At 43.4% G+C, this 288,358-nt stretch overlaps 2 protein-coding genes and 1 non-coding gene across 3 annotated transcripts; 1 reads left to right on the top strand and 2 right to left on the bottom strand.

Moving 5' to 3' along the window:
- Window positions 1-93,216: 93,216 nt before the first annotated feature.
- LOC124596505 (solute carrier organic anion transporter family member 74D-like) lies at window positions 93,217-177,522 on the top strand. Its single transcript, XM_047135670.1, has 11 exons — window positions 93,217-93,472; window positions 105,030-105,218; window positions 121,105-121,206; window positions 130,610-130,813; window positions 139,827-140,015; window positions 149,744-150,078; window positions 156,760-156,923; window positions 162,089-162,192; window positions 170,654-170,746; window positions 177,179-177,299; window positions 177,357-177,522. Exons 1-11 carry the CDS (start codon window positions 93,217-93,219, stop codon window positions 177,520-177,522), a joined length of 1,923 nt encoding a protein of 640 aa, XP_046991626.1.
- A 3,190-nt stretch (window positions 177,523-180,712) lies between these two features.
- Window positions 180,713-287,912, bottom strand: LOC124617794 (solute carrier organic anion transporter family member 74D-like). Its single transcript, XM_047145294.1, has 11 exons — window positions 287,509-287,912; window positions 268,226-268,459; window positions 263,671-263,865; window positions 259,060-259,200; window positions 228,037-228,210; window positions 224,461-224,824; window positions 219,002-219,149; window positions 215,610-215,803; window positions 198,132-198,235; window positions 186,399-186,500; window positions 180,713-181,605 (listed from the first exon to the last, which is right to left on the bottom strand). Exons 1-11 carry the CDS (start codon window positions 287,777-287,779, stop codon window positions 181,475-181,477), a joined length of 2,058 nt encoding a protein of 685 aa, XP_047001250.1. The 5' UTR covers window positions 287,780-287,912; the 3' UTR covers window positions 180,713-181,474.
- Trnai-uau lies at window positions 261,042-261,115 on the bottom strand. Its single transcript has one exon. It is a non-coding gene; the product is annotated as a tRNA-Ile (tRNA).
- Window positions 287,913-288,358: the final 446 nt, after the last annotated feature.

The following is a 288,358-nucleotide window of genomic DNA, read 5'->3' as shown; positions in this document are numbered from 1 at the left end:
ACAAACAAAGACACAGAGAAAATACTTTTATTTGTGAACGACAAATACAATGCCATTTTAAATTGTCTGGTTTTTAAATTTATGACCGATAAATAGCGTCCTCCATTATTAACATATTGACAAAGCCTTTCCTGGCAGTTGTCAATAGTTCTTCGTTCCATTTCGGTGGAGTAGCAACTATTTCCTAAGTGATTACCTCCTTCAGTGCTTGCAGGGTTGTGAGGCGATGTCTGTACACTGAAATCTTGAAGAGTCCCCAAAGAAAAAATTACAAGATGATGTCTCCTCGCCATGAGAGAAGACGCCTAGCAAACAACTCTCTCAGAATTTATAGAAGTTCATGTGGAAATCTCTGTGCAGGATTATTTTTACTCTCCTATCAGATAATTTCAGGGCAGCTGTATGTGCAGGTGCTGAAGATTTGCAGATTGCTAGATGGGCGCTCTCACAAGAGCGACATTTACCAGCGTTGTTGTAACCGGGGGCCGACCAGTAGATTTTCTTTTCAGTACAAAACCTGATGCTCTAAAGTCTGCTACCCAAAGTTAATAATTTTTCTAGAAGTAACAGAACCACGTCGGTCAAGTTAGAACCGAATGACCGAGCGAGGTGGCGCAGTGGCTAGCACACTGGACTCGCATTCGGGAGGACGACGGTTCAATCCCGCGTCCGGCCATCCTGATTTAGGTTTTCCGTGATTTCCCTAAAATCACTCCAGGCAAATGCCGGGATGGTTCCTTTGAAAGGGCACGGCCGACTTCCTTCTCCGTCCTTCCCTAATCCGATGAGACCGATGACCTCGCTGTTTGGTCTCTTCCCCCAAACCAACCAACCAACCAACCAACCAGAACCGAATGCGAAATGCTTGCTGACTAGTAATCACTTTTAGAAATACACTCCTCCAGAAAACCCATTGTCCATGGCGTCTATTGAAATTGGCGGGTATACCTCTATCTATTGGTACCTCCTCCACGTCAGCATCCCCCCACACTTCACACAGCGGCTCCTCCAAATACGGGAGGGCTTTTTGCCGGAGCCTGTACTTGTCAGTGGTTTGCAGTATATTTTTGTGCAAGTAGATGTAGATTTATAATCTTTTCTAGTCGCATTCATTAGAGAAGTTTCGTTGTTATTCTGGTTTCACAATCGAAATATATCGCAATATCAATTTTAGTTTTGCGTTATAGTGCATGGGTGTAGAGAGAATGCAGTGCGCGTCCGTCGGAGAGTGAGAGAGAGGTAGGGAAGTGCAGGGGGGATGAGGTTTACTTAAGCGTGATGGCAGAAAGAGGACAGATCTGACACATTTTACGTTTACATGCATTACAGGGTGTTGCTGCGCACAAGAATGGATAAAACTGCTTCTTGAGTGAAGTGTGGCCACGTCTCACACTGGACGAGATGATTGATGGTCGGCTAGCGACGTTCAGCACAAGGCATCTACGGGAGGATCTCTCGTTGGATGCCATCTCTTTTGGCTGTTAGTATAAAGGGATGCGCGAAACCATTGAACCTGGCACACCTTCCGGCGTGAAAGACACTGTAATTAGGTGCCAACTATGATGAAATGCAGGATTTCCTTTGATTGAACACAATCATTTTTCCTCTCATAGAATATCTTCTATTATGGAGGGCGTTAAACTACTCATAGCACATTGCCTGCTGTCCATTCTGAAATGACTATCTTATTATAACGTACTCCGGTCCTGCGCGTACAAATTATTTGGAGTCGACAGGTAAAAATCGCCGTGTGGTGGTGTTCAGCAAAGTTTTTATGGGTTCTTCTTCACACGTAACCAGAAGTTGGTTACGGGAATTCTCTATTGATACTTTCACGTGATTTCACAGAAAACAAAAAGTGTATATGTTTCTGTTACGACTAATTCTATTAAACTGGGTTCAGTTCGGACATAAAGTCGAGCAGGAGGCTTGTTGTTGTTGTGGTCTTCAGTCCTGAGACTGGTTTGATGCAGCTCTCCATGTTACTCTATCCTGCGCAAGCTTTTTCATCTCCCAGTACCTACTGCAACCTACATCCTTTTGAATCTGCTTAGTGTATTCATCTCTTGGTCTCCCCCTACGATTTTTACCCTCCACGCTGCCCTCCAATACTAAATTGGTGATCCCTTGATGCCTCAGAACATGTCCTACCAACCGATCCCTTCTTCTGGTCAAATTGTGCCACAAACTTCTCTTCTCCCCAATCCTATTCAATACTTCCTCATTAGTTATGTGATCTACCCATCTAATCTTCAGCATTCTTCTGTAGCACCACATTTCGAAAGCTTCTATTCTCTTCTTGTCCAAACTATTTATCGTCCATGTTTCACTTCCATACATGGCTACACTCCATACGAATACTTTCAGAAATGACTTCCTGACACTTAAATCAATACTGGATGTTAACAAATTTCTCTTCTTCAGAAACGCTTTCCTTGCCATTGCCAGCCTACATTTTATATCCTCTCTACTTCGACCATCATCAGTTATTTTGCTCCCCAAATAGCAAAACTCCTTTACTACTTTAAGTGCCTCATTTCCTAATCCAATTCCCTCAGCATCACCCGACTTAATTAGACTACATTCCATTATCCTTGTTTTGCTTTTGTTGATGTTCATCTTATATCCTCCTTTCAAGACACTGTCCATTCCATTCAACTGCTCTTCCAAGTCCTTTGCTGTCTCTGACAGAATTACAATGTCATCGGCGAACCTCAAAGTTTTTATTTCTTCTCCATGAATTTTAATACCTACTCCGAATTTTTCTTTTGTTTCCTTTACTGCTTGCTCAATATACAGATTGAACAACATCGGGGAGAGGCTACAACCCTGTCTTACTCCCTTCCCAACCACTGCTTCCCTTTCATGTCCCTCGACTCTTATAACTGCCATCTGGTTTCTGTACAAATTGTAAATAGCCTTTCGCTCGCTGTATTTTACCCCTGCCACCTTTAGAATTTGAAAGAGAGTATTCCAGTCAATATTGTCAAAAGCTTTCTCTAAGTCTACAAATGCTAGAAATGTAGGTTTGCCTTTCCTTAATCTTTCTCCTAAGATAAGTCGTAAGGTCAGTATTGCCTCACGTGTTCCAGTGTTTCTACGGAATCCAAACTGATCTTCCCCGAGGTTGGCTTCTACTAGTTTTTCCATTCGTCTGTAAAGAATTCGTGTTAGTATTTTGCAGCTGTGACTTATTAAGCTGATAGTTCGGTAATTTTCACATCTGTCAACACCTGCTTTCTTTGGGATTGGAATTATTATATTCTTCATGAAGTCTGAGGGTATTTCGCCTGTTTCATACATCTTGCTCACCAGATGGTAGAGTTTTGTCAGGACTGGCTCTCCCACGGCCGTCAGTAGTTCCAATGGAATATTGTCTACTCCGGGGGCCTTGTTTCGACTCAGGTCTTTCTGTGCTCTGTCAACCTCTTCACGCAGTATCGTATCTCCCATTTCATCTTCATCTACATCCTCTTCCCTTTCCATAATATTGTCCTCAAGTACATCGCCCTTGTATAGGACCCTCTATATACTCCTTCCACCTTTCTGCTTTCCCTTCTTTGCTTAGAACTGGGTTTCCATCTGAGCTCTTGATATTCATACAAGTCGTTCTCTTATCTCCAAAGGTCTCTTTAATTTTCCTGTAGGCGGTATCTATCTTACCCCTAGTGAGATAGGCCTCTACATCCTTACATTTGTCCTCTAGCCATCCCTGCTTAGCCATTTTGCACTTCCTGTCGATCTCATTTTTGAGACGTTGGTATTCCTTTTTGCCTGTTTCAGTTACTGCATTTTTATATTTTCTCCTTTCATCAATTAAATTCAATATTTCTTCTGTTACCCAAGGATTACTACTAGCCCTCGTCTTTTTACCTACTTGATCCTCTGCTGCCTTCACTACTTCATCCCTCAAAGCTACCCATTCTTCTTCTACTGTATTTATTTCCCCCATTCCTGTCAATTGCTCCCTTATGCTCTCCCTGAATCTCTGTACAACCTCTGGTTCTTTTAGTTTATCCAGGTCCCATCTCCTTAAATTCCCACCTTTTTGCAGTTTCGTCAGTTTTAATCTACAGGTCATAACCAATAGATTGTGGTCAGAGTCCACATCTGCCCCTGGAAATGTCTTACAATTTAAAACCTGGTTCCTAAATCTCTGTCTTACCATTATATAATCTATCTGATACCTTTTAGTATCTCCAGGGTTCTTCCATGTATACAACCTTCTTTCATGATTCTTAAACCAAGTGTTAGTTATGATTATGTTGTGCTCTGTGCAAAATTCTACCAGGCGGCTCCCTCTTTCATTTCTGTCCCCCAATCCATATTCACCTACTATGTTTCCTTCTCTCCCTTTTCCTACACTCGAATTCCAGTCACCCATGACTATTAAATTTTCGTCTCCCTTCACAATCTGAATAATTTCTTTTATTTCATCATACATTTCTTCAATTTCTTCGTCATCTGCAGAGCTAGTTGGCATATAAACTTGTACTACTGTAGTAGGTGTGGGCTTCGTATCTATCTTGGCCACAATAATGCGTTCAGTATGCTGTTTGTAATAGCTTAGCCGCATTCCTATTTTCCTATTCATTATTAAACCTACTCCTGCATTACCCCTATTTGATTTTGTGTTTATAACCCTGTAATCACCTGACCAGAAGTCTTGTTCCTCGTGCCACCGAACTTCACTAATTCCCACTATATCTAACTTCAACCTATCCATTTCCCTTTTTAAATTTTCTAACCTACCTGCCCGATGAAGGGATCTGACATTCCACGCTCCGATCCGTAGAACGCCAGTTTTCTTTCTCCTGATAACGACATCCTCTTGAGTAGTCCCCGCCCGGAGATCCGAATGGGGGACTATTTTACCTCCGGAATATTTTACCCAAGAGGACGCCATCATCATGTAATCATACAGTTAAGCTGCATGCCCTCGGGAAACATTACGGCTGTAGTTTCCCCTTGCTTTCAGCCGTTCGCAGTACCAGCACAGCAAGGCCGTTTTGGTTATTGTTACAAGGCCAGATCAGTCAATCATCCAGACTGTTGCCCTTGCAACTACTGAAAAGGCTGCTGCCCCTCTTCAGGAACCACACGTTTGTCTGGCCTCTCAACAGATACCCCTCCGTTGTGGTTGCACCTACGGTACGGCTATCTGTTTCGCTGAGGCACGCAAGCCTCCCCACCAACGGCAAGGTCCATGGTTCATGTTGCGTAAATACATTACCAATATCGGTGTTTAATTGATGGAGGGCTGGCGTTTCAAAAACTGGTAGTTTTCATTTGGCAGTTAATCAGTGATGCGGCGATCGAGGTGGCCATGAGATTTCACTGCCTATGCTGAGTGTTCTCTCCACACCAGAAACCTCATACGTTCGTTACAAGGTTGTCAAGGAGGTGCGTCCTGAAAATATCCACACAGTCGTTCATCTTCTGTGAGTTGATCCGCACAGGGATTAAACGGTTTGCGAACATACTGGTTAGCATTAATAGTTTAGTGTTATGAAGCGCACCAAACACTAATCTTGAAACTATGTAACGGTTCATCTAAATACTAATGGAAATTTTTTGATGCATAATACGGAATATAATGAGTGCTACCGACAGGGAATCTTAAACTGATTCCGTATTTCTAAGTTTTCAGAAAGCTTTTGACTCCAGTTTTCACTTCTAATCAGATTGCTTACCTATGGGATATTGATTCAGATCTTCATCTATGTCTACATGACTACTTCGCAATTCACACTTAAGTGCCTGACAGAGAGTTCTTCGAACCGTCTTGGAAATATTTCTTTACCGTCCCATTCTCTAACAGCATGTGGAAAAAAAAACACTTTAATTTTTCTGTACGAGTTAGGATTTCTCTTATTGTATCATGATGATCATTTTTCCCTATTTAGGTTGCAACAATAAAATATTTTCACATTCAGAGGAGACGCCTTTGTTTTAATAGTTCCCATTCCAACTCGCTTACCATATCCGAGACACGCGCTCCCCTATTTCGCGATGATATGAAACAAGCTGGCTTTCTTTGAACTTTTTCGATGTCCTCCATCAACCCTATGTGGTAAGGATCCCATATAGCACAGCAGTGTTGTAACAGAGGACGAAGAAGCGCAACGTAGGCAGTCTCCTTAGTAGACCTGTTGCATATTCTAAGCGTTCTGTGAATAAAACGTAGTCTTTGTTTTGCCGTCCATAAATAATTATGTACGTGATCGTTTGAACTTAAATTGTTCCTAGTTGTGATTCCTAGGTGTTTAGTCGAAATGAGAGCTTTTAAATTTGTGTGATTTATCCTGTAAATGAAATTTACGGATTCCTTTTTGTACCGATGTGGATGATCTCACACTCTTCTGTATTGAGAGACAGCTGCCACTTTCCGCAACCTTTAGATATAGTGTCTAAGTCATATTGCAATTTGTTTCGATGTCCTGATGACTTTACTACACGGTAAATGTCAGCGTCATCTGCAAACACTCTAAGAGAGCTGTGCAGAGAATATCCTAAACCGTTTATGTAAATTAGGACGAGCAGAGGGCCTATAACACTTCCATTTTGCAACTAAGTTTTGCTTTGCAGACTTTGTTCAAAGTTTTGTCAAAACACTTTCGGTCTTGAACTCTTCGCAAATAGTTCCACACAGGTTTTTCATGAAAGTGCTTCGCATTATCTTTCGACAATGGACAAGCTCTGTTTTATTATCGACATCATTTTGTGTTGCATTCAACTCGTCACTAAACACGCTAGTGTGAGAAAAGGCAACGCCAGAACAAAACCCAAGGAATTTCGCAGAGTGAGAAAGAAGTGGCAGAGACATATTAGCGTTGCTGCAAGATGAGTCAATGGAAAGTGTGGTGTCGCATACTCACCACTGTGAGGACAATGTACATGAGGATTACGATGACGACGATACGTGCTTAGCAAGTGAGAGTGATACCGAAATAGGTATCTAACCGTGTAGTTCGTCATCCTTCTCGGATAGGGAGCCACAAATCCCATGAAACGTAGTAAAGAACAATCGTTATCCAAGGAGCGGGTACTAAACATAATTACTTACATGGAAGGCCAGTCACAACGCACGCAGTAAAAAATCAATTATCACCAGATTTCGAATAAGTCCGCAGCAATATGAGCGTGCAGTGCATAAGAAAAACTACGGATATTGAAGGAAGGACAAGAGGCACTTTTTGCAATAACTGGCGTTTGCGCATTTCAAAGATGAGCGATACAATTTACGGGGTGCATGAGAGTGATGTACTGCGTTATGAACATCAAATTGCGCGCGACATAGATTACAGTGATTTCAGTGGAAGCTTGCATGACTTCAAACGGTGCTACAGAATTGCAAGACATAAGATACCGAAATTTCAAGCAAAACATCAGCTTTACGATGCACAGCAAGCTACCGAACCGCGAACCGGCCTGAAAATTTGTATAGGTAAACAAACTCATCACATTGTTCACTTAAGAATTAGTTTTCAACCAATTAGTTTTCGACCAATCGGGACTTGAAGAGGAAATGAACATGAAAGGAACCCTGAAAATTAGAGGTAGCAAGAGAGTTGCATTAACATTCTTCCGCCTTTTAGAGACAGTTTCCCACCCCAAGGGCAAGGGGGTGTCCTCAATCTCTGTCCGAACCTCTGACCTCTTTGACAATATCGTTCGCAAAACGAGGATGCTTCATAACAAAAACAGATAAATTTAACAACATTTTATTTTCATAGCAGTCCACCAGTTATCTGATATTTTACAAATACTCAAATAGGAAAATTGTTTTGCAACAACTCTGTAGAATCGTGTGCAATAATGATAATACTACGGAATTATTTTCTTTCTGATTATTGTATTTCCTTTCCACGCATCACTTCCAAAACTGTTTAAAAGAAGTGAATGAAAATTTATATGTTCATCTGTTTATTTTCATTAGAGACCAATTATCAAAACATGTATGTTACATGTACCACACTCGAACTAAATGAAATTGAACGTAACAGTTGTTGTACACTACACTGGTTGTAAACGCAAATCCTTCTTCACTCTAGACATGTTGTATGTTGACGATGTTTTATGTAACCAGCGATTTCTGTTCTTTTGTGAACTATATGGTTTATTTCAGATGTTACATTTTACGTCGACTGTTAAAAAGTAGCTGCACCAGTTTCATTAGTTGACCTTGTCGTCTACAGTCATTCTCATTGGCCTCACCTCAGCAGGTAATGTATAATTACAGTGCATATCCTGGTCAGTATTACCCGGAGAAGTTCAGCGAGCTGTGAAGGTCATTACCCCTCGAGTGGCTCCTCGTATGTTGCTTATGACTTTTGCCGCCCACGCTCGTCAGATGGTAATATTACGTAGCTGAGGCGACTTCTTCCTAATCATGAAGTGACGTAATGATTAAGTAATAAGCACATAGTTTGCATCTCAAGATCTTGCACATGTTTCTCATTCAGCTCATTATTATATGACATATTCATCACATTTTGTGGCATGTTTCAAATTTTGATTTGATTCTTCACTTCTCTCTAGTCAGTATCTTACAACGTCATAAAGTGTCATTCATTACTTTTAAGGTCAAATTCATGTAGGCCTATTATTCTTTTCTACAAGACAGCAGCATTTGGTATTCTGTTTCATCATTTCATGCGGCAGGATTGTGCAAGAAGATTCAAATGAATTTCAGGGTTGTTCATTAATGAGCCATAAAATATCTAGAACATCACTTTGGATGTGCCAGTGGATGTTAACAAATCCATTTTTATGCGTTATATTTAAGTGATGTCCTAATCACCATCTTGTGCTGCACATCTAAACGCGTACAGCTATTGCTCATAGCATTTAAAGAATAAACTTAATTTACGTGTGCTCTCGTGAAACTGTGCTTCGTCGCAATAAACCAAAACTAGATAAAAATTGGCTGTGGACTTTTTTAAAAATGCATGTAAACATTCTTATGGAAAGTGGAGAAAACAGAGAATTCGTTGATCAAATTTTAAATGAACTAAGGATGTGAACTAGTGATCATACACACGTATCACCAACAGAACATTACCACTGAAGTGAAAAACAAATGAATTCGGAGGCTGTACACTGAGGCGACAAAAGTCATGGGACTCTTCCTAATATCGTGTTGGACCCCGTTTTGCCTGGTATAGTGCAACAATTCGACATGACATTGACTCAACAAGTCTTTGGAAGTCCTCAGCAGAAATATTGATCAATGCTGCCTCTATAACAGCCCATAATCGCGAAAGTGTTGCCGGTGCAGGATTTTGTGCACGAACTGACATCTCAATTATGTTCCATAAATGTTCGATGGGATTCATGTCATGCGATCTGGGTGGCAAAATCATTCGCTGGAATTGTCCAGAATATTCTTCAAACTAACCGCGAACAGTTCTGGCCCATGGGAACGTCCAAAGTAGCCGAACATAACCATTTACAGTCAACGATCGCTTCGTTTGGACCAGAGGACCCATTGCATTTCACGCATAGCCCACACCATTATGGAACCACCGCCAGCTTGTATAGCGCCTCGATGACGAAGGACCATGTCGACTAGAGTACCAAAAGGCATTCACTTAACTCTGGTGGTCCTTGATCTCCATTTATATGATTAGTTAGTAGGCCTACTACCACAAAAGTGAAAATTCCATCTTCATCGGCTTCTTAGTACATAATTTTTGACGCTGCCATTTTCGTAATAAATATCGATCATCATAACCACACTCAATAAGGAAATGAGATCCCCGGGAAAAGTCTGTTGCATGCCCTTCTCTGATATAACTACACACTGGTCCTAGTTGCAACTTCTTGTTGCTCTAAATTGTTATTGGTTTGTTTTTTCAGAATAGCAATGGAGAAACTGAAACAATCGCTCGACATATGAATCTAAAATATTTTTAACTTCCACCAAAAATTCCAAGAGTCATTCTAGAAATGCTCTAACTTGCCAAAACTTTATGACCATCTGCTTAATACCGTGTTGGTTCATCTCTGTGACGCATACAACAGCGATTCTACGTGTTGCAGGTTTGACAAGTCTTTGTTTGGTTTCTGGAGGGACCGGTATGTGGTACGTGAAATATAGTCACAGGTCATTCAATTGCCGTAAATTAACGGCTGGTGCTTTATGGGTACGTCGATGGCACTCGATAGTGTCCCACATATGTTCCATCGGGTTCAGATCAACTTAATGTGGTGACCTAGACATCAACGTGAGTTCACTTTCATGGTCCTCAAACCACTGTAGCACGATTCTGGCCTTGTCAGGGACTGTTACCCTTGTGAAAAATACCATCGCCGTCGGAAATAAATCAATCATGAAGGAATGAAGGTGGTCGGATATGACGTCACGTAATCAACAGTTGTCATGATGTCTTCGACTACTACCACAAGTCGCATGGAAGCCCAGGTGAACATCACGTACAACTACATCTACATTTATACTCCGCAAGCCACCCAACGGTGTGTGGCGGAGGGCACTTTACGTGCCATTGTCATTACCTCCCTTTTCTGTTCCAGTCGCGTATGGTTCGCGGGATGAACGACACTGTCTGAAAGCCTCCGTGCGCGCTCGAATCTCTCTAATTTTACATTCGTGATCTCCTCGGGAGGTATAAGTAGGGGGAAGCAATATATTCGATACCTCATCCAGAAACGCACCCTATCGAAACCTGGCTAGCAAGCTACATCGCGATGCAGAGCGCCTCTCTTGCAGAGTCTGCCACTTGAGTTTGCTAAACATCTCCATAACGCTATCACGGTTACCAAATAACCCTGTGACGAAACGCGCCGCTCTTCTTTGGATCTTCTCTATCTCCTCCGTCAACCCGATCTGGTACGGATCCCACAGTGATGAGCAATACTCAAGTATAGGCCGAACGAGTGTTATGTAAGCCACCTCCTTTGTTGATGAACTACATTTTCTAAAGACTCTCCCAATGAATCTCAACCTGGTATCCGCCTTACCAACAATTAATTTTATATGATCATTCCACTTCAAATCGTTCCGCACGCATACTCCCAGATATTTCACAGAAGTAACTGCTACCAGTGTTTGTTCCGCTATCATATAATCATACAACAAAGGATCCTTCTTTCTATGTATTCGCAATACATTACATTTGTCTGTGTTAAGAGTCAGTTGCCACTCCCTGCACCAAGTGCCTATCCGCTGCAGATCTTCCTGCATTTCGCTGCAATTTTCTCTTGCTGCAACTTCTCTGTATACTACAGCATCATCCGTGAAAAACCGCATGGAACTTCCGACATTATCTACTACGTCATTTATATGTATTGTGAAAAGCAATGGTCCCATAACACTCCCCTGTGGCACGCCAGAGGTTACTTTAACGTCTGTAGACGTCTCTCCATTGATAACAACATGCTGTGTTCTGTTTGCTAAAAACTCTTCAATCCAGCCACAGAGCTGGTCCGATATTCCGTAGGCTCTTACTTTATCAGGCGACAGCACCCTCCATCGTCTTGCTTCTGTAAGTAGGGTGTTTATATTTTCTTATTGGCAACGTTACGTAGTGCTCTGTATGAAAATCACTGGCTGTGCTGTGTGCAGTCTGTGGTTGGTTTGCATTGTTGTCTGCCATTGTGGTGTTGGGCAGCTGGATGTGAACAGCGCGTAGCGTTGCGCAGTTGGAGGTGAGCCGCCAGCAGTGGCGGATGTGGGGAGAGAAATGGCGCAGTTTTGAAATTTGTAAGACTGGATGTCATGAACTGCTATGTATATTATGATTTTTCAACACTATTAAGGTAAATACATTTGCTAACTATGCCTATCAGTAGTTAGTGCCTTCCATAGTTTGGATCTTTTATTTAGCTGGCAGTAGTGGCGCTCGCTGTATTGCAGTAGTTCAAGTAACGAAGATTTTTGTGAGGTAAGTGATTTGTGAAAGGTATAGGTTAATGTTAGTCAGGGCCATTCTTTTGTAAGGATTATTAAAAGTCAGATTGCGTTGCACTAAAAATATTGTGTCAGTATAAGCACAGTCTTGTACAATTTTTCAAAAGGGGACTTCTCATATGGCGACCCTGTCAGGATACCTCACTGGAATCTTCTGATTTTTTCTTGTAGTTTGTGTAATTAGTGTAGATTTTGTTTATTGCTAGCACATAATTGTAGAGAGAATCTCCTTTGTAGTTGCAGTCTTTCATTGTTGTACAGTAAAACAGGTGTGGCACACATGTAAATTTGCACCAAGTATTTCGCAGCTTGCAATTAACTAGATGTTATTTTCAGCGCTATGTTAATGTGTTCTCTTATTTTATGTGTTATCGTGTGAAATATTGTGACAATAATGGCGTGTGAAAAACGTAACACTAAGCTCCAAAGTAAAATAGTGGCGATGAGCGTAGCTTACCAGCACCGCTGTGTAATGAATTAACAGATATTCAAAGTAGTAATTTGGTAACTGTGTATAGGGAAATGGAGCGGGCGTCAAATAATGGCGTAAACAGTGAAACAGGTAGTGAACAGGGAAGCATTATCGATCGATCGGTTGGCAACAGCTTGCCTCAGGAATCGGGAATGACAGAACACAATATTGCAAATACTGTCGACTCAGGTTTTGGGTTCTCACCGTTTTCTCAAATGAGTCAAGACACATTTTCCGCTTGTCAAAATGTGAATGTTGCCGGTGCAAATTCACTGCCGAAAAGCACTGAGGAACATGTTTCAGACATCAGTGCATTGTTATTACAATTAATGCAACAAATGGGACAAAAGCTTCAAAAGTTAGACACAATGGAACAAAATCAAAGACAAACACAGCAAAAGCTTCAAAAGTTAGACACAATGGAACTAAATCTTCAAAAGTTAGACACAATGGAACAACACCAGAGACAAACACAGCAACAGTTAGACGCAATGGAACAAAATCTTCACACCACGCTTGAACAAACACGTGAAGATTTAACTACTGAGTTACATAAAATCGAATCGAAATGTCAAAAAGTCTGTAACGACGTAAAAACACAAATTTGTGAGCATTTTCAACCTATTTTTTCACGGCATGAAAATGCATTACAGAATCACGAAGCAGCCATAAAAGAACTGCAAATTATTGTTCATGAAAATCATGAGACCTTGCAAGCTAAAATTGACTCAGTTGCATCTACCGATTCGGTTACGCAACTTGCAAAAACTCAGGAAAACTTAAAGGACACAGTAGAAAGACACATGGAGGAAATTAGTTCATTATCAGAGAAAGTAGTTGAACTTTCGGATCAGCTAAATAATTTATCTACGAAGGTAGATGATAATCTGAATGACACAAAACCGGTAGTCTTTAATGACACAGAAGAGTGCGAACAAATTAGGAAATTCAAACAAAATCAGAATCAAATTAATACGTAACACCAAAGAGAAATCCGGGAAGTACAAGATCAGCTGACACAGGTAATACAAGAATTACGTATTTCAGACGCCACTCGCGCTCCAATACGGGAAGAGGGACATAGAAATACGGAACAGCCACAAAATAATAACACAGGGCACTTCGGAAATTATGAAAGAAATTGGCAAGGTACACCGAATTTTGAGATGGAACTGCCGAAACGACGTAACAATGACCGACATGCGACTGCCGACATGATGATTTTGACTATAAGCTGTTCATTACTACACGTAAATTCAAAACATTTAAGAATTCTGGCAACGACATTCATCCACAAGCATGGCTCCATCAATTCTCTCATTGTTTTCCTCCCAACTGGTCATTAGAGCACAGATTAGAATTTATGTGTGGCTACTTAGAGAATGAACCAGCTGTAAGAATGCGATCGGTCATTCACGATTGTCACAGTGAAGGAGAATTTTACCATGCCTTCCTCTCAGCATATTGGTCTCAAGCTACACAAGACCGAGTTAAACATAGCATCATAATGATGAAACATTTCGAACAATCTGAATTTTCCAGTCTTGTGAAATATTTTGAAGACATGTTGCACAAGAATCAGTACCTGTCAAACCCATACAGCCCCTCAGAACTCATCCGCATTTGCTTAATCAAATTACCTGAACATTTACGACATATTATTTTGGCAGGACGTTGCAAAGACAACATTGAAGCTTTTCAGGGACTCTTACAAGAATTAGAAATTGACACTGATAATCGCGGAACGCGAAATCAGGAACACAACAATTACAGGTCACATCCGTCGTAATTCCGCGATGAAAGAAATAATAACTGCACACGACAAGGCTATTCTCACAACACAAATCGTGACCAAAACAGACACCACCCATATGACAACCGTTGGCGGAGTAGTAATAACTACAGGGAAAGATCACCTCTCCACGGTAATGACTATCACAGGGACAATCAGAGAAACAGACAATATGGGAACCAAAATAAATATTATCAAGGGAGACAGAATAACTTTAGACGCAACGGACCAGCGCGCAGTTACGATTCAGAGAGAAGTTCTCCACCACGTGACTGACAAGAAAGAAACTATGGAATCTACCGACATGACGACAGACGATATGATCGTAACGACAGACCTGAATTGCATCAGAACTGGCGGGATTCAAACAGAGCAGGGCCCTCTCGACAAAATGAATTTGTAGAAGTTAGGTCTCCAAATCCCAATAACGACGCGCGCCAACAAAGAGACAATAGGCAATGACTCATAACGCTGGCAGCCACAAAACGTACGTATGAAACTGACGACGCAGCTGCCGTAAAAATGGAAGACATTAGGGACATCTTACTCCAGGAGCACGACGTAAAACATAACAACATTGCATATCCTGTGATTCACATTACAGTAAATGACGTAAAATTTACTGAAGTACTTGACTCTGGCAGTCCCATTTCAGTAATTAGTGAAACAGCCTTTAGCAAATGCAACAAATCGAACGATTGCCCCACACTTCCGTTACGTAAGATTAAATTACGAGGCGCAATCGTTGGAAAAAGTGTAGATGTACGCCAACAAACCAACTTAGAATTCTTTTGTCAAAGCCACAGCTTCTCTATGAACTTCCTTATTGTTCCATTATTGTCGACGGAAATTATATTGGGAGTAGACTTTTTGAATGAATACAAAGCAGTCTGAAACTTTCACGATGCTGAAATAAGTTTAGAGAAAGAAGGTAAGTCAATAGCTTTGAAATTTGAAGATTGGCTCTCAAACCATGACGAGGAAATTAATCGGCTTTACCTTCTGTTAGACAACAGTTCGGAATTTTCTACGGAATTAGACACTAACAATCACTCTACAAGTACTGACAGGGATGATATCGACGATATATTTGATACTAATGAGTTAATTCAGAATAAAATTCGAACAATTGAGAATTGTAATGACACTGATAGGAAAAACCTTTTTGAGATTTTACAAGCACATTCCACAGTTTTTACTCACAAAACAGGAACAATCAAGGGATTTCAATACCAATTTCGTGTTCGTGAGCATACTAAATTTTGTGTTAGACCATATGGAATTCCAGCACATTATAGGGACCGTGTTAGAACAGAAATACAATCTATGCTTAATGAGGGCATTATTGAGCCTGCAGTAAGCTCATACAACAATCCATTACATGTTGTTGAGAAGAAAAATGGATCGATCAGGCTTGTCTTAGATTCGAGACAAATCAATACTATCATCATTCCTGAAACAGACAGGCCGCAAACGATGGAAGAACTTCTTCAAAATTTTAATGGCGTAAAAGTGTTGTCTTCTATTGATCTCAGATCCAACTTTTATCAGATCGAACTTCATCCAGAATGTAGAAAATACACAGCTTTCCTTTGTTTCAGCGTTTGTTATCAGTTTCGGAAACTTCCTTTTGGTTTGAACATTTCTTCGGCAGCATTCATTCGCGGGCTAAATTCCATATTACCTGAGTTCTTAAAACGTCACATCACCTTATATGTGGACGATATTCTAATAGCAGAAGCCTCATGGGAACAACACAATCGCATCCTCAACAGCGTGTTACATATTTTTGCAGAATCTGGAATTACAGTTAACTTGGAAAAGTCTGAATTTGGTAGGACAAAGGTGAAGTTTTTGGGACGTATTATTTCTTCTGAAGGTATTCAGCCGGATCCTGAAAAGTTAGAAGCAGTAAGAGCCATTCCAGTTCCATCCACAAAAAAACAAGTCCGCAGTTTTCTAGGTCTTGTAAATTTTTACCGTCGTTTTCTGAATGTGCAAATTCTAGTTACACCAAAACTTTGTTCTCTCACTGGAAAAAATACTATTTGGAACTGGGACGAACAAGCACAGTTGGAATTCAATTCTTTGAAAGAATCGCTACTTAACGCGCCAATTCTAGCGCATCCAGATCTGTCACAAGATTTCTGCCTTAGCACGGATTCTTCTAAAGTCGGTCTTGGTGCCTATTTATTTCAAGAAGCCATAGAAAATGACACTACTGTTCAGAAAACCATTGCTTTTGCTAGCCGAGTACTAACAAAATCTGAAAAAAAATATTCCGTTACTGAATTAGAAGCTTTAGCTATCGTTTGGGCATTTAACAAATTCCGTTTCTTTCTTTCTGGTAAGCACGTAAAAGTATAAAGTGATCATCGTGCATTACGATTTCTTATGTCTTCAAAATTAAATCATGACAGGTTAAAACGTTGGGCGTTGTTTCTGCAAGAATTCCGCTTCACAATAGTCTACATTCCCGGCAAGGAGAACAATGTTGCGGACGCACTGTCACGCGCACCGGCTGGGCTTGAGAAAAGTAACACAGAAGGCAACCTCGAGAAAAATTTCAGTATTCTTTACATTCAGAAAGTCGCCTTTGAGAACTTCATCACCACATCTTTAAAGGACATTACTCATGAACAAGATAAAGATCCGATTTGGAAAGACATCAAGAGCAAATGGCATGAAAAGACACACACACAGATTCGGCATTATTACCTGGTTAGAAACAACATACTCTTCAAACGCTGCACTGTTGATGACAAGCTATGGGTACTTTTCATTCCAGACGATTTTGTTAATAAGCTCATTTGGTACATTCATTTCAGCTACGCACATTTTGGTCCACGAAAATGTTATCGTATTCTTCGAACGACTTGTTATTTTAACAATATGGAAAAGAGAATTCGAAGAGTCTTGTCTATTTGTAAACTTTGTCAAAAGGCGATACCATCTACTGTCTGACATCGTGCTCCGTTGTTTCCTATTATTCGTTCTAAATTAAAAGAATTTGCTGCTGTTGATCTCTTGGGACCGCTTGTCAGAACATCTAATGGATTTTCGTACGTTCTAGTCGCTGTTGAACTTACTTCAAAATTTGTTTCTTTCACTCCGTTACGTAAAGCCACTGGACGGTCTATATCCAACGCCTTTGTTAAAAATTTCTTACGTGAAGTTGGACACGTTAGTAAAGTCATTTCAGATAACGGACCGCAATTCAGATCTGCTGTTTGGTCACGCATGCTTTGGAATCATAAAATCAAACCTGTTTTTATTTCATTGTACTCACCACTTTGTAACCCATCTGAACGGATTATGAAAGAAATCAATAAGCTTTGCAGACTTCATTGTCACAGAAAGCATCAGCATTGGGACAGATATTTACACTTATTTCAAAACATGCTGAATGAAATGCCTCACGACTCCACTGCTTTACCACCTACTCTTGTACTAAAGAATGAAGAACCACCGAACAGAATCAGAGAGCTTGTACCTTTCCCGAATACACGTAAACTTTGACACAAAGACATAATTGATTTGGCTATTACAAATATAAAATCTGCAGCAGACAAAAGGAGAAAACTACACGGTAAAGCAAATGCAAAGAAATTGTATATTGGTCAGAAAGTTCTCATTAAAGCTCGGTCATTGTCACATAAGAAGAATCACTTGAGTCACAAATTCTTTCTAGTTTAAATTGGACCTTACAGAATCCGACGTATACCACATGATAATTGCGTTGAAGTTGAAACTCTGCGTACTAGGAAGAATAAAGGTTTACACCACATTTCACATGTAAAACCGTTTATTGAAAGATAATCTGCTTTTTAACTTTGTCTATGCCATAAAACTTTTCACTTCACATTTCTAGTATGCTTTGTCAGACTTAAGAAACTGTTAACATGCAACAATGTTTGAAGTTAAATATCCAGTCTAGAACCTAGGGAACATTTTTAAACAGAAATTACGAATGCATTGTTATAGTGAACAGACGACACAGTGTTGTATTTGTACATTCTTGCTTGTTAGTTGCACGATTACGTAACGACTATCAGGCTTACATACTTAAGACATATACCGGTACTGCTAATGAGATTTTAATGCAACATTTTGGTTTACTTGAAAATACATTCTGGATTTAAAGTACTTTCAGTGAGATACCAGATGACATAGTGGTTAGTTTGTGTGACAGCTACACGATTTTATCACGACGCTACTAATGAGTGACAATTTACAATGTTGCTTTTGCAGTGTTTCTGTTTTATATCTGCACCGTTTTCTGTTTTGTTCTGGAAAGCAAAACATGTTTTAGTAGTAACTTTTGTGGTATAGCTACAATGAGACAGCCTTTTCCGTAGCACAACAATACGTTACAGTACAGTACTTTCTTCATCACAACAATAAGCGTAATAACTACGATATCTATACACAAAGCGTTTCACTTTTGTTTATCATGAGGTAAGTACATTGACTTCTGTAGAACTTAGCTTTCGGAGGACGATAACTACGAGACTTCCACAGATTATCTTACAACATGATGCACAGTTTAGCGCTACAGTACACGTATTTGAGTGATTAATTTCGCACTTAAAACATTAATTTTTTAAGATATTTGAAGTACAAGGGTTTTCCGTGATACATTTCATTCCATTGCTGTAATCTGTAACACCTGAGGGTATAATTACATTAATCCTCAGGTGGGTACACGCTTACTTTGTGTACAATGTGTGTGGCAAGCACAAGGAGCCCTAACTAATATGGTATTTGCTTATACAACTTGACACGTCGGTACCATATTTCTCTAACACAACAAAATTTTTTTTATGTCAGTGACATGTTTACGCAATTACACAGTTGGATAATTTCACACTTATGAAATTGTATTTTGTCTGTACTTTGTGAACTGTTCATATTTTTTTGGAACCATTGTGATACTATGAGAGCTTTGAATGATGTATTTGGTATGGGATCACGATTTTTAAAGTACGTTTGAGGCTGATGACACTTTTGACATGAGCAGAGAATATTTTTTAGGTTTTGAAATTATTGGAGGAAGCTACGACGATTTTGAGAGTTGACTGAGGTGTTATTATGTTATTATTATGTTATTATGTTATTATGTTATTATGCTGTTGCGGTATGTTTATGATCAATAAGCTGATGCTATATGAGTTATTTGAGTATGCTACGTATCTGTTATGATGAAATATTGAAGAAGTGTCGACAAATAAGGTAAGGAATAATGAGTAGTGATTAGCGACTCTGGTTTGTGAAAAAGGTTGTTGGAAACCAAGAATCGTACTTTAAGAGTTATGAAATGTATGTAAATGCGTGAATGTATTACAATGCCGCCAAAAATTTTTTGGACTCTGTTTATCAATAGGATTTTGTTTCTACAGATTTGTAACGCAGATTCTTGACCTGTGAAATATTTTTATATGAGACTGTCACTGTAGCGGAAACTGCTGTCGTAAATATTTCTGTAAGAAAGTTAAGTGACCACCTGCACGTAATGCGTCGTGGGCACCCAGCTGTGCCAGACGCCTAAAGAAAAAGCCATTAGTGTGTGCCTTTTCAGAGGCACAGGCAGAAAAAAAAGGGAGGCCATTATCCTCGCTATTGACATTCCTTTGTAGAAAGCATCGCAAATACGACGTGCTGAAACTTGAAAACATATGATTATACTGTGGAGCTCTTAATTTATGATATTTACTAAAATGCCTAATGAAACGATGAGAAACATTTCATGACTATTGTCTTGCTAGTTGAGAGAAATGCCATATGGCTTGCTTTATGTATTTATTTACTCATTTTGTTTAATATCTAGTTTCTAGCTGCACTGCAGCATTGGTTAAAATAAAATTTAATAAATGTACTAATATAAATATTTTATGCCTGCAGATCCAGTAAATAATTTTATGATCTATTCAAAAAAAACGAAGGAGCATAAAAAGACATTTCCCTTCACAGGAATTGCATACGGAGTTTTCTTTTCAACTAATTGGTAACTTTTTTTGTAGAATAACTTCTTGTGGTGCACCACTTTAATTACATAGACATTAAGATGTGAATATACATTTCCCTTGTCTGCATTGTTGTCTTTAATGTAATATTTTTTCTGCTTGAGCTATGTCATGTTCAGATATAAGTTATTGCATTTGCTGCTGCTGTTTTCCAGGCATAGTGCTACTAAATTGCACTTTGTATTATTCTGTTAAGCTAGTTTTACTACTGATTTATTTTTCTTGTTGCTGCACATTGCCTCATATAAGTTATAATGTTGCATTGCTTGGTAATTTAGATTTACTGTAGCTTGCTTTGCAATTTTCCATTTTTTTTGTCATTGCTGTTTGTGTTAATTGTTTTGTACTGCTGCATTGCCTCGTCCCTTAGTTTAGCATCTGAGTTCAGTAGATTTAAGTTAGCTTAAGAGGGGGTAGACTATATAAGAGAATGAGTTGCGATGAATTGGAAGAAATGCATTGAGTAGTTATACGAAAAAAGTACAGATAGCAGGTATAGATAGGACTTTTTGGGAATAATGATGAACGAAGTGAGATCTCCAAAATACTGCAGTACCAAATGTTACACTGAAAACAAACCCTGTCCTTTCCCCCTGTGTTATTCTGCTATGTGTTTGTGTACTCTTGCATTTTTGCGTTTTTCCTGTCTTTATGTGTTTAGCTAATAAGATTTATGTTGTAGAATTTTTCTAGTACTAAGCTATATTTACTATGATGAGGAATACTGTTATCCTCAAATATAATTTGCATTAATTATATGTTATTTACTTTGTAAAGATGTTAGACATTATTAATTCTGTTCTGTTTTAATGCTCATGTGTGAAGTTGATGTTTCAATAATTATTCTGATCTTTTATGTATTTACTTATGTCATAATTCCTGTAACACTGATGTATACGTTTATTTCTATTCTTTTGTAAATCCCCTATTACTACAAATGTTATCTGTATTATTATGTTTTTAATGATGTATTTTATACCTTTGTTAATGTATTCTTATGTTATAAAATTGTAATTGATACCAGTTCATCATATTATTAACTTGTAAGTTACATTTCACTGCACACGTTTCTGTTGGTCATAGTATATGGACAATATGTGAGAAGTAGAGACTGATAGTGTTTGCACGTGTGTTAATATTTCAGCAAGGGACTGGATAACAGCATTGCTGGTTCTAAGGACATTTCAAAAAAAATTTTTTATGAGTGCACAAGTGGTGGTTTATGAACTTGCTATATTCTCCGCAAGACTCTTCGATGGTGATTGTGCACCTGCACAGTCGCAACAGATGGCTGCTGGCCATCTCTACATGGACTATAGTGGGTCTGCACCTTCGATGGCCCACCAATACCATTATTTCTACAAGGACTGCAGTGGGTCTGCTCCTCTGGTGGCCCACCAATACCGTAATCTCTACCAGGACTACAGTTGGTCTGCTCTGTGATGACCTACCTACCAATATTCTTCAAAACTTCGACAGACTCTGCTGTGGGTTTGCTCTGTTGTGGCCCATTACCTGTCTGCATGTCAAGAGTCAGCAATGTCTTTCCGTTGGAAGGACAACACTACTTCTTCAAAACTGCATGGAAATCCACTACTTCCGTGTGCATTTTCTTTTACTGCTCAGACTTTGAAAAAAAAAAAACTGCAATTTTACTGTGATGAACGATCAGGACTGTCTTTATGGACTGTGAGCTTTTGACCAACAGTGTATCAATAAGTGTGTGCATTTGATATCTTTGTTATTGTAATTATGAAAAATTTTATCAAATCATTATTGGCCACTGCCAAAAACAATTTGTAAAATTTTTTGTGGGGAGCATGGGGGCTATGTAAATAGGCTGTTTATGTTTTATTATTGGCAACGTTACGTAGCGGTCTGTATGAAAATCACTGGCTGTGCTGTGTGCAGTCTGTGGCTAGTCTGCATTGTTGTCTGCCATTGTAGTGTTGGGCAGCGGCAGCTGGATGTGAACAGCGCGTAGCGTTGCGCAGTTGGAAGTGAGCCGCCAGCAGTGGCGGATGTGGGGAGAGAAATGGCGGAGTTTTGAAATTTGTAAGACTGGATGTCATGAACTGCTATGTATATTATGATTTTTCAACACTATTAAGGTAAATACATTGTTTGTTCTCTATTACAATCTTTCATTTGCTAACTATGCCTATCAGTAGTTAGTGCCTTCCGTAGTTTGGATCTTTTATTTAGCTGGCAGTAGTGGCGCTCGCTGTACAGCAGTAGTTCGAGTAACGAAGATTTTTGTGAGGTAAGTGATTTGTGAAAGGTATAGGTTAATGTTAGTCAGGGCCATTCTCTTGTAGGGATTATTGAAAGTCAGATTGCGTTGCGCTAAAAATATTGTGTGTCAGTATAAGCACAGTCTTGTACAATTTTTCAAAAGGGGAATCACTTCCTTATCTTGGTGCCTGTTTCGAACAGCCATTCGCTTTCATGATGGCGTATCCGAACACGACCATCGATCTGGTGTAAGAAGAAACGTGGTTCATCCTTCCAGACTACACCTAACCGCTGATCCACTGTCCAGTCTCTATGATGTCGTGCCCACCACAGTCATAATTAAGGAGGTCGATGGGTCAGCACGCAGGGATCATCTGCTGCAGAGGTCATGGTTCAACGATAAGTGCTGAATGGTGTACTCGTAAATACTTCGGACTGCTCCAGCAGTGTACTCTGTCGTCAGATCTGCCACAGATCGCCACTTGTACTTTGCAGTGCGGGCAAGCCTCTGACCAAGTACTGTGGGGTATGTGGACGTCCGACACCTTGTCTGCTACTCGTGATTTCGCCGTCCTTCATCCACTTTCCACAGATGCTCACGCCGTAGCACGCGAACGACAGACCAACTTTGCCGTTTACGATATTGTCGTTTCCACGTTTCGGGCCATAAGGACTTGTTCTTTGTCAAAGTCGCTTATGTGGATTTCCCCATTTGCGGCGCGTATCGTCGCTAGAATGGTCCGCCATTCGTCTCTGCCCTTCTTACATAATTTTCTTGTCACGTCACGTGGCCGCAACGCCACCAGGCAGTATTCAGTTTCGCAGTGGACCGTGGTTACAGTATGTAAACATTTCTGCGTCATATGCTGTGTGGTTGCTTGTGAATGTAAAGCCCCGGCAGCTATTAATTACTACTCAAACCTTTTCTGTTGCAGTAAGACGCACGTAATGAACATACTTCATATGTCAAACTGTTTCGGGCATGGTGCATCCTCAGTAATATTTAAGATTGGACGCATACATCAGGGACATCAGTTGATTTGGATGGTCATTCTTATGTACTACAGTCGAGTGGCTGTGTGCGGTGTCAGTGCGGTAAATAGACTGATTACTAACATTTCTTACGATATACCAGCAAAAGTTGTTCACGAGTGGCGTTCAGTAAGTAAGCAGGTTGGTTTTATTAAGGATTCCAACACACCGTGTTATTCCTACAATACCCTATTTTCCAACATAATCTCCGTTCACTGGGACAGCATTACGCCGCCTTACTGAGACGGCCTGTATGTCCGCATGATACCATTCTACTGGTCGATGTCGGAGCTAATATCTTGCTACATCCATACTTTCCCTCGTCATTCACGTACTGCTTCCCACTGAGCACATCCGTCACTGGGCCAAACAGATGCAGGTCAGAAGGTACAAGATCTGGGCTGTAGGGCGGAAAAGGAACAACAGTCCAGTGTAGTTTAGTGAGCTCCTCTCAGGTGCACACAGACGCCCAGTTGAGTAGCGACGTGTTTGATGGTGATCCATCGATCACCTCGAATGAGTGTATCTGCACGTTCCAACATTGCAGGGTCAGAGTTGTGTGCAGCCGGCCGGCCTCGGAAGATCGGAGAGGTCTGCGCGACCTTGTTGCGATGATGACAGACCCCTCGCCCAACGACTCAACGTGCTTTTATTCATTGCCAGGACCCCGTAGACATTCACCAAGCACCTATGTGTATCTGCGACGCTCTGGTTTTCCGCCAAAAGGAACTCAATAAGACCTATCAGAACTTCATGGAACTATAACGGCTGAAGCGAGAATATTCCACGATGCCCCACTACAAATTCTGCATTGTTTCAGTCGAATTGGCGGAGAAAAAATGTGTTGCATTACTTATTGAACGCCCCTCATATACATTTCATGCAAGCTGAGTAGCACCATATTCACAATGTTAATTACTAATATTTTCAACCAGAATACATTCATACATCGTACACAAACACTGTAGAACCATATATAGATGAATGAAACAAAATGAAGTACAGTCCGGATTATTATGGAGCACTAAACGACGTTTGGACTTTCATACTACAACATACGCTGTTACTGATACCACATTCAGAATTATATTCCTTGGGAAACTCACTGAATCTTACACTCAGCTCTAGGCCTTGAGGCAGACAGCGTATGGCTGCGGCGTCGAATACTTTCTGTGCTCCCTTCACATTAGAATGTGGTAAATTGCAGAGTATTAGCTCAGGATGTAAGGAGTGGGGAGAAGTCTGTAGCCGGCCGTTGTGGCCGAGCGGTTCTATGTGCTTCAGTCCGGAAGTGCGCTGCTGCTTCGGTCGCAGGTTCGAATCTTACCTTGGGCATGGATGTGTGTGCTGTCCTTAGGTTAGTTAGGTTTAAGTAGTTCTAAGTCTAGGGGACTGATGACCACAGATGTTAAGCCCCATAGTGCTCAGAGCCATTTGAGGAGTCTGTCTGTGGGATACCAGTGAATCAGAAACGGTGATATAGCAGCCTCTCTACATTATTGTATTCGTCTTTCAGAGGTGCAAGACAGTTGTTGAAATATCTTCCTAAACATCTTAATGAATATCACTTTGGTTTCTGAATATTTTTTGACTTCTTCTTGCAACATTTTAATGTAGCTACACATTGGGTGCCCTGCTGTCAGCTCATTCATTACGTATCTACAGTCTAGCCAATAACCCTTCTGGAAGGGTATTGTAGGAAGATTCTTAGAAGGAAGTAAAAAAAAATGGATTTAACATCTTGTCGACCATAAGATTATTAGAGACCGAACGCTAACCGGGATTGTACAAAGAAGTGTCAAGAAGTGGCTGTGGCTTAAGTGAAGGAATGATACTTGCATTTGTTTTAACTGGTACAAGGAAACCACCTGAAACTTAAATACAGATGGCTTATTAAGGATATGACTTCACTTCTTCCAAATGTTGTGTCAACTGTGTAATAAAATAAACTGATTGAGGGACTGACATGCAAATAATCCCATTCTGGGTGCCAAAAATGTAGCAAATTAAATTTAAAAATGATAAAAACATGGGAATATTTTTTATTATTATCAGTCACACATCAACAATAAAAATTTAATCTCAGGTTCGATCACAGCAGACAACAGCTTCTGTGAGCATGGAAAATAACACCGCGTTGGCTCTGAGACAGCGCTCCTGGAGAAGGACGAGACCGGCTGTCAATTAGTGCAAGAAGGAAGGAGTTAATCTGCAGCGAGCACTGCCTTAGAGTAGTGGGACACGGAAGATAAAGTCTGCAAGTTGGCAACCAATAGCCAGACGACACTAGAGGAGACTGACACATTGCGCCGATATCGCATCAGCCGCACACGTCCTTACGCAACACCAACCCTTGCGAAGTGGTGAGATGAAGTGGTTGATCCTCCTCTTCCGTGCTTGGCCAGTTACTGCCAATGGGGCCCTCCATCCTATAAATCACGGATTTTGATGCGCTTCAAATATGTTGTGGAGGCACTTACCCTGGGTTCCTGGCTATCCGGAGTTTTAGCGATGGGCCTTGGTTTTTGAGAAAATCGATTTTGGAGTTCATTGCGCGCTTTGTATACCCGTAACATTACATAAAATACAAGTCAGCGTAGCTCAGCGATAGAGGTTTGTAGTTACCGTGTTCGAATCCTGCTCGTGTACTTTTTTTTCAAAATCGACCGAATTTTTCAATTTTATTTAAAAGAATATCAACAAACAGTGTAAGGTGTACGAAATAATAAAGATATATTCACTTATAAATTTTTTCTGCCATACAATATTACAAAATCTTATATTTCATCGTCCACATTGCTTGATGTGCCAGAACAATATTGCGGGTGATACTTACCATAAAATGGTTCAAATGGCTCTGAGCACCATGGGACTTAACATATGAGGTCAACAGTCCCACAGAACTTAGAACTACTTAAACCTAACTAACCAAACGACACCACACACATCCATGCCCGACACAGGATTCGAACCTGCGACCGTGGCAGTCGCGCAGTTCCGGATTGAAGCGCCTAGAACCGCTCGGCCACAAAGGCCGGCGATACCTATCATAGAAATAACCGAAGCACAAATTTTAGCAAAACCACGCGCATTTTATGAAAGAAACCGTCTTGCAGCGCACGGTTTCTTCATGAGCCGGCTTAGGGTGTAGGTGCTCGCTTTCCTTTCATCAGTGAGTATCGCATAAAGCTGAATCGGTTTGTCCTCCCCACGAATCGATAATGAACAAAAAAAATTTCTGTCCCAAGTACTGAAGAATTACAGAACGCAAAAATTCTTCATACACCAATTTCGTGAACTTCCCGGATTTCGTGCAGGACATGACTGCATTTCTGTATTTCCCAGTTCATTTGTCTACTCGTTTTTAGCGTTAGGACCAAATTTTCCGGACGGTTCTTGTATACATAATAAAACATCTCGGAGCAGGATTCGAAGACGGTACCTCCAGCCGGAACCTTTACCTTTTTTTTTCATTTTGCTCGATATAGTTCGTTGCGTTTAGTCTGGGCGAACGTCACAAGACATCGGTTCAAGTTGGTCGTTGATTCCTTGACTCCGTTTTTTTATTACAAAGAGCACGCAGCCCTCTGACCGAACACGCTGAGCTACCGTGCCGGCTACCTCTGGTCTACGCTGACTTGCTCGGTTATGTGTAATGTTGTGGGTATACAATGTGCTCAATGAACTTCAAAATAGATTTTCTCAAAAACCAAGGCCCGTCGCTAAAATACCGGGTAGCTAGGTACTCAGGGAAAGTGTCTCTACAACATATTTGAAGCGCATCAAAATCCGTGATTCACAGTATGGAGGGTCCCCTTGTGAGTCGTTTCCAGGCCAAGTCATTGACAGCCTACATAATCCTTCTCCAGGTAGAGCATTGTCGTATGGCCAACGCAGTATTATTGTCCAATGTTACTGTCCATGCTCACAGAAGCTTTTGTCTGCAGTGACTAGCTTGCAGGGTCGGTATCAACATAATAGGGGTTTTTGTAATATTAAGCAAAACAAGAAAAATTCTGTCAGATGCTTAAAGATTCAAGCATCAGACCGCAAGAAGGAATGTCCGACATGAAACGGGAAGGGTGGATGTTACAATGTGACGACAAGCAGAATAAATACAGGAATCTCACTTAGTCTGAAAACTGACTTGGTTGACATTCCTCCTGAAAACACAGTCAGAGTACTTTGTGCTAAATAGCACGAAAATCTGAACGAAACATCTGACAAAGAAAGATATGCTACTTACGTCTCACTCCTCTCTAATTGGTTTCTCTGACTGAGTCGTCATTTCTCCAAGACCAGTCATCCCACGGAATCCTTGAGTCCTCCTCTGACAAGAAGGATAAGCTACTTACGTCTCATTGCTCTCTAGTTGGTTGCTGTCACTGAGTCTTCGTTTCTCACTCACCAGTCATCCCCCCGAATCCTTGAGTTCTCCTCTCAATCCTCTCTCATTGTTCTTGATACTCATTCATTCCCAACTCATTCGTCTCAGTCCCTGAGTCCTCATTCAATGTCCTCACTCACTGATTGTCTGATCTCTTGGCTGCCCTGTTCGGCAGTTTTACAGCACCGAATTTCCCATCATATCGTCATTGTCATATTTTGGGCTCAATTTGCAGTCTCAGGCAACGAACGATTGGCACTGGTTAACGAAACCTGCATGTTTTCGTGCAGGGTCCCAAAATTTCCGATCTTACGGCAGCTGGCCTATAACACGGGAACTCCTACATAGTTCTCATGCTGTTTCGTGTTGTGGCACTTCCTACGGCTTCTGTTGGTTCTCCAGCAGCTTACATCCCAGATTTTCTCGTGAACACCGTCAAGAATTCCTTCAAGTGTTCATCTACAATCCTGAGCTGTGGAGGTGGCTGCTGCCCAATAAAAACCTACTTCCTTGTAATGGGAATGCTGGTAAGCCTTGACTCAAGTGCCCCAGGCGCTCGGGACTCGGAAATGTTTCCCTGTTGTCAGTCAGCCTCTAAATGGAACAACCTTTGCAGAGCGAAGAAAACAATTCACTTAAACTATATCTGTCTGTCTTCTGTGGCTTTCGGGAAAGTCTCACTATGTCCAGGTTCGACTTCAGTGAATCCCTTTTTCCCTGAGTGTCTGACGGTGAAATACTACAGCATTGACAGATGTAACTAAAGAACAAGGAGCAAATTTTTGTTTGAGCAAGCCGAAATAACCATCGCGGCATTAGCACTTGGAGTTATATGGAAGCCACTCGCAATGTAAGTTGGGACAGTGAGAAGGAGACTTGAACGCCACGCCTCCTGAGTGTGTGTCAAGTGTCTTAATGAATCCATCACTTTCCCTTGGCCAATGGATTTAAAAGGTAATGAGTCACTTTTTCGTTTCAGTGGTGCTCTATGAGAAAAATAGCTGTTTGAGGTCAAAGCTACACAACAACAAGCATAGATTCATGTACCAATTTTTGAGACGTATTTTTATATGACTGCACACATGTTAAACTAAAATGAAATTTCAACGGGAGAAAAATCGCGTAACAGGCCGTTTGACATCTGACTGAAGCCTTTTGTGATTCAGAATGAATGTCCAACATGATGTGCACTATTTCTAGAGAGTTGAAAACAGTCTCTCTTTTTTGATATTTACTGAGATTTTTATGACGATAACCACTTTATACCAAAACGACTGACATTTCAGAAATGTGCTTCTTGAAGGGTCTGTGTGGAGAGTGGTGGGCTGGATGGCCAGTGGAAACAGTGCTGAAAGTAAAGAAATACTTTATTTAACTCAAATATATGACGTGTCTTGGCTCATCAAGGTACACATGCCTCTATCTATTGTCTGTGGCCCTGGATGCTGTGCTGGCGACCTGCAATGCTGACGGTAAGCCCGTGGTTGTGCGGCAGACTTGAGAGGCCACGGCCGTTGCTGTCAGTGAGTGACGCACTGCTTCCCTTGGCGGCGTGAATCCCTGGCGACCACTCCTTCCTGTCCTCTGGCAGGAGTCAGACGCAGGCTGGCCTGAGGACAACTCATCCTCGGCGGCAGCGGGCACTGGTGGCAAGTTGGCGAGGCTGCGACGCCAAGTTACACGAAGAAATGTGTGCTGGCAGCAGGCACATCCCTGTCTTAAACCCATGGCTGCTGATGGTCGTCACCACTCGACTTGCTTCCCGGAGTAGCTCTGGCGTCGTGATGGCACTGTGATCTCCAGCATGCGTTTATTTCCCTAAAACTCGGCGTCTAGTCAAGTCACCCATAGCAAGAGAATTGCCCTGGTGTGGTGACATCGATCTGTTCGCTACGCGCTACCACTGTGCGGTGCAGCTTACTGCTGTCAGTGATTCTCTATTAACAACACAGTACTCCCTACTCCCGTTTATCCTGGTGGGCCCACCTTTCGCGATATATAATGGCCAGTTCCACATTACACAGAAGCTTTCAGAAACTTTTTACGAGACTAGTGTGCCTGTTAGGAAACACTCTCTTACTGTTGGGGTTGGTACTGTCTACCCTCGCATCGCAATCCACTTGTGTGTCTGTTGCTGTGGCCCACGCCACACTGGTGGCTACCAGCTCGTGGCCATAAATGCAAATTCCCCATGGTAGCTTTCTCAGTAATTCTAATTATTGTTGCCAAAGAATCATAACTTTTGCTCAAAGACTGTGCAGTGGCACTAAGTATTCTTTTCATAAGCTACGAATCCTCATGGAAGCTGTCAGTGAAGAGGATCAAAAAAGACTTTCAGTAGAGTGGCTCACATAAATATATGGGTGTAATTTTATGCTGCTCACTAAAATATTCGAGCCACAACTCTAACATCAACGTAAAGGGTCCGCTCTCAGATTTTCAAACAGCGAGGACAATACATTTAGCTCTCTACTGGAGAATGTGCTTGTTATGTATGGCACAAACCAGCTCATCTCAGGGACATCCATGTTGTCCTCGCCGCGTGGGATTAGCCGAGCGGTCTAGGGTGCTGCAGTCATGGGCTGTGCGGCTGATCCCGGCGGAGGTTCGAGTCCTCCCTCGGGCATGGGTGTGTGTGTTTCTCCTTAGGATAATTTAGGTTAAGTAGTGTGTAAGCTTAGGGACTGATGACCTTAGTAGTTAAGTCCCATAGGATTTCGCACACATTTGAACATTTGAACATGTTGTCCTCATTGTGATCGTACATACTGATCACAGGTAATTAGAAGCCTACCCCAAAAGTAAGAGTATGTTTCCTAACAGCCACAGAAGTCTCTTCAGAAGTTTCTGGAAGCCTCTATGTAATGTGGAACTGGCCATTATATATTGCGAAAGGTGGGCCCGCCGGTGTAAACGGAAGTAGAGAGCACTGTTAATAGAGAATTACCAACAGCAGAATGAGTCTGTCAGGAGAACTCAGGTGACTCGGAATAGTCACTGGATGACATCGTAGTAAGAAATACATCAGATTTATTTCAGTGTTTCGAAACCAATCCAAGTCGATTGCTGGTGGCGTGATTGTGAAGTGGAAACGCGAAAGAACGACCACAGCTAAACCAATATAAGGCAGAGCTAATGTACTGACGGACAGCACCCGTCAAGCACTGCGGAGGTTTGTTGTAAGAAATCGCATGAAATTAGCGGAAGGAATCACTATTGAGTTCCATAGTGCTATCAGCAGTCCAGCTAGCACAATAATTGTTCGTTGGGAGGAGACAGTGGTCGAGCCGCTCCTCATAAGCCACATATTTCTGTAGTTAATGCTCAGCTCTGCACCTCCTCAGGTGCAGAGAGCCACTACACAGTGAGCGGCTGAAAACGAGCGATTTGGAGTGATGAATCACACTACATCCTGAGGAAATCCGATGGAACGGTTTAGGTTTGGTAAATTCCCGGAGAACGTTACCTATGTTTCATGTGTAGTGCCAACATTGAAGCATGGAGATGTTGTAACGGTATAGTGATGTTTTTCGAGATTAGATGCGCTCCTCTCATTGCGCTCACGAAACACTAAATGATTACTCTTGACTGCCTTGAGTACTGCGTACGGTACAGGAATAGATGACTGCGTCAACATGACGGTTCACCCTGTCACGAAGCAGCGTCTATGAAGCAATTGTTTGTTGACAGTAACATCCCTGAAAGTGATTGGCCTGCCCAGATCTCTGATCTGAGCCCAGTGGAACATTTTTAGGATAAGAACACCGACTTCACTCCAGAATCCAATGTCCTAAATCATTGCTTACTTTGGTTCTGGCTCTTGAGAAAGAATGGGCTGCCATTCCTCCACAAACATTCACACACCTCACTGAAAGTGTTCCCAGCCGTCACAAAGCCGAGGGGTGGATACGCCCCATATTAATGTCCACTAACAGGTGTCACGATATCTTGCATCAAATACAAACAGTATGTAGCTGCACTTGATATCCAGTTTGACACTAGTTCGAGTGTCGAGTGATTAAAAGGTTCTAATTCCATCCTATCACCTTTACATAGCCATAAAAAGCCAAGTTCTCATTTTTAAAGAATGTTACACCCTCTTCCATGTGTACCTTTCTTTTACTGTGTAATCTCTTTTGTACAGTCTAGTCAGTTCTGACTCTACTATTCTCCCCCTCTATTGCACGTTCCATCGTCAAGTTAACTAGAACAAGTTGCCTTGGCAGATATCACTCTAACCTGTCTCTTCTTGTCCTTTAAGGAGATATAAATTTTAAGATCGTTCACAACGTGAAAGTATTGCATCCTAGGTAAGAAGATTTCTGTATTAAATGGAAATAACTTAGAATGTTACTGAAAGATATCCGGGGATCCAAAAACAACTTGAAAAAATAAAAATTTAAAAAAATGGACGATCTGGAAGAGATGAGTGGGCTCTTTTTCTTCGGCAGCTGAATACAGCTTGATAGCGGCAGTGTCATTAATATGGCCAAATTTAGAGATGAATCGACGTAAATGTGCGACAAATACGTACATGACATCACCGTCATCTTCGGTACTAATTTTAATTCTACCAAAGTAATATTTAATGGTACGTCCATTGCTCTGTACACATCCAGAATGCCCATTCTCAGCATCGACGTCGTCCACATAGAAGACAGACGTCTCACCGGAATGGTTTAGTGGAACACTATCAGAGGTGCTCCCACAGGTAGCGTCAGAGACAGAAAGGGAGGCAACCGCATCAGACGCAGGTGGAGGAAGGTCAGTGTCCAGAGGTGGACGCTGAGTGGAGGTGGAGGCGTGTAAGGACGTCGCGTCCTCAGGGCGTCAGAGGACAGCGCACCACCAGTAGCAGGGTCGTCATCCTGTGCAGACATCCGATTGACGCAGGCCTCAGAAGGGGTACGGATTTGTCTCTTTCGTTTCCTCGCCAACCGTTGCTTCCTAAACGCTGTTCCATGCCGGATAGCGGGCGACTATCCTCCGACTTGTGGCCAGATGGCAGAAAAGCGGAAGTAGGCACAGCTCTATGATCAACAACCATGGGGTCGGGACCGACAGCTTGTGCATGCTGACGGTCATCGTTCATCTTTATAGCTTACGGCAGGAGTGTAGGAGAGACAGGCGAAAAGTCCATCGCGTCATCGAGAGGAGTCGACGCCGGTACTGGCTGATTCGGAGGGGGCGTAGCAGGCAGCACCGCCGCAGACGCGTAAGATAGAGATAACACAGTGGGCGCCGCAGGGAGAGCGACGTCTCCGATCGGCATCTGAACCAGTCTACGTCGGAGACATTCAGAACAGGCATGGCCTTCCCGGCCACAACCTGAACAGGTGCGCGGCTGACCATCGTACACGACAACCCTGCAGCCGGCAATAACCACGTAGGAAGGCACGTGTTTCCGTAGTTTAATTTTTATTTGACGGACACCGCTGAGGACGCAGTATGTTTGGAACGTCTTAGACGTTTCTGCCACGTGGCTGACGACGTTTCCGTAAGGTTTAAAGGCGGTCACCACAACGTCCGACGGTACTTCAACCGGGAGTTCGAAAACCCGCAACGTTTGGAGGCCAAAACCAGCTTGACCAACCACGACAGTCCCTATATGTGTAGTCAGAGTACCGGAACTTCAGAGTGTTATCCTGGCACCGCACAATGTCGGCGCATAGCTCGTCATTTGCCAGCTTTATGAATATTGTATTACTGAGGATCGAGAAATGAATTCCGAGAACATCTTGTGGCGGAAGACGCATTTCATCCCGTATAAAACGTTCTACCTCATACGCCTTCGGTCGTTCGCGATCCATTGGAAAAGTTAATTTATTTGTGGCTTGGTGTGAGAAAACGCCATGACGGTCGGTGAAGTCGAACTCTGAGACAAGCCGCTACGGGGAAGTAAACAAACGCGCGCTTGCTCCCAAGCAGCACAACAGGCGAGACGCGAAGAAAGCGTGGGCGCCTCACCACAGCTAAAGGCCGACTGAAAGCACAGCTCCATTGTTCTTTCAGCTAGCTCTTTATTGCAGTTCTTGTCCTTGAACCGTTCACTCTTTCTATTTTGCTTTTTTTTCACAGTTCAGTACACCTACCTGTTTGCTTTCTTGATCTGTGTTCAGTTTTTGACGGGCTGCCGCGCGGGGTAACCGCGCGGTCCAGGGCTCCTTGTCACGGTCCGTGCGGCTTGCCCCGTAGGAGGTTCGAGTCCTCCCTCGGGCGCGGGTAAGTTAGTTTAAGTTAGATTAAGTAGTGTGTAGGCTTAGTGAATGATGACCTCACCAGACTGGTCTTGTAAGACCTTACTACAAATTAAATTAAATTAACAGGCTGTCCACTGGGCCCTCTTACCATTAAACCTGAGGGGGTGCTATAGGGAGTTCCCCCTGTTAGAACTATGCGCTAATGCAGAATCACATTGCGAAGCCATAGTAGGGATTGATCTTTGGTGTCACAGCGAGTGGAAATGAACAACAATAGCTTCTCTAATCACAGTCCCGCCAGTTGCGAAGTGTATGCTGCAATTCGATTTTTATGTGCAAAAGGATCTATAGGCGGTCGTATTTGTCAAGAAGTTCTGCGTAAATTATGAGCCTACAATAATGACTGAAGAATAGGTTAGACAATGGTGATGTGATTTTAAACGTGGCCGTACAAATGTGCATGATGAATAGTCCGAAATCGTGAAACAAGTGAACAAAAAACTGCGATTCAATTGACTAGTGGCGGATGTTGGCCTGTCAGGTGGATTTCTTCATATTTTCCGAACCTCTACTTACTTTACTGTCACGGAAAGGGTCCTAAAGCGCGAAATGTGTGCAAGGAAGCTACGGAAAATACTAACCGATCGGCATAGCCGCTAAAAAATGGCAAGCAGACGAGCGTTTCTGGAATGCAATCGACAAGATGGTGATGATTTATTTTCTCATGCTGTAATGGGCGGCCGGCCAGAGTGGCCGAGCGGTTCTAGGAGCTACAGTCCGGAACCGAGCGACCGCTACTGTCGCAGGTTCGAATTCTGCCTCGGGCATGGATGTGTGTGATGTCCTTAGGTTCGTTAGGTTTAAGTAGTTCTAAGTTCTAGGGGACTGATGACCTCAGAAGTTTAGTCCCATAGTGCTCAGAGCCATTTGAACCATTTTGTAATGGGCGACGAGACGTAAATATCCTACACTAAAGGAGAATGAACGTGACAGTCATTAAAGTGGTACCGTTCAACTTCATCAAAATCGAAGAATTGAAGTAATGCCCTTAGCCGAGTGGAAGAACGATGTATCAGTTATTTTTGTGGACAAAACGGGCGTTCTTTTGATTCATTTCATGGAATTTAGGACAACAGTTACAACTGAAGTGTGCTGCGAAACGTTCACCAAATTTAGACGTTCTGTCTAAAATCGAAGACGTGGTGTTCTGTCGCGTACGACAATGCGAGTACAGGTATCGCTGGCCATACCAAGGATAAGCTTCATCATTTCCGTTGGGAACTTTGGACCACGCACAACTGACTCCCGACCTTCCTTCTAGAATTATTACGTCTTCTGGGCCTCTTAGCTTGGATCGGTGGACCACGATTTGAAGATGACGGTGAACTCAAGAGCGCTGGTGTCAACTGGTTGAGTATCATGGCGGATGGGTACGATGCACAGGGGTTACAGAAATTTGTTACGTATAGTGACGTGTACAGAGCTTAAGTGGTTAGTGAAGAAGGTTTACTGAATACGGAAACCGCCAGCAGAAAACTTTTTCTAACGATTGTACTTGTTTCTGGCCGAATGGACCTTTCTTTTGGAATGCCCCTTGTGTAATTACTATTTTAGTATAGATGAACCTAAGGTGAGCTACTGAGGCGAATAAACAAAGATCGATGTGTTTTGTTCTAGAATTTTACATAAACTGAAATTTTCCGGTACCTCTGAGTCAACCTATACATTCGAACGAATTTCATGAACACTGGAAGGTGTATGGCAATCTTTTTGTAGATAGTAAACGAGACCCCTTCTAAAATCCGGTATTACAAGTCAACTTTCAGTGGTTCCGTCTTCTTACAACATTCCGCTTCCCAGAAGAGTTCGCTCTCGGCCGGCAGCAGTGACAGGCTGGCTTTGAAAGTCGCCGCATTCCCTGGAAATGACGTGCGTAGCGTAACGCGTGGACGCGTTCCCGAACACGCCGCTCCAAGGCAGGTGTGTCACGCCTCCCCTCTCGATTGAGCGAGTCGCGGTTTATCGGCAGATAAGATAGTGTAGGCCGCTCGCTGTAACCGAACATGGCCGCCGGGCGCGGCGTGTAGCGGAGACCGCTGGCCCTCTGCGATCGTCCCAACTGCTGAAGACTGCCAGAGGTGAGTTCTTGGTTGTGGAATACGATATTTGCGTGTCTTTTCTATCACGGCAGTTAGTATCAAGATACAATTTAGACTCGAGTGTGAATTTTGGTGAAGGCAAGCGCGTCACTGTTCGTCTTATACTTTGAAGGTACGTAAACGAAACTGTTCTGAAACTATTGGAAAGTAAAACATTGACAGCAAGTGTAGCTTTCTTACAGTCGTATTATTTTTCTTTGCGTGGAATAAATACAGATACGTCCTTGGAGCTATGTTCTATACCGTATTCAAAATTATTCAATGTCATAATTTTCCTCTATTTGCCTACAATTATTACATAAGAGTAGCACACCGTCAACTGATTCTAGTCTCTATGGCCATTTCCAAGAGATTAGTGCATACAGACAGCTCAGAAAAGCCCACGTAAAGTCCGAATTGCACCTTCATCTGGAAAAAAAGCATCAGCTGCTTACATCCTGACATTCAATAGCAGGAGGCTGTGCTTTCAGATGGTGCAGTCTCGCAAACATTTGATTATAAATGAATGAGTATGGAAATTAACTGTCTACTGGTGTTACCTGAACATACTAATCAGTTGATAATGATCGCGGAGACCGAAATCAGCGAAGTGATATTTTTGTCTCACATATTTTTCCTGTATTTGGATAAAATCTGCTCTATCATAGCATTCAGTATCCGTTTTTGTGGAAATCCTTTGGAAAAATCATAGCTCTCCCCTCGTGTGAATTATCAGATTTAAAGAAAAGACTAATAATGGAAGCCAGATAATTGCGCTTGACGACGGCAACAGTACTGCAATGCATTAGTTGTGTTTCGTTGTGCTTCTGAGAGACTTGGGTGTCGGTATTCCAGCACTATGGGCAAATGACAAGTGTAACACTGCAAATTACACCTTGTACTTTTGTACCCGTAATTTAAGAGAAGAGTAAAAACTCAATGGATTACTGAGCTTCAAGTGATTTTGAAACACTCTTCCTCTCACAAACTTCCCTTGGGTGAGCTGTAGAGTATACTATTTTATTTACCAAGTGAAGAAACGCGTGTCCTTCAGACGCCTAGTCCCGCGATAGCATAGTTGTTATTGCTGTATCCACAGCACTAATCTATGTTTCTGATCACAGATAGCTGCCCTTCATGGCACTAGATCAAAAAACTTGGGTATCATCTACTACTCCCCAAAGGCATCTAATCGGTCACGTTTGTTAACTTGTTTGTAGCAAAAATGTTGACCGATTACATGGTTGGAATTTTGCTAAACAGGATCGTCGATATAAGTGGATCGTCTGCAACCCATAGTGCACACCACCCTTTATTAGAAAACTTGAGCTACTGTTCCGAAGGAACTGACGCTTCTATCGGTAGAAGTAACGACACTGTCACTTTTGGAGCAATAATTTCATCACACAACTATGATTGTTCTTGAGCGTGGAGAGAGAGTTACAGGTTTGTCTACTCCGTTCTTTAATCAAAGAATTTTTAGTGAATTTCGATCATAGTAAATTTATCTCAATGATTTGACTTATATGTGAGCTCCAAATGCGTGGAAGGGAGACTTATTTAAGCGTAGCTATTCACACATGCACAAGCAGAACTGCACGGAAACATATTAATTACTGAGATTCTGGAAAGAGCTCTTCACCACACGAAATCCGGTTCGTTCACTCCCCTTTTACAACGATTTCCATGTTTAATTTATTGATTTCTCATTTCATGACCAAACAGAAAAAGATGATTTATACATTTTAGTAACAACCATTAGTTGTCTACTCTGCACTAAGATGTCTGTCTGCCGCTGCTTGAAGCAAAAAAGGCAAAAAAAGAAAGGCAAAAAGAAGAGAGAAAAAATTTCAAAACACAGAAAACTTGCCGCCACTGATTATATGGACACTCCTAAAACTTTGGGAGCTATGTGTACAGGATGTTCATAAATTAGTTCACAAATCTCTAATTGTGATAAAGGTAAATAACTTATAATAATAGAAATATTTTATACAGCGCTGAGTGCAGTATATCTTGAAATTTTGTTCCCGCCTAGCACTGTTAGTTCCCAACGTTGCCGCTAGGTGGCATGTGCAACTGAGCTACACCTACAGTTACCATGGAATCGTAGAACGTTGCAGAGCTTGAGCAGTGTTGTTAAGGATTCACGATTCCAAATCCGCTGCTACAGTTCAGAAAAAATTCAGCAGTAAGTATCGCAAGCCACCACCTCAAAGACAAACTATTAGTAACTGGTACAATGTTTCCCCGAAACTGGTTGTGCGTCACATTGGACGCAGCAGCAGGGTCGGCAACCGGTTTCAGATGCAGTAACTGAACAAGTTCGGCAGTTCGGCAGTTTTACATTCGTACTCCAAGTAAATAAACGAGATCTAACAGCTTAGAATTGAATACGGCTAGTGTTACAGTGTGGAAGGCGTTGCAAAAATGCTTGTCATTCAAATCCTACAAATTTGAACTGTTGCAGGCTTCAAGAGAAAGTGACAAAGAAAAGCGAGCTGAGTCTTGTGTAGAAATTTTTAATAAAATGCATACTGATGATGATTTTCTTAATAACATTGAACGTTTGTAAGGAAAACTTGAGGATATACTGTATTCAGTGCTGTATCAAACATTTCTGTGAGTTATTTACTTTTTCACAATAATAGCCACTTTTGTACAATTAGTTTATAATACCCTAACGCCCGTTGTTCCCAATAACTTGGTATCGCAGTGGGGGCCTTTGTACCACATCGCATTCAGTTGATTTAGTGTCCGATCTGCCATGCCTTTCTTTTCTAAACATCCTAACATTATAAGGTTCATGTCTTCTGCCTCTGCGTAAGTACGAAGTCGGTCGTCTATCAGTCTCAGGCGATAAAAGTATCTTTTTAAAAAGACCGTGACTGAATTTCATTCGTGCAATGGTTGTATAAAATCCTCTTAACTCCGTGTGCTTCATATACTAATGAGTTGTTGGAATGTCACGGCGTATCACACTATATGTTTCCCTTCGTCGTTAGCTTTTCTTCTCCGTTACTTGTCACACTTCATTCACATCGTCGTTTTAAGTCTTTGTATAACGTCTGTGTGCGGTACTAACCACATGTTCTTGCCTCTTCTTAGGTTCATTGAGTGATGTTTGGAGTCGTGAGCCACGCAGCACGATGTACCACTTATATTGTATCTCTGACTCGATATGGATTTCACAAGCACTAAAAATCTTCCGACGCTCTGTGTTTATCTAAAACAAATCTGTAAGCCTTTGTTTGTTGACGCTTCGGATAAGATGGGACGTAGGTGTCGTTTATCAACGTATAACATCTGACGCAGTAACCAAAGGCAACAGACCTTACACGAAACTTAAGCCCTGTGCTTCAGAAAGCTAATCGTCGTTGTCAGATGGCATCTTTTTACCTTTACACGCAAGCAATCCGCTATTATTGGTTCAAATCTTAAGCTTCACGAAAGTAGAACTGTTGGCGCAATATTTTACTCGAAACAGATATCTGCCACAGGCGTGTAGTCTTACTTGCGCTCTGTTCTGTTTACGGTCAGTGGTTCTCGTACCTTTCTGGCGACGGAAGCCTTTTGAAATACTAAATATTTCACGGAACCCTAAAATAAGCACAACCTAGTTTTTGTTCATTCTTTAATTACAATTATTTAATGAAAATAATACAAAAATATGTGCACAATACACTACTGACTTTAGAACAACGTACAAAATAACACACAATAATACAATACACAAAATAAAGTTTCAATGATTGCATTGTAAACTGATAAAATTGTTTCAATGTAATGGGAGATATGAAGATTTTTTTGACCGGTTGTTTAATGTCAGGCTTGATAGAAGAGAGTTGAAGGAGCATGTCAGGTTTAACATCAGTCTGTTGCGTTTTACATAAGTAACGGAAGGAGAACAATCAGAACCTTTCTGGCAAGTTGTGGATATTCACCACGAAACCTGCACCAAAAATCGTCAAGTGACATTGTTTTGTACAATGATTCCACGCTTGAATTTGATGTCGTTACTAAAAAGGATCCATAGATTTCGTTACAAGTATTTTTTGGCTCCTGAAAATTCGCTAAAAAAAGGATTCTGAACCCGTGAATTCATTTTCAGTTTTGTATTCTGTTCTTCAGGAAAATATGTTTCAAAAGATGCGAACATATCAGGGAGACAATGGATCAATTCTTCAAATGTTTCATCTGGTAATCCTGCTGCCTCATTAATGAGTGCACATTGAATGTTAAAAAGCTTCCTAGCTCTCCATTACGAACAAAACAATCAAAAAATCTAATTTTCTTTGAAGTCTGTTATTTTGTTATGAGTACTGAAATCTGGTGTCCGTTTTCCTTGTGAAGATAAATTTAATACACTCATTTTTCCAAATATATCTGCCAAAAAAGTTAATCCGAACAACCAACTCACATCGCTCAAACGATCTTTTAATTTAAACGAAATGCCAGTCATAAAAGCTTGTAATCCAGCTCTTAGTTCGAATAATCTTGTTAAGGTCTTACCCCGAGATAATCATCTAACCTCGGAGTGGAGCTGTGGTTTTTTATGCTTGCTCCCTTAACCTTCACACAATATTGAAAACTATCGGCACTGGGAAGATGGTATAGTTTAACGTGAGTGATTATTTTTACTGCTTCATTAAGAACACGTTTTAGATCTGGCGGCATCTTCTTTATCTCTAGTGCTTGTCTGTGCCGGATACAATGACAGAAACTGCAGTTTAGCACTTTACTTTTTATTGGTGATACCGCTCTTGCTGTTTTACGAGTCATTGCCTTGCCTCCCTCTGTACAAATACCGAATCGATCGTTCCAAACGAGGTGGTTTATTATACAAAATTGTTAATCAGGCTAAAAATTTCTTTTCCGGTAACGTTAGTTGGCAGCGATGCGCACATAAACAAGTCTTCTTCTTCGAGAGCGTTTATATGGCTGTCGTACAACTATAAATAAGATGATCAGTCCAGAAACATCGGTGGACTCATCCATTTTAAGGAGGAATTTGTTGTGTTCAATATGACCAACTAGTTCTTGTTTGATTTAGCGTACAAGATAGCTAATTTGGCGCGAAACAGTGTCGTTCGAAAGCGGCATTGTAGAAAGATGCTTTACAGATTTTTCATTACCATACACCATGTTGTGTCTATCACACATGATTTTATTAAATTCTCAGTGATAATATGCACTTCGCTCGCTTATGCAATGCATTATCTGATTAGATACAATGCCTCTATGGGTTTTCCATTCACAGTTTGGGTCCCATATTTCATAGGTTTTGGACTTCTTAATACCTGCTCTTTCTTACGTATAAAAATATTCTTCATTCTTATCTTTACAAATGGGGTTCTAAATGTCAGAGCATCTTAGCAGGTACAATGGAAGGATACGGAAGCATCTTGCTACTTAACATGCAGAGAGGTGAGCCGTTAGAATCAACAGATCCGAGATTGATGTAAAATTTCTCATTCTTACTTTCTTTTCACCTTCAGTAAGTCGTTCGATATCTTACTGATGGGAACGATTAAGCTTGAAGTTGTTACATCATCTTCTTGCATCTCATAGTCTTGATAAGAAATATTTGTGATTGATGCCGCATCTTCCGGTGAACCATCTTTGAACTCATGATACACGATTTTTTTGCAAGACTTTTAAGCCAATACTACAGACAGTTTAATTTTACAATATGACAATCGTAGTATAATATTTCTACAAGATGTTGACTTTTACATCTGCAGTCAGTAACAAACATGAAACAAATCTACTGCGGCCCGAAAGCGATGCGCAGATTCACCGTGCTAGACTGCACGTTGAAGTCACAAACTCAAGTAGAAACTCTGGGCTGCACGGCGCGAATTTATAGGGCCCCAGGCAATGAAGCGAACCCACGAAATCCTTCGAGGTGATTTGAGGTGTTTGTGGACGAGAGAGATGGAGAGAGCATAGTGGAATGTTCGTGGCATGTGTAGATGAGACAGTGCACACCCAAGACAGAAAGAAAGAAAGAGAGAGAGAGAGAGAGAGAGAGGAGAAACCGTCAGCTTGGCCGCTGTTTGTCTATGTAGTGGCGACTATCAAGACACCACATATCTACTCATACAAGCTAAATTCTGTTGTTTGTAATTTTTAATCATAGCCTTACTGTATATTTATTATGCTGCTTGTAGCCTCGTTTTTAGTTATTACACATCAAGAAAAAAATAGCTTTTATAAAACCAACAGTGATATCATACTTATAAGAGTAGTTTTTCTCATTGTGCGACATCCGCTGATGTCCTGGTGTGCTGTGTTCTTTAGGTCGATATTATTTTGGTCGAGTTCTTGCAGAGGCATAGCGGAGCCCCAGGGCTCCGCAGAGCTCACTTCGACTATTGCTCATTTAGGCTAACGAATCGATTTATGTAGCGATTTTCACCGACCACTGAGTGCTACGGTGGGGACGGAGCCTCTCCGTCGTTTCTAGGTTCCCAGTTCCATACAGTACAATCCTTTTCGCGAAATTATATTTTTTGTTGTCCTACTTGTTACCAACGCGTCCTCTACTGTACCTCACTGACAAGACTTGTCAGTGCTCACGCATTATTAGCTTTGATAAAGAACAGATTATAGGTAACTCGTCGTTTACAAGCTACAGTGACTGAAATGTCAGTGAGATTCAGAAAAAAAACATTGTAGAAAAATCACATTTTATTAAGGGCAGCTTCGCATCAATTTACGCGTTAATAGTCGCTCTTGAGCTACGATGTATGCCTGTTGCCTTCGCAGCACTGATTGTGGGACCCTGTCGAGCATGGCAATACTTTTTTCACGCCTGATGTGGAAAGCATAACTGATTTGAGCTGTTAGTTCAGCTCTTGTAGTAATTGCAGTATGATACACCACAATCGAGAAAACCAAAGAAGTCAGAGCTCATATGGAAGTCTATCGCCAGCCGTTATTCCCACGCACCATTCGCAAATGGAGCAGGGCATCAGGAGTACCACTTAGCGCGCATCTTAAGGGGACTTGTGGAGTGTACATGTAGAACCTTGACTCCCAGAGCACAATTTCAGGAGGCGTAAAGGGTCACCGAACTGGTTGTGCTCGATCTATCAAATGTTCTTCAATTCGTCAACAAGCTGTGTTTGCATATCAACACTGAAATGTGCTGGGATTGTTACCAGAGGTTGCTGCGCACAGGAAACGGTAGTATGACTGACAGTTTCATTAGCATAATAAGCAGATGTTAATCTGCTGCAGTTACGCGTGGTGGGAGGAATAAGTGCCCTAGAGGGTGATTACTAGCCTTTCCACCCAAAACTTTCACTGGAGACCTATGTCTGTGAGATGTATTGGCAGTCACACATGGGTTCTCATGGTTCCAGATGTGATTATTCCGACAGTTAAAATAGCCAGCGTGCGTAAAGGAGACATTATCTGCGATCAACGCGTTTTGTGTGGATGATCGCATCATTAACACACTGATGAAGAAACTTCTGCACAAATTCCATACGAGGTACAAAATCCGATGGTCCTTCTGACTACATCTTTTGAATGTGATACTCATGTACGTTGCATACCTGCAACACTGTGCTAACAGTTAGGTAACCTATGGCTACGTGACATTAAACAGTAAAAGCACTGCCTGGACGTACCTTGCAAATCACTGGACACCTAAGATCCGGAGTTCGGTTTAAAGTTTGATCAAAGCTCTTCAAGATGTCATGTTGGAAGATCGATAATAATGAAAGTGTTTACACGTAGTACTGAATGTTATGACTTCTTGTGGTGCCTACTGTTATTTTCTGCGTTCATTGTAGATTAATGGGTTGTTAGTATATGTTTGATAATTTGTATACGAAATTGTACAAAATGTGACAGAAACCTTCCGTTACTTCTGATTTAATTTAGTATACGTATGAGTTTCTAATATTCCCATTGTTATATTAGCGAAGTATAGTATTACTCCTCCTCTCCAATTGTTTTTATCGAGCCGGCCGAAGTGGCCGTGCGGTTAAAGGCGCTGCAGTCTGGAACCGCAAGACCGCTCCGGTCGCAGGTTCGAATCCTGCCTCGGGCATGGATGTTTGTGATGTCCTTAGGTTAGTTAGGTTTAACTAGTTCTAAGTTCTAGGGGACTAATGACCTCAGCAGTTGAGTCCCATAGTGCTCAGAGCCATTTGAACCATTTTTTTTTGTTTTTATCGAATCGGCCAATAATAATTAGTAGACGCAGTCAGTTCATCGATTTAATTACCTGGGCCTTCAATAGTGGATTAGGGTATGGGCAGTAATGAATTTAAATAGCTACAGTTAATGGTGGATTACATAAAGTATTGTTTATTGTTGAAATTGTTCGTTCCTAAAAAATTAACGGAGGCTACATTTCGACCCAAAAAAAGTCCCATATGCCAAAATACAAAACGAATTTCTTCACACTGAAACTTCACGTATACTGTAAGCACAGAATGAATGATTAAAGTGAACAAAATCTTGAGATGGGTGCAATTTCATCCCTGTTAAATCGGAACACTAAATTAAACGCTTCTGCATCTCAAGAGTGCTGTTGATCAAGTGGATGAGAAAATTACGATCAACTTGAGCACAACATTCAACACGAACAACAACGATACTTTTTAAAACCCGAATAACTCCTCAGCTATCTCACATTCTTTAAAGAACAGAACTCCCATGTATAAAACTAATGTCATGGCGTGTCGGTTGCGTTGTTAGCATTCTCATAGGTGCTATAGTCCAATCTTTGGTGACCTACAGAGAAGGGGAGCACCCCATATGATCAAGCAAACTAATTTAAGGGATATGATCGTGTCGTGCAAACGGAAACATCTTACTGAAATGATAATTAATAGCCGCGCGGGATTAGCCGAGCGGTCTAGGGCGCTGCAGTCATGGACTGTGCGGCTGGCCCCGGCGGAGGTTCGAGTCCTCCCTCAGGTATGGGTGTGTGTGTTTGTCATTAGGATAATTTAGGTTAAGTAGTGTGTAAGCTTAGGGACTGATGACCTTAGCAGTTAAGTCCCATAAGATTTCACACACATTTTTTTGATAATTAATAGGGGTGGCCCAAAAAATTATGAAAATATTGGTACCGCACCACGCATGTACACTGATGGAAAAAAAAATCACAAGACCAAAAAGGAGTTGTGCGACATGAACGAAACTTGGTAGACGTGTTTCTAGATTTAAAAGATGATGTCTATTCACGTTTCACTCCAGTCCCATGAGACTGGTCCTAGTAGCCCCAATATGAGGATGCAAAACAGGTTTGCTTTAAATACACGGTGTAACTGTCGTGATCGTTAATTACATTTGGGACTGGACGTGGTGATTTAGTGTTCTCAAGAATGACTTTAAAGCGACAAAGGCACACCTCACTGACTTTTAATGAGGACATGTAACAGAGCTACGAGAAGCAGAATATTCCTCACCTGGTGCGGTGTGGTTTCATGTGAAAGCAGGAGCACTCTCGTGGTTATTCCATTCACCTTCACTGCAAAACTGTACAGCAGTCTGGTGATTCGACCTGTTTTGTTGCCATTCGTGAACAACGTTGCAGGGGATGTTTTCCAAAACGATAAAGCTGGCCCACATGTTGCTGTTGTAACCCAGCTTGCTCTACAGAGTGTCGACATGTCGCTTTGGCCTGCCTGAAGACCAGATCTGTCCCCAGTCGAGCGCATATGGGACATCATTATACGACAACCCTAACATCATCCACAACCAGCGTTAATCGTCACTGTTTTGACCGATCAAATGGAACAAGCACGGAACTCCATCTCACAAACTGACATCCGGCACCTGGACAACACAATGTATGCACGTCTGCACCCTTGCATTCAACACTCTGTGGGTTACCCTGGTTACTAATGCACCAACAGTTCACATTTGTAATGGCTTGTCTCACATTTACATTAACCTGTGATCTTGCCATATTAATCACTTAAATATGTTACTTAGACAAATGTATTCCTGATATTTCATTACTTTACATTCATTATTTCTTGGTGGCCGTGAGTATGTATTAAGAGGAATCATCTACCTATTAATAGAAACAAGTGGTTACCCAGTGATAAAATTGAATGAACATTTAAAAGCGTGACAAGTGATGATAATTGTAAAATTAACCTTGACACAGGTGGATGGGCACGGTAAAAGCAGAGTTACGAGAACGTTTCGTGGATATGACCAATGACTACATGAATTGTTAGTTGATTACAGAAGCAACATGGTAAAATAGGTGCAAACATCAGAAATCTCACCAGAATACATAAATGAAAGCAACTAGCTCGTTGTGAAACGTTAAAACTGTACAACTGGCTCCTGAAAAGAGTGAACGAACTTCAAGTTCATACCCCATCAGTACTTGCACTAGTGGCCCATCTTACCAAACTTGCATAGTGTGAATGCAGGAGGCGGCGGCGGTGCCGACTGCAGACTCTGAGTTCAAACTGCCCTCTATGCTCAGTAGTCAAGTGGAACAACCTTATAAGTTACATCAAGGGTTGTCTCATCAGTTGTCTGATAACAAGTTCTTACTCCGTGATCTCCCAGCAGCCACCAGCCAACAGCCAGTAGCCTACACTTACTGGTAGGAGATTGCAGCGTAAACACATGTTGCTAAGAGACTGAAGAGGAGGGCTTGCTGCTGTGCAACAGAGCAGCAAGTCACTGCTGCTCTGTTGCCTGGCAGCAAGTCCTCCTCTTCAGTCTCTTAACAACAAGTGTTTACTCTTAGTCTCCTACCAGAAAGTGTTCCTTTTCATCTCCGAGCAGCAAGTGTTCTCAACCTTAACGCTCCCAAACTTGGCTGTTTCTGGCAGAGCATGAATCTCGTCAGCCAATAGAAGGAGACATTTTGAGTTCTGCCCAGTCAAAGTTTGGTAATAAGGCTAAAAAAGCTCCACTCTGTGGATTTCGTTATAATTAATCAATAGTGTTTGGCGTGAGGATGAGGCTGCGAGTCTCCTCCCACTCTATGATACAGTTCTGAAGCACACAAAGAAGAGAGCCCCCATGTAGACATTCACGAAAACTGGCACGCTCTCCAAAAAATAATGCTACGAACGATTTGGAAATGCCTGTTTTAGAAATTTAAACAGACTGTTATTCTGTAGTGTTACCAGTAAGGCAAACAGTGTTCTCATGCTGGCTGTGGAAGGCGACAGCTGGCTAGATTATTTTAAACTTTCTAAAAGGATTCTTCAAACAATGCTTTGTTTTAAATAGTCTTCATGGGTTTCCCGCTGGATGAAGTTGTGCAAATTCCACAGTAATTCATCAGAACAACTGTCCGACATCTTCAGGTGGTCAGTCTACGACTGACGGTATCTGCACGTCGACGCTCCTGTAGATGAATCACACGTTCGAAGAATGTGGAGGTCCGAATCACGCAGGCGTGGTGATTTGCAGATAGATGGCGCTATACTCAAACGTCCTCTTCCGAAAATCACAGAGCGGCCCTCCTGCGCATGCACTGTATGCTATGTTTACTAAAAGTGCTGAAAACCATACTAGACCACTGCTGTGACGGGTCTATCACCGAAAATTCTTGATTTTCGTGTCGTGATTTAATAGCAGCTAATGCAGGCCACAGGCGCCGTCACCCTGCACAGTGTGGTAGTGCATTATGTACATTAGTTCAGAGAGCACTTGCGGTGTGTGATCCTGAAAGCTTGTCGAGAGAGATACAACATTTGAAGACAGCGTTCCTACAAAACGGTTTTACTGAGAGACAGATAAGTAATGCCTTCAGTTTCAAGCGAGTTCAGTCCATGGAGCAGAATTAAAATACGAAGGCACTCACCTCTCTGGCCTTCCTGCCGTACTTCGGTGCCGTATCATCAAGAATCGGTAGAGTCCTTGGAAGAAATGACATTAAGTGTGGTTTTCGACCATCTGCAAATCTGACGAATCTATTGGGTTGGGTTAAGGATGAGCTCGGCTCAGGAAATGTGATGTGTATAAGATTCCTTGTCAATGTAAGGTGGCATTGTAGGCCAGACATGTTGCACAGTACAAGAATGCTGTGATGAGCATCACTGTTATACACGCCTCTGCCAACCAGGGAAGTCAGCAATTGCACAACACTACCTGAATACAGAACATCACATGATTTATGAAAAGACGGAAGTTTTATCCCAGCATCATCTTTCTGGGATTATGTCATTGAGGAAACAGTACATATTCGTACAGCTGATAATCTCATCAACAGGGATGGGGAATTTCAACTCAGCACGGCCTGGAACCCTGCATTGGCCACTATTGAATCATGACGAGAAAATCAAGATTCTTCACTAACAGACCCATAATGACATTGGTCTGGTATGGTTTTCAGTGAGTAACATCTAGCTGCACTGTAGTAAACATAGCATACCACAGGAGGGCCGCTCTACGATTTTCGCCATCTATCTGCAAATCATTGTGCATGCATGATTTCCGCACCTGCCCATTTTTCGTGTGCGTGTTCTGTATACAGGGGCCTCGACGTGTAGATACTGTCAATTGTACGTAGCCACCAGCAAAGTTCAACCCCCTGAAGATGTCAGACAGTTGCTCCGATGAAATATTGTGGAATTTGTGCAACGTCATCTGGCGGCAAACCCGTGAAGAGTATTTACAACATATCAGCCGGGAGAGCTTGAAGAGTCACAATGCTATGTTTCTCTCTGGCAGACAGTTCTTCTCGTGTACTGCCCTGCCAAGGATGATGCAACGTGATTGTTGTGTTGGTTACCTGGGACTGAAAAAGCCGCCCATCGCCCATTCATAAGCCAACAGGTCAGCCAATATCCCCCCCCCCCCCTCCCTCCATGCTGAGTGCCCCAACATGTTCGTCATTGTAGTGTACGATTTTATAGCAGTCGGTTCCCAGTGCTTGGATGCATCGGCTCCACCAGCACGCCGCTGCCTGCTAGCCCAACATCTAAACCTCTGCCTGCCACCAAGTACTCCTTTTCTCTTCTGTTTTGGCATAGCGAAAACTGACATGCGACTGGGTGCAGGTAAGGTTCGCCACAGTCACAGTCTGCCCACATATAGTCAAAAGGGTGAAAACTGACATGCGACTGGGTGGAGGTAGGGTCCGCCACGCAGTTGCAGTGTGCCCACACATAGTCAAAACAGTTCGACGACCTGCTCAGCAGGACGGAGCCAGTGAATGGGCGGAGAATTAGCCCCAGGGCTAACAAGTTTATGAACCCTGCTCATTTCTTTTATGAATACTCTTATCTTTTGCCAGCCAGCTTATAGGCTCTCAATTCTCCAGTCCCTTCACAGCAATAAAAGAGAAATGAAAGGAAAGCAGGAAACAGGGTAGTCACTAATGGTACTGAATACGCTCTGCAGATATGAAGCAGCATAAGAGAATGACTACATTGATCAAAGGGATGAGCATATAATATGCTGACGTACGTTTCCAGTATAACATTAGTCACTAACCAAATCTCCTTGATAATGTGTTGTACAATGATCTAATTTTGCAAGTAAATTCAGTGCAATATGTGGATATTGTCTGCAAAAATGCGGTGCTAATGCAGTTAGTATTAAAGTAGTAATAAGTTAAAACGTCAAGCCTGATGCTGAAATTATACTGCATGAACAATGAAAATGTAGTAATCAATGAGCTTGTCTCTTCAAATGGTTCAAATGGCTGTGAGCACTATGGGACTTAACATCTGTGGTCATCAGTCCCCTAGAACTTAGAACTACTTAAACCTAACTAACCTAAGAACATCACACACATCCATGCCCGAGGCAGGATTCGAACCTGCGACCGTAGCAGTCGCGCGGTCCCGGATTGAGCGCCTAGAACCGCGAGACCACCGCGGCCGCCAGCTTTTCTCTCTTCATTATTATATGTAGGGTGTCAGAAATAATAAGTTTCGAAGACGTTGGAAATTTTGTATAAAGTTTCTGGAAGTCACTAAGTGCTAACTTTTGCACTGTGAGCTATGCTACCTCAAAACATATACATAGTTTCTATCTTGATTTTCTATGTTAAACCTTTAACGTAAAATTATACCTCTTAATTAGCAGATTTAGACAGCATAAGGCAGCATTTTAAATTTGGTCAGTAATTATAAGGAATATTGATATCAAATTTTCGTTGACCCTCGAACCTGTTAAATAGGCAAACTGCACTGCATTGCCTGACCGGGTAACCGTTTTAGCGGTTTAATGAAGTAGACTGTCAGCGGGCAGAGAATATTTCTGCTGGTGAGTACAGCTCAACCAGCTGTTGCTGCATCACTATCTATACAGAGTAAGTTTAAAAATGCCAAATAATAGTAAATAATCAGACATCTGAGGATACAGGAATCTTACAAGTTGATGTTTATTGAATTTTATCAGTGCAAGTGTTTCATATTATTCGACTGCTTCTTTACCTCGGGAATTCACAATTATTAATTGCCTATATTCAAACACCTGCCTACACTATGTTGCTCTGTTGATCTTTGAATGAATATGTGTATTGAAGGTACAAAACAGAACACATATGTGTGAATCTGGTACTAAGTATTTGTTTTAATGGCTACTGTTCGTTACATTATGTCTACATATATGTAAGAAACCTAAATATAAGTAATTTACGAATTTTTAATGAAAATTTGTTTGCACAGCGCAGTTCTTGTTGCTATAGTGTTACAGTCTCTGCGCGGTCTTAGAAATCCTCCAGCGTAAGTTGACAGTTAATTCCGGTGAGCGCAGGCAGTGTTGTCGCCATTCATAGTTGGAGAAACGGCGCGCTCGGTTGAACTGCGCTGGGAAATCACGTTTACGTTTAACTTCATTACACACGTGGCTGTACGTAGCGATGTTTTGGTCAAATGAGCACTGAGAAAGAGTTTTCCAATGAAAGACACACAGACACACACACACACACACACACACACACACACACACACACAGTCAACCTCACTCATGCATGAATGCCACTCAAATCACGAGGGGGCGGCAAAATTGATTTTAAGAAATTTTTTTACCCTACATGTAAGAGTTTCTGATTTCAGTCGTACCTTGAAACGATTGAATGACATTTGACGGTATGTTCTGGATATCAGCTCAAGATAAGCAAGCTTTGCCGCCGACTTGTGTGTGTACCGAGCGATAAGATACTAATTGCACCATGGCACCCACATATTTCGTTGGAGGAATGCACGTTGCATTTGAACAATGGTTTGACTTCGCACAAATTTCAACACACGAATTGATTTCTCTTGTGGCGCAGTCACCATGTTGCTACAAACAACAGCGCAGCTGTGTCAAAACTCTGAGACTTCTTCTACCCAGTGACATGTGCAATGTGTTTCTATCTTTCATATTGTGTCCATAATAACAATTCAAATCTGTTCTTTCTTTTTTAACCGGCCTTACATTTGGTTTATTAGCACTTCATCAACAGTAACTCGTCGGATAGTCAAAGTCAGCTCACGGACTTGTTGAGTGTTGGCATCAATAATGGATATAACTTGACATCTTCCTTCCTTCCTCGTCCTTCTTTCTTGTTCAGCCACTTTTGAATTGTTCGGTTCAGCGATAAACATTTCGCCACGGTAAAATATTGCAACCGAAATGTGCTTTTATTTTTTTTATTTCGTCTGCGCGAGAGGTGTTTACATTAAGTGTGTAGCGGTGTGTCGCGGTATACATAGAACGAATCATGGCCTTGTCGTTCCGCAAATCGACACTGAAATTTAGTTTTGTTAACGAATATGCTCGACCGAAGGCTTACGAGATCGAACGTTATTTACGGGACGAGGTGAAAATCGAACCTGACGTTCTAGTTGGAATACACTTATCTATAGTCAGCAGCGTGGTCTATGTCAAGCTCATAAATGAAGCGGCATGTGACGAACTACTACTTCGACACCGACAAGGACTTCTTTTCTGTCATTCGGACGGGAATGTTGGAGCGGTAACAGCTGAACACGCCGGCATGGGCCTCCGAACGATCCGCGTCTTTGAGCTTCCATTCGAAGTGCCAGAAGAATTGGTGACAGACGCCCTGTGTCCTTCCGGAACGGTCCTATCCCACGTGGCTGAAAAATGGGCGGGTTTCAAGACGTATCCTGTCCTCAATGGCGTCAGACAAATACGGATCCAACTCCGAAAACACGTCCCGTCATACTTATACATCGCCGGTTGTAGGGCGATTGTCATTTACGACGGACAACCAAGGACGTGCTCTGGATGTGGGAATGAGGGACACATACGTTCTGAGTGTGCTCAACGAAGGTTATTACAGCTGCCACGGGATGATCCACCCCTCACGCCGCATCCGACTGTGCTCCCCATGACTTACGTCGCCGCATTACGCGATGACATGGGCCGCGAGACACACACGTACCAGAACACTCAGACAGCGGCGGATCGTGAAGAGCCACAGAAAGACGACGTTGCGCTGGACCGCCTGCAGCAGTCACAGAACGCCCTCTCTTCGGTTCCGCTTGCGCCCCCTTCAGATAAGGCACTTGGAGACGTCAATAGTGCGACGGCGCACGATTCCGACGCCCCCCACGAACAACTGGAGACTATGCTGACCTCTGATTCCGAGGCCCGGCAACGTAAACAGCGATCACCAAAACGCCGGAAGAAGCGCCGCCTCACGGTGGAGAACGACCACTCTGACCTAGCAGACAATTCTGAGAAGTTTACGGATACGGAACAGACGACCATGGATACAGAAGAACTGCCTAGCGTGGATGCAGCGGTGGCCAGCGGGACAGCGGCACGACCTACCGCTGACGATGCTCCAGACACAGCGAAGGAGCTCGATAGACGGCAACAGGCTACTGAGGAGGCTACGGCGCCTGCACCACACGACAACGATGGGACGCTAGGGGACTGGTCTGAAGAGCCACCCCCGTGGGGAACAGATGATGCCGGAGGAACTGCTCCCACGCACTCTCCCGGTGTAAGACCGGCAGAGTGCACGGAATAATGGCAGACCATATGAGGGGACGGCGGGGGACGTTAGTCCGACAGCAGTCTATGTACGGCAAAATTAGCGACCGTACGGTACCTTATCTACGTTGACCGCCATGCAACAAGCTTATCGGATAGGGTCTGTTAACATCAACAGCATTGGGACGCCAGTAAAAATCAAGATGCTCAGTGACATGATAAAGGCTGTGGATTTAGACATAGCACTATTACAAGAAGTTCGGGTACTTCCCCCCTCGGACTTTTACGGTTACGACATTTACTGTTCCCCGTGTGACGAGAGAGGCGTTGGCACAGCTATACTATTAAAGGAAGGGATACGTGCAGACGAAATAGAGTATTTGCCTTCTGCCCGTGGTACGGCCTTGACCATAGGTGGAATACGTTTGATCAACATATACGCACCGTCAGGCTCGGATAAGAGAAGGGACAGAGCAGATTTTTACGCCCATGAGGTTACAGCGTTGTTCCAGGGACGATACGATGGTTGCATACTCGGCGGAGATTTTAATTGTGTGCTCGACAGAAAAGACCAACAACCTAACTATACTATACGGGATGGAATTAGTCGATATATGGGACCTGAAGTATCGCAACCAACCAGGATATACATTTTTTACTAGCCACTCCGCGGGCCGTTTGGACCGGATCTACGTTTCAAGGGCGTTGGCAATGTCGACGGTGGACGCAGAAATATGGCCGACAGCGTTTACAGACCACAAGGCATATATTTGTACGGTTAACCTTGATAGACAGCAGGTATGGAGATGGAGGGGTAATTGGAAGATGAACGTCTCCCACCTGCGAGATGCAGAATGCCGACGCATGGTGGAGGACGCGTGGCATGGCTGCCTCCGTCGACGGAATTCTCTCGGTTCTGTCCTGCAGAGGTGGATCGAGTGCGCGAATCCAACTTTACGGAGGACGTTAATAGGTTACGGGAAGGAGGTTTCTCAATGGCAGCGCACGACCACTGAGTTTTACTTTACGGCTCTCCGGGAACTGTTAGCTCAACCACCTACACCAGAACGCCAGACGGCCGTCCACCGAGTTAAGGCGACGCTGGTACAACTTGCGACGCAGAGGATGGCAGGTACGATGATACGCGCGAGGTCGCCGGATTTCCTGCCCAACGAGGTTCCCTCGATGCATTATGTGATAAAGGAAAGACGAAGAAGACGCAGGAATTTAATACATGAGATCGATCTCGGCGATGGCCGACGTTTTACAACACAAAGGGGCATAGCACAGGCGTTCACGGATCATTTTAGTAGATTCTATGCGAGCAACGGGGAGGGTCAGAGGGAGCTGGAGAACGTCCTGGAAGAGATCCCAGACGCGACGAGTGTGAACGGGGAAGCGGACGGGTTATCTGAAATTACGTGTGAAGAGCTGGAGGAAGCGATTACACGAGGTGCTTGCAACAAGTCCCCAGGTCAAACGGATTCCCGTTGGAATTTTACCGTGCCTTTGTGACCATTATGACACCGATGTGGCTATGTATGTTCAATGAGCTTCTGCGGCAAGAAGTACTGGTTCACATTCAGTTCACGGAAGGGCTCATGATACCGATACCGAAGCCCCGTGGTGGCAAACGGCCTTGTGATTATCGCCCCTTGACCCTCCTTAATAGTAACTACAAGATCTTCATGCGCATCCTGGGAAGTCGTATCAAAAAGTCGCTGGAGAATCGAATACATGCCGATCAGACTTGTCTTGGCGGCATCAGTAATATCCACACAGCCTTGGGAGACTATCGTGACGTCGTTGCCCTCGCCGCTGCATGCCGCCTCCGGGGGGCGATGGTTGCAGTAGATTTCGATCATGCTTTTGATCGCGTGGATCATGTGTACCTCGCGGCGGTGATGAACAGGATGGGTGTCTCGCCATTATTGACCAATGCTGTGATGCGGCTGTTGCACGGCGCCAGATCAGCGATGGTGGTAAACGGAGGGAGAACTGAGTATTTTAAGATCTTAAGATCAGTGAGACAGGATTGCCCCTCGTCGATCCTCCTTTATGCGATCGCCTTAGAACCGTGCCTCGCAGGCCTTCGCCGCCGTCTTACCGGGATCTCCCTACGGCATTTATCACTCAAATGCAGAGCATATGCGGATGATATTGTGTTCCTCGTACGGAATGAGAGGGAGACTCAAACAGCACTGGATTGGCTACAGACGTATGGGATGGCAGCTGGAAGTGTGGTCAACTACCGAAAATCACAATTCATGCATGTGGGGCGTGGACTAGAACCAGGAACGGAAGGACCCTTACCTGCGGTGGAAACCCTCCGCTGTTTGGGTATCACCTTTCATAAAGAGACAGCGAGAACGGCTGCGGACAACTACCGAAGACTGTTATTCAGAGTCCGCACGGCAGTACGACTAAACGCCCTACGGTCAATGGATATGCTGCAGCGAGTGTTACTCGTCAACCTTTATCTCGCGCCCAAGATGTGCCACCTGACACACCTTCTCCCCTTGACGCGCACGATGGCTATGAGGATTCAGGCGGCTTTTGGGTACTATGTGTGCCTGGGACAACTCTTTAAGGTACGGTACAACACGCTTACCCTCCAAGCGCGAGAGGGAGGGGGGGGCGTTGGTTTAGTGAACGTGCACGAGAAGGCGCGTGCCATGTATATTAATACTATGCTCAAACGGTGGCGCAACAGGAATTACTCGCTTACGGGGACGATCATCGAAGAACTCGTACCAACATCGCATCTTCCTCCAGTCAGTGTCGGCCATATAGCGCCACCTTTAACGTATGTGCGCACGTTCATCGTGGAACACAGTTATGTTCGAGAGCGTTTACCGACGACCCGACAGTCGACATCGAAGGACGTGTACCATCTGCTTCTTCGACAGATCTCCCGGAATAGGGTGGAACGCAAACATCCAGCTGTTAATTGGCACGTGGTGTGGCGCACGGTCCACCACCCCCACCTACCTACATCAGTCAGATCAACATGGTACATTGTCGTCAACCGAAAATGCCCTACAAATGATAAAAAGTACGCAATACATTTGGCGGATTCGCCCTTGTGCCAGCAATGTGGCGAGCTGGATACGGACGACCATCGGCTGGTCTGCGGCGAGGCATTGGCTGTCTGGACTCTCGCAAGAAAGATAATAGCGTTCATGCGGCGCACTATCTATACAGCAGTCTGTTCTGAAATAGTATTTTTTCCAGAGGAAACGTATTTTCCGCGTCATAAGACGAACGCAGTGGCGTGGATCACAGGTATGACGGTCCATTACGTCTATAGGGACACACGTACGAACTTACTGAACGTCCTGGATTACTGGTACTACTTGCAAGATGGACACACAAAACTATTACGGGTACAAAAGTACAAGGATTGGTATGCCAATTTCCTAGTAACGGTTTTTGCGGACCCACCATATACTTGGGGTGTGCCGGGTGCGCAAAGATGAGCGGCGGTGCTTTCGTTGTGAAACCGACCAAGTAAAGTGATCGACTAAGAACACTATGCGAGTATGCGACCTACGAAACACTCACGCTTGAACAGTTAGCAAATGGATGTATTTCAAATTTTGTTTTCATATCCATAAATTCTTTTCTTTAGGGTGCCGGAGGTGGCCCCACTTTGATTTTGTTGTTATTTCATGCTGCATGGTAGGACGGCAGCGAGGTTCCTTCCAGGACAGTTATCATGTGTCAGGACGTACTATGTTTATTTTGTGAATAATAAAGGTTTCTGTTTCTCCTACCTTCCTTCATATAAAATAAATAAATAAAAACCCCTCACTCCCAAAAAAAAAAAAAAGTTGGTAGAGCACTTGCCCGCAAACAAAAAAAAAAAAAAAAAAAGTGCTCAGCGTGACGGATTGCCTTCCTACGGGCACGGGTTCGATTCCCGGCTGGGTCAGAGATTTTTCTCCGTTCAGGGACTGGGTGTTGTGTTGTCTTCATCATCATTTCATCCCCATCCGGCGCGCAGGTCACCCAGTGTGGAGTCGAATGTAATAAGACCTGCACCAAGGCGGTCGGACCTGCTCCGCAAGGGGCCTCCCGGCCATACGCTCATTTCCATTTTACCTGGGACGGATGATGTAACAGTGGTTGCCTATCTTAAGGCGTTTGAAATATTTTACGGTCCAATTTTATATTGCCCACGCCTTATTACAACTGTAATGTGATTATCGAGCCACATTTATATATTTTGCGTGCCAGACGTGTAACCGTAAACACATGTGCTTAATTTCGCAGAATTATTCATTCATTTATCCATTTAGTCCACGATGCATACAGATCTGTGTGGACTTAACTACGTGTTCGCGTCATTGGACAAGTTGACACAGTGACTCATAGATACAATGTCTTCGAATAACGCTTTTTTTTCCAGAATGGCAAGTATTCTTCAAACAAAGAGTCGCTTCACCGAGGGAATATTGTTGAGGCCAAGTGGCGGTGTTAATTACTCCAGCAACGAATGGCATGTTTACATTTCCGTTTGTTGGAACGTCTGCCCATCCAGCGCCGAAGTTTTTCTCGTACAAGCTTATTTAATAGCGGTAGTGTCGCTGTTTTAGCAACAAGCATTTGTTTTGCAGACTTCAGCAATGTCATTCCTTCAAGATCCATCACTCTTCCTTAAAAACACAATACATTGTTGTTAGAATTAAACAAATAATATGTTTATTTTTACATATTTATTAAGCATTTACATTCTTGAAATTACAGTTAATAAAATGTTCCGGGCTATTATGTCGTGGTCGAATGGATTTCACCTTAAAAACCGACGTGTCGTCCCCATTTGAGGACGACATTTTCAAGGGGTATTGTAGCTTTCTTGAAAATGATACTTTTTTAGTGTGTTAATCGCGACGTCTCAACAGGAATACTAGGTTTCAACGTCCCAGAGATTGAGAATTCATTGGAGACGGAACTCTATCTCAGCACACAACAAGAAATCCACAGTGTCACGATTCGGCATGCGCACGTTACGATAATTTTCCTGGAGCGTCACGTTATTTAAAATTAGATCAAAAGTTTGTACAAATAAATTACGGAAATTTGCTTCAATGTTGAGCACAGCACGTTAAATTGTTCAGGTGAAACCTCTCAAGTTGGAGGAGGCAAAGAATCATTGGGAAACGAGCAGTCTAATGTTCCAACTAACCCTTTGGTTTCGACTACACTACTTTACGTCTATAACAGCGTAATGCTACCGAAGTGCTTTCCGTAGCTATGCACTGGCGATTGGTTTTCTTGATATTCGTTAATTTGTTCTTGTGAGCTGTCCTATGTTGTATTTGGTTATACGAAAAAGCAGGCAGCACTATCTGTCTCTCTGTCCTAAAGGTCTTGTGTGATAACTGATACTGTCCGCTTGAGCCCAATATATAGTGTGTACGTATCAGAACGCTGCAGTCGTTTAGGCAGAAAAAGAGCAGTTTTGAAGCCATTATTTAACATAGATTTACCGGAAACAAACGAAAGTCATTTAAATGAAATTAAACTGTAGACATCAAGACCTCCCTGTAAGACTCGAGAACGCCTGCATGTATTCAGCGAACAAACTTTACTTCCTTACCTTTGGTGTAAGTTTGGAAAAAGTGGATGGGTCTCTTAGTTTGCCCCACAGCTCAAGGCATCACAGGCAAATGCACTTACAATTCACGGAAAGTAGTTTTTACACTGGTATCCTTAATGAGAAGTTCAGTATGAGGAATCAGTCTGATGATCGTTGAACCTCTAGTTAGGAGAATAAGGGATTTCCTTTCGCACGGCAAAGTATCATTTAGATATCTGCCTTGAATTTGACGGAGCGTCTCCTTGGTTGCTAACGCAATTAATTCTAGATTTAAAATGCCAGAAAAATCTCAAAACATAGGACATCACAATTACTCAGCATTCTTCGCTACATCTAATTGCTATAAGTGTCCCATCTCTTGAGGAATTTCAGGAACTATCAAAAGCCGTTCTTCAGATAAACTGAAGGTGTGTAGCAAAGTTTACCGAAAACCTTTTGAAGATTCTAATTCGTCGTCTCAACATAGGTTTGACGTGCTTTGCCACTTTCTCCAGTTCTTCTCTGAGTTTCAATCAACTGCGTGTTCTTAAATGAGATGGGGCCTACTGTCTTTCGGGAGAGAGAAAACAAAGCTGCATGGAGCACACCTGACCTATCAAATATGACACCACAAGTCTCCATCTTCCCGCCACCTCCCCATCTCTACCCTGACCAAGACTTCTCCTTTCTTTGGCACGCACCCCTTCACTCCCGCAGCCACCTGTTACTGCAGATTCTTCCCGGTCTTTTTCTCTTTCCTTACATCTCGTGTGTCTTTCTGGGTATCCTCTTCTCCTAAATTCGCTTAACAGATGCATACCAACTAACAACAATAAAAATCCTTTATGGAAAGCAGTGCAGCGTATGGGTCAGAAACCTGGGAATTAATAAAAGAGATAAACAGAGTATTCTTGCAGTTGGACTACTGGGAGAAAAGTAGCGGAATATCAAGATTGAATCGTGTAAGGAATGAGGAAATAGGGATGAAAGTAAGTGTTTAAAGCCCGCATCTCGTGGTCGTGCGGTAGCGTTCTCGCTTCCCACGCCCGGGTTCCCGGGTTCGATTCCCGGCGGGGTCAGGGATTTTCTCTGCCTCGTGATGGCTGGGTGTTGTGTGCTGTCCTTAGGTTAGTTAGGTTTAAGTAGTTCTAAGTTCTAGGGGACTGATGACCATAGATGTTAAGTCCCATAGTGCTCAGAGCCCCCCCTTTTAAGTGTTTAAACATTTTTATAGACACTGTAGAAACTAATGACAAAACTGAAACAAAAAGGTTACTTTTATGTGGTGCCTTGAAAACATGAATGGGTGAAACGAGCACGGCAGGAAGAAGAAAAAGGAAATGGAAACAGGATGTAGATGAGGCAGTGCAAAGTAGAGATCTGCAATATGGAGACTGAATGGACAAAAACAATACAATGGGAAGCGAGAAATGATGACAGCTGTATTAAACTCACACACACACACACACACACACACACACACACACACACACACACACACACACATATATATATATATATATATATATATATATATATATATATATATATATATATATATATTTTCTAGGGGACTGATGACCATAGATGTTAAGTCCCATAGTGCTCAGAGCCATTTGAGCCACTGTAGACGTTCCCTTCTGTGACGACACGTCAGAGCTAGACATACAGCCCTGTCTGTGAGTTAGTTCGTACTAGCAGAGGAATGTTTTCGTTATTGCTTCCAGGGCACTTTTTTTCTTTCATTTAACTCTTTTTTCATTCCTACTTAACAGGAAGTGGGTTGACAATGGCCATAAGACCGCACTTCAAACTTTGATAACATAAATCCCTGTCGCTAAACCCAATACGGGGAAGTCGCTCGTTCGTTGGAAACAAGTTATGTATTACCTTATACCAAGAGGACGCTACGCGCATCGGCAATATCGGAAGGATGATATTGCACCAAACTGTCGCCCAGTTTGTTTGTAGCGACCCTCTTTCAACGAGGTTCGGGCAAGGGACTGCTTTCCAATGAGTCTGTAGGAATTTCGTGGTGAGGACGGGTCTCCATAAAATGTCAGCCCCAAAATGCTCACCGCAAGATAGAAGTCACGAACTTGTTTTAACTTATAATTTATGCGACCAATATCAATAGGGGGTTCGAAACTAGCAGGACGGACACAGAGAAATAAACGAGACGTGAATGTTTGAGTTTCTTGAGCTATCATCAAAACAGTACGTCGCACATACAGCATCTGCGTCTTCCTTCGTATGTCAGTCAGACCAAACACCCCAGAGGAACGAGGCTTCGCGACCATCTCATATCGTAAGCGAAAGATACGTATTTTCCATAAGAAAGGACCAGAAAGTTACTATAGATTCTACGACATCGTCGAGGGAAGCGAATAAACTTGGGCCACGTAATAAGCTTTGCAAAAAACATATGTATCCACTATCCGGACTTTCTGGAGCAGAATAAGAGAACTTCTTTAATGTTCTAGTACCGTTAACAGATTTTTTTCCGTAAGAGACTTCCAGTTGAGCTACGCCATTTTGAGTGGACAACGATCAATGATTATACCGAGAGACGAATGCCAATCCACCACAGTAGCCCATGGAACAACGGCGTCATCAAAACAAGCAAGAAGCAAAGCAAGAAGCCTGCATTTACCTTTATTAAGTAGTGCACCTGAACATAATCATCGATTACAGTCTTCAGTTCAGGTATCTCCGCAGAATTTCGGAGTGGAACCATCACGCCATCCGCGTATGCACGAACAGCTATAGTCCCTCCGGACGGCATCCAACATTTCAACTGGGATGCTAGCATCCGAAGTAGGGGCTCCAGAAACAACACAAACAAAGTCACTGACAGCGGGCTTCCTTGAGGCACTCCCCGACGGATATTTATCGGGATCGTCAGATGACTATTAACAACCACCAAAGCTGAAATATTCGTAAACAGATTTGAGAGCACTTGCCGTTCCGAAGCAAAAATTTGTGATTAACAAGATCAAATGCCTTATCAAAGTCTAGGAAAGCAAGCGCTCAAGGGACAGACGATTCAACAGGAACCGAAACCAAGTCACGACACTCGACTACAAGAGTAAGAATGGTACTACCAGATACGCAGCTTTGATGTTTGGCAACAATCATCTTCATCAGAGCCGACATCCTACTATTAACTGCCGCCACCACAGTCTTAAAGTTTAACAAACTAATTGGGCGAAAGCTATCGAGAAGCCGGTCCAGGGCGTTTCGTGATTAAAACAATTTTTTCACTTTGAACGAGGTCCGCACTACTCTACCCTGTAAGACTTCACTCAAATGATAAGTGAAGGTAGCACCTAACATCGGCTATATCAGCTTGCTCCGATACGTTACGTCCATTATGTGTTGTGAGAATGATTACAAGCGCGTTGGCGACGGGTCTGATGCCGAAGAAAATGATATAAGGAAGTCAGTTCCTCCGTAATCAATGATCGGGGCTTGGATCGCATTTTCAACCTTTCCATTTTTATTCTTTTCAAGCTCAACAATTTTGCCTTCGCAATCCTGACATCCGCTATTCGCAGAGGGGCGTGATCCGCAGCATCATAAAGTTCACACAGGATGGAATAGTAATATTCGTAAGTTCTCCGAAAGTCTCGCGCTTTGGCAGCACAGAAAAGTATCAGAATTTGCCTGAGCCTCGGTTTTGCCAGTTGTGTCCACCAGTCAAGGATGAAAGAGTACTTTCCAGGGGACCGTACAGTACGCTCCCACACGGCTCGCATCACATTATCGAGAGAGGGGTCAGCTAGGTGAGCGACGTTTAACATCCACGGAGTGTGAAACAATTTGACTGGTTGCCGTTCTAGATTGAGGGTTGTAGTTAGAGCACAGTGATCCTTTAAGGAAGCTGGCGTGACTTCAGCATTAAGAATGCAATTGCGCAGGCAGTCTGATATGTAAAACCTATCTAGCCGGCAACCGGAAGTCGCAGTAAAGTGAGTAAATTTAACTAATGCCGGGTGTTGCAGGCGTAACGAGCGGACCAATTCATGTAATTCGCGACATATATCAAAATTTAGAGATTGAGCTGCAGGACGCAACACATTGTTTAAATCACCACCCAAGAGAATACCCGGAGGACTCTTAGGCAATAGATAAACAATATCCTCTTTATGAAAACGCGAACGATCCACTGCGCGACCCATGCCAGAAGGAGCATGTAAAAGAACCAAGGTAAGATTAAAAAGTTGACAATTTATGCCCCTGCCAGAATCCAACATTTCCACCTCATCAATAGGAATGTCTTCGCGAAAGACTAAGGCTTTACCCGTATTCGGGTGCTACATTAAAGATCATACGAAAACCAGATAAGGAGAAATTACTAAATAACACCTCCTGTAAGAAGACTATGTCCGCACATGAATCATAAATGAACCGACGCAGCGAAGCCAATCGGCATTCTGATTCCACACGAATGACGTAAAAGGAAAGGAACCTATAGGCTTTGGTCATTGATCACAGCTATGCAGTCCAAGCTGAATTAAGTAGACAGCTGAGAATAAAGGTCCATTGCGGAATCCACAGAGGAATCAGACATCGGGTGACCAGAAACCCCGTCATCGCAACCTTTTTTCTTAGATTTCTTACGTGCCACCGCACAGTCAGGTTGTATACGCTGTTTCTGTCGGCTACCTGGCATGGCGGCCTCTGCAGACGGAGGTGTGGGAGAGGGCATAGTCACAGCTTCCTCTCCCTCATAACTAGGGTCATGAATTGCAGTTTCAGTCACTGAGGCAGAAGCATGCTGTGGAACTGCCAATGCAACACGTGATACTTGGCCTCTAATTTTATTCTCCTCAGGAGTTGCTGTAGTTGGCAAATTCAGGAAACCGTCGGTGGCTGAAGCCGAAGGAGCAGGAGGACATTGCATCGTCTCAGACTGTAACGGAGGTCACAAAGACGAAGAGGGGGTGGGGGACTCCGCTCCCTCTTCACACACAGGCAGCTCAGAAGAAGCCACTTCGCGAGCAGGAGGGATGCTGGAGATACGTTCTTCGCCACTCACCGTACCACGGAGCATCGAGAGGAGCAGGGGACACAATCGATGCGGAGGAGGTTGGCGCAGAAGGCACAGCCAAATCCTCAACATCACCATCCTGAGTGCGACGTCGCTTATTTGTCACCGTTACATGTTCTATGCTGGGGGCAAAAGGATTCTGAACCTGTCGCGGAGGTAACGCGACACGATTAGCAGAATTGACTGTTTTTTCATTATGATCCGAAGCAGAAGTAGGTCCGAGGGCGGGAGTGGAAGGAACAAGATCAGCAACCGTCAATATGCGACGCTGCACTAATGACGGCTTTAATACAAAAATGCCCCTCGGGCAATTAGACCGAACGTGCCCACTTTCATTACAAAGGAAGCCGGTTCCTTCTTGACCAGTATACATGACACGGACGCGGTAACCACACACTTGTAAATGTGATGGAATATTGCGTTTGACAAGCATTTCACCGGAACGATTTCCACTATAACACTACAACGTGTTGAGTAGACCAGCGTTCATCATGGACATGTTTCACGTTGCCATAAGGACTCAGTATGTCCTTTAGAAAGTTGTCATCAATTTCCGGCGGGAGGTTGAACACTCGAACATTGATATATTCGATTTCCAAATCTGCGAGTGACACCATACTAGCGGAAAAAATCGCAATGCTTGAACAGGACTTGGGAACCATGTCGCCACAGTAATCTTTCAACGCTAAGGGAATCATAAATTTCACGTAAAACACGTACTCGTCTGCATCAAAACAGCGGTGTGGACCTGATCAGAGTTCAAGTGAGTTGTAACGCAAAGCCAGTCGTGGATTTCTAGAGACCCGGGCTGCACGTGTCGCTTTGTTTTATCGACAGTAAAGCTCACAGTACCTTTTCGTGGAGTACACGTGGACACCATGGTAGCCATAGCGGAGAGGCCGACGCCGCTGCAAGTAGACGAACGCAAACAGACAGTAAGCCAGAGTTGAGGCTCTACGACTCACTCGGCAGACAGAACAACAATAACGAGGGAAATTTCACACAAGCGACGCTGCGGCACGTGAAATAAACAAGAACCTTCCCGCTCAGCACTCGAAGAAGAACTAGTAGGACTTACACATAGGTGCACGGAATACCCAAACACGCCTCCCGCCTTAGTCCAAATTCACTTTTGCTACACATTACCAAAGTAGCGTTCCCTAATCCATTTTCCTCTGTTTGCACGTCGGATCACGCGAAGTTACGCCCGAGGTCAGGCGAACGGCCGAAGAGTACTCTGCACAGAATGATCATATAAGCTATCACGGCACGTATACATCTATATGAGTTGTGTCTCTTCTTTCAGACATGTCCGAAAGAACAGGCACTACTCATATAGATACTCTAAAACCATGTTTTGTGATAGCGCCCGCATCTCGTGGTCGTGCGGTAGCGTTCTCGCTTCCCACGCCCGGGTTCCCGGGTTCGATTCCCGGCGGGGTCAGGGATTTTCTCTGCCTCGTGATGGCTGGGTGTTGTGTGCTGTCCTTAGGTTAGTTAGGTTTAAGTAGTTCTAAGTTCTAGGGGACTTATGACCACAGCAGTTGAGTCCCATAGTGCTCAGAGCCATTTGAACCATTTTTTTGTGATAGCGTGGCATTACCAGGCCACAGGAACGAAACATGATAAATTTATAAATGGATGAATACACGATCTTGGGTACATGTACTGCTGATCAGTGAAGAGTAAATGTTGTTTCTTGGAATTAAATTGTGGTTTCTTTGGGGCTTATTCATTTTGGAAACGGGCAACATTTATGTGAAATTTGGTGACCACTGAAAGAAGCAGCATAAGTAAACAACTTCATTTTACAAAATGGTTCAAATGGCTCTAAGCATTATGAGACTTAACATCTGAGGTCATCAGTCCCCTAGACTTAGAACTTCTTAAACCCAACTAACCTAAGGACATCACACACATACATGTCCGCGGCAGGATTCGAACCTGCGACCGTAGCAGCATCGCGGATCCGGACTGAGGCGCCTAGAACCGCTCGGCCACAACGGCCGGCTCATTTTACAGACACCATGTATATTATTCTAATACCACTAGAGTGAACTTGCCGAGAAAGATATCTCGAACATACTTTTTCAGACGTGTACTCAGATGCCGTGTTACATTATCACACTACTCTCATTTACAAGCGCTTCTGCACTTTCCCATTTATTCTAGATAAACATAATAACTGATGACTTTCCTTTACACTTTTAGACTTCCAACAAGACTTACAAGCAACATTGGAACTGCGTCGTCAGTAGTGAAGGCCTCCTTTGTTTACCGTTGGCATTGACATAACAGCAAGGCTGACCAAGCCGACCTCCACCTTTCTCAGCCTCGCCTTTAGGCTTACGTATTGACTGCTGTCCCATCAGCTTTCCAGCCGTCGAAGGTACGCGTCTTCTTGCTATGTGTTCCCACCGTACTAAAGTAATAAAAGATATCTCGGAAGCATATCGGTAGACTATCTGTAGAAATAATAAACCTGTAAAGGCTCTGTGTTTTTCTCTTTGTCTGCTTCAACATGCCAATCTCCAAAACTACTAGTTGAATTTTTAAGGGGTTTTCACAGGTAACTCGAGCGTAGCTTGGGGCAACATACAGGCCATATTACATCAAAATAGGACCACAAAAAATATCGTAATACAACGCAACAAAGGGAAATATTTCCTCTTTGGAAAACTTGTTTACTCTTTGACATTTGGTTCAAATGACTCTGAGCACTATGGGACTCAACTTCTGAGGTTATTAGTCCCCTAGAACTTAGAACTAGTTAAACCTAACTAACCTAAGGACATCACACACATCCATACCCGAGGCAGGATTCGAACCTGCGACCGTAGCGGTCGCGCGGTTCCAGACTGAAGCGCCTAGAACCGCTCGGCCACAGCGGCCGGCCTTTGACATTTGAAATGTTTCGTATTTGTGAAAAAGCTTTTTATTGATTGATATGTTCAATGTAATACGATTCAACGTAATGAATACAATGCTTATACAATTGCTAACGTGTGTTAGTCTATACTTCAGTAATAATATTATTAAATGTGAAAATAAATCTGTGTGTTAAGTTTTCACCACTAAACCGCTGAACCAGTTTCGATAAAATTTGCTTTGGAGACAAATTGAACGCTGAGGAAGAACATAAGCTACTTTAGAAAGTGGAAAAAAATAGTCGACCCCTAAGAGTGTGAAATAGGGGATGGAACATATCCTTTAATATTAGTGAACATAAACTATATTAAAAAATTATTACATTTGTTGCATACGTTTCTCGTCATATTAAATACTCTGAGGTGACAAAAGTCACCTAACATAGTGTCGGACCTCCTTTTGGCCAGCAGAGTGCAGCATCTCGACGTGGCATGGACTCAACCAGTCGCTGGATGTCCCATGCAGAAATACTGAGCCATGCTGCCTTTATACCCAGTGCAGGATTTTGTGCACGAACTGACCTCTCGATTGTGTTCCATAAATCTTCTATGGGATTCCCGTCGGGCGATGTAGGTGGCCAGATCATTCGCTCAAATTTTCAATAATATTCTTCAGACCAATAGAGAACGATTGTGGCCCGGCGACATGGCCCATCGTCATCCATAAAAATTCTATCGTTGCTTGAAAACACGAAGTACGTCAATGGCTGCAGATATTCTCAAAGTAGCCGAACATAACCATTTACAGCCAAAGATCGGTTCTGTCGGATCAGAGGATCCAGTTTATTCCAACACAGCCCACACCATTAGGGAGCTACCACCAGCTTGCACAGTGCCTTGTTGACAACTTGGGTCCATGGCTTCCTGCGGTCTACGCCGCACTCGAATCCTGTCATCAGTTCTTAACACCTGAAATCGGAATTACTCTGACCAGGTTTTCCAGTCTTATAAGGTCCAAACGATGTGGTCACGAGCCCAGCAGAAGCAGTGCAGGTAAATTCGTTCTCTTAGCAAATGCAGTCCCTGCTTCTATAGCCCACTAACGCCAAATTTCGCCGCACTGTCCTAATGCATATGTTCGTACATCGTTCCACATTGGTTTCTGCGGTTGTTTTACGCAGTGCTGCTTGTCTGTTAGCACTGAGAAATTTACGCAAACGCCGCTGCCCTCACTCGTTAAGCGAAGTCTGTCGGCTACTGCGTTGTCTATGGTGAGAGTAATGCCTGAAATTTGGTATTCTCGGCACACTCTTGACACTGTGGATCTCGGAACTTTGAATTCCCTAACGATTTCCGAAATGAATTGTCCCATGCGTCTAGCTCCACCTACCATTCCGCGCTCTAAGTCTGTCAATTCCCGTCATTCGACCACAATCACGTTGAAAATCTGTTTACATAAATCAACTGAGTACTAATAACAGCTTCGCCAATATACTGTCCTTTTATACCTTGTCCACGCGTTATCTGTGCATATCGCTATTCCATGAATTTTATCACTTTGGTATATAATTACTTCAGTAGCACGAAATGCATGAATGCGCGCTGCTTTCGCCCCGCCGTGCGTTGCGGCAGTGGAGTGGCTGGAGGGTGTGTGTGGTTGGGGGGGGGGGGCTCACTTTATTACCAACGCTTACCGGAACAACTGACGCTACTGCACAGCGTACTTACTTACCGTAATATAACTACCGATATGCGAGTGCAGCCGCAGGTAACAACCAGTTACTGCATAAATCGGACAAGTATAAATCTAAAACCCATTAGTTTGGTTTCAGTATGACGGTAAATAAATAATATTTCTGTACTAAGTAAATATATGTTACAAGAGGTTTCTCGCTAGCTCTATGCAAACTATCCCACAGGGAGTATATGATCTGTCACAGCTGTTCGTCATATGGAGACTGCAGAAGGTACGAGGCCCCGGAAAATCTCTAGCTGGTCACTAATGTTGGAGGAAAATTTACATTGATAGTCACAAAATTTACGACGACAACAAAATCGTTGCTGTCAAGTCTTCGAAGAAAGCACTTGAGACTTCACGACATCCAGAAACAGATGGCCCCAGTGTACCAATATAGATCGTTTTTGAGAGGTGCATATGATGCCTGAAGATAGCATATTAAATTACCGAAAATAAAACAAAAAATTCTCAATTTTAACGGATGTTTGGCGGATTTCTTTGTTAAGTATATGGCGCTATATGTCTACGTACACTTCATGAAGTTGCCGTAAATTATGGGCCAGTGGTTTGGGGTGTGGAGATGCACTGGATAGCTCCTTGGATGTATTTCATCAGGTTCAGATCAGGACACTTTATTGGGCAAACACCAGCCTGAGTTTCACTTCCTCCTAACGTTTCATCTCTGACTGCGGGAGACATCTTCGGAACTAAAGCGGCGAACTACAAACAGAACTCGCTCGATTGAGCGTCGAATATATAGGCAATTTAGAGGGCACCACAGTTCATCAGATGACGTCGACTACGAGATTATCTCTGCTAACGCCAGCATCTGAAACATCCCCTTAGAAAACTTAGTGAATTACTGTGATGATAAACCTCTTACGTCATTTGATTTTCGAACAGCTGAGCATAATTGAACGTACTCAGACATTCACTAAACTGACATAATATTTTTAGCGCAGCGCAATCTGACTTTCAATAATCCCTACAAAAGAATGGCCCTGACTAACAATGACCTATACCTTTCAGAAATCACTTACCTCACAAAAATCTTCGTTACTCGAACTACTGCAATAGAGTGAGCGCCACTACTGCCAGCTAAGTAAGAGATTCTAACTACTGAAGAATGTATTTACCTTAATAGTGTTCAAAAGTCATTATATATATATCAGTTCATGACATCCAGTCTTACAAATTTACTGTCTCTGATGGACACACGTCCAGATCATCCGCTCTCAAGACTCCGGCATCTCTCTCCCCACATCCACCACTGCTGGAGGCTCACCTCCAACTGCACAACGCTACGCGCTGTTAACAACCAACTGCCCAACACTACAATAGCAAATTCCAACAATGCAAACCGGCCACAGACTGCACACAGTACAGTGAGTGATTTTCATATAGAGCGCTACATGGCGTTACCAACATAAAAACCTAAACAGCCTACATCCTCTACTGAAATTAACCGATCGTCATTTTTACTGTGCAACATTAACATCAAAATTTTATCTAATTTAGCTCCTCTTTTCTGTTAAAATTAATGCGATGTTTGTAGTTCTCAATAGCCTCTCTGTTGTCTCTCTAATGCGATTTTTCCGACATGACGCTTCTCTCACTAAATTTTATTTCATGATCACTCTCTTGGTAAACATGCTCCTCTATGGCAGATTTACCCATATTAGCGGCTGGTCCCGACGGAGGTTCAAGTCCTCCCTCGGGCATGGGTGTGTGTGTTCGTCCTTAGGATAATTTAGGTTAAGTAGTGTGTAAGCTTAGAGACTGACGACCTTAGCAGTTGAGTCCCATACGATTTCACACACATCTGAACATTTTTTTTATCCATATTACTCAGACAGCAATTTCTCTTGTATTCAATCAGGTTCAAATATTTCATTTATCTTGGAGACAGGCTGGTTAATAGAAGCCAATTAACACATGCTACAGTGTGAATACAACTTTGAAAGAGGAGTTAAGACCATGTCTCATAAATGAATTATTAACAACAATGGCAAGTACAAGCGCTGAGCCTCTGTAAATGAGCCCAAAAAATGGCAAAATCTTTGCCACGAATGACAAATGCTAAAAATATGTTCAGAGAGCAAAATTCTTCATTGGTGGGTTGCTAAGTGACCCTATAGGTAAGGGCGGCTGCCCTCCCCCCCCCCCCCCCCAACGCTCCCCCTGCCACCCTCACCTAGGGAAAAATCTTCGTAAACAGAACTGATGTCGCTGCACCGAAAGTTAACTAGGTTATTTGTTGTGAAAACTCAAAACTATTCCTTGTTTCAGTTGTTATTTAATATCGATGTCATAATACTTAACAATAAGTGTGCTTTTCTCTCCACTGCCGGAATAGCGGCCCTTACTGCCGTATGTTTGGAACAGAGAACTAGTCTGTCTCATAAAAAGTATCCGAACACACCTACACTACAAGATCAAAAGTATCCGGACACCTGGCTGAAAACGACTTACAAGATCATGGCGCTCTCCATCGCTAATGCTGGAATTCAGTATGGTGTTGGCCCACCCTTAGCCTTAGCTTTCACTCTCGCAGGCATACGTTCAATCCGGTGCTGGAAGGTTTCTTTGGCAGCCCAATCTTCACGGAGTGCTGCACTGAGAAGAGGTATCGATGTCGGTCGGTGAGGCCTGGCACGAAGTCGGCGTTCCCAAACATCCCAAAGGTGTTCCATAGGTTTCAGGTCAGGACTGTGCAGGTCAGTCCATTACAGGGATGTTATTGTTTATGTAACCACTCCGCCACAGGCCGTGCATTATGAACAGGTGCTCGATCGCGTTGAAAGATGCAATCGCCATCCCCAAATTCCTCTTCAGCAGTGGGAAGCAAGAAGGTGCTTAAAACAATTAATGTGGTGCTGTGCTGTGATAGTGCCACGCAAAACAACAAGGTGTGCAAGCCCCCTCCATGAAAAACATGGCCACACCATAATACCACTGTCTCCGAATTTTACTGTTGGCACTACACACGCTGGCAGATGACGTTCACGTGCCTTCGCCATACGCACACCCTGCCATCGGATCGCCACATTTTGTACCGTGATTAGTCACTCCACACAACGTTTTTCCACTGTTCAATTGTCCGATATTTACGCTCCTTACGCCAAGCTTGGCGTCGTTTGGCATTTACCGGCGTGATGTGTGGCTTATGAACAGCCGCTCGACCATTAAATCCAAGTTTTCTCACCTCCCGCCTAATTGGCATAGTACTTGCAGTCGATCCTGATGCAGTTTGGAATTCCTGTGTGATGGTCTGGATAGATGTCTGCCTATTACGCATTACGATCCTCTTCAAGAGTCGGCGGTCTCTGTCAGTTAACAGGCGAGGTCGGCCTGTACGCTTTTGTGCTGTACGTGTTCGTTCACATTTCCACTTCACTATCACATCGGACACAGTGGACCTAGGGGTGTTTAGGAGTGTGGACATCTCGCGTACAGACCTATGACGCAAGCGACACCCAATCACCTGACGACGTTCGAAGTCAGTGAGTTCCGCGGAGTGCCCCATTCTGCTCTCTCACGATGTCCAATGACTGCTGAGGTCGCTGATGCGGAATACCTGGCAGTAGGTGGCAGCACAATGCACCTAATATGAAAAACGTATGTTTTTGTGGATGTCCGGTTACTTTTTATCACATAGTTTATATAATGCGGAATTGACCACTAGATCTCACTAGAGGCGGACCCGTCAGTATCAAAGGAGGCCGGAGTTATAGTGGTGTCAGTAGAGAAGTAATAACAGCAGAATGGGCCTCTCGGGAGCAATCAGTGACTTAGCTCGTGGACTAGTCAGTGGACTTCAGCTGAGTAACAGATCCATCAGGAACATTTCAAACCCTCTAAAGCTGCCCAAGTCGACTCTTAGTGATGTGGGTTTGAAACTGAAACGCCAAGGACAACCTCAGCTAAACCAAGGCCACGCAGACCTTACTTACTGACGGAGAGGGGCTGTAAATGACTGTAAAATAATCGTATGAAATCAGCGGAAGGAATCACCCGTGAGTTCCAAAGTGCTATCATGACTGTGACTAGGGAGTTAAAGAGAATTTGACACAGTGGCAGAGCAGTTACTTCCAGGTCAAACATTTTTGTAGTCAATACTACGCTCCTCTCCTTGTAGTGTGAAGAGCGAAGATACTGGACTGTGGATGACTGGAAACGAGTGATGATCTGGAGTGACGAATCACGCTATATCTCATCACAGTCAAATGGAAATGTTTGCCATTGATGAATGTCTGGAGAATGTTATCTAAGATCATGTGTAATGCCGACAGTGAAGTACTGAGGGAGAGGTGTTAGGGTACAGGCATGTTTTTCATGATTAGAGTATGGTCCCCTTATCGTGCTTATGAAAACGATAAATGCGGAAGCATGTGAACACATTTCACAGCGTTGTGTACTGTGTAAGGTTAGGAGGGATGACTGTTTGAATCAGCATGACACAGCACCCTGTCATAAAGAAGGATTGTGGTTTATGGATAACAGCATTCTTGAAATGGACTAGCCTGCCCATAGTCCCAACCTGAACCCAGTCGAACACCTGTGGAATGAGTCAGAACGTTGACACCAGTCTCCGAAATCACTATCTTCTCTGGTTTCGGCTCTTGAGGAAGAACGGGCTGCTATTGCGCCACGGACATTCAACACCTCCAAAAGAGTCCAGGCGGCCACAAAGGCGAGGGTGGATACACCCCACACTGATGTCCACTAATTGCTGTACGGATATTTTTGATCGTGTACTGTACTTCCCTTACCCTCCGTAGGCTATTACCTTCCCAGATCAACAGATTTTCATCGGTAAAACAGTGACCATGTACACTCCTGGAAATTGAAATAAGAACACAGTGAATTCATTGTCCCAGGAAGGGGAAACTTTATTGACACATTCCTGGGGTCAGATACATCACATGATCACACTGACAGAACCACAGGCACATAGACACAGGCAACAGAGCATGCACAATGTCGGCACTAGTACAGTGTATATCCACCTTTCGCAGCAATGCAGGCTGCTATTCTCCCATGGAGACGATCGTAGAGGTGCTGGATGTAGTCCTGTGGAACGGCTTGTCATGCCATTTCCACCTGGCGCCTCAGTTGGACCAGCGTTCGTGCTGGACGTGCAGACCGCGTGAGACGACGCTTCATCCAGTCCCAAACACGCTCAATGGGGGACAGAACCGGAGAGCTTGCTGGCCAGGGTAGTTGACTTACACCTTCTAGAGCACGTTGGGTGGCACGGGATACATGCGGACGTGCATTGTCCTGTTGGAACAGCAAGTTCCCTTGCCGGTCTAGGAATGGTAGAACGATGGGTTCGATGACGGTTTGGATGTACCGTGCACTATTCAGTGTCCCCTCGACGGTCACCAGTGGTGTACGGCCAGTGTAGGAGATCGCTCCCCAGACCATGATGCCGGGTGTTGGCCCTGTGTGCCTCGGTCGTATGCAGTCCTGATTGTGGCGCTCACCTGCACGGCGCCAAACACGCATACGACCATCATTGGCACCAAGGCAGAAGCGACTCTCATCGCTGAAGACGACACGTCTCCATTCGTCCCTCCATTCACGCCTGTCGCGACACCACTGGAGGCGGGCTGCACGATGTTGGGGCGTGAGCGGAAGACGGCCTAACGGTGTGCGGGACCGTAGCCCAGCTTCATGGAGACGGTTGCGAATGGTCCTCGCCGATACCCCAGGAGCAACAGTGTCCCTAATTTGCTGGGAAGTGGCGGTGCGGTCCCCTACGGCACTGCGTAGGATCCTACGGTCTTGGTGTGCATCCGTGCGTCGCTGCGGTCCGGTCCCAGGTCGACGGGCACGTGCACCTTCCGCCGACCACTGGCGACAACATCGATGTACTGTGAAGACCTCACGCCCCACGTGTTGAGCAATTCGGCGGTACGTCCACCCGGCCTCCCGCATGCCCACTATACACCCTCGCTCAAAGTCCGTCAACTGCACATACGGTTCACGTCCACGCTGTCGCGGCATGCTACCAGTGTTAAAGACTGCGATGGAGCTCCGTATGCCACGGCAAACTGGCTGACACTGACGGCGGCGGTGCACAAATGCTGCGCAGCTAGCGCCATTCGACGGCCAACACCGCGGTTCCTGGTGTGTCCGCTGTGCCGTGCGTGTGATCATTGCTTGTACAGCCCTCTCGCAGTGTCCGGAGCAAGTATGGTGGGTCTGACGCACCGGTGTCAATGTGTTCTTTTTTCCATTTCCAGGAGTGTATTAGTCGTCTTTTAGAATTATTACTTGCTAACAGTTTTCTGATATACTGTGCCCAACATTTCTCATGTTTCGCAATTATCGCCAAAATCTTGAGATGACACATTGTGGCACATGCAACAATATTCAAGTTCCAGTCTGTTTTTGACGTCATTTAAGACAAGCACGATAGCTCCAAAAATCGGTCCCATGCGGTGAATTTGTGTAAATATTATCTGGAGTCTGGCACACTGCTTACAAGAAAAGTACAGGCACAATGTCGACAGGAAGCACTGTTTTCCTGCCTATTCGAAGCGCAGCACAGTTCCTGATTGTGAGGAGCTATTTTGGCACAAATAGCTCTGAGCACTATGGGACTTAACATCTATGGTCATCAGTCCCCTAGCTCTTAGAACTACTTAAACCTAACTGACCTAAGGACATCATACAACACCCAGTCACCAGCTATTTTGCATCATATTTAAAATATTAGCCTGTTCGAAGCACAACACAGTACCAGATTGTGAGGAAATCGTGATGGCTACATGCAGTGACTGCTGACCTTCTCTCTTTCCTGCCCCTCTTTTCCTTATTATACAGTGACGGAAAAAAATCGATTGTGAGGAAATCTTGATGACTGCATGCAGTGGCTGCCTACCTCTGTTTCCTTCTCCTCTTTTTCCTTACTATACAGCGACGGGAGAAAATCGCAGCACCAAAAAATGATTAATACAGAGTAATGAAGTTTCGGGATTACATTCGTTTAGGTAACACCTTTCAATAATCAACAATAAACATCACAGATTACTGTATGCGCGAGATAAGCCACTGCAAATGTAAAATAATTGGGTGTAACCGCCAGAATGTTGAATGCAAGCTTGCAAGCGTGCACGGATGGTGTTGTACAGGTGACGAATATCAGAATGTGGTATGGGATTCCATTTCTGTTGAACATGATTGGTCAATATAGCGACGGTTAACACTGTTTGTGGGTGTCGCTGGAATTGTCGGCACATGATGTCTCATATGTGCTCGATTGGAGACGGATCTGGTGATCGAGCAGTCCAAGACAAGAAGACACTCCGTAGAGCATGTTGGTTTACAAAAGCTTTGTGTGGCGAGCTTATCCTGTTGGAAAACACTTCCTGGAATACTGTTCACGAATGACAGCACAACAGGTCGAATCACCAGACTGACCTTCAGATTTGCAGTAAGGGTGCATGGGATAACCACGAGATAGCTCCTGCTGTCGCACGAAATCAGACCGCACACTGTAACTCCAGGTGTAGGTCCAGTGTGTCTAGCCCGCAGACAGCCTGGTTGCAGGCTCTCAACTGGCGTCCTTCTAACCAACGCATGACCATCACTGCTACCGAGGCAGCATCAGCTTCCATCAGAAAACGCAGCAGACCTCCACCTTGCCCAACAATGAGCTCCCACTTGGCACAACTGAATTCGTAAATGGAAGAGGTTTGGGGTAACTGGAATGCTCCCTACTGATCGTCTCGCTCTGAGCTGTCTTTGAAGTAGCCGATTTGTAACATTTCGTTGTGTCACTGTGGTGCCAGCTGCTTTGCTGCAGATGTAGTACGATACTCCAGAGCCATATGCCGAACACGGTGGTCTTCCCTCTTGGTAGTGCTCAGTCGCCATTCGGAGTCCGATCATCTTGTGATCGTACATTCTCGTGACCAGCAATCGTGTTGAGTGACTACATTTCTGCCAAGTCTTTCTGCAGTATCGCAGAAGCAACATCCAGCTTTTGGTAACCCTGTAATACACTACTGGCCATTAAAATTGCTACACCAAGAAGAAATGCAGATGATAAACGGGTATTCATTGGACAAAAATATTATACTAGAACGGACATGTGATTACATTTTCACGCAATTTGGGTGCGTAGATCCTGCGAAATCAGTACCCAGAACAACCACCTCTGGCAGTAATTACGGCCTTGATACGCCTTGGCATTGAGTCAAACAGAGCTTGGATGGCGTGTACAGGTACAGCTGCCCATGAAACTTCAACGCGATACCACAGTTCATCAAGAGTAGTGAATGGCGTATTGTGACGAGCCAGATGCTCGGCCACCATTGACCAGACGTTTTCAATTGGTGAGAGATCTGGAGAATGTGCTGGCCAGGGCAGCAGTCGAACATTTTCGGTATCCAGAAAGGCCCGTACAGGGCCTGCAATATGCGGTCGTCTTTATCCTGCTGAAATGTAGGGTTTCGCAGGGATGGAATGAAGGGTAGGGCCACGGGTCGTAACACATCTGAAATGTAACGTCCACTGTTCAAAGTGCCGTAAATGCGAACAAGAGGTGACCCAGACGTGTAACCAATGGCACCCCATACCATCACGCAGGGTGATACGCCAGTATGGCGATGACGGAGACTCGCTTCCAATGTGCGTTCACCGCGATGTCGCCAAACACGGATGCGGCCATCATGATGCTGTAAACAGAACCTGGATTCATCCGAAAAAATGACGTTCTGCCATTCGTGCACCCAGGTTCGTCTTTGAGTACACCATCGCAGGTGCTCCTGTCTGTGATGCAGCATCAGGGGTAACCGCAGCCATGTTCTCCGAGTTGATAGTCCATGCTGCTGCAAACTTCGTGCAGATGGTTGTTGTCTTGCAAACGTCCCCATCTGTTGACTCAGGGATCGAGACGTGGCTGCACGATCCGTTACAGTCATGCGGATAAGATGCCTGTCATCTCGACCGCTAGTGATACGAGACCGATGGTATCCAGCCCGGCGTTCCGTATTACCCTCCTGAACTCACCGATTCCATATTCTGCTAACAGTCATTGGATCTCGACCAACGCGAGCAGCAATGTCACGATACGATAAACCGCAATCGCGATAGGCTACAATTCGACCTTTATCAAAGTAGAAGAACGAAGCGCTCTGATTAAAAGGTGTGTAAAACAATGATGTAGTATTTCGCACTATTGTTCAATCTATAAATCGAAGAGGCAATGACGGAAATAAAATAATGGTTCAAGAATGGGATTGGAACTCAAGATTGAAGGAAATCAAGGATAAGATTCGCTGTGGCTTTGCTGTTCTCAGTGAAAGTGAAGAATAATTACACGATCTGCTGAACAGAATGAGCAGTCTACTGAGTACAGAATACGGGATGGGAGTAAATCGAAGAAAGTCGTCAGAATTACGAGAAAAGAGAACAGCGAGGAACCTAACATTAGAATTGGGGATCCCTCAGCAGATGAAGATAAAGAATTCTCCTACCTACCCAACGAAATAACCCACGACAGACGGAACAAGGAGGACGTAAGAAGCAGGCTAGCAGTAGCAAAACGGCGTTCTTGGTTAAGAGAAGTCTACCAGTGACAAACATAGACCTTAAAGTGAGGAAGAAATTTCTGAGAATGTACGTTTGTACATTGTATGGTAGTGAAACTTGGACTGTAGGAAAGCCGTAACAGAAGAGAATTGAGGCATTTGCGATGTGGTGGCACAAAAGAATGTTGAAAATGAGGGGAGCAGATACAGCAGAGAATGAGGAAGTTCTCCGCGGAATTGGTGAGGAAAAGAATACGTGGGACACAGACAAGACGAAGGGACAGGATGATAGAACATTGTTAAGACATCGGAGTATTACTTCCATTGTACTAGAAACAGCTGTAGAGGGCAAAGATGTAGAGGAAGACAGAGATTACAACAAATCCAGAAAATAATTGAGGATGTAGGCTGATCACAGCTACTCTGAGATTAAAATATTGGCAAAGGAGAGGAATTCTGCCTTTTTATAAAAAAAGACTGAAATAAAATAATAAGACGTAGTGAGGCAATTGTTCTGGATGGCACGGTTGCTTTCCATTTGACTTCTGGCGTTGAACAGACAAGTGATTTGATGCCTTGTGAGGCATCTGTGGCCGAAATATCAGCTGGTTGAAACGGCAATAGCAAGCAACGACCTCTGTCATAAACACGTTGTGATCAGTGGAAGTTAACTTTAGCACCGTCGATTTTCCCCGAATCGTGTTGTTCAGGTTACGCCCTTGACAGGGTGTTACGTGAAATACCCGCTGTCTGCGCTACACAGGAGATCGTATGTCTCATGCGTCATGTACCAGCGATCTGGTCGCAATAGAATGCGCTAGTATCGCATGTCTTGCTTACCCTGCGCTCGGCCGCGATGTCGCCGGCTAGCACAAGGTATAATGACAATCCAGACTTGTGAGTTACGTACCCAATTATTGCACTCTCCATGGTGAGAAGCACGCCCTCTCCCTCCAGCAGCTATCTCTGTTTCAGTTTCTCATCAACGCATCTCACTGCTCATACCAACTAACACAGATGTCAGTGTTGACTTACTGAAGTTACACTGTTCCTTTTACTGAGAAGAACGGTGTTGGAATGTGAATTACCGTAGTCATTGTTTTTTCTTTCGTATTTTGTCTCGTGGTTATTTCTAGCGCTTCCTCTGCTACTCATCACGGGGCTGTAATTTTGGTTACCTATTTAGAAACGGGAGTCATAAAAACACAATATTAACGAAGAATCTTTCTAGTTACAAAATTTTTATTATGATTTCTGCTTCCGTCATATATATGTTTCAGTCGCCGCTAGCGTCTAGTATGGCAGGAAAGGCGTCTTTCTCTTCCGGTACCTCACTGCTGTTTCTCCATAGAGACTCGGACTTAACCTGACTGGCACGAGTGTAATATTGTATCTTTAGCAATAGACCATACAGAATTAAATAACATAGTACTATAAATCAGTATGGATACGTACTGTAATTTACATGAAGTCACTTCACATTCATTTCACAGGACATTCCTAACTTCACAGTTAGAATCGCCAGGACTCTAACTCTGTTAATAATCTCCAGGTGGAAGTGCCTCTTTGTATTATTTATATGGAACGAAGCTGAAATTGTTTCACATTGTCACACCTTCTTTCAAACATTCTCGAAAAGATGCCATGAACATACAGCTACAAAATCACTCACGTATGCGGTCTTAATTCTGAAGTATTTCCATTAACCACAAAAATTATGTGTATGTAGGCGAAAGAGGGCAATTTTTTGTGTCGCATACTGTTCATTTTAAACAAGCTATCAAAAAGATGAGCAGAGAGAAAAAGTATTATGTTAGCAGTGTAAATATCACCAGCTCATTAAATACCGGTCTATATGAATTTCGTGACTTTACATATGGTGCGCTTCAGCCTTGAAAATACTCTTCGTGCCTGAAATGAGTTGCCCAATATATAGTAATACGAAACATAGAAATGACAGCATACAATGAAAACCGGTTATATACATAACCGATTTTGACACTGGAGGGTAGTCTGTTACTTAAAGTAAGTGCTTTCAGCTTGTACAGACGATCATGAATATGTACCTGGAATTGGGTTCACCATGTTTCTAAATTTCTAGAAATCGGATATACTCCATTTCACTAATCTTACGTGCGTCGTAAACGATTGAGGTGCCACTTGTGACAGAATTATGTTTGAGAAACTAGATATGTAAAGCGTTAATGTTATTGCGAGTCGGCCTATCAGCTTTGAACTAGCTCTGTAATACATATTTTCTTTCATATTGAGCTCCTGAAATGAATGTCTAATAATTGCACTTATACCACCGGTCAATAAAAATACTTTTGAGATGTTTGGTACACTAAGTGTTAAGCCACTGAGCATGTTAGAGAAGAAAGTGGTCCACACACATTAAATCATAAGGGAAACCTCAAGTTACACACCCTCTAGACAATCTGCACTTTATTTCTTGTTGTGTAGCAATGTGAAACAGTTTCCTTCCTTCCATATAAACAAGAGTTAAACAAATTCTGGGTACTGTTCTTGGACACTCAGCCAGGTTGCATCATACAGATGGTGCGACATTTCATCAAGGCGGCTTGTTGCCATCCTTACGCCGTCCTGATGGCATCAGGACCCTACTAAATTTCGAGAGTGGATAAGGATCCTTATACGTCGGAAAAGTCTGATATACATCAGACTGTATGGTTTCCCCTAATCTCATAGTGCAGTAATTTGCTAGCCAGTTTACTGCTGCGTAAATAATCAAAAGTCCCTCTTAAGTTTGAAATGATATCAAGTAACAACAGTATTTGCACTGAGTGGCCAAAAGTCACGGGAAAGAATTGGACGTGATTTTAAATGTGGTCACTTCTCCATGAGGCTTCACATCGGCAGGCATGGACTGTGTGAGGTGTTGGAGTCGTTCTGGAAAGATATTGATACTCGTATCTTGCAGTGCTACTCACAAATTTTCCTATGTAATTGGTGCTCAGTTCATCGAACGTATAGGGGTTTCAACAGCATCTCAAAAAATCTGTACTGGCTTACGATCAGGTGATCTGAGGGTCAAAGCCATGGTCAGTATTTACTAATGTGTTCATCAGGCCACCTGCGCTCAAGAAAGGCATCATCATGGTGAACGATGGTGTCTCTGTCAGGGTACTCTAATCCAGAAGCAGGCAGCTCGTGGTCTGGCGGGTTCGATTCCCAGGGATTTTCGCCTGCCTCGAGATGAATGGGTATTTGTGTTGTCCTCATCATTTCATCATCATTCCTGAAAGTGGCGAGATTGGACTGAGTAAAGGTTGGGAATTTGTATGGGCACTGATAACCGCGCAGTTGAGCGCCCCCAAACCAACCATCATCATCATCATCATCATCATTTAATGCCGAAGAAGGATGCAGATGGTCTGTAAGAACGTACAAATAATCTGCACCTCTCTTTAGTGTCCGTATCGCGACAACGGAGCCTGTTTGCGACCACAAGGGGCATTCAAATCGGCGGCTATTTGACTCATACTCACACCATTCTACATAGGGTATTCAAGACAACTTGCTCCTCATTTTTTTAGTAGCAGTGTGTACAATACATCGCTGGAGGAGCGAAGCATTTCTAATGATTTGAAAAAAAAAAGAGCGGTCGAACAGACCTGTAGGCTTATATCTCTAACGTCTATCTGTTGCAGAATTTCGGAACATGTTTTACGCTCGCGTGTTATGACATTTCTGAAGACCGGAGATCTCCTATAACGATCATGTGAAATACAGCCCAATCTGTTCCTCCAAGAGACACACAAAACAGAAAATAGCGACACCGAGACTCATGCCATGTTTTTTGACTTCCGGGAGGTGTTCGATACAATTCTGCACCGCCGAATAATGTACAGAATACGAACGAGCGGAATACCGGACCAGATGTGCGAGTCTGATGCGTTTCTAGCAAACAGAACGCAACTTGTCATTCTCAACGGAGAGAAATCTTGACACGTAAAAGAAACGTTTGTTATACCTAAAAAGGGTGTACTTGGACCATTACTTTTGACTGTCTATGAAAACTGACCTAGTGGCTAAGGCTGGAAGTTTCACGAGGCTTTTCGCAGGTGATGCCGTTGTATTCAGAAAAGTCACAACGCTAGGAATTTGTAGCGAAATACAGGAAGATCAATTGAGGATCGACGCCTGGTGCGAGGAGAAGCAATTGACCCTCACCATAAATAAACGTAACACATTACTCATAAATAGGCAGAAAAATCCACTGTTGCGTTATTACACGATTTTAGAACAATCACTAGAATCTGTTACTTCCATAACATATCTAGGGGTATGAATACAGTGCGATTTAAGGTAGAACAACCACAGAAAATTAATCGCAGGGAAGGCAGATACCATTTTGAGATTCATTGGAAGAATCATACAGAAATGTAGACCACCAACAAAGGAAATAGTTTACGAAATCCATGTTCGGTCAGTAGGTCTACTTGAATATTGCTCGTCAATCTGATATCCATATCAGATAGGACTGATAGAGGGAGATCCAAAGAAGAGCAACGCGTTTCGTTACAGGTTCATTTAGTGAACGTGGAAGTGTCACGGGGATGCTCAGCCAACTACAGTAGCAGACGTTACAGGGGAGGTGTTCTGCATCACCGTGTGGTTTACTGTTAAAAGTTCTGAGAGTGTTCATTCGTAGAAGACTCAACCAAAATATTACTTTCCCAAACGTATATCTCACCCAAAGACTATGAAGGTAAAACTAGAGAGATCTGAGCTCACATGAAGATTTACCAAGAATCGTTCACCTTGTGTACCATTTGCAGCTGGACCAGCAAGAAGGGGAAGTGACAGTGGTACACAAAGAACCCTCCGCCACACACAGTAAGGTGGCTTGGTAATACAGATGTAGATGTCAGTAGACCATCGATCGTTCTGTATGGCTCTGTGGAAGGATGGGACGTCCTTTCGTTGAAATCTTGTGAGAGTCCCGTGCAGAGGTTTACATTTGTAGAAACATTGTCTGTGAGATTTAGAAGGTTCAACTTAGATATTGTTGATCTCAGAAACCAGAATTCTTGTGAGATCACCGAAATGTTATGAGCTATGCATCTTGCACTGATTATTATCCTACATTCAAAGTATGTTATCTCGTAACGTGCAGCCATGTTCACTATAGCGGGTTGCTCAGATAATATGTCTACAAGGGCACCATAACCTTTGGGCATAGTACATGGCATATCTTCAAATGGGACAGACCTGCCACATGCTTTAAAAGGAACACCTTTTGATTGTGGTTATGTGTTTCCAGCAGTGATACAGTGATTATGTGGTTGGCTGGTGGTAGGGAACAGAGGTGTGTTGGTGCTGCTGAAATTGCACAGACGGATTGGTTTGTATTTATCTGGCAGATAATGGCTGCAGATAGGGGCACGTCAGTGCTGCACATGTGGCACCGCTTTAACAGGTTCGTATGTAACCGACAGTCGATGGAGCCATTTTGGTGCTGTTGAAATGGTGCCAATGATTGGTTTACATGTAACTGGCAGGTGATGGCTGGGGCTACATCGGTGTTGTTTGGGCGCGCGGGGTAGCCAAGCAGTCTGATGTGCCCTGTTACGATCCGCGTGGCTCCCCCCGTCGGAGGTTCGACCCCTCCCTCGGGCATGGGTGTGTCCTTAGTGTAAGTTAGTTTGGCAGGCCGGAGTGGCTGAGCGGTTCTAGGCGCTACAGTCTGGAACCGCGCGACTGCTACGGTCGCGGGTTCGAATCCGGCCTCGGGCATGGATGTATGTGATCTCCTTAGGTTAGTTAGGTTAAAGTAGTTCTAAGTTCTAGGGGACTGATGACCACTGCAGTTAAGTCTCTCGTGCTCAGAGCCATTTGAACCATTTGTAATGTTAGTTTAAGTTAGATTAAGTAGGGCGTAAGCTTGGGTACCAATGACTTCAGCAGTTTGGTCCCATAAGACCTTACTATAAATTTCCGAATTTTTATATCAGTGTTATTGATTCTGTACAGGTTTAATTGGTTCATATGTAGTCGGAAGGCGATGGCAGAAGATGGAGACATGTCGATGCTGTTGAACTGGTGCATCAGTGATTGGTTTCTGTATACGTGGCAGGTGATGACTGGTGACTGGGGCATGTCAGTGCTGCTGAGTCGTCTCTGCACAGTATTGGCTCTTATGTACCCAACAGGTGGTCGCAGGTGATGGGGGCATATCAGAGCTGCTGAACTGGCGCATCAGTGATTGGTCTGCATGTACCTGGCAGGTGATAGCAGGGGCTGGGAGTGTGTGAGTGCTGCTGAAGTGTCTCGGCGCATTATTGGTTTGTATGTACCCACCAGGTGATGGCTGGGGACGGGGGCGTGTCGGTGCTGCTGAACCGGCGCAGCTCGCAGCTGGAGCTGAGCGCCCCGCTGGGCGGCCTGCCGGAGCTGCGCTGCGGGCTGTCGGTGGGCGGCAGGTGGTGCGCGCCGCGCTGGCTGCAGCCACTCGCCTGCCGCGCCGCCCTCGCCGCCCTGCTTGCCGCCCACGCACTGCTGCACCGCGCTGCCGCCGGCGTGCTCGCCGCCAACCAAAGGCTGCTGCACCACCGGCTCGGCCTGCCCAACGTCGCCACCGGTGAGTCCTCGTACATAGTGCTGCCAAGTGTATCACTGGCATATTTTTAGACTACTAACATCACGACTTGACAGTGCACAGTACAAAACATTCCTAGCGATTAAAATTTAACACCACCGGCAATGGTGGGTGAAGCTTTGACAATGCCAGCCACTCGTGCTGGCGAAACGTCAGAAAAATCATTAGATGAACGTCGGCCGAAGAACCCGAGACAGAAGCCAATAGGCAGTTCTTACCTTTCTTTACAATAAGAGGTGTAGTTAACTGCGGTTAAGTAATTAAAGTCTTCAGTCGACATTTTCATAAAATTACTAAATAACGCACCATCGTCTGCTTCTAGTTCCTAGGATACTATTTCGTGGACCTTCTTTAAGTGCTCTTCTCTTCCACCATCGTTTTCTTTTCCTTTGGTTTTCATTTCCGTTGTTGGCTGCACGTGCATGTACCAAGTAGGCCGCCGCTGCTATCACTTTATCATCCATTATACTGCAAGACCGACACACGCGTGGCACAAATTCTATTGCTTTGGTATAAATTAACCTGCCGCATGCAACATATGCCGTCAGATGTTGCCTGTTGTAGCATGCTACAAGACGAAGTACCACACATTTCCGTAGTATGCCACAATGTTGCAAGACGTCGCCCCAGCGTAAACGAGGCATTAGAGTCAGATCTTTATTGTATGGTGGATGTGATGTGTTGCGTACGAAACTAAAACCTGCAATCAGGTCCATACTGTGAAGAGATGTCATTCTGCAGCAAGATAACGCTCGCGCACATTCTGCCAAACGTACAGCCGACGCAATAAAGGAATTGAGATTCGAGGTGCTGGAACGTCCACCATACAGTCCAGACTTGGCTCCAAGCGATTTTCACATGTTTGGACCCTTAACGGAAGCACTACAGGGAAGACGATTTGAAAGTGATGAAGACATCATTGCTGCGGTGCAAAATTGATTACAGATTCAACCGAAAAACGTATTTTCTGATGAAATAAAAAAAACTCGTAAAACGTCGGGAAAACTGCATTGAAGTCCAGGGAGGTTACGTAGAAAAATAACGCATGTTTCAGTTTTCTATCATCAGAATAAGTACATATTTTCACAAATGTGCCTTTACTTTTTGAATTCTCCTCGTATACCTGTATGTAGATGATTTTGTAAATAAGCCTTACCTATAACGTACTTTTAAAGATATAACAATGGATGGCTTTTCTGATAGTGCATACGCGTGAATAGCGAGTTCCGGCAGTAACATCTATTTATAAATAACTGTTTAACCATGGGTAACGCCACGGTCCAAGCTAGTAACATATATAATTATACTAACCTCCTAAGACATCCCCCCCCCCCCCACTGGTAAAAGCACAAATCGCACACTGGAACCAGTAGCAAGCCTGAAGGAACTACCAAGAATGGTTCCGGTAGGGAAGCGTGTGCAATCACATTTTTACGACATTGTTACCTTAAATGATCACTCAACAGAAAGTATTCAGTCAGATTCTCGGCCACCATTTCTTTAACTGTACAGAATTAATTTTCTAAAAACTGTAGCAATGTGATATCTCAAAGTAACATTTGTAAAAATCCTTGTTCTCCAGTTCCAGAGAAAATCATCGCCGTAAAATTTAGCTGCTGTGGGCAATAATCTTTTGATGAGAGTGGTCATTGTCGACTATTGTGGATTATAACAGCGGATAGACCAACTGGAATTCAGTAGATCACTCATAACGTCGATGGCGGACAACAATAACCAGCCCAAACCACCTCTTCACTAAGGGGTACACAAACTGTCGTCACATTTGCTCACTGGTCACTGGTCGACGACGTCAGAATGGATGCAGAAAGCCTGTCATTGGATGCTCAAAACGTGGAAAAATGTCACCCGGATTCAAAAGTTGCGGTTATTGGTATATGTTGATGAGGCGGTACCTGTTGATCGAAAACTACACGAGGCAATGCACTGACCAGTCTCCGTGTGTTGGAGTTGGTGGTTGAAAGGTCTCAGTTCCACAGTACCCTTCCCGAATCCAGGAAACGACGCTACCGGTGCTAAAGGACGACCTGTGAGGCAGGAGCCTCTAAATTACTCATGACCGTAAGATACTTCCTTCGACAGGCACGTAACTGTTTCACTTTCCTTATCCACACTTCTCTTCCAAAGCATATTGGACACCTTCTCTTACCTTACATGTTGATTAACGCTTATGTTCTCATTTGCTGTCATACACTACTGGCCATTAAAATTGCTACACCAAGAAGAAATGCAGATGATAAATTGGTATTCATTGGACAAGTATATAATACTAGAACTGACATGTGATTACATTTTCAAGCAATTTGGGTGCGTAGATCCTGAGAATCAGTACCTAGAACAACCACCACTGGCCGTAAAAACGGCCTTGATACGCCTGGGCATTGAGTCAAACAGAGCTTGGATGGCATGTACAGGTACAGCTGCCCATGCAGCTTTAACACGATACCACAGTTCATCAAGAGTACTGACTGGCGTACTGTGACGAGCTAGTTGCTCGGCCACCATTGACCAGACGTTTTCAATTGGTGAGAGATCTGGAGAATGTGCTGGCCAGGGCAGCAGTCGAACATTTTCTGTATCCAGGAAGGCCCGTAAAGGACCTGCAACATGTAGCCGTGCATCATCCTGCGGAAATGTAGGGTTTCGCAGGGATCGAATGAAGGGTAGAGCCACGGGTCGTAACAAATATGAAATGTAACGTCCACTGTTCAAAATGCGAACAAAAGGTGACCGAGACGTGTAGCCAATGGCACCCCATAACATCGCGTCGGGTGATACGCCAGTATGGCGATGACGAATACACACTTCCAATGTGCGTTCACCGCAATGTCACCAAACACAGATGCGACCATCATGATGCTGTAAACAGAACCTAGATTCATCCGAAAAAATGACGTATTGCCATTCGTGCACCCAACTTCGTCGTTGAGTACACCATCGCAGGCGCTCCTGTCTGTGATGCAGCGTCAAGGGTAACCGCAGCCATGGTCTCCAAGCTGATAGTCCGTGCTGCTGCAAACGTCGTCGAGCTGTTCGTGTAGATGGTTGTAGTCTTGCAAACGTCCCCATCTGTTGACTCAGGGATGGAGACGTGGCTGCACGATCCGTTACAGCCATGCGGATAAGATGCCTGTCATCTCGACCGCTAGTGATACGAGACCGTTGGAATCCAGCCCGGCGTTCCGTATTACCCTCCTGAACTCACCGATTCCATATTCTGCTAACAGTCATTGGATCTCGACCAACGCGTGCAGCAATGTCGCGATACGATAAACCGCAATCGCGATAGGCCACAATCCGACCTTTATCGAAGTCGGAAATGTGATGGTACGCATTTCTCCTCCTTACACACAACGTTTCACCCGGCAACGCCGGTCAACTGCTGTTTGTGTATGAGATATCGGTTGGGAACTTTCCTCATGTCAGCACGTTGTAGGTGTCGCTACCGGCGCCAACCTTGTGTGAATGCTCTGAAAAGCTAATCATTTGCATATCACAGCATCTTCTTCCTGTCGGTTAAATTTCGCGTCTGTAGCACGTCATCTTCGTGGTGTAGCAATTTTAATGGCCAGTAGTGTAGTACTTTCCACCTCCTGTCCCTACATATTAGCTATGCTCTCTTCAAACTGAATTTCAACCGACTACCACTAGCAGACCACAAGATTCACTACGACGTCCATCCGTCTATCCATCGTACCATGTATAACAGCCTGGCGGCCCCTCTCGAAATTGAAGCTCATCTTCTCTCTCTTTTCCAATAGTAAACATTGGCCCACGATATCTTCATAGCTTTGTCATGGCTATGTCATACTTCCCGCATATATACGCTGTTCTTCCAATTAGGTCAGAGTCTAATTTTATTTCGGACGTATAAGCGACGTCAGTGCAGTAATTACAGCGGCAGCTTGAGTTAACAACTCTAAACAGCATATGTACATTCGACCAGTCCGGTGTGCGCAAACAATTCTAAATAGTGGACGTACGACCTAGTGTGTCTACGTTGTTGTATCACAGATCGCAATGGAGCAACATTAGTAAATCAATTCTTCAAGACGTTATCCAGAAGGCTCACAAGACAAACAGCACTATTTACTAACGCCGTGAAGCAGCGCTACTCAGGCACTGCTGGAGTTCTGCTGATCTACTGCCCCCGTTAATACATATCGATAAAACAAATATCGCTGTGGACCAGCTTGGGTGCGCTGTATCGAACGCTGTATCGAATGGGGAGGTACAGTTCCGCTTTCAAACTCGCTTTTTTGTTTGAAGCGGAATACCAACCAAAATTTCTGTTGACGGAGGCGTCTGATGAAGACATGGTCAGCATCATTTTTTTGGACTGATTCCAGCTACACGTTGGAAAAACGAAATTGCAAATGTCTGTCGAAAAATCAGGGAAAGTGGGCCTGATGACTCTAAGGAGAGCGAGTGCGAGAATTCATCCTTGTGCCAACAAAAACAGTCCTGGATTATGCGAGTTGTCAGAACAGGGACTCTTTTGTCCTGCAACATAGCATCACCATTGCCATGGGGTACACGAAATACCGTGATGTGGCTGCCCAAATCATCACCGAACTCCCGCCATGGTTCACTCTTGGGATGTAAACGCGGCCAGAAGTTGAAAATCGTGTGAAACAAGACTCACCCGACCAAATAATTATCTTCTGTTGCTCCTTAGCCCAGGATTTAGGGCTTCGGCACCACGTTTTCCTGTTACGGTCGTTTGCATCAGTAATGAGTGGTTTTGGAATTCCAGTTCGGCCTCCAATTCAGTGCTCACGAAACGCCCTTAGTGTTGCTTTAATGCTGACAGGGTTCGCGAGTGCGACATTCAGTTCTGCAGCGACTTTTGCACCTGTCGTTCTCTTACTTTCCGCCACAATCCTCTTCAATGACCGTCCTTAACTGCCACTCAACATACAGTTTCGTTTGCATTGAGACTTAGCGGATGATGTTAATACGCTTTCCCTGTATGCAGTATAAATCTTTGATGCAGTGCGTTTTGAAACATCAAACACTTCCGCTCACTTGATTACGTGAGCATTCACCATACGAGCACCAACAATCTGCCCACGTTCAAATTCACCGCGCTGTGGCTTAGCAGATGTTTTTCCGGTTCCCTTGCATGCAGTATTAATGTTGGATACGGTGCCTCTCTGTGACACCAAACATTTCGGCTCTCTTGGTTATGGGAGCACTCACCACCCGAGCACCAACTATTTGCCCACTTCCGAATTCACTTAGCTTCAACATGGTTCATTCAAAACTACACCAAACATCTCTGATCACGGCTCATATTTGCAACGTTTTGAGGACACCGCACAGGTGCGATTCATGGTCTAATACAACAGCGGAATCTGGAGGGTTGGCGTGCATGAGGATGTGTTTTAAATTATGCATTTCACGTGTTGTTTCGATACTTTTCTCCAACCAGTATACACTGAGATGAAAAAAGTAGTGAGATACCTCCAAGTGTCGAGTCTGTTCTCAAAAAGTTGGTGGAACTCCCCTGCAGAAATACTGAGCCACACTGCCACTATAGCCTTGCACAAACTGACCTCTCGACTGTGTCCCACAAATGTTCGACGGGATTCATATTAGTCGATCTGGGTGGCCAAACCATTCGTTCGAATTGTCCAGAATGTTCTTCAAACGAATCGCAAACAAATGTGGCCCAGTGACATGGCGCATCATCATCCGTAAAAATTCCATTGATGTTTGGGAACATAATGCCCATGAATGGCTGCAAATGATCTCTAAGTATTCGAACATCCAGACGACCAAATCCATTCCATGTGAACACAGCCCACACCACCACTAGCTAGCACAATGCCTTGTTGACAAGTTGGATCCAAGTCTTCGTGGTGTTTGCGTCATAGTCGAACCCTGTCATCAGCTCTTACCAAGTGAATGCTGGACTCATCTGACCAGGCCACGGTTTCCCAGTAGTCTAGCATCCAACCGATACGGTCACGAGGCCAGGAGAGGCACCGCAGGCGATGTCGCGCTGTTAGCAATGGCACTCGTGTAGGTCGTTTTCCGCCATCGCCATTAACGTCAAATTTCGCCGCACTGTCCTAACGGATACATTCATCGTACGTCCCACATTGACTTCTGCGTTATTTCACGCAGTGTTGGTTGCTAGTTTACACCAAGAGCTATACGCAAACACCGGTTCTCGGACGCAAAGTGAAGGTTGTCAGCCACTGCGTCGTCCGTGGTGAGAGGTAATGCCTGAAATGTGGTACTCTCGCCACATTCTTGACACTGAGGATCGCAGAATATTGAATTCACCACCGTACCCGAAATGGGATGTCCAGGAATCTAGCTCCAACTACTATTCCGCTTTCAGAGTCTGTTAATTCCCGTCGTGTGGCCATAATCATGAGGGGATTTTTTTTACACTATTTACGTGTGTACAAATGACAGCCCCGCCAATGCACTGCCGTTTTATACTTTGTGTACGCAATACCACTGCCATCTGTAAATGTGCATACGTTATCACATGACTTCAATCACCTCAGCGTATACAGGGTGGTCTATTGATAGTGAACGGGCCAAATATCTCACGAAATAAGCATCAAACGAAAAAACTACAAAGAACGAAACTCGTCTAGCTTGAAGGGGGAAACCAGATAGCTCTCTGGTTGGCCCGCTAGATGGCGCTGCCATAGGTCAAACAGATATAAACTGCGTTTTTTTAAATAGGAACCCACATTTTTTATTACGTATTCGTGTAGTGCGTAAAGAAATATGAATGTTTTAGTTGGACCACTTTTTTCGCTTTGGGATAGATGGCGCTGTGATAGTCACAAACGTATAAGTACGTGGTATCACGTAACATTCCGCCAGTGTGGACGATATTTGCTTCGTGATACATTAACAGTGTCAAAATGGACCGTTTACCAATTGCGGAAAGGTCGATATAGTGTTGATGTATGGCTATTGTGATCAAAACGTCCAACGGGCGTATGCTATGTATGCTGCTCGGTATCCTGGACGACATCATCCAAGTGTGTGGACCGTTCGCCGGATAGTTACGTTATTTAAGGAAACAGGAAGTGTTCAGCCCACATGTGAAACGTCAACCACGACCTGCAGCAAATGATGATGCCCAAGTAGGTGTTTCAGCTGCTGTCTCGGTTAATCCGCACATCAGTAGCAGACAAATTGCGCGAGATTCGGGAATTTCAAAAACGTCGGTGTTGAGAATGCTACATCAACATCGATTGCACCTGTACCACGTTTCTATGCACCAAGAATTGCATGGCGACGACTTTGAACGTCGAGTACAGTTCTGCCACTGGGCACAAAAGAAATTACGGGAAGATGACAGAGCGGCATAATATGCACTATTGGGCAACGGAAAATCCACGATGGCTGTGACAAGTGGAACATCAGTAACCTTGTCGTGTTAATGTATGGTGCGGCATTATGGGAGGAAGGATAATTGGCCCCCATTTTATCGATAGCAATCTAAATGGTGCAATGTATGCTGATTTCCTACGTAATGTTCTACCGATACCACTACAAGATGTTTCACTGCATGACAGAATGGCGATGTACTTCCAACATGATGGATGTCCGGCACATAGCTCGCGTGCGGTTGAAACGGTATTGAATAGCATATTTCATGACAGGTGGATTGGTCGTCGAAGCACCATACCGTGGCCCGCACGTTCACCGGATCTGACGTCCCAGGATTTCTTTCTGTGGGGAAAGTTGAAGGATATTTGCTATTGTGATCCACCGACAACGCCTGATAACATGCGTCAGCGAACATTACGGAAGGCGAACTACTCGCCGTTGTGAGGAATGTCGTTACACGTATTGCCAAATATATTGAGGTTGACTGACATCATTTTGAGCATTTATTGCATTAATGTGGTATTTACAGGTAATCGCGCTACAACAGCATGCGTCCTCAGAAATGATAAGTTCACAAAGGTACATGTATCACATTGGAACAACCGAAATAAAATGTTCAAACGTACCTACCTTCTGTATTTTAATTTAAAAACCGAGCGAGGTGGCGCAGTGGTTAGACACTGGACTCGCATTCGGGAGGACGACGGTTCAATCCCGCATCCGGCCATCCTGATTTAGGTTTTCCGTGATTTCCCTCAATCGCTCCAGGCAAATGCCCGGATGGTTCCTTTCAAAGGGCACGGCCGACTTCCTTCCCCGTCCTTCCCTAATCCGATGAGACCGATGACCTCGCTGTCTGGTCTCCTTCCCCAAAAACAACCAACCGTTAATTTAAAAAAACCTACCTGTTACCAAGTGTTCGTCTAAAGTGGTGAGCCATATGTTTGTGACTATTACAGCGGCATCTATCACAAAGCGAAAAAAGTGGTCCAACTAAAACATTCATATTTATTTACGTACTACACGAATATGTAACAAAAAAATGGGGGTTCCTATTTAAAAAAACGCAGTTGATATCCGTTTGACCTATGGCAGCGCCATCTAGTGGGCCAACCATAGCGCCATCTGGTTTCCCCCCCTCAAGCTAGACGAGTTTCGTTCGTTGTAGTTTTTTCGTTTGACCCTTATTTCGTGAGATATTTGGCCCAGTCACGATCAATGGACCACCGTGTATATTATGTATTTTTGATTACTTTTGGTTGTGCGTAACTCTTCGATCACCCTGTATTTCTGACATCTATTAGCATGTGTAGAGACGTAGCACCGCCCTGTGCTGCAGACTGGCTGCTGGCGGGCGGCGACGTGGTGCAGGCGCTGTCGGCGCTGCCGCTGTCGCGCGTGGGCGGCGGCACGCGGCCGCAGTGGGTGGGCGGCATGGCGCTGCTGCAGGCCGTGGCGTGCGCGCTGCTCGCCCTGCCACACACCACGCACTGGGCGACGGCCGGCGGCGGCCAGCCGGCCAACGCCACGCGCTCGCTCGTCGAGACGCAACTCCTCATGGGTACGTACCGGCACTCGCCGTTCGTAACTTACATTCTCCCCAGACACCCGTTAGCGGGTATTAATATGGGTTCAGAATGAGATTTTCACTCTGCAGCGGAGTGTGCGCTGATATGAAACTTCCTGGCAGATTAAAACTGTGTGCCGAACCGAGACTCGAACTCGGGACTCGGATGGTAGAGCACTTGCCCGCGAAAGGCAAAGATCCCGAGTTCGAGTCTCGGTTCGGCACACAGTTTTAATCTGCCAGGGAGTTTCATTAATATGGGTTGTTTACAAAAATGTTTAGAAAAACGTCCCATAGTGCTCTGAGCACACTGTTCGGAACACTCTCTGTGAGGTGTCTGCGAGTCTGTGGAGGACTGCCAGCCCATTCTTCCTCAAGAGGTGAAACAAGGGAAGGCTGTGGTGTTGAGTTCTAGTTTCTAAAACGGTTGACTTCTAACTCATCAACAAGTGTTCTGTTCGGTTCACGTCGGGTCTTGGGTGGCGTTAATGTCCTCAGACCGTTGCCTCACAGATGCTACTTTATGACACTGTCATGCTGATGCAAACAATCATGGGTCAGAGCTGTTCCTCTACTGTACACAGTGCTCATTTCCCTCAGATCATTTAGCGAATTCGAAGGCGCAATAACGTTACGACAGCTTAACCATGGAAAACAGGCCCCTCAACAAAATACCACCTCCTCCATGCTTCATGTGATGGCAGGCAACTATCTCCAGTCATTCACTAAACCCAAAATTAAAAAAAAAAAATGTTTCAAATGGCTCTGAGCACTATGGGACTTAACTTCTGAGGTCATCAGTGCCCTAGAACTTAGAACTACTTAAACCTAACTAACCTAAGGACATCACACACATCCATGCCCGAGGCAGGATTCGAACCTGTGACCGTAGCGGTTACGCGGTTCCAGACTGAAAAACCCAAAATCCTTCCGTCGGATTTCCGCTGGTTATACCATAATTCATCATTCCAAATCACTCGTTTCTTGCCAGCCTGTATGGCAGCTTCTCTCTTTACTCCACATCAACGGTCGCTTGGCACAGAAATGTATAGCTTATGAGAAGCTGCTGGTTCACTGTGCCCCATTCTTTTTAACTCCCAACGAACGGCCATTGAGCTACCTGGACAGCTGGCAGCTCTTTCGAACTCACGACTGATACCTTCCGCTGATTTCATGCGATTTTTTACGAGCACCTTCCGTAATTCTGTCCGTCAGTACATGAGAACTGGCTAGTCCTGGTTTAGGTACAGTTGTTTCTTAGCGTTTGAAATGACATTGATGGATTTGCTCTGTAAGGTGACATCCAATGATTAGTCCACGTTCGAAGTCACCGAGCTGTTCTGACGGACCCATTGTGCTGTTAATGTTTCTGTACTGACCGAACACCCCGCCACCTCTTACACTGTCGAGTCGTTCATGGTGACATCCAGTGATCAATTCCGCATTAAACAGGGGTGTCCAGATACTTTAGATCAGGGTGAGTCAAATGAAAACCTTAAGTTTGTAATAATAAATCGAATATTCGCGCCGTTATCCTGTAAGTTGGTAAGCGTGCTACAAACATTCTGCAGAATGGCCTGTAGGTGGCAGCGTAGTGCAGATGCACACATACCGCCGCAGTGTGAGTACAAAGATGGCCGCCCCACTTGCTACTTGCACCAGGGAAGAACAGCGTTCTGTTATTCGGTTTTTGCGTAGTGAAGGTGTGAAACCTATTGAAATTCATCGACGAATGAAGCTTCATTACGGTGATTCATGTTTGTCACAGCAGCAAGTCTACGAATGGAGTATGAAGTTCGCAAATGGTGTGACTTCAGTGGAAGATGCTCCTCGTCCAGGTCAGGCACAACAAGTTGTGACTCCACAGAACATTGCTGCAGTTGAAGCTATAGTGAAGGAAAACCGCCGAGTGACACTTATTTACATCACAGCATGTATACAGATTAGTCATGGATCACCACACCACATTGTGCATGATGTGCTCCAGTTTCACAAAGTGTCTGCAAGATGGGTGCCACGGCAGCTGACTCCTCAAATGAGAGAAAGACGTGTTGATGCTTGTGAAGAACTTCCTCGGCGGTTTGAACGAGAAGGTGATGGCTTCCTTGCAAGAATCGTTACCGGGGACGAAACCTGGGTTTACTTTCACCAACCGGAAATGAAGAGAGCGAGCAAGGAATGGCGCCATTCCTCATCACCAAAACCAAGAAATTTCGAACAAAGCCACCAGCAGGAAAAGTTATGCTGACTCTCTTTTGCGACGAAAAAGGCGTAATTTTGGATCATTACATGCCTAGAGGGACCACTGTCACCAGTGCATCATACACAGATCTCCTAAAAATCATCTGCAGCCTGCAATCAAATCCAAGCGACGTGGATTGCTGTCAGCAGGTGTCCTTTTGCAACATGACAATGCAAGGCCCCACACCGCCCGTACAACAGTTGCAACAATCACATGCCTGCATTTTGAGTGTCTTCCTCATCCACCATGCTCACCAGACCTTTCCCCAAGTGATTTCCATATGTTTGGACCACTCAAAGACGCAATGGGAAGAAAGAAGTTCCGTTCTGATGAAGAGGTACGCCACGCGGTGCATGAATGGTTGCGCGGACTACCAAAATATTTTTTTCTAAAGGAATTTATGCACTTTGTAAGCGCTGGAGGACTTGCATTGGGCGTGGGGGAGATTATGTTGAAAAGTGATACAGCTTTGTACCACTTCTGCACAATAAATAATATTTTAAAAAAATTTAAGGTTTTCCTTTGACTCACCCTCGAAGTTTAGACGCTGCGGCAGTGCAAGTAGCGTTACTTAATTCTCCTCTCTAGAAAATCTGATGCAGCTTCGATGAATTGGTTCTAGCTACACTGATCATGACTAGCACTGGTGTTGACATTAGCCTTCCTGGTGACTTCCGAAATTTGTCCGCCTCCGTTGCTGAGCGGTCTGCACACGACCCTCCCAGTCGTTTTCAGTTTTCCAATCCTTCGAACCGCTACTTGCAATTCAAGTAGTTCCTCAGTTAGCATCATGGGGTTAAGTACATCCATTTACAGTCGTACCATTAAATACTTCTGGGAGGAACGCGGGGTGCGTCCTGTTCCTACACACGGCTTTCAGAGGAGCTATGGTGGCAGACGCAATTAATTCATTTTTAAAATTTAATTTAATTCTGTCTTGATATACATACTATGAAACCAGCACAATGAAGTGAAGCAAAGTGCTCTAAGCGGTCTCGATGCTTATCCGAGACAGTTTTCTAACACAAAAACGGCGGTGTTTGCTGCAGAGATAGAACGTCTTTCTGACTCCATTAAAGAGTGAACATGTACATACCGGGTGATTCCACGATAATGATACAAACTTTCATGGATGATGGAAAAGGGTAAATGTATAAATTTGAGGTAACGGATCCTGTTCTGATACCTCTGACAGTGGAGTACATGTGAAGTGTCAGTGGATGCCCCAGGATAAAGAAACAACTAAACGGGCATGGGAAAGGTGCATGCCATTTATCGCAAGTCTTTTGTTACTTCTCAAAAGTCCAACAATCTTCTATTGCACAGACACCAAAATCAGTAATAAAATACAAATGATTCAGGCAGTTACTGAAAAATTTCTTCTGTTGAACCAATCGGTGATTAATTAGTTAATTTAAACGAATAAAATGCACCAGTTTAGGAATGACTGACAAGCAAGTAGTACAATCAAATATAATTCAAACACGGGCTTAGCGCTGAGCAAACAATGTCAGCAATGATGCTAAATATTGCAATTCCAAGATTTGGCTGGCCAGAGGGGGTGCTTGACATTAATGAATATAACTTAACAAAAAGTGTAGCAACATAAATTTACGCAAGCCAAGTATCAACACAAATATCCAATATTTGATTGATTGGAGAAGCCTCTTGGGTGTAATAAAAATACTGACGTCGAACAATAATAAAATATTAATCGAGCATTACACCAATATTAAAACTATTACGTTAAAACAATATTTCAATCAGGGAAAATAGGGAAGGGGCAGTTAAGGTAGGCCACGTCTGAATGAGATGGTTTAGAGTAACGGGCACTGCTGGTTAAATTAACGCCCGAGTGCTGCGAGGCAGAAACTCAGCTTATGAGGGATGCCGTAGCAAGCCAGGAGGCTGCAACGTCTCAGAGGCTACGGTGAGGCGGGAAGCGGTGCACCGCCCGCGCGCACGTACACAGCCGACGCAGACACACTACAGCCGGTGAACCAGCGGGTAACTGATAACACCTCAGGACAGCGTCTCTAAACGCTACGGAAGTTCGGAAAGCCGATAGCAAACAAGCAAACATATAATTCTTACACAATAATCAGAAACCAAATGAAAATGCTCAGACCAAGACAAGAAACTCAATGTGACCGTGGCCCCAAGTCGCAACTCACCCTTACGTATTACGACAAGAATATTACAATAATAATTACTAAAAGCATTAACCGGCTAATCTTACAATAAAATGTAACAAGTTAAGTAATAACCAAGAAAACACAAGATATTCAACACATTAATTTAAGTGATTTAAAATGTAACGGCATATGTTGAGGGCTAACACTCAGACAACTACAACAGTAATTATATTTAAAACAATAAATATTAATTTTCTCGAAAGGGCAAAATCTCACTATAGTAACGGAACTAAATTACGCAAACGAGCCAAGATTCCCTGGGTCGCTAGCGTTTGCTTACCACGGCCGTTGGCAATTTTGTGGTGGCTACATCAGTCAGGGAAGCAACAACTTCCAATACAAATAAGACTCAGTCTCGACCTCAGTGGTCACTAATACACGTGTAGGCCTACAACTTATGACACAATTAATTTCAGGTCCGACTGACACGACAAGCAGACATTGAACGAGTTGCGCTGAAAACGACACAAATATGGCACTCAGATAATTTGAGAGAGAGGCACAAAAAGGTAAATTTAACGCTTGAGACAGAGGGATGGAGAACCACAAGCAGTCCAGCGTAGGGGGAGCTACTTCAGCACGGGAGCACATGGATCAATCAAGCAAGGAGTACCTTATCCCCCAAGGGCAGAACAGACGGCACCGTAAAACGAACAGCACTCCAACACCCACATCAGCAACAATGCCTCCCTAATCCAGGGAGTACTGTCAACCAGCGCAATTGTATCGACCAACGGCCGCTTAGGCAATCGTGCTCCCGTAAGCTGCGTGACCAGCTTACCGTACGTCACATGTGCCTTGTATCTCTCTCTCCCCGACTGCGACCGACTGCCTGCCCACGTGGTCAACAAGTCACCCCAAGAAACTACAGCCAAGGACTCAACTAACAGGCGACCGAAGCGCCACCCGGCACTAGACAGGGACAGATCGCGGCAGTAGGCAAAGACGTAAAATATAGAACGAGCCGTCACGGCTCAACATGTACGGGTACTGTTGTTATTGAGATTGTTGTGTAGGCAATTTTGAGAGGCGGTAGTGTGGACCAGAACACGGAAAAAGTCTGGTAAAAGTGGGCTCCAAAGTGCATACCTTAAGAGCTATGAGTATTTGTTCGTCTTCGATACTGTGATACACACATTTTCTAGTGCAAGTTATTTGTTTTAGTTTATTTTTGGAGGGGGTGCTATGGACCAAAACAAGAAGAAATGTCCTCCAGTAAATATGTGCTCTAAGACGCATACCTTAAGAACTATGGGCAATTGTTCAGTAGAAGATGTAAGGGGTAAGTCCAGGAGAGTTGGAACACCGGGCAAAACGGACCAGTGGCGTGTTTTACAAATGAGTCGCTGGAGAGCGGCTCCAGCTGCTTGCAAGGAAGCTCTTCTGTGAACATACGTGGTGCAGAAGTGCTGTTGTCATTTTCCTCTTAGTTCTGGAAAAAAATTACGCACTCTGATCTGGTAAACCGAAAATTTTTACTTTGTAGTTACATAATTCTAGTATTAATACTTACTTTGCACAATATTGATTTAGTGTTTTACTGAGAGTTTGACAGATGAACAAGGATGAAACTAACCTAAAATGACTACCGGGTTAGCTGCTTAGAGACAGCAGTCGGGGTTGTCTTTCTCTCCCAGACAATCGGAAGAGATGGGTCAGTATTATTTGGAAGAGATGGACCACTTGTTTTGATGTGAGAGAGATGAGCACAACTAGATTTAGTTTCAAGGCACTGCAATAATCCAACTGAAGATGGCCGCTGTCTCAGACTATACTTATTTGTCAGAAGGTACGTCTGTGCCAACAAATGGAAGAGCAGAGTCAGACACACAGGCCAACCAAGTGTTTCATAACTCATCAGAAGACCTGTTGATCGCAAGTGCCTCAAAAGAGCAAAGTTATCTGCCCAAGTCGAATTCCTTCATTGACGTAACTTCGGACTGCACTCCAGCTAAACCTAAAACTTCCAAGATTGGCACCTCAAAACGGACCACTCCTAAGCAGACAAAACTTTTGGAAAAATATAATCTGTTCCTTCTGTTGATAAAACCCCGAATTTTAGGAGGAAGGCAGAAACTGTATCCAAAGAGCTAAACTCTACTGAAAATGTTGAAATTGTAAAGAAAAAGTGGGAAAGAAAATAAAGGAAACAGGAAAAGGCACAAAAAGATCACCAGAGGGAAATGCTAGTGAAGAGAAAACAGACTGAAGAAATTCAGTAAGAAAAATACTCCAAACAGGTCACTGCGTTCATCAGATGCAGACATTGTAGAAGATTACGAAAATAACTTTCATAAATGAGATGAGGATGAATGTGTTGGCTGCTGTGAAATCTATTACGAAGCCGATAAAAATGACGATTCGATTCAGTCTGTTTCCTGCTTCCGATGGTCAACATTTGGTAATAAGTGTAACTGCTATGGTGAGACAAAGACGGGCTAATGCTTATACAAAACCAGCAACTCATCAGAAACGCCAATGTTCAATCAAGATTTATAATTAATTGATAAAACTGTTTTGGACTAAAATACCTAACACCATAATTCTGTATTGATTATAACATATTCCAAATAAAAATATGAAATTTTAATTGACTCTCTTCTTCACATATAGCCATTTTTATATGGGCTATGTCTCCCAGTACACTAGTCCCTCTAACCCACACACATATGGGTGAGATTGACCACCCATGTATATTTTCATTCTATAATATATGTTGCATTTTAAGTGGCAGTGCTTCAACAATATATTGTACTTAAATTTATATATCACTCTGAACGAATATGCTGCCAGAAGTCAAATAAAGTTGAAAACAGTGAAATATTATGCTGAAGAAAAAAGGGGGTCCGACTCGTCAGGATTTATCCTGTTTCACTGTAGGGAAGATGAACAAGTGCTCATAGCTCTTAAGTTGTGTACTTTAGAGCCAGTGTTTACTAGATTACCACCTCTGAAAGTTTTCTACCCAATAATCTTATCAACACCACCACCCGTATCTGTACTCCGTTGTCAGAGATATCAGAAAGATCCTACGCTTGCAATGTCAACTCGGCTGTTTCCGGACCAGCGTCTCTTACCTCAAATTGATAAATTTACGTTTCTCTATCATCCCTGAAAGTTTGGAACATCATCGTGGAATCATCCTGTATGTACAATGGCAGTCATAACATTACAAGGTGATAGTATTAACTCTGTTACTCTGTCTTATCCCTTTTGTTTACAGCCATGTTTAAAATGTCATTTAGAGCTATATTTATTATTATTAATATGTTATTATAACACTTATCACTATGTTGAAACACAAATTTATGCTCAGTTACAGATAACAAGTTATATAAAACGTTCTAAAGGAGGTTCCTTGCATGAATATAGGCGGCAGGGCTAAAAGCAGCAATGAATAAATGAAAACAGAAAACTGAAAGTCATCTGTTGCTTGTGTACAGAGAACATGTCCATCAGTAAAACACGGTCTTCTTGGTTCTGGGGGGGGGGGGTGAAGAAATGAAATGTGGAAAACACGAACAAGAAGACAGATCATTATTGTAGGACACGTGTTAAGACATCAGAGAATAATTTTCGTGGTATTAGAAGGAGCTGTAGACGTTAAAAACTACAGCGGAAAAAAAGAAACGGAAGAACCTAGTACAGCAAGCATTTGAAAGCTTCAGTGTAGCTGCTGTACACATCTTACAATTAGCGTTCTCGCTTCCCACGCCCGGGTTCGATTCTTGGCGGGGTCAGGGATTTTCTCTGCCTCGTGATGGCTGGGTGTTGTGCGATGTCCTTAGGTTAGCTAGGTTTAAGTGGTTCTAAGTTCTAGGGGACTGATGACCATAGATGTTAAGTCCCATAGTGCTCAGAGCCATTTGAACCAGCCATCTTACAAAGAACAGTACGCAGTATTCTATCCAATTCGCCTCATATCTCCAATGGACTATTACCCTTCTTTAGCGTAAAGGGCAGTCAAATGAAAACGAAACAGATGGAAAAATTAAGTAAACTTTGAAAATAATCGCCATAATTGTTAATACATTTAACCCACAGTGAGTCGAGAAGGCCAATGCCTGCATGGAAAAATGTTTGTGGGTGCCTACGAAACCATGATTGTACCCAGGAGTGTATCTCTTCGTCCGAAGCAAATTGACAGTCACGAATGTCGTCTTCAGGACTCCACTAATATTGAAATCGTATGGGGAGAGGTCGAGATTGTATCGAGGATCTGTAACGGTTTCCCAGCAAATCCTACTGCGTAATCGAAACGACAGAACAACAGGCACGCCAGCACGGAGAAAGCCATGATGGCGTTTTCCTTTGACAGCCAGGGCTTGCTGCTTATTGACTATCTGGAATACGGCGCCCCAATGAAAGGACACGGACACTCTGAAAAATTTTAAGCACGCCGTCAAGTCCAACCACCCAGCAATGGTGACGGAGGGCATCATTCTGTTGCAGGATAATGCCCGCCCACATATTACCAAGCTTGTTTCAACTATGCGCAGAATTTTCGCTGGGTGGTTCTTATATACTTTCCATACACTACCGATACCACGCCGGTGTAGCTGGGCGGTTGTAGGCGCTTCAGTCTGGAACCGCACGACCGCTACGGTCGCAGGTTCGAATCCTGCCTCGGGCATGGATGTATGTCATGTCCTTAGGTTAGTTAGGTTTAAGTACTTCTAAGTTCTAAGGGACTGATGACTCCAGATGTTGAGTCCCATAGCGCTCAGAGCCATTTGAACCATTTTTGAACCAATACCTCCCCACGCGATTTCCAGGTTTTTGGAGCGCTGAAGAAAGACATTTGTGGCCGTCGATTTGGTTCAGACGAAGGCATGTATTCCTGGGTGCAATCATGATTCCGTTGGGCAAACATTTTTCTATGAATGCACTGACCGTCTTGTCTCATAGTGGGATAAAAGTCTGCCGGCCGCGGTGGTCTAGCAGTTCTAGGCGCTCAGTCCGGAGCCGCGCGACTGCTACGGTCACAGGTTCGAATCCTGCCTCGGGCATGGATGTGTGTGATATCCATAGGTTAGTTAGGTTTAAGTAGTTCTAAGTTCTAGGGGACTGATGACCATAGATGTTAAGTCCCATAGTGCTCAGAGCCATTGAACCATTTTTTGGGATAAAAGTCTGAACAGGTATGGCGGTTACTTTTGAAATAATATACAGCTTACTTTTTTTTTCCATATGTCCAGCCGGGCTTGGTAGCCGCACTGTCTTAGGCGCCTTGCCACGGTTCGCGCGACTGCCCCGTCAGAGATTCGAGTCCTGCCTCGGCCATGGGTGTGTGTGCTGTCCTTAGCGTAAGTTAGTTTAAGTTAGATTAAGTAGTGCGTAAACCTAAGGACCGATGAGCTCAGCAGTTTGGTCCCATAGGAACTTACCACCACCATAGGTCCAGTTTTCATTTGACTGTCTCTTATGGAACAGTGCCCGGTATCTAATCGGGTTCGCTGAAAGCTTCAGTCTGTTAGTACGAGGTTGACTCCAAAAGAAATGCACACTATTTTTGTGTAAATAGTTTTCCTTCTGCATGTGTGAAAGTTTTTCAATGTGTAGATACATCCTTCCCGTTTGTTTTCAAACTTAGTTCAAGTTGTTCCCGTGAGTGGCGCCGTCACAGCATGTCTTAAAGATTGCTGCTATACTTGACGTTCGTCAGAAGCAACGTGCTGTCATAGAATTCCTGTGGTGTGAAAACGAGACAGTGGGAAACATCCACAAAAGGTTGAAAAAGATGTCGATCGCAGTACAGTTAGTCGGTGAGCAAGCAGGTTACGTGATGAAAGCGGGCACGGCAATATTGAGGATTGTCCTCGCAGCGGCAGGCCTCGTACTGCACACACTCCAGACAATGTGCAGGGAGTTAACGAATTGGTGACTGCTGACAGACGCATCACAGTGAACGAATTTTCACGCTACGTTGGAATAGAGGAAGGAAGTGTTTGCAGAATACTGAAAGTGTTGACGTTAAAAAAGGTTTGTGCCAGGTGAGTTCCCAGGATATTGACAGTGGCTCAAATAGAAACAAGAAAAACGTTATGCAGTGAACTTTTGGAACAGTATGAGAATGGTGGAGATAAATTTCTTGGAAGAATTGTGACAGGTGATGAAACATGGCTCCATCATTTTTCACCAGAGACGAAGAGGCCATCAATGGAGTGGCATCATGCAATTCACCCAAGAAAAAAAAAGTTTCAAAACCACACCTTCTGCTGGAAAAGTTATGGCTACGGTGTTTTTCGATTCTTGCTTGTGGACATCATGCCAAGGGGAACTACCATAAATTTTGTTGCATATGAGACGACACTGAAGAAACTTCAAGCTCGACTGAGTCGTGTTCGACCACATCGGCAAAAGCAGGATGTTTTGCTGTTGCACGATAATGCACGGCCACATGTCAGTCAAAAAACCATGGAAGCGATCACGAAACTTGGATGGACAACAGTGAAACACCCGCCTTACAGTCCTGACCTGGTTCCATGTGATTATCATCTCTTTGGGAAACTGAAAGACTCTCTTCGTGGTACAAGGTTTGAAGATGATCACTCCCTTGCGCACGCTGCAAAACAGTGGCTCCAACAGGTTGGTCCAGAATTTTACCGTGCGGGTATACAGGCGCTTGTTCTAAGATGGCGTAAGGCAGTTGAGAGGGATGGAAATTATGTGGAGAAATGAAAATATTGTTCCTAAAGGATGTATCTACACACTGTAAAACTTTCAAACATGTAGAATAAAAGATGAATTTAAAAAAAAAATAGCCGGTCGGAGTGGCCGAGCAGTTCTAGGCGCTACAATCTGGAACCGCGCGACTTCTACGGTCGCAGGTTCGAATCCTGCCTCGGGAGTGGATGTGTGTGATGTCCTTAGCTTAGTTAGGTTTAAGTAGTTCTAACTTCTAGGGACTGATGACCACATAAGTTAACTCCCATAGTGCTCAGAGTTATTTGAACCATATTTTAAAATAATAGCGTTCATTTCTTTTGGAGTGACCCTCGTATCTTTGGAGCAATGGTGCCCGGTACCCTGTCTGGATCATCTCAGAGCTTGAGCCTGGATGCACTGCTCTTTTGCTGCCGTAAGACGAGATACGGTGTGGCGCGTGTTGCAGCGGACGGGGTGAACGCGACGCTGTGCGGCCAGACCCCTGCAGTGGCGGTGGAGCACCCGTGCTACATTACGGTGACGCTGCTGGCGATCCTGCAGCTGGCCCGCGGACTGGGAGGGGCGTCCAGTTTGGTGCACGGGCTCGTCTACCTCGACGACAACGTCGTCTCGGAGGCGGCGCCTGCACTCATAGGTAAGTTCTTCATTCACGCTTTACATCACACTCCCCTAACTCTGCCTTAATTGTTTATACATTTACGCTATTCACTACAAATTTTGATGGTTTCGATTGCTATATCATCTTCAATTAAAAGGAAGGTCAGCGTTGGCCGTAATATTGATGTTTTACTGATAGCAGAATCGATTTTCGATCACATAGTGATCATCTTCAGTGCTGTACAAATTAAACTCAGATACTGGTATCAAGTAATCAATAACCAAAACTGAGAAGCGAGTTATTGTGATCGCTTCTCAGTTTTGGTTATTGATTACTTGATACCAGTATCTGAGTTTAATTTGTACAGCACTGAAGATGATCACTATGTGATCGAAAATCGAGTCTGCTATCAATAAAACATCAATATTACTGCCAACGCTGACCTTCCTTTTAATTTAACATATATGATCGTTGTGCACACAGCACTCCATGGAGCCGCCAATCAATATATTATCTTCAGTAGAACTACGATTGTCCGACCTTCGATTAACCGACTCCTTGAGTTATCCAACCATGTGTCCGACTATCCAGCTGCTCTCCGCGCCGAACAGTTTGCCAGCATTATCGATCGACATTATTCCAGTCACAACAGGTCCAACACTCCGATCAATGCTCCTTCAAAAACTTTAACGTGTCATGTATCCTATTTATTGCGAAGCTCAAAAGAGCGCTTGGGTCAATTGTAATTTGTTAAAGAATGGTTTTTAATGCATTTGTTCGGGCTGTTAAGAAATACTTGAAATAAAAAGCCTACCACCTCAGGCGGTTGTATAGCTAGACAACGCCCCAAGCCACCCCTCTAATTCTGAATTTCAACAAGGCGACATAAACGCTATGTTGTTGCCTCCTTCCACCCCTTCCCCAATGACTTCATTACTCCATCCAGTAGACGAGGCAGCTCTGGAGTGTTAAAACGGCATTACAGGAGGAATTGCGTCAGCGCTTTGTCAGAGAAGACAGAAGAGGATTGTAATGTTATTGAAACAATGAAAACCCTCAACATAAAAGATGAAATTAACGCGGTTACTCAAGCTGTGGAATAAGTTAAGCAAACCTCTCTACAGAAGTCATGGAAGAAGGGTTTTCCAAGCTTAAATCAAGAGAATGGAGTTCGAGGCATTGCAGCCTGCTGATGTAGGGGTATGGCTAGCATATGGTGACGTTGGTGCCGTCACCAATGAAGAACACGATGGTCATAGATTCTCCCTTGTTTTGTGGCAGTGTAGTGTTGAGGAAGAGGAGTCAGTTGATGAAGGAAAAGAAGAAGACGAAAAGATCAGCCACTCTGCAGCAAAGGATGCGTACGAGACTGCCCTCAAATATTTGGAACAACAGCAAACCCTCTACAGCTATGAACGTATTCTGGGAAAAGAAGTGGCGTGATGAAGGCCCAAAGTCGAGGTTTAAGAAACAGAAAAAAAAAGTTTTACATTTTTAAACTATATTTTCAGCGTCTAAAATTTTCTGTTTTCCTTTCTCTTTATTAGAAAAGTATTAGTTTTTCTTAATTTTGATTTAGTGTATCGTTTTGGCCTTTGTAAATTTGTTTAATTATCCCCTGATTATCCGACATTTTTAGCGTTCTGACTATCCCATGATCCCAAAAGTGAAAGTCAACTGAGGTTCTACTATATGTATCTTCTTCTGTAAATACATTAATTAAAGCCTCCCTGGCACCATTTCTTGCTGTATGGTCGGCTGCTCGCAGTCTTGCTGACTGTCGATCAAGGGGCGCTTTGTTCAATTCCCAGACGGGGCAAGAATTCTCTCCACTCATGTATTGTGGTATTTGTTGCCGTTATCATCGTTTTTTCATCAATGACGAGCAAGTCGCGTAAGTGCCGTCAAATAAAGACCTACACCAGACCGTCAAGCAACCCGGGAGGTGACTCCTGGCCAAAAATACCATACCCACATTTCTGTCTATCTGTTTTGGCTAATCTCGGGAACTACTGCAGGGATGTTGATACTGTTTTCACTAACAGATAGACTGATTCACAGAGAAGATTTGTGTGTATAATTTAGATAGATAAACTGATGGGGAAAAATCACAACACCACGAAGGATTTGTGTGACATAAACGATAGTTGGTAGGCATATTTCTACAGATGAAAGATGATGTCTATTCATGTTTCGCACCAGTCGCATAAGAGAGGTGCTAGTAGCTCCACCATAAAGATGCAGATCAGGTTTGTTGTAAATAAACACTGCAACGGTCGTGTGCGTTAGCTACCTTTGAGATTGGTCTTGCTGTTTTGATGTCAGGCAAGACTGACCTAAGGCGACAAACACGCAACTGTCAACATCTCACTGAGTTTGAAGGGGGTGGTGTAATAGAACTACGAGAAGCTGGATGTTCCTTCTGCAATACTGCAGAAGGACTTTGCAGGAATATAGCCACTGTACATATTTTCTGGCAGCGGTGGTCGCAAGAGTACTGGGCTCCTCAAGGCCACGTGGCAGTACCGAGAGGGAAGACCATCGTGTTCCGTGTATGGCTCTAGGGCATCGTACTGCATCTGCAGCAGCAATCTGAACGGTAGTTGGCATGACGTTGGCACAATGAACTGCTGCAAATCGATTACTTCAAGGACACCTCCGAGACCGACGCCCTGTAGCGTGCATTTCACCGATCCCAAATCAGCGCCATTTGCGGATTCAGTGGTGTCAAGCGAGAGTTCATTGGAGGGCAAGGAGGAGGTCTGTTCTGTTTTCTGATGAAAGCTGGTTCTACTTCGGTGCAAGTGACGGCTGAGTGATGGTTAGAGGAGGCTAGTCGAGGCCCTGCAGTCAGCCTGTCTGCGTGCTATACATACCTGACCTACGCCTGGATTTACGGTCTGGGGTGCGATTTCGTATGACAGCAGGAGCATTCTCATGATTATCCCACGCACCACGCACCGTGCGTCAGTCTGGTGATTCGACTGTTGTACTGCAATGAACAGTATTTCAAGGGGTGTTTTCCAACAGGATAACGGCACACCCACATACCGCTGTTGTAGCCCAGTGTGCTCTACAAAGTGTCGACATGTTTCCTTAGTCTGCTCCAAGTCTGTCTCCAGTCAAGCACATATGGAACTCGGACGACAACGCTAGCGTTGTCCACAAACAACATTAACCGTCCCTATTTTGACCGGCCAAGTGCATTAGGCAAGGAACTCTATCCCACAACCTGATATCCGGCACCTGTACTACGCAACACACGCATGCATGCATTGAACATTCTCGCGGTTACACCAATTTCTAATGTACCATCATTTCGTATTTGCAATGGTTTATCTCGTGTTTACGTTCACCTGTGATCTTACGATGTTAATTACTTCAATATGTTACCTAAACTAATGTATTCTCAAAATTTCATTACTCTACAGTAAGTGTTTTTTGTTGTTGCAAATTTTCCCCGTCAGTGTATTTCATCCAAATTGACCAATTTATGATGAATAAAGTCCCGACCATTTCCGTCTATCGGTGAACGGCAGAAGTCGATGGAATCATCGATACTTGTTATAAAATAAAGTCTCCAGTCGTTATTTCTCTCTGTATGTGAAAGCTAATCTAAGGAACTATAGAAGGCATTTTGATACAGTGTTCATTAACAGGAACTAATGTACGGTTTTTGATACGGTTTTCACTAATAGGAAGACTGATTCACAAGAAAGATGTTGTTGGCACGGAGGGACTATGAGCCATCTGACAGCCGTGCCAAGCCGGCGCAAGCTACTGCTATTGGGCGCATGTACGAGCTGCTGCTGGCTTCTTAAACGATCTGGGATCCAGAACGTACCAGATATCAAGCCGATAAGAACAACTTTTCTTTACTGAGTTGATAATTAAGGCGCACGAAGGGAAATATGAGTCAAGGTCACACAGAAAATGCAGCTCGTATTGGGCTTGGAGTGGGTTCAGGCGGTCAGCAAGTGGCCGTAACTCGCACTGGTGCTGCGGTCAGGCGGATCGGCTGGCGCTGTAGTTCGCCGCTCACACGAGAGGTCATTCCAAATCCCAATTAAATGTACAGTAGATAACGTCCGAGCCTCCTGAGAACTTCCAAATCTTTGAAGTTACGTAAAAGGAATGATATTTAGTTACCTATCTCTGGATTTTAATCTTAACTCTACGCAGCTCCCCGTAAACAAAATTACTGCTTCGTCAGCAGGGTCGTACAGTCACAAATACATAGTACTATCCATGCGAGGCTGGGGCAGATCGATAGTAATCTAATAACAACTAAATGAAAACCAAATTCGGTTGACTAACAACCGCCCGCAGATCTACTGAAAGAAACACAATAATTGCTCTTCAGCTACTGTAAAACTCGTAACAGTTTTTAAAACAAATTTTAAAAAGATTTAAAAACCTGCCATGCTCACACTATAATTGCTATCTAAATACATTGAGAACCACCACAACATAGTTACTAAGCTTAGCCGAGCGGTCTAGAACGCTGCAGTCATGGACTGTGCGGCTGGTGCCGGCGGTGGTTCGAGTCCTCCCTCGGGCATGGGTGTGTGTGTTTGTCCTTAGGATAATTTCGTTTAAGTAGTGTGTAAGCTTAGGGACTGATGACCTTAACAGTTAAGTCCCATAAGATTTTTTTTAAAAAAAGTTACTAAGCGTAACTTATTAGTTCACAAAGACTGGTCGGAACATAATTGTAGACTTATGAAACCTCCACAACTTTGTATCATCATGACGTTAGTAACTTACGCTTGTTTCTCATACCTGTGTGTAGAGAGCCTGTATAGGGAGAGAGTGGCCAACCGGACGATACGGCGGCCATTTTTCTGCCAAACTGCGGGCGGGACTTTTGAATGGGCAGTAGTGGAGTAGTGGAGTACACACTCACCGAATCAAAAGCACAAGACAATATGGCGAAATCATTCGTTAAATGCCTTTGTTTATAAGAATAATGTGTTATTATAATTTTCACACAGCCAATTTACAGGTCTGTTTAAAAATTTAACTATGTATATTGCAAGTTGTTTTATATGTAGAAAAAAGCAAAAACGACTTACTTCGCATAGATAAGAGTACTTGGTTGGTTTACACAAGGCTCCTGTTTGATTTATGTCAGCCCTGTTGACTGCGACTGCCCACTGCTTTCGTCTTTCTTCATTGCGTGGAAATGCTAACATGCGAAATCCACCTTCGCCTCTATTGGGACAACCAAATGCAGCACAACCTGGCATCGTTTACGAACGTCTGCAGAACGAATTACAAATGTCAAAAACAATACTGTACAATTACTAACGTGTTTACTTCAAACATGTAGGCCTACCGACTTCATCACAAAACGCTTCATTATTTCAACTCGTATTTAAGATCGCAAACGCTAATTACGTACTAAAAACGATATACAACTAAATCGAACATACATGCAAGACGCATAACAAGTCTCTCAATAATTCAAATACCTTTTAATCGTTTCCAAAAGTCCTCTGAACTTCAATTCAACTCAAAAGCACGGCGAACATAGGAAGCGCGACAGACGATTGGCGCCATTTTTCTGCCAAAGCTAATTAGCCAAACACGGGCAACTTCACCTATGGCCACTCTCTCCCTGTGTGTGTCTATGTGCGCCACCTGTTGGTTGTAATGGCACACCATAGTGGTCAACGGCAAGCATGCGCAACGATTTGCCTCCTACTGGTTTTGTGCGTCAACCAACAGTCATGCTCTGACCAGCCTTTGTATGTTCACAATTTACGCTCAGCAAAGATGCGGTTAACAATACACATAGGTACCAGTTATAAAGTGAACACAGCAGGCACTTTACTGTTTTTATTCCCTTAATATTTTAATAAAAATTATGTTTTGTTCAAAATAGTTAGATTTGTTCATGAACTGCGAGACAGTCTCTGCAGATATGAGAACGGTTGCTAGTCTACCGAAACCATTTATCCCCTACGCTGCTTAGCCAGAACATTATGAGCACCGACCTGCTATCGACATAAACCCATCCAGTCGATAGCACCGTCACCTGGAGGGGAATAACTGTTAGTGAGACACATGCACGGTCCACGTAGCATCAGTGGCGCGTGGTGTCCTTGTGTAGAATGGGGGAGGCGCACGATCCATCTGAGTTTGTCCGAGGGCAGATTGTGATGCCCTGGAGCCTCGGCACGAGCACTTCGGAAACTGCACGACTTGTCGCGTTTTCGAGGAGTGCTGTTAGTGAGTGTCTTCAACAACTAACGCCGTGTTCATTATTATTGCCAAGCCATAATATGCCTGTAACTTGTCAATTTCTGCATCCGTCACCCTCTTCCTTTTATACCCTTCCCATCTGATAATTTTTTTCCTGACAGATCTTGTCTCAGCCTTCTAAGTCTATTCACAAGTCTTTTCTGTACATGTCCCACACATTCTAACTTCTGCACAATAGTCTCAGGTCCATATGGAGCACATATTTGAGTCTCAAGGAAAGCTTTACTACCACCATCACCTCGGTACTTCACACATCGCAGGGCACGGGAGGCAACAGATCTGGTAAACACGCTGACAGCTCCCTGCACTTCCATACCTCCTGTTGAGCCTTTATAGTTCATATTACATTCATGATCTGGAATCCCTTTCACACAAATACGACAAAATTTGCTCAACACTTCAACGTCTGGTACTTTGCCAGTGTCAACAGATGTTGTAACAACACTATTCAATGAAGTGTGTCCTAATTTTTGCCAGGTACGATCAAAAGCGGCCACTATGCTCCTGTCACCATCATTTTCGATAACAGATTCTTCTGCAGCACATTTCATTGACGATTCTGCAACTTCTTTTACAGCCCCAAGCAGTAAGCCATAATACATCTCAAATCTTGCTTGGGGAGGTGGAAGATTCATCATTCCACAAAGTGTTCTTGCTGCCCTCTGTCCCCTACCAATACAGCAGATGCCATATGCTACCCTCAGATTCAAATCATAAACTTTGTTTGCGATCTTAGATGTCATGCAAGGCGCACGAACGTTGCATTTGCTGCATATCAAAGATAAGTTCGTAGCAAGGCCTTTCCTGGCACTCTCATCTTCCACACAGAAACACACTGCACATCAGAGCAGTGCTTGCACATAACATTGTCCAATATTAACTGTGACAGTATGTTAATATCAGCAATAATATTACACGAATCTTCACCGGATTCACAGCCTCCATTTTCATTAGCACCAAAAACAAGTTTCCTTCTTGAAGCACTCGGCGGTGGTTTGTTTACCGGCTCTGAGAGGTTGCAGTCTTGAGCCGCTGATGTAACACTTTGTTGTGGTACCCTTTGCTACGTATCTGTTGCCCTGGTGACGTTGTTTACGGTTGAAGCAACGAATTCTAGGCATCTTGTGCGATAATACGCCACCGAAGAACACAAAACAACACAGCCAAATGAAAATCGTTTCGAAATTCACAACACCACATTGCAGTTCTTTCAAAACAGAGAACAAACAAAATCAGCGATCAAAACAGTGCGCGTCGATAGCAGCAGAGAAAGTATCGATATCAAGGGTCCTATGTTTCACGTATGACAATCTCTGGCGCGAATGTAAACATTCGAATTCTACATAGCGAAGTACACTTACATATGACAGAAGTGTGCTGTGCAAAGGGGTGTGGCGCTGCATCTTGGTACATTAAGACCAAATAACGTGCCTTATAATCTCTCAAATATAATATATTATTCAGATGCGCGCTACAAAATAGAAATATTTTTGAAAAATCGATTTTTTAAAAATATTTTGAAGGTTAACTCTTATATGCTGCTGAACGTCGTCAGAATTTAGGAAGGTACGCTGATAGAATATCATTTATTACAGGAAGTAGCAATGGTGTAACACACGTGACCACAAAATGTGACGACAGAATTGCGGTCAGAAAAAAGTCGTGACAGAGAGACCGCAGACGCGTTTCATGGTTTGTGTATCAAAATCGTTTCCAAACCCGACAGGAATTCCTGCAGGCAGTGACTGGCGGTTCATCCCAACTTATTCGCGACAGAACATTGCGACAGGAGTCGCATGAAATGAACATTTGCAGTCGATCACCTTGCAAGAGGCCTTTGTTCGCACAAGCACATACAGCTGCGCGTTTCAGATGGACTAGAAATCATCTAATGTCCACAGCAGGTGACTGGCGGAACGTAATGTGGTGTGACGAATCACGTTTTTGCGTATATTCAGATGATGCATGTCGCTAAGTGCACGGAAAACCAAGTGAAGCATTTCACCCTGAATATGTGCAAGGTCAGGTGTAAGCCGGAGGTGAGTATGTGATGTTTAGGGATTGTTTTTCTTATTACGAACTCGGCCTCTCACTGAAATGGCTACTAAAATGAACCAGCATGTTTAATTAACATGCTAAATGATCACGTGTTGCCTTTCAGTCGCCATCTGCATGATTATGTTATTGACACCACTATTTTTCAAGACGACAACACCAAAGTTCATTGGGCTAGAAGGTAATGACGACTGGTTTTCTGAGCACTCCGCCAGCGTATTACATCTCGACTGACTCGCAGATTCATCTGCATCGAATCCCATAGGAAATCTGTGGAACATGAGGGAACAGCGGGATAAACGCCGACATCAGCATGCTCGCCACTTGGTGAATTTGGTGGAACTGCACGATCAGACTTTCAGCGAGTAGTTTAACCTGGATATGAAGTACCTGCACAACCTTCAGGACTCACTTCCTAACGGAACCCAGGCGCTTATCAAGACCAGGAACGGAATTACGCGCTATTAAATGGTGACTCTGATGATTTCTGTACGGGTAACTAATTTCTTGTCCGGTGAGTTTATCATTACTGTTAAGCGGTTATTCCATTCTTATCAATCGTCTCAACTTCTGTATCTGCGTGTGGTCGACTGCAGTTGGCAATTTTCTTTCAACAGACGCTTTTCGTTCGCGTTCGGAACGAAAAGTGTGCCTGTTGTCATATTCATCAAGACACAAAGGAACTCATTTACATCAGTGGGAAAACTGAAGATCTGTGCGGTCCGGGATTCGAAGTCGTGTCTCTTGCTCACTAGGCAGACGCTCTGACCACTATGGCATCCGGGCACTGTGATCATCGTAGCTCCACGGACTACCCTAGCATGCTTCCCGTCAGACCCAAATCCGCAACTTATACCACAGACTACTGATGTTGTGCCCCTGTTCATTAGCCTTAATTACTCGCGACATCTCTCTACACTGAAGGGGTTATTGGACGGCGTCACCTTAATTAGTGTGTTGTTTCGGACATGTCTAAAAGAGCTGACACCACATGTATCGTATTCAGAATATATGGCTATCCGCTGATATTCTTGCACATACAGCTGACAACCATTGTCACATTATAATGTTTCAAGGTAAACAACAAATAAATGATCCTTTACTTACCTACCTGTCTTTATTTTATTATGGGTTACCTATAACTCGTCGTCAGAAACCGAACAAAGTAGTTTTAATGGCACGAAACACTAGTCAGGTCCAGCTGCAAGTGTTTTCCGCCCGTAAACGGCACTTTACAAGGCGCTTTGTGCTACTGCGTAAGCTCTCTTCCGTACCTGCTTAGAACACAGACAGGGGGAAATATAAGATTCGGACACTAAGGATAAATTTTGTCGAAAGCGAGGTCTCCAAAGGTCTGTCTCGTTTTAAAACTGCGACAGGAAAAGTTCACAAATCCTTCTCTCTCAGTGCCACCTACGCTTCAGTAAAAATGATGTAATCGTATTTCTTTATTTGCCGTTGTACGGCCGCAAGTCTGTCCGTTAAACGCCAGTCTGACGACTCGGATCAAGTCACCGACCCGGCCAGGAATGTAACCCAGGGCCCCGTGATCCAGAGGCAGCACGCTAACCACTAGACCACGAGCTGCTGACGACGCGTCTTGGTGATTGTGGGAAACCCACTAGCCAGTCATGCTGCTATCGGTGGTACGCATAACAGTATTGGTAAACTTCGGATACGTCAAAAGAGGGCCCCACTACAAAGACACTAACCAGCGCTGAAAACGATACGCGTGTGCAGTATAACTTTGCCGGCAACCGGAAAGAGGGAGTCACTTGAAAGTGATAATTTGCTAAAAGCTTCTCCAAACAGTGTTACGTCGCGATACTCCTCGAAGGCTGTGCGTCTTCTTCATGTTCTCAGACATGTTAACATGAGAAGCGGCTTCTACGGCGGTGTGAAGTACTCATTAGAATTACAACTTACCTTCTCTCCATTATACCAATATTAATTATGTTTCCTAAAGATCTCATGATGAAGGTGTATTTGAAATACAGAGACAAAATACAGTTAGGTCATACAGGCTGGGCAAACTAAAACTTGAGTGGAAAATATTTGCAATGAGAATGACCTTAGTTACGCTTTTTATTCTCTACAGAGCCCGATTTACGCAATCCTGCCACCAAGTTTTTCACTGCATACTTTGCTGGAGGCCGGCCGCGTGGCCGAGCGGGTCTAGGCGCTTCAGTCCGGAACCGCGCGACTGCTACGGTCGCAGGTTCGAATCCTGCCTCGGGCATGGATGTGTGTGATGTCCTTAGGTTAGTTAGGTTTAAGTAGTTCTAAGTTCTAGGGGACTGATGACCTCAGATGTTAAGTCCCATAGCGCTGAGAGCCAACTTTGCTGGAGTTTTTGCTGAAACACTTCTAGTCTGAAACTCTTGCGCAAACAGTGTCGCACAAGTTTTTCACGAAGTGTGGTTCCCGTGACACTCAACAAGAAACACGCCCTCTTTTACCGTGAGCACCAATACTAGTCACTAAACACATCTCCTCCTATTGCTCTCTCAACTATAAGGACATCGCGAAGAAATCTAGTTGGGACACAGCATACTAGAGATACGCGTGCTCAGACATGTGGCAGTATTCTATTGGAGCATCGGACGACGTTGTTTCCAGCATTTTCTGTGGTGGGCAGTTCTTCTGTTCATTAACTAGGGTCACTTCTGCATTATTCTTATAAATATTTTCCGCGTCAGTTCTAGTTTGCTCATCCTGCATAAACACAAAATGAATGAATGCTTTTTTTTTCTTTGTAAGTGACATTTGAGATTGATTCCTCCAGCCATCGGTGTAACATTGACAACGAATAATACAGTTGAATCAGATAAACAGCTCAAATCTTATAATCAGTTTCCCCAATAAGAGAGATATTACTGAAGTACGCCGTGTACAGTTTATTTTTTATTAAGACCTCACAACAGAACTTTTGTAGAGGTGCACCAAATTGTCCAACCGAAGACGATATTGTTAGAGTCCTCCTCTCCACTACATTCACGCTGTGTGGATAAGGTAAAACCGATGTGATTCAAATATTTCTGGAAGCAACCGTTGTTGAATCCCAGACGTGAGACTGTGATTTTGAAACTCCTTAAACTTAAAGGTTTAAAGACTGTCAACTGTTGTATTGGCATGGACTCTTTATTTCACTTGACCTATTATTTGACTCCCTAATGGAAGTCGGTAACTGGGCTTTTGCAATGACTTATCACTCTATAAAGATGTCTCTAGTCAAAAGAAGTTCCCTCCCAATGCCGCAATCCCAGCAGTTACAGTACGTCGTACGTAACGGGGTAATTACTACTTCCTGTGTATAAATTCTTAATGAGGAAACTTGCTGATCTGGAATCACTAATATTAGTCGGTAAAAATGTTTAAGAAAATGTAGATGACTGTCCGCTCCGCTCTTGTTGTAGTCAAGTCCGTTGAAAGCATAACCACTCAGAACACAATAAATGGTTAAATGGCTCTGAGCATTGTGGGACTTAATATCTGTGGTCATCAGTCCCCTAGAACTTAGAAATACTTAAACCTAACTAACCTAAGGACATCACACACATCCATGCCCGAGGCAGTATTCGAACCTGCGACCGAAGCGGTCACGCGGTTCCAGACTGAAGCGCCTAGAACCGCACGGCCACACCGGCCGGCTTCAGAACACAGACTGTCATACTGTACCCTGATTGAAGCTGCCATCGCGATTAAATAAATCCTTCACCAAAGGGCTTTCTTGAGCTTTCTTGACGAACGAGTGACAGTAAACAGATGTACACGGCCTGTCCAAAAGGTTGCGAGAGTGATTTTATTCCCCGCGTATTAGCGATGTCAGCGCAGTAGCTACGGTGGTGCCTTGAGCTAACAACTGTAAGCAGTAGATATACATTCGATCAGTCAGCTGTGAGCAGGCAGTGTTAAGTAGTAGATGTGCGGCCGTAGTGTGTCAATGTTGTTGTGTCACAAATAGCAATGGAGTAACATCTCTAAATCAATTGTTCAAGGCATTTTTCAAAAAGCTTTGAAGAAGAGAAAAGTGTGTGAAAAGTTGGTCCCACACACCTCGACTTCTGTACAAAAACAGCGACGTGTGGACGCTTTGTCCGACTTGACTGAAAGGCAAAACGCGGACAATTCTTTTCTGGAAAAACTGATCACAGACGACCAGACTTGACGTTAACAGTAGGTCTACGAACCTTTCATAAAACGACAAGCTGCAGTAATTTGCATGAAGGGTCAACGCTCAACGCTTTGACGGCATAAATGCAATTTTTAAAAACAACCACCTTAACGTTTTGCAATTTTTTATTAATCCGGTGTGATGGGCGTATACACCAAATTTTGGGCATTATCGTCCTCTTTAGAGACGCCCGTATTCAGTGTTCAGCTACCTCTTAACTTTGCTATTTCTAAGATGTTTTACTTCTTTCGGCTGCTAATCAGAAAATTTTGTCACAGCATAATTAATTCAATTTTGAATGACTTTTTGTCAAATGTCTGATTGTGGAAATTATTATTCGCTTTGAACTAGGGTAGGGTATTTAAAAGAAAAATCATAAGCGATTATATACAGTGAGGACTAGCAGTTAAAGTACCTAACTCTTTTGAAAGGTGTCTCTGAGATTGCCGTAGATGGGTACTGCCAAGTGCCCTTATGAAGCGTTTTGGCATTACGAAAACTTTCCTTTAGATGATTTATTCCAGAATATTATTCCATACGAGATACTGGTATAATTATAAAGGAAATTTACTGATTTGTCTCCAAAACGTACAATGGCACGTACGAACATCGCTAAACTACATTGTCCAATTAAGGTGTTCAGTCGTTCGTGGGTCGTTAAACTTTAATTTATTTCTTTTTATTTTTCTCTATTTAAAGTGTTTAATAGAGTGCAGTACTTGGTTAGAGGCATAACCTAGAGTTCTTTCAGTACACTATGACAATTACAATTTAGGTTTGGCGTATCCCAATTTGGAACTGATACTTGCGTAGAACGAAGTCTTGTGCTAACATTGTTAGCACCATTAGTGTTGTTAACCTCACAACGAACGCTTTATATTTCGGCTTCCGAAAGACACCTTGTCCCAGAGTGAAGAAATTCATCCACGAAAGGAAGCACCCATCCTTGGCTCTGAGCACTATGCCACTTAACTTCTGAGGTCATCAGTCGCCTAGAACTTAGAACTAATTAAACATAACTACCCTAAGGACATCACATACATCCATGCCCGAGGCAGGATTCGAACCTGCGACCGTAGCGGTCGCTCGGTTCCAGACTGTAGCGCCTAGAACCGCACGGCCACTCCGGCCGGCAAGCACCCATCCTTCTCCAGCTCTTTGATAAACTGAATATTGTCGTGAATGGAATTCAGATGGTCCAAGAATTTATAAAGTTTCTCCTCACCACGCTACAAAAGTGTCATCCACATATTTCCAAAAGATGAGATGCTTAAAATTTATGTAATTCAACGCCGTGTCTTCAATATCTTCCATAAAAAAGTTGGCCACCAAGGGTGACAAGGGCTTTGCCATTACAACCCATCAACTTGTTAATAAAATTCATTATTAAATAAAAAAGAGAGGAAGGTCATAATCTGTTTCTTAAATTGTTTTTCAAACAACGATTAGGACATAGCGATCGGAAATTTTGTAAATAATGTAAACTAAACAGCAAATCCGAGCTGCCGAGTCTCGTAGTCTGCCACCTGTTTATAAAATCTGATGAACTCCGGATCTGGTGAGGAGACTTTCGAAAATAAGGTCACAAGAGTGAACCTTAATGCTTATCAATGTGATACGAAGGCTGTTCGGAAAGTAAGGTCAGATTGATCGCGAAGTGGAAACCACAATGAAAAGCCGAAATAGCTTTGCATAGGTGTGTTTGACAGAATCTCTGGTATACCTGTCGATCACGTCACGTCGCTCTATCCAGTTCTGAGCGCACAATGAGTACGTAAAGATACCTAGATAAATAGTGTTTCCTATCAAGTATGGGTCCCAGTGAGAGATCTCGCCTTATTTTGTGCAGTGTACACAACGCAACTGTCATGCGTTTCATTCTTCAAGATAATTCTCGGCCGCACACTGCACGGGCAATGAGGATGCTCCTACAGCGTTTCCTATGGGATAATTCACCATACAGCCCGGACTTGACTCCCTCTGACTTCCATCTCTGCTCACATGAACCGCTGGCTATGAAGACAGCATTTTGGGACAGATACAGATCAGCGTAGAGAATTTGCGGCAAGCACAGGCGGCTGCCTTCTCTGACGAAGGTATTGGAAAGTTGGTAAAATGCTATGACAAATGTCTCAATCGGAGCGGCATCTGGGTAGATAAGTAGCTGGAAGGCTAGCTACTGCAAATGAAACGTTTTTGATTTTAATTGTGGTTTCCATTTCGGAACCGATCGGACCTTACTTTCCGAATAACCCTCGTATGTAGAAGACCGCACGTTACTTGATATCGTCGCAAAGGTACATCTTTCACATCTTTCTTGTGTATCTTAGAAAGCATGTAATCTCGGAGGAACCGCGCCTCATCTTTTCACGACTTTTTTAGGTAAGCAGGAGGAATTCAGGCGCTGGACCTTGTTCCGAACTAGTGAGTTCGTATAACGCTTTTGAACTTATATGGGAACGTCCGACAGTCTGCACATATTAAAATTGTAGACGTAACGTGATAAGAACACAGTGGATCTTCCTTTATCAGCATAGAGAACAGCTGAGTTCGCACCGTTACTAAGTCTTCGTATTGCCGCCCTCTCTGCACAGGAGATATTACTTCATTGTGGACGAGACTTAACAATCACCCGACACGCTTCCTACCTTACACTGGAAAAGGGGCATGCAGCTTCTTTCATGGCACTGATGACAGCTGATATGGACAGTTGTTGGAGTGGACGTAAAATTTAAACCCCTCCATAGGACATCCCATGTAGCGCCGTCTAACTCTTTTATCTGTCAAATTAATAAGGAACGTCCGTTAATCGTTCGTTGCTGAGACGAAGTCAAAAGACGGTCAAACTTTGCGGTTTGTGTAGTTGTATCCACCCGATGCACCCTATCAGCTTTGGCACAAGTAGAACGATCAATCTCATCCCATAAATAAAAAGGCATATCTGTTTACGAAAATGATACGGTACATATGTAATGAAGTGGAACATCTGCAGCCCTCCTTATGATGTCATTTATTGTATGGCTACCAGTTTCGATGCTTCAGTGTAACATCTTCAGGCCATAGCTGACGCTAAGGGGGTTAACACTATCCGTATACACGATGCATTACTGACCAACATCTATAACTGGTTTCGCAGACTACCTGTGGTAGCAATCAGCTATCAAGTTCCTTAGACCTCCAATAACAAGGAGTGACTTACAAAGGTAAATGATACGGTGCTAAAGCAACAGAGTCCATCGAAGGAACCGGATTCTCACTTTATTAACACTAGCACCAGCTTTTCTTAACATACTTCCAATTCTTTCAAAAATAATGATGTGACCCTGATCAGACGGTCAGTTGTTGAGACAGAGTAACTATAATCCTTGCTTTTTGCTGCCAAACGCCAGCTGCCAGCATGATTCTCAGAGGAAGCTTGTGTTGCAGGAGCGGTGCTGGCCGTGCAGCAGCTGGGTTTCCGCCTCGGCCACGCCCTGGCCTATCTCACTACAGGCGGCGCCGAAGACCCCATCAACGGCTGGTGGATTGGTGAGTGCCTCAAATTCTGAAACATGCCTCTCTTTACATTGCTGCTGGCTGTTTTGTGGGACTAAGTTTGACAGGGGATAACTAAAGTCGGATAGTTCTCGACGAATGCGTCTCTTGATGTCAGTTGGTGAAGTTACGCAATGCGTGCAACGTACGATAAACAGACAGATGCAGAACTGGGAAGAGCGAGCACAGAATTGATCCAAATGAGTGTGATGATTAGACTCCCCTTGTCAGAGAAGCAGTTGAAAATGGGAATTGGGCCGCGCGGAGTGGCAGCACAGTTAGAGGTGCCATGTCACTGACTGTGCGGCCCCTCCCACCGGAGGTTCGAGGCGTCCCTCGGGCATGGGTTTGTGTGTTGTTCTTAGCATAAGTTAGTTTAAGTTAATTTATGTAGTGTTTAAGATTAGGGACCGATGACGTAAGCAGTTTTGTCCCTTGGAAATTCACACACATTTGAACATTTTGAACAATGGGAATTGGAAAACAGTATTCGCATTGTTAACACACACCACATAACATGAAAAATATATGTTTCTCTCTCTGTCTCTGAATGTGTGTGGCTGGCAGGGCGTGAGCCAGTAGTGAGAGAGAGAGTGAGAGAGAGAGAGAGAGAGAGAGAGAGAGAGAGAGAGAGAGAGGGAGAGAGAGAGAGAGAGAGAGAGAGATAAAGAGAGAAAGGGGGAGAGAGACGACAGAGGCGGAGGAAGGTAGGGTGACGATGAGCCTTGAGTAGATGACACAATTGTCAGCGTATGCTCAAAGATCGCTCCTATGTTCAGTCTTTTGTACCTGTTAAGCAGCTCATAAGCGACACCACATTCCGAATAAATGGAAGGATTATTCAAAACACCAATGAATTTGTGTATATGGCAGGAATACAGAGGGCACACAGTAGATACAATTTTCCAGATTTCTTTCATTTCTCATCTTATTGGAGTTGTTTGTCGGAAAAAATTTGCTGTTTGGAAGTCTTGGACAGGTAAATATTTATATCTGATCTGGCACAGTTGCGGCGTCTTCCGTGTCAGTTTCGTCGCTTGTTTATTCGAATAGCTTCTCATTGGGTCATATGAGGCTGAGAGGTTCTTTTTATCGTTGTTGATAGTGACTGAAGTGATAGTGGCTGGTTGTTGCTGTCGAGTAAAATGTGTTGAAGTACTGCAGCTGCAATTGTAGGCTGTGTGAAGCTACTAGTAATGACTTTACATTATGTAAAATATTGTAGTACCTGTGTTATTCCGAATTACTATGTAAAGTTCCTTCGGACAGGGGCGACCACAGTCGTTATGAAATATATAAAATATATTCGCAGTTGTGAATGTGGACTACCGTCAACTGTTTAATGGAAAGACCATAATGAAAATTTGTGCCAGTTAGGGATTCGAACCCGGATTTACCGCTTATCTCGAGCGGTCGTCTTAACATTTGGCTACCCTAGCGTCACTCACGGCCGGACCCAAACTTCCATACGTCTCACTCGACGAAAGATCGTACCCAAAGACTGGAAAGTTGCACAGGTCGCACCAATATTCGAGAAAGGCAAGCCATTGAATTACAGGCCAATATCATTGTCGTCGATATACAGCAGGATTCTGGAACATATATTCTGTTCGAAAATTATGAATTACCTCGAAGAGGACTGTCTATTGACACATAGTCAACACGGATTTATAAAATATCGTTGTTGTGAAGCACTACTAGCTCTTTGCTCACAGGAAGTGTCGAATGCTATCGACAAGGGATTTCAGATTGATTCCGTACTTTAGATTTACAGAAAGTTTTTGACACCGCACCTCACAAGCTGCTTGTAATCAAATTACGAGCTTGTGGAATATCGTCTCGGTTATGTGACTGGATTCGCGATTTCCTGTCAGGGATGTCACAGTTCGTAGTAACTGACGGAAAGTCATTGAGTAAAACAGAAATGATTTCTGGCGTTCTCCAAGGTAGTAGAACCTCTGCTGTCCCTTATCTCTACAGACGATTTAGGAGAGAATTTGAGCAGGTCATAAGTTGTTCGCAGATGATGTCCTTTATCTTCTAATAAAGTGATTGGAAGATCAAAACAAATTGCATAACGACTTAGATAAGCTATCTGTGTAGTGCAAAAATTCGCAGCTAATCGTAAATAATAAAAAGTATGTGGTCATTCACATGAGTGCTAAAAGGAGTCCGTTAAACTTCGATTACACGATAAATCAATCAAATCTAAAGGCCGTAAACGCAATTAAATACTTAGGAATCACAATTATGAACAGCTTAAATAGGAAAGAACACATAGAAAATGTTGAGGAGAAGGCGAAACAAAGACTGCGTTCTATTAGCAGAACACTTGTAGAAGCAACACATCTGGTAAAGAGATTACCTACAATGCGCTTGTCGTCCTCTTTTGGAGTACTGCTGCGCGGTGTGGGATCCTTTCCAGATAGGATTATTAGGTACATCGAGAAAAGGCAAAGAAGAACAGCATGTTTTGTATTATGAAGAAATAGCGGTAAGAGTGTCACGGACATAACACAGCATTTGGGGCTGAAATCATTAAAACAAAGGCGTTTCTCCTTGCGACTGGATCTTATCACGAGATTTCAGTCACCAACTACTCCTCCGAATGCGAAAATATTTTATTGGTGCGGACCTACGTAGCGAGAAACGATCACATTAATAAAATGTGTGAAATCAGAGCTCGCACGGAAAGATATAGGTGTTCGTTTCTTCCGCCCGGTGTTCGAGAGTGGAATAATAGAAAATTGGTGTTGAAGGTGGTTCGATGAACCCTCTGCCAAGCACTTGAGTTAGATTCTCAGAGTAGCCATGTAGATGTAGTTGTACATTTAGACGCTGTTGGAAAAGAGCAAATGAGCACTTGTAACCATCTCATTTAGACAATGAACTGCTGTCGTTTAGTTCTAGCACGATGGACGCAGAGGAATTATAGGCAAATTTTAGACAGATTGTAAATGGTGCTCTGGACAAGTATGTGTTTAGTAAGTGGATTAAGGATGGAAAAGGCCCACCGTGTTTTAGCAACGAAATCAGAAAATGCTGAAGAAGCAAAGGTTTTTGCACTCTCGGTACGACAGAGAACGTACAAATGACGACATACAAGAGTTAGGGAAGATTCGTGCGTCTGTGAAAAGAGTTGTGCTCGATGGATACGAATACCACCGTCATACCTTAGCAAAGAATCTGGCCGAGAGCGCTGGAAAACTTTGGTCTTGTAAAAATTGCAGTGCGGACCTAAGGCTTCCATCTAGTCACTCGTTGACCAGTCTGGTGTGCCAGATGAAGCATAACGAAAGGCGAAGTTTTAAATTACACGTCCAAGAGGTTTTTAACGCAGGAGAATTGTACAGACATATTCTGTCGTAGTTTTACCAACGTACAGAGCCCCTTATGGACTACATACTGCATCCCTGACATCCCTGGCGTAGAGAAACAACTGAAACAGTTGAAAAAAAGTCAGCAGACAGGTCCGGCTGGAATCTCAGTTCGGTTTTATGCAATGTACCCTATGGCATTCACCCCTCAATCAGCTTGCATTTATCGTGAATCTCTCGACCAGCGCAAAGTCCTTAGCCACTGTAAGACAGTACAGGTGACTCCTGTATGTAAAAAAGGGTAAAAGGACTGGTCCGAAAAATTACACACCAATTTTCTGAACATCGGTTTGCTGGAGAATTCTAGAACACATTGTTAGTTCGAATATAATAAATTTCCTAGAGCTCTAAAAGCTTATGTCCGCGAATCAGCACGGTTTTAGAAAGCATCACTAGTGCGAAACTCAGGTTTTCCTTTTCTCGTATGATATATTTGAGCTGTGGATGAAAGGTAACAAGCAGAATCTATATTTCTAAATTTCCAAAAAATCATTTGACCTGGTATCCAACTGCAGACTGTTAACGAAGGTACGAGCATATGGAATAAGTTCACAGATACATGAGTGGCTCAAGGACTTCTTAACTAATACAATCCAGTATGTTACCCACGACAAGTGTTCATCAGAGACAATGGTATCGTCAGGAGGGCCTCAGTGAATTGCGAATTGTGATACGACCGCTATTATTTTCCACATATGTAAATGATCTGACCGACAGGATTGGGAGTAATTTGCGGTTGTCTGCTGATGATACTGTGGTGTACAGTAAGATGTCGAAAATAAGTAAATGTAAAATGATACGATATGACTTACACAAGATTTCTAGTTGGTGTGATGAATGGCAGCAGGCTCTAAGTGTAGAAAAAAGTAAGTTAAGGGGACATTTCCGGCCGGTGTGGGTGAGCAGTTCTAGGCGCTTCAGTCTGGAACCGCACGACCGCTATGGTCGCAGGTTCGAATCCTGCCTCGGGCATCTATGTGTGTGATGTCCTTGGGTTAGTTAGGTTTAAGTAGTTCTGAGTTCTAGTGGACTGATGACCTCAGATGTTAAGTCCCATAATGCTCAGAGCCATTTGAACCATTTTAATGGGGCATTGTACGTGAAATTCGTTGAAATTTTACATTTTCTGTCTTCTACTCCAAAATGTACTTTCGAATTTCCTGAACGTTTTGGTATATAATAAATTAAAATCAGACAATTGTGAGACCTTCAAATAATATTTTAAATGTTGTTGTTTTGCTGTCAAATGTCACAGCTACGCATATACTGCCATAGTTGAGCAGTCATATCTTGGGAACTACAGAGTCTAGAAGGCTGTGAATTGCGTTGTTTTGTGCCTACTGCTACGTCTCAGATGATGGAATTACGAATAAACAAATCAGTACTTTGTTTCTGATGCTAGTTTTCGTTGAAAGTAGTTTGATTACCGGCTGTTTTTGTAGTAAGCTAACTTCAATTGCTTTTTATACGTAAATAAAGTGACTAAGCGTAAAAGTAACTTCAAGAAACGCAAACTTGTGGGTAACAGATATGCGAGACCTGCATTTTCTTCTGAAATACTTGAAAACACGTGTGCTAGCAGTGAAGAAAACCAGGATAATGTTTCTGACGTGACCACACCCCCAGTGCATCGAAAAGGAAAGTAACTTTAGAAACGGGTGACAGTGGTAAAAGCAATGATATTATGGACAACGTCATTATTGATGTGCAAATCCTTGCACAGGTTCTTTCTGAAACTGTCTCTTTCTGTCTTTATGATGGTGAAGTTAAACTTTACTAGATTATTGGAGCTAGAATAGGTGTTGTGTCTAAATTAATTATTAAATGTGAGAAGTGCAAAAACGAAAAAGCATTTCATACTTCATCAAATTGTTCAGGTAATTAATTGTTTGAAACTAATGTGAGGCTGTTCTAAGGCCTTAGATGCATTGAAAAAGGTGCAAGGGCTGAACTGTGTTGAATTTGGTGTAGATATAGATAGTCTCAATTTCCTGGCACCCTGCATGAATTTACGCATAAACATTCTCTTGCTTTAGGAGTAATGGAGGCAATAAAACCTAATTACAGAGGTTTGGAAAATCCTGAGCTACTAAAGTTGTGTTTATATGGGAAGACCCAGAATGTGAATGAGTTCTTGAGTAATGTTGTCTGGTGCTGTGTGCCTAAAAATGTATTTGCTGGTCTTATGACTCTAAAAGTTAACAGTGTCTGATGATGTAATAACTTTTAATGGTAGGAACTATGTACGACTTAAGGTTCTGGAGAAGTTAGGGGTAAGATTTGGACAGAACACAGCTAAAGAACTACGAGAACTGGATGAGCTTCGTGTACGTGAAGCAGAGTTAGCTGCTCAGCAAATGACAAAAGAAGCAAGAAAGAAAAGGAGGAGACAATCACTGGGCTGTTGTGACATTGAAAAAGACACAGACTATGGGCTGGGGCAATTGTAGTGCATAAAAGACGCAGAAATGTAAGTCTGTATAAGAATTTGTAATAAAAAGGTTTTAAAACTCAGTATCTCTGAACTACATTTTTTGCGATAAATGACCCATTTTCTAAAAAAATACTGGTGGTAGAGGCGTGAAATTTTCACAGCATTCCAAGTGTGAGATTCAACACATATGGAACTACAATAATTAAAATATACTGAGTTGTTTTGTATTTATGTTCATTTATTTACAAAATACTGTCAAAAAATTGAGTGTTTGAAAAAAAAAAAAAATAACATGCCCCACGTTATAATTTTAGTAATAATTCTAGTTCAGTGTATCGAGAAAGGTGCATTCAATAATTACGGAAAATTGTTAGATGGTGTTTCCAAGATAATGGGTCACAAAATTCGATAATTTAACATTGGCGGCATAGGATATATAATGTCGCCTTAATGCGGAGAAGTAGGAAAAACAAATCTGTAATCAGTAGATACAGTATTACAAGTCTCCTGCTTGACACAGTCACATAGTTTAAATATCAGTGGGAAACATTGTAAAGCGATATGAAATGGAACGAGCATATGAAGACTGTGGTAGGGATGGCGAATGGTCGACTTCGGTTTATAGGGAGAATTTTAGGAAAGTGTGGTTCATCTGTAAAGGAGACCTCATGTAGGACGCTAGGGCGACCTATTCTTGAGTACTGCTCGAGTGTTTGGGATTCGCACCCTGCCAGATTGAAGGAGGACATCGAAGCAATTCAGAGGCGAACTGCTAGATTTGCCAGCTGTTAGATCGAGCAAAACGCAAGTGTTGCGGTAACTCAAATGGGATCACTGGAGGAAGGCGACGTTGTTTTCGAGGAGCACTTTGTGAGGTAGCGGGCGAGTTGTGGCGCCCTGGAAATACTATATGTTCGGAACTGGGGCGTCCGCACAGGACACTCGTCAAAGCCGGGGCCCGGGAGCAAACACGTGGTGACAAACGTTAGCCGGACGAGAGGGGTAGCCCCAGAGCATGGTCCAGCCGCGTGGCTGGGAATTCCGCTGTGACGAGGACGGTGCTTTGTGTCGATGAAGGAGACACGCCGGGAGTGCCAAGGATGGCGGACATTTCACAGTTCGTATAGAAATTAGTAGTAGCCAGATGAATCATGATACGTCAAAAAGAAACATGTACATTAATATTATTTGCATGCCGATTCTGATGGTGTAATCAGATTTTCAATATTTTTATTAGTTTAAAGTTTAGTATCTGACGGTAAATTATACAAGTAACACCAAGCAACGAATTTCCAAAATATAAACGCTTCATCCGATTTTGCCGTTCGCCGTGTCTTTAGAAAGCTGTTAGTGTAAACCTAAATTGGTATAAATTACAGGCGTGTAACTTGAATAGTACATGAGTTATTGGAGGTCAAACTGGCCGGTTATTATCGATCGCGTCAGGCCATAAGTACTCCACAGTTACACGAAAAAACGGTAGCAGCAGGCTTATAAATATATTGATTCATCCATGTCTTTGTTAATATCCGATATATGCTATTCATGAAGAAACTGGTCAATTATTTAATGTGTTTTAGAAAGCACAGAGACATTAGGCTCCTGGCCTACGTTTTACTTCTTTTCTTTTGATATATGTTTATTTAATTGTTTATGTATTTAATTATGTGCGTTAGAGCGTGTTTATGGTCCAGCCGTAGGAGTATTTATTTAATTTCAAGTATTTAAATGTAAATCCAGTATTTCGAATATGTTTCATTATGTGTTTGAGAGTACGTTGGATTGAAGACATGGCGCGAGCGCTCTAGCCAATCACAGCGCTCGTGAATGGAGAGACTGTATGGAAGTGGGGAGGAGCATCGTTTCCGGAGAGGACAGGGAGTTCTGGAGAGGACAACACAGGACACGGAGCGCCCGCGACGGTACGGCGCGACGGACGCGCGGTCGGCGGAAAGACTTGGACAGTGGAGCAGTTTGCGCGTGGTCGCGGCAGATATAAAAACTTCGGAGTGCCGACTTGGGCACTTGTGAGATTTCTGTGGCTTCTACAGTGAAGACGTAGTGGGCGTTTGGAAGTGAATATCTCGCGAGGTATGTTGTTGTTCGTGACTAATTACGTGCAGTAGGAATCTATTGGACCATCGACACCAATAAGTGTTTTGCAGAAATATACCGCACACTCAAAAGTACTTCTACTATCGTACTCATCATTTAAAGTCGTTAAGATAGTACCTGCAGATCTTATTTAATTGCAATCTTTCATTTATAAAATTCGCAATTGCCGAGTGATAGAAACCTTCGACCATTCGATTCATGTGTGTATTCTTATCGTACCTTCTATATTCATCGATATGATGGTCAACTATGGTCCTGAAAAGGACCAAGATGATGTTTCTGGTGTGAAAGGATCAGCCGCCAGAGAAACCTGACGCCCAGGGTACGCCCGATTGCAAGTCTTATCTTGGTCGGAAATCATTGCAATCTTCGTGGAGGCTTTCAACGAAACCTGCAGGTTGATCACAGGTTGCTTAAGACCTACCCCAACTGATAAGCTCTACTGCCTGGCTGGAATAGCGCCACCATGGATACGCAGAACAGTGGCTGCCAACAAGGAGAGACTGAAAGTGGAACAGGACAGTGGCCATCCATTGCACGGACATAATCCACCACAGCAACGGCTGAGATCACGAAAGAGCTTCCTGAGAACATCCGACAAGCTCACCATTTCACTAGAGAAGGCAAGGCTGGAGTTATGGAAGAAGTCGACGCCTCACCTGCAGACGCCGGAAGCTGAAGAACTACCACCTGGACACAACGAGAGCTGGCTGGTGTGGAAATCTTTAAACGGATTACGATCAGGAGTTGGACGATCCAGAGACAACCTGAAGAGATGGGGCTTCATAACAGAAGATACGTTCTGTGATTGTGGACAAGAACAAACCACAAGCCACATGCTCCAGTGCCTTTGGTGCTCTACATCCTGCACGAAGATTGATCTCCTGCAAGCTACTCCAAGCGCCTTGGAGGTTGCAAAGTACTGGGCACATGTAATATAAATACAATTTGTGTATATATATGTACATATTTATTGATGTGTATGGCTACTGTAAATTTGTATGTTTCTGATTCGAGAATAATAATAATTCTTATCGTATATTGTAGACTCAGCAGTATTTGGCCTGTAATGCGGGAACTACGTATCCTAGCCCCTAGGCAATGAAACCAGCCAAAACTTTTGATATTGCAACGCTGAGTCTGAAGGTGCGATTCTAGTGCCGCCAAAATACGTTTCACATAAGGACCACGAAGATTAGAAATAAGTGCTCATACGGAAGCGTAGTCAGTCGTTGTTAAGTCGCTCTGTTTGCGAGTGGAACAGGAGAGGAAACAACTAGCAGTGCTGCTGCAGGGTACTCTCCGCCACTCACTGCAGAGTGGCTGCGGAATACGTATATAGATGTAGAGGTAAAAGGTTGGGACCACTGTGCCTTGTGTTCACTGTATAAGGTTTGGTGCTGATAATGTTCCTGACTCCAGTATTGGATGGCTGTGGGGGGTAATATTGGCGGTGGTCGCTGTCGGCCAGGCTGGACGGTGCTGTCGGTGCTGCTGTGTGTGTGCGGCCTGCTGCTCGTGATGTTCCCGGCGCGGCTGCCCGCGGCCGCCGTGCGCGACCGGGTGGACCACATCCTGAGCGAGGCCACCGCCGCCGCGAGGACGTCTCCGCCGGACGGCGCACGCGTGCAGATCTCCAACAAGCGCTACGTCATCAGGGAGCCACCGGACACTTGTAAGTACCCAGCGGGCGACATGCAGAGCCAATAGTGTGCTGCAATCACTGCGGCTCAGTCGACAATTGCTGGTCGAATCATGGTGGGAAAGGAAATAATTTTCTAACGAGGGGAGCAGAGGTGGTGGTGCTTAGTACAACGTCTGTGCAACGTCTCATTGAGTGAGGGCGAGTGACAATTAATGATGACCGTCGACTTGCACGATGAAAGATGTGAGGGTGGTTCGTGAATCGTGCCTAGATAACTCAATCAGTAAGATGACTGCCCACAGGAGACAAACTTCCTTGTAAGCGTACCGCTCCTGTGAGGAAGTTTTAAAATGGGGTGCACTACTCCTTAGAGCGAACGTCGCATTATGGAGAGACTTCCTAGGCTGTGGATAAATCATTTAACAGTGAAATGTAGTTATTGGTACTGGGTCTGTTCTAGGAAATGGTCTGCAATACAGTGTTTTGGCTCAGAACAGATGTACGGCTTCCATATCTTGTCTATTTTCTTTTCTTATTACAAGAGCTGTAACCTGAGCCATGCGAAACAGAAACAGTACTCCTCACCTATGAGGATTGTGACAGACCATTTACTGAGAACCTATGAATAATTTTGCTGAATATTTCCGTCTTTCTATCTCCTTTGTGATTAAATACTTCTCAGCAAATGGTCTATCACTTGATAGAAAGACAGTGAAACCTCCCCTTAGAAAAATTAATGAATTACTGTGCTTATAAACCTCTACGTTATTTGATTTTCAAACAGCTGAGCAAAACTGAACGTACTCAGACATTTTGCTCCTTACTTATTCTGATCGACACTAAACTGACACACAATATTTTTAGCGCAACGCAATCTGACTTTCAATAATCTCTACAAAAGAATGACCCTGACTAACAATAACCTATAACTTCCACGAATCACTTACCTCACAAAAATCTTCGTTACTCGAACTACTGCAACACAGCGAGCGCCAATACTGCCAGCTAAATAAAAGATTCTAACTACTGAAGTCACTAACTACTGATAGGCATAGTTAGCAAATGAAAGATAAGATTTTGATAGAGAACAAACAATCTATTTACCTTAATAGTGTTCAAAAGTCATAGTATATATATATATCAATTCATGACATCCAGTCTTACAAATTTACTGTCTCTGATGGACACACGTCCAGATAATCCGCTCTTAAAATTCTGCCATCTCTCTCCCCCGATCCACCACTGCTGGCGGCTCACCTCCAACTGCGCAACGCTACGCGCTGTTCACATCTAACTGCCCAACACTAAAATAGCGAATATTACAACAATGCCAACCAGCCACAGACTGCACACAGCACGGCCAATGATTTTCATACAGAGCGCTACGTGGCGTAACCAACATAATAACCTAAACAACCTACTTACAACAGTTAATTGCGTTCTGTGTTTGGAAGAACATATCGTCATCAATAACAACAGAGCACTAGACAAAGGAAACATGTAAAGCTGAATGTTAAAAATTCCTTGTTGTTTATATTGATCAGAACTGATGCCATGTTAATCTACTGCTATACACACTAAAACTGCTAGATCATGAATTGTTTGTGAATGGGGAAAACCAACCAACTGGAGGAAGATAAACGACACATAACGTCTCACCAGTGTTGTGAACTGGCAGAGTCAATGCGTCGTTCAGTCGCACGTCGACATCAACGTATTACGTAAGCTCCCACGTCTCCAAAACAACTTACACAACGAATGTTCGTGCCAGCTAATCAACAGTCGACACCTCCCTCTGGGTTATTTTTGCCTTCAACTAAATTTGTAGTCTGAAGAAAAGGCTGAATTTCAAATTACTTAATTGTGCACTACCGATTTCGGACCCAGCCCATTCTCAAATGAATATGTCACAAGCGAAGTGGACACATTATCTATGTCTCTTCAACTAGAGAATGGGCCATGCCCGAAACCGGTAGTGCACAATGAAGTAATTTGAAATACTGTCTGGTGAAACAATATCTTCCTTCAAATTTTCTGAATCTGCGGTGCCCACCTAGAAGAAAATGAGTAATTTATAGTGTACTGCGGTATTTAAAGGACAATGACCTTTCTGAAACCTCAGAACAGATGGTTGCCTCCCTCGAGAACATTAGAAAAACGCCAACTGTTGCCGAAGACGGTTAAAAGCTTCACCATAGAAGTTATATGTGATATATCAGAGTCCGTTTGCAAAAATATTTGCAAGTTGTTATGAAAAGTGTACTTTCCGCTTTCGCATGTTGTGTCGTCGAGGTAACAATTAGCCGCACCGCTACGGTTACGCAATTAACAGAAATGGACTTGACCATAATTCAGTGAACATACTAACTGAGAGAGAGGGAGACCTATAAACCGTGTGCGGTTAAAATTCGCAAGCGGAGGTACTTTTGTTTGTATCTTTCGTTCGCATATTGTGTCGCGAGATCAACAGCTAGTCTCGTGAAACGGTTACACGTACCCTCATGAATGTGATTGGTAGCATCATTAGGATGAACTACAAGAAACTGTGCCATCTATTCAAAGTAGAAATAATTATGTGAACACTGATTTTTGAGTGACTGAGGTGTTAGTAAACGAACAACATGACAGAAAAACACGACTCTGTGTTTCAGTGTGCTCGAACAGACCACTTTGACTGAAGTACTAATTGCAACTTAAGTCTGTTGGATGAACAAAACAGTTCGTCAACACTGCAACCCTCATTAACGTTTTTTACTTGTAGAATATACGTGGGACTTTACTAAATATTTGTGGTGCTCATGATGCACATGTCCCACGACATGCAGCTAATGAAATAAATAATTATAGTATTAAATGTTAGATGATGGTTGCGGCATTGAGAAGATAAGCACCGAGGGCAAACAGGTATGTGCGAATTAGGCACGTGCTCATTAAATATTGCATCCACTTGTCAGTATTGTATCGTGTAACGTTAGCTGGGTGTGAGTGAATGATATTTTTAGCCCTCTGGGCGCTTATGACTAAACGATATCACATGATCAACTTGTTACGGCGATGCGCCATTTACAAAGGTCTTATTCATATCCTCATAAATTTATAAAGTCACCCTGTTTGTACGAGGGCAGTTCAATAAGTAATGCAACACATTTTTTTTCTCGGCCAATTTTGGTTGAAAAAACCGGAAATTTCTTGTGGAATATTTTCAAACATTCCCGCTTCGTCTCGTATAGTTTCATTGACTTCCGACAGGTGGCAGAGCTGTACGGAGCTGTTAAAATGGCGTCTGTAACGGATGTGCGTTGCAAACAACGGGCAGTGATCGAGTTTCTTTTGGCGGAAAACCAGGGCATCTCAGATATTCATAGGCGCTTGCAGAATGTCTACGGTGATCTGGCAGTGTACAAAAGCACGGTGAGTCGTTGGGCAAAGCGTGTGTCATCATCGCCGCAAGGTCAAGCAAGACTGTCTGATCTCCCGCGTGCGGGCCGGCCGTGCACAGTTGTGACTCCTGCAATGGCGGAGCGTGCGAACACACTCGTTCGAGATGATCGACAGTTCACCATCAAAGAACTCAGTGCTCAACTTGACATCTCTGTTGGTAGTGCTGTCACAATTGTTCACAAGTTGGGATATTGAAAGGTTTGTTCCCGCTGGGTCCCTCGTTGTCTAACCAAACACCATAAAGAGCAAAGGAGAGCCATCTGTGCGGAATTGCTTGCTCGTCATGTGGCTGAGGGTGACAATTTCTTGTCAAAGATTGTTACAGGCGATGAAACATGGGTTCATCACTTCGAACCTGAAACAAAACGGCAATCAATGGAGTGGCGCCACACCCACTCCCCTACCAAGAAAAAGTTTAAAGCCATACCCTCAGCCAGTAAAGTCATGGTTACAGTCTTCTGGGACGCTGAAGGGGTTATTCTGTTCGATGTCCTTCCCCATGGTCAAACGATCAACTCTGAAGTGTATTGTGATACTCTTCAGAAATTGAAGAAACGACTTCAGCGTGTTCGTAGGCACAAAAGTCTGAACGAACTTCTCCATCTTCATGACAACGTAAGACCTCACACAAGTCGTCGCACCCGAGAGGAGCTCACAAAACTTCAGTGGACTGTTCTTCCTCATGCACCCTACAGCCCCGATCTCGCACCGTCGGATTTCCATATGTTTGGCCCAATGAAGGACGCAATCCGTGGGAGGCACTACGCGGATGATGAAGAAGTTATTGATGCAGTACGACGTTGGCTCCGACATCGACCAGTGGAATGGTACCGTGCAGGCATACAGGCCCTCATTTCAAGGTGGCGTAAGGCCGTAGCATTGAATGGAGATTAAGTTGAAAAATAGTGTTGTGTAGCTAAAAGATTGGGGAATAACCTGGTGTATTTCAATGCTGAATAAAACAACCCCTGTTTCAGAAAAAAAATGTGTTGCATTACTTGTTGAACTGCCCTCGTACACTAATCAGTCAGAACACTATGACCACCGAACTACTATCGATATAAACCCGTCTATGCAATGGCAACGTCACCTGGCGTGCAATGACTGCTACTCAGACACCCTTACGGTGCTTGTAGTGTCAGTGAGCGTGCTGATCGTGTGTAGAATGGGGAAGGCGCGCGATCTATCTGAGTTTTTCCGCCCAGGACATACTGTGATGGCCCGGAGGCTCGGCACGAGCATTTAGAAAACTCTACGATTTGGTAGTTGTTCGAGGATTACTGTGGCGAGTTGTTTTCAACTCGTGGCGAAACCAAGGTGAAACGACGTCCAGACGTCGTGGGGGTTGGGCGGCCAGCTCTCATTTCAGATGTCGATCGACGTAGGCTGGGCAGAATGGTAAAACAGAGCAGGCGGTGAATTGTGGCGAAACTAACATCAGACTTTAACGCTGGGTAGAGTACTAGTGTGTCTGAACGCATAGTGCCAAAACATTCCAAACGATGGGCCTCCGCAGCCGACGACCCTTGCACGTGCCAATGGCAACACCACGACACAGGCAACTGTAACTGATATTAGCACGTGACCATCGGCACTGGCCGTTTGCGCAGTGGCAGAGCGTTGTATGGTTTGATGAATCCCGATAGCCGACCGCGGTGGCCACGCGGGTCTAGGCGCTGCAGTCCGGAACCGCGCGACTGCTACGGTCGCAGGTTCGAATCCTGCCTCGGGCATGGATGTGTGATGTCCTTAGGTTAGTTAGGTTTAAGTAGTTCTAAGTTCTAAGGGACTGATGACCTCAGATGTTAAGTCCCATAGTGCTCAGAGCCATTTGAACCATTTGAATCCCGATACATTCTTCACGAATCCTCGTCTTTCAGGGGAACAATCCTTGACACTTGTACGAGGGGCGTTTGAAAAGTCCGTGCAAAAATAAAAACTACTTACGTGTTTGGGGTAAACCTTTTTTATTTTTCGACATAGTCTCCTTTTAGAATTATACACTTTGTCCAACGCTGTTCTAATTTGTTGATCCCTTCCGAATAATAGGAATTGTCGAAGGCTGCAAAATAGCTATTAATTGCTGCAATCACCTCATCGTTTGAATAAAATCTTTGTTCCTCCAGCCATTTCTTCAAATTGAGGAACACATAGTAGTCCGAGGGAGCCAAGTCTGGAGAATAGGGGGTATGTGAAACGAGTTGGAATCCTATTTCCATTAAATTTGCGACCACAATTGCTGAGGTATGAGCTGGTGCGTTGTCGTGATGGAAAAGGACTTTTTTGCGGTCCAATCGCCTGTGTATTTCTTTGCAGCCCAGTTTTCAAACGGTTCAGTAACGATGAATAATATGCACCTGTAATAGTTTTACCCTCTTCCAGATAGTCGATGAGGATTATCCCTTGCGAATCCCAAAAGACAGTCGCCATAATCTTTTCGGCCGAAGGACTGGTCTTCGCCTCTTTTGGTGCAGATTCTCCCTTGGTAACCCATTGTTTAGATAGTTGTTTGGTCTCAGAAGTATAGTAATGTATCCATGTTTCATCTACACTGAGAAAACGACCCTTAAAGTCCTGTGGTTTCTTTCTGAACAGCTGCAAACCATCCTTGCAACACTTCACACGATTCGGTTTTTGTTCATGCGTGAGCAATCGCGAAACCCATCTTGCGGATAGCTTTCCCATGTCCAAATGTTTGTACAAAATATTATGTGCCCGTTCATTAGAGATGCCCACAGCACTAGCAATCTCAGGCACCTTAACTCTTCTGTCATCCATCACCACATCATGGATTTTATCAATGATTTCTGGAGTTGTAACCTCCACAGGGCGTCCAGAACATTCAGCATCAATTGTGCCCATATGGCCACTCTGAAAATTTTGAAACCACTTATAAACTGTTCTAATCGAAGGTGCAGAGTCACCGTAATGTTTATCAAGCTTCTCTTTAGTCTCCTGAGGCGTTTTTCCTTTCATAAAGAAATGTTTAATCACCACACGAAATTCTTCTTCGTCCATTTTTTGACAATCACTCGACTTCCTTGATTCACACGAATGCCAAACACAAAGAAATAAACCAATATGGCTGAAACTTGGTGTGAGCTCTTTCCAAAGATGCTACTAACTAAACATAATCTCGATACGCGCCATCACTCGGACTTTGAACGAACTTTTCAAACGCCCCTCGTACTGCGGCGACTCCACTATGCTCTGGGGAAGTTCGCGTGGGCATCCATGGCTCCAGGGGAGATCGTGCAAGACCCCATGACGGCCAAGAGATATCGAACCCTTTCATGACGATCATGTTTCCTGACGCAGTGGCATTTTTCAACGAGATAATGCCCCTTGTCACAAGGCCAAGAGTGTGATGGAATGGTTCGAAAAACACAGTGGCGACTTCCAATTGATATGCTGACCCCCATCCTTCCCTCCCCCCCCCCCCCCAGATCTGAACCCGGTCGAACGCATCTGGTATGTGATTAAACGTGGCACCAGTGCTGATTGCCCCCCTCCCCGAAATTTACGGGAATTAGGTGACTTGTGCGTGTAGCTGTGGTGCCAACCCCCTGCAGCGACCTACTAACGCTTCATTGTTTCCATGCACCTCTGTTATCCGTGGCAAAAATGGACATGCCGGATATTAGGCAGGTAGTCATAACGTCCTGTTTGAGCAGTACATGTATACAGTTTATATCTGTCACTTACATATACAGGGTGAGTCGCGTAAGACGTAACACCCCCTTTATTCCGGGGGCGATTGCACGTATCGGCATGCGGTTTTCGGCGAATCATAGCGGACTATGGGGCTCATACTTTGGTACATGCACAATAATCACAACGTTTATATTGACCGAGGTAATGAGGCAAGTACATGTTTCTTAAATGGGACGCTATACTTTTTTTATCATCATTCGAACGGTCTGGAAAAGACGCGTATAATGATGTAACGCATGTTGCTATTGTGATTCAAACTTGGCTTAAAAGAGGGCGGATGAGGATTTACCTAAATAGCGTAGGCCGTGCATGCTGCACAGAGCACGGCAACTCGGCCTGCGGGTCGCGCGAGGCGTGTTTACAGTCTGCAGCCGCTTCCGATCGCTTCGACCATCAATGGCACAATATTTCCCAGCGTCTTTTAAGCGAAGTTTGATTCAAAATAGCAACATGCGTTACATCACTATACGCGTCTTTTCCAGAGTGTTCGGATGATGGTAAAAAAAGTATAGCGTCCCATTTATTTTGAATTAACATAGTACTCTCTTCATAAATTCCTGTTGTGCAGGATTCCACTCGTCTGTGTACGAGTTAGTCTGGCTCCAAAAATCTTTGGCTTAAATGTGCACCTTTCACTCCCGAACGAGGTTCGCACCATTTTTTAGCGAAACCATAGCAGATGATATTAAACTGGTTGTCTCCTTTGTTATGTGTTCCATTCCATTAAAATTTCCGACATATGTTCCCTGTCAATGGCAGGAAGTAAGCAAACAGTGTACTAAGTTGTAATAAACTAAATGTCTTGAAATCTTACATCCATGAAATTTGCTACGGGACAACAGATTTGTCAGATTTTGTTCCAGGCTGCCTACAAAGCGTTGTCAGAGGGATTATGATCAGGGAAGGATAGCCCATCAATTTTAGGCGCATAAAGGTCTTGCCACCAATATATGCGCAATAGAAGACAGAAAAAAAGTTGCTATTACAAAGGGTTCACTGGTCAGCATTTTGGATATCGTGGGAGGTTTATATCTCACGAAAAGATCAAAACATAGACCAACTGGTGAAAAGAAACAGATCTGCCAATATGGCAATAAATGCCTCACATCTCGCCAGTGGTTCAGTCAGCCACGTCTCACTACACATTTTAACTATATTCGCGTTACGTCCATGCGGTTCCTACCACCAATTCTATCCTCCGTCGTATAAGATGAAAGTCGTACATCGGGCCTCTAGATTCGCTTCAATAGTACGAGACGAATTAAAGTTCAGTGGAACGAATGATTCAGGACAGGGAGGGTTAGGAAAACATTTGTGATTAAAACTACTGTTGTCTAACAGTTACTGTGAACGTCCACGAATATGTGTACATTCGCCAAACGGTCTCAACAAACGCACTTAATTTAAGAGCACGTTATATTGTTTACCTTCGCAACTATATTGAGCTGTAGCTGTGGTATTTATACACAATTTGTTATCTGTAACTAATAAGGCTTTTCACGTTACTGCACTTTCTACTAAATGAAACTTTTGATTAAAAATTGAGTTAATGAGAACTCAGATACTTCTCACTTTGTTGTGGATATGTAACAGAACACTACCGTTTACTTGTTACCACTTCTGCCAAACCGCTTTATTAATTACGTTTACGATTTTCTAACAGCTTAGGTGATCTGATGTTTAAGCAGTGTCCATGAAAAGAAATGTAATTTCAGTATAGCTTCTCTCCGTATGAAACGGACGTGAGTGGATGTGTAACACAAAAATGTGCGCACTGTAGCCACACGTGTGCGATTGTAAATAAATAATTATTATGGTTGATAATCATGTTATTATAAAATGAAATTAAAATGTCTCTTTAATTACAACGTAACTTTATCCGTTTCAGCTTTCTGTCCGTCCCTGGGTCGTGTATTTAGTAATGCGGTGGCGCTCTGCAAGATGTTAGCCATTCTGTTTGCTGTCGCTGCGTTTCTCAACATGGAGGGTTTCCGGGACAAGTATCTGGAGTCCATTTACCACATTCCGTTGCCCAAAGACTTGTTGCAGGACCCCTGGCTATCAAGGATCACAACAAGTAAGTATAGAGTTCAACTGTAACGTCATAAACCACATTAAATCAGTTTCTCAGTTTTATTGTATTCGTAATGGCACGGTGAAACATCTTGACTGTAGAATAACGAGTAACAAAATAAACTGCACCTACTCATTTTTTACCATTTATTTCGATGGTTAATAACCCTGTAATGGCTCCGAGATCTTTTAGCTCATCTATAGTGGTGAAAAATACATTTATTGCAAAAACATTGCGATATTTATGTTGTCTCACATTTCAATGTTTTTTAAAGAAGTGATATTGTGAGTAGAGAGGAACTATGATAGCGATATTTTCCCAGGCAGTCATGTGAGGTGTGATATCCAATGTATTATTGGATGGACTTCGGTACATAATCAATTTTTAATGGTTCTGAAGCGCTTTAACGCGCCACAATTAAAATCAAAACACACTGCGCGATATATTTTGGGATTTTATTTTAGTTTATGCCATATGCTAAGTCACTTCAGAACTGCTTGAAATTGCTTTTTATGTCGAAGTCGCAGGTGGAGTATAATGGGTATCATACTATTACAGTCGTCTGGGCAAAAATGTTGCGAATTCATAAATACAGCGTGATTGTGTTAGCCAACAGACTGGGGCTCAATGAAGCAACCTATGTATGCAGGGCTATTCAAAGGTCATGTCCGACAGGACAAAGTCTGTGTTGGTGGTAGAGTAGTCTTGGGCCATAGGACAAAGTCGTGTTCAGGGATATGACAGGAACGATTATTCGGAGCAGGAATGTAAACATGGGTTTCAAGATGCATGTCTGAAAAGCCAGGAGCACTTGTTCAGTAGAAGAGATGTGTTTTGCAACAGTGAAGGTGAACAAGTGCTCATAGCTTTTCAGGTACATACTTTAGAGGCCATGTCTACGAGACATTTTTTCTTGTTTTGGTCCATAGTATCAGGTCTCAAAATATGGAAAACAAGAAGCTTGCTAAAGATGACATTTGTTTCACAGTATCGAAGCTGAATAAGTGGTCACGCCTCTTAAGGTATGCGTTTTAGAGCCCATGTTTACTACGTTTTTTTTTTTTTTTTTTTTTTTTTTTTGCCGGCCGCGGTGGTCTAGCGGTTCTAGGCGCGCAGTCTGGAACCGCGCGACTGCTACGGTCGCAGGTTCGAAACCTGCCTCGGGCATGGATGTGTGTGATGTCCTTAGGTTAGTTAGGTTTAAGTAGTTCTAAGTTCTAGGGTACTGATGACCACAGATGTTAAGTCCCATAGTGCTCAGAGCCATTTGAACCATTTACTACACTTTTTGCCTCGAGTGATGGCTACTGTCATATCCCAGAACACTACTTTGTCCTATTGGTCAAGACTTTTGAGCAACCAATGTAGAGCTTTGTCCTAAGGTGCGTGACTTTTTAATCGCCTTGTATGCAGGTTTATTCATAAGCCCCTCCGGGCTTTCAGAAGACGATTGCGTGAAAATTAAAAGACATACAGGAAACAGACAAATATCATTACTGCAGTTGCGCTCTACCAAAACTACATAAATGACATAGTAAATGTTAGGATTACCGGTGCTTTTGGTTGCATTGTTAGGGAAAGAAACACAAACGAGAGTGTAAGAGAGAAACTGAGAACGGACGACTTCTCTTTGTTTTGCACATAAATAGAACCACACGTTATTGAGTGTTAGTTCATTCTATATATTACATTCTTACGGAATATGAATTGCGTTTTGTAAGTAATAATAATTATTTGGCAGCGCAACTTCTGCGCTTTTATGTAACCAAAACAATTTCTTTTGCAGCAAGTACATTTTACATGCACAAATATATATGTACATATAATTGTTGTTTTTTGTATTCAGTAGAATGTTCATCATGACCGAAGGTAAGAGATTCCTGTTATTATTGATAAATGTGAAACGTGTTTATGAATAACAGAAACATGTTTTATGAAGTTCGACGAAGTATTGAAGCGATGTTAGATGTATTGTTGATTTGCAGTGTTTTATTTTATCTTCCTGTTGAGGAAATTGCGCTTTCTGCCGTTATATTATAAATATGTATTGTTCCCCTTATTTTTACTACAACATCCCGTTGTTTCACGTTACAAATTAACAATGTTTGAATAAAACCTTATTTAAACGTTGACTATTTCAGTTTTGCTATAAATACTGTTTATTTTTAAGTAACAGACAGTGGGATAACTACATAGAACAAGAATATTCCAAAACCTGGCTCTTTACATACTCTCATTCAGTTTATAGGTGGCTCACCACTTTCGATTTTTGGGAAATCTAGTGAGACACTGATCGCATATGTAAAGAAAGCGATTGTTGTGACGTAACGCGCGATAGATATGCAACACACCTAACATACAGGTAATGCGGGTACAACCTTAACTGACTAAGCCCTAGGGAAGCTGTCGTAGACTATGCTTACTTTTGATAGTCTACGGTAGCCTACGGTAGTTTTACAGCTCTTACCACTACACTTCAAAGAGGCATTAGACATGATTGGTCATTTATTTATTTTTATTTAATCGTATGGCTAGAGTCCCCTGACGGGCAGACCGTTCGCCGGGTGCCGGTCTTTCAATTTGACGCCACTTCGGCGACCTGCAGTCGATGAGGGTGATAGGATGATGATGAGGACAGCACAACACCCAGTCCCCGGGCGTAGAAACTTCCCCGTCAGTGAATCGAACCCGGGCCCAGAGGATTGACAATCCGTCACGCTGACCATTCAGCTACCGGGGGCGGACATGATTGATCATGAGTACCTCATGAAAGTCACGGACGCTCTAGGATTTGAAAACAAATTTAGGGCTTTAGTTTTTAATCTACTGACAGATTTCAGTTCTCGAGTGGTCGTCAACGGAGAAGCGACAGATATTTTATCGATCAAATGCTCAGTACAGATCTGCAGGCTTTCGTTGCTAGTTAGACCAACACTCAGGCACACAATCACACCTCGAATGGCCTGCTATGTAGGATATAGTCATCAATGAGTGCTTTCAGCTGTATGTGGTGTACCTGAAGATTTTTGTGGACTCTCTTTCTCACCGAATAGATTCCGTTATGTAGGATAGAGGGCCCTTCCCTCAAGAAAACGACTATTCAAGTATGAATGAGTTTGGTGATATATCATCTGATTTTGCTGATAACATCATTCGCATAATTCCGACGGTTTCAAGAGCCGACAAGTGTGAAATTTATCACACAATCAGCTTAACAGCTCATGCATCCAAGTTGCTGGCAAAAATAATATACAAAGAATGGAAAAGAAAAGAAAGATGTATTACATGACAATCAATTTGCTTTAGGAAAAGTAAAGACATCACACAGGCAGTTCTGACGTTGCTGTTGATAATGGAAGCAAGACTGAAGAAAAATCGACACACGTTCATAGGATTTATCGACCTGGAAAAAGGTTTAGACAATGTAAAATGGTGCAGGACGTTCGAAATTCAGAGAAAAATAGGGGTAAGCTATAGTGAAAGACGGGTAATACACAATGCGCACGAAAGTTAAGAGAGATCAATAAAAGTGAAAGACCAAGGACGAAGTGCTTGAATTAAAAGGGTGTAAGATAGGGATGTAGAATTTCGTAGTACTATACGACCTATACACCGAAAGAGCAATGATGGATATAAAAGAAATATTAAAGAGTGGAGTTAAAACTGAAAGTGAAATATATCAGTGATAAGATTCGCTTATGATATTGCTATCGTTAGCCAGTGCTGACCCTACGGCTACTCTTAGAAGATAGGCTGAGGAAAGACAAAAGGACGTTTATAGCGTTTGGATAATTAGATAAGGCTTTGGCATTGTTGACTGGAATCTCTCTTTGAAATGCTGGAAATAACAGTGGTAAAACACAGCGAGCGAAAGTCTGTTTACAACTTGTACAGAAACCTCAGGGCAGTTATAAGAGTCACGGACCATGAAAGAAAAGCAGTGGTTGAGAAGGGAGTGAGGCAGGGTTGTAGACTAACCACGACGTTACTTAATCTGTACATTGAGAAAGCAGTAAAGGAAACTAATGAAAACTTTGGAGAATGAATTTAGTTCCTGGGAGAAGGTATAAAAACTTTGAGGAAAGTAGTAGCTAAGTTTTTCTATTTAGGCAGTAAAATCACTGATGATGGGCGAAGTAGAGAGGATATAAAATGTAAACTGGGAATGGCAAAAAAAGAAGAAAGAAAAACGCTTCTGAAGAAGAAAAATTCGTTAACATCAAATATAGATTTAAGTTTCAGGAAATCATATCTGAAAGGATTTGTATGCAATTTGGCCATATATTGAAGTGAAAGATGGATGATAAAGAATTTAGAGAAGAAGAGAATAGAAGCCATTAAAAAGTGGTGCTACAGAAGAATGCTGAAGATCACAAGGTAGATAACGTAACTAGTCAGGAGGTACTGAATAGAACTGGGGAGAAAATAAAGTTGTAACACAACGTGACGAGAAGAAGGGATAGGTTGATAGGACACATTCTGAGACGTCAAGGGATCACAAGTTTACTACTGGAGGAAAGTGTGAGGGGTAAAAACCGTAGATAGAGACCGAGAGATGATTACAGTAAACAGTTCAGGTAGGTTGCAGTAATTATTCGGTGCTAAAGAGGGTTGTACAGAATAGAGTAGCACGGAGAGCTACAGCCTTCGGGCTGAAAACGACGACACAGTTTCCGGGAAGTGACATGTTTTTTGCCCAATGTTCCTGTATGTGGAAGAAATCTGTCTGTAGAGAGGTAATTGCAGGCACAGTTTGTTCGTAGTTTTGTAGCATTACAGTTCCATGCACAGGTCACGTAATTCGCGGTGATGGCGCCACATAGCGAGCCAGTTGGGTTCCATAGGTTTTACATCAGGCGAATTTGGTCACCCAGATATCAACGTGAGTTCACTATAGAGGTCCTCGAACCACTGTAACACCATTGTGATTCCGAAACATAGACAGTAATACTGCTGAAAGATAACTTCACTGTCGGGGAAAGACATAAAGCATGAAGGGATGCAGGTAGCTCACAGCTACACTATGTGATCTAAAGTATCCGGACACCCCCAAAAACATACGTTTTTCATATTAGGTGAATTGTGCTGCCACATACTGCCAGGTACTCCGTATTTGCGACCTCAGTAATCATTAGACATCGTGAGAGAGGAGAATGGGACGCTCCGCGGAACTCACGGACTTCGAACATCGTCAGGTGATTGGGTGTCACTTGTGTCATACGTTTGTACGCGAGAATTCCACACCCCTGGACATCCCTAGGTCCACTGTTTCCTATGTGATAGTGCAGTGGATACGTGGCGGGACACGTGCAGCGTAAAAGCGTACAGGCCGACCTCGTCAATTGACTGGCAGAGACCGCCGACTGTTGAAGAGGGTCGTAATGTGTAATACGCACACATCTATCCAGACCATCGCACAGGAATTCCAAAGTGCATCACGATCCACTGCAAGTACTATGACAATTAGGCGGGTGGTGATAGAACTTGGATTTCATGGTCGAACGGGTGCTCATAAGCCACACATTACGCCAGTAAGTGCCAAACGACGACTAGCTTAGTGTAAGGAGCGTAAACGTTGGACGCTTGAATAGTGGAAAAGCGTTGTGTGGACTGGCGAATCAAGGTACACAATGTGGTGATCCGATCGCAGGGTGTGGGTATGGCGAATGCCCGGTAAACGTCATCTGCCAGAGTGTGTAGTGCCAACAGTAAAATTCGGAGGCAGTAGTGTTATGGTGTGATCGTGTTTTTCATGGAGGGGCTTGCATCCCTTGTTGTTTTGCTTGGCACTATCATAGCACAGTGCTACACTGATATTTTAAGCATGGTCTTGCTTCCCACGTTTGAAGAGCAGCTCTGAGATAGTGATTGCATCTTTCAACACGGTCGAGCACATGTTCATAATGCACTTCCAGTGGCGGAGTGGTTACACGACAATAACATTCCTGTAATGGACTGACCCGTACAGAGTCCTAACCTGAATCCTATGTGTGGGATGTTGTGGAACGCCGACTTCGTGCCAGGTCTCACCGACCGACATCGATACCTCTCCTCACTGCAGCATTCCGTGAAGAATGGGCTGCCATTCTCCAAGAAATCTTCCAGCACCTGAATGAACGTATGCCTGCGAGAATGGAAGCTGTCATCAAGGCTAAGGGTGAGCCAACTCCATATTGAATTCTAGCATTACAGATGGAGGGTGCTACGAACTTGTAAGTCATTTTCAGCCAGATGTCCGGATACTTTTGATCACGTAGTGTCTTCGATTACTACCACAGGTGCCATGCAAGTGCAGGAGAATGTTTCCCATAACATAATACTGCGCCCACCAGCCTGCGTCCGTGGCGCACTGCGCGATTCGAGCCACCGTTCATCTCGGTGACGACGTTTGTGGAGACGACCAGCGACCTAGCGTAGCAAATATATAATTCACCCGCAGAGCCCAGACGTTTTCATTGACCGCCGGTCGAGTCCTGATGGTCGTGTGCTCACTGCAGTCGTAACTGACGACGTCGCTGGGTCAACAAGTGAACATCTAGAAGTAGTCTGCTGTGGAGCTTCATGATCAGCACTGTACAATGAACGGTATGCTCTGAAACACATGTGAGTGCGCCACCTTGTGCTCTTTTGGCAGAGATACCACATCATCATCTGTCCTACTTTGCAGAGCAGACAAGCGTCTGAAGCGATCCGTGGATGCATTCAGCGCCTAGTTGTAGTTTCACTATCTTTCCACCTCATTCTGTAGATACTCAAGAGTTACTAGTTCAGAAGCTCTGCATAATAATAATAATAATAATAATAATAATATATGTTTTGATAAAGTCGCTTGTCTCAGTGGATTCCTGCATTTGCGGCCCATATCTTCCCTAGGGTGACCCCCATCCGCGTCTGCTGCGCTTACATACTTTTCATAGAGCATTACGTGCCCGCAACGTCACCAGGCTTAGTTTAGTTTAGTTATGTTATGTTCCGTAGATCATTTTTACGATTATTTTATCAATATGATGTGGAACAAGTCAGAATACAAGATATACAGGGTGGTCCATTGATCGTGACGGGGCCAAATATCTCACGAAACAAGCGTCAAACGATACAAAGAACGAAACTCGTCTAGCTTGAAGGGGGAAACCATATGGAGCTATGGTTGGCCCACTACATGGCGCTGCCGTAGGTCAAACGGATAGCAAACGCGTTTTTTTAATAGGAACCCCCATTGTTTATTACATATTCGTGTAGTACGTAAAGAAATATGAATGCTTTAGTGGACCACTTTCTTCGCTTTGTGATAGATGGCGCTGTAACAGTCACAAACATATGGCTCATTATTTTAGACGAACAGTTGGTAACAGGTAGGTTTTCTAAATTAAAATACAGAACTTAGATACGTTTGAACATTTTATTTCGGTTGTTCCAGTGTGATACAAGTACCTTTGTGAACTTACCACTTCTGAGAACGCATGCTGTTTTAGCGTGATTACCTGTAAATACCACATTAACGCAATAAATGCTCAAAATGATGTCCGTCAACCTCAATGCATTTGGCAATACGTGTAACAACATTCGTCTCAACAGCGAGTAGTTCGCCTTCCGTAATGTTCGCACATGCATTGACAATGCACTGTCGCATGTTGTCGGGCGTTGTCGGTGGATGACGACAGTAGATATACTTCAACTTTCCCCACAGAAAGAAATCCTGGGACGTCAGATCCGGTGAATGTGCGGGCCATGGTATGGTGCTTCGACGACCAATCCACCTGTCATGAAATATGCTGTGTAATACCGCTTCAACCGCACGCGAGCTGTGTACCGGACATCCATCATGTTAGAAGTACATCGCCATTCTGTCCTGCAGTGAAACGTCTTGTAGTAACATCGGTAGAACATTACATAGGAAATCAGCATACATTGCACCATTTAGATTGCCGTCTATATAATGGGGACCAATTATCCTTCCTCCCATAATGCCACACCATACATTAACCCGCCAATAAAATGGGAGCCAATTATCCTTCCTCCCATAATGTCACACCATACATGAACCCGCCAAGGTCGCTGATGTTCCACTTGTCGCAGCCATCGTGGATTTCCGTTGCCCAGTAGTGCATATTATGCCGGTTTACGTTACCGCTGTTGGTGAATGACGCTTCGTCGCTAAATAGAACGCGTGCAAAAAATCTGTCATCGTCCCGTAATTTCTCTTGTGCCCAGTGGAAGAACTGTACACGACGTTCAGAGTCGTCGCCATGCAATTCCTGGTGCATAGAAATATGGTACGGGTGCATTCGATGTTGAGGTAGCATTCTCAACACCGACGTTTTTGAGATCCCCGATTCTCGCGCAATTTGTCTGCTACTGATGTGCGGATTAGCCGCGACAGCAGCTAAAACACCTACTAGGGCATCATCATTTGTTGCAGGTCATGACTGACATTTCACATGTGGCTGAACACTTCCTGTTTCCTTAAAAAACGTAACTATCCGGCGAACGGTCCGGACTCTTGGATGATGTCGTCCAGGATACCGAGCAGCTTACATAGCACACACCCGTTGGACATTTTGATCAAAATAGCCGTACATCAACACGATATCGGCCTTTCCGCAGTTGGTAAAAGGTCCATTTTAACACGGGTAATGTATCACGAAGCAGATCACAAAAAATACCAACTGGCGATAATTTGTTATTTACAGCTTGTGCTATTTGATGGGTAAATGTGTAGAGTCAGTCGAGTAACCCTTCCGGAATCCGAATTGTGACATGCTGAGTAAATTATTTTCACTTAAGTGTGGTAGGACGTCAAACAGCTCGACTTTGGGCAGGAGAGGCACCACAGGACATTTTAATTTCCACTGTCAATACTTTTACAAATAAATTCATGAAAATTTATCAGCATGACCAGGAAGGATTCAGAATTCACACTCATGGCATTCGAAGTTCAAAAACATAAGAATAAACTTTATTTTACATGTGACATTTCACCATATTTTCACTTACTATTAGCTGCATTTGTTGCTATAGGTACAGTTTTCTTCATGAGTAAGAGAGATTCTTCAGTGAATTTTACACATGATACAAACCATACTTACAGCTGTATGAAACTCTAGAATTTATTTAATTTATGAATAAATGAATGAGCTGTTACATTTTAAACTTCATGTTTATAAAAAACTCAAATTTTATAGATAATTAACTCAGTTTTTACCACCATTTTTAATAGACTTGGAAAATTCTAGATTTTCATGCACATGTAAGTATGGTTTGTATGCCGTGCTAAATTCATCGAACAACCTCTCTTACTCATGAAGAAAAGTGTGCCTATAGCAACAAATGCAGCCGATAGTAAGCGAAAAAATGGTGAAATTTCACATGTGAAAAAAATTTATTTTGTTATGTTTTTGAACTTCCACTGCTATGATTGTGAATGCTGAATCCTTCCTGGTCATTCTGACAAAGTTTTATGAATATATTTGTAAAAGTAAAGACAGTGGAAATTAAAATGTCCTGTGGTGCCTGTCCTGTTCCAAGTCGGCCCGTTTGACGTCCTACCCCCCTTAAATGTGAGACCACTCTTGAATACATAAGTTTTTCGAATATTTTAGAAAATGAAGTCAGCAATGAGATTGGTCTATAATTATTTAAGTCCCTCTTGTCCCCTTTCTTATGAAGGCGGTATGTAACCTTGCGGTGGGCAGTGGTCATAATGTTTTGGCTGATCACTGTACGTGCGGCAGGCCTGCTGGAGCCCGTGGTGTGCGCACTCGTGGTGTCGTGCGCGGGCCTGGTGGTGTCGTGGCGGCAGCCGGGCGCGCGCTGCCTGTCGGGCTGGGTGTGCGCGGCTCTGACCGGCTGCGCAGTGCTGTCGCTGTCGCAGCTGTGGCTGGGCTGCCACCAGCTGTCGGTGAGCGGCGAGCGCGACGGCGCCCCCGCAGAGTTCCTGCAGCCCTGCAACTCCGCCTGCCGCTGCTCCAGGGACGCAGACTTCGCGCCCGTCTGCAGCGTCACCACCCGCCACACCCACTACTCTGCCTGCCTCGCCGGCTGCACCGAGATCGGCGCGTACACTGGTGTGAGTCGCTCAGCAGCCTCAGACTAACCTAGCTCTGCCAACCTATTACATTCCTCACATGCTCAGCATCAGACATTTTGTAATATATCATTTCTGAAGGCTCCTGAGGCTCATCCTCTTGGCTGTTGCAAACACCACAGGTGGTTTCTGTTATTTTTTGGAAGATGGCTGTGTCCAGCATGTAGCTGATGTTTCAATCTTCGTTTAACATTTCTACATTGTTTGTGTTCAGAGCATACTACTCTGCCTCAAGGGGTAATGAAATAGCATGAAGGCCGGTGCTTGTCAGACTAAGATCCTGGCAGGGTCGCCGGATGAAACATTGCTTATGTTGGTCCTCAAAGAACTCGTGCGATCATTCAAAGTCTCACTAGGGATATGGCCACAATACGTGCACTCCTAGTGATGAGCTGCATGTGAGACAAATTATCAGACATATTGTCCCGAAAACTTACTTGGAAATGGTTATTGACAGACCCAGATTATTCTCTGCACTGTTTGCCTGTTAAAACGTCCTGTATCAGTTTGAAAGATTCATTTTCACTTATACCAAATTGATAAATAATGCCATTCAGCTGTCAGTGTGCATTCAGCAAGATTCCAAGGTCCAGCCACGGGACTAGAGAACATACACAACTAGCAGCCATTACACTCTCTCCAGATGACTTCTATAAATGTCCACAGATAAAATACATAAAAAAACTAGACGTTATAACTGTTTCAAAGTCAAGACATAAATAGTCACACAAAAATAACACTCTTCAGGTTTCTACCTAATCAAAAGAAATCAACTACGCTACTTTTATTAAAAACCAACTCCAGTTAATGGCTTCACACTCTGACACAAGGCCTCTTGCCAAATATGACCATGCTTACTAAACTGCAACACTGGCCTAGGAAACTAGAAAATGACAAAGCAGAATTCTATGTCCACTGGAAAATGATAAAGCAGATTTCTACAACCACATAAGAGAATACGCTTTCAAACTTTTATATCTTCCTCAACTCAGAAAAGCCACTAAGAATGACTTCTAACTTCAGATATGTTAAGCACTTGAAAATACCACCTCCATCCCATATAAAACATGACTTGCCTCCAACATCTGTGGTGGCTGCCAGCTGTACCTCAATTTTGCGATCTACTGGCAGCTTTTTGAAATTGGTTTAACATTCATGCCTTTTAGCCAGTTGGTATCAGGAGTAGTATGCAGGATACTTCATTCGCCATTTCCTGCTCCCATTAATAGCATTCCTTTGTAAGTGCTGCTTTGTGCTACTGTCTCTTGCAAGTAAGTTTACTTCCAGTATCTGCTAGGAAACACGTACCTTCATATGAAAGTCGCTAACACTTAAGCCATCAATTAAGCTCTAACCACAATCAATTTATGTAAAGACTTACCCATCATCTGCATCCTGGACAAACCATATCTGTCCTGGAGTCCCTAGCAACAGAAACACACACACACACACACACACACACACACACAGACACACACACACACACACACACATGTATATACATAAAATGAGGAAAAATTATGTAGCTACATGCTGGCCATTTACAGGTTTTTCCTGTAAAAATGTCTATTTCTCAGAAATTTTATTTCTGTGGGTAGATTTCAGAGAATTTCTTAGCTGCATATTTGACCACTTTCTATGACGAAGTTACATTCTTTAAAGAGTAATGAATATCATTGTTCCTTCTAGTGTTGTACTTACGAATATCTCTATTACTCTCAAACTCAGATGGGTTGTTGATAACGGGATGTGTGACAGATAGCAGAAGCTTTTTCAGAAGCAGGTAGATTAAAGAAGTTTCTCCTTGGATTGGTGATAACAGATATATCAACTCGAGAACATCCTTCCTCAGCCGTTCTGAAATTTTTGTTTTTGAGTTCTAGAGAACTTTACTTTCCTGAACACACTGGCCCTTGGAACGAGTTTACGTCCTAGCTGGCTCCTCACATCATCTACCGCGAACGGGTCTGGGATCTTATTGGCTTTAGGAGCACCTTAACATCACGAGGGCATTTCATAGTCAGACGTGCTATGTTTGGACGGGCATTTCCTGTTAAAAGATGGCACGGCAATACTGTCGGATTCGAAGCAACATGTGAGGATGCAGGACGTCTGCGACGTACCGTTGTGCTCTCTCAGTTCCCTCAGTCGCCACTAGCCGTGACCTCAAGTCAAACTCGATTGCTTCCAACACTATGACCTCAGGAATAACTCTGCTGTGCTCTCCAATACATAGGAAGACAGGAGCCTCTCACCTGATAGCCACCATAGTCACTGACGATTGTCATTTGGGGTGGCACATAACAGCGATTCGTCGCTGAACACAATTCATCAAATTGATCGGCAGTCCATGCTACCACCACTTCAACGCAGTCGTTTTGTGCTGTGGTGTTAACGGCAGCCGAATGGGACGGGATTCCCCTAGCCTGGCCGCTGCTGATGACACCGAATGTTGCAGGGATCCATTTCATTCTCGGATATGAAGGAGTTACAGCCTTCTTTGTGCACGGTATGGCGATCGTCCCTTGTGTCGATCAGAGATGGGCAATCGGAATCTCGACGACTAGTGTATCTGCCCTCGCGTCCCCATTCAGTCCATTATTGGGCCACTGTCACACTCGAATGCCATACAAATCTGGATGTTGCGTGATTCGACCAGCCTGCTATATGGAGACCGACTAAGAGACCCCTATCAGACTCTGTTAGGAACTGTTGGCGCTGTCTCACGAGGGTACCCGGCATCTTCGTGTCCTTGACAGTGATCAGTCAGCATATGACGCTGTCACGCACCTTATTCAAGGTGGCCTGGGTAGAGTGGTCAATATAATATCCAGGGATATGGCGGGAATGGATACCTTAAGGGGGGACGTTGATGAAATTGACCAAAAATGTCAATTTTCGATTTATTTTTTATTTGTTAGTACAATTCATGGACCGTAAGTTCCCAAAGTTTCAATAATGAAATCGCATTCAAAATGCCTGAAAAATGCAGATGAACATCTCTTTCATCCTCTGTACCACATAGTTGGTGTAAATATCTACAGGATCGAAGGAATAACAACTCATATATCCACAATGAGATACTTCCAAATTGTGTCCTCGATGTTGTCAAGCCCAATTACAGGTTTCTGGGCGATCCTACACTTCTCAAAAAGTGTGTTCATGGCAAAAGCCAAAATCCAAATGAGTCTCTAAATTCGCTCATACCGAAACGATGCCCTAAAAACACATTTGCATCTGCCACAGTTGTCAGAATTGCAACTTATTATGCAGTTATTGTATTTAATGATGGGAACGTCGGGAGGATGAAAGTATTAGAAAGAATGGGCTTCAAAATAGGAAATTTTACTCAAGATATCCTGAGAAAAATAGATGTACAGCGCGTCTATGCAGCTGAGAAGTCAGTTGAAGACCTGGTAAAGGAAAGAAGACAGACAACAAGAAACCAGAAGAGAAGCCTTGAAGGGAAAGACGACCCAGAGTACAAGTGTGGTGTCTTCTAAAGAAGTGACATAAGGAAAAAAGTTAGGTTGGACTTTAAATTGCGTTTCCTGATAAGTTTGTTTTTTAAAGTATATGTACCTTTTCCTCAGATTATATGAATGCTAGAATTATGAGATTTTGTACACATATTACTGTAAACCTAATAAACGTTGTCTCAAGAGCAAATTTTGAAATTCTGATTGCAAGCTAAGATATGGGGAAAAGTGCTTGGAATTTTGCATAAATTTAAAATTGTACTTGTGGAATTATAATTAAATATTATGAAAATTCACCTATTTGACCTATTCCAAAAAACTCATGAGAGAAGCTTATAACATATAAAGAGATGAAACAGAGAAGTTTTTATAGAAATCTCTTGAATACTTTCTGAGAAAACTTCAAATTTCATTCAAAAAAGTTGAATATATATAAGCAACAGATTTTATATGTAAATGTTTTACTTTCATGTAAAGCGTGATACAAAATTTCATTGCCATATCTCCAAAACTGTGGATTTAGTGCGTTTTTGAAATAGTGTGTCTATTTCAGCAACGTTCTCCCTCAAGAGCTATGAGCACTTCTTCATTTTACTGTGAAACATCTCTCTTCTGCTGTAAGGGTCTTTCCTTTCCATAGTTTCTGAGGAGATAGTACAGACCAAAACGAGAAAAAGTAGTCAAGCGAACATGGTCTGTAACTCAAGAACTAATGAGCACTTGTTCGTCTTCGCTTTTATGAAGCACGCCTGTCTTACTGAACAAGTGCTCTTAGCTCTTAAGATATGCGTTTTATAGTCCATGTTCACTAGACTGCTTGGAACGATCGTTCCTGTCATATCCCTGAACATTGATCGTTCCTCCTGGGACACGCTGAATACCCTAAAGGATTGGCAGCAGCGCTAAGCACGAAGAGCACTAATGCTCTGTGGTAGCCGTTCTACCAGACACAGAGAATTGCAGCTCCAACCACGTACTTACCCGCCGACGATTTGTATGTATGCGTATGAAATTGCATTGATATCCAACCATATCTTCTGAGTAATTTGCTTTTTTCTCGGGCAGTGCATTTTTTCAGATACACACTAGTAAAAAGTTTACCATTAACACATGTATAAAGTGAGTGGTTGTTAGACCCCGTCGTGTTCATCTTAATTCTTCTTTTCCGATATTCGACGTATCGACACCTTTGCTGGGATCTTCTCAAGGAATCCTCTGGTTTCGACGAATGGCTGAACGGTGTCGGAAATCAGTGTCGCTTTCATTTCTCAAAGCATGAGCTTTTGCACTTGTTCCGAAGGAATTGAGTTACTCCTACTACTGTTGGACATCGTCACTGGATAGGTCAGAGATGTTTAGAATTTTACTAGCTACATTTGCGTATCATCCTTCGGTAAAGAATTGTCCACCGTCATTTGTACTCTAATCGAATGCAGCGATTTGGCGATTGAAGCCTCTTTTCTCGTCAGAACACTGACCATATATCCACGGGTCTACAGCCTTCATTAAAGTCACCTTGATGATAGACGAAGGGCAATTCTAACATAAACAAAAGGGGCGTATTGAGTCGTGAATACCACACTTCTTGGGCTCTCATGAGCATGGACAACATACCTATTTAGCACCCAAAGTGCTAGCTGCCAGTTCAAAAAGCCGCAGTTTATTTTTGTGCACCTGAAATACGAGGGTCACTCCAAAAGAAATGCACACTATTTTTTTTTTAAATCCATCTTTTATTATACCATGTTTGAAAGCTTTACAGTGTGTAGATACATCCTTTAGGAACCATATTTTCATTTCTCCACATAATTTCCATCCCTCTCAACTGCCTTACGCTATCTTGGAACCAGCGCCTGTATACCTACACGGTAAAATTCTGGACCAACCTGTTGGAACCACTGTTTTGCAGCGTGCGCAAGGGAGTCATCATCTTCAAACCTTGTTCCTCGAAGAGAGTCTTCCAGTTTCCCAAAGAGATGATAGTCACATGGAGCCAGGTCAGGACTGTAAGGTGGGTGTTTCAGGGTTGTCCATCCGAGTTTTGTGATCGCTTCCATGGGTTTTTGACTGACATGTGGCCGTGCATCGTCGTGCAACAGGAAAACATCCTGCTTTTGCCGATGTGGTCGAACACGACTCATTCGAGCTTGAAGTTTCTTCAGTGTCGTCACATATGTATCAGAATTTATGGTGGTTCCACTTGGCACGATGTCCACAGGCAAGAGTCCTTCGGAATCGCAAAACACCGTAGCCATAACTTTTCCAGCGGAAGGTGTGGTTTTGAATTTTTTTCTTCTTGGATGAATTTGCATGATGCCACTCCATTGATTGCCTCTTCGTCTCTGGTGAAAAATGATGGAGCCATGTTTCATCACCTGTCACAATTATTCCAAGAAATACATCTGCACCATTCTCGTACTGTTCCAAAAGTTCGCTGCATACCGTTTTTCTTGTTTCTTTGTGATCCACTGTCAACATCCTGGGAACCCACCTAGCACAAACCTTTTTTAACGCCAACACTTTCATTATTCTGCAAACACTTCCTTCCCCTATCCCAAAGTAGCGTGACAATTCGTTCACTGTGATGCGTCTGTCAGCAGTCACCAATTCGTTAACTCTCTGCACAGTGTCTGGAGTGTGTGCAGTACGAGGCCTGCCACTGCGAGGACAATCCTCAATATTGCCGTAGCCGCTTTCATCACGTAACCTGCTTGTCCACCGACTAACTGTACTGCGATCGACATCAGCATCTCCATGCACCTTTTTCAACGTCTTGTGGATGTTCCCCACTGTCTCATTTTCACAGCATAGGAATTCTATGACAGCACGTTGCTTCTGATGAACGTCAAGTGTAGCAGCCATCTTGAAGACATGCTGCAACGGCGCCACTCAAGGGAACAGGTTGAACTAAGTTTGAAAACAAGTGAGAAGGATGTATCTATACACTGTAAAACTTTCACAAATACAGAATGAAAACTATATTTTTACAAAAATAGTGTGCATTTCTTTTGGAGTGACCCTCGTATTTTTTCGGAAATGCGTACTTTCTGATGACGCTACTCATAAAGTGATGGATAACGTTGTTCCTGAAACTGATGTCTCTTGAGTTCATTGGATATTGCTGATCTTTAACAGCCGCGAACCTGCCCAGAGATAGTAACCAGCTCCTACGGGTACTTTGCAGTTCCTGAAGACCTGCTCGTGCATATCCGGCGGCGGCTTCGCGCAGCTGGGCTCCTGTGACTACGAACAGTGTTCGTCTCGCTGGGTGGTGCTGCAAGTGCTGTGGGTGCTCGCAGCCGTGCTGCGAAGCACCACCTACGTCGCCAGTGTCCTCATAGTGCTCAGGTAATACCCGCAACCAGCGCTCGTAACTAGTGGCATCGTGGTACTCAGTTAACACCCGTAGCCAGTGTCCCGATAGTACTAGGCTAGTACCCATAAGTAGTGACGTCAAAGTATTAAGCTAAGGCGAGTAACAACTGCCATCATAGTACTCAGATAAAGTTCATAACCAGCGTTATCATAGTACTGTAATCAGTGTCCTCATGGTACTTAAGTAGGTCTCTAAGGCCCTAAGCAAAGTCCACGTAGCATGTTGCTAACACCCATAAACAGTTCTCCATAGTAATAACCCAGTACTTGTGTTCACATAGTACATAGCTAATACCAATAAACAGTGCTCTCGTAACACTAAGCCGAGACCCATAACCAGTGTCCTCTAAGTGGTAAAGTACGACCCATAACCACTATCGTCATATTACTTGGGTAACAGCTGTAAATAGGGTCATCGTAGTACACAGGTTAGACCCATATCCATTGCCCCCGTAGTACTCTGGTAAGTGTCATAAACAGAGTCCTCACAGTCCTGAGGCAAGTACTGTAACCAGTGTCCTCCAGGAAGCCCTTAAACTATTGTCTTTAAAGTGCAGTCCGCAGCTCGTGGTCGTGCGGTAGCGTTCTCGCTTCCCGCGCCCGGGTTCCCGGGTTCGATTCCCGGCGGGGTCAGGGATTTTCTGTGCCTCGTGATGACTGGGTGTTGTGTGATGTCCCTAGGTTAGTTAGGTTTTAGTAGTTCTAAGTTCTGTGGGACTGATGACCATAGATGTTAAGTCCCATAGTGCTCAGAGCCAGCTTTACAGTACAGAGTTAAGATCAATAATTGCGGTATTTGACCTGCAGCACTTATTTCGTTTAGTGGGACATTACTAGAAAGGCCTGACAGAGATTGGACGATAGCATCCTTACATTACCGAGTGGAGCATTCAGGAAATTAAATCATGGGAAAGAAGTCCCTCAGAACGACAGATACAGAGGGCGTTAGTTATATTACAGATCGTTGCTAAACGTCCATCTCAAGACGATACAGAGAATCATGCGACGAGACATTTCACAGTAGTGATTCTGGACAGTGTTCAGAGCGACACTATTATTCCTCGTGTAACTATGCGGAGAGATCTTCCAGCGCCTGGAACGTTGGCTCGTGTTGAAGTAAACATCCTTCCAAAATTTGTTCGTTTGTTACCATGGCCAGAGAAATCTGACAACACTTGAGCTAGGCAGTTGTGTTGTCTTTGACGTAGGTAAACTGTAGCAGTCGTCTGTACAAAACATTGCGCTAATTCGTCGTCGGATGAATGTTCGTTGCAAGGACTGACAATTAACCCGTAACATAAACCACTGTGACGTACTGAACACAGACACCCGCAGACAACCATTATTTCTCGATTGCACGAATGACGAGCAGTCACTGGGAAATATAAAAACTATAAAACAGCTAGGAGCAAGCGTCTGTAGCAGTCCAAAACTAACTGAACACACTCATAAAAGCAGTTGTAGGATAATGAGGTGCTAGACTGCGATGCGTTTGAAGAACCTTAACAAACAAGTAACTTTTGATTTACGAAACCATGGTTTCCCGGCAGTCTACGACCGTTACCAAATAGATTAAAGGAGGAAACAGAAAAGGTTCGAAGGAGAGCAGCACCTTTTGCAAGGAGTTCGTCCAGGAAGTGCGAGAGCACACCCTTGATACTCCCCGGCTACCAGTGGCAGACAGTACAAGCGAGGCAGTTCGCACATCACAGAGTCTTATCGTTCAACTTTGGACAGTTTGCGTTACAAGATGAGACACGCAACAGGTAAATCTCACGAAATGACCATGACGAGAAAATCATGTAAATCAAAAAATTTTCAAATGTGTGTGAAACCATATGGGACCTAACTGCTAAGGTCATCAATCCCTAAGATTACACATTACTTAACCAAAATTATCCTAAGGACAAACACACACACACACACACACACACACACACACACACACATGCCCGACGGAGGATTGGAACCTCCGCCGGGACCAACCGCACAGTCCATGACTGCAGCGCCTGAGAAAAATCGTGTAAATTCTAGCTCGTACAGCGGTATAAAGACCTTTGTCATTCCTGTGCATGAAACAGCAAAAGTCGGGTGCGATAGAGGTACCAGAAATATTTGTAATGTTTTCGTTTGTTTTGTGGTTACAGGCTATAAATGTAGTAATGTATAATGTAATTAAACTACGCGTATGAAGGCGGAAGCATCAGCAATGATCAACGACAGGAGGATGCAGAAAGCAATGGAAACCACTGCAACAAAGACACGTAATGTGAATCGGCAGGGCATGAGGCATGTAGTTGAAAAAGTGTCACGATGATCTCTCCATTGGCAAAAGATTCCGGACTAGTCCCCCATTCGGAACTCCGGGAAGGGACTGCCAAGGAGGAGGTGACCACGAAAAAGAGATTGAATAACTAACGCCTACGAGTAGGCGCGTGAAGTGTCAAATTTTGAACGTGGTACCGAAGCTAGAAGATCTGAAAATGGAAATGTTAACGATCAATCTAGGTAGAGTGGGGGTCGGTGAAGTGAAATGGAAAGAAGACAAGGATTTCTGGTCAGATGAGTATAGGGTAATATAAATAGCAGCAGGAAATGGTAGGATTCGTTATAAATAGGAAGGTAGAACAGCGAGTGAGTTACTGTGGTCAATTCAGTGATAGGGTTGTTCTCATGAGAATCGGCAGCAAACCAACACCGACAACGATAGTTGAGGTACACACGCCGACGCCGCAAGCCGAAGATGAAGAGATAGAGAAATTATATGAGGATATTTAACGGCTAATTCAGTACGTACAGGGACATGAAAATCTAATAATCATGGGGCATTGCAATGCGGTTGAAGGGGAAGTAATAGAAGACAGGGTTACAGGAGAATATGGGCTTGGTAATGGGAATGAGAGAGGAGAAAGACTGAGTTCTGCAATAAATTTCAGCTATGGTAGCGGATACTTTGTTGAGGAATCACAACAGGAGGAGGCATACTTGGAAAAGACCAGGAGATACGGAAGGATTTCAGTTAGATAAAATCGTGGTCAGACAGAGATTCCGAAATCAAATACCACATTGTAAAGCGTACCCAAGGGCAGATATAGACTCAGATCACTGTTTAGTAGTGATGAAGAGTAGGCTGAAATTTAAAAGACTAGTCAGGAAGAATCAAAGCACAAAGAGGAGGGGTACGGAAGTACTATGGAGTGACGACATACACTTGAAGTTATCTGAGGCTACAGATAATGCGATAAGGAATTCCTCAGTAGGTATTTTAATTGAAGGGGAATGGACATCTCTATTAAGGGCAGTCACCGAAGTTGGAAAGAAATACGTAGGTACAAAGAAGGTAACTACAAAACAAACCATGAGTAACAGAAGAAATACTTCATTTGATCAATGAATGAAAGAAATACAAAAATGTTCAGGAAAATTCAGGAATACAGAAATACAAGTCTCATAGGTATGAAATAAATAGGAAGTGCAGGGAAACTAAAGTGAAATGACTGCATGAGAAATGTTTAGAAATCGAAAAAGGAACGATTGTCGGAAGGACTGACTCAGCATACAGAAAAGTCAAAACCACCTTAGGTAGAACTAAAAGCAAGGGTGGTAGAATTAAGAGCGCAGTGAGATGTCCACTGTTAAATTCAGAGGAGTTGTGAAGACGTTCCCGATGAGGCCCTTACAACAGCACCAAAAAGTCGCATTTCCTCTGTGGAAGAAACATGTAAGTGCTTGGGTGATCGTAAAGAGCCGTCCATTTCAGCAACAATCTTTACACCATCAATTGATAGCTTTCTAAGGGTGCGAAACTTGACGACGCCTGTGAAGAGAACATCCTCATATGGTGGTAAACAGAAAAGAGTAAAACGGAAGTCAAAGAACAATAAAATTAAAGACACCTACTCCGCTTGCAACAAGAGCTACTGCTGTGGAAAGAAAATTGATTGGATTGAGTGTCGGGGAGCGTTCTGTGAAAGATAGTCCATAGATTTACCCGATGCTACTACATTTACGTGTAACATTTATGCGTATTTTAGTAGCAATGACGCCGGTAGTGAAAATGAATGAGAAGTGTAACACGTGAACTGTAATAATCCAAAGTAAATATAACACGGAATTAAGCACATGACCACAAAGTTAGATGTATAAGGTCACGGAATTTGGCATGCTATAACGAAATTTGATAGCATACCCATTTCAATCAACGAATTTCATTATCTCAACAGTTATACATTTCTTGAATATTTTTGATCGTAGATTAGTAGAACAATGTCTTGCTTTCTTACATGTAAAACATAAAATTTGTAAATTAAATAATTTCTTTGGTTATTCTTCACAATGCCTAATATCACGAAGCTAGATAGAGTTACAGACCTTGTCTCTAAACACGCTGTCATCTATCTGTCTTCTCTATTAGCCCTGTCTAATATGTGTCCCAGACTGAGCACCAGTATCGCAGTGTTGGTCGAACGAGTGTTTTGTAACCTACCTCCGTGTGTGCACTACGTTTCGTGAGCATTGTTCAATGAAACTCATTCTGGCATCTGCCTTTCTTGTGACTGATTTTAAGTGTGCGCTCGACTTCTAATTGTTCCATATATTTACTACCAGGTATTTAACGGACATGACTACTTCCAGCGACTGTTTAGCGATCGTGAAATCATACACAAACGAAGACTTTTGCCTGTTTATGTACCGTACGTTACATTTGTTTACGCCGAAGGCAAACTGCCGCTTCTTGCACCAAGCGTAGATTGTCTACATGTCTTTCTGAATTTCGTTACGATTTTCTAATGATGCGAATTTGTAGATACAACAGCATCATCCGTGAACAGCCACAAACATACAGATGATGGTGATGACCTACTATTTGAACGATGTATTTCAGTCCGCTATTAAAAGTCTCCTCCCTGTAAAACTTCGACAGTACTTCCTTTAGGCTAATCCTGTAGAAAGGTATTCCTACAAACTCAATAAGCTGTTACATTTTGCTTTCAACTTTTTATTTTTTCGTCTGCATTACAATGTCTATTTCCCCAGTCTTCTTGGTTACGGTGTTTTGGTAACAGTAAGCTTGCATACATTACCTGAAACAATCTTTGTGTGTGTTGCTGTGCTGGAGTGGGCTTTACCTGTTGCAGATGCCTTGAACCGGAGGACAAGGCCATCGGCCTGGGAAGTCTCAACACTGTGGTGGGCCTCCTAGCGCTGCTACCCATCTCCTTTGGTTTCAGAGCGTTGGTTGGTGAGTAACGACCCAACGCGCACATTTTATTTGACTTTTGGAAAAGATAATAAATCTGTCTTTGTGCTAATTAACTGTACCAAGATGATTTAGTAGGCACTATGAGCGGAATTACGAGATTCGATCTCGTCTTAATGGATTAATAATAATTATTAGTTCAACATATGATCTAGGATGTGCAGTTTTTAGTTTGTTTTCCACATGTATTTTATCATCGAGTGTTACATGATTCCCTTTATAGCTTGTAAGATACAGTGTGACTAGTTGTATACGCTACACGGCAAAACGTAGCTAAAATATTTCACAGTTTCAGAAGTTGTCCATTAGGAGAATTTAAACCGTCAAATGTCGATCATGAAGAGTGAGATGCAGCGTTTTGGAGACTGTTATGGAGAACTGGCAGACAGCAGTGACGAAGAAGGAAGGAAGAATAATTTCCTGAATGCATCGGAAACGAGAAAACGACCAGGAAATTTGAAACTCAGAGCTCTCCATCTTCGGAACAGAACAGGAACACCAACTAAGCCAGGGAAAGCTGCTGTTTTCATTAGGGAGAGTTCCAGTCGCCACGACGTATGGAATAGTTGAGAGTATCACTCGAAAGGGGCTTTTATCAGACCCAGTACTGGCTGCCATCGTGATGGACATAGCAGAAAGGTCAATACGTACGGTGTACCGTAGGTCTCTAGAAGAGCGTAGCGTTCCAAAAGATTGGAGAAGGGCACAGGTCATCCCCGTTTTCAACAAGGGACGTCGAACAGATGTGCAGAACTATAGATCTATATTTCTAACGTCGATCAGATGTAGAATTTTGGAACATGTATTATTTTCGATTATGATGAGTTCTCTGGAGACTAGAAATCTACTCTGTAGGAATCAGCATGGGTTTCGAAAAAGACGATCGTGTGAAACCAAGCTCGCGCTATTCGTCCACGAGACTCAGAGGGACATAGACACGGGCTCCCAGGTAGATGCCGTGTTTCTTGACTTCCGCAAGGAGCTTGATACAGTTCCCTACAGTCGTTTAATGAACAAAGTAAGACCATATGGACTATCAGACCAATTGGATTGAAGAGTTCCTACATAACAGAACACAGCACGTCATTCTCAGTGGAGAGAAGTCTTCCGAAGTAAGAGTGATTTCAGGTGTGCCGCAGGGGAGTGTCGTAGGACCGTTGCTATTCACAATATATATAAATGACGTTGTGGATAATATCGGAAGTTCACTGAGGCTTTTTGCGGATGATGCTGTAGAATATCGAGAGGTTGCACAATGGAAATTTGTTCTGAAATGCAGGAGGATCTGCAACGAATTGTTGCATGGTGCAGGGAATGGAAATTGAATCTCAATATAGACAAGTGTAATGTGCTGCTAATACATAGAAAGAAAGATCCTTTATCATTTACGTGCAATATAGCAGGTTAGCAACTGGAAGTAGTTAATTCCATAAATTATCTGGGAGTAGGCATTAGGAGTGATTTAAAATGGAATGACCACATAAAATTAATCGTCGGTAACGTAGATGCCAGACTGAGATTCATTGGAAGAATCCTAAGGAAATGCAGTCCGAAAACAAAGGAAGTAGGTTACAGTATGCTTGTTCCCCCACTGCTTGAATACTGCTCACCGGTGTGGGATCCATACCAGATAGGGTTGATAAAAGAGATAGAGAAGATTCAACGGAGAGCAGCGTGCTTCGTTACAGGATCCTTTAGTAATCGCGAAAGCGTTACGGAGTTGATAGATAAACTCCAGTGGAAGACTCTGCAAGAGAGACGCTCAGTAGCTCGGTTCGGGCTTTTGTTGAAGTTCCGAGAACATACCTTCATAGAGTAGTCAAGCAATATATTGCTCCCTCCTATGTATATCTCGCGAAGAGCCATGAGGATAAAATTAGAGAGATTAGAGCCCACACAGAGGCATACCGACAATCTTTCTTTCCACGAACAATATGAGACTGGAATAGAAGCGAGAGCCGATAGAGGTACTCAGGGTACCCTCCGCCACTCACCGTCAGATGGATTGCGGAGTATGGATGTAGATGTAGCTGTACCTTTAAATCTATACCCAACCTCATAATGGCAAGCACACGGTACATTTGTTACAGCTACCATATCCCTCGCCCTCCACGCCCCCTTTTCCGGTTCCATTAGCAAACAACGTACACTAGGAACTACACCCGGTAAGCTCCCATATAGGCTTCAATCTCTGATTTGTTCGTCATTACCGTTCCATGAAATGTATGTAGGAAGACGTAATAAGTCGCTTGGCTCTCCTCCACCCTGCAGAACACTTGTCCTCTAGCCTCTACCGTTGGATTTCTACGAGCATCTCCGTAAAACACTTGCGTTATTAAACAAACCAGTACCGAAACGTGCTGCTCTTCTTTGGACCTTTTCTATTTTGTCCATTAGTTGTATCTGGTAAGTGTCCCAGACTGACGAACAACAGTAATCGGTGAAGAATGGAACCTCGCCGGATCTTATAGCGGTGAGGTCATGGGCGCTCGATGTACACTCTCTCTCCCGCGTTACGAGGTATGTGAGAAAATGATGGACAGATTTTTTCCTTCTAGAGTTTTTAGTTTTCAAACAACAATATCGTTCCCTTCACAGTAGTTCCTTTCAGCAGCTATACACTGGCGCAGTCGTTGTCCCCACTCTTGGTATCAGCGCTGAAAGGCTTCAACTGGTAGGGCGTTTAACATGTCGGTCACATTCTTTTGAATGTTCTTCAGAGTCCCAAAATGGGAGGGAGGGGGGGGGGGGGCTGTGGAACAACAATAATGCCCCTTGAGTTCAAAAATTCCCTGATAGAAGTGGCCGTTTCACATGGGCGTTGTCACGATGCAGCATCAACTTGTTTCCAATGTCTGGTCTCATTGGATTCACCCTTTTCCTGAGCCTTTCAAGCACGTCATTGTATCTTGTCCTGGAGGAACGAATTCTTTATGCACTATACCCTTACTGTCAGCAAATCACCATTGTTTTGATACTTGACTCGCTCATTCGAGATTTTTTCGGTCGAAATGTCTCAGTGTGGTACTCCTCACTTTGCTACTTTGTCTCAGCATCGTACTCAAGAACCCAGAATTCATCAGCTGTGACCAAACGACTGAACCACGCGTGGTCATTGGCAGTCTTCTCAAGAAGATCTACGTATGAGTTTCTCCGATAGCCCTTCAGCTGTTGTGAAGTTTCTCGGTTCTGTTTTGGCACAAGCTATTCACACGTGCAAAACGTGGGTCAAAATTTTGTGTACGGTGGAAGTGTTTAAGGTTAACCAGTCACCCAACATACTTATTTTTAACGTCACTCTGATACCACAAGAGCACGCTAGATTCTTCGTCCTCATCGGGTTTTGAAGCTGAATGTCTCTGTTACCGAGGTTCACCTTAAACATGTTCTTGGTCTTCCAAAAATGATTTGTGCCAGCGAAAAACTTGTGATCTTGATAAGGAATGTTCCCCGAAGGCATGCTTCAACTTTTCAGAGGTCCTACTCGCGGATTCCCAAGTTTGACACAAAATTTGATGCATAACGTTGCTCTAAATTCCGCTGTTCAACTTTCGAAACACACAACAAAAATACAACTTGACTGATGGCGCTCTCAAAAATCATCTGATGGCTGTACGGAGCTGAAACTCGGACTAAGCATCTGGAAGGGATGAACACAGTGAACTCAAGTAGAACAAGCAGCGTAGCCAGATCCCTTGTTGCGTGTCAGTCTCATTACTTTTCTCTCACACCTCGTATGCGGAAAGTCACCCTCTTCCCATGGCTTTTGTGACTTCCTTTCCTTCCTCCTCCTACTCCTTCTCTTACTTAATATTTCGCATGTAATTGTGATTCTGTGTTACGTTACTGTACTACCTTCCTGTTGGAAATGCTGCTAAGATCTGCTATCTTTCCCTTTTTTTCGGTGTGTACAGTGTTTCTCTATCTTCCAATACTTACCCGCATTTATACAGTGTTTTAGTCTGGCGCTTTGCCGTTTCTTTTCACGTATATTTGTGGCCAGTGCCCCGCTAAGTTGCTTCCCTTGTCTCTGCGCATGCACTGCTGTGCATTTTTCCTAGGACGGGATTTGTTAATCCAGTCTGTGCATCAGAGAAGACGTACCACGTATGTTCGGTAAGGTTAGGAGTTCTTCTCAACGTTCCATGATGCCGGTTGTTATTGAAGAAAATTGTTTCTGGTGTTACGTCTTTCTTTAATCCACTGGCTGTTTTATTCATGACGGTTGCGCGCTTTATGACGCCAGTTTTGTGCAGAAGAGACTTTTATTTTTTCATCCTAACGAAAATTTGAAGCACATTGTGTGTTGGAAGGTCCGCGTGCTTCACATGCAAATCTGCATTATATTAATTCTGTAGTTCCTGTTTGAAGATAGTTCTAATTACGAATTGGCAGTTTGTTACCAGAAGAAGTGACTATAATGTCATGAAGGTAGTCGTCATTAATAAATCATTTTGACGCATCTAATGCGGATTTCATCCTTTGAAATATACCATCACAGCTGTGGTTGTCGCTCATACCAGGTGATTTGAAACAAAAGAAATAAATCTTTTTGCGCTTCATTTGTATCGATGTTCCTGATTCGATTTAAAGAAAAGCTAGGTATTGTCATGTAGGGGACGTTTACATATGATAAAATGATACCACTGGTGCTTCTGACACTGTATCTCGCCGGCGAGCCATGTAGGATTAACGTTGTCAGAAACGTAATTAATTGGCATCTGTTCTTTCGCCTGCAGTGCGATACGTAATGACTTGTGACGGAGTGGTTATAACACTTTACGTCCATCACAACGCTTTCGTAACCCCCTCCCCGTCACATTCCCTCCGCCCCTTCCCACGTCTCCCCCCCCCCCCTCCCCCCCCTCCTCGGTAACGTCACGTCAATCGTGTTCAACATCTCTGGCACGCATTTGAACAAGATTTGCGCGCCGTTATTAGTTTCCGAGAACCGTTGGCGGTGTTTGACTGATACCAGATCAGGATGTCTCCGCAATGTTTTCGGTGCCTGTATCTGTACCACGAAGCGCCGATGGCGTTATCACCCCCCTCCCCGCCAAGAAAAGAGGGACTACACGATAGGTTTCTTCAGTTCACTTGATGCAACTCTAAATTGTTACTGATAACGATCCTTAATACCTTGTGGTATGGCAACAAAGGCTGGGAATAAAGATATATTCCAACGTGGTTACACGTGCCGAAGATCTCACGTTTGCTAACATGGCTTCTGGCATGTGGCATTTGACACAGCTACGCCGCACGCCTCTGGTCGTAAAGTTTACAGCGAGGCCATTTCCTGTAGTGTCGACAGTACATTCCTGGGCCACTGCTGCCCGTCATGAGGACGCAATTAAAGTTATGGCCTAGCCATCCTGCAAGCCAAGTTCTGTTTACTTTTGTGCCAATCCCTCTGTATGCGATGCAAGTGTCAACGAGTTACTGAGATACCTGCAGACGCCTACAGCAAGAGTAATTACCTCTTTCTATGTTTGAGGTTTTAAAGTCAACTTTGGTTTGCGGTTGCTTAAGAAATTATGGCGCTTACATCAACATAGCTGAGGCTGTACAGTGGCATTTTACCCCTACAGCAACATTACGCAGGAGCGTCCCTATCCTACCAGGAAGTATGGGATCATTGCAAGCATGGTACGCCTAACACTACAATTGTTCGTCCAAAAGGTGTCGATGAGGTGTAAAGTAACTATGAATAAAAGGTACTGAACACAAAAAATTAATAAATAAAATTAAAATTGATATCGTAGATGGAAATGAGAGAAGGAATTCTGTTGTTCCACAAAATTTCATGGGAAATGCCGGATGTTTGGAACTTCCTGCCACAATATTTCGGCGCAGAGTCTTCTGGCCATCTTCAGGTGATACTGGCAAAAACTCCGTGAGCTCTCGTATTTAAGGCCCCTCCGGTATATGCGTGGTGGATTCACTTGGCATTGCGCGTGCGCTACTTGAGCGCGTTTGATTCTGCTGCGCCGCGCGCTCTCCGTCGTGAAAACTCGCCGCATCGATATCAGTTCGATTGTCTTCCCGCGATTTCATCATAGAACTACGCCGGTTACGAGAACACGAAGTTTTTCGACGACTGGATTCCATGCCGAATTCAATTGGCAACCGCCGTCACGATTAATAAGAGACTCATTGTCAGACAGCCGTATTTCCACGGATTCATTAATAATAGAACTCCAAAAGTTAGACTTATGGGTCACAATTTTTGTCTCATTGTAATTCATGACATGACCAGTGGAAATAGTGTTCGGCGATGGCAGACTTACAAGGCTGAAGAAGGCGAGTATGCCGCTGATGTTCTACAATGTGATCTTGCACAGTAGGCGTCGCTTGCCCTATATAACATTTGGCACATTCATACGGAATCCTGTAAACACCTCCCTTGCGCAGCTCTAGGTCGTCTTTGACAGATCAAAACAACGATGAAATTTTTGTAGGAGTGCGAAAGATTGCTTTCACTTTATATTTTCATAGTATTCTGCCTATTTGCGCTGAAATATTTCCAATAGATGCTAAATAGGCAGTCGTTTTAAAGGCCTCTTCCTCTTCATTACTCCGTCGTTTACAGGTCTGCAGTTCTCTCTCCACTTGCTGGGACGAATACCCATTGTTCAGAAATACGGTCTGCAGGTGCTCCAGTTCCATTTGCAAACTATCGGTGTCAGAGATGACGTCGGCTCGGTGAATCAATGTTTTCAAAACACCCATCGTTTGTGCTGGATGGTGGCAACTAGCGGCTTGCAAGTAGAGGTCTGTGTGAGTGGGCGTTCTATATACCGAACGACCAAGTGTGCCATCGCTCTTACATCGCACCATTACGTCAAAGAACGGCAGGCAACCCTCCTTCTCAAACTCCATAGTAAATTTTATGTTTTCGTGTATGGATTTCAGATGTTGTAGGAACTCTCGCAGACGATCCAAACCATGAGGCCAAACTATAAAAGTATCGTCAACATATCGCCAAAGTACTGTTGGTTTAAAAGTGGCTGAGGCGAGTGCTCGCTCCTCGAAATCTTCCATAAAAAGATTGGCTACCAGAGGAGACAAAGGACTCACCATGGCGACGCCGTCTGATTGCTCATAAAACTCGTTGTTAAAGAAAAAATATGTAGAGGAGAGGGTGTGCTCAAACAGCGCTGTAATGTCAGCTCCAAATCTACTGCCAATTAGGTGTAGTGAGTCCACAAGAGTTACATTTGTAAAAAGTGAAACTAAGTCAAAACTGACCAACAATTTATAACTTTGCAGCTGCAATAACTAAAGCCTGCTGATAAAATCACTAGAATTCTTTATGTGATGTGGACATTTTCCTACCATTGGTTTGAGCGAAGACGCCAAATAATTTGCTAAGTCGTAAGTGGCTGCTCCAGTATTACTTACAATTGGACGTAATGGCACGTTACCCTTGTGGATCTCCGGCAATCCATATAGCCTAGGTGGAACCGAACTACTTGGTTTTAGTTTCTTAATTACCTCCTTTGGTAAGGAAATGTTAGTCAGAAGGTCTACTATTTTCCTCACCACTCGGGTATTAGGATCCTTATCTATTTTGCGATATGTTGAGCCGCTTAATAAAACAGTAATCATATTAATATAGTCCTCCCGTAGAATTAAAACAGTAGCATTGCCTTTGTCCGATTTAAATCTCACAGGAATTCTGTTGTCTCGGAAGCACGCTGCCTCAGCAGGGCATGGAAGAAGACGGATCAAGTGATAAAAGTGAAGGTACTGATTTATGAACGTTAGAAAGTGGTAATGGAGAAAGACACTAATAATTTTGTGAAGAGATAGAGAACAAATTTAACATGCGCAGGACAAATAACTGCATGAAAATGTCGCAAAGTTGTTTTTCGGAAAATACACAGACTGAAGTAGGGAAGGAGGATTAGGATTTAACTTTCATGGCCGTCGAGATCACTAGAGATGGAGCGCGAACTCTTACTGGAAAAAGATGGACCAAGAAATGATTATCGTCTCTGCAGAAGAAGTATGTGGCATTTTCCTACAGTGGTTTGGGGAGAGTTCCTGAAATCGAAGTCTGTATGGCTGGATGGAAATTTAAGTTGCATAAAGGACTTGTGAAAAAGATTGAGTTACAAAGGTTTAAAAGTTAGCAACGTTAGAAAAATTAAGATTGTAGTAAATATTGGGTCTATGACTTTTATATCGATGTAAATTTTCGTATGGTAGACTGTTATTTTGGACGATTTCGTGCAGTCGGAATGAATACGTTAACAAGAAAATAAAAAACTTCCTCATTACACATTTGCTTTCATTAGAGCGGAAACTGGTTCTTCGTCTTCTTGAATATTATTCCATAGTTCATCCTTCCATGTGAGATTATTCCTAATTTTTCTGTTCAATTCCTGAGTCAGTAGTTTTAGCCAAAACTCATAGTGTTGCATGTGTATTACTGTTCTAGATTCTCATTGTGAATTCTGGGACGAGGCAGAATACTCGTGTAAGCTGTATCATTCGAGAGGATTGGAGCTCAGCGTGACGTTCTTCGTCTTTGGTGAGTTTTGTGCTGTAAAACGTTAACATTGCTAGCGCACTGCAGCCATCCATTCGAAATGGTTGATAACATTATGAGACCTAAAAATGAAAAGAAACGAGAGAGTACACTCTCGAACTATCTTTGATATACTAGAAAAAAACATGCTTTGTCTTACGAGTGCTGCGATTCGCCTGGTATCGTCAACATCGTAAATTGTTCTCGTTATGCTAATGCATTTTTGTAGATTTTATAGTTTTTTACAGAGCTGGTGATAAAAATTGTTACACCAATAGCAGATGCTTATTGTGTGTGTACCGTATAACAGGAAAAACACATTTGTAGATGATTTGACGGTACTCAGGGTGCGAAATTTAGTACGCAGAGCTGCCATCTCGGGCAGCAACAGTGGCTCCTACTGGGGATCTAGCCGAATTGAGCTTGGAAGACAGACACGGGGACGTTTTATCATAGCTGCTTCAACTCTACGCCACACTCCATCAGTCGTAGTGGCTGTCATTCGGTGGTGTGCCTGTTATCTCGGCAATCCATGACCAGACGTTTTCGATTTTTCAATGGGTGTGACATCAGGAGAACGTGCTCTCCAGGGTGACAATCGAACACCCTTTTTATATGCGCAGGTCAGGAGAACACGTGCAACAGGCAGTCTTGTGTTATCTTGTTGAAAGATAAGGCCACTGAGCTCGGAGAGACACCGGTTTTAACACGTCAGATATGTAAATCTTGCTGACCAAATAACAGTCTATGCGAACTAGACGTGATCTTGAAAGTCTCCTCGCGTTTGCTGCCGGATCCTAAAATCAACTTGACTCGATATTTCGGCGATCGAGCTGGTCGCCATCTTCAGGAGAATGCTGCTTCTGCTGATGAGTCCCGCTGAGAACTGACGCCAGGCTGCAAATCGACGTCCTATATAGGCTACCGTTCAGTACATGGGGCATGCGCCGCCCATCACGGGTGCTGCCCTCCAAGACAGGGAGGTGGCGTCGACCTTAGTGGAACACTGCTGGCCACGATATATCGCATTCAGGGCCGCACCGAAGAACGTTCAGTTTTGATGCGGGACAATACAGGATTCCACGTCTTGATAAGAGGAAACCCATTGTCTCTGTTGATTAAATTATCCGACGACCTAATTTCGATCGCCTCTTTATAGACACTGTTCCAAAAACCGGAAATGTTGACAACTACCACAGTTTCATCAAATTTCATACTGTGTCCATCATTTATGCAGTGTTCTGCTACTGTCGATTTTTCCGGATGTTGTAGCCTCTTATAACGGCGATGTTCCATACACCTGTCATGCACTGTGCGAATCGAACGGCCAGTGTAAGTCTTCCCACATTGACACGGAATTTGTACACACCGGGTTTCCTAAGCCCCAAATCATCTTTCACAGAGCCGAGTAGTGCCCTAATCTTAGAAGGTGGACGGAACACACTCTTAATGTTAAAATTCCTTAAAATTCGTCCAATCTTAAACGATATGCCTTCAGCATAAGGAAGAAAGGCCACCGATCAATGTTTCTCTTCATACACCTCCGGAGATGGTCCAAACTTCATAGCCCGACGAATCTGCTTCTCGGAGTATTCAGAAGCAGTATTCTCCTGAAGATGGCGACCAGTTGTATCGTCGAAATATCGAGTCAAGTTGATTTTAGGATCCGGCAGCAAACCCGAAGAGACTTTCAAGACTTATTACGCCGGGAAAGCCTACGTAATCGCATAGACGTGATCTTGTTTACCCAGTGTCAGCCACACCATCAATCTAGTTGCTGTGCCCGTATGAAAATGACGGAAGTAATCTGACAACATTCTTTCTCCTCGGAGGCTGCACAAACAGATACGCTCAGTGTGATGCCGTTCGCAGAATCGAAATTCATTTGAGGAGACGACGTGGTGCCAATCGTGTGTCCAGTGTTGTTGCTGATCGCATCAGTATAGACGTCAAAGAGAGTCGCAACAACGGTCGCCCTGCTAACCGTCCGTGGTGCTATAAGCGTCGTCGCACTGTTATGTTTGGATGGGTATGTAGGTATGTATGAATCAAACCGGGGACCTAGAAACGACGGAGAGGCTCTGTCCCACCGTAGCCCTCAATGGTTCACAATCCCACAACGGGGCACAACAGTCCACCCATCCCAGGGTTATTGTGCAGGTGTGCAGTTCGGCTCCCAGTGGACCCCCCCCCCCCCTCTTGCCGGGAACAACGTCTATACCAGATGAGTGTAACCCGAAATGTTTGCCTGGTAGAGTAATTACGGTGTACGTGTACGTGGAAACAGTATTTGCGCAGCAATCACCGACACAGTGTAACAGGTGGAATTTGGGGAACCAGCCAGCATTCGCCGAGGTAGACGGAAAACCGCCTTAAAAGCCATTCACAGACTGGGCGGCACACCGGACCTAGACACTAATCCGCCGGGCGGATTCGTGCTGGGGACCGGTACCTCTTCGCGCCTGGGAAGCAGCGCGTTAGACTGCACGGCTAGCCGGGCTGGCATGTTTGGATAATATACGAGCTGCGTGTACAGCATATCTGTCCTCTCGGGCACTAGTCGCTTGGAGCCAATGAAATTTTGCATCAGTTCCATCGATACAAAATTCTCTTGACTATTGTAGGATCTGACCCACGCATGCGGCAATATCACGGCGGAACAATGAACGGCAGTGTCGATGGACCACGTTTTTGCCGCTGTTGCATCCCGTCATGAGTTGGTGGACAAAATGTGGATGGTGTCGCTCTTAACTACACTATGCAGACACGTTGACATGCTAATCATTAGGATAGAGATTTTTTTGCATTCCTCTTTCACTGTGTTGCAATTTTCTTGGCCAGCAGGAACTAGAGATCATATCAGTAAACGATAATGCCAGCAGTTTTCGTACTATGCTGCAATGAATTTACTATAATAGAGTATAATGCAGAATTTGATTTCGAGTGATGATTTAGAGTTTTACATTTTAATATTATTTTCCATATTGTTAACTCTGTTAGTTTCAGACTCTAGGAGTAGCATTTTGCTGTTGCCTAAATTAATTTCTTGGTTTGAAATTTTTGTTTGTATCTAATTCTGATAATGATGCAATCTAACATTGTAATGGTCATAATGTATGATCATTCACAGCTCTTAACCTTGTGTTCTACAAATAGCACAAGTTTTTTATTATGCTTATTTCTCATTCTCTTTAATATACGAGTAATATTATGTGCACACTGAGAGGCTGTAGTGTTAGTGCTGAGGATGTCTGTACAGAGGATGTTTCGAAGACCCTTCATTCTGCTAATGTGCGAACATGAGCTTGTGTAATGAGTGCAATACGTGCATTGTTTTATGTGATCGTTATTTTAGGCTTGCTGTTGTTCTCATTTTTGTGAAATACCATTCTATGATGTGATAGACATAGTATACATTTGATCAAGATTCAGTGAAGTGTACTGCAAAATGTTTGATGATGACGACGTACTTTGCTGAAATTGGTCATCGCAATAAATGTTGTTCAACAGCGATCTAGGCTGTTTGAAGTTGTACTTCTCTTTTGAAATGAGGAGGTTCCCTGCAGAACTGGCGAAGAAAGGAACACATGGGAAACATTGAGAAGAAGAAGGGACAGGATACCAGGACATATGTTAAGACATCAGGGAATGATTTCTGTGAAACTACAAGGAGCAGTAGAGGATGAAAACGGTAGAGGAAGACAAACATTGGAATGCACCCATCAAGTACGAATAATTTAGGACATAGTTTGCAAGTGTTGGCAGAGGAGAGCTATGCGTGGTTTGCCGCATCAGATCAACGAGGAGACTGATGCATTTCGTAATAAATAAATAATTTGATCACTTGATCACACAGTGCAGATATTTCCGTAGTGGGTGATTTTTGTTTCATGGGCATTAGGCCGTGGACTAAGGCACAGTTCTTTGATAAACGTTTGGTATCGTAATACTGTCGATATTATCAGAGGCTATAAAGAGACAGCAGCTTCGAACTTAAAGAATCAGTTCGATACAGCTATATGAGTCTTTATAGCCTCTGAGATGTCTCCAGCATCAGGAGACGAAACGATGCACAGAAGAATACACTTTTTGGCACAAAAGAAAAATCAACATGAACGCAACGGTTTGAGGCGGCGTCATACTCAAGCTTTCAGCAGCTGTCTCCATCATCATCATCATTAAAGGTATAAACCACCGGCTGCCTGAGCTGGCACGGTGTTCTGATTATATAGGCGCAGCAGTAGCTTCTGGAACTTAGGTCTGGTACCACGTGCCGTGGAATTTGAATCTGCGCCAGACGGTATGGAGATCGAAAACCCCTAGAGGTCTCCGCCAATAGCGGCGCCCCCGATCATGTATTTAAGCGCCTGCCTCTCGCTCACTGGGTCCCCCCTTCCTTCCTCTTTTCTTTTCCCCACCTACCCTCTCTCTGCCCCCCTTCTCTCCCCCGAGGCCTTTTGCATTTCCCTCCTCTGCCTTTTCCCATTCCCTTTCTCGTCTGCTCTGCCCCTCTCCCCCCTTATGAGTCCTCTCCCTCCTTTGGTTCCCCCCTTTCGTTTTTTCCTTTCCTCCCTCCTTGTTTTCCCCCTCATTCAGGTCCTCCCCCCCATCTGCCCTTGGCTAGGGAGTGTCATCTTTGTGCCGACTTTTTCGTGCAGTGTTTTACAGTGAGTGTTCAGTGTTGTGTGTCTTTTGGGAAGTTTTGCGAACGGCCATCATACTGTAGCTGGGTGTGATTTTTTTTATCTCTTGCGAACAGAAACCAGACTATCGCTGTGTTTTTTTGATTGTGTGTCTACTATGTTATTTGTCTGATTCCTGTGTATATTATTAACATTGCCTACCTCTTTGCTTTATGTTTTAACTTTCCACAATTTTCCGCCGTTTTACAATTTAAGCCACCGTTTTATCGCCTGTTTTTCTTGTTTCTTATCTACTTACGTTTTTAAAAAGTCTGTAGGCTGTTTAGCAGCGTACTGACCTGCTTCCAGCCCAAGCCCTTCGGGGGGAAATCGAAATTCAATAAAAAAAAAAGCTCACTGGGTTTTACAAATCCCTTCAGATCCTAGAATGCCATGCGCTCTGCCTTGCTTATCACATCCGTCTCCCCTCCCCCACACGGATCCTGTATGACCTTATTCTGTTCCCTCACCTCCTCCTTTTCCTCGAACGGATATGGATCCTTTACACCTCCCATAAACTTGATCCCCCTCACCCGCTTGTCTCTCCCATCCTTTCCCACCCCCCTCCACTGCCACACCTGTATTCCCACATCCCACCTGCACTCCATCTCTCCACTCTCCATACCCTCACCCAAGGTGGCTTCCACCAACTCCCCCTCCCTGATGATGCCCTCATCCCCTCCATCTACCCCTCCTACCAACTTTGATGCTCCCCTTATACACCCTGTGTTTTTTTCCATAGGGCACCCTCTCTCTCTTCTCTCCCTCCTCCCATCCCCCCTCCTCCTCCCCCAGGCTTCCCCTACCCCCCATACCTTCTTTCCTCCCCCTCCCATTTCCTCTGCCACTGGCATCTACACCCTCCCCTCTCCCTCCTCCCCCAAATTTTCCCCCTTTTGGCAGGTCCCTGGACTCTTGCACGTCAAGTGAACATTCGCGCACTGGAGATCATCGCCATCGTTTCTTTGTGTGTGCCATCGTGTTAGTGTTTCACTGCCGACGCTCCATCGTTCACGTGTATCATTTCAATCATCAGTGGTCCTGTACAAGTGCTGAACGTTTTTTATTTTACTACACCTGTGAACAGCTCTGTGTTTTTTACTCGTGTGTCTACTTTTTTTCTGTCCACCATTATGTTTTATTTTTCTGTACCTTCCTTGTATCTATTTGCACTGTCTGTGGCCGAAGAGCGGCGTAATATTGCCGCTGCCAGACCACCTTTTGTATAAGGTGTTAAAATAACAATAAAGAAAAAAAAAAAGCTCACGGGGCCAGTCTAATCTTGCGTGCGTCTCTGGACATATCGGCTCGCCTTAGACAGCGTATTAACTTTCTTGCTCTGTGTAAGAGTGGACGTGGTTGTCTAGTTAGATTTTCTTGTGACTCTGTTGTTTAGATCTTGTTGTTATTCGTTTGGTCCTTCGTTGGTCGTGTCCGTCCTCTCCCGTTTGAGTTGTCGTCCGCGGGTCACTCCGTGGGTCCCGCCGCGCTTTACGTCACGTCAACCCCGCGATCGTTCCGGTCGCAGTTAGAACATTAGGAGTGAGTTTACAGAAGAAAACAGCTTATTCATAACAGTTGTGGTACGAACATTTACCACCATGGTCACAGTCAGTCACTGTGTTGAAACAGGAATTTCCAGAAAACTGATTTAATTTATTCAGTATCTAATATGATGCTTTCAGGATTCATTTCCCTGTAGCGAACACAGCGCTGTTGTTGTAGTGAAGCATTGGTGTGGTGATATTTCCAGCGCTGCTGCTGTGCTCCTCGGTGATGGACGCAGTGGTGTGCGTGCTGGCGCGCCGCGTACGGATCTACCCGGACATGGAGGCGGAGGAGACCGAATCTGGCGGGGGCGGCGGGGGCAGCGAGCTGAGCGCCAGCCAGCGCCAGAAGCTGCTGCGGCGGCGCGCCACGCCCCTGCCCAGGCGGCGCCGCGACGCCCCGGAGGTGCAGCTGCGGCGCCGCGCCGCCACCGGCGCCGAAGACGAGGACGACGACGACAGCGACGACGAGGTGCAGGAGCTGCGCGCCGTGCAGAGCCTGATGGCGCGAGGCAACGGCCAGCCGGGGCTCGCCACCACCGCCTTCTAGCAAGCCATCCGTAGCGGTCCGACTGTGGAAGGTCGCCGCTGTCCAAGAACTAGCGAGATACCGAAGAGGCCGCTCCGAGTGTTGGAGGTCCTCAGAGGGGAAGAGACTCATCGTACGTCGTGCTATTTGAGTCCATCGTGTTCTCAATTGTCAACTTCCCATTACTATGTTGTTATTTCTCTGAGGAGTACTCATAAAGTTTTAATTACCACCTTGAAAAATTAAAAATACGTAATTACTGTTTTGTTTATATGCAGGCAGATGTCGCCAGTGTTGGTCCAGACTGAAATACTTCCGCCACAGTACCGTAGCACGCCACTAGAGGAGCCCAAAGAAAATGGCGCAGGCCACCGGTGTAGTGGCGGTGGCTCCTCTAGCGGAGTTCTGCTGCACTGTGTGACGCATGGATTTCAATCTGGACCGTTACCGGACATGTACCCGCACATAAACAAAACGTTAATTACGTAAGTTTCAACACTCCCAGTGCGTTAGCAAGACCAGTCACAGAACCTATTGGTGACTCGGCGTGGTTGCTAGTGGGGACACGTATGTCTGTCGCATCTCGCTGTAGGTACCTGAAATACTGTGTCCTGTGTCTTTCTGATGATGGTGTCCCCTCTGCACAGTGGAAGTGCTGGTCGTGGATTCGCCACACTTAGAATCAGGATGAATGACTGTAATGGTGTAGAACGATGTGAAGTCTGTCAGGACTTAGTAGTCGAATAATAGAGAGCACGTTTTTTAAAGAGATTTACGAAATACGATTACACAATCACTTATTAGCCATCTGCGCCGTATGCAGATTACAACGGTCTTGCACTAGCGTATCGTGTCAAAACAATGACAGTTACATTTTAAAAACTCTAAACAGTGCAATAATTTAACTGATAAGGCATGGTGTACCGTGATCAGCCGGTTCTATACCCGACACGCAGCCGCTCACGTCCGCCGTCCCTTTTCGCTTTGTTACTTTAACACACAGCAGGAAACTGCTTCCTTGTGTTTTTAGCCAGTCAGAGCCCTCCGTAATGTTGCCTATATATATGCTGCCTTCTGGGGCGACCAGTGGCCGTCTTCTTATGTGGCTGATGTAATGCCACATCACCTAGGACGCTACGCAGGGCAGTCCTTGTCCCCCAGTTCATCTACCCTCTCTCTCTCTCACACACACAATCCACTGGGAACATATTGTCCAACAGTGCGTAATCTTAGGTATTACTCATTGAGTACCCCTAATAACATAAACTTTATAAAGTTTACGTTTTCGGGGTGAATATTAAACTTTTATGACAGCCCCTCGTGACATCACTACTCTCCACAGCACAATCGAATAGTTTGGCTTCAAACGCGTGCATTAATAAAAGACTGTTTACACAAAGTGAGGCATCTTAGCTTCCGATTATTTGATTTACAGTTTGATGGCGTACTGGGGACTAGTGCGTAGGTTTCTTCTTCAGCTCTGTACCTGTAGCTAGACTGAGGAGTACAGATGGAAAAAACGTCGAAACTTGAGGTAGAAGAATCAAAGTGGGTAAAGCGTGCTGTTTTACATGCTATAATCTCAATTCATGGTTGTAACTTTTGGATTTTAACCGAAAATTTTTCATCCTCTAACTACTAGCTAGTCATTCATCGTCAAACGATACCGTAAGTAATAATACAAACTGTATTCAAACAAAATTTTCTGAATGAAAACCGGCCGCTCTTTTTTTTCTCATTGTATTACGTGAATTCAGCCTGTCCTTCATACAGCCATGTAGAAGCATGTAAAACAGAAGAAACAATTCGGTTGAGAATGATACAGAAGGTAATGAATGGGAAAGTGTCAGTACTCATTGCGCTTCACTCCAGTTCTCATCGACCTGTTCATAAAAATCAAGTGACACAACGTGGTTGAGATGTGAGAAGGATCAAGATCTGGTCACATCTGAAAACATGTCACGGGCGAAAGCGCACCCATTTAGAATGAAAATATATATTAGCACACCTGTAGATAACATTACTGTACAAAAAGCTGAAGAGCATAATTTTGGGTTTTCGTTGCTGTTTCCATCAATTTCAACACTCAAGGAAAGGGACAGGAAGTTATAACAGAAGAGAGTAAATAATTTAGCAGATCATGAAGCAATAATCAATCTTTGCTTCGTAATGTTGAAGCTCTAGCGTACTGATGGACAGACGTGTAAGTTAACTGGCACTATACTTGGTTGCAAGTTTCGCAGCATTGGTTTATTTTAGCCAGTAGTGATAGATACTCTTAATTAGGACCAAAATACTGGAATTAATTCATATACGTAGAAGCATCACGACAGTACTGCGATGGGGCTGGATGGTGTGCCTGCGTCACATGGAGAAGAAAAACATGCGGCTGAGATAAAACGAGCTATCTACGTTAATTAAAAGATTATAACTATGCAGAAGAACATGCCCACGGGGCATCATAGGGACCCAGAAATTTCCAAGAACTGACACTGCTGTTGCATACTGTTATTCCAGTCGAAATAAAGGAAGGAAGGAATAATGCTCTTTAGTATGTCTTGTCCATCAGTCAGATAATATACAGCTTCAAGCTCATATGGCTTACGAAGCTGTACGAGCCTTCCAGACTCTGGCAACTGAAGGTGACCTTACTGAAATAATTGCCATAAGTAACAACTGATTCAAGATTACTGAGATGGATTAGAGTGGGAAACTATTTATTTGCCGCCACAGTTGTAAATAAGTGGCAGTAAATAAGACTGTAAAAATCATTTACGACAGTATTGATATGATTTAAAAGACGTATGAATATTTGGTGAGCACTATACCCACACGATCGTGACATGATTATTTGTGGAATATAATGTGTGAACATAGTTGCTAAGACAGTACAAGGTAAACAATACACTGAGTGGACGAAGCTGCTAAGAAACGAATAATGCAATGAGTGGACGAAGTTTCTAAGGCAACACGAACTTAATCCAATTCACAATAGTTGAGATATTCAGTTTCATATTTATATTTCTATATTTTTGAGACTCGTCGAATTGTAAAATGAAATACATTCGATTTTTAATTAACTTTTGACAAAAGAGACACATGTTAGATGAAAATACTTTACTTAAGATAATCATTCCTACTGTTGGACAATAATGAGATATATATCAGTTCTGGCCAGGAAACAATTATTTTAAATAAAATTTTAGTCACTGTAAGTGTCAGATCTCAGCCACTGTCTCCATCGTCTCGTTTACAAGCACGCAACTCACTGTCAGGCATTTATTTCTTATGTACTGTGATTAGCTTCAACACTAGGCCACACAGACAGTATCGAATATCCATATGATACGATAAAATAACACTGAATAGAAATCTTATTCAAGTGAATCGAAAGTGTTCCATGCTAAAACTATTGTGTTTATATGCAAAAATCTGTTATTTTTTCAACGAGTTCCCGTTCCCAATAATTTATTTCACTAGGTCTCACGGAAAATTTGATACCTTGTTTGTAGAAAGAAGTAGTGGATGACTGATGTGTACAGCTATGGCATTTTAAATCTCTGGAGATGAAATGTAATTGCGCTTTTAATAAACATTTTATTTTTCTGACTTACATATATAAACGCTTAATGACTTTCTCTTGCAAAATTGTATGCCTTATCCTTACATTTTCTTTTTAGTTACTGAATATTCCGTTGGGTGTCTCTTATGGGGACATATGATTACTGCAGTAATTACTCGAGCAGTGTCCTGTATGGTAAGGTTACAAGAATTTTTCAGTGTCGCACTTTATTTCAGCAATACAATATTTTGGAGAGAGACAAGACAGTTGCAGAGACTTTGCTACTCGATAATTCTGCCTTCTGCCAAGCACTTCTTGACTCAAAATACACTCAATTTCCTTTTGCCTCAGCTGTGATATTTACAGACGGTAATGATCACAGGTATTTTCTCCCACTGTTTCTTATAAGTGTCATTCTTCCACGACGATCTTCTCTTGCACCTCCTCCACTTCTGTCGGTTTCACTTCCTCGTCAAATATCTTCAAGTCCTTCACGAGGTACCACACACCAGCGTCAAACAGCGTCCCAATAGCTACGAAACCTATCGAAGAAATAATAGGTTAGTATCAGCGTAAATTTGTCTTCTGAGCTAGGTTTATTCATTTTCAAACAAAATATACAACGTAGGAAGTACCTCTAGACTTATTTAACACAGGAATTTCCCAAATATAGTTTAAGTTCCTTGTACGTATGAGGGCTAAAACTATTTTCTCGAATCCTCACTCATGGAGAGATAACATTACCTTTCCTCTCGAGCTTAGTGTACTGTTGGGTATGAACCAGTAGCGTAGTTCATTTTATTATCCCCACGATGTACTGAACTTTGACAGGATGGAGTCTATGTTTGAGAGAAGACATCTACTAGTTATCACACTATCAAATCAAACACCAAGGCGATAATTAAACAGTAACACCTCGTTTCAAAAACATTCTCCTAGGTGTGAGGTCACTTCGTGATTTACAATAAAATGGCATTAGTTCCATGAGACTTCTAGCAGTATTTGGTTACTGTCGTATGTGTACCATATATGTGTACGACTGGATCCGTAAAGACGTTGTTAATGACAAGGTCTTCTTGGCAGCCCGCTGGATGATTGCTTGTCAGGATCCACGAGGAGAACGGACTCTATACAGGGTGAAAATCAGTAACACCGACAAATTGCAGGGACGGATGGCTGACTGGAAATGGAGGAAAAAAGTTCTACGAATATTTGTCACGGAACAAAGGACAGAGCCGCATAGCATCCACGTCACAACATATGTTCCATGGGATTACAGATGACAGGGATAGTAGCGTTTGTCATGCAGGATACACATAACCGTACTTTGGCTTTTACCATGTTGGCGGGCCACTTGCCTAGAGCTAGGTTTCGTCTCAGTATCCTGTAGAACATTGTCCTCCAAATCTGATGTACGCACAGTCCGCCACCTCCACGGAAGTTCGTCTGTCTGAAAGGACCCATGATAATATAAACACCGCAGAAAGGGCTTGAAATGTTGGGTGATGTGCTTGGCGTCTGCGAGGGTACTTGTTTTGCATGACCATACACAAACACCATCTCGGCTTGTTCCCAGCACGCATCTCCACCGGTTTCATCTGCATGGCCACACACAAACACCATCTCGGCTTGTTCCCAGCACGAATACCGGAACATTCTGCTAATTACAGTACGCTGCGTCAGTCACACAGAATGCAAGTAAAACACGGCATGTTGTCAGAGGAACTGTCATTCGTCAGCGCTGTCTACTGTGGCAACGGTGCATTTCCGGTCACATGTTTATAGGATCTTTTTTCCTCCGTTTCCAGTGAGGAATCCGCCCCTGCAGTTTGCCTGTTTTATTAATGCTCACCCTGTGTAATCCATCGATGGAGTGTTTAATTTATTCTCTGTTAGTTGAGCCGTGAATCAGCCGTAAGCTGGTACAGTAGCGTGTTTCTGCTGATGCAATTCGCAGTGGCATATGGAAGTTGTGAGTAGTTATCATTGTTCCTAATGTGGTGTACCACGCTAGGTATTACAGCAACGCGGCAGTATGAGGAGAAAGCAGACAACACCTCTGTCTAACGTACTTCCATCCAGAGAAGGAATTGCAGTGTCATACAGAAGCGCGTGCTTGCATGCGTATGTGTGTGTGTGTGTGAGTATTTGTGTGGTTGTGAGTATATATATATATATATATATATATATATATATATATATATATATGTATATATGTGTGTGTGTGTGTGTGTGTGTGTGTGTGCGTGCATTCAAAGTATATTCTGAGCTCCACAGATTAAATCATCTAATTTTTAACACCAAATTGCAGATACTAAATCAGTATTAGGAATCACCTCTCTGATCCTGCAATGTGTCTTTCGACTGGAAACACAGAACTATCCACAGCTCATAAGTGTTCGCCGTCACTATCTCGCAGTACGCAGCCTTTCACACTTTTAAAGACAGCTTGGGGAATGGCAGCCCATTCTTCATGGAGTGCAGCACTGAGGAGAGCTATCGATGTCGGTCGGTGAGGCCTGACATGAAGTCGACTCTGTGCAGGCCAGTCCATTACAGGGATGTTATTGGTTGTTTTGGGGAAGGAGACCAGACAGCGAGATCATCGGCCTCATCGGATTAGGGAAGGACGGGGAAGGAAGTCGGCCGTGCCCTTTGAAAGGAACCATCCCGGCATTTGCCTGGAGCGATTTAGGGAAATCACGGAAAACCTAAAACAGGATGGCCGGACGCGGGATTGAACCGTCGTCCTCCCGAATGCGAGTCCAGTGTCTAACCACTGCGCCACCTCGCTCGGTTCAGGGATGTTATTGTCGTGTAACCACTCCGCCACAGCCCGTGCATTATAAACAGGTATTCGATCGTGATGAAAGATGCAATCGCCATCCCCGAATTGCTCTTCAACAGTGGGAAGCAACAAGGTGCTTTAAACATCAGTGTAGGTCTGTGCTGTGATAGTGCCACGCTAAACAACAAGGGGTGCAAGCACCCTCCGTGAAAAACACGACCACACCACAACACCACCGCCTCCGAATTTTGCTGTTGGCACTACACACGCTGGCAATGGCGTTCACCGGGCAGTCGCCTTATCCACACACTGCCATCGGATCGCCACATTGTGTACCGTGATTTGTCACTCCACACAACGTTTTCCAATGTTCAATCGTCCAATGTTTACGCTCATTACACCAAGCGAAACGTAGTTTGGCATTTACCGGCCTGATGTGTGGTTTATGAACAGTCGCTCGGCCGTGAAATCCAAGTTTTATCACCTCCCGCCTAAGTGTCATAGTACTTGCAGTGGATCGTGATGCAGTTTGGAATTCTTGAGTGATGGTCTGGATAGATGTCTGGCTATTACACATTACGACTCTCTTCAGGTGTCGGCGGTCTCTGTCAGTCAACGGACTAGGTCGGCATGTACGTTTTTATGCTGTACGTGTCGCTTCACGTTTCCACTTCTTCATCACATCGGAAACAGTGGACCTAGGGATATTTAGGAGTGTGGAAATCTCGCGTACAGACGTATGACACAAGTGACACCCAATCACCTGATCACATTCAAAGTCCGTGAATCCGCGGAGCGCCCCATTCTGCTCTCTCACGATGTCTAATGACTACCGAAGTCGCTGATACGGAGTACCTGGCAGTAGGTGGCAGTACAATGCACCTAATATGAAAAACGTATGTTTTTGGTGATGTGCGGATATATATATATATATATATATATATATATATATATATATATATATAGGGAAAATGTAGCCTCATTTAATCATCTAATAATCCAATTGACAGTTGCTAGGCTCTTCGTCTAAGTTCCAGACACTTAGAAACTTACCTTTCTTAATAACTAACAATAATAGTAGTAATGATAATAGTAACAGTAATAATAATAACTGTTTGTCTGAAAGTGCTGTTTATGATGCTCCCACATACAAAATATGCAGGCCGAAAATAAGTAAAAGAATCGTCGAATCTTTACAGTGCTTCGGTATTCGTAGGGATACTCTATATTAGTAACAAGAGTATAAACAGATATTTCTTTTCGATGTCTACTGTTTCGGTATCCACATCAACTTCTCAATAGATTTTTAGACTACTAAGGCAAGAAACAATAAAGTACCGGCTTTGAAAGTATCAGATGATGCGCAGAAAAGTATTTAATAGCAAAAATACTCGTATTTGTTACAGTTGTATTAACTGCACTTCAAAATATCGCTATTAAACATTTGCAACAAATTTTATGGCAATTAAAGAGCTTGTAATTTCTATGTAGTATACTGGACAGGTCAGCGCAGTAGTAAAGAGTAAATGCACATGCGGCCTCTAACTAACTTACCATATTTCAGGTACATAAAGCAGGTTACATACGTTCTTTTTTTGTGTAAACTCAGAAAATTTGGTGGATATTTCGTATGTATTTGAATTACATTCAGTTACTAGAAAGCAGTAATAATGAGTGTTGTTTGTTACGTTCTGTTTTGGAATACGGTTTAAATAATTCGGAGTATGAAGACAAGGTGAACTGAACTTATTGTATGACTGATACATTCCTAGACTTCGTGAGCATCGATTAAAGAAAATACGTATTTAGAATCGAGTTCCATGTGTGAAAGCAGTTACTAAAATGAAAATATTTATTCTGCAATATGTTCTTCTGGTGAGTTTATATAAACGTACCCACAAAAGATTTTGATTTTAGGAAAATGTGTTAAAATGTTTTCGATCGCAAGAAGCGCAGGTGACGACTCATCAGATGTACCTATTTCTATTTTTAGCGAAATTTGTAAGTTCTCTGAAATAAATGACTGTGGCAAGTGCTAAACAACCAGGCAAGAATTTATTTTCTCTACAAAGAACTCGTCTTGTTCAAGACAGGACCACATTCACTCGACAAATAAACTGGACTTCTGGCTAAAAACATTAAAAGTATTAATTTTAGGCGATGTGTGGTAAGAGTCGTAGCCCAAGCAGACACGAGGTTTCATTATAAATATGTTTGCATTGCTGCAACATAAAATCTATGTCAGGGCCCTTATTTTTCTTTGTACTTAGAATATTAGAACCTTACTGCAGATTTTTATTTCATACAAAACTGGCATAATTCGCATATTTTGCCCTGCATTCTAGATTAGTACTTGTCTACTATACAAAACATTGAAAATTCAGTAAAGGACAATCGGTGCCTTGCGATACGGCTGCTATCGATACTTTAATTGCAACTTTTTCAAAGTGTGTCAATATCGATAGGGAATATTGCACCTGAGCGAACTGCGCTACGTCTCAGTTGCAGAGTGCCATTGTGCTAACTACGTGAATGATTGCGACTTACCTGCAGCCGTGAAGTTGAGCGTGTACCTCAGTGTCTCTCCGTTGTACAGCCAGCAATTGCCCGTACCCGAACACGTCTTACCCCATACCAGGCATGTAGAGTCTGCAACAACGACACAGTTTTTCATCCAAGATCGTTAACAAATATTTCTATATTTGAATATAAAAGAATTCACATGCACATCGATCTGTAAACAACGAATCAATTTTTAGCGAATTTAAGAGTATGAGTCAGCAATGCTCTTCGAATATGACAACGAGAGAGAGAGTGTGTGAATATCCTGTCGAGGTTTATCTCAACAGTTCCTCCTAGGTTTTACTCGTAGATGACAGTCAAGGGCGCAGAAAGTGTTGCGGTTTATTGCTGTTAGACATTTTTCGTTAGATGGCGAGACGTTTAGTTGAGAGTGGACATTTGGTGTGACAGCAACTCTGAACGGGAACACAAGAGCGTATATTTCGGCAGAACTGCCATTTTCAAATCTGAGAGTTTAGATGGTAGCACGAAATAACGTGCGTGTATGCTGCCTATTCGTCCTTGTTACGCTACGAGTGACGGAGGGCGTGACAAACTCTGTATGTCTGATTTACAGCTGACAGTTGCTGCGTATGACAGACTGCACACGCAGATTAAGAAACGAAGTGTGAACTAAAGAAGACCGGAGAAGAACGTTATATCACACCTTTATTTAATCTTTCCCCAGTGGTGTTGCAGAGTCGCGTTAGTGTCGAAAATTGATTGTTAATCTGTGTCTCCATGCTGGTGGCTTCGCTCACAGTATATCTAGGATGAACTATTTTGTCCACTCATTACGTTTTACATCTATTCATTTTAAATCACTATAATACAAGTTTTGAGCTGTACATTAAAGGACAGGAAATCTGAACACGCAATGAACAACCTGATATCTTCTCTCAAAGACCGCTTTTTCTGTCTCTGTTTTCGATAACTGAAACGGCGTGACAGACACGTCTTCGGCCTGGAATCTCATTGACTGGAGTGGAATTGTCTTCAATGATGAGACCCGCTTTGAAATGAGCCCCTATGACCTTCACCTACCTTCATAGATGACGGAAGGTTAGAAGTTACTCCGCATGATGAAAGCAGTACAGTACTGCTCCCAGAAGGGGTTGAATGCGTCAGAAGTGTGAGAGCTATTCCCAACAATACTAACGCACACAAATAAATCATCAACGGGTGTGCTTCATGACCCACTGGTAATGCATGTGGGCCTGTTAGTAGAGAATGATAAAAACGACACCCCGCTTGTACACAAGTATCAAAGTGAGGAATAACAGCTAATACAGACTGACCTTTTAGAAAGTAAATTCTTCCAGGCTAAGATCAATCGATACAAGAACGAACTGAGTAATGTGATGTCGGAATGTGCTTCGGTGCCGTCAGAAACATCGGCTGCTGTTACAGAAGATTTACAAAGAGTGCTGGGCGAAAGACGAACTCCTCTCTCCTATAGAATTTACAAGACTCTTGAAAGCTACTACGCATTCTAAAACTGTCCTGTCAGTGGAAAAAAGGACATACATAAACTGCAGAATGAAAGCTATCAAAACAAACCGAAATTGAAACTGTTTCGTGCCTTGGAAACAGAAAGGTCATCATGCCAGAAATCTAGTGCATTCAGATCATCCTGTAAAGATCCCACGCCGAAACATATTGTATTTTGCACCTTGTACGAGAAAAAAATATAGATTTAGGTTTTGTTCGGGAGCCATACTGTACAAAAATAAAATATCTAGAATTATGCGGAAGTACCGAACTCTCAGTGCAGGAAACGAAAGGGAACTCGCCGCTGTTAACAATTATCAACAGAGGAGTAGACGCATTAGTGTTAACCAGTATTGATACTAGTGTACTATGGTGGTAGGAAAAGCAACTGTATACTTACGATTCTATTCAGTTAGCATTTACTTCTATATGGCAAAGAATATACCATCTGATTTAGGAAAGTTTGATAAAATTTTGTCTATTAAGAACGAGGTTGCTATTTTAATTGCCACCGACAGTAATCCAAGGTTGAGTCTGCAGCATGCAGTAAGCGACAACAGAGGTAGAAATACGGAACAGTACTAAGAAGACACAGTCACTTACATGCTTGATTATTTTGCACCATCAGACGAGGAAACAGCAGATAGTGAGCACTATAAAAAAATACGACGACAGACACAGAATCTATCAAATGACGGAACAAGAAGGTCTTGAAATAATAAAAGTAACGAATCCAACTAAGAGCCCTGGCGAAAACGAAATCAGCAGGAAAGATTCCTTCGAATGTTCCGACTTGTTTTAGAGTATGTAACGATAGTGTACAGCATTTGTTTAGAATCATAGTTCTTTCCCTAACTAGTGGAAGAAAGACAAAATAATACCAATAGCAAAACCTACAAAGAAGTATAGTATAAAAATTACTAAATATCGCCATCAGACTCCTGTATACGGAGGAAAAATTGCTGGAAAACTGTCAATAAACAGATGTATGCACTATGTTTCTTCACAGGACTTTCTTCACAACAACCAATATTTGTTCACTCCGCATAAAAGCACTGTAGAGGCTTTAGAAGCTGCAAAAATTTTTTTCAGACCGTCTGGTGCTTGGCCGATATGTATTAATGGTAAGCATGGAGGTACGAGAGGTCTTCGATGCCGCTTGGTAGCCTTATATTCTCATTGCTCTACGGAAATTGCAGTTTTCCTGAAATTTGCACAATTTAGTTAAACGTTATTTTGACGAGCTAATGCCATTTCAGCCTGTCAACAACGTCAAGAGTGAGAGGTAAATAACGGAAGGGTGCTCAAAAGGCTTCTGTAGTGCACCAAGATTCTGGAACGTACAACATACCGTATTGTTAAAAATAAATTACACAACACAAACGATCTCCTCGGCTGACGATTTGGTGATACTGGCAAAAGGAAGCAGCGACTAGGCACCTGAGAGCGCTTCTAATATTGAATTACGAAAAGTCGAAGAATGGGATGAAAATACAAATTTATTTCAGTGGGCAGGAATCGAAAGCACACCACTGGCCATTAAAATTGCTACAAAAAGAAGAAATGCAGATGATAAACGGGTATTCATCTGACAAATATATTATACTAGAACTGACATGTGATTACGTTTTCACGCAATTTGGGTGCATAGATCCTGAGAAATCAGTACCCAGAATAACTACCTCTGGCCGTAATAACGGCTTTGATACGCCTGGGCATTGAGTCAAACAGAGCTTGGGTGGCGTGTATAGGTACAGGTACAGATTCAACACGATACCACAGTTTATCAAGAGTAGTGACTGGCGTATTGTGACGAACCAGTTGCTCGGCCGCCGTTGACCAGACGTTTTCAGTTGGTGAGAGATCTGGAGAATGTGCTGGTCAGGGCAGCAGTCGAACATTTTCTGTATCCAGAAAGGCCCGTACGGGATCTGCAACATGCGATCGTGCATTATCCTGCTGAAATTTAGGGTTTCGCAGGGATCGAATGAAGGGTAGAGCCACAGTTCGTAAGACATCTGAAATGTAGCGTCCACTGTTCAAAGTGCCGTCAATGCGAACAAGAGGTGACCGAGACGTGTAACCAATGGCACCCCATACCATCACGCCGGGTTATACGCCAGTATGGCGATGACGAATACACGCTTCCAATGTGCGTTCACCGCGATGTCGCCAAACACGGATGCGACCATCATGATGCTGCAAGCAGAACCTGGATTCATCCGAAAAAATGACGTTTTGTCATTCGTGCACCCAGGTTCGTCGTTGAGTACACCATCGCAGGCGCTCCTGTCTGTGATGCAGCGTCAGGGGTAACCGCAGCCATGGTCCCCGAGCTGATAGTCCACGCTGCAGCAAACGTCGTCGAACTGTTCGTGCAGGTGGTTGTTGTCTTGCAAACGTCCCGATCTGTTGACTCAGGGTTCGAGACGTGGCTGCACGATCCGTTAGAGGCATTGAGATCCTGCACGGCGTTCCGTATTACCCTCCTGAACCTACCGATTCCATATTCTGCTAACAGTCATTGGATCTCGACCAACGCGACCAACAGTGTCGCGGTACGATAAACCGCAATCGAGACAGAGCTACAATCCGACCTCTATCAAAGTCGGAAACGTGATGGTACGCATTTCTCCTCCTTACAAGAGGCATCACAACAACGTTTCACCAGGCAACGACGGTCAACTGCTGTTTGTGTATGAGAAATCGGTTGGAAACTTTCCTCATGTCAGCACGTTGTAGGTGTCGCCACCGGCGCCAACCTCGTGTGAATGCTCTGGAAAGCTAATCATTTGCATATCGCAGCATCTTCTCCCTGTCGGTTAAATTTCGCGTCTGTAGCACGTCACCTTCGCGGTGTAGCAATTTTAATGGCCAGTAGTGTAATACTAATAACAAGAAAAAGATAAAGGAGCAAAACAAAAGTTAGCGTTTTCTTGAACAAAAAAGAATTGGACAAGTTGATTTTCTAAAGTATCGTGGAATAACTACTGCCGTTAATTTCAGAATCCCTGACACACACACACACACAGTAGTAATGAGAGGATAAAGACTAATTAAGTTGTGCAATAAATTTCAGCTAGTAGTAGCAAATAAACTGTTCAAACATTTCAAGAGGAGGAACTATACGTAGAAAACACCGGGAGGTCCGGGAAGATTCCAGCTGGATTACATCTTGTTCAAACAGTAATCGTGAAACCAAATATTGGAATGTAAGGTGTATCCAGAGGCATATGTAGAATCAGATTAAAATTTAATAATGGTGAAGAATAGACTAAAATGTAAGAGAGTGGTTCGGAAGGTTCGGTGTGGATAGAAATGGGATGTAGAAGTACTGAGAAATGATGAAACACATTTAACTTTCGCTGAAGACGTGGATACTGCGACAACAAATACCACAGTACGCTGTTCAATTGAAGAGAACCGGAAATCTCTAAAAAATGTAATGTTGGGAAGACAAACATAAATACTAGGAAGCTAACTGCGAAGAAACCTTGGGTAACAGATAAAATATTTCAATTGATCGACGAGAGGAGGAAGTGCAAAAATGTTTAGGGAAACACTGAAATACGGCAACATAAATCGCTCAGAAATTAAATAAATAAAAAGTACAAAGAAGCCACGGGGATAAGGCTGCAGGACGAATTTGAAGAAATCGAAAAAGAAATGGTTGTCAGAAGGAATGACTCAGCATATAGAGAAGTCAAAACAATTCTACTGTCAAACGCAGAGCAGAGAGCGGATACATGGAAAGAGTACATTGAAGACCTCTGTGAGGGGATGAATACTTGTCTGAGGACGTGATAGAAGAAGAAATTGGAGTCGATATGGAAGATATAGCGGATCAAGTGTTAGAACCAGAATTTAAAAGAGCTTTGGTAGACTTGAGATGAAATAAGACAGAAGGTACAGATTGCACCTCACCGGAATTTCTAAAATCGTTGGCGGAAGTGGTAACCAAACGACTATTCGAGTTGATGTGTTGAATCTATGAGACTGGCGATACAGAATCAGACTTTTGGTATAGTAATGAAATGAAACACCTGCAGCCGTCATTTAGATGTTATTTTATTATATGACAACCAGTTTCGGTGACTCATACACCATCTTCAGGTCTGTATTCGTAAACAGTAATGATACCATCAACCACGCAAATACGAAAGACAGATTAAAAACAGAATAATAATCAAGGACAATACTCTATAAGCGAATTTACAGTAATCACTTGACAAAATGAAAATGTCGTGTGTGACTAGAGCCTCCCGTCGGGTAGACCGTTCGCCGTGTGTGTGTAAGATTTGACGCCACTTCGGCGACTTGCGCGTCGATGGGGATGAAATGGTGATATCTAGGACAACACAACATCCAGCCCCTGAGCGCATAAAATCTCCGACCCAACCGGGAATCGAACCCGGGCACGTTACTTTTTTTAATCTCATTTTGTTCGTTTTTGTTCGTTGTATCTGCTCGGGGCGGACGTCGCAAGACACCCGTTTCAGTTCGTCGTTGATCCATTAACTCAGTTTTTTTTATTGAGAGGGCAGCCAACCCTCTGGCCGAACACGCTGAGTTACCGTGCCGGCATTCTATCCACTGCACCAACTGTACAGCACAGCCCTTAGGCTTGACATTCTGTCGCGCTGACCACTCAGCTACCGGAGGCGGACAGCATTTGATAAAAATCAACAGATACATCGATCGATTGCCTCATATTTAAAAGAGAATTATATCATAACGAATTTCCACTATATAATATTTCATGGTTATAAATTTGTAAGGTAGGTGATACACTAAACTGAAAAATCCTGATGTAACCTACCTATCTACTAAAATGGGTGTAGAAAATAATAGATATATGAAAGAAGCTAGAACATCAGAACTTAGTGATACCACACAGGATATAAGACGAGATTAGTGCTGGACTTGAACTTCTCTCCACTGAGAGATGCGCTTGAAAAACTGTAATTCGTTACAATGACAACTACGTTGTAATTCCTACATTTAGATATCATTTTTTCGAGGAAGCTGAAAGCTATTAATTTAGAGATACGTATGCCATTTATAGTAAGGGAAACTAAATTACCTGATTTTTATTTGTGTGAAATAACGTGTTCAGCAGTGAAAAACATGCATTTGTGGTGCCAGTTGAAGGTCGTATGTGGTACCCTGCAAAGCGACACCATGATTACCTGCGGCGCCCATCAGCCTTGAGTGTTGCCGTCCTATAAGGGGTTCCCCGTATGCACCTCTATCAACGTGCCGGCAGTGGTGTAACAGAGTTCATTTTGGTAGTCGTATATTTGACTGTGAATTGTGTGTTATAGTGTACTGCATTAGTACCTTTAAGTAAATCCTCCTGAAAAGAAAGATCGAGTTCCCATTTTTCTGACGTGCTTTTCGGCTTCGAACTTCACAGAAACACGATCTCTATTTCGTTAAGGAGTGTCGAATTTGACACGTATCTCTAACCACAACAAACACATTATTTTGTTTTCCGTGGTTCCGACTTTCCAATGCGCGAATGAAATTTTTTCTCTATGCTTCCGATTTTCCAGTGTGCGAGTGGTAGTGAGTGCGACATATTAAGAAAAAACGATTTATACAGCATTCTAGAACTTTGTATAGCGTCAGTATATGAAAACACTTTTTTTACGGAATCGTTAGGTAAGTGCTAGTTCACACCAAATAACGAAGTATCGGTTCCTGCTGATGTGTGTTCAACTGTGCAAGTTACCTGTAGTTCACTTTCAAATGTCTACGCGCAAACATTAACTATTTGCTTCTGTGATACACTATCACCACTGCATTCGTTTACTTGGATGAAAATATTTTAGTTGCCTTTTGTAACTTAATTTAGTTTACAGGTGAAACCCAGCATTTTTCAGATTTTGATTCAATGCAAGTAAGAAACAGCGATCTCATTTTGCTACTGCAATCGTGTACGCACAATGTCTTGATAATACAGCAGTTCTCAGCGTACATTCAGCCACCTTCAGTAACGGCCTGGTGCAAATTGTATTCAAATATTTGTGACGTGGCATATAGTATACCACAGAAATGACGATGGGTAATGTAGGCCTGAAATCCTATCAAGATATTATATAAATACGCCGCCTCTAATGACAATAGAAGTCCATAAATAATTCGTTCATCTGCGTTTTAGTCTTCCGGATTTCTCGCTGTTGTTGTCATTTCCCGATGGAACTTGGTCTTATGAAGTGTTAATGCAAATGTTCTATGTAGCATTTATCTACTTCTTATGATTATCGTCCTATTCACATTTACGTCTTATGTATGGCAGTTATAATTTAAGCATTTATCTACTTCTTATGATTATCATCCTATTCACATTTACGTCTCATGTATGGCAGTTATAATTTAAGCATTTATCTACTTCTTATGATTGTCGTCCTATTCACATTTGTCTCATGTATGGCAGTTGTAATTTAAGAGTATTTGATTTACTGTGAATTTCATGTGGCTGTGAATTGAGTGTGCTATTTCATACACTTTCAATTACTGCAGTTACGTGCTATCATGGAAGCGGAAATATAAGTGAAAATGTATTGTGTTTGTCATTGCAGAAATATGCATTTGTTAACTGGATTACACACAACTTAACAAAGAAAAAGAAAACTCAATATTCTTCTCTACAGAGCGAAGTTTCGCTTCTGCTTGTCTGTAGCTGTAAGTTTTCTAAGCGAATAATGTTTACATGAAGGCAGTGATTTTAGGACAGGACCATTATCACCTTTTTCACATCTCCACGATTTCTCTTAGTCATTCGATAGGTCATTCGTAAACTGTGTCAACTGAAGAAGGATGACTTAGTTTTTAGTGAAAATTATGACTTCAGGAAACAAGAAAATTACTTAAAGATAGATAATTTTTTTTGTTAAAAGTAATATTTTTTAATCACTGTAAACGGCATGAAGTATTTAAGCGCTGTGGTATGTTAGTTTCGAGCAGGCTAAAGATTACGTTGAGTAAGCTGAATATTCTGTTGCTCTCTCAACACTGGTCTTACTGTACTCAAACTTTGATCTCCCTCTACAATATGTAACCCACATACTTCCCTACGTTATATAAATTGACCAGTCTTCGATGTCTCAGGATGTGTCCAATCAAACGGTCTCTTCCTGTGTTTAAGTTGTGCCATAAATTTCTTTTCTCTTAAATTCGCCTGAATGTCTCAGAATCAATTAACCGATCTATCCAGCTAATCTACCGCATTATAATGTGGCAACATACTGTAAAATTTTCTATTCTCTTCTTGTCTGAACTATTTACCGTCTATGTTTCACTTCCTGACACATGAATTTATACTTGACGTTAGAAAATTTCTCTTTTGTTGTTAGTCTGCATTTTATATCATCTCTTATTCGGCCATTGCCAAATATTTTTCGGCTCCAAATAGCAAACCTCACTGACTACTTTCAGTGTCTCATTTCCTAACATAATTCTCTCGGCATAATCTGATTTACTTCGACTACATTGCGTTATACTTGTTTTAGTTTATCTTCTCAAGATACTAGCCACCCCGTTAAACTGACCCTCCAAGTTCTTTGCCATCTGTGACAGAGCTAGAATGTCATCGACAAACCTGAAAGAATGTTTTTTTTTTATTCCTGATTTTTAACTTCCTTTCCAATTTTCTCCTTGATTTCCTTCAGTATTTGCTCAATGTATAAACTGAATAACATCGGGGATAGGCTACAACCTTGTCTCACTCCCTTCTCAATTGCTGCTTCCTCCTCGAGTTGTCGGTTTTCATAATTGCGTTCTTGTTTCCGCAAAAGCTGTAGATAACCTTTCTCTACCCGTACTTTTTCCTTGCTACATTCAGAGTGTATTCCAGTCAAATCATCAAAACATTTCTCTAAATGTGTAGAGCTGGGCTCTCTTCACTCTACCTTTTAACAACCTCGTAGGGCTACTATTGCCCCGTCTTTGTGTGTCCATCTTTGGAGAAGATGATGGTTGCGACGTTGGCTGGTCAATTTGACTTAAACAGCCTTCAGCTATAAATGATGAACTGTTTATTGAGCTACCGGTTTTAATATTACATTACGACTTCATCAGGCCCCTGTACAAACAATGTAATCAAGCGTAATAATCAAAAATAATAAAAAGGTCAATAATCTGATGATGATGGGACAAGTGAATATTGCCAATGGGTCATGCCCAAAAGGTATATAAGAACTTATAAGAATATATATGATCAACAAAATTCAGTTCAAGCAAGGTATCTCACCAATGCGGATGTCATAATTAGTAATATTTAAGTGGAACCCATGTAACATAATTAAAAGTAATAGGAATCAAGTATACATGGTACCCATGCCATATAAAAAGTATAGAATAACAAGGATCAACACATATCAGTTGAAAGTTCACAGACGGTAACTGACAAGTTTCAAACAATATAGGGTGTTTCATTTCAGTAATAATAAAATAATATGAAACGGACTGCCAGAGGTGACTTTAACTAACTTCCAATACGTAAAATACCCGAGTAGCATGTGAAAGATAAATATGACGTTCACAAATAAAATCATAACTACATAATACTATATTCATTAAGTGAATAAACCATGTGTGGGCATGTAGGCACTAGATCAAGTTAAAATTGTTTACACATGAAGTGACAACTTGATGTTGTACCTACCTACCCACCCATGCCTTATTTACTTCATGAATATACTCTTTACCTAGTTATGATTTTATTCGTGATTTGTCTTTTACATGTTCCTTAGGTATTTTAAATAGCGGAAGTTCGGTACGTTTAACTCTGGCAGACTGTTTCAGGTTATTTTATTATTACGGAAGTGAAAGACCATACATTGTTTCAGATTTGTCATTTACTGTCCCTTAACTTCCAATACATTTGGGTTGATTGTCGTTATTCAATAATTTCTATCTGGTTTGGGTATAATATATACTTTTTCTCTATTACTTTGAATTATTTTATACGGACTCAACTTTAATATTACTGATTATTACGTCCGCATTGGTGAGACACCCGGCTTAAATTGAATTTTGGCAATTACTTTCTTTTAACCTGCCTATTACATTAAGTTATTCTTATGTGTCCATTGAATGACCCGTCGACAATACTTACTTGCCCCAAACTATCGTTCGTTCATCAGATAACACACATCAAATTACACACGTTACACAAATGCACGCTGGAAACACGGTCTTGGTGATTAACGACCTCAGCATTTCACAGTGCCATTGCATTACCAATGCTCCAAAATTTTATATAAGGGAAAAGTGAAAATTTTCTTTTCTCTTCATTATGGTTGATAGTTAGAGCCCAAATAGCAAAATTAATCCACTACAAATGGATCAAATGGCTCTGAGCACTGTGGGACTTAACGTCTGAGGTCGTCAGTCCACTAGAACTCAGAACTACTTAAACCTAACAAACCTAAGGACATTACACACATCCATGCCCGAGGCAGGATTACAACCTGCGACCGTAGAGGTCACGCAGTTCCAGACTGAAGCGCCTAGAACCGCTCGGCCACTCCGGCCGTCCTATTTATATTATTTTTTATACAGCGCCTGATGACAATGTAATGCATCATCGGAACCGGTAGCTTAAAAAAAGTTTAAAATTCACGACTGTAGGTGTACTGCTGTTTACTATTGCCTCTCGTGTCCCTAAATTTCTGCAGAATCCGAAATGAAATTCATCAATTCTGGCTTCTATCAGGCTTTCCATTCGTCTGAAAATAATTCGTGAATATTGTGAAACTCAAACCGGAGAAGAATGCCGAAACAGGATTTAGTGGAATGATATAAACGTGGAGAAGAGTCTGTTACGAATGATTTGGTTCAAATGGTTCAAATGGCTCTGAGCACTATGGGACTTAACATCTGTGGTCATCAGTCCCCTAGAACTTAGAACTACTTAAACCTAACTAACCTAAGGACATCACGCACATCCATGCCCGAGGCAGGATTCGAACCCGCGACCGTAGCAGTCGCGCGGTTCCGGACTGAGTGCCTAGAACCGCTAGACCACCGCGGTCGGTGAATGATTTGGTCTGTGATGCTCTATGTACAGGTACGGACAGCACAAAGACAGGGGCCGATCTGCGAAACTTGAAAACACCCTCAGACTATACGGAAGCAACTGTGGGCGATGAAATCCAGAATGGTTGCAACGTTTTTATTTCCAAGTTGAAGAGTATGTGAAAGCAAAGTGGTGTTACTCACCTAGGAGGTTACCATAGAATATGGGGGCGGGAAAGAAGGCGAACAGGCTTATCAGGATCATGCCGACTCCCATGGCAGCAGACTTGTCCTTTTCGTCGACACACCTGAAAACGTTAAAACAACGAACCAAATGTAAGATGTTTGGTCTTGCGCATGATACATTCTTTCTTACAGTCAGACTAAGAAACCAATAAAGATTTGTGCGAAATACACCGACGGAAAAGAAATCGCACCACCAAGAAGGAGCCGGCCGGAGTGGCCGAGCGGTTCTAGGCGCTACAGTCTGGAACCGCGCGACCGCTACGATTGCAGGTTCGAATCATGCCTCGGGCATGGATGTGTGTGATGTCCTTAGGTTAGTTAGGTTTAAGTAGTTCCAAGTTCTAGGGGACTGATGACCTCAGAAGTTAGGTCCCATAGTGCTCAGAGCCATTTGAACCATTTGAACCAAGAAGGGGTTGTTACGGATGTCTTTACACCTGACGGATGATATCTGTTCAAATTTCGCTCCAGTCGCATAACAGTGGCGCCAGAATGCCTTTAAGACGACAAAGACACCATTATCCACACGTTACTGAGTTTGAACGAGGTCGCGTAATAGGGCTATGAGAAACTGGATGTTCCTTCTGCGATACTGCAGAAAGACTTGGCAGGAACGTAGCCGCTGTACATAACTGCTGTCAGCGGTGGTCACAAGAATGTACGGTCGCAAGAAGTACGGGCTCCGGATGGACACATGCCGGGAAAGAAGACCATAGTTTTCGGCGTATGGCTCTGGCGCATTGTATTACATCTGCAGCAGCAGTCTGGGCAGCAGCTGTCGCAACAGTGATACAAAGAACTGTTATGAATTTCTTACTTCAAGGACAGCTCCGACACAACCGCCCCGTAGCGTGCATTCGACTGAACCCAGACCACCGCCATGTGTGATTGCAGTTGTGTCAAGCGAGAGATCACTGGAGGGCAGGGTGGAGGTTTATTGTGTTTTCGCATGAAAGCTGGTTCTGCCTCGGTACTAGTGATGGCAGTGCAATGGTTCAAAGGAGACCAGTTGAGAGCCCGCAACCAACCTGCCACTGGCCGCTGTGGCCGAGCGGTTCTAAGCGCTTCAGTCTGGAACTGCGCTGCAGCTACGGTCGCAGGTTCGAATCCTGCCTCAGGCATGGATGTGTGTGATGTCCTTAGGTTAGTTAGGTTTAAGTAGTTCTAAGTCTAGGGTACTGATGACCTCAGATGTTAAGTCCCACTGAGCTTAGCGCTATTTGAACCATTTGAACCAACCTGCCCGCGTGCTAAACGCACTGGACCTACATCTGGATTTATGGGCTGTGGTGCGATTTTGTACGACAGCAGGTGTACTTTCGCAGTTATCTCACGCACCCTGACTGCAAATTTGTACGTCAAGCTGGTGACTCGACCTGTTGTACTGTAATTCATTTCAAGGGTTGTTTTCCAACAGGAGAACTCTCGTCCACATGCATTTGCAGTGGCTTATCTCACGCTTACATTAACCTGTGACCTTGCTATGTTAATCACTTACATATATTATCTGCACAAATGTATTCCCAAAATTTCATTACTCTACATCAATAATTTTTTGGTGCTGCGATTTTTTTCCGTCTACGCACTTATAACACAGAACAGCTCAACTATTGTCAATAACAAGAACGATGAAAGGAAATAAATAAATATCAAATGATAATTGCATTCATTAATTTATTTTGTCAAATGACCATGCATCAAGTAACTAACGTTCTCAAAAAAAAAAAAAAAAAATGAGAAAAAGGAAGTCTTTGCTCAGAAGTATTCTGAGAGTGCAAGTCTGAATCGAATTTGCTGGTGTGCCTGGTGCATTTAGTAAAGAGTTAAAGCGCGTCCCTCCGTAACATCACGGTAGCATCACTTAGATGGACACTAACACGTGCATCGAAGACAAATTTTTAACTAGTGCTTTTAGAAGATCACTGTTAAAAGAAGACATACAGTGATATTAACGTCATCTTGTTGTGGTTACCGATAATTTATTCTTTTACATTCTAGTTAAGTACAATCACGGTATGCGTAGCCTAACTATTTCTGTTTTCGAGACAGTTATTATATTATATGTAAATGAAATTAACTGAACCCTCTTTATGCTTTTAAATACATCCTACAAATTATCATTATCTTATCATTTCATTGTGAGGCTATCCAGTAATTATTCACTAAAACCGGGTTGATACCGTAGCCTACACAAAACTGCAAATTATATATGAGTCACTCCTGTCCTTTTATGCAAATACATAGACAGAATCAAAAATTTTAGAAAGAGATAAATGAAATAATAGTTACACAAATTAACTTAAACAAATAAAAAACCATTGTTTTGCAATTCTTCAGATCACTCAATGCAAATAAAGCAGTTATATATGAGACACTACAGGAATGATTAAGGTGGAGAATAAACCAGTAACAAGCCTGAAATTTCCCGTATGACAACAAATACAGATAAAAGAGTGTAAGAGAGATAGCAACAAAACTAAAGTCATGCGTGTAAGCATAAAAGACAGCGGCGCTTATTCGTCTGACCTGTTTCAAGTATAATAATACACGGAATTAATTGTGAAATTAATTTAGTAATCACTGAATTAATTATGATATATGTTTACCAGGAACCGGCCTTCTTAATTCCATCGTTCTACTGTACTGCACAAAAATACACTGAATTTTTTTCTCTCTCAATTCAGTAGCTTCGTTCCCCGTGTATGGAGTTACTCCAGAGCAGCCTCTGTTAATTATAACTCACGCTGGATGAGTGTGATCAACCGAGTTCATCATTTTGACAAAAATCTTCTCGTTCTTCAAACGGATGACGCAGAGCATCCCTTCAATAATATGATTCTACACAAGTGAACCTTACGCAATGAAATTTAGACAGCTATCACACAAGATTACGCTATTAGCTACATGTTGGAATGACGAAACACAGTGATGGAAATTAGTATAAAGAAACGTAGTTATTTATGAAAAAAAATGTTTGTTCAAGTATTTGGTATTGCACGCATTTTATCGTACAATTTATAACAAAGAAAAACAAAATACATTCCCATTTTACCATTAGTACTGGTACTTTAGAAATTTAATGAAACAAGACAACTTTAGAAGTGGAAGTTGATATAAACGAACTTCTGAATGTTGTTAGAATAATCTAACGTATACAATATAAAATTATGACCTAGTATTTAGTCGAACCTTTAACATTAGTACTGGTACTTAAGAACTTTAATGAAACAAGACAGCTGTAGAGGCGGACATTGATATAAAGGCACTTACGAAACCGAGCGAGGTGGTGCAGTGGTTAGCACGCTGGACTCCCATTCGGGAGGACGATGGTTCAAACTCGCGCCCGGCCATCCTGATTTAGGTTTTCCATGATTTCCCTAAATTACTTCAGGCAAATTCCGGGCTGGATCCTTTGAAAGGCCACTGCCGACTTCCTTCGCCATCCTTCGCTAATCCGATGGGACCTATGACCTCACTGTTTGGTGCCCTCCTTCAAATCAACCAGCACTTACGAATGTTGTTAGAACAATCTAACATATACAGTGTATATACCACAACTATGACCTACTAATTAGTCGAACCTCTGTTGTTCTTAATAACTGCGAAACTCGTCTTAAACTACGACTGTATCTCTTCTTCCGTGATTGAGGTTCACTCCACTCGAATTGTAGTTTTCAGCTCGGTCACAGTCCCAAATTGTCGTCAAACGAGTAAACACGTCGTGCAAGGATTCGACATAGATTCTCCATGGCATTCTTCTAGTCAGCTCAGAAGTGGAACTCCTTTATCATGAAACCACTACTTTGTCTTGGCAGACCTGTGACTCCCAGCGTTATTGTACTGGCGTAGTAAACTGTCATCGTCGAATCCCTCATACATACGAACCAATTCAATGTCAAGCATTCCTGTATAATGATCGTACTTCATCTCGCAGTGCAGCCATGCTATGTTGGACGTACCATTAGCACAAGATGCTTCCCAGATCTTATGTTTGTCACCGCCAATGTTTCTGCTCATCCGAACGTGCTCCTCTCTTTGGAGATCATGACAGTAATACCGAAAACCATCTGGCACATCGAAATTAAACTTCTTCTGATCACTAAAAATTGCTTCGTTCCATTCTGCGGTCCACGGTATACGTTCTTCTTCAAACGTCATTCGAGCCTCCTTATGCGCATTGTTTAAAGGTGACTTACGGTGCTGTTTCTTGATTCGCATCTTGAACCAGGATTTGTCTAACATGTCTGGAAGTGACTGATAACTGCAAAATGGTCCAAATGGCTCTGAGCACTAGGGTACAACATCTGTGGTCATCAGTCCCCTAGAACTTAGAACTACTTAAACCTAACTAACCTAAGGACATCACACACATCCACGCCCGAGGCAGGATTCGAACCTGCGACCGCAGCACTGATAACTGCAGATCAGCCACAATTTGAAAGGAGCACAAGCCGTTGACTTTTCATTTATGCACAATCAAACGTGTATCTGATGCTGACAGTTTTCGTCTCCGGCCATATTTGCCATTTTTACCAAACTGTGCACCCAATCGGACAAAATAATCAATAACACAAATGGAACCCCCTAATTTCTTAGCAATATGGTGATTAGACAGGCCCACTTCTTTGTACGCCTTAATACTTGCTTGCTCGTTACCCGATAGAGACTTTCCACGTGGCATTATCACAATAATTACCCCACGACGTTAGCAGACACACCTCCAAATTGTAACTCTAGCGACATGTTGACATTCACAATTGTGTGTGTCACCTAGTGGACATGCCCTTATGCCACATTCCGCCCCTCCCCACCCGAAAGACCGCCTTTTTTTCAATTTTTAAGTACTCGGCCTAATTCTCATGGTGAAATGAGAATGTATTTATTTTGTTCTGTTGTAAACTGTACCGGAAAAATGCGCGCAATACCAAGTAAGTATTTTAATTACAATCTTGGAGGCGGGGGGATGGGACCATGAAACTTTTAGTTGTTTTAGTACTTCTTCACACATTATCCCTTAGATGTGACTAACTTTTCCAATGATGGATGACTTGTCGATGACCTTGATGCAGAAGTCTGAACTTGGGTTATCCAGGAAACATTCCCCTCGAAATTCATCTCGCAGTTTCTGTGTACTGGAGTACATCGATTACGCTGCGTAGTTTCCACGAGGTGCATTGTCTTGACAGCCTTCCATCACCTTCTCCGGCAGTAGTTAATCCACGTTTCCACTGCTTGCTTTGTTCCTTAGGCTCTCGGTCATAGTGACGCAGGACTGCTAATTCATGATGATTACGCTGCTAAAGAAGTCATCGGGATTCGCATGACAAGGCAGTAAAATTTCCGCTCGGGTTTGGCGACCGTCTTCAGTGGGTATGAGCAGCCACGGAACCCAGCTGCCGGTGACTTTTGCTATGTTCAAAACGTCATGCAAAATGTTGAAAACTAATTCATGACCGATTTCCACTCTTTGCACTCTAGTTTCTATTGTGATACGCCGGTATTCGAGTATCGGAGTCTCTTGTCTATGAGATGTTCTGTCACTTGAATGCTCATCATTGATCCTTTCTTTGGCGGCTTCGGAACCGTTTGTGAAACTTAGCAGCTGTGTCATATTTTAACGAGCCTGCTATAATGAGATCAAAAAACATCGTGAGAAATTTCCCTTGCTTACTATTGCGCAGCGTAACTATGGGATACCGAGATGAACGCGTTCGAGACTATTGCTCAGTACATGCAGATGTAGTGGGGCGATCTTCTGTCTAAAACAGAGAGAGACTCCCTTTCTTGTATTAAACCTTTAAACTATCGGTTGTTATAAGTACACTGACGGAAAACCAATAGCAACACGAAGAAGGAGCTGTGCAACAAAAGCGGAAGTTGGTAGGCGTGTTTCTACGTATGAAAGGTGACGTTTATTCAGATTCGTGCCGGCCGCAGTGGCCGAGCGGTTCTAGGCGCTTCAGTCTGGAGTCGAGCGACCCCCACGGTCGCAGGTTCGAATCCTGCCTCGGGCATGGATGTGTGTGACGTCCTTACGTTAGTTAGGTTTAAGTAGTTCTAAGTTCTAGGGGACTGATGACCTCACATGTTCAGTCCCGTAGTGCTCAGAGCCATTTGAACCATTTTTCAGATTCGCGCCAATCGCATAAGAATGGCGGTATTAGCATCACTACGAGGATGCAAATCAGGTTAGCTTTAAATACACGCTGCAACGGTCGTGAGCGTTAGTTACTTTTGAGGTTGGATGTGGTGAGTTGATGTTAGTCAAGAATGCCTTTAAGGCGACAAAAACGCCTTTATCAATACCTTACTGAGTTTGAACTAGGTCTTGTAATAGGGCTATGAGAAGTTGGATGTTCCTTCTGCGATACTGCAGAAAGACTTGGCAGGAATGCAGCCACTGTACAAACTCTTGTGGTTATCCCACGCACCCTGACTGCAAATTTGTACGTTAATCTCGTGATTCGACTTGCTGAGCTGCCATTCATGAACAACAGTCCAGATGTTTTCCAACAGGATAACACTCTCTCACAACCGCTGTTGTAACCCAACATGATCTACAGAGTGTCGCCATGTTGCCTTGACCTGCTCGACCACCAGATCTGTCTCCAATCGAGTACATACGGGACAACATCGGGCATCAACTCCAGCGTCATTCACAAACAGCATTAACCGTTCCTGTACTGACTTAGGAAGTGCAACAGGCATGGAAATCCATCGGACAAACTGACTTCCGGCACTTGTACAATACAATTCAACTTCTGGTGGATACACGGGTTATTATTGTAGCACCACATCACATTTTCAATGGCTTATCTCGCACTTACATTAACCTGTGATCTTGTGATGTTAATCGCTTAAATATGTTACCTAGACAAATGTATTCCCTAAACTTCATTACTCTATATTAATTATTTTTCGGTGTCGCCGCTGTTTTCAGCCCCAGTATTTATCTTATAGATATAGAACGTTAAATTACTCAGAGATTCTCCGCTGCCAATAGGGAGGCTGTTGTAGTCAACTCGCCAAACTCACTGCCAACAAGACGTGTATAAGCAGACTAGTTGAAAACATTTCCATAAGGCTTTGCGTAGCTAGGACATTAAACTATAGTAGTATGAGCGGTTAAGATGTTCTTCCTACTTAAATAACCTTGTCACTTCATTTATGTGCTGCTGGAACACAAATACATTTTTACAGGTTAAATGCTTTTTTTTTGTTCTGAATAGGCGTTAGTTGCTAACCTCAGTAGACAACATCTATTATGTTCTGTTGTATTGTTAATTGCGATCGACTTCTTGTGCCATGAGAATCGTCTTGCAGCATTGCTGTAGAAAGTATTTCGCTTACTGCTCAGGTAAATCTGGAGTAATAGTTCGAGTATAACAATTTTTATTTTCCTACAAGACAGTGCTAAACGCCAAGGCCAAACGTTAGGGTTGGAGGGATCCAGCAGGGAGTGAAGGTAAGGGTGCTCCCACAAACCTTGGCGGTTTGACAGGGTCAAATATTAGTTGCCCAACCTCGGGACGTGGCAGGGAATCTGAAACTCCACATGTTTACGTAGAACACGAGTTTCTATCGTCAATAACTTTTTTGCATATGAGCACAAAGACGTCAACTCTGTTTGAATAACATAACCAAAACTAAGTCTGATTACCCAATTATTATTGCGACCGTAGTAAGAAAAGAATTTAGTAACATTTTAACGATTGATGAAGCCAGAAAATTAAGACTGGGAGTATCTGGGCCTTTTTGTCACCAAGATGAAGATGTTTGAGGCGAAAACTAGAGACCATTGCAGAAGGTTCAAGGATATAGGTGTAGGGCAACATGTGATCGGACTAGCTGGGAGTACCGAGTTTATTACGGGTAGTGAAACGTTATCTCAACTACCGACATTCAGATGGTACCTGTTTGCGATTGTACACTAATCGGTTTGTACGTAACCCAGAGTCTTCCGCTATTTCTGCGTTGAAAGCGAGGCAACCACAAGCGCCAACAGGTTGAAAAGGTTGCCTATCTCTCGGGCGTCGGGCATCAACTCCATGCGTTCCGTTCGTGCGCTCGAAGTTTTGAGGCGGTAAATTTTGGCGGAACGCTTTAATACGTTGACACAGCATTAGAATAAATGCCTTAATTTGTTGATCTAAAGAAGGAGATTAGTCACGCAAATTTTACTAAATGGAAATTAAGTACATATGGAAACGTACGGGGAATCCCAAGCCTCTATTGTTAAAATTACGCGGTCGGTAGATCCCATTTGGACTCTTAGGAAGTAATAGTCGGAAATTAATATTTAGTTAATTACTGACATGAAAAATAGACATATTATAGCAAAAATTTAACCTTTTAGCAAGTGCCGGCCGGAGTGGCATTGCGGTTCTGGGCGCTACAGTCTGGAGCCGAGCGACCGGTACGGTCGCAGGTTCGAATCCTGCCTCGGGCATGGATGTGTGTGATGTCCTTAGGTTGGTTAGGTTTAATTAGTTCTAAGTTCTAGGCGACTGATGACCTCTGAAGTTAAGTCGCATAGTGCTCAGAGCCATTTGACCATTTTTTAGCAACTCTTGTAAGTGCTGACTGCTAGTCACAATGAGTGCATTCCACCATAACAACTGACGCAACTGAGTACAAACACATTTGGCTTCATTGTTTGCATGCGTTTTGAACAATGTAGGTTTAGTTACAGGACTACTAGTTTCCTCTGCATTGCATTTTTTGAAGTGTGCATTCAATGCGCGAGCTGAAGCGTGCTTGTTGATTAATCTCCTCCGACAAGATCCAATACCATCTCATCAAATTAGACTGTGCGAACAGTTCTATCTCGGCAGCTTGGGCCTCCTCTCTGTGTCTTGAAGGGTCCAGTTTTGCCGTAAGCTTCAACCTGCGACGGTAAACACGTCTTCCTGAACCTCACTGCGAAAGTTACCTCTGCAAACTCGTTAGGATTTCAGGGTTGTACATCTTGCTGCTTGATGCAGTAAACGAATCCTGGAATCTCCTGTAAGGAGTGATGAACTATAGAGTGTTGTGAAATTCCACTGTGGGCATATTACAGACCATTGTGTATTTTTTTAAGCAGTGTTGGCAACTTCGATGCAGAAACCAGCTGTTTGTTATGAAACTGGAGCAGTTTACCATCACGAATCTCTCACACTGGTTTTCGTACAAGTCCTCGTAGCGCGTAAAATATCTACTACCCATTTCCTTCACTCACAATATTGAATTTTGGGGTCCTGTAACAACAATATAGTTTAGACCCTAAAACTCTGATATATCCCGTATGAAGATATTTTCAATAACTTAGCGCTGCGATACCGGTTTCATATGACGTAAGGACCAATCGTCATGCAGTTACAGAGTTCAGCATACAAATATTAGATCGTAGTTTTCGGATTGGCTTATGAAGGTACATCCATAATCTATCTTTGCAGACAAAAAGTAATTATTTTAAACTGTTTATTGCCATACATGTACAGTAGCGTAGAAACCTATTGTCATATTATAAGGGAAAAACATCGTGTCCTGTTATGCGAAGAAGTCCGTAAGTACCTGCTGCATGTCCTCGTGCGGCAGAAATTGCCAATTCTTCAAGGTCTTTTTGAAGGGTCGAAGGCGTGGTAATAACGTGGGGAAGGATCAGGACTATAGAGGGTGCTAGAGTGTCTACCACTTGAGTTGACGTAACTTCTGCGTTGCGACATCTGCGATATGGGGAGGTGCACTATCATGAAGCAGCAGCGCGCCTTGGCGTACCATTCGAAAACGGTGGTTTTCGACAGACCTTCTACCGTATACACATCCCTCTTTCTCCGATAGATATCTACCATTCTTTGCTCTTCGGCAGCCAGGAAAAGAACAGCAGCACGTTGAATGTGTTTGGACGCATTTGGCAGTAATATCGCCATAGTTCACGAATCCGCATTTGCGACACGCACGTCGCAAAGACACGAATGCCTCACTAATCCCTTTGCTACATGGGAATACACGCATCGGAGTCTCGTATGTCGTATATACCCTCAAAGGAGTGATTAACTGCCGAGATAGAACTGTTCACTCAGTGAAATTTCCCTCAAACGGAAACTTCTTGATCCGCCCTTACATATAAAACCAAATTACTGTGACTTTTCTTTTCATGTCAAAATAAAATTTTGCAGTTTATTTACTGATTTCAGCTGTAGTTTTAATGCAATTACTGACTGAATAAAAGTACTGGTTATAGGCGTTATGTGGTAGAGAATATGGCGGGACTCTACGTAGTGCTATCACCATTATTAGCGCTTCTGTGGTACCAGTAAATCCCCCACTCTTTAAAGGATTGAAGTCTGGTGCATAAAATAGCTTCGAACGTCTGTTAAGTATTTGAGAAAACGTGTATTGCTAGCCTACGGACACAGCTTACACTACGTCGTCCTGTTAGTAATACAGCGGAAATACGCAGTTTAAGTTTTACCTTATTGGTTTTGTACAGCTGGTGTCTATCGGATTTTATACCCTATGGGATGTTATTGGCCGGGCTCATTCAGCAGTCATGCTGTATACATTTTGACAAGTATCCTTTGAGTGTATTTAGTTTTATTGTGACATCACATCATTGTGGTTCAACTGACAACGTCGATAACTTCCCGAAACCTGGGACTCCGTAATTGTCCATCTACGTTATGGAAATATAACCATTACAAACCTGAAGGTGCGTCTGTGCCGACGTGAAATGAGTAGTTGCCAATAAAACACCTTCATACAGCTACGCGGCTTTTGGAAACATCTCATTATTCTAACAATTTTTATGATAATTTGAATGTTTTGTGGGCGTTGAGTGATGTTACTGTGATTCGCGATGTCTCTGACGTGTGGCTGCCCTCCCCAGAAAGTAGTTTGATAAATATTTGAGTTTAAGCATGTCAACGATACAAAATTTAGGGACGGTTTGACATTACGCTTAGAATTTATTAGAAGTCGCCAAATGGTGTGTAATTTGACCACCACTTTAAGCAAAAGCTTGTTTGTCACGCATCTCAATGTTTATGGCGTCGTATCTCCAAAGCTATGTGTCGTACAATGACATAATTTTGCAGTTAAGGTCAGTGGTTATGTGGAGACTGTGTGCAAACAGTGTTGCGTGTAGAGTCGGTAGGACAGAAGTAATAAATTAAAACATCCTGCCTGATCCTAAAGTTTGACTGCATGAATAGCGAACATATAGTAAGCGATAAACTTCATTCAGATTGGTTCAAATGGCTCTGAGCACTATGGGACTTAACATCTGAGGGCATCAATCCCCTAGACTTAGAACTACTTAAACCTAACTAACCTAAGGACAGCACACACACCCATGCCCGAGGCAGGATTCGAACCTGCGACCGTAGTAGCAGCGCGGTTCTGGACTACAGCGCCTAGAACCGCTAGGCCACAGCGGCCGGCAAACTTCTTTCCTTTCATCATTTTGTTGAAGGGAGCTAATGTAAGCTACAAAAAGTTTTGTGAAGATTTGAAATTATGTGTAAAGTTTCTTGGAAGTCACTGAGTGCTCTGTTCCTCCAATAATGGATGAATAAATACGTGATATTTGCGTGTTGTCAGTTACGCTGTCCCAAGACAAACATACAGGTTCTTACTGTAATAATTATCTTATTGTGTTAATTTTTAATATACGATTATACCTCTTCATAAAGAGATTATGATACAATTTTAAATTTTTAACTTCGGTCAATAATTACGAAAAATATTGAAAATCAAATCTACATTGCCCCTGAAAGCCGTTAGATAGGTGGCCTGCATCTCGTATTGAGTTCTGGATAAGAGTTTAGTAATGAAGACGAATAATTTTAGACAGGAAGTCGTTGATTTTTATGGACCAACTACATTTATTCTATTTTGGGATTGCATCTGTGATTCAACAGTAAGCAAATGCAGACGTCCCGGCTTCGATGTCCGGTGATCCAGTTGGCGTTTACTGCAGTGATATCGCCTCATCTTCTTGATGTCAAACGAGAAACTGATGAATTAAACAGGCAGTGGTATTGGCACTCACGTTACCGAAGTGGCGTCAGCTACATCATAAATGCTTTTATTTCCAAATGACGTACCCATTTTATAACTCGACTAGCTTGATAGTGTTACCCCTTACAAAACTTCTTAATATATTGCTCTGAAGTGTTCAAAATAAACCTAATAACATACTTAAAGAACAAGGAAACAATGAAGCCGGCCGGAGTGGCCGTGCGGTTCTAGGCGCTACAGTCTGGAGCCGAGCGACCGCTACGGTCGCAGGTTCGAATCTTGCCTCTGGCATGGATGTGTGTGATGTCCTTAGGTTAGTTAGGTTTAATTAGTTCTAAGTTCTAGGCGGCTGATGACCTCAGAAGTTAAGTCGCATAGTGCTCAGAGCCATTTGAACCAACCATTTTGAAACAATGAAGTGCCCATTCTATTAATAGAAATCTCAGGGTTCCTTTCTTGGAAGGTGCTTGTTAATGATTTCGAGGAAAACTTAGCACCGGTAAGTGGATGTACTGGGATATCTTAGAACACGTCATTATTAAACAGTGATTGGCTTGTTGGTGAGGCCGCCATCGCACGGTTCCTGGTTGCGTCACGCTGTGCTAAGATATGCAGCCGGCTAGACAGGACAAGAGCAATGGCTCTGACTCATTGCCGTCGCTTACTCTCGTGACAAAAGTGTTCTGCAGACTTGCAACAGAGTGTAGTAGCAATGTTTCATATGACGCACACCTCTTCTCAAGTTTTCCACAGTTGAGGTCTGTCGTGTCCCAGGTGCTATGCGAATCTTTCTCTGGACGCGACCAGCTAAGGGTTTGAGTTCTGTCATTAGAATTGAATGTTAGCAATAGTAGTTATTCTTTTCTCGCGATAAGAAGACAGATACCTGCAGAAAAATGTTACCTTCCAATGTATTTCATAGTTGGCCTAATAATTTGTTTGTCTTCATCTCTCCCAGAATCTTCAAGTCCTACTCCCCTCTGGCTTGCAATGTTTCTGTCCCTTTGACAGAGCTCTCGTTCGTCCATTGTACCCTATCACTGACCCTCAGACGAGCACTGTGCGGCTCTCTCTCACAGTTGCCATGGCGGTCGGGATGTGTCTGGGGTGTCACTAGCTGTGAAAGTCATCAGACGTAGTAACCATCAGCAGTTTTACATCGCTAGACAAACATAAAGACATTTTGCATAATTAGGCAGCGCTTGCACTCTTTGCATGCTTTTAAATGTGCTGAGACCCATCACCAGCTAGATCTGCACAGTTGACAGACAGCAACCCAAGAGGTGACGACACAATGCTCGCCACGACGGGCAACAGTCGCAGCCGGTTGCAAAAGTAAAGGAAGGTAGGCGTTCTATACCCTGCTGTCACAGCCTCAGTGTCGTCAACATCTCGCTATCGTTGGATCCACAGTAATTTACCATGTTTTACACCCTTTTCAATCTGAGCACTTCGTTCTTGGTCTTCCAAGCTTTTTGTTCCCTATTGGCTCTTGTACATATTGCATATTACTAGTATTTCCCTACAGCTTATGCCTATTTTCACAGAATTTTGAACATCTTGCAGCGTTTGTCATTGTCAAACGCTTTTTCCAGGTCGACAAATCGTATGAACGTGTCTTGATTTTTCTTTAGCCTTGCTTCCATTAACAACCGTAATGTCAGAATTGCCTTTCTAGTGACTTTACCTTTCCTAAAGCCAAACTGATCGTCATCTGACACATCCTCAGTTTTCTTTTCCGTTCTTCTGTATATTATTCTTTTCAGCAACTTAGACGCATGAGCTGTTAAGCTGATTGTACGATAATTCTCAAACTTGTCAGTTCGTGCAGTCTTCGGAATTGTGCGGATCATATTTTTCCAAAAGCCAATGATATGTCGCCAGATTCATGCATTATACACACCAACATGAATAGTCGTTTTGTTACCACTTCCCCAATGATGTTAGAAATCCTGGTGGAATGTTATTTATGCCTTTGGCTTATTTGATATTAAGTCCTCCAAAGCTCTCTTAAATTCTGATTCTAATACTGGATATCCTATCTCTTCTAAATCGACTAATGTTTCTTCTTTTATCGTACCAGACAAATATTCCCCCTCATGGAGGCCTTCAATGTACTCTTTCAACCTATCTGCCCTCTCCTCTGCACTTAACAGTGGAATTCCAGTTACAGTTTTAATGTTGCCGCCCTTGCTTTTAATTTCATTGAAGGTTGTTTCGACTTTTCTATATGCTGAATAGGTCCTTTTGACAATCATTTCTTTTTCGATTTCTTCACATTTTTCATGGAGCCATTTCGTTTTAGCTTCCCTGCACTTCCTATTTATTTCATTGCTCAGCGACTTGTATTTGTGTACTCCTGAATCCCCTGAACATTTTTGTACTTCCTTCTTCCATCGACCAATTAAAATATTTCTTCTGTTACCCATGGTTTCTTCGCAATTGTCTTCTTTGTACTTATGTTTTTCTTTCCAACTTCCGTGAGCGCTCTTTTCAGAGATGTCCATTCCTTTTCAACTGTACTGCCTACGAGCGGTTCCTTATTGCTGTATTTTTAGCCTTACAGATATTCAAGCGTATCTCTTCATTCCTTAGTACTTCCTTACCCCACTTCCTTGCATATTGTCTCTTCCTGACTAATCTCTTAAACTTCAGGCTACTCTTCATCATTACTATATTGTGATATCAATCAGTATCTGCTTCTGGGTACGCCTTACCATCCAGTATCTGAGTTCGGAATCTCTGTGTGACCATGATGTAATCTAACTGAACTCTTCCGGTATCATCCGGCCTTTTCCTAGTATTCTTCCTCCTCTTGTGATTCTTGAACAGAGTAATTGCTAATACTAGCTGGAATTTACTACAGAACTCAGACAGTCTTTCTCGTCTCTCATTCCTTGTCCCAAGCCCATATTCTCCTGTAATCTTTTCTTCGACTCCCCCTACAATTCCATTCCAGTCACCCATGGCTATTAGATTATCATCTCCCTTTACGTACTGTACTACACTTCCACTACTATACTTCCTCTATCTCTTTATCTTCAGCTTGCGACGTCGGCATATACACCTGAACTGTCGTTATCGGGGTTGGTTTGCTGTCGATTCTGATAAGAACACCCTATCACCGAACTGTTCATAGTAACTCACACTGTGCCCTACCTTCCTATTCATAACAAGTTCTGCTCTCATTATACCATTTTCTGATTCTATTGATTTTACCCTATGTTCATCTGACCAAAAACCCTTGTCTTCTTTCCATTTCACTTCACTGGCTCCTACTATATGTAGATTGAGTATTTGCATTTCCCTTTTCATATTTTCTAGGTTCCCTAAAACTTTAAAGCTTGTGACATTCCACGCCCCGACTCGTAGAACGCTATCCTTTCTTTGCTTATTCCATCTTTTTCTCATGGTCACCTATCATTTGCCAATCCTCTCCCGCAGATCCGAATTGGGGACTATTCCGGAATCTTTTGCCAATGGAGAGATCATCAGGACACGTTTTTTCAATTACAAGCCACATGCCCTATGTACACACGATATGTTTCTTTCATGCAATGGTTTCCATTGCCTTCTGCATCCTCATGCCATTGATCATTGTTGATTGTTCTGCCATTAGGGGCAGTTTCCTACCCCACAGACAAGAGAGTATCCTGAACCTCTGTCTCCTACTCCGCCCTCTTTGAAAAGGCCGTTGGCAGAATGAGGCTGACTTCTTATGCCGGAAGTCTTCGGGCGCCAATACAGATTATTATTCAAGATTTAAGCCGTGGCGGGTTTCGAACCCGGGACCGAGGACGTTTTTTTTTTTTTTTTTTACTAAATTCCTAGACCACGGGTGCAGTCCACATGAACTCACGAAAATTCAAAGAATTATTTATTGGCCATGTTGCTAATATATAATTCAGGCCGATGAAATAAAAACTTTGAGGTTTGCTGAAGACATTTCAATTTTGTCAGAGACAGCAAAGAACCTGGAAGCGCAGTTGAATGGAATGGACAGTGTTTTGAAAGGAGGATTAAAGAGAAACATCAACGAAAGCAAAACAGGCATAACGGAACGTAGTCGAATTAAATCAAGTGATGCTAAGGAAATCAGATTAGGAAACGAGTTACATTAAGTAGTAGATGAGTTTTGCTATTTGTGTAGGAAAACAACTGATGACGGCCGAAGTAGAGAGAATATAAAATGTAGACTGGCAGTGATAAGAAAAGCATTTATGAAGAAGAGAAATCTGTTAACATCGATAGATTTAAGCAAAATGGTTCAAATGGCTCTGAGCACTATGGGACTTAACATCTGAGGTCATCAGTCCCCTAGAACTTAGAACTACTTAAACCTAACTAACCTAAGGACATCACACACATCCATGCCCGAGGCAGGATTCAAACCTGCGACCGTAACGGTCGCGCGGTTCCAGACTTTAGCGCGTAGAACCGCTCGGCCCCTCCGACCGGCTAGATTTAAGCGTTGGGAAGTTTTTCCTGAAGGTATTTGTCTAAAGTGTAGCCATATATGGAAGTGAAACATAGATGATAAAGAATTTAGTTAAAAGAGAATAGAAGCTTTCGAAATGTGGTGCTACAGAAGAATACTGAAGATTAGACGGGTCGATCACGTAAATAATGAGGAAGTACTGATTAGAACTGGAGAGACAAAAAATTTGTGGCACAACTTGACATGAACAAGAGCTCGGTTGATAGGACACATTCTGAGACATCAAGGGATCACCAGTTTAGTACTGGAGGGAGTCTGGGAGGTAAAGATCGTAGAGGGTGACTGCAACAATAGCAGTGTTCGACCAGTAACATTTGTAATTCTTGCACATTTTACAAACGTTGAAGTACTCCCCCAGATTCTCTAAAGAATCGAACTCCCATTTATGAAATAGCTACAAGATTACTTTACAAATGAGTTAATGTGTTGAACATTTGACGTGAAGTATGTAAGTGAGAAAGAGTTTATAAAATGTTTGAAATAACGTTTAAAATTAAAGTGCAAAGTCGTTAAGTGCGCTTATTATGAAATATAGGATTAACTTGGTGTGCGCAATTTACGCTCCATTTTAAGCAAAAGCTAGTTTTTCACACAGCTCTACATTTTCGTCGTTATATCTCCTGAACTGCGTGTCGTAAAATGATACAATTTTGCAGGCACATTCAGTAATATATGGAGACACTTTCTGCAAAGTGTGTTGCGAAGTTAGTTAGTAATAAGAAGTAATCAATTAATAAGTCATCCTTGCTGCTGAAGTTTTACCGTGCTCCACTTGAAGCAAAAGCTAGTTCATCACGCTACGACGTCATAAATATAAATTATATAATTTGCATTACTCTGGCAGCTACAGTGCCGTCTCTCCCAAACGTCAGCTAGCTATTCACTCGACTGAGCATCAGCCATCATTTTGCCAATGACCTCGTATCGTGGCTTACCTGACGGAGACGAGGAAGTTGGAGGCGCGTCCGGTCGATCCGACGAACTTGAGTAGGCAGACGGTGCACAGGAAGATGATGAAGGGCCGCATGCAGTCTACGGGGCACGCCCCCTGCAGCACCTCGCCCCCGCTCTCGGCGACCAGCGAGCCGTTGACGCCTACTCGCGGCACGCACGAGCAGTCACTGAACACCTGCGGTGGACATTACAAGCTCCTCTAATACTGAACCAACTCTTTTCCTCCAAGAGACATTGTAAACCAGATACAGAAATGTTTTCAGATATCTAGCTACAAACTTATATGCGATGTCGTGCTTATCGTTTCTTTTTCTGCTGTTTAACACGGCACACAGGCGGTTGAATGGTACAGTGATTACAGTGGTAAACAATATTCTTTGGCGTTTTTCATTTTATGCTTCTTTATCGCTCAGTGAAAGCTATTACCTGAGGCAATGGGGAAGAACTTTGCATCAACGGTGAGTGCTCTGTGGTAATAAGAAAATCCTTTGACTTTAGAACTGGAGACATTGATCTCTCACATTATTTCTCGAAACGTCGTTAGTGACATGCTCATAAGAAACAACTAAACAGAAATGGCGGAAATTATTTCCGCAACTTGCACATGTCATTCCTATATCACGACAACTACACCGGTGAGCCGAAACGTGCTCAAAAGGGTATTGGTCCAGCTTTGGAACTCATTGTAGCAGCCGTTTTGACTGGTATTGACTCGATAAGTGACTGATAGGTTTCTGGAAGTACGCGTTATCAGATGTTTACTCGTAGGTAACACAGGAGGTCGGTAGTTTGTGAGCGCGGAACCGGCGTCCGATACTGTCCCAGATGTAGCCTATCTGGTACAGATCAGGCGAACTTTGTGGCCAAGACAATAGCGTGAGTTCAGTATCATGCTACTCAAATCACGGTAGCACGATTCTGACCTTGTGACAGGGACAGTTAGCCTTCCGGAAGATGCCATCGTCGTCGGGGAACACATCAAGCCTGATGAAACAGCTTTCGTAAATCATCGTTGCCATGGTGCCCTCGGGTACTACCAAATGTCTCACGGAAGCCCAAACACAAAACATGTAACTGCCTACGTCCGTGATGCAGTGGATGTTTTGGGCAGAGGTTAACCTGAATGACGGCGTATGCGGACACGACCATGGATCTAGAGTAACAATAAAAGTGGTTTATCGAACCAGGCAACATGTTTCCATTGATTCACTGTCCAATTTCAGTGATCTCGTGTCCACTGCACTCGTAATTGTTGATGTCGTTTGGTCTTGGGAATACGTAGAAGTGTCTGCTATGTGTCTCCAAGTTCAACAATATGCGCTAAACGGTGTATCTCAGAAGATACAGGGTGTTTCAAAAATGACCGGTATATTTGAAACGGCAATAAAAACTAAATGAGCAGCGATAGAAATACACCGTTTGTTGCAATATGCTTGGGACAACAGTACATTTTCAGGCAGACAAACTTTCGAAATTACAGTAGTTACAATTTTCAACAACAGATGGCGCTGCGGTCTGGGAAACTCTATAGTACGATATTTTCCACATATCCACCATGCGTAGCAATAATATGGCGTAGTCTCTGAATGAAATTACCCGAAACCTTTGACAACGTGTCTGGCGGAATGACTTCACATGCAGATGAGATGTACTGCTTCAGCTGTTCAATTGTTTCTGGATTCTGGCGGTACACCTGGTCTTTCAAGTGTCCCCACAGAAAGAAGTCACAGGGGTTCATGTCTGGCGAATAGGGAGGCCAATCCACGCCGCCTCCTGTATGTTTCGGATAGCCCAAAGCAATCACACGATCATCGAAATATTCATTCAGGAAATTAAAGACGTCGGCCGTGCGATGTGGCCGGGCGCCATCTTGCATAAACCACAAGGTGTTCGCAGTGTCGTCTAAGGCAGTTTGTACCGCCACAAATTCACGAAGAATGTCCAGATAGCGTGATGCAGTAATCGTTTCGGATCTGAACAATGGGCCAATGATTCCTTTGGAAGAAATGGCGGCCCAGACCAGTACTTTTTGAGGATGCAGGGACGATGGGACTGCAACATGGGGTTTTTCGGTTCCCCATATGCGCCAGTTCTGTTTATTGACGAAGCCGTCCAGGTAAAAATAAGCTTCGTCAGTAAACCAAATGCTGCCCACATGCATATCGCCGTCATCAACCCTGTGCACTATATCGTTAGCGAATGTCTCTCGTGCAGCAATGGTAGCGGCGCTGAGGGGTTGCCGCGTTTGAATTTTGTATGGATAGAGGTGTAAACTCTGGCGCATGAGACGATACGTGGACGTTGGCGTCATTTGGACCGCAGCTGCAACACGGCGAACGGAAACCCGAGGCCGCTGTTGGATCATCTGCTGCACTAGCTGCGCGTTGCCCTCTGTGGTTGCCATACGCGGTCGCCCTACCTTTCCAGCACGTTCATCCGTCACGTTCTCAGTCCGTTGAAATTTTTCAAACAGATCCTTTATTGTATCGCTTTCCGGTCCTTTGGTTACATTAAACCTCCGTTGAAAACTTCGTCTTGTTGCAACAACACTGTGTTCTAGGCGGTGGAATTCCAACACCAGAAAAATCCTCTGTTCTAAGGAATAAACCATGTTGTCTACAGCACACTTGCACGTTGTGAACAGCACACGCTTACAGCAGAAAGACGACGTACAGAATGGCGCACCCACAGACTGCGTTGTCTTCTATATCTTTCACATCACTTGCAGCGCCATCTGTTGTTGAAAATTGTAACTACTGTAATTTCGAAAGTTTGTCCGCCTGAAAATGTACTGTTGTTCCAAGCATATTGCAACAAACGGTGTATTTCTATCGCTGCTCGTTTAGTTTTTATTGCCGTTTCAAATATACCGGTCATTTTTGAAACACCCTGTACTTGTGCTTTCAACCACTTTACAGAAGCACGCCAGTAGCCGAGATGGTTGTTCGTATGCACCATGCCATGACGATCTACCCTTTGCCGGAGTCGCTTATGTCAATAGATTTTACTATTTGCGGCCCGTATCTTCGCTAGGATGATTCCCCATTCGAATCTGCTCTGCTTACCACGCCACGTGCCCGAAACACCACGAGGAGGATTTCATTCTTGCGGTGGTCATTTTTTCTGCTCTTCCGTTTAATTTCTCAGTTAAACGGACAGTCTCGTTTCTTTGGCGTCGAGACAGTATGTATAACGCACAACTGAAGATGGAGGCAGTAAAATATCTGAAAAGTTGAAGAGTTCACCAGGAGACGGGAGGTAAAAGAAGGAGATATCAAACCAGTGCTTAGACTAACGACTACAAATTCTTGTCATGAAAGACATGTGCATAGATGGAGCCGTCCGGCGGCGGTCAGCGGTGTGCGGAACTCACCCTGGTGCCGTTGTCGTTGACGTAGGAGGAGAGGCAGCCGGCGTGGCAGGCGGACACGAAGCTGGTGCGGCCGTCGGCGGTGCACACCGGGGAGTACGTGACGTAGTCGCAGTGGCACGCCGCGTTGCACTCCGTCAGCGTCGACAGCCTGCCAACAGCGTCCCGCTTAAAAGCCTGCCCACCTACATAGTTAATATTACGGTTTTAATGCTTCAGGTGTACAATGCATAAACGGTCATTAAACCACGCGAAACTGCCAGAGAAGCCGTTCTTTGGCATGTCGTCAGATCGTTGAACCTTAATTTCAGGTTGTGCACTTTATCGTTGTGTGACAGGTTCGTAATGATAACATCAAATCTCGCTACCCGCGACAATTCACAAAACAACCGTTTGCTTTCCGTGTATCAGTCAAGTCGCGGTAGGCGTCCACGTGTCTTTCTTTTTGTGCAGGAATCAAGGTGACAAAATTTGCACACACTTTTCTCTTCTTGAAAACCTTCCGAAGGCTGTCTTAAACACTAAATTTAGAGACGTTACTCCATCGCGATTTCTGACACTACAGCTTTGACACACTACGGTCGCGCGTCCACTGCTGAACACTGCCTGCTCACATCCTTTGTTTCAACTGTTAGCTCACGTAGTTACTGAGTACATGTCGCTCAAACGTCAGAAATAAAACCACTCTTGGAACTTTCTAGACGGTAGGTGTACAACTCAGTTGTCTACAGAGAATGTTACGACTATCACGTTGATGCCTATAAAATCCAGTGAATAAGATCTATAGTGTAGGTATGAAGCCCAAGTTGATTGTAATTTTGGGCATACATTATTTCCTAAAGTCAATGAAGCATAATTGTGTTACAAGCGTGTAATTCACTGAAACGAACAGAACAGTATTCACTAGGGTTCATGTATTAGTACTTTGGGATCATTTTGATTATCATTGTCAACTTAAGTTGTAATTGCAATGACTTCAGACGGCACGTATTCAGGTTTCTATTCATAACCTTACCAGCTACATTACTTTCTTATTATGCACCGGTTTAGCAGTCTTCCGACTGAAGACAACAACAACAACAACAACAATAACCGTAGTTCACGAGTATGTCGCAGGAGATCTATTGCATACAACATGTACTTGATCCGACACCAAATGAGAATATCCAATCGATATAATGAATATATTTCACTTACATGTAGAGGCTAAACTATGCACTGTATTAACCTGATGTAATATAGCTATTACCAATAAAAACTGGCAGTTATTTTGTTGTTAATCGACCCAGAAATATAAGACACGAAAGAGTAAGTTTCACGTTTCCTCGAGCCCGATTGTATTTTCTTGACGTTATTCAGAATCCGGCGAGACGGTAGCTATAATCAGAGATCATACGGAGGTGGTGGACCAGATAAGTAAACTTCTTTAGAGGAACCTTCTGGAATATTCATTTTTCAGAAAAGCAGGAAAGAGTTTCCCAGCAGATTGCGAGTGTTTGTCAGACCGGTACTAGAACCCGGCACATGCTCGTGCCTAATGAGCTCTCCAAACAATAACAAAAGATCGTATTAAATTTTGTGAACACTCCACTTGTTTGAAGCAAAACATTAAATCTTCAGTAACTGAGAATTCTATTATCACGATTTAGATTTACGTTAAGGTAATAATTTCAGGCCGTCGAAATCTGTTACAACGAGCCAAATTTCGACGGATGTTACTGCCACATGCTCCCGGGTTCATGGATTTCAACTAGCATGCAACGGATTGTGGGGACAGTAAACAACCCTCTTGGAGCTGCCTTGGCTATATTTTTCTTGTTGTGCTGCTCATCACCCAACGGCAAATGACATAAAGGAAATATAGGGTGTTACAAAAAGGTACGGCCAAACTTTCAGGAAACATTCCTCACACACAAATAAAGAAAAGATGTTATGTGGACATGTGTCCATAAACGCTTAATTTCCTTGTTAGAGCTCATTTTAGTTTCGTCAGTATGTACTGTACTTCCTCGATTCACCGCCAGTTGGCCCAATTGAAGGAAGGTAATGTTGACTTCGGTGCTTGTGTTGACATGCGACTCATTGCTCTACAGTACTAGCAGCAAGCACATCAGTACGTTGCATCAACAGATTAGTGTTCATCACGAACGTGATTTTGCAGTCAGTGCAATGTTTACAAATGCGGAGTTGGCAGATGCCCATTTGATGTATGGATTAGCACGGGGCAATAGCCGTGGCGCGGTACGTTTGTATCGAGACGGATTTCCAGAACGAAGGTGTCCCGACAGGAAGACGTTCGAAACAATTGATCGGCGTCTTAGGGAGCACGGAACATTCCAGCCTATGACTCGCGACTGGGGAAGACCTAGAACGACGAGGACACCTGCAATGGATGAGGCAATTCTTCGTGCAGTGGACGATAACCCTAATGTCAGCGTCAGAGAAGTTGCTGCTTATAAGGTAACGTTGACCACGCCACTGTATGGAGAGTGCTACGGGAGAACCAGTTGTTTCCGTACCATGTACAGCGTGTGCAGGCACTATCAGCAGCTGATTGGCCTCCACGGGTACACTTCTGCGAATGGTTCATCCAACAATGTGTCAATCCTCATTTCAGTGCAAATGTTCTCTTTACGGATGAGGCTTCATTCCAACATGATCAAATTGTAAATTTTCACAATCAACATGTGTGGGCTGACGAGAATCGGCACGCAATTGTGCAATCACGTCATCAACACAGATTTTCTGTGAACGTTTGGGCAGGCATTGTTGGTGATGTCTTGATTGGGCCCCATGTTCTTCCACCTACGCTCAATGGAGCACAATATCATGATTTCATACGGGATACTCTACCTGTGCTGCTAGAACATGTGCCTTTACAAGTACGACACAACATGTGGTTCATGCACGATGGAGCTCCTGCACATTTCAGTCGAAGTGTTCGTACGCTTCTCAACAACAGATTCGGTGACCGATGGATTGGTAGAGGCGGACCAATTCCATGGCCTCCACGCTCTCCTGACCTCAACCCTCTTGACTTTCATTTATGGGGGCATTTGAAAGCTCTTGTCTACGCAACCCCGGTACCAAATGTAGAGACTCTTCGTGCTCGTATTGTGGACGGCTGTGATACAATACGCCATTATCCAGGGCTGCATCAGCGCATCAGGGATTCCATGCGACGGAGGGTGGATGCATGTATCCTCGCTAACGGAGGACATTTCGAACATTTCCTGTAACAAAGTGTTTGAAGTCACGCTGGTACGTTCTGTTGGTGTGTGTTTCCATTCCATGATTAATATGATTTGAAGAGTAGTAATAAAATGAGCTCTAACAGGGACACATGTCCACATAACATATTTTCTTTCTTTGTGTGTGAGGAATGTTTCCTGAAAGTTTGGCCGTACCTTTTCGTAACACCCTGTATATGAAGAGGAGACGGGAGGTACTGTGACAATAATTTGACAGAGCAGTGAGTTGACAACATTCCCCCAGAATTACTGAATCCTTGAAAGAGCCCGCAAACACAAAACTATTTGTCGTAGTATGCAAGATATGTGAGAAAGGTGGATCACCCTCAGATTTTAAGAATGTAATAATTCCGATTACAAAGATAGTAGGAAGTGAATGTTAGCGAACCATCAGTTTAATAAGTTATTGTACCAAAATGTTGACAGGAATTATATGTAGAAGAATGGAATGACCAGTAGATACCGACGTCAGGGAAGATCAGTTTGGGTTCCAGAGAAATATAGGAACACGCGAGGCAATACTGACCATACAACTTATCTTAGAACATGGACTGAGGAAGGATAAACCTATTTTTATAGCATTTATAGCTTTGGAGAAGGCTTTTGACGGTGCTGACTGGACTACACTCTTTGAAATTTTGAAGGCAACAGTGACAAAAACGGGGAGCGAAAGGTTATTTACGACTTCTACAGAAACCAGATTGAAGTTATAAGAGTCGAACAACATGAAAGGGAAGCAGTGGCGGAGAAGAGAACGAGGAGATTTGTAGCCTCTCCCGATGTTACTCAATCTGTACATTGAGGAAACAGTAAAGAAAATTAAGGAGAAATTTGGAAAAGAATTTAAAGTACAGGGAAAGAAATAAAAATTGAAAATTCCTGATGACATTGAAATTCTGTCAGAGACTAAAAGGAATTGAAAAAGCAGTTGAAGGCAATGGACAGTGAAAGTAGATTGTGAGATGACAACAACAAAAGTAATATAAGGGTAAAGGAATCAAGTCAAATGTATCAAGCGATGCTGAGGAAATTAAATTAAGAAATGAGACAATAGAAGAAACGGATTAGTTTTTACTATTTGGGTAGCAAAATAAGTGATGTTGGTCCAAGTAGAGAGGATAAAAAATTCGGGTTGGCAATAACAGAGAACGCATTTCTAAAAATGAGGGATTTGTTAATATTCAACACAAATTTAAGTGTTGGGAAGTCTTTTCTGAAATTATTTGTCTACATTGTACCCCTGTACGGAATTGAAACTTGGTCGATAAACAGTTCAGATTTGCAGAGAAGAAGCTTTTGAAATGTGGTGTTACAGAAAAATGCTGGAGATCAGATGGATAGATCGAACTGAGCGAAAAAGAATTTTACAGGACAACTTGACTGAAAGGAATGAACAGTTATTAGGACACGTCATAAGGCATGGGGGGTAGTCAGCTTAGTAGTGGAGGCAAATGTCGGGTAACAACTGTAGAGGGAGACTCATAGGTGAATACAATAAGCTGGTCGAAGCGGATGTAGGTACTAGTAGTTATTCAGTGATGAAGAGGTTTGCACAGGCTCATGAAACTAGTAAATCACAACAATTACAACAATTCTCAGTCTCTCTGTGTTTCTGCCATTCCTTCCTAACCAAAGACCGATGACATGTTAATGGCAGCCTGAGAGATTTTTACACTACAATTCAACTTCTTCGTGGAAAGCGCGTGAGAACCCGAAGCCGAGTTTCGGCTGTATTGAACCCACTCCATCAGAATTTGGCCACTACAAAACCCCTAAGGCAAGTCCCAAAAGTGGCTCAAAATATGAAATTTGTTGAACAATTAAAAGAGGGAATGTCGTGGTCTAAAAAACCAGAACGCTTTGCTCCCAGATTAAAGTGAATTTATAGCGCAATAGTTCACCATAAAATAAAGCTGTCACCAAATCTAATTTTGGCTTGATATTACTGTGGTTCAGCAGACATGATTATATTGTAAGCAGTATGCCCATTCCTTCCTCTGACCTTCGAAATGACGTACCTAACCAGTTATCTGGTTAACTTGGACCCTTAATCACGCTGGAACTTGGCATTTCTCAGCTGTACAAATCAAAGATGAAAGAAGCGGAAACTGACAGACAAAATCCTCAGAATCCGTCGAAGTACGTACTCAGATTCTGGCACCCACCTGACTTACAGTACAGCAGAAAGAAGCGATAAATGGGCTCACTCACTCTCCAGTGGGCAGCAGGGTCTTGTGCGTGTCCTCGCTGGTGTTGCAGCCGAGGAAGACGTAGGAGACCATGCCCATGACGGTGATGATGCCGACGATGACGTTCCAGGCGGCGAGGTAGCGCGCGCGCGGCCGGAACTTGGAGATGACCAGCCCCGAGGTGAGGATGCCCACGGCCGAGAACAGCAGACCCGCCGTGCCCGTCACCAGGCTCGAGACGCTGGCCGACTGCCGGAACTGGGTCTCGATGTACTTGGGCATGAAGATCCAGTACGGCGCGTAGCCGACGAAGTAGAAGATGCCCGCCAGGTTGTTGCACATGAGGGTCGCGTTTCTCAGCAACCGCCAGAAAGTCTTCACCATGTCTGTTGGGTACACGAGGAGCAAGTAACAGCTTTGCAGCTGTATTACTGTTGATAGATTTAGCTGTCACGTTTTGAATGTGATGTACCTCACGAACGCATAGTAGGACCTATGGTCTTGACGTGCTTATTGTATTGAGGAAGCCGCAGACAGTAGGAGCAAAGTAAGGAGAAAACGGTACTTACTTCGTCCGTACATGTTACTCAGAGATGTAGAGAATCTAATTGTTGGTCTACTGGTCCTTAACCATTTTCTCACACTCAACACAATTAAAGATATGTGCCCCATATACGAGAGGACTTGAAAAAGTGAGTTACACGTTACACTGAGATGAAAAAAGTCATGGGATACATCCAAATATCGTATTGGACCTCCTTTTGCCAGACGCAGTGCAATAATTAGATGTGGCAAGGACTCAACAAGCCACTGGAAGTCTTCTACAGAAATATTGAGTCATGCTGTCTCCATAGCCGTCCGCAATTGCGTATGTGTTGCCAGTAATCGATGTTTTGCACGAACGGACCTCTCGATTATGTCCCATAAACGTTAGATGGGATTCGTGTCGGGCGACCTGGGTGGCCAAATCATTAGCTAGAATTGTCCATTCGTTCTTCAAACTAATCGTGAACAATTGTGGTCCGATGACATTACATCGTTGTTTGAGAACGTGAAGTCCATGAATGGCTGCAAATGGGAGTCCAAGTAGCCGCGTATAAACAGTTCCAGTCATTGATTGGTTCGGTTAGACCAGGCGACTCCGTCCTTTCCATGTAAACACAGCCCACACCATTATGGAACCACCAACACCTTGCGCAGTGAAGATGGACCAGAGTGCCCGGTCCATTCCATCATCAGTTCTTAATGATTGAAATCGGAACTCATCTGAGCAGGCCAATGCTTTCTAGTCGTCTAGGGTCCAACTGATGTGGTCACGAGCCCAGGAGAAGCGCTGTAGACGGTGTGTTCTTAGCAAAGGCTCTCGCGTCTTGCGTCTACTGCCATAGCCGATTAACCACAAATTTCGCTGCACTGTCCTAACGGATACATTCGTCGTACGTCCTACATTGATTTCTGCGGTTTTTTCAACCAGTATTGCTTGCCTGTTAGCACTGACAACTCTATGTAGACACCGTCGCTCTTGGTTGTTAAGTGAAGGCCGTCGGCCACTGCGTTGTCCATGGTGACATCTAAAGCCTGAAATTTACTGCTCTTGGTTCACTCGTGACACTGTGAATCTCCGAATACTGAGTTCCCTAACGATTTCCAAAATGGAATGTCCAGTGCGTCTAGGTCCAACTACTATTCGATGTTCAACGTCTGTTAATTCAGTCATGCAACCATAACCACGTCGTAAACCTTTTCACATGCAATCACCTGAATACAAATGACAGCTCCGCCAATGCAGTGCCCTTTTATACCTTGTTTACGTGATACTACCGCCATCCCTATAAGTGTACATCGTTATCCCAAGACCTTTCTCACCTCGATATAAGACACACATGAAGTAACTAATCATCGTCATTATCCACAAATAAAATCGTTGTACACTATTAAATATTGTAAAAATTGTCGTACATATTTCACAAATCAAATTACACATCCTAAGCTCAATTGTTCTGCTTGCGGAGGCGCGATCTTGTATGCACACAGACATCCATTCCTCTGGCGTGCCACAGGGGAGTGTTACTGGGCCATTGCTTTTCACAATATATATATATATATAAATGACCTCGTAGATCGCGTCGGAAGTTCCATACGGCTTTTCGCGGATGATGCTGTAGTATACAGAGTAGCTGCAGTATTAGAAAATTGCAGCGACATGTATTGCTCATCAGTGTGGGGTCCGTACCAGGTCGGGTTGACGGAGGAGATAGAGAAGATCCAAAGAAGAGCGGCGCGTTTCGTCACAGGGTTATTTGGTAAGCGTGATAGCGTTACGGAGATGTTTAACAAACTTAAGTGGCAGACTCTGCAAGAGAGGCGCTCTGCATCGCGGTGTAGGTTGCTGTCCAGGTTTAGAGAGGGTGCGTTTCTGGATGAGGTGGCGAATATATTGCTTCCCCCTACTTATACCTACCGAGCAGATCACGAATGGAAAATTAGAGAGATTCGAGCGCGCACGGAGGCTTTCCGGCAGTCGTTCTTCCCGCGAACCATACACGACCGGAACAGGAAAGGGAGGTAATGACAGTGGCACGTAAAGTGCGCTCCGCCACACACCGTTGGGTGGCTTGCGGAGTATAAATGTAGGTGTAGATGTACATGTAGTGTTCGGCGTGTCGCTAGCAAGTTTGGCGCACAACTAGCTACTGAAATGGACTGCAAGAATCGCTTCCCTGGGGTGTCATTCGACGCTAAGTTGATGGCCCAGGAAGTGATTCGCCTCCGTTTCATTTTTCAAATATACTCCAAAAAATTTATATAAAATAAAATTGTGGTGATAGTTTGTTATTGAGAAGTTTTTCCCCATGATTATAAAAGAAACCTGAAATATTCTGTATTAATAATTAAATAACGAAATTGCTGGATTGGACACTCTGATCACCTTCTACCACGGCAGCCACTCAGATTAAAAGACTGTTAAGTTGGCACAGTTTTCCACGGTGGTTGTACTCGTAGTACCAACTCTAGTTCGTACCTCATTCCACCTCAGTACGTCACGGATTAGCCACTGCAATTTCGCTCAGATTTGATATCAAGGATGGGAATAAATCTTGTGACCCCCAGAGTAAGGGACCTTTCGAAGTGCTACAAGGCTTATCGACTTACTAGGGTCTTCGCGATGCAACACCTGTCATAGTGTCCGAGAACCGTGCCGGAGCGCCACGCGATGAACACACACAACAACCTACAGGTGTATCGGTTATCAAAAAAATGGTTCAAATGGCTCTGAGCACTATGGGACATCTGAGGTCATCAATCCCCTAGAACTTAGAACTACTTAAACCTAAGGACATCGCACACATCCATGCCCGAGGCAGGATTCGAACCTGCGACCGTAGCGGTCGCGTGGTTCCAGACTGTAGCGCGCAGAACCGCTCGGCCACCACGGCCGGCGTATCGGTTATCGCTCAGTGCCGGACAAAGTGCTTGAATCCCACGTGAAAAAGCCTGCACTTTGGTGCAAACGGAATCACCACCGTCTTATTGTTGCATCGAGGTGAACAGGCCTCTGTTTTCGCCAGCTGCGACCAGTGAATGAAGGGCGCCTCACCTGAGAGCGACGTCCGGTGCGGCTCCTGCGCCGCCCTGAGCGCCTCCTTGTCGCCCTGCGCCTTCAGCCTCTCCTGCTCGATGAGGCGGCGCACGGCGGCCCGCGGCAGCTGCTTGGGGAACATGCCCGTCAGCGTCGACATCACGAACAGCACGCCCGCCATGATGATCCACCCTGCAACAGCAAACAATCAGCTTGCTCCAGTCGCCGCAGTCGGCAAACAGTGTTGCTGTGCTGTGCAGATACATAGCAGCAACGCATTGTTGTTCGTAGTCCTTCCGGACAGATAGAAGAATGATTTTTCCAATTCAAAACCTCCAGCGTTACCTCTGAGTTCTCGTTGGGACTGCATTTTGGATGTCTTGGTGAGCCACCTATTTTATCCAGTAGATAATATCAGGTTAGCATAGCGCTACTGAGGAAGAAACGTGACCACTCGCAACACCTAGAAGATAAAGAGATGTTCAAGTCCTGGGCGATCCTTCCATGCGTCGGCAACCTTTCGTCTAAAGTAAGCTGGATCCTAAGAAAAGATCAAGTTACAGTAATCTTCTGGCCATTGGCGAAGATTGGTGCCCTCCTCGGTTCGTTAAGGGACGATCCAGGTCTGCAGAAGGCTGTAATTTACAAAATTCCTTGCCCCTGGGCGAAGCTTAGACAGATGCCATAGGCTAGGTGGAGTGCATGGCGTTCCAGGATTTGAAGGCATTTGTAGAAGGTAGGAGGGGCGGAGATCCAGGCGGGATGGGCATAGCAAAGGATATGGCGGATGAGGGATTTATAGGTATGGAGGATGGTGGAGGGGTCCCGACCCCATGTGCGGCCAGAAAGGAGCTGGAGGAGACGGAGTCGGGAGCGTGCCTTGGCTTGGATTGTTCGGAGATGGGGGCTCCAGGAGAAGCGACTGTCAAGGGTGACGCCAAGGTACTTTGAAGGTGGAGGTGAGGTTGATCGGACGGCCATAGATGGTAAGATAGAAATCAAAGAGACGGAAGGAAGGGGTGGTTTTGCCTACAATGATTGCCTGGGTTTTTGAAGGTTTGGCCTTGAGCAACCACTGGTTACACCAAGTGGTGAACCGGTCAAGATGGGATTGGAGAAGGTGTTGCAGGATCGGGGTGTGGGCAAAGAGCGCGGTGTCATCGGCGTACTGGAGAAGGTGCAGGGGGGGGGGGGGGGGTGAAGGCGGCGGCATGTCCGCCGTATATAGAAGGTAGAGAAGAGGGGAGAGGATGGAATCTTGGGGCACACCGGTGGAGGGGTAGAACATGTAGGAATCCGTGTTATGGATGGCGACATAGGAAGGACGTTAGGAAAGAAAGGACCCGATCAGACGGAAGTAGTTAATAGGAAGGGCGAGGGTTTGGAGCTTGAAGAGGAGACCGGAATGCCATACAGGGTCGTAAGCACTTTCAAGGTCGAGGGAGAGGAAGATGACGGTGCGATGGGAGTTGAGTTGTTCGGAGAGGAGGTGAGTGAGGTGAAGGAGAAGGTCATTGGCAGAGAAGGACGGTCGAAAGCCACATTGGGTAACGGGAAGGAGGCGGTGCTTGCGGAGATGCTGGTGGATACGTCGCGTGTGGATGGATTCCAGGACCTTTCTGAAGACCGAGGTAAAGCTGATGGGACGGTAGAAGGAGGCAGCGGATGGCGGTTTATCGGGTTTGAGGAACATCAGGATCTGGGAGGTTTTCCACAGGTCGGGGTAGACTGATCATTGTATTACCACATGACATTCTATGGGTCATTCTGCCACATATATCTTGGCCCCGGCGAGATCCTTTTGGGATTCAGTAATTAAAGAATCTATGGAAATACGGCTAGCACAAAATCTTGTAAATTGGGTCGGCTGCTTTCAGCTGGACATAGCTTGGGACCTAGTGAACTCTTTAATCTCTTCTGAGAGAAGACATTTTATTCATAATGAGACGTCTGGCGACATCTGACGTTTGCTTTTAGCGACACGAGCGCGCACGCCGACAGAGGCGGACATGTGGTTTCATCTTTATGCATGTGCCTCGGCGCCACAGATGGAACGGTATTTGCAGAGGGCGCGGATTTCGATAGAGGACGCTCCTGTGACGGCCGCCAGTGCGCATGCGTTTCCGCGCCAATTTTTGCTACGAAGCCGACATCGTCAACTAGCAGTCTTCCCCTACTAAATTCCTATATTCTATAAAGCCCTCCAAATCCTTGAACACAATGAGCTCCATCTCGCTTCCCGCATCCATCTCCCATTCCCCACGAGGATCCTCCCATCCCCTTCCCCTTTTCGTTGAACATATCCGTGTCCTCTACACCAACCAACACCTCGATCCCCCTCACCCCCTGGTGTCTCCTTTCCCCTTCACTCCCCGCCTGCTGCAGCGCCTCTATCAATGTGTCCCACCCGCTTTCCATCTCCAATCCTCTCCTAAAGAAACTTCCGTCTCCCCATCCCCCATGATGTGCTTCACCCCGGTATTTATCCTTTCTTCCAACTCTGACCCTCCTCTTCCCCTCCCCTCCTCCCTAGGGATCCCTCTCCTTCCCCCTCCCGTTTGCTGTTTCGTCCATCCTCCTCCCTGTACTTAACACTTCTCCTTTCCCGGTCTTCGCGCTCCTTCCTGGGCTGCATCCTCCCCATCCTCCCTGTCTCCGCCCCTTCCTCCTACGCTCCTCGACCGACCTCTCTTTCCTCTCTTCCTCCTCTCTGTCCTCCCCTCCCTTGGCAGGTCCTTCCAATTTTAATCCAGTTACTTGGTCGTGTTTTGGTGCCCGCCATGCTTGTAACGTACTTGCAGTGTGTGTTCAGTGTCGCTGTCCCGTGTGGCTCTCACTACTGTGACGCCGTTTTATAATTGTGCTCTTCATGCCGTCAAAGTTTATGTGGTACGTCTTCGTAGAGTGTCATTTTAATTATATGTGGATTTTGTGTAAACATGCCTCGTGAAACTACCCCTTTTTCTTTTGTTGCATTATGTTAACTCCTATTGTATCCATTTTTCGTGTGGAAACTTAATCTTTTATCCCAGTCTTTTATTATTTAAAATGTAATGTTTTATTTTATACAGTCTCTTGGCTGAAGAGCGGTGAGTTCTGCCGCTGCCATCCCACCCTGCCCACATGGGGCGGGGACATGAAATGTCGATAAAGGAAAAAAAAAAAAACTGGGTAGTCTCCAGTGGCGGACACTCACCTGAAGATGGCTGGACGTTTGCCAGTCGAAGTATTGTGGCAAGAAGTCAATATTATCCAAATGCAATCTCGAAACCTCAATAAAAATCTGCGTTGAGAATCGTAGAACGCCTTCATTTTGTTCAAATACCTCAAGGGAGTGCAGTCGGGTCACGTTGTCTACAACTGCCGATATTTCGACAAGAGCACATCTTGCCATTTTCAAGGCTAAACTGTAGCAAGTCAGCGCTGTACAAGGAAAATTAAAATCGCAGTTTTCAGAGAAACTACTGGAAGGTAGCAAACACACACGCTGTAAACACTAGCGTCATTACAAACCAAAGGTGACCGACGTCAGAAATTATGGGTAGCGAAATTAATAACCAACGGATGAGGTAGCATAAACTCTGTCCCTCTGTTCCTTGAAAAAGGAGAGAAGATCATCTAAGATCAGAGTGCAGCGTCGTATTCTGCCCGTTTAAATATGTCTGTATTTGAATACGCATGCCAATACCAGTTTCTTTGGCGCTTCAGTGTATAACGTGATGATAACTAAACACGAAAATTCTGCAAACGCCAATATGTCATTTTCCATTGTGTTATTACAACAAATCGTACCAATAACGATGCGTTCTAGAGGCATTCAATGTGCTGCCGCTTAGTAACAGTATGGGGTGTAAAGTATAATATGAAACCAACCGAATATGGGGTTCTACTGAACAAGACAATTGCAATATGGTATCTTGCTTCCCCTTTTCCACCGACCTCGAGATTTCTGCTTGTGACGTAGGGGACGTTCTTGCTTCCTATTGGTTCTGCCCTACATTACACTTCTCCGAAATATCGCAGAACTTATTTGGTGTTTAACGTGACGAAATGACTCCTCATCTTGAAATAGCTGGAAGTAACGTCACAAAACACGTAGAGCGCCACGTCAACGTTAGCTAATGCTTCCCGTCTGGCGACGGTTTAAGGCAAATGTCTACCGTATTTCTTTCAGTTGTGGCATGTCTTAAATTAGTAACACTATCAGTGCAGTGCAGGACTTGTGTACTGAGCGGCACACACCCTTACAACAGCCGAGCAAATCCGCCATTGCACAATATTGTCTTGGTACCGGCCATCCTACGCAGTATAACAACACGAACATTCTGGCATGCACTTCCAGTGTTGCTGTTGAAATTAAATTAGCAAGTAGCTTTATAACTAGAGTGGGTGGTTTTTGTTTAAATTATGCATGGAATCCTGCTGTCATCCTTGTCAAGAAACAGAGGGATAGAGTTTATGCTTGCTCACCCGTTGATTGTTAATTGCATTGTCGATAACTTCAGACGTTGGTCATCCTTGGTTTGTGATGACGCTAGAGTTTACAGTGCATGTGTGTTACCTAGGTTGCACAGCGCCTACTTGATGCATTTTTTGCTTTGAAAATGGCAGTGTGTGCTCCTGTCAAAATATCAGCTGCTGTCGACATCACTCGGCTGCAGTTCTTCAAGTTATCTGAACATTATATACGCCGCGAGAAACTCACGTCTTAACTTTACGTTGTTCCTGCGTGTTCCTCCCGTCGTGGTTGGAGTAAGGTACAGAGTTCAGATGTGTGCCAAACGAGCATACGGCGATTATTGCCACTGGCGTGGGGGCGCATTAGAAGAGATTTCGCGGGGTACATTACAGAGGAGTGGACATCCTTCCGCATCAAGATACAAATTGTGCGAGTCATCTGCTTCAGGAGCGACATCTGTCATGTCTTATGCTAGCAAAGGAGCAGCTCATTACGAAAATTGCTGTCCACATAATTTTGGACGAGGTTACGTATAGCAAACATTTTGCGCAAAATATGTATAGCATTTTCCTGCCTTAGGAAAGATCCAATTATAGTTGAAAAGTGTATTAATCTCAGCGAAATAGCAAAGATCGAAACCACTATCTTACGTCAGCCTTTACTGGCGACGAAACGTATTGTTTATAGTTTAGACCGTAATCCACTCACGTAAGGACTAACAAGCGAATGCGTGTGCTCGAAGAAACCAAAGCACACATGGGTGAGAGCTCTGAAACAGAAAATGAGAATGATACTCGTAGTGTTGATAGATTACTACAGGTGCAGAGAACTTACGTTCGAAGGACAAATGGTCACCGGCTATTTCTACAAAGACAAGTGTGTCGTCCGATCTACTATGCAGCAAAAAGTGGTTGCTGCTCTACGTAAAAGCTCAACGACTTTTAAACTCTTTATTGCCAAAATTTAATTGACAGAACTGCTTCATCTCCTATCATCACCCAGTGGCCTTGACGGATATCTTTTACTTCCTGAAAGTAGAGTGTGTCTCACATGACTCCATGACTTAACATCCAAAGATTAGTGACTGACCACCAGAAAGTTATTTGAAAAGAATATATCTCAGATTTGTTCCAAGTAATAGTTGACGTAAACAAAGCACGTATTGACGGAAAAGGTGAATATGTAAAAAGTTAAATAACTAAAAGATCTTGCACATCCACGTGCGAGTCATTATTCACAAATCCGGGAACTTACTACGCAGACTTTGTGGTGAAGTAGGATATCGAACTGGGTTAAATAAAAGGTATTTTGTTTCTGTAGCGTAAATATTGCGTGCCTATGGAGTATAGTCTCAGTTGTGTGACCGGGTTCGTGACTGCATGTCAGAGAGGTCAAATTTCCTAATGACTGACGGAAAGTCATTGAGAAGAACACAAGTAATATCCGGCGTTCCCAGTAAGTGTTATAGGTCCTCCGTTCTTCCTGATCTACATAAACGATTTCGGAAACAATCTGAGCAGCCCTCTTAGATTGTTTGCAGATGATGCTGTCATTTACCGTCATTTAAAGTCCTCAGATGATCAAAACGAATTGCAGAATGATTCAAACAACATATCTGCAAGGTGCAAAAGGTGGCAGTTGACTGTAAGTCATGAAAAGTGTGAAGTCATCAACATGAACACTAAAAAGAATCCTCTAATTTTCAATTACTTGACAAATTACACAAATCTAAAGGATGTAAACTCAACTAAAGTCTTAGGGATTACAATTACGAATAACTTAAACTGGAACGATCATATAAGTAACGTCATGGAGAAAGCAAACAGAAAATTGAGGTTTATTGGCAGAACACTTAGAAAATGTAACAGGTCTACTAAAGATACTGATTACACTAAGCTTTTCCGCCCTCTTCTGGAGTTTAGCTGTGTTTGTGAGATCTGCATTATATAGGAATGACGGAGGACATCGAAGAGGTTCAAAGAAGGGCTGCCCGTTTTGTATTACCGCAAAATAGAGGAGAAAGTACCACGGATATGATACTTGTGGTGACAGTTATTAAAATAAATGCGTTTTTCGCATCGGTAGGGCTTTTTCATAAAGTTTCCATCACCTTCCTTCTCAGAGGGTGAAAATATTTTGTTGGTGCCCACCTATATAGAGAGAAATGATCATCATAACAAAATAAGAAAAATCAGAGCTCGCAGGAAAGATTTGAGTGTTGGTTTTTCTGTGTGATGTTCGAGAATGGAACGATAGAGAAGTAGTTTAAAGGTGGTTCGATGAACACTCTTCCAGGCACTTACTTGTGAACTGCGGTGTAATCACGTAGATGAAGGTGTATATCATAATCATCTTCGTCATTATTCAGCAATCACCAGCCCTGCATACCAAGTGCTACCTCAGTAAGTTACCTCCATCTCTTTTATTAACATGCTCTTGAAGTGTCCTATCTTTTTACAGCTCAGCCAGGTAGCGTGCTCTTTGTCTGCTAAATGGGCGTAACACACGGCATAGACTCGTCGGGCATTCTTGCCGAAGGGCCAGCCTCCCACTCCTCAATATATATGTGATGATGATCTTGCATCAATCTCTTCGTTTTTCTAGTGTCTCCACTCTTCCCCCATCTTTCATTGAAACTACGAGGCGTCTGGCAGCTGCTTTTCAAATTTTCCGGCTTCTTTTTATCCTCCTACTTGGTTTTCCACGTACGCCATAAAAAACAAGTGGTAGAATGATGCCGTGTTGTATCTTGGCCTTACTGCTACTTGAGAGCACATTGGATGCCATTATATTTCGCACGTTGAAATAATACTAGTCTCCGGCCTCCTAAGTATTGCATAGGAACGCAAAATATGTTGAGTCACAGATGTACTAGATGTATCCATGTGTACATTGGGTTATAACTGTGCCTCTTCGGAGGTAGCGTAGCTGGACTTCACGTTCTACGCATATTACGCATTATTCTGGCCTTCTAGTTTCTTTTGTAACGCCTTGTTCTTTCGTGCATAAACGTCCATACCACATACCATGTGTTAGACGTCTGCTGCCAACGGATTTGTATCATATTTACCAGCAACTATGGGACTTTTTGACTAATATATTCCATGTTGTAAGCCAAGTGCAAGAAGGCAGCCTTGCAACATCGTTAGCAGCATTGTTTGCGAACTCGGCGCAGGAACAAATATAGGGAAAGGCATTTCAGTTCATTTGAACACTTTGGACACAACTTCACTGTCGACAAGAGCGCTGAACACGCTCATATGCTCATAAGATGGAACTGCGATCCGCGAGTGATACGCAAGTTCGGTATGAGCCTCGAGTCCTAATTACTAAGTTTAAAACTACAAATATAATGAATCAAGTATTATTACGTTGAAGCAGAAAATCAGTACCGTGCCATTCAAAGCTCCAGGCATTTACAGAAGTTGTAGAGCAGTGACTATGGAAATTCTATGAGAATAGGCCAATACACCTGCTGTATCTGGTTATATCGCGTGAAACAATTTTTAAGAAGTGAACAGTGAAGATATGAAAGCGCGAATCGGCTCTCAGAATACAACTAGATTAGCTACTCTGTAATATGAGACTGGAGTGCTGTGATCGTACCCTGCTGGTGGTTAACTGATAGTTGCGTTGTGCGCCAAGCGGCCGAGCGAGCAGGTCGTTGTTTACGTATTCGCTCCGCCGTAGCATCGCAAGTGTTTGGGAGTTTAATGTTTCAGTGGTGTTTGTGCCTTAATGTGTGTGACATCGTCGTTGTCTCGTCCTTCGTTCGGTGTATGTCTGACAGCGGCCTAGTCCGCTCCTGTTTTTCCTCATGGCGTCCAAGAGTGCTCCACGGAAAAGTACTGTGAGTTTTTCGTTTGAGGTGCAGCCTAGTCCTTTAGAAACCCATGACTGGTTAGTTGGAACTTTCCATGTTACTGCGGACCAAGTGCATACGGCCTATTTTGATACTGAGAATTGAGAGTTCTTCGTGAAATTCGAAGATGCCCTACAAGCTGACACGTTCCTGTTCGAGCACGGTACTCACGTTCGTTTCCGGCATATCTACATCTACATCTACATGGATACTCTGCAAATCACATTTAAGTGCCTGGCAGAGGGTTCATCGAACCACCTTCACAATTCTCTATTATTCCAATCTCGTATAGCGCGCGGAAAGAATGAACACCTTTCCGTACGAGCTCTGATTTGCCTTATTTTACCTTGGTGATCGTTCCTCCCTATGTAGGTCAGTGTCAATAAAATATTTTCGTATTCGGAGGAGAAAGTTGGTGATTGGAATTTCGTGAGAAGATTCCGTCGCAACGAAAAACGCCTTTCTTTTAATGATGTCCAGAAATGATTCGGTTAGTATGGTGCTGCTTGTGAATGTGTACATTGAATCTACGAAGGTTCGAACATTTAATCTTCATCGTGAGGTAGAAGATATTTCTCTTAAGGAAGATTCGGTGCCACATGATGAAGCGACTCAGGTCTTTCAGTGCTCTGTCAAACTCTTCACGAAGATACTGCGTGAAGAGTTTGACAGAGCACTGAAAGACCTGAGTCGAAACAAGGCCCCGGGAGTAGACAACATTCCATTAGAACTACTGACGGCCTTGGGAGAGCCAGTCCTGACAAAACTCTACCATCTGGTGAGCAAGATGTATGAAACAGGCGAAATACCCTCAGACTTCAAGAAGAATATAATAATTCCAATCCCAAAGAAAGCAGGTGCTGACAGATGTGAAAATTACCGAACAATCAGTTTAATAAGTCACGGATGCAAAATACTAACGCGAATTCTTTACAGACGAATGGAAAAACTGGTAGAAGCCGACCTCGGGGAAGATCAGTTTGGATTCCGTAGAAATACTGGAACACGTGAGGCAATGCTGACCCTACGACTTATCTTAGAAGCTAGATTACGGAAAGGCAAACCTACATTTCTAGCATTTGTAGACTTAGGGAAAGCTTTTGACAATGTTGACTGGAATACTCTCTTTCAAATTCTAAAGGTGGCAGGGGTAAAATACAGGGAGCGAAAGGCTATTTACAATTTGTACAGAAACCAGATGGCAGTTATAAGAATCGAGGGGCATGAAAGGGAAGAAGCGGTTGGGAAGGGAGTGAGACAGGGTTGTAACCTCTCCCCGATGTTATTCAATCTGTATATTGAGCAAGCAGTGAAGGAAACATAAGAAAAATTTGGAGTAGGTATTAAAATCCATGGAGAAGAAATAAAAACTTTGAGGTTCGCCGATGACATTGTAATTCTGTCAGAGACAGCAAAGGACTTGGAAAAGCAGTTGAACGGAATGGACAGTGTCATTAAAGGGGGGTATAAAATGAACATCAACAAAAGCAAAACGAGGATAATGGAATGTAGTCGAATTAAGTCGGGTGATGCTGAGGGAATTAGATTAGGAAATGAGACACTTAAAGTAGTAAAGGAGTTTTGCTATTTGAGGAGCAAAATAACTGATGATGGTCGAAGTAGAGAGGATATCAAATGTAGACTGGCAATGGCAAGGAAATCGTTTCTGAAGAAGATAAATTTGTTAACATCGGATATTGATTTAAGTGTCAGGAAGTCGTTTCTGAAAGTATTTGTATGGAGCGTAGCCACGTATGGAAGTGAAACATGGACGATAACTAGTTTGGACAAGAAGAGAATAGAAGCTTTCGAAATGTGGTGCTACAGAAGAATGCTTAAGATTAGATGGGTAGATCACACAACTAGCGAGGAGGTATTGAATAGGATTGGGGAGAAGGGATGTTTGTGGCACAACTTGACTAGAAGAAGGGATCGGTTGGTAGGACATGTTCTGAGGCATCAAGGGATCACAAATTTAGTATTGGAGGGCAGCGTGGAGGGTAAAAATTGTAGAGGGAGACCAAGAGATGAATACACCAAGCAGATTCAGAAGGATGTAGGCTGCAGTAGGTACTGGGAGTTGAAGAAGCTTGCACAGGATAGAGTAGCATGGAGAGCTGCATCAAACCAGTCTCAGGACTGAAGACCACAACAACAACAACAACAACAATGATGAAGCGAGAGGCATTAGCCGTGAACGTTGGTGAAGTCAACGCAAATTTTAAAATTTGTGGTAAGGTCTTATGGGACAAAACTGCTGAGTCATCGGTGTCCTAAGCCTAACTTAAACTAACCTACGCTAAGGACGACACATAGAGCCATGCCCGAGGGACGCCCTAGACTGCGCGGCTACCACGCGCGACTGAAGTCAACACAAGCTACAATGTTATGGCGTGATACGTTCGGTGCAAATGCTAATCAAAAAGAACATTCCGTCTCATTTGCATGCATTCTGGCTATAGTATTCCTGTTACGTATAAGGGACAGGTGGATACCTGTTTTCTGTACAAAGAAAGTGGCCATCTCTGAACCAACTGCCCGAGGTGAGTTTTTGTTTTACGGTCTTCCTTGGAACAGCGCCACAAGTTAACGGTTGCTGACCTTGTTCTCTCTAGAAACAACCTTGGGGCTACATCTTCCCTCTTTTCTGGACATCATCTGACAGTTCCCATTATCACTGATGGTGACTGTCCGCCAATGAAAACAAAGACTGAGCCAATTCCTGCTTCTGCTTTGACGGCGGAATGCGCGATTCATAATAAGCGCGCCACACTCAAGATGATGATGAGTTAGTTGTGCTTTCGCCTGTCCCACCTTCCCCTGAGCCACGTTTGTCTGTTATTCCTACCAGGAGTGTGGTACCATTTGTCCTTGGCGAGGTGGAGATCGGGGAGGCAGTATCAGGTATTCCTGCTGCTGCAGGGTGGCTCCCATGGCGCCGTCTGGGAGCAAGTGTGTGTCAGAGTTGTCTCTTTCGCAGCCTCCACTATATGTCCAACTGGTAATACAGCAATGCCCTCCTGTTCCTCTGTGTGCTCTCGGCGATGGATTTGCCGCTCATTGCGACTCCCGTTGCGGAAGCTGTTGTCTCAGAGTTGCCTCCCGCTATATCTGGGATTCACTTTGATTCCCCTCCATTAGGAAGGCATGCCTTGCAACGTGACCCTTCTGTAAGGCAGGCCTTGGACCCTGGTTAGTTACAGACTGATATGAATGTGGTGTAAGATCCGCCTACGCCGCTACTGCAGAGGTTATTACGCCTCGCAGCCGACTTAAACAATGTGTACAACCGGAACGTGCAGTGGTGCAAGAAATAGCCAAGGGTAAATAGTCAGCTGTGGCCGGTACTGGCCCCCCGTTCTCGGATTAGTTATTGGTCTCCGCGATGGATTATGCCGGGTGACAGTGCTACACTGTTGTTATTTCTGTGTTCTTTCCTTTGACTAATGGCTCAGGCGTATGTATTTGTCACACTGACAGAGTGGTTTCAGAGCTGCCCCTAGATTCGATGCGTCAGTTTATATATGACTCCTGTGCAGATGTAGTGTTCCTGAAAGAGGTTTTATTTACTAGTTTTCCTCTTCGTGGATTTCGCATGTTTTTCATGTGGCGCCGGAGTTTTCTGCGAGAATTGCCTTATTCTTTCGAGAAGGTATTCCCATTGATGAGGCAGAGGTTCTTGAATCTGATAAAGCTGTAGACTTGTTGAGCTCACCCCGGTTGTCTTATATGCTCCGTCTGGTCACACAATGCAAAATTCACGTTTTTATAAACAGGAGATTATTTATCTTTTAGGTAGAAGTTCGTGCGGTCTGTTGTTGGGAGGTGGTTTTCATTGTGTTCTGCGTCCTATTGATCAGTCTCCCCATTTTAATTACTGTCGAGATTTAAACGAAACGATACACTCGAAGCGCTTGAAAGATGTTGGGAGGTTAAATTTACGCATTTCACTGCGACTTTTAGTAGCAAGATTGACCGATTCTATTCATCGGATTGGATGCGCGGCCGCATTCTTGCAATTGACGTTATCCCTACTAGCTTTTCACATCACTGTGCTTTGGCCGCCACTCTCCAGCTTGAGCGGCAACGGGTGAAACGATTTCGTTCCCCGTCGATGTTAAATGTCGCTCAGCTGGGAGATCCTTCTCTCGATGATGTGATACACAATGTGTGAGAGCGTAGTCTTCGATCCGCTGCGAGGTACTGTATACCACTCTGGAATCGTCGTCTGCCCTAGCTAAACCGAAGCTCTGTCAAACTTTATTCCTTGTTGTGGTGCTAGGGCGAGGGAGTTTTGGATCCAAAACCCTGAATGGCGTTATTCTCTTTTGCGCGAGTTGTATGACGGTGTGGATCGTACACCAATCTCCCCCCCCCCCCCTCCCACTATGGATCGCAGATGTGCGATGGCAGGGTTGCGTGTACGATCGAACAACGGTGACTAGTGGCGGAGGAATTGGCTTCGTTACACCATTTGCTTCGACATTAAGCTCGGCTTCAGCGCTTTTGCACTACTTCTTTTACAGCAGCTGGCGGCCGTCAGCTAACAGCGCAAGCTGACATACTTCACGCCTTTCATCAGTGCTATGTGGATCTTTACGACGTGGATACACCTAGCGACTTTCCCTTCGACCTGGCTATTGGAACCTTAGGTACGCCACTAACACCTGAACATAACACCAAATTCTTGGCCACCTTTCACTCAGATAATGTAGACGATCTTATAGTTACCTCTCTCTCACACAAATCGCGAGGTGTGGATCTTTATTACGTGGATACACCTAGCGACTTTCCCTTCGACCTGGCTATTGGAACCTTAGGTACGCCACTAACACCTGAGCATAACACCGAATTCTTGGCCACCTTTCACTCAGATAATGTACACGATCTTACAGTTACTTCTCCCTCTCACAAATCGCGAGGTATGGAAGCGCTCCATAAGGAATTTTATGTGCATTTTTGGCTCCTCTTGGGCGTCAAATTTATGTCCATGTTGAACGAGGTTATCGAGGGGGAAGGGGGACAGTTTGCCCATTCCCTGCAAGATGGGGAAAATTGTGTTGATACCTAAACATCCTGGTGGTAATACTGCTGATAGTTTTCGTCCTCTCACGTTACTGAATCTTGGTTATAAGTCAGTGGCGAGGGCGGTTAATCGCAGGATGTCTGCATTGCTCGCAGCTGTTCTCGGCGAGTATTAGAATTGTTTCCCTGGTCTCTCTATTCTTACTCCTGTGACCGAACATCGTCATGTGGTTTCGGTTGCTGCCGTTACTTCTGTCCATCGTGCCTTTGCCGTTTTGGAATTTTAATAAAGCTTTCTATTCTGTAAATCATGACTTTCTGCTTCGGATTTTGGAGTTGATCGGGTTTACTGTTGAGGCTGATAGAGTATTATCGAACAGGGGCATTGCAGATTCGGTGGTTGTGAATGGGCAACTAACGCCCCTGATTTGCATCTGTGGGGAGTACCACAGGAAAGCCCACTCTCGATATCTTTGTGTTATCTCTGGAGCCTCTGCTTCGGAAGGCTGCATTCCAGCTTCAGGGTTGGACGCTTTCTGGGAGGACCCTCGCTGTTCGCGCGTACGCTGATGTGGTGGTTTTACTCCGTCGTTCACCGATGATTATTGCCTTGTCTCGGGAGCGGACTTATCGAGGGTAAAAGTCAAGTCCTTAATTTAGGGGGTTTCTTTAGAGCAGTAATCACGTGAGTCACTGCTGTGGATAGTCACACGTCACTAGGAGTTGTTACTGATCGTTGTCCGCTCCAAATGGCGACTCTCAACTGAAAATAGCCTAGTGATAAGATTCCAGGGGAACTACTGGAGCATGAACGACTCTCTCTTGCGCTTCTCCAGAAGGTACGAATTTTGGATGCATATGTGCTGTGCAAGGCTTATTACACAGCACAATTTTTCCATCTTCCTTCTTTGGTTGCTAAGAAACTGAAGCAGTTGCCTGGTCGCTTTCTATGGAAGCGTCATGTCCTTAGATTGTGGCGAAGCCACAGTCCCTCGGCGGATTGGGCCTTTCTAATATTAAGAGGAAGGCGTCTGTCTTATATATTCGGCACAGCATTTTGACAATTACTCAGGAGTTACCTAACTTTACGCCTCGGCTGTTCGCCTTATTGCGTCGAGCGAGTCTTGTTCCCCTGTTGATGTTGGTCGTCTACATTTTACACTGATACACATTCGAGAATTCTACTTAGCTGTGAGCTATTTGGGAGCTGACGTGTTGCAGCGGCCGGTGCTCACGACCAAGTTTTTGTTGACTCTCTGGTAAGGGATTCAATGCCCCAATACTGTTGAACAATTATCACCGCATATTGCCTGGGAAACTGTGTGGGCCAACATATGCTTCTCAGTTCTATCAATGGCAGTAGTCTCCTCCTGGTACAAGGTGATCAACAACTTGATTTCCACCAACGAGCATTTATATCATTTAGGGATGACACTGATAAAGGCAGTAGATGTGCGTTCCTAGATACGCTGCAGCGCCGGTTTACTTGTCGTGTTCACCTAACGAACTGGTGTTGGATCAGGAAGCAATTGGCTTTCCTCACTCGTTCCGTTGAAGCTGCATATTCCACTGATATCATTTTGCAGCTGGCTATTTCGTTTTTCCGAGGACGAAGAATAATACGGTAATTTGTCTGGTTGGTCATTTTGTACATTTTGTAGTTGCTAGTGAGCGCTGACGACCTTTCGTCTTTTACCCAATTTATGTCTACGGCTTACGGGTCCTGCTTGCAACTGCTCCGATTTCGAGAACTCTTTGCCAACATGCTGAATCCTACCTTTCAAAGACAGGACGTCGGATAGTTCCAGCAGCAGCTGCTATCCTCATTGTGCTTTTGTTTTATCGTCTCGGTTTTTCCTCTGTATTCCTTCCTTTCGCGCTACTGGTATTATTTACTTTTTACTTACTTACTAATAATAATGTCGTGTGACTAGGGCCTCCCGTCGGGTAGACCGTTCGCCGGGTGCAAGTCTTTCGATCTGACGCCACTTCGACGATTTTCCCGTCGATGGGGATGAGATGATAATGATTAGGACAACACAACACCCAGTCGCTGAGCGGAGAAAATCTCTGACCCAGCCGGAATCGAACCCGGCCCCTTAGGATTGACATTCTGTCGCGCTGACCACTCAGCTACTGGGGGCGGACACTTACTTACTTACGTACTTACTTTTTACTTACAAAACACAAAGAAAACGGAAGATATCAAACTATCTATGTAAGGGAGTAGCTCAGTGACAGAAGAGCAGCTCAGTGACAGAGGAGGGTGAGGCATTCTGGCCAGGCCTCGGGGTTCGACGCCTGCCCACCTTGTCTCCGCCAGCCTGAAGCTGCCTGTGACCGTTGTTGCCAGCTTTTTGTGAAAACCATTTCCTGTTTGCACGAATATTCAGACCGAGCATTTTCTAATTAATTTTAATTTCCTATTTAAACTATGTCGAGCTCTTGTTTATAACCATTTTTTCAATGTAAGTTAACTGTACATGTCACCTACTCAAAACATTCCTGTTATTAATAAAAAAAAAACTGGTAAAGGTACCTGCTTGGAAACCGGAAAGTCAAGAGATCGAATCCCTGTCATACAGTCTGCATTTACCGTAGCTTTCACGTTTTAATGGTGTGAAGATTTATCAGGAACGACATTTGGTTCGAATTCTGCGTCAAGTTATATATCACCTTTCCCAGACAGGATTATTAGGGTGCGTTAGGGAGTCCAATTGAAAGACGTGGCCAGGTCATTGAGCCACGTCGAAGTATTATTACAGTTTTGTGAACGTAGCCAAAGCCTTGCAGACAAACAAAAATTACGCGAAGCGAAATGTAGTGTGAGGAGGGCTATGCAAGAGGCGTTTAATGAATTCGAAAGTAAAGTTCTATGTACTGACCTGGCAGAAAATCCTAAGAAATTTTGGTCTTATGTCAAAGCGGTAGGTGGCTCAAAACAAAATGTGTAGACACTCTGTGACCAAAATGGTACTGAAACAGAGGATGACAGACTAAAGGCCGAAATACTAAATGTCTTTTTCCAAAGTTTTCACAGAGGAAGACTGCACTGCAGTTCCTTCTCTAGATTGTCGCACAGATGAAAAAATGGTAGATATTGAAATAGACGACAGAGGGATAGAGAAACAATTAAAATCGCTTAAAAGAGGTAAGGCCGCTGGACATGATGGGATACCAGTTCGATTTTACACAGAGTACGCGAAGGAACTTGCCCCCCTTCTTGCAGCGGTGTACCGTAGGTACAGTTCCCCACAGTCGTTTAATGAACAAAGTAAGAGCATATGGACTATCAGACCAATTGTGTGATTGGATTCAAGAGTTCCTAGATAACAGAACGCAGCATGTCATTCTCAATGGAGAGAAGTCTTCGGAAGTAAGAGTGATTTCAGGTGTGCCACAGTGGAGTGTTGTAGGACCGTTGCTATTCAAAATATACATAAATGACCTTGTGGATGACATCGGAAGTTCACTGAGGCTTTTTGCAGATGATGCTGTGTTGTATCGAGAGGTTGTAACAATGGAAAATTGTACTGAAATGCAGGAGGATCTGCAGCGAATTGACGCATGGTGCAGGGAATGGCAATTGAATCTCAATGTAGACAAGTGTAATGTGCTGCGAATACATAGAAAGAAAGATCCCTTATCATTTAGCTACAATATAGCAGGTCAGCAAGTGGAAGCAGTTAATTCCATAAACTATCTGGGAGTAGGCATTAGGAGCGATTTAAAATGGAATGATCATATTAAGTTGATCGTCGGTAAAGCAGATGCCAGACAGATTCATTGGAAGAATCCTAAGGAAATGCAATCCGAAAACAAAGGAAGTAGGTTACAGCATGCTTGTTCGCCCACTGCTTGAATACTGCTCAGCAGTGTGGGATCCGTACCAGATAGGGTTGATAGAAGAGATTGAGAAGATCCAACGGAGAGCAGCGCGCTTCGTTACAGGATCATTTAGTAATCGCGAAAGCGTTACGGACATGACAGATAAACTCCAGTGAAAGACTCTGCAGGAGAAACGCTCAGTAGCTCGGTACGGGCTTTTGTTGAAGTTTCGAGAACATACCTTCACCGAAGAGTCAAGCAGTATATTGCTCCCTCCTACGTATATCTCGCGAAGAGAACATGAGGATAAAATCAGAGAGATTAGAGCCCACACAGAAGCATACCGGCAATCCTTCTTTCCACGAACAATACGAGACTGGAATAGAAGGGAGAACCGACAGATGTACTCAAGGTACCCTCCGCCACACACCGTCAGGTGGCTTTCGGAGTATGGATATGGATGTAGATGTAGATGTAAGTAGAATGTTAGATTGTACGCGATGTTGATGTAGTGTTTAGAGCCGATGTAGCATGATGACAGCACGTGTGGATTGTAGGAGATAGATGAGATCCAAATAAAAGAGTGAAGCGTTTCATTACTGAACAGTGAAGTAAGCGCGAGAACGTTACAGCAGTGCTCTCTCTGCTCGTAGACGCTACAAGAGAGGCATTGTGTATAAGAGAAAAGTTTATTGTTAAAAGTACGAAAGTTTGCTATCTAAAAAGAGTCAGGCGACATATTGCTCTCAACTACCCACATCATGCGAATAATTACGATGAGAAACTCAGAGAGGTTTGCGCTCAGACAAAGATTTAATGACAGTCGTCTTTTTTTTTCTTGCGAAGTAATGGAGTGTGAAGGGTGATGTAGCATAAGTACCCTTCGCCACACAACTTGATTCCTGAGCGGAGGAGAAATAATTTGTACGCTGCTATGAGTTACTCCTTTATTTCAAACGTTGGCTGATGTTATTCCGATTATATCTCGATTCTGATGCAGTTCGGACGCCTTATTTCTTCAGTTCCATCATCGTATAAGACTACAATACTCACTGGAATACCGCCTAGAAGTAAAAACTGTTACTGTGTTTGTTTCCCTGAATCTGTGCATTACCAGTACAAAACCATCCCGGTGACATTATCACTGCTAATCTTAATGGTCTCTTTGCCGTCTTGCTTAAATGCGAAAATTTCATGTACTGTAATTTTACAATATTTTACGTTTTTCCATCTTAATAAACTCAAATCTTTAGACGAATAACCTGCCTATTTTCGACTACTACAATTATAGTTGTGGGTAGTTTTCAACGATTTTAATAATATTTAGAAGTACGACATACGTAAGTTAACGTCTGAAAAAATGGCAGTTTTCTTTTCTTTTTTATGATCTGCATCTACATCTGCATCCATACTCCACAAGCCACCTGACGGTGTGTGGCGGAGGGTACCTTCAGTACCTCTATCTGTTCTCCTTTCTTTTGCAGTCTCGTATTGTTCGTGGAAAGAAAGATTGTCAGTATGCCTCTTTGTGGGCTCTAATCTCTCTGATTTTATCCTCATGGTCTCCTCGCGAGGTATACGTAAGAGGGAGCAATACACTGCTTGACCCCTCGGTGAAGGTATGTTCTCGAAACTTCAACAAAAGCCCCTACCGAGCTACTGAGCGTCTCTCTTGCAGAGTCTTCCACTGGAGTTTATCTATCATCTCCGTAACGCTTTCGCGATTACTAAATGACCCTGTAACGAAGCGCGCTGCTCTCCGTTGGATCTTCTCTACCTTTTCTATCAACCCTATGTGGTACAGACCCACACGGTGAGCAATATTCAAGCAGTGGGCGAACAAGTGTACTGTAACCTACTTCCTTTGTTTCCGGACTGCATTTCCTTAGTATTCATCCAATGAATGTTAACTTAAAAGGTATTCACAGCCAATTATTAGTTTTAGAAATGTGTTCATACCCGTAAAAATCAGCAACCCTTTACCATTTTTATTACATCAGCAGAGCTAACATGAATGGTCTTCCTAATTGCCGTCTGGTTTAATTACGAAATTCCCTTCCAGTTTGAAATGTGTTACCTTCGTGGGCATACGCAGATACGTACGTGTCCAAATATGTGATCTGTAAATGTATATATATGTTTTAAACACTTTAATCTCCATGTACTGCACTCCAACAGTTGTAGATGTGAGAAGAATTGTACCACCACGTATGAAAGGTATGTTTAATCTGCGTTATTATAGGTCAGTCGTAATGACATTAATAATATGTTATACACATGACACGCGTGTTCACGCCTATAAAAGTGGCAATTGTAATTTTACTGTGTAGCCATAAAATTATTTTAATAATTGTGTATGTTTTTTAGACTCGTATGTATGAACGCCCGAAAAAGCGGAGGATGTTTGCCATACTTTACTAACATTAGTGGTTTCTTTGTTACGTAGCGCTATCATGAGGTAGTTTCAACGATGCGCATATCGATAGAGCTGTGACTTTCTGGAGAAGAAATGGTATCTCTTGCTGTTTAATATCAAAACGCACCTGACAAGAGAATTTACTTCAACTGCACACAACCAACTTACTCCGTTTTATGTGTAACGGTAGCGCTATACACATCCAGGTATTTGTAACGAGGGAGCCTCAGCCACGTCATATGACTTACGTGGTTGTAAGTTGAATCTGTTGATTTATCGTATTGTACTGTGGTGTAACACATTGTAGTTCCACAGTTCTGAAGATCCTCGCATTGGGTAAGTGGAACACGTAAAATTAAGCTTCTGGCACCTCTAAAATATTAATTATCAATCACGTCAGTGAAACGCGACGTTAGAATTTCGACATTGTCAGCAGTTTTGTGGCTCGCTTGAGACTGAATGTTTCATTTACAAATTAGAAGAGATATCCGCCTCACACGCAACAGTCTTCTGAAGTAAACACGGCATTAAAACGCTGTTTAATTAAAAAGAGTGAATAGGGCTAAGACAAAAGGGAGCACTTACGAAGTCTTATCTTGGCCACGGGGATACCCGTAACGACAAGAAGCTTCCTGAAAATTTACAGCTCGTTGTCTATTCTCAAACTTATATAACGGCTCAAAGTCTCATTTTAACTCTCAAGTTGCGTATACAACAACAACGTTTCGTAGAGATGCAACAGTGCACAGTAATGGCATCAAAATATTCTTGTTGCACAGTTGTGAAAGTGAACACGTACGTAATGAAGAAAAGCACTACAAGTCGATGCCTCTGCAGAGCAGATTTACCACGATTGTTGCACCAAGAGAGCGTCATTTGAGTATCTCTTTGAAAGTAAATCAGTTACCAGAAGATCGGTCCCAAACTGGGCTTGATCCTAATGAATTTAGAGTGTTTTCTCTTCCTCCGACGTATAAATCTGCTTATACAGGGTGCAAATGTTGACAAACCAGAATAACTCGAAAAATAAGCTACACAAGAAAAAATGTATAGAATCCAAAGTTGATTACTTTCGAAGAGGACATCTGCTGGTTCTAAAATTTGCCCCCCCCCCCCCCCCCACAGCCCCCTGGGGGTGTGGAGGGGGGAAACTTTAAAATCTCAAATGGGAACCCCCATTTTCATTGCAGAATCAGATTCTGCGTAAGAAACTACCTACATTTTTCTTAAACATTTGTTTTGATTCTTGGTAGTTGGCGCTGCAATTCAAGAAAATGTATGTTCTTATTTTTGCATAGGATATGGCTACGAATAAATAAAAAATACTTATTTACTTCGTAAATTTTGAATCGCTAAAACTAAAAATTTCTCTCTCTTTCCATAGGGTGAGGTTTGAGAGAGAGGGATTAGAGTTCTACAAATGTTGATCCAAATATTAAGTTAATATTTGGGTCAACATTTGTAAGTATTTTTAAGAATTTTTATTTATCCGTAACCATATCCCACGCAAAAATAAGAACATGGATTTTCTTGAATTATAGTGCCAACTACCAAGAATCAAAACAAATATTTAAGACAAAATCTACGTAGTTTGTTATGTAGAATCTGATTCTGCAACAAAAAATATGGGTTACCATTTGAAATTTTAAAGTTACCTCCCGCCCCAGCCCCACGGGACTGGGATGGTGGGCTAATCTTAGCAATAGCAGATGTCCTCTTCGAAAATAACTAATTTTGGGTTCTACACTTTTTTCGTGTGAAGCTTATTTTTCGAGTAATTCTGGTTTGCCAATTTAAAATTTACAGCCTGTATAACAGAGCGCCCCTAATAACCTGTTAACGAGTATTCCAAACCACAGTGTGATATTGTATTTGACATATGTTTGTGACGCTTCCAGGATGAAAGCTATGTTTAAGCTCGTTAATAACACTTGCATCAATGGTATATCAACTGTAGTTTTGTCGCTCACTACCATCATCATCTTCCATCTGACAGCATTGTTCCCGGCGTTCCCCAAGGAAGTGCTATAGGCCCTCTGTTGTTCCCGATCCATAGTAACGAAATAGGAGACAATCTTAGTAGTCGTCTTAGATTGTTTGCAGATGACGCTGTCATTTGCCATATTGTAAAGTCATCAGATGACCAAAACGAATTGCAAAATGATTTAGATAAGATATCTGCATGGTGCGAAAAGAGGCAATTGACCCTGAATAAAGACAAGTGGGAGGTTAGTCACATGAATACTAAAAGAAATCCGCTAAATTTCGATTAGAGATCAGGACCCGCACAGAAAAATTTAAGTGCTCGTTTTTCCCGCGCTCCGTCCGAGCGTGGAACGGTATAGAGACAGCTTGAAAGTGTTTCATTGAACTTTCTGCAAGGCACTTTATTGTGAACAGCACAGTAATAATCTAGATGTAGATGTAGATGAAGCCTCCTTTAGACATTTCTATGTAAGTGGGGCGTTCAATAAGTAGCGGAACACTTTTTTTTTCTTTTTGTAAAAACAGATTTGTTTTATGTAGCATTCCCCATTCTTTTGGCTACAAAACCCTATTTTTGAATACTATCTCCGCTCAATGCGACGGCCTTACGTCATCTTACTGGGACGGCCTGTGTGCTCGTACGGTATCACTCAAATGGGTTACGTCGAAGCCAACGTCTTGATGCATCAATAATCTCCCATCCCTCATGTACTGCTTCCCGTGGAATGCATCCTTCATTGGGCCAAAGAGATGGAGGTCAGAGTGTATGATGTCCGGGCTGCAGATGAATCAGGGGGAACAGACCAGTGAAGTTTTGTGAGCTCCTCTCAGGTACGCAGACTTGTGTGTAGCCTTGCGTTGTCATGGAAAAGGAGAAGTTCGTTTGCATGTTTGTGGCGAGGAACACGCTGAAGTCGTTTCTTCAGTATCCTGAAGGTAGCGCGATACACTTTGGAGTTGATAATTGTACGATGAGGGACAACATCAAACAGCGTGACCCCTTTAGAGTCCTAGAGGACCGCCACCATTACTTTGACGCCTGAGGGTGCGGATTTGCACTGTTTCTTTGGAGAAGAGGTGGTGTGGATTGCCGTTTTGTTTCCGGTTCGAAGTGGTGAACCCATATTTCATTGACGTGTCGATGTGAAATTTTCACCATCAACCTCGTAACGGCAAGCAATTCCATACAGATGGTCCTTCATTGCTCTTTGTAGTTTTTTGTTAGGAGGAGAGGAAGCCGGAGGGCACACTCTTTTGAGTGCCCCAAGTGGTGGATGAGTTTGTCACCACTACTAACAGAAACATCAATTCAATCAGCGAGGTGTTTGATTGTGATCCGTTGATCACAAGCCTTTGAGAGTGTCCACACGTTCCACGCACGAGGAGTCACAACTGTGTGTTGTCAGTCGGCACGCAGCACATCGGACAGGTTTGCGCTACCTTGTTGGGATGATGATAGACGCCTAACCCAACGACTCCCCGTGCTTTTGTTCACTGGCAGGTCATCGTAGACATTCTGAAAGAGCCTATGAACATGTACAATTCTCCGGTTGTCCGCCAAGAGAAACTCAATGACATTTCTCTGCTTGGAACTCATCTCCGTTACAGACGCCACTTTTAAGGCCACCTATGGTGAGTGGCTGAAGCGGGAATATTCCGCGATGTCTCAAAACAAATTCCGTATTTTTTCGACCTAAAGTGGCCGACAAAAATATGTTGCATTACGTACTGAAAGCCCCTCGAACAACAGGCTGGAGATACACGCACCTGTGTTGCTCGTCCATTACTTCCACAGTCAGCTATCCCACTGCGTTTACATTGTGAGTGAACGAGGTGGTACAGTGTCTGAGACACTGGTCTCGCATGCGGGAGGACAGCGGTTCAAATCACGTCTATTGGTCCATGCTTTCCGTAAATCACTTAAATCCAGTGCAGGGATAATCCCTTCGAAAGAGACACAGCCGGCTACCTTCGTTATCGGTCCCCAATAGGAGATTGTGCTACATCTACAATGATCTCATCGTCGAAGGGACCATCAATCCCAGTATGCATGGATCTCTTAGAATCCAGCAAAGAGCTTCTCTGGTCCATCCACCATCTACTCAAATTACTTCAGTCTGATAAGTGGTCCCAAACCTTTCCACTCAGCGAAGAAGACACTCGCCGATCTTGCATCGCACTGAAATGAGTGGACACTAAAAAAAGGTAACAGTAAATCTCTGATGGTTTTGTTTGTGAAATCTTCTAATAGAATATCACACCGTCACATATTGAACAATTTTTTTTTTTTAGGTACGTTTCCGTTGTGATTCAGTCTTCAGGAATTACTATGTTCGGTGCAGTTAGAGGAAGAACACTGCTCCGTCACAGAAACCAGAAAATTACTTGAGAACGGAGTAGCTCATGGTATGTTCCTGTACAACACTTGCTTACTCGTACAGCGCGACGCCCAGCGTGCTATCTTGAAATCCAAAAGGAGTGCCAGACCCGCATCGAATCTGCGCGACGGATTAGCGACCGTCATTGATGCAGTGCCGGGCCTGAGAGCGGTTTTTCAGCGGTTCTCCACGCTTCTTTAGGGAAATACTGGGCTCGTCCCCAATTTCCGCCTCACGATACACATACAGTTAAAATACGATCGCGCACATAACAAAGCTGGAGAAGGATGGAACCAGGGGTTTACATTGGCTGCAAATTAATGCACTAAATAATCACTTTCAGACACTATTGTCCAAGCGACAAGCATGGTAAAAAGTCATTGTAGAGGAGTTTGTCCTTAATTGTTGTGTCAGTAACATGTTTGCGCTTGTTTTTCGCGCGCACATCGCAACATTAATAACTGTTTATCTGCAAGGTAAGCGAAAGTGCCTTACCTATTTGTTTTCTCTTTCATAAAATCTCTGAACACATGTTAAGTGTTTTATTTTAGTGCGTTTGGAGGACGTTTAATTTTTCAAAAGGCTTTGTGAATTCTGAACTGTACTTAACCTCAGAGGTCGGGGCGAAACGGAACGAAGTTCCGTTGTGCCCCAGGTAGCGTACCATTCGTCACTGGTGTTTATTTATTAGTATTCATATTTATTCTAACACTTCTAAGATACGTTAATATATTTTCAGGTTTTTCGTATTGCTGATAGTGACAGTACTTCTTTCATAGATGGTTAGCAGATACGAACGCAAAACTAATCGTCAAAGTTGGTCTACAAAAACATGGTGAAGGCAGTGACAGCTATTCTGAAAAAGGAAAGTTGATTTAGGAAAGCCAGTATTCAGCGCAGCCTTCCTAAAACAACTCTTCAGAGGGCAGTTCAGAACGAACTTCAAAATGAGACTTTCCAAACTGATAACTGAATGGGAAAATTTCGTTGTGTTATCTGGAGTGAGCTACTGTTAGAGAATGTCTGTTATTTAAAACACATAGATGGCAGATTGTTTGAATTGACAATGGAGGAGTTCACAGCGTTAGATATTCAGTTGGCAGAGAAAAAGAAACAAAAGCACTCGTTTAATAACGAAATGAAACTGCCGGGTGATCAATGGATGCTTCAGTTTCTGTCGAGGAATCCAGTATTCTGCGGCTTGTAAATTCATATGCTTATTGTGTTTTTGCTAACTGTAGGAAATATGATTAGGTTTTAGTGTTTAACTCACACTATATTGGAGTTATGAATCAGGTTCCGTTCTGCCACCGGTATGGGGACCAGTTCTCATCCTGTTTCAATTTTTTTATACTATGTGCCATTGCGACTTTACACCTCATTCCTTTGTTTCACTGTTTAAAGTATGCATTAAATGTCATGCAGATTTTTTTGGCTTCTTCTCTGCTGTTTTAATTGAACTGTGGTCATTTTAATATTAGCGTCACCCTGCACAATTCACAGACTGGTGGAACACTCGACTTACCTGCCTCAGGTTGTGGCGACAGGAAACGCATCCGTCCTCAAAGTTAAATATTAAAAAAAATTTGCCAAATCTTGAGTGTAGCGAGCCCATCCTAGATGAGTAACCGCTAAGACGAAGAAGAAAAAGGAGAAGAAGAACAAGAAGAAGATGAAGACTGTACTCGTATAACACTTAAAGACGAAAAAGTGCAAAAGCAAAAAACCCATGACAGGTTGTATGGTGTTTGTGCGGTCTAAAGTAATAAACTAACATCATTCACCGTACATGGTATCCGCCACGTTTATGAGTCAGATTTGTATAGATACATTTAGGGGTACGTTGCAGTATTGAATAAGGGATTTAGCCCACTAGAATTCATCATGCTAAGTTATCTGTTGATAATACACAAATCAAAAAAAGTTTTGAATCAGCTCGGTTCCGAGAGTTCCGGAACCTCTATAGAAAATTGGAATAGAGGTCAACATAAACATCATTTCCGCCCTTTTTATTGCTCATGAAAACCACACATTGCATGTTATACCACCATACAGGGAGACCTTTAGAGGTGGTGGTCCACATTGCTGTACACACCGGTACCCCTAATACCCAGTAGCACGTCCTCTTGCATTGATGCATGCCTGTATTCGCCGTTGTATACTATCCACTAGTTCATCAAGGCACTGTTGGTCCAGATCGTCCCACTCCTCAACGGCGATTCGGCGTAGATCCCTCAGAGTGGTTGGTGGATCACATCGTCCATAAACAGCCCTTTTCAATCTGTCACAGGCATGTTCCATAGGGTTCATGTCTGGAGAAGATGCTGGGCACTCTAGTCGAGCGATGTCGTTATCCTGAAGGAAGTCATTCACAAGATGTGCACGATGGGGGCGCGAATTGTCGTCCATGAAGACGAATGCCTCGCCAATATGCTGCAGATATGGTTGCACTATCGGTCGGAGGATGGTATTCACGTATCGTACAGCCGTTACGGCGCCTTCCATGACCACCAGCGGCGTACGTCGGCCCCACATAATGCCACCCCAAAACAGCAGGGAAACTCCGCCTTGCTGCACTCGCTGGACAGTGTGTCTAAGACGTTCAGCCTGACCGGGTTGCCTCCAAACACGTCCCCGACGATTGTCTGGTTGAGGGCATATGCGACACTCATCAGGTGAAGAGAGCTTGATGCCAATCCTGAGCGTTCCATTCGACATGTTGTTGGGCCCATCTGTACCGCGCTGCATGGTGTCGTGGTTGCAGAGATGGACTTCACCATGGACGTCGGGAGTGAAGCTGCGCATCATGCAGCCTAGCGCACAATTTGAGTCGTAACATGACAACCTGTGGCTGCACGAAAAGCATTATTCAACATGGTGGCGTTGCTGTCAGGGTTCCTCCGAGCCATAATCCGTAGGCAGCGGTCATCCTCTGCAGTAATAACCCTTGGGAGGCCTGAGCGAGGCATGTCATCGACAGTTTCTATCTCTCTGTATCTCTTCCATGTCCGAACAACATCGCTTTGGCTCACTCCGATACGCCTGGACACTTCCCTTGTTGAAAGCCCTTCCTGGTACAAACCAGCAATGCGGACGCGATTGAACCGTTGGATTGACCGTCTAGGCGTGGTTGATCTACAAACACGAGCCGTGTACCTCCTTCTTGGTCGAATGACTGGAACTAATCGGCTGTCGGACCCCCTTTGTCTAATAGGCGCTGCTAATGCATGGTTGTTTACATCTTTGGACGGGTTTAGTGACGTCTCTGAACAGTCAAAGGGACTGTGTCTGCGATGAAATATCAACAGGCAACATCTACCTTCGGAAGTTCTGAGAACCGGGGTGATGCAAAACTTTTTTTGATGTGTGTATTTCAAATACCCTCTACAACCAGGTAGAGGCGGTGAGATAACCGACAGCAAAATCTTCCCCAGTTGAGTACTAGTTCTTGTAAAAGTTCATACGGCAGTCCTTCCCTGCCATTAGTTTTTATTGTACTGAGAATTTCTTATTTGCATATCTTCTTTGAATTGATGGGCGGTGATCGTAAATAAGAATGAGTTCACAAATGACAAGAGCGAGGGGCGTTCAATAAGGAATTCAACACCTTTCTTTTCTCGGAAAATCTGAGTTCAAAAAATGCATAATTTGTTGTGAGAGATCGTGGAATATTCCCGCTTCATCCCCTATAGTTCCATGAAGTTCCGATAGGTGGTGGCGCTATAATTAGCTTTCACTATGTAGCGGAGGTGCGTTCGAAGTAGATAGCTGTCACCGAGTTTCTTTTCACAGAAAACCAGAGCGTTTCATAGCCGCTTGCAGACTGTTTACGGAGACCTGGCAGTGAACAAAAGAACGGTGTATCGTGTTGCTAGGTGCCTATCATAATCGCAACAAGGTTGCGCAAACCTGTCTAATCTCCCGCGTGTCGACCGACCACGCGCAAAAGTGACTCCTGCAGTGTTAGAACGTGTGGTCCTCGACGGATCATAATCAGACGCCTCGTTGCATAACTTCTCAGTTGGTAACGCTGACATACTCGTCCATCATTTGCTGTACTCAAAGGGGTGTGCCCTCTGGTTTACTCGCCGCCTAAAAGAAGACCATAAAGAGCAACAACGCTTTTATGAACCAAATCGTTGATGTATCATATAGAGAAGTAGGCTACTTCATCGTTTGTACCTCTAGGAGCGAGCGAGAACCACATTCTAAACATCTTCTTATTCTTTGTGACTCTCTTAAACAATTTTTCGGATTCGTGGAGATGTGTTCCGTCTATGCAACTAATTGAAGGCAGTTTATTCCCATAAGCGTTTGGCTTCTTTTATTTGTGACGCATGACCACAAATAAAGGAAGCGAAACGCATATGGCAATAAATAAACTGCCTTCAGATAGTTGCATAGACGGAATGTACCTCCGTGAATTTTCAAGCGACTAACGAACGACGGAAAACAGAAAAAAATTACGAATTTTTCGGGCGTTTCTATAGATGTATTTGTACAATGTGGTACTACACTCCATTCATAACTCATACTCAGAAACGTAAAATCCAAAACAACACGTCGTCTGAATGAGAATAAAATGGCATAATGTGACATTTGCGACAGTTCCAAGAACACAGAGAATACTGTGTCGTTATCACGCATTCATGGAAGCCCGTGGCTAGCGAAATCTGAACAGTATTACATACTCTAATCACACTTTTCGGTACTGTGAAAAATGGCATGCCTGTGTCGGTTGCTAGCCGCTTCGAGTTCGTGCCGCTGTGGCGCTGCAGTGCGCATGCGCGGATCTGAGGCAGATTGCTTTTCATTGGCTGGCGCGAGGAGAATTGACAATAGCGTTTCGGTTCGCTAGGACCGTTCGGCATCGCTTTCGAAATGCTTACTGAATCATGTTGGGACTCTGTTTCGAAAACAAGACTGTTCGGTGCGGTCGAGTACCGAACCTATCGGCAAAATGGCGGAAAGGTCCAGAATAGGGCCCGAGGATATTGAAGAAAGGACTTCAGCCTGTTCGTCGCCACAAACACGCAAACAAGCTCCTCCTTCTGTAGAAAACGCGAGGCCTCACACAAGTCTGCGCACCCGAGAGGAGCTCACAAATCCTCATTGGACTGTTCTCCCTCATCCATCCTACCGCCTAAATCTCGCACCCTCTGACCTCCATCTGTTTGGCCCAATGAAGGACACTCTCCATGGGAAGCAGTTCGTGGATGATGGGGACGTTATTGATGCAACAAGACGGTGGCTCCGACTTCGACCAGCAGAGTGGTACAGGAGGGCATACAGGGTCTCCCAGTAAGGTGGCTCGCACTGAAGGACGTTCAAAAAGAAGGTTTGGTTGCCTAATCATTGGTCAATAATATGATGTCTTGGAATCCTGAATAAAACCAATCTGCTTCAGAGAAGTTGCATTACTTCTTTATTACTGAATGGAGTGATTCCCACTAAATGGGATTTAAAAGAAAAGAAATACACTCCTGGAAATTGAAATAAGAACACCGTGAATTCATTGTCCCAGGAAGGGGAAACTTTATTGACACATTCCTGGGGTCAGATACATCACATGATCACACTGACAGAACCACAGGCACATAGACACAGGCAACAGAGCATGCACAATGTCGGCACTAGTACAGTGTATATCCACCTTTCGCAGCAATGCAGGCTGCTATTCTCCCATGGAGACGATCGTAGAGATGCTGGATGTAGTCCTGTGGAACGGCTTGCCATGCCATTTCCACCTGGCGCCTCAGTTGGACCAGCGTTCGTGCTGGACGTGCAGACCGCGTGAGACGACGCTTCATCCAGTCCCAAACATGCTCAATGGGGGACAGATCCGGAGATCTTGCTGGCCAGGGTAGTTGACTTACACCTTCTAGAGCACGTTGGGTGGCACGGGATACATGCGGACGTGCATTGTCCTGTTGGAACAGCAAGTTCCCTTGCCGGTCTAGGAATGGTAGAACGATGGGTTCGATGACGGTTTGGATGTGCCGTGCACTATTCAGTGTCCCCTCGACGATTACCAGTGGTGTACGGCCAGTGTAGGAGATCGCTCCCCACACCATGATGCCGGGTGTTGGCCCTGTGTGCCTCGGTCGTATGCAGTCCTGATTGTGGCGCTCACCTGCACGGCGCCAAACACGCATACGACCATCATTGGCACCAAGGCAGAAGCGACTCTCATCGCTGAAGACGACACGTCTCCATTCGTCCCTCCATTCACGCCTGTCGCGACACCACTGGAGGCGGGCTGCACGATGTTGGGGCGTGAGCGGAAGACGGCCTAACGGCGTGCTGGACCGTAGCCCAGCTTCATGGAGACGGTTGCGAATGGTCCTCGCCGATACCCCAGGAGCAACAGTGTCCCTAATTTGCTGGGAAGTGGCGGTGCGGTCCCCTACGGCACTGCGTAAGATCCTACGGTCTTGGCGTGCATCCGTGCGTCGCTGCGGTCCGGTCCCAGATCGACGGTCACGTGCACCTTCCGCCGACCACTGGCGACAACATCGATGTGCTGTGGAGACCTCACGCCCCACGTGTTGAGCAATTCGGCGGTACGTCCACCCGGCCTCCCGCATGCCCACTATACGCCCTCGCTCAAAGTCCGTCAACTGCACATACGGTTCACGTCCACGCTGTCGCGGCATGCTACCAGCGTTAAAGACTGCGATGGAGCTCCGTATGCCACGGCAAACTGGCTGACACTGACGGCGGCGGTGCACAAATGCTGCGCAGCTAGCGCCATTCGACGGCCAACACCGCGGTTCCTGGTGTGTCGGCTGTGCCGTGCGTGTGATCATTGCTTGTACAGCCCTCTCGCAGTGTCCGGAGCAAGTATGGTGGGTCTGACCCACCGGTGTCAATGTGTTCTTTTTTCCATTTCCAGGAGTGTATTTTTGAACGGCAAAGCAACCATAATAACTCTATACAGTTGACGACAACTGAACAGCTACTTATACTCTGATACTGACAATCGCATGTTGCTAACAGAAGTACACTGGATTGACACTGCCATCATCAAACTCAGATAGCTCTCGAAACTTTTGGTGCGACCCCCGCAGAGACGCTGGTTACTTACCAACCCACCAGGCACCGAGCCAGCGTGGGTCCTTAGTGGTGATGGTAGGCGTCAGGGCGGGCGCGATGAAAACTCTCAGGCACGCTGACGCCAGCGCGTAGCCGATGGCTGGTCCCAGCATTCGCAGGAAATACGAAAAACCTGCACATCGAAAACCAGCACACGTCAGAGGCTATTACAATGAAGGAAGCTGAAGTCAGGACATCTGTAATGTTGCACTACTTAACCATGACGAAACGCTTTTCAGATAATTGTGATTCAATTTTCTCCAGTAGGAAGCATGATATTATCTAAAACGTTTTCATATACCACTAGTTCATTTTTTCCGATGTATTTATTACACTCATTAGCCTACAACTTCGGTAAATGCACATTTATTTTTAATTTTTTTTGTGAAAATTACTAAAAATAAATTAAATTAAGATCAGAAGTCTTTTTCAATATATTTTTGTTTCTGAATCTAAGAAAACTTTCATCAAAAGCAAATATTTCTAAAAAATACAAATGTAGAATATGTTAGTCAAATTGATGTACTTTTTTATGTTCCAGTACAGCTCTGGCGCATCTAGAACAGTTCTTCCACATGTGATGTACTACTCTGGAAAGAACTGCTGGTGAGGTTCTTCTAGTATTTCTACATATAAGGGTGAGAGTGGAATCACAGATTCCTGGAGAAATTCCAACCATACTCGGCGCCCGTACAATATACTGTCTTAAATAAAATGCTGCTGGAACGAGACCCCTAGCAGCTCTAGGTGTGGGAGTAATGGCGGAAGGAGATGACATATAAAAGCGAGAATAATTCTGGACGTCTGGAACAATTTCTAAGACACGTGATACACATTTCACACTCTAAATGGAAAAGAATAATATGGGGATAAAGACTCCTAGCATGCCTGGAACGGTATGGGGATCAATAAAATCTCTGTAACGAGTGTACTTAATGCCCAGAGAAAATTAGTGTGGAAGTAAGACATACGGACCACTTCTAAGGGTGAGAACTCCTGAGTCCGGGGCTAATATCAACTAAAATTGTCTACTGACTGGAATACTAAAAACAGAATTCTGTGAGGGTTGTCACTCCATCGCCCTTACGGTGGGGGTGTGATGAGAAGGCAGTGAGATTCCACTTCATCAAGTCCACACGATAATAATCGGAAACAACCGATATTAATTTTGAACTCAAAGTATTTGGTGTTGATAACCTGATTGGTGACAGTCGCGATGCCATATTTGTTACATTAATAGTAGCAAATTAATTTGGATGTCATGTCATCACTGTTCGTCAGAGTTACAAGTAAACTGATAAAAGATCTTAAAAATTTGGCAACCATCTGGCTTTGGTCACTATCTACGAGTAGTGGGGTTCGTTGCAAACTATAACTATTGTGTAAATAGGGTTCTGTTTCGCGTACACTTTTCTAGTTTAACACACATACATGTTTCGGTGAAGTTTTACCAGACACACACAGACGCACAGAGACACACACCACAGAGCCTGCTGTCAATACGAAGTTCTAAATTAACGCGCATAGCACTTAAAAACAAAATGGCAGTACAGATGAAAATTGTAAACAGTTCTGCATTGTGGCACGACAAAATGAAAAAAAAAACCAAGCAGTAAGTGCACAGGAATTACAGTCACAGTCCCCCACCTTTCACCAATTTACAAAGCCCGTCACAAGTAACAAGCTCTCAAAACATTTTTGAGAGCTATTACATTATGCAAGCAAAAAATAGTTAAAGCAGGGCCGGACGCGGCGTGCCAAACTTCGTATGTGAAGCGTGTTCGGGACAACGCCCGGCCTGCTACTCGGCTTTGTTCGGTCCTTCTCGGAGGCAACCTTAAGAGCGCGACGTTTCAGTCAGCATTTCGATGCGGCATTTTTCTGTCAACACAACTCTGTGAAATTACAATGAAATGAACACCCTTAGCTGCTTAGAGGCGTTAACATACGTCAACGGGGACAGATGAAAATGTGTTCCCCGACCGGGACTCGAACCCGGGATCTCCTGCTTATATGGCAGAAGCTCTATCCATCTGAGCCACCGAGGACACAGAGGATAGCGCGACTTCAGGGATTTAGCTCTGGCACGCCTCCCGCGATACCCACATTCTCATCGTATTGTCCCGCACTACATTCGTAGTGCTCCCGCCCATTATACTCATTACTCGCGGCGCGTTGCCGATTCCCGTAAGAGTTCGGGCACTGTTTGTGCATTCGCGCAGAAGAAGAAGATGGTCAAGTGGCCGGTGAGCCTTAACTGTATATATACTAAGATGGTATCTGTTCTTTCGGAGATGTCCGAAAGAACAGATACCATCTTATTATATACAACTCTGAGTTCGGCAGAATCGTGGTATCAGCGCTGTTCACATTTCGCTTTTTCTTTGTGGTATGGGGAACATTCACAGGTCCAGTAGCTGTTTGCACAAAAAGAGGCAGTCCAGCGATCTACCGTGACAAGCCTTTAAAGTAAATGGGAATGACAGAAGTGAGAGATGAGAATTCGCAATTCACATAAGCCATGGGTACTGCATTTTTCCTTTGAAATGACATTACAGCATCATGCAAGTAGAATTTAAAGAGTAATTTGACAATTAAATAGCAAAAAATTACAACCATCAACGGATGGTGTTCGTTGTTCTGTACGCAAGAAGAGCACTGAGCTAAATTTACAAGCATGCAGCAAGTGAAGAAATTGGTGGTACGAATAGCAAAATTTCTTAAGTCGCACGCATTATTTAATTGTCAATTGCAACAGTTTTCAGTAGAACTGAATGAAGACTATGGAGACTTCATATGTTACTGCACAGTATGTTGGTCAAGTCAACGGGCATGCCTGGAATGATTTTTCGATTTAAAACTCACTTTTGTTGACCTTATGCAGGAAAAACGAATTAACAGACTTTGAACCTGGAATGGTACTTGGAGCTAGATGCATGGGACATTTCATTTCGGAATTCGGTAGCGAAATCAGTATACCGATATCCACAGTGCCAAAAGTGTGCCGAGAGTACCAAATTTCAGGTGTTACCTCTCGCCACGAACACCGTATTGGCCGACGGCCTTCACCTGACGACCGAGAGCAGCAGCATTTGTATAGAGCTATCAGAGCTAACAGACAAGTGACACAGTTCGAAATAAACGCAGAAATCAATATGGGACATACGACGAACGTGTAATTTAGGAGAATGCGGTAAAATGGGTGTTAATGGGCTATGGCAGCAGATGAGAGACGCGAGTGCCTTTGCTAGCAGCACGATATAGTCTACAGCACCTCTCCTGGGCGGGTGTCCATATCGGTCGAACGCTAGACAAGTGAAAAACCGTGGCATTGGCAGATGAGTCCCGATTTCAGTTGGTAAGAGCTCATGGTAGGGTTAGAGTGTGGTTAAAGCCACACGAAACCATGGACCCAAATTGCCAGCAAGGTACTGTGCAAGCTGATGGTGACTCCACAAAGGTGTGCGCTGTGTTTACATGAAATGAACTGAGTCCTCTGGTCCAACTGAACCACTCATTGACCCGAAATAGTTATGTTCGGCTACTTGAAGACCGTTTGCATCCATTCATGGACTTTATGTTCCAAACAACGATGGAATTTTTATGGATGACAAAACGCCATGTCACTAGGCCAGAGTAGTTCGTGATTAGTTTGTAGAACATTCTGGAAAATTCGGACAAATGCTTTTGCCAGCCACATCGCCCGACATGAATTCCATCGAACAATTATGGAACATAATCGAGAGGTCAATTCGCGCACCAAATACTGCTCCGGCAACACTTTCGGCTATGGAGGCAGCATGGTAAAATATTTCTTCAGGGGACATCAAACGACTTGTTGAGTCCATGCCACGTCTAAGTGCTGCTCTACGTCGAGCAAAATGAGGTACCCCATGACTTTTGTCACATCAGTGTATTTCACATGTGTGCAAATAGAACTTTGGGGTACTTTTTACAATTAAGTTTGGGGACAAAATTTTCTTTTACCTCTCACAGTTGTTCAATACATTCAGCCCAGATGCACGCACAGAATTCTTCACAAAAAGAACTCCTACCACTTACCGTGAGATCAGGCGACCTTTATGGCCAATGGTACAAAACGAGACTCATACGCCACTTACGGGTGATCCATCACTGAGACAGGTCGTTGTCAGGAAATACTGTTACATGAATGTTTAGCTGTTGAAATGTTTACCTGTTGAAATGCGGAACGCGAAATGTCTTTTGTTGCCGTATTAATGTCATTTCGATTCAACGGACATTGATAATGAACGAGCGAGAGAACGAGCCAGCTGCACCAGAGAGCTCGCATTGATTGGCAGCTTACTAATCGCTCCAAGATAAGCTTTTAGTTTCCATGAGTAAGTTAAAATTCACTCCAGATTTCTTTCTTCTTTTCTGTAGAAAATATAGTCAAGTGAAACCAAATGGTTTCTACTTAAAACAAGTTTTAGTAAACAGCAGTTGTAAATTATAGTTTCGGGACATCAGTGGCTCTGACAATAATTGATACTTGTGAACCTTTACTGACAAACTGTGTGTATAGGCGTAGATTTTAGAGTGAATGCAGAGTAACATAGGCGCATGTTTCTGCGTGACTCACTGATGAGCGCCGGCGTCTTGGACTTCTTGATGTTGTCGTCCATGTAGGTGGTGCCCAGCGTGTAGTAGACGGGGTTGCCGAGTCCGCCCAGCAGGCTGGCTGCGAACATGATGGCCTGCGGCGCGAAGCTGCCCGCCGTGTCGTCACAGGGCACGCCCCCCTCCGGCTGGCACAGCGCCTTGCGCCGCTCCTGCTCTGCAACAGGGCAGAGGCTATCACTTCACCACACCTGGCGTGTCCAAGCTGTCAGTAACCACAGGTGCCTATGCATCGGGTGGTAACATGTAGGCCAGGTAGCATCCGTATGGTGACTGTAGACAGGTCTTGGGATTTTTCACAGTGTTGGCACTGTGCAATATCTGTGTTTCTCTCCGAGTGTGGTATGGAAACCAAGGTACGTATTGGATCAGTCGTTTGCAGTGTAGGGCCTCACATGGAGTCATCGGCATTGGTGAGCCGTTCTGGGCCATGACGAAGTCCCAAGGGAGATCGTACAGTGTTTATCGTTGCAGCTGTAATCGAACTTTCCAATACTACACATGTTCGTAAGGCATGTATGACGGCAACAGAGGAGTATGGTGGCATGAACGTGTAAGCATACTTCCTACGGACTTGTCACATACCGTGACAGGACTCATTCCGACACGAATATAACGTGGCATTTGGTGAATGCTGAGACTATCGTTTGGGGATTTGGCATTTGCTAGCAACCGATGCGCCACCGGGATGGTAATGTAGTCTCTAGCCAGACTGCAAGGAATTTACCCTAAACGTACCTCTGGATTTGCCAATTAAGTGTATACTGACAGTGGAAATGTGGCGTAGACGTAACGCGAAAATGCCCTCAACGACGGCTCTTCTAGCGCGGGGAATGAAATCTCCGACGATGAGTACTTCAGTACGAAAACCAAGGATTCCTAAGAAGTGGCAGAAAGCATGGGGAAGCGGTGTCTCAATAGTGGGGGAGGGGGATGGAGAGGAGAAGGGAATGGATGGAGGAGGGGGAGGGCTACGTTGAATGGAATCGCCGTGACTGGGATAGCCTCAGACTTGGCACTAGCTGTCGAGCTCATAGTACACTTTATCTCCGATGTTGTATTCGGCTTATAACGTGCTAAGGTGACGAGAGCGTACCGTGAGTGCAGTGTGTGGCGTATGGACGAAAACGGGAGATAACAAATCCCTAACGTGAGACCTTCAGTACCGACCGTAATGTAGTTACAATAATTAGAACACAACGGATACGAATTGTATGTCCGTTTTCTTATAAAATTCCGAGTGTCGAGCTACAAGTAGAAATGTTTGTTGTTTTTTCAGTTATGTATGTCTTGACGAATTGTCTTCCAAATCGTTGACTCAAATGTACCGGCCTTAACAAACCTGCAAGCGCAGCCTGATGCACAAGAGCGGCACACACACACACACACACACACACACACACACACACACACACACACACACGTACACACGCACGTTTCACACATAAATTCATCAGCTCCTCTAATTATGATAAAGGGAATGGTTGTAGAAGAAGAGTGCGTGTCTGCCACGAGGACTTGATAGCTGGAGAATTCATAATTCCGTAGGAAAATTCGAGCACTCGGTGTGACAATATTTTTTTATGGTGAAAGCATACCATCAGCGACTAGACCGTCGACTGACAGAAAAAAGTGTTTTTGTTTCAGATTTTACTTAACTAGTTCAGCTCGTACTTTTCTAATGGACTGTATCATCCTGTGTATTGAGTATCTTAAGTGTGATTCGTGTAGGCGAAGGGTGGACGTGGAGTGTAGTGGCGTGTTTCGTCGAAGACGGTGATGATGTTGAGGGAGATGATGGTCATGATTCTTTGATTGCCATATTCATCCTAAACTTGCGAAACGCAAATACCAGACAATATGATGACGAGAAATCTAGGAATGTACTCCAACTTCCTACGTATTGCTTCTGACGGGATTGCGAGAAAAGGATTAGGCAACTGTTAATTATTCTGTCTTTAAAAAACATAGAATCAATATACCCTTCAAAACAGATAGCATAATAAAAAAAAATTAAAGCCTGTGATAAAATACGAAGACAATTACTATAGTGTAGGAATACATGAATTAAAATGTATTAGATCCAACTTTAAATATACTGGAAACAGTGCAATAAATTTTATTATCGGGTACAAAAACCGGATAGGGGCACTGAAGAGTTGATGGACCCATTCCACATACACAGAACATGTTATAAAATAAAATCATCGCCACACTAGGGTAAAAATAGACGTGCCTGTCTTACGCCATAATAACAAAGGAAAGGGAATGCTCACTTTCTGGGATGAGTATTTCATACAGAAAGCCAAAAATAAAAATGAAAATATGTTAAATGACGGAAAAACAATAGCAAGAGGACAATATTTTCATTAATTCATAACTTATGATGAAAAATACAATTAAAAATATGTATTTAAAAAATAAAAATTATAGAAAATAAAATATAATTGAAAAGAACACATACACAGTGTCCCCACCACACAGCCTTACACCACGCCCACCCGAGCACCTCACTTCACTCTTACCATCTACAGGTCCCATGATGCCTCAGTCAAATAGCAAGTGAGCGCGATCATGAACAGTATGATTCAGGAAAGGCTATGTGTAGTGAATTGTACAAATGTGATCTACTATCAATTACAAAATTGTACTGCGTGCATCTGTTGCTTACAGGATAACTCGCGGATACATGCAGAGAATATGAAAATGAAAAAGCGATAAATCACAACTGCTAATTTGCAAATTCTCGTTGTCAGTAACTTAAATGTGCCACTAAGAAACCCTGCAGACATCACAATAAAATATATAAACTTAAATAATTTTCTTTGTATTATACACTACTGGCCATGAAAATTGCTACACCAAGAAGAAATGCAGATGATAAACGGGTATTCATTGGACAAATATATTATACTGGAACTAACATGTGATTACATTTTCACGCAATTTGGGTGCATAGATTCTGAGAAATCAGTATCCAAAACCAGCTTGGCCGGGCTAACGGCCTTGATACGCCTGGGTATTGAGTCAAACAGAGCTTGGATGGGGTGTTACAGGTACAGCTGCCCACAATTCATCAAGAGTAGCGACTGGCGTATTGTGATGAGCCAGTTGCTCGGCCACCATTGACCAGACGTTTTCAGTTGGTGAGAGATCTGGAGAATGTGCTGGCCAGGGCAGCAGTCGAACATTTTCTGTATCCAGAAAGGCCGTACAGGACCTGCAACATGCGGTCGTGCATTATCCTGCTGAAATGTAGATTTTCGCAGGGATCGTATGAAGGGTAGAGCCACGGGTCGTAACACATCTGAAATGTAACGTCCACTGTTGAAAGAGCCGTCAATGCGAACAAGAGGTGACCGAGACGTTTAACCAATGGCACCCCATACCATCACACCGGGTGATACGCCAGTATGGCGATGACGAATACACGCTTCGAATGTACGTTCTCCGCGATGTCGCCAAACACGGATGCGACCATCATGATGCTGTAAACAGGACCTGGATTCATCCGAAAAAATTATGTTTTGTCATTCGTGCACCAAGGTTCGTCGTTGAGTACACCATCGCAGGCGCTCCTGTCCGTAATGCAGCGTCAAGGGTAACCGCAGCCATGGTCTCCGAGCTGATAGTCCATGCTGCTGCAAACATGGTCGAACTGTTCGTGCAGATGGTTGTTGTCTTGCAAACGTCCCCATCTGTTGACTCAGGGATCGAGACGTGGCTGCACCACCCGCTACAGCCATGCGGATAAGATGCCTGTCATCTCGACTGCTAGTGATACGAGACCGTTGGGATCCAGCACGACGTTCCGTATTACCCTCCTGAACCCAACGATTCCATATTCTGCTAACAGTCATTGGATCTCGACCAACGCGAGCTACAACGGCGCGATACGATAAACCGGAATCGCGATAGGCTACAATCCGACTTTTATCAAAGTCGGAAACGTGATGGTACGCATTTCTCTTCCTTACACGAGGCATCACAACAAAGTTTCACCAGGCAACGCCGGTCAACTGCTGTTTGTGTATGAGAAATCGGTTGGAAACTTTCCTCATGTCAGCACGTTGCAGGTGTCGCCACCGTTGCCAACCTTGTGTGAATGCTCTGAAAAGCTAATCATTTGCTTATCACAGCATCTTCTTCCTGTCGGTTAAATTCCGCGTCTGTAACACGTCATCTTCGTGGTGTAGCAGTTTTAATGGCCAGTAGTGTATATAAAGTTAAATAATTTTCTTTGTATTATAGACCACTGGCGAAATATATTTACTTAGAAACAAAGTAAACATTCATTGACAAGGGATGAAATTTTTATTAGACATATAATACACATAATTCAAGATTAAATTACAGCACGCGCTGAGGCATTTAAACAATCGTTTTCCCCTTGGTCCGCTTGTGAAGGAGTGGGAAGAAGCCATTTATTAAATAGCACAATAGGGAACGTGATCTGGCATGCACTTCAGAGAGTATGGACGTGGGCGTAGCTGAACGCCAGCTGCAGACGTGCTTACCGATGAGCTGCAAGGTCTCGTTGACGTTGATGGTGGCGCCGTACTCTTCGGTGAGCCGCAGCGACTCGTCGCCCGCGCCGTACAGCATGTGTGGCAGGGCGTTGAGCAGGCACGAGCCCACCACCAGGTACATGCCCAGCGTGATCCAGCGCGGCCGGTGCCCGCTGCCCCCGTAGTACGTCACCACCCCCGACACCAGCACAGTGCCCAGGTCGCCCGCGACGAAGATGATGCCTGCCACAACATCACGTTTTCATTACTCCCAACAACGTACACAAATGTCGTACATATATATGAACGGCCTGAGGGAATCAATTTGCAACTGCTTGCTGATGATGCCGTAATGCATGGTAATGTGTTCCCATCGAATTACTGTAGGATGGTAAAGGATGATTTATAATTTCTATTTCGTATCATCAACAACAGCGTGCTCAGAATGTGGGGAAAATGAATGGGAAAAATAATCCCATAATTTAACTTCCTGGCAGATTAAAACTGTGTGCCCGACCGAGACTCGAACTCGGGACCTTTGCCTTTCGCGGGCAAGTGCTCTACCATCTGAGCTGCCGAAGGACGACTCACGCCCGGTCCTCACAGCTTCACTTCCGACAGTATCTCGTCTGCTACCTTCCAAACCTGCGAAAGGCAAAGGTCCCGAGTTCGAGTCTCGGTCGGGCACACAGTTTTAATCTGCCAGGAAGTTTCATATCAGCGCACACTCCGCTGCAGAGTGAAAATCTCATTCTGGAACCCCATAATTTTCGATTACAATATTAGTAGTGCGCCACTTGCCATAGTCACGTCAATTGAACATATAGGTGTAATATTGCAAAAGCGACAAGAAAGGGAACGAGTTCGTAAGGTCAGCTACGGGGAACGCGAAAGGCCTACTTCCGTTTATTCGGAGAATTCTAGGAAAATGTATCCAAGACGTCGTACGGAACACTCGTGTGAATGAACATTTAAGGAGAGAAGAATAAATGGTTCAAATGGCTCTGAGCACTATGGGACTTAACATCTGAGGTCATCAGTCCCTAGAACTTAGAACTACTTAAACCTAACTAACCTAAGGACGTCATACACATCCATGCCCGAGGCAGGATTCGAACCTGCGACCGTAGCGGTCGCGCGGTTTCAGACTGAAGCGCCTAGAATCGCTCGGCCACTCTGGCCGGGAGAAAAGAATAAGAAATTGTACTTCATTTATAAGGGATAATACTTGCGCGACCTATTCTTGAGTACTGCTCGATTGTTTGAGATCTCCACCAGGTCGGACGAAAGGAAAGCATATAAGCAATTTAGACACGTGATGCTAGGTTTAGGTTTGATCAATGCGCGAGTCTTACTGAAATGCTCTGTGAACTCAAATGAGAATCTCCCAGGGGAGGAAGTCGTTCTTTTCACACAACAGTGTTCACAAAGTTTGGAGCACCGATATTTTTGATAGACTGCAGAACGATTCCACTCCACCAATATACATCTCGCGTAAGACAAGATAACAGATATCAGGGTTCGTACGGAACTATAAAGACACTTGTTTTTCTTTTGGTTTATTTGAGAGTGGAACAAGAAAAGTAACGACAAATAGTGATACAAGCTACTCTACACCATGCGCCGTACAGTGCCTTGCTAAGTATGTAAGTAGACGGAAAGAACAGCTCTACGAAAAACAGGTTCAGCACTTACGGTATCAGCTTTCGGACTCCATGTCGAGAGACCGAGCGAGGTGGCGCAGTGGTTAGACTCTGGACTCGCATTCGGAAGGACGACGGTTCAATCCCGCGTCCGGCCATCCTGATTTAGGTTTTCCGTGATTTCCCTAAATCACTCCAGGCAAATGCCGGGATGGTTCCTCTGAAAGGGGACGGCCGACTTCCTTCCCCATCCTTTACTATTCCGATGAGACCGATGACCACGCTGTCTGGTCTCCTTCCCCAAACCAACCAACCAATCCATGTCGAGAAGCTCGTATTCATTGCCAACCACATTTTATTAATGGCACAAGTTTAATTCGATGCAGATCCACCCAGTTCACGTCACGATGGGAGGCAGATTTCATCTTGCGGGCATCTTGAAGTGACCGCCAAGGAATCCGGTGACTTGCGGATTCGCGAGATGTTTACTATCACATCAAAAACCCTCAAGAAATGTGTGATAGTAATGAAATGTCTGATGCTTATATTGAAAAGCAGCAGTCTATCCACCTTTCATAAGATTTTGTAGTTTTTAATACAGTTCGACAGAGTGTCTTTCCTCTGCCTATGTTTTCTCGTACTTGTATCATACCGAGAGGGGAAAATCACTCTGACATCTGAGATACGTGTGTGTTATTTTCATTTTTATTACTATTGGTAGCCACCATCCCATTAAACTTTAACCACCGTTCCTAAATATGGACGTCTGCTAAATTGTATGAATGTGGTTGGAATTGAAAATCCATACACGTTAGTGAATTCAAGTGGGCTTTCTTGGTTCAGCCTTGTAGCAGGGCCTGTGGAACGACCGTTGAGTACGATTTTCGAACGTGGCTTGAGACGCCAGTCTGGCGCGGTACCTATCTACCCGAGCTTTCTTCTTTCCTTTATGCAACTTCGAGAATCGTTCCTTCAGATTCACGTGTAACACAAACGCTTGTTCAAATTTTAGACGTTTAACAGATGAAAAATTTTGAGCAAAGGAAACAGATGTTTCTCCTACCTTCTGATTGGAGGAGACACAGGGTCTCACCGAAAAATCCGACTTGTCAACCGGTCAGTTCGCCCACACGAAGTTTTTTCGGACTTTGCGCATGTAGGCGAGGCAGGCTGAATTTTCTGCGGGGTTAGTTTGTAGCTGAGTAGACCCTGTGCTGGTGAGTAGTGAGTATGAGGTCTCCTTCTGTACGCACTTCGGAAATAATTTTAGAGGGGAGCTAATTGAAGCTATTCGTGTTAGGAATTTTCTATAGTTTTTAAAGTCACTTACCAGAAGCATTATGGGGCTCTCATGAGTGATAATTTTGCTATCGTTTAACTAGATTCAAAGAGGCCGAATTTGATCATTATAGGGTCACGGTTCATCTGATGTATCGGGATCCCGATTAAATTTCGTGCTTCGTTATTCTGCAAGCCACAAGCCACTTTTGATGTCTCAGCCTTTATTAGAAAATGGTAAACTTTTCCTTCGGTTATTCTGTGAAAGTTTGAATCTTTTTGTGAGGGCGCATGAGCGTCCATGTTGCGTTATTTAGTCAACTGAATCCTTGCTGGATAATGATGGTAGTCTCCCCATTAAGGAACAGAAGTGTTAGGGTTTTATACATGCTAAATGTTTACTGAAGTTCAAGAGTACGCTTCATTTTGTAAATAAACGTCAACTCAGAATCAACTCAGTTCGTTAAACGTCTCCCTAACGCGCATACTAGCGCGCCATCTCACCTCCTGTAGTCATTAACTTCATGTACCAGTTGGAGTAAGATGCTACGAAGCATTTAGTAAAGTTTATTCCAAGGTCGAACGATCTGAAGGCCAGTAGTTACATTTCCGTTGCTCAGTTTCTTGTGATAGAACACCAATGAGTGTTTATGTGACTTCGGACCACTTGGCATTCAGGGAAACTTGAGAATCAGAAGCACTGTTCGCTCAATGCGGAGCTTGCTGTCAGGAAAAAGTCCCATGTTATATGGCAAAAGTGCGTCCCACTGAAGAACCAATTACCAATGTTTACACTGTTACGGTATTTTATAAACAAAGGGTGGCTTTTAATATTTGTCCCACAGGTAAGCACTGAACAGAAGTTTTGCTTGTCAAATTATGGAGCCCATTTCGACTTCAGTTAATTTATTGCAAAGACCAACACCATACACGTAAAGTCCAACGATTTGTCTATAGGTTGGTGGTGGCTCATTGAACTGATTTGCTAAGTTCTAACGGAGATTCAAAAACAATGACCTGCTGAGAACTCATTTACATTGATTGTGAAGTGAAAAAAATAAAAGAAAACTGAGTAAAAGGAATAATGTTTATTACAAATGTTTTGTAGATAATGAAATATGAGCTGAGGAGAGAGGGGAGACAGACAGACTGATGGTTCCAACTAAGCTCTGACTAAGTAGTTCACCACTGCAGGATTTCTGACAGAGATAATGGCCCAAAGAAGTATACAGAACAGCTTATGTGCGCTTCAGTAGATTGTAAACAGATACTGACCGATTCCAACTCAGAGGACCAGCCAGCTCTGGTCACGTTCAAGTTATAAACTGTCAAGTGGGTCTATTCCGTAGTGGTTTGTAGATGCAGCCCTAGAGAGATAGATATATAATTAGACATAGATGCAGTAGAGTAGGTATAGCGTTCTGTCATTTCGATGCCGTGCTCATTTTAGGCGGATCACACATTGGAAATAGGCAGGATGAGAAAATAAATATGACCCACCGTATTTAAGCAATTACCCAGATTTTCAGCCACGAGTTGGGGTGATCTGCTTGCCTCAGCTATACAGACAGACGTACCACCGGTGCAGCCACAGCGAAGGGGTATATGTGGAGTGGCTAAACAAACCTGTCGTTCCTGAAGAGGGCAGAAACATTTTCAGAAGCTACAGGGGAAAGAGTCTGGATGTCCGTCCTTGCAACAACTGCCAACATAGCCTTTCTGTGCTTGTCCTGCAAACGGCTAAAAGCAAGGAGAAAATACAGTTATTACTTCTTTTCCCGAGAACATGTAGCTCTACTGTATGTCATAATAACAATGGCATCCTCTTGAGTAAAATATTCCAGACATCAGGAGGAGTCAAACTGGCATTCTACTGATCAGAGCGTGGTATGTTAGATCCCTTAATCAAGTAGTTAGGTCAGAGAATATAAAAAGGGAAATGGAGGGGTTTAAGTTAGATGTAGTAGTGATTAATGAAGTAAGGTGGTAGGATGAACAGGAGTTCTGGTCTGGTGAATACAGGGACAGTACAAAATCAAATATGGGTAATGCAGGAGCAGGTCTAAGAACGAATAAGAAATCAGGAATGTATGCAAGCTACTATCAATGGCATAGTGAATGCATTATACAGCCGAGATAGACACGATGCAACAGCAGTACTACTGTATACGCCAACTAGCTTCGAAAATGATGGAAAGATTAAATTTGTCAGATAGTTAAGTGAGAGGAAAATTTGGACTAGAATTCGATAGCAGGAAAAGGAACAGATGGATAAACAGAAAACGGATGTACACTGAGGAGGAAGGGCGGGGGGGGGGGGGGGGAGGGGGGCAACGAATGAAAGAGGAAGCTACCTAATAGAATTTTGCACAGAGCATAATTTAATCATCGCTGACCTGCTTTAAGAATCATGAAATAAGGCAGTATGTGGGGAAGAGATCTGAGGATATTAGAGGGCTTCAAATTGATTATATAACGGTAAAAACCAGATTCTAAACTGTACGACATTTCCAGGGACAGGTGTGGACTCTGGCCATAATAATTTATTGGTCATGAACTGTCGACCAAAACTGAAGAAACTGGAGCAAAGTAGGAAATTAAGAAGATGGGATCTGTATCGAATGAACCAGAGGTTATTGAGATATTCAAAGGAGCATCAAGCAACGATTGACTGAAACAGGTGAAAGAAGTACAGTAGAAACCGAATGGATAGCTTTGCAAAATCAAATAACGAGGGCAGCAGAGGATCAGATAGGTAAAAAGACAAGGCCTAGTAGAAATAGTTTGTTATTATAGGAGATATTGAGTTTAACTGATGAAAGGAGAAAATTTAAACATGCAACAAATTAAGCAAGTGGGATGGAATACAGACGTCTAGAAAATAAAATTGTAAAATACAAAGAAGGAATGACAAGAATATAAATGCATATATATAGAATCAAATATAACTAGGGTAATGACAGATACCGCCTGTAGGAAAATTAAAGATACCTTTGGAGAAAAGAGAGCAGCTGCCTTAATATCAAGAGATCAAGTGGAAAACCAGTAACAAGCAAAAAAGGTAAAGCTGGAAGGTGGAAGCAATTTATAGAGAAGTTGTGAAAGGAATGTTATAGACAGGGAAGAGGAAGCAGATGAAGATGAGGTGTGAGATACGATAGTGCAAGAAGAATTTGGAAAACCACTGACAGACCTAGGACGAAACAAGATCCTTCGAGTAGACGACATTCCCTCAAAACTACTGACATCCTTGAGAGGGCCATGCAGTACAAAACATAAGGAGCTGGTGTGCAATATGCGTGAGACGGGGAAAATTCCCTTACATTTCAAGAAGAATGGAATCATTTCAATCCTATAGCAATCAGATCCTGACTGGTGTGAATACTAACGAAATATCAGTTTAATAAGTCGTGGTTGCGAAGTACTGAAACGAATTATTTAGAAAAGAATGGAGAATCTGGTAGAAACAGACCTCAGGATTCCGGAGAAATATAAGAACACTCTGGGCAATACTGAAAGTATGAATTGTCTTGGCAGTTAGGTTAAAGAAAAGCAAACCTACGTTTATAGAGTTTGTAAACGTAGAGAAAGTTTTTGACTGTTTTGACTGGAAGGCACTCCTTGAAATTCTGAAGGTAGCAGTGGTAAAATAAAAAGAGCGAAAAATTTTATACAACCTGTACAGAACCCAGATGACATTTGTAAAAGTCTAAGTTCATGAAAGGGAAGCAGTGGTTGAGAAGGGAGTGAGAATGGGGTGTAGCTTTTCCCTGATTTTATTCAGTCTGTGCGTCGAGCAAGCAGTAAAGGAAACCAAGGACGCCGGCAGCTATGACCGAGCGGTTCTAGGCGCTTCAGTCCAGAACCTCGCTGCTGCTACGGTTGCAGGTTCGAATACTGTCTCGGGCATGGATGTGTGTGATGTCCGATGTCCTTAGGTTGGTTGGGTTTAAGTAGTTCTATGTCTAGGGAACTGATGACCTCAGATGTTAAGTCCCATAGTACTTAGAGCTATTTCAACCGTTTTTTGAAACCAAGGAAAAGTGAGGAGTAGGAATGAAAGTTCAGGGAAAAGAAATAAAATCTTTGTCAGAGACAATAAAGGACCTAGAGGAACATTTAAACGGAATGGACAGTGTTCTGAAATGAAGCTACTAGATGAATGTCAACAAAAGCAAAACAAGTGTATTAGTTGAATGAAATCGGGCGCTGCTGAGGGAATTAGATTAAGAAATGAGGTACTAAAAGAAATAGAAGAGTTTTGCTATTTTAGCTATGAAATAACTGATAATGACCGAAGTAGAGGGGATATAAAATGTGAATTTTAACCTTTTGTGTGCTCTGAAATTATTAGTGAGCCAGTAAATTTTGAAATATGATGCACAGAGTAACTTGTAGTAAAAGTGTAATCGAACTGCGAAGAAGTGTGAGACTGAAAGTTTTGAAAAATTAGGAGAAGGAGAAATTAACCCCTTTTGGAGTGACGATCTTCAAGCAACATAAAAAAATAGTTTCATTTTATTGCTCTTACGTGAATTTCATCTCAGTGATCATCAACAAGTAGACACAGAACAGTGCGCCTACGCGGACTTTACGCCCAGCTATAGAATCTGTGAGGCTTACTCATTAACAGTTTCAGATTAGAGGCACGTGGGACACAGGAAAATGGACAGATGAATTTTATGGTGTAATAAATCTAACATTCTCATCGCAGATATTAACTGAAATTTATGAAGATAACAGTTTAATGAGATCTATTTCGTTGTTATGCAGCATAAGTGTTAAGTAGTATTGTCGTCGATCGAATTTTAACGACACGATGTGTCACTTTTGTATTGTAGGTGACGACGACGATTTATCAGAAATTTTAAAGAGAGCAGCTTCTCAACTAAGCATACTAAACGAACCTCCTGTATATAAGCAGAAATATGAATCCCTTTTCCATGAAGGGAGACATAAAAAAACTACGAAGAAATTTTCATGTGAGGTGTGGTCCCAGCGATTAATACGGTCATTAATATCAACGAATGAAGACATTTGAAGAAAGAGAACAACATTTTACCACATCAGAATACAACGCCCGGGCTCTCTGGGTTATTGAAGACAGTTATATCAAATGAAAGAGAACGTATTCAGTGGAGGACGTCATCGCTGCCAGCATCGGGGCGGGACACCTCAGCTTGTCACCAAGGTGCCAGAACTCCAAAGTAAAACAACCGGAGATAATCAAATAACGCTACCTCTTCGTGACGACTAACGTCTACAAGACGTCGCTAAAAGAGAAGAGTACTGTAGAATATTGACTGACTGGCCGATGTGGGAAGGCCGAGTCCGCCGAAAAGTCGGTAGAGGGCGAGAAACCTCTCGCTTCCTCAGTAATCGTAAATTTGTCCAGGTGCTGTTTAGTTGCCCACGTACGGCGTCGACAGGGCAGCATCTACGAGTACGTCGGTGCGGGAAGCCGACGACTTCGAGGCATCGCCAGCAGTCGTGGGCAGCGGACGCCTACGAGGCAACACCTACGGTCTTCGGCATCCGACAGAGAGCAGCCGTCGGCAGTCCACCTGACTGCGGCGAGTCGGAGGCAGCAGGGTGGCGGTCATTGGCATCGTGAAACCAACTCACCGCAATAGCAAAATATAACGGTGAGTCGTTTTCAAACCGGCAGCGACTTTTATTACTGAAGTGCAAAAAGCTGTTTCTTGTAATCTTGACTGTTATGGGTATTAGTAATTGGCGTTGATAGACAAGAATGATATTTGATTAATTTGTTATTAGCGCATGGTGCAGTATATTTACTAAAAACGGAATCTGATAGAATTCAGATGTTCAAAGAAGAGATCAACTTGAAAAGGATCGAAAAGAAATGCGAAAAGAAAATAAGACATTTGAAAAGCGAACTCTCTCAGCAAATGTCCAATAATAATAGAGATTTAAAAGGCAAATCTCTGAGCTAATATCTTGTCAGATATCTGAACAAATATCTGATAATTGTCAGGCTCTTTTCAAGCAATTCTCTAATCAGATCTCAGAGCATATACCTGATAAGCTCTCTGAGATAACATTTAATAGTAATAATGCTGTTATTGAGAAAGTAACTTCTAAGAGCTCATAGACAACATCTAATGGTAATTTACTTTTGAAGTTAGAGATTCCTGAGAAGACATGCGAGGTTAGAGCTCAATTCCATTTTCACATTAATGAATCTCGAGCTGACAAAGCGCAGCTGCGTAATGACGTAAAGTAATCAGCGTAGTATCTTCCCAGTTTAAGATTAAACCTGATCAATGATCTCGGAAAATATAAAGACAATCTACGTATTGGCATAAATGCAAATATAACTAGATGAGAATCCATGAAATACATTAACAGAGTAAAACTCACTTTTGGTAAGAAGCGAGAAAAAGGCTTGTCTAATTGAAGGAAAGAATTCCGGGTAGAAAGTAGTAGCCATTGATTTTGTAGTCTTTTAAGATTCAAACAGGAGGCTGTAGCACACTTGATAATTTACATAAGCGTGTTTAAGTACATTCGGAGTGTCTCACGGAATTGGACAAAGAGAAGGAAGAGCGTGAAGTGTAGAGACAGCCGGTTAGATCCTGAATGTAATCTCAGAGAGTTCATACTCTGAGTGAACATGTAGGTGACGATTACAGGATTCAGAGACATTTGGTGAATTTCTTCTTCCTTCCGTCTTATTTTCTGATGTTTTTACAATTGTTCTAACATCTTGTCCCTTCTTCATGTCAGTGTTTTGCATATGTTCCTTTCCTCGCCGATTCTGTAGAGAACCTCAAGTTTCTTATCACTCCATCATATTTTCAACATTCGTCTGAAGCATCACATCCCAAATGCTTCGATTCTCTTCTCTCTCTCTCTCTGTGTGTGTGTGTGTGTGTGTGTGTGTGTGTGTGTGTGTGAATTCCTAAGGCACCAAACTGCTGAGGTCATCGGACCCTAGACTTAAACTAACTTATGCCCGAGGGAGGGCTCGAACCTCCGGCGGGAAGGGCCGCGCAATCCATGACATGGCACCTCTAACCGCGCGGTCAATCCGCACGGCTCGATTCTCTCCTATTCCGGTATTGCCACTGTCCGTGATTCACTACCATCCAATGCTGTGCTCTCAACGTACATTCTATTTATTCCTCAAATTATCATCTGTATTTGATACTAGCAGAATTCTCTTGGCCAGGAATGGCCTTTTCGGCAGTGCTAGTCTGCTTTTTACATCTTCCTTGCCCCGTCTGTTACGGGTGATTTTGCTGTCTAGGTAGCATAATTCCTTAACTTCATCCCCTTCGTTATCCCCAATTGTGATGTTAAGTTTCTCACTGTTCTCATTTCTGCTACTTCGCATTACTTTCATCTTCTTCGATTTATTCTCAATCTGTATTCTGTACTCATTGGACTGTTGACGTCATTCAAAAGAATCTGTAATTCTTCACCACTTTCACAGAGGATAGCAATGTCATCAACTAATCTTATCATTGTTATCCTTTAATCTCTAATTTTAGTCCCACTCTTGAACCTTTCTTTTATTTCCGTATAGCTTCTTCAATGTATACACTGAACAATAAGAGCGAAATACTACAGTTCTGTTTTACACCCTTTTTAATCGGCGACCTTCGTTCTTGGTCTCCCACTCTTCTCTCTTGTTTCTTGTACATATTGTACGTTACCCGTCTTTCCCTATAGCTTACCACCAGTTTTCTCAGAATTTAGAACATATTGCATAATATTACACTGTCGAACGCTTTTCCAAGTCGACAAATGTTATGAATGTCTTGATTTTTCTTCAGTCAACCGCAACGTCAGAACTGCCTCTCTGGTGCACCGTTCCTAACACCAAACTGATGGTCGTCTAATAGTTCCTCAATTTTTTCCACTCTTCTGTATATGTTGTTTCTCCATATTCCACCAATATCCTCTGACTATCCTATATCTACTATCTGCAGTTTCTTCGACTATCCATTTTTTTATAGGTGAACTAAGGGCGAGGAAAACATCACTATATAAGAAATAAAGCCCTCGTAAAATTACTGGCATACTGAATTGTAACCAAACAATATTATTGAGGAATAGATCACTACATAAGACATATTGCCCAAATATAAGTACGTTTATACTCAATTACGACAAAATAATACATACATCCAAAAAAGTTTTGCATCACCCAGGTTCCCAGAACTCCTGAAGTTAGACGTTGACTGTGGAAATTACATCACAGACACAGTCCCTTTGACTGTTCAGAGAAGTCACTAAACCCGTCCAAGCTTGCATGAGCAGCAGCTATTACACGGAGGTGGTGGGGGGGGGGGGGGGGGGGGTCCGACAGCCGAACAGTTCCAGTCATTCAACCAGGAAGGATGTACACGGCTCATGTTGTCTGTAGTTCAACTATGCCTAGATGGCCAATACCGCTGTTTGATTGTGTCCGCATTGTTATTTTGTGCCAGGAAGTGCTCTCAACAAGGGAAGTGTCCAGGCGTGTCGGAGTGAACCAAAGCGATGTTGTTCGGACACGGAGGATATATAGAGAGACAGGAAGTCGATGACATGCCTCGCTTAGGCCGCCCAAGGGTTACTACTGCAATGGACGACCGCTACCTACGGATTATTGCTTAGAGCAGCCCTGACAGCAACGCCACCATGTTGAATAATGTTTTTCCTGCAGCCACAGGACGTCGTGTTACGACTCAAACTGTGCGGAGTAGGCTGCATGATGCGCAACTTAACTCCCGACGTCCATGACGAGGTCCATCTTTGCAACCACGACACCATGCAGCACGGTACAGATGGGCCCAACAACATGCCGAATGGACCGCTCAGGATTGGGATCACGTTCTCTTTACCGATGAGTGCCGCAAATGCCTTCAACCAGACAATCGTTGGAGACGTGTTTGGAGGCAACCCGGTCGGGCTGAACGCCTTAAACACAATCTCCAGCGAGTGCAGCAAGGTGGAGATTCCCTGCTGTTTTGGAGTGACATTATGTGGGGACGATGTATGCCGCTGGTGGTCATGGAAGGCGCCGTAACGGTAGTAAGATACGCGAATGCCATCCTCCGACCGATAGTGCAACCATATCGGCAGCATACTGACAAGGCATTCGTCTTCATGGACGACAATTCACGCCCCCATCGTACACATCTTCTGAATGACTTCCTTCAGGATAACGACATCGCTCGACTAGAGTGGGCAGCTTGTTCTTCAGACATGAACGCTATCGAACATGCCTGGGGCAGACTGAAAAGGGCTGTTTATGGACGACGTGACCCACCAGCCACTCTGAGGGACTATGCGGAATCGCAGTTGAGGTGTGGGACAATCTGGACCAACAGTGCCTTAATGAACTTGAGGATATTATAAGCCACGACAAATACAGGCATGCATCAGTGCAAGAGGACGTGCTACTGGGTATCAGAGGAACTGTTTGTGTACAGCAACCTGGACCACCACCTCTGCAGGTCCCACTGTATGGTTTGTGTGTGTCTGTGAAATCTTATGGGACTTAACTGCAAAGGTCATCAGTCCCTAAGCCTACACACTGCTTAACCTAAATTATCCTAAGGACAAACACACACACCCATGCCCGAGGGAGGACTCTAACCTCCGCCGAGACCAGCCGCACAGTCCATGACTGCAGCGCCCTAGACCGCTCGGCTAACCCCGCGCGGCCCACTGTATGGTGGTACAACATGCAATGTGTCGTTTTCATCAGCAATAAAAAGGGCAGAAATGATGTTTATGTTGATCTCTATTTCAATTTTTCGTACAGGTTCCGAAACTCTCGGAAGCGAGGTGTTGCAAAACTTTTTTTGATATGTGTATTACCAAGATGGGAGTTAAATAAAAAAGTAATGCTCCCTAACGAGGTAGCTATAGATGCTTTGTTCCACGTAAGGGATGAAGTTATGTTACAGACTCATGCTAGAAATTCAATGCTCCATAAAGAAGTAGGACAGTTTTCTCATTTATTTCAAGGAGCTTGGGAGGTGGTAAGCATTCCACATCTAAAGGCCTTACTTTTATATGGTCCTATGAGTCAGTCTATTAAAAGACCATGCTGTACATCACACGTGCAGAAGTATTTTGAGGCAGAATTTAGAATATACCTAGTTACGAAACAATGTAACGAAAATAAAGAAAACCAACAGCGTAGTAAAGGCAATTCCTTTTGTAATTCTGTAGGTTCTTTATTGACCAGTAGTCAATATAGGAAGCATTTAATTTTTTTAAAAGTATTGTTGGAGTAAAAAGAGAAATTAGTGTCCAACACCATCAGTGGGGGATGGAAGTATGTAGTGGAAGTAATGCAAAGTACACGAAGTCTACATTAGAATAATTAAGCCTTACACAGTGGAGTGCAAGCTAGTAACGACCCTGAATTTACCTTTTTCTGCCAGTCTGTACAGAAACCGGTTTTAAGCCTTTTACACAAATGTTCTTATTGCTAGAATCCTTCTTCTTTCTATCATTGTACACAACTACACGGCGAAGTAGTTTTGGAGAATGCCATAACGTTCTGTCGCAAAGGCAGGAAAGTGAGAAATAAGAATGACTGAATTATAAGTATTGTTGCCAGGCTTGATTAATGATCATAATTAGTCACCCTGTAAGGAAGTGAAAAGAAAATTATGCCTATGGTTAATAATAATCGAGGTGAAATTTAGGTAAAATAAGAATAATTCGAATATGCATATTAAAGTGTGCAAGAAAGAGGGGAGAATGTTAGTTTGAAGTTGCCAAGTGCTCGTATTCTCAAATACTGGACTGGGAAATTTGCGTGCCGAGTGTTACTCTGCCTCAAGAAACAAACACGATTTCTAACTTTAATACTTGACTTACTGCGTTAAATTTTTAACGTAACATTATTGCTCTTAATGAGTAGATTATGATAGCATTTAAAATGTCTGGATTTGGTCACTCGTGTCAGAAAATTTGAAAAAAAAAAATTGTTGCTCCTGAAAGCTGCTAGAGAGGCAATCTGCAGCTGTGATTTAGTGACCGCGTGACCGTTTTAGCCGTTTAGTAACATAGGTACTTCAAATGCTCTGATAATTTGTTGGTAGCGTTCACGTTGATCCCGTGTGACTGGAAATACTTTCTTCTTTATTTCCACTAGTATGAAGTGAAAGTTTCATTCTGGAAGTAACCCGTAGATTATTTTCGTCATATTCGTGCTGCCTGGAGTTCCACTGGTCAGGAGACCCTCAGAGTAGTTTAGAAGAAGAGGAGGCATAGAGGAAAGTCGGGTAGTACAGGATTCGTAGACTTTATAAATACTGTTTTGGAACATTCTTGCCGCTAAGCAATACTATCACACGTTACTTCACATAATTATAAAACTTGATGTCATAAGAATATAACTGATCTTTTAATATCTTTTTCCGCCCATTGAGTTTGGAGCGCTTAAGGTTTTGGAGAAAGCGTTTAAGGTTTTGGAGGACTGTATAGCACATGAAAACTGTAATGTTTAAATTACCATTTCGTTGCAAAAAAAGTTTTAATTCGATTGCATCCTACGATAGCATCGAGGAAACCGAAAGCCTTCTGTTTGGCCAACAAGTGCCAGGCACTTAAACGTGATTTGCACAGTATCAATGTAGATGTAGATACGCAGGAAGGTGGACTGCAGCGGATCACCGCAGGGTGTCGTCAGTGAGAGGGTGTTATGCGCTATAAACTTGTCCATCAGCTGACCCAGTCTGTCAAAGAACCTGTCAACTTGTTCCTTAATGAAACCTGCTGCTCGCTGCAAACTGGAGGGTTCAGCTGTTAATCAGCCTTAATTCTTACTGTCTTTTAAAAAGCGCATAGCAATAGTCTTACACCATTTCCATTTCGTATAACCGAAGTTTCACGGGTTCCTGTTGGTATTCATTTGGGTGACTTCACACTTTTCATTATTTCGATTCAATTGCTATTTTACGCACCAGACAGATATCTTAACAGCATAGTTTTGCAATTTGTTTTATCATTTCATGACTTTGTAAGACGTTAAATGATAGCATCATTTGCTAAAAATTTAAGAGTGCTTCTCAGATTTTCTGCTAAATCGTTTATGTAGATAAGGAACAATACACGGCGTATAATACTTCTTTGGGAACGCCAGAAATTACTTTAGTTTTATTCCATGACTTTCCGTCAGTTACTACGAACCGTACTTTTTTAACAGGAAATCACGTATGTAGTCTCACATCTGAGACGACAGTCCATAGGCACGCAATTTTATTAGAAGTCGGATGTGAGGTACTGTGTCAAAAGCCTTCTTGAAATTAAAAATATGGAATCAATTTAACATCCTCTGTCATTAGCACTCATTACTTCGTGAGAATAAAGAGCTACTTGTGTTTCACAAGTACGATAGTTTCTGAATCCAGGTAGGAAGTTAGTCGAAAATTGCTTTCTTCGACATAATTCACAATATTCGAATACAGTATATGATCGAAAATCCTACTGATAATCGACGTTAGTGATGTGGGTCTCTAATTCAGCAGATTACTCCTATTTTCTTTCTTGACTTGTGCAACTTTCCAGTCTTTAGGTATGGGTCTTTCAACGAGCGAATCACCAAAACTGGCAAAGTTTTACAGAAGTTCGAAATATAGCGCGTACTTCAATGAGAGATGCTTTTAATAATATCCACAACGAAACTCTGTTTCGAAATCTGGCAGAAAACCCAAAGAGATTCTGCTCATACATAAAGCACACCAGTGGCAAGACGCAATCAATACCTTCACTGCGCGATAACAACGGTGAAGTCACTGATGACAGTGCCACTAAAACAGAGTTATCAAACACGGCTTTCCGAAACTCCTTCACCAAAGAAGACAAAGTAAATATTCTTGAATTCCAGTCAAGAACAACTGACAAGATGAGAAACATAGAAGTAGATATCCTCGGTGTAGCAAAACAGCTTAAATCACTTAATAAAGGTAAGGCCTCCGGTCCAGATTGTATACGAGTCAGGTACAATAGCTCCATATTTAGCACTTACCTACAACCGCTCCCTCACAGAAAGATCCGTACCGAAAAATGGAGGTGGGAGTAATCCGCTGAATTACAGGCCTATATCACTGACGTCGAGTTGCAGTACGGTTTTGGAATATATACTGTATTCGAACATTATGAAGAACCTCGAAGAAAACGATTTATTGACACATAGTCGCCACGGATTCAGAAAATATCGTTCTTTCGAAACACAACTAGCTCTTTATACTCACGAAGTAATGAGTGCTATCGACCAGGGATGTAAAATTGATTCCACATTTTTGATTTCCAGAAGGCTTTCGATATAGTTCCTCACAAGCGTCTTGCAACCAAATTGCTTGCCTACGGAATATCGCCCCAGTTGTGCGACTGGATTCGTGATTTCCTATCAGAAAGGTCACAGTTCGTAGTAATAGACTGAAAATCATCAAGTAAAACAGAAGTAATATCCGGCGTTCCCCAAGGAAGTGTGTTATAGGTCCTCTATTGTTCCTGATCTATATTAACGACATGGGAGACAATCTGAGTAGCCGTCTTAGATTGTTTGCAGATGATGCTGTCATTTACCGCCTTGTAAAGGCATCAGATGACCAAAACGAATTGCAAAATGATATGGATAAGATATCTATCTGGTGCGAAAAGTGGAAATTGACCCTGAATAAAGAAAAAAAAATGGTTCAAATGGCTCTGAGCACTATGGGACTTAACATTTTAGGTCATCAGTCCCCTAGAACTTAGAACTACTTAAACCTAACTAACCTAAGGACATCACACACATCCATGCCCGAGGCAGGATTCGAACTTGCGACCGTAGCAGTCCCACAGTTCCAGACTGTAGCGACTAGAACCGCACGGCCACCGCGGCCGGCGAAATAAAGAAAAGTGTGAGGTTATTCTCATGAGTACTAAAAGAAATCCGCTAAATTTCGCTTACACGATACGTCACACAAATCTGAAAGCTGTAAATTCAACTAAATACTTAGGGAATACAATTACAAATCACCTAAATTGGAACGATCACATAGATAATGTTGTGGGTAGAGCAAACCAAAGACTGCGATTCATTTGCAGAACACTGAGAAGGTTCAACAGGTCTACTAAAGAGACTGCTTATATCACGTTTGGTCGCCTATTCTAGGGTATTGCTGTGCGATGTGGGAGCCGCATCAGGTGGGACTGGCGGATAACATCGAAAAAGTACAAAGAAGGGCAGCTCGTTTTGTATTATCACGAAATAGGGAAGATAGTGTCACAGTCATGATACAGGGATTGGAGTGGCAATCATTAAAACAAAGGCGTTTTTCGTTGCGAGGGGATCTTCTCATGAAATTTCAATCACCAGTTTTCTCCCTGGATTGCGAAAACATTCAGTTGGCACCCACCTACATAGGGAGAATTGATCAACATGATAAAATAAGAGAAATCAGGGCTCGCACAGAAAAATTTAAGTGCTCGTTTTGCCGCGCGCCGTTCTAGTGTGGAACTGTTGAGAGACAGCTTGAAGGTGGTTTATTGAACCCTCTGCCAGGCACTTTATTGTGAATAGCAGAGTAATCACGTAGACGGAGATGTAGATGTATATCAGTTGTATATGACTGACAAATATGGAACTATTGTATCAGCACACCTTGAGGGGTACCTGACTGATATACAAGCAGGACCGAAGACCTTGCCTTTATTAAGTGATTTAAGCTGCTTTGCTACACCGAGAACATCTACTTCTAAATTATTAATTTTGGCAGTTATTCTTGTTTCGAATTCTGGAATATTTACTTCGTCTCCTTTGGTGAAGGAATTTCAGAAAACCGTAATTATTATCATTACTTTAGTGTCACTGTTGTCAGTAACATTACCATTGTTATCGCACAGTGAAGATATTGATTGTGCCTTTCCGCCGGTGTACTTTAAATGCGACCAGAAACTCTTTGGATTTTCTACCAGATTTCGAGCGTCGTAAGTAACTGATAACGCATTCGAACATAAGAAACTGAAAGCACTCATATGGATGCCTCTGTACTTGAAGGAGAGATCTACGAAGCGTGTTTTTTTAAGTAAGTACCGTTTTGAAATTAAAAAAAGACGTTCTAAGACATCTCAATAATTTTATGTTTACATGAAAGCCTGGAACCTTAATCTACTTTTCTACATAATTTCCGTCAATATTGGGGCACTTGTCATAACGTTGTACCAGTTTTGCAATACCCTCCTATAGAAGTCTGCCGACTGAGTTGTTAACCACTGCATCACCACTTTTTTGACTTCGTCATCGTCTTGAAGACACTGACCGCCCAGGTATTTCTTAAATGCATGAAAAGATGGGTAGTCACTGGGCGCAAGATCGGGGCTGTACGGAGGATGATCTAGAGCGCCCCATCGAAAAGATGTGATGAGATCTTTGGTCTGATTCGCCACATGTGGACGGGTATTGTCTTGCAGCAAAACGATGCCCTTGCTCAACTTCCATGGTCTGTTGCTTTGAGTCTGGTGTGAAGTAGGCCACCCATGTTTCATCACCCGTAACAATTTGGCTTAAGAAATCATCACCGTCGGTGTGGTACCGCTCAAGGAAAGCCAATGCACTGTCTAAACGTTTGGTTTAGTGCACATCCGTCAACATTTTCGGTACCCAACGTGCGCACAATTTTCGGTAATTCAAGTGCTCGGTCACAGTGCCATACAAGATGGTTTAAATGGCTCTGAGCACTATGGGACTTTAACTTCTGAGGTCATCAGTCCCCTAGAACTTAGAACTACTTAAACTTAACTATCCTAAGGACATCACACACATCCATGCCCGAGGAAGGATTCGAACCTGCGACCGTAGCAGTCGCGTGGTTCCATACTGTAGCTCCTAGAACCGTTCGGCTACACCGGCCGGCACAATGCCATACAAAACACTACGAGAAACATTAGGAAAGTCATCCTGCAAAGAGGAAATCGTAAAGCGTCTGTTTTCTCTCATCTTATTGTTCACTTCCTACACCAAACTTTCGTTGCACATTGCGCGGCCGTCTTTAAATGCTCTCACCCACTTTCTTACCATTCCATCCCTCATAATGTTTTCTCCGTAAACTGCACAGATCTCACGATGAATATCGATCGCTTTTAGGCCTTTAGCACTAAGAAATCTTATAACAGCCCGTACTTCACAGTCGGCGGGACTCACGATTGTCGGAGGCAACTTAAACACTCAGTACACAACGTAAGCAAGGAAGAATCAGACTGTGATGGCGTCAGTGAGTAGATTAAGGTACAGGCTTTCATGTAAAAATAAAATTATTGAGATAGCTTAGCACGTCTTTTTTTTAATTTCAAAACGGTACTTATTTAAAAAACACGTCTCGTATTACAACACAACGGTCCTCGTCTACTTACCTATGTTGCGACTGGGTATCTTGAACCGCTTCTCCAGGGTGGTGATGGTGCCGTTGTAGTAGGCGAATGTGGCAGACAGAATGCACCCCACGATGCCGTTGAGGAAGACGAAGGCCTTCTTGTTGGCGAACTTCTGCAGGAAGGCAGACCGCAGTGGGCCGTAGCCGCACGTTGTGTCGTCGGTGAGCGGGTGGTCACGGTACAGCTGCTCCTCCTCCTCGGCCGTCATTTCGCCCGGCCGTTTCTTGGTGGCTCCATTCGGCTCTGCCATTTTCCTGACAGGGAAAACTGTAACCTGTGGGAGAGGCCTCTAGCGGGATGCTGCTGCTTGTGCCACAAAGAAATGGGTGTTCACAGGCAGCGGAGGTCCATGGTCTCTCTGAGGATCGGTGTAGGCGTGGTTCCCAAACAGAGCCGCAGAGAGCCCGAGGTACTTTGACACCGTTCTTATACCGTGTTGTCGGTTGTCGACGCACGGTAGGAGATAACGGGGCGCTGATCTCCGCTGCGTGTGGTGCCAACAAATCCTGCGAGATAATGCATCTTCCCGTGAAAGGCGGTGATGTCACAGGAGCTAACACAGTAGTAACCTTGAAGATTATTCCAAATGACGAAATAGGGCACAAAAGTGGAAATCTTATATGTGGAATGATTCATCGACCCATCCAAACCATTCTGTATAGCTTTTGGAAACTAGTAATTGAAAGAGGAAGCGTATTCGATAATCAAGATGGGATTCTCAACTTATTTCCAAGCAGCAGGACAAAGCTGTCGCCAGCCGCTGTGGCAGAGCGGTTCTAGGTGCTTCAGTCCGGAACCGCGCTGCTGCTGCGGCCGCAGGTTCGAATCC

The sequence above is a fragment of the Schistocerca americana genome, chromosome 1, assembly GCF_021461395.2.
Source record: "Schistocerca americana isolate TAMUIC-IGC-003095 chromosome 1, iqSchAmer2.1, whole genome shotgun sequence".
In the NCBI taxonomy this organism is placed as follows: Eukaryota; Metazoa; Arthropoda; class Insecta; order Orthoptera; family Acrididae; genus Schistocerca; species Schistocerca americana.
The sequence above is the reverse complement of the archived record's forward strand: the minus strand, read 5'-3'. Positions and strand labels throughout refer to the sequence as shown.

Coding starts and splice junctions, on each gene's coding strand:
- LOC124596505 (XM_047135670.1), top strand. CDS start 93,217: ATGTGTAGAGACGTAGCACCGCCCTGTGCTGCAGACTGGCTGCTGGCG. Junction 93,473..105,029: donor CGAGACGCAACTCCTCATGG/GTACGTACCGGC, acceptor CGCGTGTTGCAG/CGGACGGGGTGAACGCGACG. Junction 177,300..177,356: donor GGGGGCGGCGGGGGCAGCGA/GCTGAGCGCCAG, acceptor GCCCCTGCCCAG/GCGGCGCCGCGACGCCCCGG.
- LOC124617794 (XM_047145294.1), bottom strand. CDS start 287,779: ATGGCAGAGCCGAATGGAGCCACCAAGAAACGGCCGGGCGAAATGACG. Junction 268,460..287,508: donor GATACCCAGTCGCAACATAG/GTAAGTAGACGA, acceptor ATGTTGTGGCAG/GCATCATCTTCGTCGCGGGC. Junction 186,501..198,131: donor ATTCTATGGTAACCTCCTAG/GTGAGTAACACC, acceptor TCGTTGTTGCAG/ACTCTACATGCCTGGTATGG.